Genomic DNA, 241,203 nt, shown 5'->3' with positions numbered 1-241,203 from the left:
TGGCAGGACCTGTGGACCCATGGGGAGAAAAGTCCATGCTGGAGTAGGTTTGCTGACAGGACTTGTGACCTCACAGGGGACCCACACTGTAGAAGTATTTTCCTGAAGGACTGCATTCCATGGAAGAGACTCACATTGGAGCAGTTCATAAAGAGCTGTAGCTCATGGGAAGGACTCATGTCGGAGAAGTTCATGAAGGACTGTCTCCCATGGGAGGGACCCCACGCTAGAGCAGGGGAAGTGTGTGAGGAATCCTCCCTCTGAGGATGAAGGAGCAGCAAAAACAACGTGTAATGAACTGACCACAACCCCCCCAATAACCCATCTCCCCTGTGCCGCTAGAGGGGAAGAAGATAGAGAAACTGGGAGCAAAGTTGAGCCGAGAAGAAGGGAGGGGTGGGACGAAGGTGTTTTTAAGATTTGGTTTTATTTCTCATTAACCGACTCTGATTTGATCGGTAATAAGTTAAATTAATTTTTCCCCAATTAAAATCTCTTTCGCCTGTGACAGTAACTGGTGAATGATCCCTCCCTGTCCCTATCTTGACTCACAAGCCTTTCATCATATTTTCTTTCCTCTGTCCAGCTGAGGAGGGGGAGTGACAGAGCAGCTTTAGTGGGCTTGTGGTATCAAGCCAGGGTCAATCCACCACAGTACTATACTTGCCTGATGGCACAGCTCCTCCCACTGCCTGTGCAGAAGCTCTATGCGCTCACTGAGGATTGAGATATCATCGGCACTGATATATGTAGACAGGGTCTCCTTCAGCAGAGAGAGGTGTGCAAGGTCTTCTGTCCATCCTTCCACAGCATTCTCTAACTCCTTAAAAGAAGTGCACAAGGAAAAAGGACCAGTTTGCTAACAAATAGAAATTTGAATGTGTTGATGAAGCACGAAGACAGGCATCGTTACCCCACCAAATAAAAGTCACATCTGAGCAGACCCACCATTTCAAGTGGACTGTTTCAGACTCCTCTAAAACAAAAAGAAAACACCAATCCTATATGCACCAATATTTTCAGAGTTATGAGAGAGGTAATTCCCCAATAGAGAATGATATGTCAGCCTTGTAACAAGTAGTCACAAACTAATATACTACTCAAATCTCTCTGAAGTTCAAAGATATTTGAGAATTCCAAGTATTAGTTTAGACTTCTCTGTATTGAAAATATTTTTGAGTTGTAATCCATTTCTAAACTGCAAAGAATATAGCATAAAAGTGTTATCTAAGACCCCCCACAGTAATCTCACCTCCAATATAAAGCACTAAACCAATGATTTAAATACCATGAGTTTCAATTTGAAGCTAGAATTTTTATAATAAAAACATACCAGTATTTAGCACTTCTACAGTACTTTTCAGACCCTGTTCTGTCTCACTTTGATCAGATCTATATTTACCCTGCAGGATTTGCATTATTCTGAGATCACTCAGGTACTATGCTATCCAAATGTTACATGGATAGTTTCTTGTCACAGGATGGCTGACTGCTTTGCACAGTCAGTCACGTGAAGCCTATTACCAATGGAAGAGGTTACTGCACAAAGGCATGCAGAGATGAGACAACAGTCAACAGAGAACAAGTGCATTACCTTGCAACGAATCTGCTCTGCATGCAACTCGTCATGGTGTTCTGGCAAAGGTTGAGAAAGATTTTTTTTGAATGATCTTAGCTTCTCCAGAGAGTCTCCTATGCCCTTTTCAGATTTTTCCCAGTCCTGAAGGCAGAATGTTTATCAGACTTCAATTCAGATCTGGATTATACTTATGTCAGTTGATTTGCCTAACTAACCACTGAACTTTTTCATAATAACGTATCCTGAAATTACCCTCTAAATAATACAGTCTCAGAACTTGAGTCATGTGTACAACTGTGTTCATTTTTTTGTAAGTCTCTGCTAGTAGAAAAACAGTCTCCTATTACTACAGTCAAAGTTTCCTATTACTACAATGTTGTCTAGATCCGACTCCATCCTTTCAGAAAAGCTTCTCCCTCCCAAAACGATTTTCCACTTCCTTTCTTGAACACCTGTGTTTAAGAAGTCACTGTTCTTTGACAAAATTTCCATTCAGGTACATCAATCTCCAGGAAAAAAAAAAAAAGTGGTTGGGAATATTGCAAATTCAGGTCACATTGAGGTACCTACAGTATCTCCTGTAAATTACGATTCTAGCAGCTACACTCAGCTTTAATGTTTGTATACTTTCCAGAATTTTAAATGTGTCCAGTTTAATCAAACCATACCAATCGTCATATGACAGTATGGATTTACCTGCATCACCTGCTTGTTAAAAGCTATTAAGAAGATACTCACAGGCAGAAAGATCTCTAATAAGACAGTCAACCCATAAAGAATGCCAGTTGTGTAATATCAGAAAATATGGAACTTGTTTTTCTTAGTCTTCTGTTTCAAGATAATCTCCTACCACTGCCTCTGTATTTCTCTCCTTCCATTTGTTTCCAATCTATGCCAATATTTTAGGATCATCTTAAGGATAGAGAATTACAAATCATAGGTCTTGCAAAAAAATCCCTCTCTTTAGTGTCTTCTTCCTTCTCTCCTTAGTAAGTAATATGACCTTACATGACAATAGTCTGTGATGTTCTTAATGCAACACATATTCTTCTCGAATATACACTGTGCTTCCAATTTGGTCAGAAGACCACTAAAAAGTCACCTATTTAAGACCAAGATAGCATAATGTGATGAAGGCTTGAAATGTATGAGATGATTTATACAATTTTTCCTACTTCCTCACCTTCAAGCATCAAATTCCATATTTTCATTGAGTCAAAATGCCACAGAACCTTTAGTTACCCTAGATAATAGCCTTCATGACTAAAACTTCCTGAGATAATTCTCCCACTAGAAGTTGAGGTAGGAGGAATAAGGCTTGAAATAGCAAAAAAAATTACTTATCTGAACTTTTCCAAAATAATATTTCACTTTCTTGCACTGCATTGCTTCTTGCTATTTACAAACCAAACTGAAGTGTCTATAATTTTGTAATTCTATTAGATCTCTGAAACTATTCTAAAAGCACTTGCTCTATTATTAATATACACAAGTCCAATTTTCATTATCCTCCCTAGAATGAGTAAAAGGGGAAAACAGACCAAATTTAAGTTCCAGTCTGCCATCTTCAGTACTTGAAGTGCAGTTAGAAGTGCGGTTAGCAGTGTCCGGAATGGCTGCTGGTTAGTTAAACCATGACAATATCAAAATAAAGTTCCATGCTTCCTCCTCCAAGGTCACAGAAGTTTAGATAAACTAGCAAATACTCAAGACACTGGAAGAAAACACAGACTACTACATGGCTAGCTAGATCTTTACAGTGGCATGTAGAGGGAATAAGGCAGATGTAATTTTCAATACAGTATGTATAAAAACTAACCAGCTTTGTGCAAAATAAAATACTACTTTTTTGCTCTATGTTGAAAATAGGGCTGGTAGGAATACGGTTTTTTGGTAGTGTTCTGGAAATATCAGTTAAAAGATATCAACTAACATACAAGCCTACTGTGAAGTATCACCTCTCCTAATTTCAGAGGTGGTGAAATGAAATCACGAGCTCACGTAGTATATATGCAATGTCTATATTTGTGCTTATCCCTTGAGAACACTTTTCTTCAACAGGGTTAACAGTGAGAAACCATGAACATGCTGAAGAAGTACAGAAGAAATCACACACTTACTTTCAGTAGTAAAGCAAGCTGTTTCTTTTGTTGCTCCAGTTGCGTACTAGCTATCTTCCAGCGCTCCTGAATTTCAGTAAGCTCTGTTTGCAGAGTTGCCTCAGCTCCACTGTCAGCAGAGAGCAGCAGTTGCTTCCCAGCCTCCACAGTAAGGATATAACTGCCTTGCTGCCTTAGGAGAACTTTCTCTTTAAGCTGAAAATATTAACGGCTTTCTGTCAGCTTTGTCTTTTTAATCATAATTAGCAATTTAGTATAATTCACTCTCAAGCCCATACTTTATCAATTCACTTTTAATTGATTGCATACTTTGGCTTAAGCATGAGCTACTGCTCAAATGCTTTACCCTAACCTTTTCACAATCATTTACTGAAGCAGACCTTTAGAAAATTTCTCCAAGTAGATAAAGACATGGAAGACTTCTCTCTTCCCATTAATATCAGTATCTCAATTGCTCTTAAAGACAAATAGTTCCTCCAAGAGCCTACTATGCTTATAAGCTTTAGCATGTGTACCTTCCAGCCATAAAGCTTGAAGACACCAAGCTGCTAAATACATATTGTCAACCTCATGTGAAGATGGATGTTGAAGGTATTCTTTTTTGTTAGCTGGAATACATTCCTCAAACAGGACATCACTGTTTTTTTTTAAAGACAGTTTCAATGTGACGTTAGCTACAAAGCAAAACCAGAAGCAAACAAGGCTGAAGGGAGAGGGCCCGGTAAGTTTTCCATTGCATGTTTATGAACTCCAACTTCGTTTCCATCACACTGCTGCTTCTGAGGCTATGTCAGTTCCAAAGAAGAACTAACATCCATTATTGCTTTCTGTAAAGCAGATAGTCTGAATCTAATAATGCTTTTAAGAATGTTTGAAATGATGTCAAAAAGGTGGGGATTTTTTTCCTCTTTCTTCAAATACACTGGACATACCTGCACTTCATCCAGTAGTGCTCTGGCTTGCTGCAATGGGATAGGAACGTTGCCCAGCCCACTCACGGGCTGACAGGATATTTCCACCAGCCACTTGCGCAGCTTCTCTGCCATCTCCCTATAGCGTTGCCACTGGCGAATCTGACTGTCAATGATCCCCCTCCTCTGCTGTGCCCGGTGAATTACTCCTTGCCATTGATTACTTAGAAGAGTTAGCTTCAGATTAAATTCATCCCTATTATAAATAGATAAATAAAAATACATAGTAACCTTCACGCTTTGATCTATTTGTTTAATGAAATAAACAGAAGAGAAAGGGAAGATGTTTTCTGGCTGCCAATTATGAAACACTAAGAGAAAAGTACTGAGGTCTCATGATAGATCACAGAGGATAAGAACTTCACACTTCATGTACTAGAAGAATCAATGGGCTCCAATAATTGAGATCTTAAAAAACCCAGACTTTTAACAAACAAAACTCTTCTACATTCTCCCCAGAAATATACAATGAAAACCTACAGGTTTTGCCAGTTTGGATTAGCCAAATCCATAGTAAATCATGGAGATTTCACAATTTACTCCCAGATTTACTACTGAGTTCAAAGCAGACGTAAGATATACACAGCATTAACAAAATTCTCACATCCCAGTAAGCAGTTTGTATTATACTAGAACCATGATACCCTTAGCAAAGTCAAAGCATATGCACAAGTGTGAAGCCACTGGGATTTCAATGAGTTTCAATCATTTGATCACAAGTATTTAAAACAAAATCTCAGATACCAATGAATTCCTGTTCCACTCCATTTAGGCTGCAGGTGTTAAATGGCATTAGAGGATTCTCTTGGTAGGAGCAAATCCCCAGCTGTCATAAATCAAGCGTAACTCACTAAATCTGTCACTGCAGGCTCCTTTGGTGCAAGCGATATTTTGAAAGTACATCAAAATATACATACATGTAACCTGCTTGGTAATCGAAGACAAATCTTTGTCAGAGAAGCAGCCTCCAAGCTGTTGCATTCTCAAATCCAGTCACATACCCCCTAGCATCCTAACACTGTCTTATTTAAGAACTGGCTAATTAATAGTTTAACTGCGGCGATAGTAACTTCTACCTCAGAAGAGCATGATCTGAACACTGACATCTGCTATCTTCTCTGTTTGGAGGTTCCCCACTAGTTTAAGTATCATTTCACGTAACCAGCAGCAGCAAGAACACAGGAATGTCTACCTGTCATCCACCTGTCCTTGTTCTAGGAGGTGCTGCCCATCAGAGATTATTGAATGCAAAATCTGCTGGCGGCTGAACATCTCTGCCTGGAATAGCTGTTGCATAGGAGACAAGGAGGTTAAAACAAGATCTTACATTTTAATTCTGTCTGTATGCACTAGTAAAAATGAATTTTCATATATTTAATCTCATTTCAAAGTAAGTCAATGGGAGTTTTGTCATGAACTTAAATAGAAACACATTAAAAATCTCATTGCTGGAGTTACTTGCTGCTAGTAACTATTATTAGTTCCTTGAGATTTAACAAAAAACTATTAAAAAGCTAAATAATATCACAGGAGCTAGGTTTTATGTCTCTGAGTACAATTGTGCTATTGGCACTATTATTTACAACAAAATCCAGCAGGGTATTTATTGCATGGACAGAAAGGGCACTTTTCATTTTCTGACATATTCAAGAATACTATAGTCCCTTGCTTTGTTAAATTGAATTTATGCACAGCTTGTGTGTGATAACGATATACAATCAAATTTTACACTGCCAATAGAACTTTAAAAGAAATGGTCAGCCATGTGTAGGAGCTAGAAATTAATTTTCCACTTCCAATTTTTCCAATATATTTTCAACTTACCCCATCAGTCACAATAAACTTTCAATGTTTTTAAAACTCCCTTATTACATATTACTTAAGACAAAAAATTATGTATGTACTACTTAAGCAAAGATGACTTAAATATATGCTACTTAAATTCATTTTTAAAAATCTCTTTTCTTTTAGTAATGGACCATGTCTCTAGATAGGTTGTTCAGGAGCAGTCTTATGTTGATGAAGGTACATCCAAGCATCAGCTCAGGAATGGACCCTCTCCCTGTTCAAAAGGTTTTCAGAGAGATTAAAAGACAAAGTATACAGTACACTGGCTTGAGTTTTTCTTTTTTTTCTTTTTTTTTCTTTTTTTAGTGATGGCATTTGCAGTTGATAGAAGTTCACAGACAGCTGCTATTCTTCAAATCCAAATGACACCTCTGTTATATGGCTTCCCACCAGCTCAAATTGTGATGTACCAATCCCTGCATCTAAAACTGTCCACAAAATACCCACTGGCACCTCCACAATCGCTGAGCAAATTTTGAAAATGTTACCCAGGTCATAATTTTCCCATAGAAAGAAACAGTGTTGTCTAATTTCCTTGTAGAAGTATTTGATAGTGTTCTTTGAATACCTTGGCTCTTATGAATGACTGAGGCTGAACCAGATGGAAACTAATTGCCCTATTATCTCATGAACAAAACTACAGTACTGCGGGGTTGAGAATTTCAGAAAGCTGAGCAAGAAGGCAGAAATTTGACTTCCAGTCATATCTATTTCTGTAAAGTCAGGGTCATGGCTGAAGCACAGGAGGCAGCAGCATCTATCAGCATTGTTGACAGATTGAGGCTAAATAGAACATAACTCGTTAAAAAAAACCAAACACACACCAAAACCCAACAAAACCAAACGCCTCAAAAGTGACAATTTTAGTATTTTTTAAAGAGGACACGTGAAACAAAAAGCTTATGAAGCATGAGGGACTCTACTTGAAGAGGAGGTATGCAAGCTCTACCCAAAAGCTGAGACATTTCTGTCAACGTGCACTTGCTCTCTGCACATACACTGTCTCTATACATGAGAGGGATACTCTGTTATGTGGGATCACTTGCCACCCCAGTTTCTTCTCATATGTAGACCACCATGAATCACAGAAATAGGAATTCCAAGGAGGAGGAAAGGAGGGCAAGTGTTGCAATGCACAATACCAGTGCATTGGAAAAAAATTCAGTAATTAATTTGGCAAGGAACTTGCCTTTTCCCTGCCAGCACTTTCTCAAATGCTTGTCTCGGTGCATTCCCACTGCGCTAGAGTCCCAGGCAATGTACCAGGCTTGCAAATGGCAATCTGGAGAATCATGCAAGAATGACTACAAGATCATTCTGACAGACTTATCTGATGCAGATGTCAGTACACGATAACTGAAAAAGGCATCACCTCCATGTTGCTGGTTTGTAAATTACAATGGGAAGTTATTTCTAAATAGAGCCACTGAGGTAGCTGGGGTCCTCTTTGAATAAACACCAGCAAACTTATGAGTCATCACTGGAAAGCTGATAACAGAGCTGGAGGCATTTCAATATCCATTCTGGGAATGCATGTGGAAACAGAGTATTTTCTCATTATCTTCAAAAATACAAAGCAAAACAATCTGGAAATTCATCTCAAGAAGTTTAGATTTGATTCTTTCAGCTGAGAGGGGGGGGAAGAGAATTCTTCATGAGTATCAGGAGGCAGTGCAAAGAATGTTGAGTACTGAACACATCCAGATTATATAAAAAGCCAAAAAGCTTTAGCTAAAAAAATAAGATGCCATTTACAACATTTTCTTAGGTTGAATTGCAGTATTTAGAAAACGAGATATTAGTTCTCTAAATTCTGAAAGATGACATAGTTTTAATAAAAAAAAAAAAATCTTTGAGTGCCTGAGTAACACTCATCTGAGCTAATTGCTCAGGTCAAGGTTTCAGGAAAGAATTAAGCTGAGATCTCAAGACAATTGAATGCGAGAAGATTGCCGTTAACCTCTTTCAAAAAAATTATAGCTATGACTGGACACAATAACAGTAGGAAATTATCCACTTAGACAGTAACGATTTCTGGACATTCAAATCTCGAAGAGCTGAGATGTCTCAACTTAGAAAGACACACTGTCTAGTTAATGCTGGCAGCACCGAGAGGAAATTAAATGGATGACATTTTTGAAAGTAAAGGCAGTTAAATGCTAAAGCAACTATATGCTAAAGCAAGCAAAACCAGTTGTGAATTACTTTCTTCTATCAGACATTCTCTCAAACGGTATGCTGTGAGACATAAGGTAAGAGTAGGGGAAGGACATGACTTTCCTTGTGATCTGGACTGAATCTATGGGTAGGTCAGCTGAAAAAGTTGTGGGAACTGGAAAAACTGTGGCCACATGGGATCTTTGGAATGAAAATTGACTTGTCTTACTTGATCTTTACCAGGATTCTTGGCAGTAACAATATGGGTGGAGAAAAAACATGCACCACTTGACTTCACTGCAGAATCATAAAGGCATCCTCCTCTAGTAAAAACTCTGAATCAGTTTTTCCCTGCAGCAAAAGCTGGGCTAGTTCTAGATTTGTTATAAACAGACAAATGACTCCAGCACATAGCGAAGATCAAATCAGTTTGTTCTCCAAGGAAATGTTACCAAATAGAGACCCCATGATGAGTTATATAACTCAGTATTTGACAGAAAAGTCTTCCTTTAACATGCTCTTGAGATGCTGTATATGTTGGCAATTTAATAACAAATAAACAAAATCAGAATAAACTGAAAGAACAGAGATTTTCTCCAGTTAAGACTGAGGACAAAGGGTCAAATTGCATAAGGATAGTTAGGTTCTATGGGAAGACCAAAAAAACCTTTGACTTCCTTGGTACAAGCCAATCTGAAATAGATTAAGTGTAGCAGACAAGCACTCAGAGGCATACTGATACATTATACACAAATGCAGACAGATAATCAAGTCCTCCTTCAAAGTGGGTATTATTGACATATTTGCATGCTTCTGTTTTTAAGTTAAGATATTCTCAGAAGGTGCAAAAAAATGTAATTCAATTCAAGGCGTATAATTATCTTACTCCACAAAAGAACATGCATTCCATTTACGTATAAATAGTATGTGTTGCATTAATACACACGATGACTTGCCTCGTGTGCCCTCTGTTGCTCTAACAGGCTCTGGTAGTTTCCCGAAATCTCTGCTGCCAGCTTCTGCTCAGTCTGAACCAATAAATCCATCCAAGTCTCACATTTCTCCAAGAAGGTTTGCTGCTGCAGCAAGAAAGACTGCAGCTTACTGAAAGAAAGAAAGAAAGATAGATAGATGGCTTCAGGTAAGGTCTCTTCCTCTCACACACAGTGTTAAGAGTGTCTTGCAATAACTTTTCCAGCAGAAATTTAAATCAGATGGTATTGCTTTTCCCACTCAGCCACCTCTTTCAATTTCTTTAGTCAACACTGAAAAGTAGCAGTCTTCCTCATTTCAAATTCCATTAATTTGTGGCAACACCAACATCTCAGCTCACTGGCTTCGCTCTTTACTTATAAGTACACCAAAGGAAAGGAGCTTTGGTTAATGAAATATCTGTAATGTTTTCTATACTCTGCAAAAGGTATACTTTCTAGCTGTTGTAATCTAAGCAAACTATACAATAACCTTTAACTACCCCCACCTGAATCTCTCTGTAGTCTGAGATGAGATCAGAGACCAGTGTCTGTTCAGGTTCTGCATCCTTTTGATTTCTTTATCATTCAGAGGAAGCCGGTAACCCAGCTCATTAAGACGGTCCAAATCCGGGGCCATGCTGCTGAACTTCAACATCTGACTCTGCAACAAGCAATAAAAGTGATAACTAGGAAGTTCAGTAATTACACTATTGTAGACTGCAAAATTATGAACTAGCCCTCACATAAATTCGTAATGGCCTTGGTTGCCACCAAGTGGCAAACAATCCCTACGCCAGGGAAAGATCGCATTTCCAGTTTTCAGCCTCTGTCCCAGTCCAGGAGACTTAAGTTTGTGTTTAAATATGTACAGAGAAGTAAATTCAAATTGCACTAAAGCGTTTTGCTGAATTGGGGGTTTAACTCTCAGAGCTGCAAAAGTAGGCTAGTGTTTGAAGTCGTATGTTTATATTGTCCAAAAAGTGTGCCTTTTTCCTTGTTTCTTAGCTTGAATGCTAGGCTCGCAAATTCGCATTGAACTTATTCAACTTTTTAGTTTTAGGTTTTTGTTTTGCCGTACAGAAATATCCAAATCACTAGGTTACGAAAATGTCCTACTTTTTAGCATGCCCAAAGTGGAATTATGTGCATAGTTAATCCTGACAAAACAATAGTGGAAGATTAAAATCCCAAAACCAGCTTAGATTGCAAAGTTCATCAACTTCCTGTCAGGCCTCTAATAGAAGAGGAGATGAAAGAAAAGCCCCACAAAAAGAAAGAGTAAAAGAGCTCAAGCAGACATCACACTGTACACAGTATGAATGTTTCTTTAGTATGTCAAGATACTCAAAATAATAGATGACTTCATCCCTCAACTAAATACCACTGAGACAGGAATTGCCTAAATTAAAAAAAAAAAAGTCAAGACAAAACAAGACAAAGGAAATCTCCAAAAATTGCTAAAATTTCCATTTCCATTTTAATTTGATGTTATTTTTTTTTTCTAAACAGTTTGCCTTTTCTTTTCTTCTTTACTCAGGGGCAAAGTAACATGGACAATCACTCCTTGACTGCCATCAAACTTCTAAGTTCTCAGTCTTACACTTTGCATGAGTGATAGTCCTTTAATACTTACAGAATGCATGTATGATATTTGCGCATACCCTGTACTACAAATAACCAGGCTAACATTAAAAAATAAAACGAAATCAACACTTTCTATGTTTATTAGTCACCTTGAGTTCCTCCATCCTACTCCGTATTGCTGAGAGATCAGATGAGTGACTGGGATCCTGTCCTTTCAATATTTCTTCCGCTTCTGTTATCCAGGCCTCAAGGACTTGCAGGTTCTTGGCAAAGTTTTGATAGTCCAGCACTCCAGCCTTGAATAGAAAAGGACCCACAGTTTAAGAACTTTGGCCACATAGTGTCCATATTAACATTACACTCCTGGTTATTCTCATTACAGATTTGCAAACAGCTGCATAGGCTAGGAGCAATTGTAACTGCTGCTTTGCTCACGAGCTGTGGAATTAATGGGGGTTTTAGGTTAGAACACAAGAATTTTGATCATAGCAAAAAGGCAACACTTAACAAAGTGCAAAAATATTCCCTTGCCTTGAAATAGACAACCTTTTTTAACTTCCTTTTATGAAGATAACTCCTCTGCTTAATTTATTGTCAGCAGAAAGAACCACTCGTTGCTATTACTGCAATTTGAAATAAAAAATTTCTCTTTTGTTTTGTCTCCTCACAGCACAGTGATGTTATAAGCACATTCTAGACAATGCTGGATTTCTTGGGTAAATCCTCTTGTCATCCAAACAGATGCCACTACCTTTGTTGCTTTCTCACCTATACACTTTCCCATGGAACACATTCTGCCTCTTTTTTATGCTCTTTAGTCCCTGGTGACACAAGCAAATAGCAACAGCTACTGTATAGGCTTTGACACAAATGGTTGGTGTCAGTCTGGTCACTGACAGGAACTGTAAAAATAAATTCAACACAATTATTCAGAAGCTCTCATTTGTTTTACTGCCAAAGAACTACCTGGCAAGAGAGGTTGTCTTCAAGGAGCAGTAGCTGTGGATCCAGCCGTTAGCACTATTGCTGTCCACAGAAAGCATTGTGCCCTTTGCATTCCGGATGGACACTTTCTCCCATGAGATTCGCTATCCTTTTCCCAGAATTTAGGCATTCTTACAAGGTCTCTATGTTGGACTTGAGCATATTTTCTAATCTCAGCTTTGGCTTCCAGGGAAGCCTAGGAAATGCTGATGAACAGGTAACACCACCCTCTTTCCCCAGGCAATTTTAGCTAATCTATGTATTTTTAAGTACCACAGGATGATCAGATTTGAAGACTGAAAACACTCTCTGCATACCTGAAGTACAGCCTGCTGCTTGCGGAGGGCCTGCTCTAGAGTCGACAGATTCTGGTTCAGAGAAAGCTGATCAGACTGTATAGCTGCTGCTGCTGAAGCCTCCACCTGGCTTTTTAGCTCCTCTCCCAGTTCTCGAAGAACAACAAGTGACTCCTGTGCTGCCTTCAAATCCGTGAGTATATCCTGTGGCAACACATTGAATAAAGACATGAATAGTTAACCTGACACTGCTGATGTCATCCTCCCCTGATTTAAAGACGAAATGAAATGAACTCACTCCACCACTGTATGAAAAGCTTGTATTTTACTACTGCATTTAAAAGTGTCTACTCACACTGTATGCAAAGTAAAAAGATGTGCGGAATAAAAAAATATATTGAAGTACCTGTGCGCAGAGCAACAGAAAGAAGTGACTGCTTAGCTATCTTTGAGCAAGCCCAAGTTATTCATGAAGCAATAATTGTTGAAAAAACCACTTAGAATCTACTGCCATGCTGGTCCTAAGCAGCGGCAGCCCTCACTGTGGATTGATTCAGGTCTGACTAGACCTCCCTTTTTTTCCTACTATGAATTACCAGAGGAGATGAAAAAATAACTTTTGTAAATGGCCTAAAATAATGGCTAAAGCATGGGACATCAGAACGTGAAAAAATTATTTGAACTTAACAATTGAATTGTCAGTCCAGATGACGATGGCAGCAAATGCTGAAAAAGTTCATTAATGTGTTTGTTTTTGTCCTTGCAATTGTTTTCCTTACACTATGACAACACCTTCATTTTTTTGTCAATGACACTTAACATTAACTTAAACTCAAAAGCATCAAAAGTAACCACAGATAAGAGATAAACTATCCTGCTGCCTTGAGATACAGTCTTGAAAAAAAGAAGAATCTCAAAGTTTCAGAATGAATGATGTCCTTCCATAAGGAAGGATAAAGACATCCCCAGAACATACGCAGTCTCTTTCATTCAGAAAAAATGAACAGCCTTGACTGGTGGAAATATAGTCAAAGGATCTTGTGGTTTTTTCTATTATAAGAAACTCTATGGATTTGGTAGAGCTATTTTCCCAAGCAAGAATCCCTTCAATAAGCAATGACTCAAGACGGAATGAAACGATATAATTTATCCATCTCCTCCAGAGACATGACTTCAGATACAAGCTTCTGAAACAACACCAAAATAAGTCATGGAAGGATCACATGAAAAGTCTGAGAAACTCATGAGGTTCGGGTAGCAGACATAAAGCTGTTTCTACTGTGCCTGACAGCTGCCCTAGTAAAAAGAAATGTGTTTGTTCGGAAGTTTCCAGCACGTTAAACATATAGATTAGTAAAGGAGAGCCTGTTGCAATTTTTAGCCCACAGTGCTGTGAAAAAGTGCATAGTTTAACTGAACATACATTGCAGTCCTGAATCCAAGTAGCAACTTCATCATCAGCAATGTCTTTGCTGGTGACGGTCTTCAGGAGTTCATTGGTCTGGTCTTCGCGCTGATGGACCATGGAAGAGCACTGCTGGTAACAGTCCTTGTACCTCTGCCACAGCTGAAGGAGGCCCTTACTGGCACGCAGCCGCTCTGCGATCTCCTGCAGAAGGTTGTTCCACCTGAATAAGAGATTAGATGAATGATCGAGGCCTGGAGGTCCACAAGAACTATCTCTGCCCCTCTTTCTCTTTGCTGTTTCCCATAGCCTTTTGGCTTTTAAGACATTTGGTAGCAATCAAGATATAGACATTTGGGGGAATAAAAAAAAAAAAAAGGAATCAAAAAAAATATGTTGACAGGCTGTTCTGACCTGTCACAGCAGGTCTGATCTGTGCTGCATCTGGGATGCTGTATATTAATGCTTCAGGTCAGAGTTGGAGGGCATTTTTTGAAGTGAACCTCCTGCTATTTCCACTTAGCATGCTTTGGTTCACTGCATAGAGCATCCACGACCAACCATGAACTGCCAGTACCAAATTCCTGCAAGGGCCTGAGGTCCAAAGCAGATGTAAATATGAAACTATTTCTTCTGCTGCAATTTCCTCCCAAACCCTGACAGAATATTCAAAGTCATAAAGCTCTGTGTAAGTCCTTTCTAAAATACTCCCAGACCTATTAAAACTCTTCATGTTTTTTTATCCAACTAAATATCTAAATTTCATTTAAATTCTTGGCTTAAATGGCAACCTGAAACATGTACTTTCTCAAACGCACTAGTCTTTATCAAAATGCTTCATTATTTCCTCACTAAAGGAAATCACAATATTTTTCAATTATTATTATGTGATAAAAATGGTGACATGAAAATTCTGTCACTCATCATAGAAACTGTTAAATCCTAGAATATCCTTTTTGAAATGGAGAGGATCATCCCTCCCTCCACTTCTAGATTCTAGGACAGGATGTACCACAGATTAAAATAAATTTGGCATGATTGTGTTTTCAAAAAACCCCTGATTTTCAAACAAATTAGTTTTTGCTTTTGGATCCTGCCTTTCTGTAGCTTCTCTGGGTAAACCCTTACATGGTTTCTGGCCTAGATTCAAAGGTGAAGGCTTAGACCTTCTTGCCAATCATGGCCTTCCTACAACTAGAAATAACAATCTGAACCTGGTGTGTGCTTAGCAAACAAAATTTTCAGGCAGGATTCTAGAATTTTAAGTGCAGTATTATTTTCCAGCACAGTATTTATGAATCCTGGTGGTTGGCAGCCATGCATAGAGCAAAGCTACTGACAGTAATGTCTGAGTGCTTTGCTGTAGAAAATAATGTTTCATCTATTAGTAGTAGTAAAAAAGACAGTTCTGCTCCAGTCCTTGGTGAAAGGAATAAACCTGTCCGTTCCCCTAAAGCCTCCAAAAAAAAAAAATAGCAAAATAAAAAACAAAAAAGAAGAAAAACTGAGTCAATGAATAAATGCAAATTTACCACTGAAAGTAAAGTTCAACACACAGACATTTTCTCTACCTCACATTCACTTCTTTCAAAGTGTTGGTAAGTGTTTCAGTCACTGGTGAGTGACATTCTTTCAACAACTGATTGGTCACAGAACCAAATTTCTGTAAGCTATTTTCTTGCTTTTCCAATTCATCTTGAAGACTCTAAAACAGACAGAAGAACAACAACAAAATACATTACAATTGCACGATGTAGAAACATTTCAAAATAGTATGTATCAATTATATCATAGAAGTTATTAATGCGAAACTTGATTTCATGTGTGTTTCATCTAAATAGAAGGTTGTTTAATATAAAAACTTGCTAGATTCATTTGATTCAATATCAAGGTGCAGCAAAAAGTAAATTGTAACTTAATATTTTAGCAAAATGTGAAAAACTTTTTGTAAAAGAGATTTTAAACAAGCACTCTTGCACAGAAGGAGTAAGTACATGGAATTGCTTCAGAAATAAAAACTTAACTGATGGAAGAAAATAAACATTTAACATTTTCCTGTTTAGAACAAGATTAAAAAAGTAACAGCATTAGAAAAGCCTCATTCTGAAAATAAGGTTCTTGCTCTTTCATTTATCAGTCTGAAGCACTGCTCACAGGGAAAATGTTCCCCTTTTTTTTTTTAACCTTAAATATTTTTATGCATATTATTATCATTTGAACAGCCCAGCAAATCTCAACCTGATTAAACAGTAGAGTCAAAATCTTAATTAGCAAAAAAAGTAATTTTCTGTACCTCTCTCCTTTCTGACGTGAAAAATGAAATCCTAGAAGAGTTGCTATAAAGCGCATGAATGGATGCCATTTAAATCTTGGTTTGAAAAGTGCTGTTCACGGTTAGGGCATTTGGTTTCATATATGTTTGGACTTCAAATCACATTATTTTATTTCAATTAACATTAATTTATAATTTTATAACAGGAGTGTCATTGTATTTTATGCTTTTCTTACAGTGGAAAATCACTTGAACATGCGAGTATCTCAGCTTTTGGAACATTATCTTCTTTGATCTTCAATCTACTGCAACCACAGGGTTGGGGGGAAGTGGGTGGGGTTAAAACATGATCTCAACACTCCAGAAGCTCAGAAGCCTAATGATTCAGAGTGAGAGACTTTTCTTTTCTAGAGGTCACTAGCACGATTAAAAAACTTTTAAGGATTTGACAGTACGGCTCAAAATTTAAAAACCATCAAAAATCTAAAAAGAAAACATCTATCCTCATTTTATTTTTCTGCAAAATGAAAAATGCAATGGCTATTAGATAATGTGCTTTCTCAATGTCATGTGATTTTAATGTGCCAGTATGCCTGTACTTCCATTTCTTATGAACCAAAATGCATAGTAATCTTCATCCATGCTGTAAGGATAAAACTAATCCTTGAACCCATCCTTAGTATGTCAAGAGGCATAGTATTCTTTTCACCTGAAGGTTATCAACTTGGGCTTTCACTGCTTCCAAAGAACCAGTAAGAAGATAAAAACGGGACAAAGAATATCTGGCTTCTGTCAGGTAGCTATTCAGTTCTTCATAAGCCACTTTGTAAATGCTCCACTGATCAAGAACAGATTGCAACAATATCTTCAGTTGGCTAACCTAGGAGGAGGGAGGAAGAGGGAAAAAAAAAAAAAAGGATTCAAGATATTTAGTTTTTGTTTAAATGATTTCCTTCCTTTTGATCTCAGCTACTACTTGTTTTACATGCCTAATCTCAAACCTGTTGGAGAATAAAGATTTTGCACAGCCATCAGCTGGGCTTACACTGGATACAGCATAAAGTTCTGCTTGATTTTATAAAGCTAGGATGGCAGGGATGGAGAAGACATCAAGTCCATTATGCTTTGGTCCAAAGCAGAATCAAGAGAAATTGCTTAAGACTGTGAAACACATTTCCCTAAGGCAGGCAAATCAGCCTATGAAAGTCAGCAGAGAGGCTAGCACTAACACACTTCCTCCTGAGAAGGTGGACTCATGCTGATGAAGTTTTAGATTATGACAATTAATGCTGATCTCTTCCTTATTCCAGGAGATTTGCATGCTTGACAAGGTAGTTTCTTACAGATAATTTGGTACTTTTCCACTAAACATCAGGAAGCATCTAAAAAGCTTCAATTACAAGAATTAAAAGCATCCCTGAAATAGGAAATATTACACCCATTTTATGTGGAGTAGACACACAAACTTGGGGATGGATGAAAACCCAGACACAATTCAGAATCTCTTCCCTTAACATACAGAAGAAATCCACTAGCTGCAAACTGCTAATTCTCTATGTCCTCCATGCCATATTTCTGGAGCTATAATTGGCCCCTTGATGATTCTTTTACCATGTGATCCAAATTGGCCCAGGAGTGGTTAATTTCTTGCAGTGTATTCATAACAGCAGAAGAGACTTCTTCTGTCTTGTTCTGTATCAAAGAAAGACCAGTCTGTTCTACATTTTCTACTTCTTTTTCCTTTGTTCTTATTGATTCTTCTAATTCCTGAAAAGAAAAAGAAAATATCTTAGTAATTTTGTTTGTTTAATTGGCTAGATAATGCCTTGATATAGAAAAGATGTCCATAAGCTCCTTAGTTTAAAAAATAGGAAAGTCACACTTGCATACTTCGGCTTTTTATTCTCAAGAGAATCATAACTCATCAGCAATTTTATTTAATATTTATCTTCCCTTTAAAGTTGTTTGTCTTTAATTTAAATAGAAACATGTCCTCTACATTAAACTTCTGTGTAATCTTCTGTTCTCATGTAAGAGTCCAAAACTCATTAAAAATAGGACAGCAGTTTAAATACATGGGAAAATTGTTGCGTGTCTTAGTTTGTCCTAGATCACTGAGAGGGCTTTTTAATTAGTCCAAAGCTGGCTCAGACCTCTGAAAAACTTAATTTTACCACCCAAGGAAAAGGACAAAATGACTTCCTAGGGAAAGATGTCAATTTGCCATGCCTCCCCACAGGAAGCAGAGTCTTTATTCCTTTGCCAGGCCAGCACAAAATCCCTTGCCTGAAGACAGTGAGCCTTCCCCTTTTCTAGATGACAAATTCATTGGAGTCCAGCCAATGACAACAAGCAACAAACTGCAGGAATTTTCATTATGGCCTCCTCAAGGTTGCATGACATTGGGAAGCATTAATGAGCTCTATTGCATTTTGCTCTGCTCAATGTTCCCACACACTAACCCAAGAATATGGGAAGAAAATGAATGGTTGGCGTGAAAAGAAGTGAAGTGTTCAGGGCTGAGTACAGGACAAATTGTTAGCAGCTTGTTTTGCTGCTTCAGGCAAGTGCTGACTGTGTTGTTGACTTAAGATGACTCTAGATTGGGTATGGAAATGCTGATTCAAAGTTTGCTGGTTTTATCAGTAAGTGAAGTATGGTAACATTCCCTAGTCACAAAGCCTGTGATCTTCTTCATGCCTCAATAACTTGAGATTGAAGTTACAAAATGGAGAGAGGACAAGAAGACTGAGCGACTGAGAGTCATACAGCACGCTCCCATAAGCTCATTCCTAGCCAGGAAACTACCTATATAATTTCATGGCACAGTGCAGGGAGATCCAAGAAAGTCCTGCAATGCTCTGACTCATACAGAAACCGTGTAGCTTCAGGTAGTGCACTGAAACATTGAGTCTGAGCAGAGTGGGGAATTATGGCTTATAGCCTTCAGACCAGCACAAATTTGTGTTTACCTGTATGGAGATAAAGTAGTCAGTGTGATATGGAAAGCAGACTGTGAGGTGAGAGCAATCTTCTGATGCCCCTACATTAATTAGTACATCTTGTGATCTCAGGTTATATTTTATTTTTTTGCAAGCCTTTCCTTACTGAGCGAGATGGATCATTAGGGAAAGAAAACAACATAACAAAACTCCAGGCAAACTGCAAACCCATGTCTTTCAAAAAATTCCCTATGAATCCAAACAACAAGTGAATCATTGCTACAATAGACTTTACATTTTAGATAGTGGTGAGTAATTGAAACAAAATTCTGCCCATTCTTGCAAACACTTGCTATTAATAGAATTTATCCCTGCATGCATACAACACACTTTTGTCTATATACAGATATGAGGGCATTTTTGTTTTACTGTTTATTCTTAGTCTTTTCTTCTATACCATTTCACGTTTCTTCAAACTTCTAGCCATGACCTTGTTCTAGACTACAGCCTTGGAGTAATACATCTTTTCTTTTTACTAGATGACAACAAAGCAAACACTTCTAAGTTGTACGTAGTAAATTTGACTTCCCAAAAAGTGAATTTTAACACTAAAAAAAGCATTGAAGTTTGTACAAGGTTGGTCCAAAATTCAGAATGTAAAACAAGAAAAAAATTCAAACACCAAGAATAGCAAATATTTCTGGTTCTTTGTGAAAAAGGGTTTCTTATTCATCATTTTAAACTCATAACTGAATTAAAGACACATTAGTGTTTCTGATCTGTGATGGGAAAAAAACGTTGCCTTCACTTATTAATACGACACTATGCAGCAACTAACATTAGTTAATAAATAAACTGCAGCTTTTGTACTAGTTGAACTGGATACCTGGGAGTGTCTGATACAGTTATTTCTTAAACAATTTGTTTCTCTGCTGATCAAAGTCTTTTCATTCATAACTGACTCCCCAAGTGTAGTTGCTAACTTCCCTGATCAAAAGCAACCATAAAGGCGATAAATCAGCTTTAGCTTTGAACCCCAGCCAAGAATAGCCTGCCGATTAGGCCAGGCTACACCAAATTACCCTTGCTTCAGTCATATGGACTTATTGTGCTGAAACCATAAAGACACTTGAATTGAAACCAAGCACTGCAACCAGTTTGAAAACTTAGGTTAAGAACTTTGGAAAAAAAATTACTTCTAACATATCTGGCCTAACCAACTCTTTGCCTTTACAGAAACAAAGATAGGTTTAATATACTGATGAATATAGACTAAATTCTCTTACACATTTCATTTGAATAGATTCCTAGCTGTTCTGTTTGTGAAGACTTAAAGTCTAGATCATATTCATCCCATTCATTAAATGTATGCAGGAAAGTCAGTCACACCAAGATAAACGCAATTCCTTACTCCCGTTTACGTGGATGAGAACACTTAGATTTTGGGCATACAACTATCCTGACAGAGTTTAATTACACATTTGATCTGAAACTTATTATTTGGTGTCTGGTAGAGGAAAATAATTTTAAGGAAAAATTATTTCATGCCTGATACCATGTATAGGCCTTGTTTATAAATTCAGAAAAATCTGTTTTGTCTGTATACCTATAAGCTTGTACTCTAGCTTGACAGCTCCAGAAGCACACTTCTAACTATTTAAATATGTGCTATTCAGAGTAAGATGTTCAGAGTCAACTGTGATATCCTATTCACTGCTGTATGTCCTTGTATGAATTTCACATGAAAAACTGAAGTGGTGTTGAACTTATATGCATTATGCACAGCTCAGCTTTGCCTCATCCTGTCTTTGTCCATCGTAATCATAATTCTCTTTCAATCTTCTGAAAGCAAAAGGGAGTCCAGCACTATTTTCTTCTCTGGATAGTTGAATATTTGGAGAAAAAAAAAAAAAAAAAAAGAAAAGACTCCTAACACATTCTCCTAACACATTTTGAATAAAAGCATAAAACCTCCTTGGATTCTAGCATTTTTCTTTGAACAGTCAGGTAGAAAATATCAGGTGGAAAAAGAACGGAAAAAAAAGGAGGGGTGAAGAAAAGGTAGTGATAAAGCAGAAAAAAAAAAAAAGTTTCCAAATAGCCTAGCATGTTGTTCATGACATCAAGTTCCATAAGACTGGCTAAATAGTAATAAAAACATATTCCTTTGATGGCCTTCTAGTTCAGTTCGCCTGGCATGCTTGGAAATGTCTATGCTTCAATACAGAATGTAAGAAGAATAATAACTTTAGTTGCTTTTAAACATTTTGGGGACATTATTGTTCCTTCCTCCTTTATAATTGCCTGCACTTTCAAAATGAAATCTCTCCCTCACTGAAGTAAAGAGGAGTTCTGTCACTGAGTTCACTGAAATGAAGATTTAACACGGCTCTATCAAGTGTTGTTTCTAACTGTTGGAAAGAGAATATTGTTATTTACAAGACGACATTACCTGACAATCTTTCAAAGCATTCTCTACTGAAGCCTGGTCTCCAATTTTCTGTTGCTGTTTTAGCTTCTTCTCTTGGGTTTCAAACCAAGCTTTTAGGCACTGAACATTATTTTCATATTCTGTCCAGGATTCCTGCAGATTTTCCAACAGCTGTATCTGCAAAGAAATGAGAGTATATACTTCCTCATACAATTACCTTTATTATTGAGACAACTAAATAAATCAGTGAAGACCAATGCTGACCAGTGCCTTCTCGAAATTCAATACTTTCAGAATTTAAAAAACAGTATATGTGTTCAAATTTAACTATATCTGCTATTTGTAAGAGTTCATAATAAAAAATGTGCATTATCCATAAATAATTATATAGAGATAACATTAATATTTTATGACACACTGAAATAAGCTAATACTTTAGCAGAACATTTTTATAAAGCGGATTTCTTTTCAGAGATCAAGGGAAACTACAGAGTAGTCTGAGTTACACAGCAGCTTTTTTGCTCTGATCTTACTGATGAGGTCTCTTCTCATACCTCCCATGTCTTCATGCCATTTAACAAATTTTGGCATACGGAGATACTAGTTATGGTAGAGAAGGAAAGAACAGGGGTTACTTAAGTAAGCTGGACATATAAAAGCCCACAGAACCAGACAGGATGTATCTGAGGGTGTCAATGTCATTTCAAGGCTGCTGTCCATCACCTTTAAAAAGTCATGATGGTTGGAGGAAGTTACTGGTGACTGGAAAAAGGCTATACACCAAATCCTGCCAGAAGGCGTTTCCACAAACATAAAGAACAAGGAGGAAGAACAAGCATGGTCCTACCGAGGTCAAATTCTGCCTGACCTAACTAATTGCCTCTACTATAATGATATGACTGATCCTGTGGATCAGTGAAGAGTAGTAGATGCTGTTTACATTGTCTTTTGAAAGACTTTCACTATGGCACCCCAAAGGGTAGCAAAACTGAGGAGACATGGGCTGGATGGGAGGTCTACAAACAAATGAACTGACCAGAGTGGTAAACATTTCAATATCTATCTGGCAGTCATTTACAAGATCCATCTTCAGGGTCAGTAGAGGAACAGGCTCATCAATCCTCATGAAATCCAGCAAAGACAAATATAAAGCCCTGCACCTGGGACAAAATAACCTCATGTAACAATACAGGCTGGTAGCAGGCTGGATAGAAGGAAAGGACCTAGGAGATATGGTGGGCAATAACTTGAATACAATAAATCAGCAGTGTGTATTTGTGCCAATGAAGGCCAACTGCATTCTGGGTTAGATTATTGAGAGCATACCCAGCAGGCCAAGACAAGTGATTCTTTCCTTCTCCTTGACACTTGTGACCCATTTTGGGCCCTCCAGTGCAAAGGAGAGATAGAAAAACTGGTGAATGGCCACTAAGGTTGTAAGGGGGCTCTAGCACATGACATGCAAGGAGAGGCTGGCTTCATTTCACTTGGGAAACAGAATGCAAAGGAAGCATCTCGTTGTGATACCCACTCCTTATGGGGAGGTACAGGGAAGATGAAGGCAGACTATTCTTGGACATGTGTGTTAAAAAGAGAAGAGACAACAGTCACAGGTTGCAATAAGGAAAATTCTGATTTGGAACAAGGCAAAGACTTGTTCCCTACAAGAGTTGTAAAGCACAGGAAGAAGCTGTCCAGAGAGATTGTGGAATCTGTCCTTGGGAGATTTTCAAAACTCAGCTAAGCAAGTCCTTGTGCAATCTGACCTAACTATAAAGCTAGCTCTATCTGAGCAGGAGGTTGGACTAGATGACTTGCAGATGCTGCTAATTATTATAATCTTATAGTTCTACGTATTTTGAAAGTTCGCTACAGAACAGCTAGTTTTTTTTCTTTACCTTTTCTGTTACCAGGCCTTGCAGAATCTGCCAACGTCTGTTCATTGCTCCGAGCTGCTCTGCAAAATCAGTTTTGTCGCTACGTTTACTTTCAACATCCTGGCTGCTAATTTGTAGCACTGATTGGTTCACAAAGTCTACCGTCAATTGTTTGCAATTTAAATCTATCTTGAAACCCTAGTAGAAAAGAAGGGAACAAAAAACCCAAAACATAAGTACCGTAGTTTATCACCTTCCTGCAAAACAAAGGAAAAACGTTCACAAATTACAACCTTACCACAATTCAGCAAAGAGGTTTTTAGCAACTGAACAGCAATTAAAAACATTGTTACTTTTCCCTAAATATCGCGAAACAAAGTAGCAATACACTGCCTTTGAAAGAAAGAATCTGCCTTCCCCCACTCCTCACTCAAAAAAAATATTGAAATCTGTAAATGCATTGATATTGGTCTCAAGGATCAGACTGAAGAAAAACTGGGTGTATATTATTTTTTTCACTTTATTTAGTCTCAAAATTTTTTAATACAAAACCAGATACAATGGAAAATGTTCTTACATACAAAGAAGAATAATAGTCGAGAAATAAAGTGATTTTTCAGGAGACTAGTGAAATAAATCTGACATAGAGAAGAAAGTAATTGTGTGTAGATCTATTATAAGAGTGTCACTGATCTAGTTAAATAAGTGAAATTGTGTTATATCTATACTCCTCAATAGTTATCTCAAAGTATAGCATCTTTCATTTTTGCTTCAAATACTGACCAAATTTATCTTGATCTGTAAACCACTGGCAACCTTCCATTCAAGAACAGGCTATGCTTTGATGAGAAGGTGATATTATGCAGACAATTTATAAAAGAATTTACATAATTTGCAAAGTGCTTTGTGGTTTTGGGTGAAAGATCTAATAAGGTGTACGCATGTACATGTTGCTTTGGATTTACCTAGAAAATAAGCTAAGCATATTAAAAATCCTATTCCTACCATAACTAAACTGCAGAATAAAAGTAATTTTGACTTCTTTTCCACAGTATCAAATACTACCCAGTTTTAACTTGTGTACAATCTAACCACTCCACAATGTAACTCTCTTTTTCCTTAAATCACTTATACTTTCCATATGTATGTCTATTTAATGGAGATAATTCAAAAGGGAAGTTAGTAACACTTCCACTCAGTACCTTGTACTTCTGGACATAATCCTGAATGACTTTCTGTCCTACTACATTTTTTATATTCTCTTCATCTTGCTGAATGACATTTTCCATCAGGGAAATCCAGCTCATAACTTCAGTGATAGCATGGCGAGAAGGAATTTTGTCCATCTGGAGCTGAAGAGATAACAGACTTAAAACGCATGTTGTGAAGAAAATGGATAAGAACTCCTTGCTTTGCATTACCATAGTACATTTCCTTTACCTGCTCTTATTATCATGTTATTCTACATCCCTAACATATGAGGGCCTGAGCAACCTGATCTAGTTGGAGATATCCCTGTTCCTTGCAGGGGGGTTGGACTAGATGACCTTTGAAGGTCCCTTCCAGCCCTAACGATTCTATGATTCTATGATTCTATCACTGAAGTTTATAAAGAGAAAAAGAAGTCACAAAAAGAGGCTTTAATAGGATAAGTATTGTATAACTGCATGCATCCTAATAAGAAAATATTATACTAAAGACTTCTTATTTCCATTCTTCATTGTAAAAGAAACTGGGCAAAACAAAGATTCCATTTCTGACTTCCTAAAGGTTCTGCATTCTCATTCCATAATTCTGTATTTGGCTTGTGTAGAAGATCAACTTTAAGCTATACTTTTCCTGTCCTTGTAAATAGCTAATGAATAGATGCGTGGAAAATAATTTTATACTACTTTTCCTGTGTGGTGATTTCTAAATGGGCTGATTTTGAATAGTACCTGATTTTTTCTTAAAAGACTCGCTTCCAACATTTGATACAGTAATGTTTGCTTACACTTAGTTACTCAGAAACATGTTCTATGATATTTTTAGGTAGACAGCAATTAAATACTAAATCAACTTTTAGACAAGTATAATTATTTAACTTAAGTATTATAGCATTAAAAACCCCAAAACTACGCAACCTAAACCGTCCTCCTCCTACAAACATCTGCAGGAGCCTTACACAATGTTTCTAGACTTATTTTGTCTTGCACAGACTTGAACTCAGTCTACTCAATTTGTACGTAACCACCATCAAGATCTGACAGGGCACAGGAATATGAACTCTCTTTTTCCAAAAAGCACACCAACATATTTAAAAACTCCTCATCTGTTCTTTAGTTAGAATTTAACAAATATAACTGTGAAAGTCTGAAATTAACACCCACTGGTGTTAGACAGTATGGGTAGACAGGATTTGGACGTAAACGTAAGCTTTCCCATATTAAAACAGGAGTAATGTTTTTCCTGTCTTGTCTCACATGGATAAATTGAGGAAGGGAGCAACTGCCTCTCAAAGACAGTGCTAACTGTATGATCTGAATTTTCTGGAATATCAAAGGCCATCACTGGCCTTCCTTACCTGGTGTAATTTCTCTTGTACTGCTGGGATTTGTGTGAGCAGCTCTGTCCACTGACTGTCAATGTGGGACAAACCTGCACGCAATGCTGCTGTATCCACCTTCTTCAGCCTGAGGAGCTGGTTCCCAGTACTCAGGACAGAAGATTTCTGTGATGATTTAGCATCCACTTCTTTTGAAAACTCCTGTAAACAGAATAATTTTTGTGGAAATAATCAACTACTTGTTTATTGTAGCTCAGAAAGCTAAGCATATCCTTCCTTCACTTTAAAAATATATACTTTCTATTAGTGTTTACCAGCTATACTTCAGATCAAGTAAAAACAAAAATTGTTTTCAGTCATAAAACCATTTTCTGTTTTCAGAATCATCAAGCCTTGCAATCACTGCTTCTAGCAAAGGAGTGCTTAATGTGCACACATACCAGTTTTTTGGATAGCTCACCTACAGAAGCAGATTTTTTTTTTTTTTTGCAAACTCACTACTTCAACAATGAGAAAAAGTACAACCATATGATTGCTCAAATGTTTATTTGTAATTGGAGAGAAAAAGATGTCCTAGGTCCATGAATGACTTACCAAAAAGGAGTTCAAATGGTCTCGGACTGTTTCCAGTTCCTGAGGAACTGTCAAAGACTGCTGGCTCCAAAACTCAAGTCGCTCCTTTGCAGATTGTAACCACTGCGTCAGTTCATTTGATTCACTCTGATACCTGTAAAGATGTTTTAAAAAAATCTAAAACAGTCATCACCACTTCTTGCCTCCAACTGAGCAGTCTCTCCTCCATGTGTTAGAGGAAGGTACTGTATGACAGCTTTCAAATAAAAATAAAAATATTTTCTTTCCTTTATCAAATTTCAGAAAAATGTGATTTAAAGACATGCATGGTATCAGGAAGCTCTTATTTTAGCTGTTACATCCACAATTCCTAACTGTGCCTTCATTTTGCCTCTTAGGAAAAAGTAAGTTTAATGAAGGACTAGTAATTAGGTTATAAATCTGTTTGGGCAAGCTGTAACAGCACCCACCCCCCCCCGACACAGACAGATTATTGCTTTCCATTAGAAGGCTCGATCTTCTAAAAGCTTTATCACAAGACATCTCAGAGCAAAATTTTTTTTTTTCCAGAAACTATCTCCATATTATTTTATATGCCAAGCAACTAATAAGATGTCAGAATAAGTGTCTCCACATAACCTTTATACATACAAACCATTTATGTATCTGTCTTGAAAGGCTAGTGAGCCAACAAGCCAGGGATATTATGAATAATAGACAAAGTTCATATATTACTTAGAGAATTCATTTCAAAAATATCACATGAAGATTAGTAAAGGCAGTCAAAAGCTCCATTCCATATATGCAATGACACAGACCCACAAGAACCCAGCAGTGGCAATGCCCCTACCAGAACATGCTGAGCCTACTCATGCTACCTAGCAAAACACACACCCTTCCCATCAACCTGTATACACATGGGGCTTCTAATATAGTCATCTAAATAAGGTATCTTCTGACTTCCTCCCATCAGTTGTTATCTGGTGTATGTTTTATTGCAAATGAGAGAGTATGATAGCATTTCTATGGAATAGAAGTAAGATATTGTAGAATAGTCAAACTATCACATACATTTCAAAGTACTTTTAAATGTCAAATCTAATAGTTCTGAGTTCAGAATGACTTTGACCTGAACAGTGCAGGTGAAGAAGTTTATACTGCCTATTGCATCAGCATTACCTTGTCCAGTGCTTCAGTATTGTCTCCAGCCTGTGAAGCTCTTTGGTAACCTTGCTGGTGTTACTTAACCAGCCTTCTCCTAGTTGGTTCAGTTGACTTTCAAGATCTGAGCAGCTGACAGAAAAAAGTAGCCTTTTCCCATCATCTAGCACTTGGTATAATTTAGGTTGGTATTCAGTCAAGTTAGATCTCAGATGCTGTAATGACAGAGGAGATGGTTAGACAGCTCTGCAGGTCTCTGATATCACACTTTCTCAAAATTAGTTTTCTTTTATTGCATTTTATAGCAATGTCACCACAGCACATCACAATTCTTCCCCCTCTGCTCCAGCTCTAGAAATCCCTGAGAAGCATCATGCAGGTAACCTTCTCAAAATCTGAACGTGCTGTCACAAAACCCCATACTTCAATATGTCTATTGACACTTTATTATGACGAACTCCTCCTTGGTGTAGATATTTAACACATGAGAAGAAGAATTTCAAAAGAATCTTTGTGAAGCAACAGCATTTCTGAGAGAAATCGAATAAAATGTCAGAACACAGTCTACTACCTGCTGAAAACTCTACTGCAATGAAAGTTAAAGGTGTCCAATATCAAGTTATTAACAGTGGCCACTCTTCAGCCCTTTCAGTGTCTATCTTCAGCTCTCTGGTAATCTTACTCTTCTTTTACTGATCTACTGTCTTACTATTCATGGCTACAAAAGAGAAGATCACCTCAGCTGTCCAAAACTCTAAACACAGAAGTCAAATGTTATGGCACAAGAAAGCAAAAAGGGTACTGAAAAAGGAAAGGCTGTTAATACTCTTACCCTGAATTCAACCTGAAGCAGAGACAGATTTCATTTAAATGGTGACTTGTGGATGGGTAAAGAATTTGTATATGTGAGCCAATGTATTAGCCAAATTCAACTATCATTACACAAATAGTATGGATTTTAGAAATAGCTGTATATTTCACTAAGCTTGATAACAAAATGTACATGCATTCTCATTTTCCAGTTCTGCTGAAACTAATCCAAAGTGTACAAAACTACCAGTCTCATGGCGAGTACATAAACTTTCTGTCGCTCTCCTTATTTTTTCTCTCACATAAATACAGCTCTAATGACTTAACAGAATTTGATATTTACATATATTTGTGTCTCTATGTGTACCTACATATAAGATATATACACAAATAAATGTATAACTCCTAGAGAGTAGCATAAAGAATTCTAAGATAGTCATAAATTATTTATGATGGATTTTTAACCTAAATGTGGCCACAGAGAGAGAGGAAAAAAAAAAGAAAAAAGTATTGAAAGTTATGCCATAGCAAAGTCCGAGCATCTGGATTTAAATAACCTAATTTATGTAACTGACAAGAGAAACAAAAGGGAAAACTAACTTAGAGTCAAGACCAACAGAAACAAGGCCTAGCATTAAACAAAACCAAAATATAACCCACACACCATAGATTGCTCAAGTTCTCCTCATACCATTGCAAAAGCAGAAAGCTGTCTGGTAAAAGATCAATGTACATAACAAGTTCAGAGTAGACGAGAAGTCAATTTGCAGGAAAAATTTGGTATTTTTCTGGAAAACAAAACAGTTCAACTGAACCGTCTGGTGTATAACAAGACAAAGACTAAACACTAGAGCAGAACCCTAATTTTCAGGACAGATTGAAAAAAACAGGATGTGGTAGAAAACCTATATTTAAACTATTAGTTCTTGTTGCATTTAAGGAGGAAGGTAACTCAGAGAACCACAGGTTGTTCAGCCTCACCTTGCTCTCTGGAAAGATCACGGAGCACATCCCCTTGGAATCCATTTTCAAGGACAAAAAGGATGAAAAGGTAATCAAGAATATTCAGCTTGGATTCACTAACTTTTATGACAAAACTACCATCTCTGTGGATGAGACTGACTTCAGTATGGCCCTTGACACCATCTCCCACAGGACCCTCCTCTGGAAGCGGAGAGAATGTGGGCTGGATAAATAGGCTGTTACATGGGTTGAAAACTAGCTGCATTACCAGTCTTGAACACTAGTGATCAAAGGCCTGATGTCTGGCTGGCAGACTGTAATGGGCAGAGTACTCTAGAGATTGTTGATGTTGAGCCCAAACATCATCTACATTTTCATTAATGGCATGGATGATGACAGAGAGTGGTGTCTCAGTAAATTTGTGATGACACTAAGGTAGGGAGAGTGGTTGAGACAAAAAATGGAGACTTAGTCCAGAGACACTTTGATAAACTTGAGGTTGGAGGCAGCAGAAACCTTAGGAGGCTTAACAAGAAGTGTAAATTCCATGCCTTGGGCAGAATAATCCTGTTTCTCAGTAGAGGCTACGAAGGGAATAGCTAGTGTATTTAACCTGGCATCTTCCGTAATCAAGGCATTGTGAATAAGGCAAGCCACAGCACTGGCCTACATTAAGACCGTGAACAACCAACTTGTTATTTTTTTACCCTCATCTACATGGTGCTGATGAGGCCACATCTACTGCATCCGAGTCTGCTCTGCCGCCACCTCCTGCTGAGTTCAAGAAGAAGGAAGTAGTCAGGATCTGGTGTAGAGCTATGAAGATGTTTAGGGAACCAGATCATATGTCCTTAAAAAAAGGCTGAGCGAGGTGTGCTTGCTTTATATTGACAAACAGGAGGGTAAAGGCCAGTCTAACAAAGGTCTACAACTATTTGGAGTAGAATTAAAAAGATGATAAAAGTAAATGCTCCTCAGTAGTGTCACACAATATAAAAAGGACAATGGTGACAAGCTGAAAGCTAAAGTTTTAGATTGGACATTATATAAAACCTTTTCAGTAGGAGGTGGTGCAGCACTGCGATTGGTTCCCCAATTGACTTTGCGATCTCTGTTTTTCAAGGTTTCCAAAGCTGTTGCTGATCCTGCCCGTGGCAACTGTCCTGCTTCAAGTGGAAAGCTGGACTAGATGACCTTCAGAGGTCCCTTTCATCCAACTTTTCCATAAAGAATGTCTGAAAAGCACCAACCTGAAAAAGTGTAATTCGGTCTGTAAGCCTGTCCTCTGTCTCTTCGACCAAACCAACAGTGGGGATGCTATCTTCAACAGACTCCAGCTGTCTAGTAAGGTCCTGGTAATCTTCATCCAAATGCATCCAGGTCTGCAAGCAAGTTATCCATGTATATGGTGAATATTGAATCTGGGTATCTGGAATTTTTATTACTTGCTTTCTTGATCTGAAATCCTATAGCTGCATGGTTGTGAAATAACAGTGCCAATTTCCAGTGAATCTATAATAAGACACCATCTCTGTGTCAAGTTCAACACCATCAACTTGTTCAAATTTTGGTTATAACACATGGATAAAGCTGTCATGTTCTCCTTGTCAGCTAAAGCTAAGGAACAATTTTAAATTTAGAGGAACACAACTTTTGTCACCTGAAGACACAACAGTTAAATACCAAAGATTACATGTAGTCTATCAGTGCATTGTGTATATAACAAAAGGGACTGATGCCCATCAATTCTGTCCAAGCATAGGAAAACATAATAGAATATCCTGGTGGTTGATCACAATGGCAGTACAGAAAAAAACACAGAAATTCTCACCTCTAAAATGTATTCCAGCTCCACACCTCGTTTGTGAGCCAGCTTTAATACAGCTGAAGCTTGTGTCATTAGCTCTGAATGTGACCGAGTTTCCTTCAAGAGGGTAAAGCTACTGATCTTTCTAAAGAGCGTTTCTGTCAGGATCATGTGAGACTCCAACCCCTGAAAATATTCCTGAGAAATTTGAGTGTGAGGGAGAGGATAAAGAAAGAACAGAAAAGAGAAAATGCAACAGCTGCTCAATTCACTACCACTAAAACATTTTAAGATAACAGTACAATCAAGTATCTATAGACATAGAATTAGGTAAACTTTTCGCTCCATCAACATTTCACAAAATCCAACACAATTTAAAAAGGACAATGGCTTTTTAAAGAAAGGAGGTCATCCTTTCCATGCAAATTCCATCCCAACACTCATTCCATAAACAAAAATAACTTAAATCAGATATACACCACCAAAAAATTCTGCCCAATAAATAAAAACCATGTAGAAGTCTTGTTATATTTTGTAGATGCTATTAGCAAACATAAATTTCTGTCAGCAAAAAATGGAGTGGAGGATGAAATTGCTATGTAGCATGACAGGATAAGAATTGAAACTTGATATTAGAATAAGGAAGAAAATGCAATCTACCTGGGTTCATCTTCAACAGAGCATTTAAAAGTCATTCAGTCAGAACAGTTCATTGATCTCAATTTAAAATACAGCAAGCTTTAAATATCGTGATTTACTACTGGCTCATCATTCTGAAAAGTCCCTGAATGCTTACGAACAGAAGGTTAGCAATTTGGTGTGTACAAGCTTACGGTCACGATTAGTCCTGAAACATGTCACATGTTTCTCACCTTATGTTTCTCAAGCAGCGACTGAATCTCTTCCTTAGAAGCAACAATCATTTTCCGGTCACCAGCCATCTTTTCTTGGCCTGTTTCTACCAGGTCAGCCAGGTCCTGTAAAGCTCGTTCATACTGCCTCTTAAGAGCCAGATTCTGATTCAGGTCACTCCGTCTGGATCCAATGATCATCATCAGCTCATCATACTTATCCTTGAGGGCAAAGAGCAGCAATGGTGATTCTTGTTTCACATCTTACACGTCTTCCTAGAAGCAACCTTACTGCCACCTATTCCTCTGTGAATACTAGCAGAACAGCATGTATTCCCTGCTCAAAAAGCCTGTGCAGATATACTGACTTCATTGATAAATTAACAACTCACTATTTAAAGAGAGAAAAAATAAGCAAGACCTGCAACTCTTTCAAGTGCATGTATTAGGGAATGAAGTTAGAAGAATCCCAAAGGCTTGCTTTAAGTAGCAAAGGAGTAGGGTGATTGGGCTGAAGTCATCAAAAACCAGACTACTGTGTGGCTATTGCACACTGCAGATGCTGTTTACGTTTTGCTTCTTATAATGCAGAGGGTTGGATGGACTCCATCACATCTACAGACTATAGGCATCTCAAAGCCAGATTTGTTTCCCTCACCTTCCCCATTAGCTTACTGGTAGTAAGCAAGATACAATCTGTAATAAAAACCAAACTGGGCCTACTTTATTTAGAACAGTGAAGTGTAGAAAAGGTTCAGTGTGTATTTCACAGTGTGCCTATACTGCCAAATTACAAAACGAGCCAAAAGGAAGAATTCTCATGAGTTCCTGTGTGCTATTACTCATCTTGTATACCTCAACCATAAAAGTGAGAACAACCTACAGATGCTTTTCTTCATCAACAGGATTACTTTCTTGTTTTGGTTTAGAGAACTGTATTCTCAGAACATACTTCTGACTGTGAGGATAAGTCCTTACTTTTGATCAAGACAAGACATCCAGAACTAATAAATCAAAATATCTTTATGACCATTCAGTACTACAGCAAAGTACTCACCCTCAGACTGTAGCTGGCTCTCCCTAGCTTTAAAGAGACAATTGTGAGAAGCACAACTGTCAAAAAAGCAAGAGGAAGGCTTTTCTGAAAACCAAAATCAAGGGGAGGGGGATACATCACATGATCTGACAGCAAAAAAAGGCAGGATGATCTCAGACCAAAAAGATAAAGAGGTGGGCAAAAGACACATTTGCACAAACTCTTTTTCATACATTTTTAATTGAGATCACTGTTTTGTTGGCTTAATGAGTTTATGGTCCAGTTTCAGCTGTTTTCTTTGCTTCCAATGTATTATTATGTCATTATAAAGGGTAAAATTCAGTAGTAACTCTTCTCCTTGATCTTTCCTTAAGTATTCCCCTGTCTCAGCACCAAACTGCTCACAAAGGAGTTTCAACAGACTTAAAGTTCTGGATTAATTGCCCACATGTATCTACTTCAGAGAGCCTTAAGATAGAGTCCTATTACTTCAGTATGTTCAAAACCAAGTCTAACTGAAAGTATGCAGGAACATGAGAGGTATTCTAGTAAAAGCAGAACATTTCCACTTTCAGGTCACACTTAGCTAGATATTCTCTTTCGTCCCCCTCCTTTTTTTTTTTTTAATAACAGATATGAGAGAGAACTAAACCCCAGATCACGAGACGCTGGTGATAACAGGAGTCAACCTTCAGCAGGCATTTATGTTTACATGCTTAACTTCATCTATTTGAACAGGGACCCAACAAGAGTGAAAAGAACACACGTTATCGTGTGTTTTTATGATTAATTCTGCTAATAATAGAGATGTTAGAAGATCTGAAAATGCAAAAGCAGAAAACCCAGGTGAATCAGAAAGAAAACACTTTTAGACACACTGAAATGTTTTTAAATACGTTTTCCTAAACTGCCATATGAGCAATAAAAAGGAACATACTAATATCTTTGATATCACCAGACAGGTCTAGGATGGAACTTATGAACCATACCTGAATCTTAGACAGCTCTTGCACAGAAGGTTGGTCAATTTGTAGCTTATTTACACGCTTCTTTAATTCATTGATCCCAGCATCTAGTTCCTTCAAATCTTCTTCTGCCTGCAGTATGACCTGCATTTGAAAATTACATCATTTAGTTTCAAGGTTTAATTAATAACAGTACTGTAGCTGCCATACAGTAATATTCTTTTCTGTTTTCTGCCTAAAGTATTGATCAGTCCTTCAATCTGCTGAAATTTTAAAGGATACTATAAAGAAAAGGTATTAATTCAAAGCTGGGAGAGTCCAGCTTGTTTCTTAAAATTAGATACAATATGGCATTATTATTTTTTAATAACAAGCTGGTTTAGTATCATACACTATTTTATACCAAACCTCGCTGTGAAGTTCCATGCTTTTAATTATATAGTACAGGCACAAAAGGACTATTAGTAGATCTAACACCTTCTTTTAAATCATTCTTTTTTTAACACTCATTCCTGTCATATCTGAGCACCAAACAAACAACCATCACAGCAGAGGTCATGCATGATAGCAAAGATCTGTGTATAGTTCCCTTTCAGAACCAGGACAGGGTCAAAATTACTGTCAAGGAAAAGAACTTGTACCTGCCCTTTTGCACTCGGAAAACTACAAGTTAAGAACACAGGTTGGTATTTGCATGTGTATACAAGTGATAATTTCACCTTTTTCAATGGAAGATACAAGCTTTCCTAGGACTTTCCTAGACCCTAAGAGTCTCTGCTGAAGTAATGCATTCAAGCTATAACAAAGTTAAAAACACACGGTAGACTCCTGAAGTTAAAAGTCCCTTGTTAAGGCTCTTTCTTGAAAACTGTCCATCCAAATATACTTAAACTATATACTGAGTAGAACTCCTGACTCCCAGGAATGCAGAGTACGCACAACACAGTCACTAAACTTACACCTCATGCAGCCAAGTTAACTGGCTGATTAAGAGCGTTATTTCCACTTTCCCAATCACATCCTGAACAAACAGCAATGTTTTAAATTTGAATGTTTATCAGCCAAGGTAGATGTTCAGAAACGAACCGATTCAGTTGCTTTTGTTAGCACGTTGTTTTCCTATTTCATAGTTAAATTAATCAAACAGGAGATATAGTTTTGCCAGTCTTTTGCATCATGGAAGACAGAAAAGACAGACACACAGTGCCAGCTCTCTAATTCATACAAGAGACTTAAAATTCCTTCAAAATTTTATTATTAGCTGCTATAAAGCCCAGTATTTCTGTTTAGCTGAAGGATAAGACTCTTTTTCTCAGTCACCTGCTGGCACCAGACATCAGTAGCTCTTGGGTAACAAGAAACATCTGTAGAAAGTAGCCGTTAGCATACTTCATTCACTTTTCTCATTGGCAAAACAGAAACAAAGAAACAAGATGCATTTTTTCATATCAATAATTAACTGTTCATCAAGCAATTCCTGATAAAGAAAAAAAATATTATTGCCTTAAAATGAATATCAGTCAAGATATTACTATAAACCAGTGCAGAAGAAAGTGCCTTTGTTTTTTAATAAAGTGTCATAGCCAAACAATTTAGCCAAACTTTAGACTTTTTTTGGTTCATTGAAGTTTTCTTTCTTTCCAATACTGCTCAGTGTATGCATAACTAGGTCAGGTGGGGAGATAAGAAAGACACTTTACGTTGTTTAGGTTTTTTTTTTTAATTTATAAACGTGTAGTACATTCTTGGAAGTACTCGTTTTCACATACTTTATGTGAGCACATACATTCTCCCATAAAAAGCAGCTGTTCTCTAGAATTCATTTATACTTTGAATAGAAACTTTAACTCTTTCTCCCTCCCCCAGTAATAGACGTTTGGTAATACCTGCATTTGTTCTGTTTCTGGTCTCTCAACTGCCTCTGCTAGTTTCTGTAGAACTAAGAATTTGTTATCAGCCACCGATGTAAACAGGAGCTTCAGATCATTCTACAGGAGACAGCAATGACAAATTACAGCCAATCACAGCACGAACCAACTGAAAAATATTTTATGTTCCAGAAAGTTTAAAGCATTACAAGGATACAATGTCAGCACTAAAGCATAAAATCTACTGAAACTGGAAGCATCAAAACTAGCCAATGCAAACATGTAACATTGCTGAAAGTCCATAGCCAGGTATTACATGAGCTAAAACCTAAAGCAACTTTTATTCAAAACATAACCTGTGAACACACTTCTGCTTTTGCCTTCTAATTAGATAACTAATTAGCAAGGGTCATTAGCTTCATTTAACAGAAACATGTTATTCTTGTGTAGTTTATTCAACCACATATACTTGTAAGCCAGGTTTTACTTTTTAAGGCAAGCTTTTTTCATGACAAACTTGAGCAAATATAACAAAGAAGTAAACAAGGCTTCAATACATTAAAAAGCTAGGTACACATTACAACTTTTAGAGTACCTTTAGAGACACATAAATATTGTTTAACAATTTTGCCAAGCTACAATCAACTTTATATACTTTTTTATATTTTTTTTTTTTTTTTTACACACTCATCCCAACAGAAAGTTACCAGCACATATTTCTAAAACTTTGTGCATTATATAAGGGATGCATTACTGATTTTTTTTTTTTGCATGCAGTAATTCTTTTAAATATTAAATATCTATGGTATAAGAATAATGCACAGGATTCTAATCAACTTGTCTGCTTTCTACAGCAAAGGAAGGCCTTTCATTGAAAAATGTTGATTTTTTTTTTTTTTTCCTATCTACTACAGAGGAAAGGTTATGGAGTTTGGAAAGAAATCCTGTAGTAATAACCTATGAAATGATGATCCTAATCTAAAGACAATAGGAATCTATTTTCCTTTTTTTTTTTTTTGTAATTCATGGTTTTTCATTAAAACTAAACCATACTGGAGGCTTTCTATGATAATAAGACAGATAGTAGAGACCAAGTAAGATGTGAAAGCATTTCTGAACTCTGAAGAGAGTTCTAAAAACACACATTTCTCCATTTATCTTCACTTTTTCTGCTTTGATCAATGTAGATGTCTTGAGATAAAAGCTCTTCTAGAGTAATAGAATGGCTTAAAGATGATCATAAAGGTGGCAATCAGTATTATTTGCTACCCTATATCAGCTAATAAAAACAGTGTACTTGTTTATGAAATTATAAAATGTATAGAGTGTAACTCTAAAGTTGCTTTTTCTCCTTTGAGAACAGTAGTCAACAACTTCCTTTTATGTAAAGCGAGCAGGGTGGGAAGGCATGAGATGAATGATGACTTTACAATAATTGCATGAGTTGCACAAGGCTTGTAGCACAGTGTTTAAATTTTGGATGATGACTTGGGTGCCAAGTTTTGCATAGACAAAGAAGTAGTTTGATCCCTCTATATCCTCATTTGACCTGTACCCCTATTAATTCATAGATTTCTAGGTTGGAAAAGACCTTAGAGATCATCGAGTCCAACCATCCCTAATCCCCATTAAACCATATCCTCAAGTAGCTCATCCACCCTATTCTTAAACACATCCAGGGATGGGGACTCAACCACCTCCCTGGGCAGCCTATTACAGTGGCTGACAACCCTTTCAGAGAAGAAATACTTCCTAACATCCAACCTGAATCTCCCCTGACTAAGCTTATGCCCATTTCCTCTTGTTCTATCACCCATCACTAATGTAAAGAGCCCTTCCCCTACCTCCCCACCATCTTTTCTCAAGTATTTATAGGCCGTAATCAGGTCTCCCCTCAGCCTCCTCTTCTCCAGGCTAAACAGCCCCAACTCCCTCAGCCGCTCCTCATAAGTTTTATTTTCCAGCCCCTTGACCAGTTTAGTTGCCCTTCTTTGGACTCGCTCCAGGAGCTCAATATCTCTCTTAAAACGAGGGGCCCAAAACTGGACACAATATTCCAGGTGCGGCCTCACCAGTGCCGAGTACAGGGGCAGGATCACTTCCCTGCTCCTGCTGGTCACACTATTCTTGATACACGCCAGTATCCCATTGGCCTTTTTGGCCACCTGGGCACACTGCTGGCTCATATCAAGCCGGTAGTCAACCAACACGCCCAGGTCCTTCTCTGCCAGGCAGCTCTCCAGCCACTCCTCCCCGAGCCTATAGCGATGCTTGGGGTTTTTATACCCCAAGTGAAGGACTCTGCACTTGGCCTTATTAAAGCTCATGCCATTGGCCTCAGCCCAACGATCCAGTCTGTTCAAATCCCTCTGAAGGGCCTCCCTACCCTCGAGCAGATCGACACAGCCTCCCAGCTTGGTGTCGTCCGCAAATTTACTGAGGGTACATTCAATCCCCTCATCCAGGTCATTGATAAAGATGTTAAACAGAACTGGACCCAGCACTGAGCCCTGGGGAACCCCACTGGTGACCGGCCTCCAGCCGGATTTAGCCCCATTTACCACCACTCTTTGGGCCCGGCCATCCAGCCAGTTTTTAACCCAAAGGAGGGTGTACCTATCCAGGCCAGCAGTTACCAGTTTCTCCACCAGAACACTATGAGAAACTGTATCAAAGGCTTTACTGAGGTCCAGGAATTCCTCCAGATGGGCATCATACCTTGAAAGTCACTATTTGCTGGAGCCGTGCTTTCATCTGCTGGCATCTCTGGTTTACTACTGACTCCAGTAAGGTCAGTCTTCTCAGGAGACAATCCAAAGTGTCTTCTATAATTTCCCTATTATCACCATTCTCAGGAAATATCTGAGCAAATAAATTCTTGTTCTTATCCATTTCTTCTGTTATGTCTTTGATTTCTTTGGCAAGAGACTGATTTTGTAGAAAACAAAGCAAAGTGACAATCAGACATTTCAGAAAGCAGGCAAACATATTCCCATAACCATTGTTAGTTTTTCAGTGATGCAGTGATCTTTTTACATTAATATACACACACTAGACAGAGTTACACAGCTACAGTATCTCTGGTAGTAAAAAGACCCCAGACTGCTCCGAGGAAAACAAATGCTGAAATAAAATTATGTAGAATCATAGAATAGTTTTGGTTGGAAGGGTCCTTTAAAGGTCATCTAGTCCAACCCCCCTGCAATAAGGGGCGTTGTCCACTAGATCGCTCAAAGTTCCATTTGACCTGACCTTGAATGTTTCCAGAGATGCTTCATCTACCGCCTCTCTGGGCAACCTGTTCTAGTGTTTCACCACTCTCATCGTAAAAGAGTCCTTCCTTATATCAAGTCTGAATCTACTCTCTTAGTTTAAAACAGTTACCCCTTGTCCTATTATCTCTCTTTCTCCCCTGCCCTGCTCCTTCCCTTCCCTTCCCCTCCCATCCCCCTCATTTCATGTTGAGGAATTTGTACTGTTCCTACACTCTAAAGTATTCCTCCCTCTTTTTCACTTTCTTTCAATTGCAACAACGTGGTGTTTGCTAATACTTAGCAAAGTTACACAGAAGAAAGACTCTGTTTCATTCTCTTCTGATCAGGCAAAATTTGAGTCAGATGCTGCTTCTTGCAACGTTCCCTACATGATTAATAAAGTTACTTCTACCAGTAGCAGAACACTGCAATTACGTAGAGATTATGACAGAGACATGTCACCTCTCCAGGATTCTAATATTTTCTTTCTAAACACTACATAAAATGCATCCTTATTGGCAATTTAAAGAAAGTCCTATTCATGGATGTCTTACCTCTTGCTTGCAGAGATATGTTTCTGTTTCTTCCTCTGGCAACAGAGCTGTAGCAACAAAGACCTGTTCTTCCACACCATCTAGCCACAAGGAGGTGGCTGTGACACCATCATACAGCTTCTGTTCAAGATGCAAGCTCTCCTCCACCCGTCCAGCCTGGGCATAAGGAACCAGAGAAGTCCAGAGCAGAAGTACAAGATACTCTTTCTAACATCTAATATTTGGGAAAGGGCTGGATTTCCAAGTGGGAGCTAGAGGAATTTTCATTCTAAATGTGGCTCTGTTGGAGGACAGGTGTAAAGATAATTGAAACGTTACCTCAGATGACACATCTTCAAAGGCCTGATTCAATTCAACCAATACTGGTGACACTGAGGATTTATCTTCATCCTGTCCTTCCTCCTTATACAAAGGCATTCCAGATATCAGTCTGTTTGGTCTGCTATAAACCTGCTGAGAAAGAAGTGCCAATTAGGATGCTTCTACCATGTGTAGGACACAAAATTCAGCTATACAGATTCTTCTGCTGACTGAGGATGTCACCAAATAACATTCGTGGTCCTCCCATGACTGTTCTATGTCATGAATATCTTGAATAAACAAGAAGGTTGAACAGGAGGCTCACTAGAAGTGTAGGACAAATACCTGTGACCAGAATTCGCAATTACTTGTTTTTACTGAAAAAAACCCACTAATTACTTCTGAATGAATACAAGATATTTAGAACTTTGGAAGTCAACTTAAATGTAGAGTTATATAAAGAATAGTGGGCTTGGGTCTATTAACAATAAAACGGAGGATGTATGTTAATACAGATCTTAGATTGTCCTTGGTTTAGTTGATTAATCTCTGTTTCTTTCAGTAAAAATTCTGTGGCTGAAATCACTTGCTTCTTTGTCATATACCCACTAAGATCAAGAATTGAATGCAATCAATAAATTCAAACTGGAAATATCAGTTTTTCTTCTAAATTGTTGCCAGAGTACTGGTCAATTCCAGAGGAATGATTTGTTACAGAATTATCCTGGAATAAATAAGTAGATTAAAATTTTGTCTAAGACCTTTCTTCCTTTCTAATTTATTCACCTGAATGGTAGTGCAATTCAAATCACTTTGAACAAAAGCAGTGCTAGTGCCAATATTTAATAGCTTTTAAAGATGTCACAAAAATAAACTGTTCTATATTCTTTGCATTAACTGCATCACCTTAATGCTTCTGCTCTGAACACACTGTACCTCATGTTGTGACAACTGCTTTCATAGAGAAAATGCAAAGATAAATTAAAAATAGCTACCAGTTGTTCCTGTTCCAAAGATTTCTGAAGCAATCTCTGCTTGGTACTGAATTCCTGGTTCAGGCTTTCCCATTTCACCTTCATCTGTTCTTCAGATAATGGCTTCTCACCTTCCAAGCTTAATTCCTCAGAGAGTGTATCAGACTTCTCACTGAATGGGAAGATGCATAAAGGTTTAACAAATAAAAAAGTTATAACTGTACGAGGTGTTTATTTCCTGTTTCAATTAGGAAAATCTATTTTTAAATTGCTACTTTTTAAAGCTTTGACTTGTTTTTTTGTTTTGGTTTGGTTTTTTTTTTTCTGGTGTGCAACAGCAAGAAGTTCTTGCCTCATAGGATAAAATGTACTTTCTAAGAAACTGTTTAGAGCTGCAAGTACCCATATTAAACAAAAAAACCTCCAAACAGACTGAATATATACTATATTGAAATGTAATCTTTAAACAAGCTTTACTTCAAAGCATGAAATAAAAAAAATATTTTACCTGACTCCTTCCTCACCTCCTCTCTCAAAATGCCAGTCATAACCTGGTATTTTAATGCAGGACAAACATACGAGTTTATCTTTGGTAAACAGTGAATAAAGGCTAGCATTTTCTGTTTGATTTTTTTTGTTTGTTTCTATAGTATAACACCATATGGCAACAGTTTTCTCCTGCCTTCTCTAGGGCAGAAGTCTCTCCCAGTTGGAGCCAAGGCTTTTCTAGACATCTACTTCCTCCCCAGATGGGGAAGCGTGCAAGAAAACTCTTCATTCAGAGATGAAACTCAACATACACAAGGCTTCAAAAGAAAAATATTTACTAACTGCTGGAAAAATAAAATTAAACAATGAGTATCTCATCTGGGAAGATCTGGTTATAATGGTAGACTACAGTGGTTTAGAGATCAGCTATGATTCAAATACCAATGCTGGACCATGAAGCTATAGTAACTGATCCGCTGCTTGTCTAATGAATTCTACTAGTTTGTAATTTTAGTGTGATGCTTGATAATAAGAATAAAAGGAATTTCTAAATGTTGAAGGTGATCTATTAGCACAAACCAGTTTGTGTAACTACATTATCAGACCCCCGAATTATAAAACAGGACTCAAGTATCCTAGGTGTTGCATTAAAATGATAAAAAAATAGAATTATTCAGAAGAGGGATGTAAACACAAGGATGACAAAGCAAAGTCATAGAAATTTATTGCAAAAGAACACATAAAAGCAGACCTTATACACAGGCCCTCTGGAGCACCTTGCTGCGTCAGGATTTCTTCTCCACGGCATGCTACTGACCGAAGCAGATTCTTCTGCTCTTCTAGCTCTTGCTCGAGTTCCTAGCGTAGCAAGTTACAAAAACCAAAACAAACCTTGGATTGTTTTTGCCTTGGAATGATACATCTACATTGCATAACTGTCATGCAAAGATAGCTGAGCTATTTCTGATATGGCCTGCTGGAGCACCAAAAGCAGTGCAAAATCCCCACTCAGGGACACAGAAAAGTTGGGTACATAAACTGGATTGTTGAACTAATTGACTAATGCAATGCAGTTTCTGGAACGTAATCTAGTGAGGATGTCTATCATGCAACACAATAAATACTGTAATGTGCGTATCTTTGCTTCTATAAAGACAAAGTTGATCACTATTTTGAGCAAATACCATCATCTCCTTGGAGTAACTTTAAGAGTTGATTCAATTTAATTCTAGTAATGGACAATGGAAGTATAGAGCGATTAAGTGAGCTGACCATAATCGCCCAGGAAGCCTAGTCTGCCTGGCTGTTACACATATAAAATAGTGAGCTCAGATGCATCATTACAAAAGCACTGAGCAAGAAACAGTGCAAAAATTAAGATTTCAGTGGAAATATTAACAAGAATGGCTCAGCTACAGTGTCAAGCACAATCTAAATACGGGAGTGAAAGAAATGCAAAACACCAACTTTCTGTTGCTGTAGGGTGCTCTGCTGTTGCTGTGAGCGAGTGGTTCTTGCTTGTGCCAGCCATTCTTGGACACTGGGGCTTTGTGAGGAAACAAAGTCCAGGTTGCTCTCCTCCTTTTCTTGTAATGATCCCTGCTTTAAGAGAAAGAATTAAACATTTTACAAAGTTTCTCATATTGCTAGAGAACTGCTAGATCCAGCTCATCAACTCAAAGCCACACGTAGTGCCACCTTCCACCTCTCAAGTTGCTGGCTTATGTAAATTCATAGAAGCATAGACTGGTTTTGGTTGGAAGGGACCTTAAAGATCATCTAGTTCCAGACCTGCTGCCATGGGCAGGGACACCTTCCACTAGATCAGATTGCTCAAAATCCCATTGAACTTGGCCTTGAACACTTCCAGAGATGGGCATCCACAACTTCTCTGGGCAACCTGTTCCAGCGCCTCACCACCCTGAGAGGGAAGAATTTCTTCCTTAGATCTAATCTAGATCTCCCCTCTTTCAGTTTAAAGCCATTGCCCCTTGTCCTATCACTAAACGCCCTTGTAAAAAGCCCCTCTCCAGCTTTCTTGTAAGCCCCCTTTAGATACTGAAAGGCTTCTAGAAGGTCTCCCTGGAGCCCTGGAGCCTTCTGAAGTGAGCAATGACTTTAGATTTCTGACGTCTACTGGTCATTGATTACTATCAAGAAAGCGCCCCTGAAGATGTAAAAATAAACATGCACCACTGCACTTGGCAGAATCAGAGACCAGAGATCAGAGACCAAGGACTGATGTGTTTCTGAAGACAGTTCTGCATCGCCTAAAAAAGAGCACTGATATGTAATGGAGAGTGTAGCTTTAACTGGCAATGCAAGGAACAAATGGTTTGTTTCTGACAGGTTTTTAGTTTAACTAAAGCCAATTTTTTGTCTTACTAAAAACAAGAGAATGCTCGTTGCCATTCTGGTCAAAATACATTTATCAATAAGTACATAACTTTATCCATGGTTGGCAGAAACACAGTCGGTTAAGAGCAGATTATATGATACGAATAGTAAAGACAAGTAAAGAGAGACCAAACCACAGAATGTTAGAACAGAACAGAAAAAGCAACAGTCCCTTCACTTCATACTTCTATCATTATGTTATTCCAACATGAATGATTAGACAGGCTTTCTGTGTAAGCAAAGGAAGAAAGAGCAAATTACTTAGTAGTTCCAGAAACTGCTTTATCAACTTACTGACTGAAATCCATGTTGGCTGTAAATTTAACTTATTTTAGCAGCCACTGTGTTCAAATATAGGGATTTTAACATAGCAGGCCTAATGTTAAAGACAGACTTGTAGGTCTGGCTACCTAGATCTACACACCTCTCCAGATTTATTTAATATTACTTGCAGGCACAGAATGACTGCGGAGTTTGCACTTTTTTTTTTTTTTTTAAAGCTTCAAGAGCTAAAGCTGAGGCTTAATTCCTCTCCCAATTTGTCTATATATCTAATTTTTATAGGATTCATATTTTGCCCATGATTCAGCTCTTATTCTAATCAGAGTAAGAGCACCAAATGGTTCAGACATTACAGCAGGCTCTCCAAAACAAAAACATGCCCCACCTTCCAGAGAGCCTTTGTCTCAAATCAGGCAGGGACCATCAGGGTTGAAAGCGGCTGAGGAAACCCCTCTTGCCTCACCTGGTGCTCCTTATACTAACAACTGGGATAGACCTCTGCCACCAGTGTGCCTGACATCAGGCACCGAAACAGCAGGGTTTTGCTAAATAGAAGTAGTTAGGTGTAAGATTTCAATTTTGGGGCATGATGAGCACACTGGAGTTGAAAGGACTGATTAGTGTTAGAGGGTATAAACTGTTAAGAGGAGCAAAACAGGCAAGCAGGTATCTAGATCTGGAAAGAACCATGAGCCCTTGCTCTATGAAATAGCTTTATTTCACTAAGGATTGTTTGCAGGTAAAATGTGATACTTTGTAGAAACAAGTTTCTAGAAAAGCTGGTGTGGTTGGAGTGCAAAAAATGTCATTAAAGGCTATCAGATCAGACAAAGAAAATACGTGAAGGATAAGGAGGGTCTGGAATTTTGATTTTTCTATTAAAATGAGAAAAAAAGACAATCCTTCTGTAAATTATTTTAAAAAATCTGGTTCGTTTTATATGCTTTAGAGACAACAGCTGTTCAAAACTTGTAAATTCCTTTAGAGAACAGCATCTATTTCTTCACTGCATTTGAGCAGGCTGATTGATTTCAGTTAGATTTTGAGTCTCCTCTTCTCTGGTAGGAGGGTTGAGAAGCTACTATTTTAGAGTCATACTAAGACAAATAAATAGTGGTCCCACAGTTCCTGCAATAGCAGAGTGTAAAAGAGATTGTGGCATTTGTGGATGCAATGAGGTTTTGCAAATATGCTATTGTGCATACTTTTTAGATCAAGATTATTTATGAACCAGATTTTATCATTCTCAAATCACAGAATATAAGTTTGAAAAAAAACACTTGCATTTTAATTTGAATTCTGTCTGAAAGAACTGCATTATATTTCCTTTAAATAACCAGGGAAATAAATGCTTGAAGCTGTCATTTCTGGGGACTATCCACTCCAGCACAGAAATAACTGGAAAAGTCCCTGAAGAAAAATGGTGAGAAAATTGATCTTTCAAAGGAGTTCAGAATTATAAAAACTTCTATCAGGCATACATTTTGTAATAAAAACTAAAGAAACATTATCTTTTTTTTTTTTTTTTACTGCAGAATCTATTCTACTTCTTTGTTTTACAAGGAATCTATTTACTTTTATTGCCCCTAAGTCACAGAATTTAGTCGGTAACAGTAATAAGGCCCTGTTTTGTATATCTTTCAAAATGCTTGAAAAATCCTACATTTGGAAGTCATGTGGCCTGGAACTCTTACCATTCAGCATGCTTCTGATTAGTTCCATTGCTTTATTTTATGAATAAAGGAGTTAGTCTCCAAATCACTTTTTCCATATCATTAGTGACATTAATTAAAATCAGAAAGAAAACTGAAATTGCTGCAAGGAAGTCACAGAATCTCACACTGGCTCCTAAAAAGGCTTATGCCACAGGACTAACAGATGTGCTGAAATATTGCTCTAAGGAAAATATAGCCCAGTCTTTACAATGCTCTTGGGCTTGCACTGCAACTCGGGAGGATGCTTCCTTTTCTGGGTGCAGGCTGCTCTATGCCTCTGGACAATTACAAGATTATCAATACATTTAGAGACATGTGTAAGAGTTTCTTATACACATGTGCAACAGTGCTGTTGGTATGTAATGTTTCTCAGGGTTAATAGTGGCAGTAGATAGAGTCAGTGTATTTTTGAGCACCTGATGCTCTGAGCCTTGGTCCATAAGGAATATTTTATGCCCAATTGTTTGAAAAAAGACATTATAGAATTTCTCATTTGAAAAAAAATTGTTCAATAAAAATTTGAAGATGTTATTCTGCCTCTATTTATTTTCTTCCACGAACCATAAGGGAAGTTCAAGAAAGGTCTGCAATTCATAAAGTCTTGCATGCATGTAGCATCTTAAATGATTAATATTCTACATCTGGAAATTATTTTGTTGTTATTTTTGATATTAGAGAAGCACCCAAAAATCTGTTTCAAAAGTTTAAGTAAACTAAATCACACCATCGTATTTTAAAATGAAGCACATGTTAAAATGCAGCATGCATATTTTAAAATGAAGCAAAAAAGTCTGTGATGCCTTTTCACCTCACAAGTAATATATTGGAATATAGTATTATATACCTACATGCTGTTTGATAACACTTTTCATTTGCCTAATCATGAGGTTTAATATGTGAGAATACCATTAAAGTTACTCAATCCTAGAAACAATAGGAATAAATATCTGGATTTTTTTCCTTCCTTTTTTTGTGTGTTTGTTGGTTGTTTTTTTTTTCTGTGACACTATATTAAGTTTTACAGTTATCCAGTTCCTTTGGACTAAAAATAGTTCTTAGCATGTCAAGTGACTTTTCAAGCTAACCTCTCAGTAGGCTTTAATCTGCCTCCCAAGCTAGAAATCTTTGAAGCTTATCATGTTTAATTTGCACAGCAAAGCCCAGAAAAGAAGTAAAAGAAAAGGCAGGGAGGAAGTCACAGCAGGGCAAGCAAATTCAAAACCAGTCAGTCACATTACGTAGTCGGGTTTCTTGTATGTATTCGGTTCTCCACACGCTAGTTTAACCTAAAGAATGACCAAAACCAACTGTTAAATAAAATGAACTAGTGGCAATAAGTAGACCAACGCTTCTAGGAATAGAAACATAGGGCAAGACTAAGGTTAAGTATATCTTTGTTTATATAATATTTTGTTTGGTGTAATGATGCCACTAAGTATCAGCTATACTTAAAAATGTTTCATTATCTTGATGTTATCTGTTCATTGTGATGTGCATGCAATATGGAGGAAAGCCTGTATTCAGGATTGTTCTTTTGTTGGGGAAGGGATCCTGCCCCAGAGCACACGTAGCCTAAAGGGACTGGGAACTGGAATAGAATATATCCAGACCAAGCTAATCATCTATCTATTTTATTATTGTCCTTTCAGTAAAGATAGTCAGGTTAGGACAGTTTCAACACGAAGTGCTGCTGTTAACTTGAAAATGATACGCTAAAGCTTGCTAGGCAATTCTTTATTTTGGTGTGTAATTCCATTTACTAACTAAAGATGAATAGCTCAAACTAAATAAGTAAAATACTTTTACCCCATTTCTCAGTTGCATAAAACTGCTATGAAATTCCCCAACTTCCTGCCCACCATGAAGCCAGCCAGAAAGAGCCACTTACCCGAATGTTGATCTGTTTGTCGTGGAGCACTTTCTGCAGCTCCAGAAGGCTGCCCTTCAGTGTCCTGAGCTTCACAGCCAGCTGCTCTGCCTCGTCCTTGGTGTGAGCCTTCCCCTCCATAAGCAAGTTCTCGTTGTGCACAGACAACTCTGACAAGGCTACCACCTTCTGCTCTATTTCAACCAGCATGTTCTGCAGCAGCGAAAACAAAGAACCGAATTCATACATTTTCCAGCCTCTGTCACGCTGTCTGGCAAGATGACCTGCGGCCTACCTCACCCTAAGGGCAAGTCAGGTTATCATTGCTTTGCCTTCCATTCCCTTTCAGAGTCCTGAGGAATATGCTTGCAAATGTTTGCATTTGCCATTTCTGTTTGCAACCTTATTCGAAACAGGAAATTAAAAAGTTGTCTAAAACAAAGGATTTGTTGCAGAGGAGATGCTTTTTATTTGCACATTAAAGGCAATGGTGGCTAAGATGCTGGACTGACATCCATAACGACAAGAAACAGAGCACGCTTCTTTCCTCTTCTTTCATGTACATTTAGTGAAATGCTTCCTACCTCCTCCTATGTGTTGTGCTGGCTGCGTTGATAAGCTTCTCTTCTTACTATTTGCTCTTTCTGATTGGTTTGTGATGGACTTAAGGATTTATATCTAATCCTCTTTAGTCTAAAGAGAGACTTAAAGTGACAAACCTCTGGCATGTTTATTCTCGAAAGCTACTTTTCTGACATTCCATTAAAGACATAGTGCACATTTTGATCTTCCAAACTCAAAGCTCATACAATTCTTGCTCAAAAACCTAGCCTGACATCAAACGTTTTACTTTCCATAGCAACTGTCAAATATGAACTTACAAATATTGCTCCTGAAGGAATGTGTGCAGGATAAGATGGGTAGAGTCTCTAAAAAGTGGAAAAAAGTAAAGGAGGGGTTTTTTTTTAAGCTTACAGTATTAAGATTTTAAGAACCAGCAAAAGAAGAGCAGTATTAACTTTTCCACGAAGTTAACCATTCCTTTTAATTTTGACTTTCCTACAGATTATATTAAAAAAAATTACTGCTTTGTTTAAGTTCATGGGGTTTATCTATATACAACAAACAGCTCCCAAGGATAGGTGATGAAAGAACACTTGAGGCTGAGCAGACTGAAAATTCCAATAATGAACTGGTGTCGGTGGAAATTTAACTAGATGTTTAATTCATTGGACTTATATGAAACTTAACTTTCATTTGTCCTAAAATAGTCAAGATTCTTATGCTTTAACTCAAAAAGGGATCTTTCGTCCATCTGTCTCTTGCCTATCCTGTAATTTTAATTATAATGATAATACAGTTCTAAACTTTTATTTAAAAATGGAAAACTCCCACTAATTTGAGAATCTAGATGTTATGACTGATTCAAGTCTTGTTAATAAAAGTATATGCAATTACTCCTATTGCAGCAAAATGTTTTTCCTCAGTTGTTTTGGTATTCTGGGTTGATTAATATGAAATTCATAAAAACAGTATCTACTAATGATTGTACTTATTTTTGAATGTGGATAGGGATTATTCCTGAAGAAAACACAACACTGTTTGAGTCACCACTGCTGGTGGGAGTGTGTTCTTCAGTTGAAAAAGGAGGAGTAGGAAAGTACACTGCAGGTGTTTTCATACCTATCACGAGCTTGAGCAGAACAAAAACAGTAAGTGAAGTCAACACAAGGCTTTTCAAGAAAAACAAATCCCCTCCAAAAGTTGTAGAGCTTCAAATGTTCTTACAGTCAGGATATCTTGTTTTCCTACTGCTATGTTTACATGTGCTTTCTAAAGCACTGTTTGCAATCTTTAATAAGAAATGAAGAACAGGCTGTATTTTATTTCACAAATCATTGATGAAGTTAACTAAGCATATATGAGACACTAAGCAGGTCAGAAATTCTTTCCCACTAATATGCTGGCTCACCCCACTCAATAACGGTCTTAACATTAATTGTCCATGTTTGCCTCTTCATTCAGACAAAGCTATGCACATCCTGTTCATCTAAATGTTACCTGACAGTCTACCAGCTGTGCTTCCATGTCCATAGGTTCCTCAGCAGTAACCACAGCAGTGTCCAGCGTTGCTCGGGTATTGAGTAGCCAATGGTCAAGCTCATCAGCTTCACAACGGTACCTTTGAAGAGCCTGCTCTTGCCGCTGTTCTTCCAGCTGCTCATTCAGTTTTTCCTAGAGGTACAAATTGTAACTATATTTTACTTTTTTTAAAGAAATAAACCACAACAATCACTTTTAAAATATTTTTCTTTCTCTGTCTCTTACAACTTCTATGTAATATTTTTCAGCCATAATAAGCCCCTTCTTTCATAAGCTAGAAACCTTTACAAAATATTATTGCTTTCAGTGAATGAACTTGCTTTTCTGGTGACAGAAATCCTGTTTCAGTTAAGTCACTGTATTTTTACTTCCTTCAATGGGTCTCTGCTATTACAATCTTCTAAAGATGAGGTCTTTCTGCCTCCGTTTGCTCTTCTCCTTTGAGTTTCCCCACATTGATTCAGTTTGCTCAACTAGCACGGCACTGTTTGCTTAGGGAGAAAGATACATGAGGACATAGAGCTGGGAGTGGGCTGCAGGGAAAGGAGAGCAGCTTTGCCTTTTTTGGCAGCAGCAGGCCATTATTGTCTCTCAAGAGAGGCACGAGAGGGGTAATTCAAGGACCCAACAAGGTGCTGGTAGGCCCTTGGTGTAGCCACCATTGGTAAAGAGAAAACTGAAGAGCTGTCTATCTTGTCTGGACTCTCAGAAGATTCCTGTGCTGTGGGATGTGGAAGGACTAAGCTCCAACAGCTGCTGAAGCAACAGCATCACAGCAACATAGACTCCTTGGCTCCATCTGTCAGCTGGTCCATCCATTGGACAGACAGGGTGTGACCAGCAAGACTCACTCATCCATTAGTAGTCCCCATGAGTTTGAAAACTGGCTGAACAACTGGGCCCAGAGGGTGGTGATCACTGGCACAAAGTATAGTGTGAAGCCAGTAACGAGCCTCACAAGTTTGCTGATGACACACAATTGGGAGGAGAGGCTGGTACACCAGACGGTTCTGCTGCCATCCAGATGGACCCTGACAGGCTGAAGAAATGGGCTGACAAGAACCTCATGAAGTTGAGCAAAAGGAAGTGCAAAGTCCTGTACCTGAGGCAGAACAATCCCAGACACCAGTATATGATGGAGAGCAGCTTGGCAGAAAAGGATCTGGGGTTCCTGGTGGACACCATGTTGAATGTCAGCCAGCAATGGGCCCTTGTGGTAAAGAAGGTTAATGGTATTCTGGGCTGTATTAGGAACAGAGTTGCCACCAGGTTGAGGGAGGTGATCCTTCGCCTCTACTTAACACTGGTGAGTCCACACCTCGAGTGCTGTATCCAGTTCTGAGCTCTCCAGTACAAGAAAGAAACAGAGCCTTGGAAAGAGTAGAGGGGATTTATAGAATAGGATGGTCAGAGGATTCTTAGATATATCAGATAATGTGGAACTTAAGCATGCTGAAAATGGTATGGAACAAGGGGAGGAGATTGTACTGGATCTGGCTGGGACAGAGCTAACTTCGTCACAGTCTGTATGGTGCTGAGCTTTGCATCTGCTGCAAAAACCGTGTTGATAACACAGCAATGTTTTGGCTATTGCTGAACAGTGCTTGCACAGCATTAAGGCTTTCTTTCCAACTGCCCCTCACAAAGGCCAGTAGGCTGGGGGTGGGCAAAGGTTGGGAGAGGACATAGCCAGGACAGCTGACCTGAACTGACCAAAGGGATAGTCCATGCCATATGAGATCACACTCAGCAATAAAAGCTCAAGGATAGGGGAGGGGAGCATTCGTGATTATGGGGTTTTCCTTCCCAAGGAACTGTTACACATGCTGAGACCCTGCTTTCCAGAAACGTAGCTAAACATCTGCCTGCTGCTGAGGAAGTAGTAAGTTCCTTATCTTCATTTGCTTGCATGCACAGCTTTTCTTTACCCTGTTAAGCTGTCATTATATCTCAATCCATGAGTCTTTTTGTCTGCCTTCTATTTTTCCCTCATCCCATGGGAGAAGGGTGTGAGAGGCAGGATAGGTGTTCAGCTGCTAGCCTGGGTCAATCTGCCACACTTCTGTTCACAACACATCTTCTAGGACTGAGCTAAGGCATGCCACTTTTAAAAGCATACTTGGCACCTTGAGCCAAGTACATATGCAGTAAGGAAATTCAGACCTGTATGTGCAGGGCAAATCCCTCACACAAAGAATGTTTGCACAGCTTTTCTGAATGCTTAATTTTAATGAGAAAAATAATAAATGCATGTTAGAATAATTTAAAGAATAACAATAATTGTTCAGAGTCTCAAATAATCCAGAGCTGAACAGCTTTCAAACTCTAGTTATTTAAATTAGGTCTACAGAAAGAACAATATTGTCAATCCACATCCTCAGCAGCAAAATGTTTTTATTACCTATTCTATGTGTATTTCTACATTTACATCCGTGCAGTATTCTGAAAGTTTTTATCTGTGAAATCAGAGCTACAAAGTCCACAGGTTAAATTACAGAATATTGTCAAGCTATCACATATATTTCTTAGCCAGGACTACTGGGGGATACTTGTGCTATTGTATCAAAGTAACTATCAGAATCCTAACCATAGGTCAGAGTAGTATGTGACTCATGCTTTATCTTGAAATTATTAGTTAGCAACTCCTCCTACGTCCTATCAAGAAGTTTGTAAGATCCTGTATGAGGTGCAAGCTATAAACAGTAAGATCCCTATTCCATTTCCAGCTCCTTATTTTTATGTAAAAGTCATTTTTCTTCTGAGAAGAAAAAATCTGGTGCAATTTTTTAAGAATAAAAAAGATATTTTCTAAGGATCTGTTCACTGTCTTAGTCGACTGCACAGGACTAATGCAGCTGATGCACCCTGGGAACCCCTTGTAACCCGGGTAGATCCATGGAGCCAATTCTCACTCAGTCTCAGGATCGGTTGATGCTGGAAATTATGAAGGCAGCAGCTGCTGTGTTTACGAGTTCACTGCTGTAGTTCTTAGCAGTAAAGCTGCCCTACAGTGTCCAAAGTAGCCAAACTGTAACCAGCTTTAGCATGACTGGATTTCCTCACCTGTATAATACACACAGCAACTTTCCTTATGCTTAAAGAATTTTTTTTTTTAAAATCACCTTAGTATTAAAGGATTTTTGGTAAAGCTGGTAGACAAAGAAATAAAAGAGTGCATCTTCCATGATAAAAGTTAGCACGCAAAACACTGGGAAGATAAGCGTAGACAACAATGTAATGGTTTGAAAGAGCAGTTATTTCTTGTTTTAAGCTTTCCCCCTTCTCCTGTCTCCCAGTTTGGACAGGTGACTCCTCAAAAGGTTACTGTAGATAACATGACTTCTAACATCTTCACTCCATTACTTCTCCTGTGGAGGACAAGGAATACCAACGGAATCCATTAAGAAAATGTCAGTGACGATACTAAAAAGAAATCAACATTTACAAAATATGACTCCTGCAGTGTGTTTCCAAGTTCCTTCTCATTACTTATCACCTAGCATTAAGATGAGGGACTTGCTGAAAAAGAACAATTATTTATTAGTGAAAGAAATTGTAAGAAATGAGCAGAACTGAAAATGACTTTTTTAATTATCAGCATTCAATAGTGACTAAGGACTTTGGTGAAAGTACAGCTCTGCCAAAAGTGGTTCTCAAAATCTGGAATGTGGTCCAAAAGACCCACTCCTAGAGGTTTTTTCTTGTACCTCTAGTAGTTGTCGTTTTCCTGATGCCTTCATTCGAATCGTGGCCATTCGTTCTGCCAAGACCATGAGAGTGGACTGCAATGCCAACTGATCAGCTGCTTCTGTTTCCAGCGGTTCTGAAACCAGCTCCTGTGCTAACGATGTCCGAAGCTCCGTGATTTCTTCTTGTAACATTAAAATCTCATCCATCAAAGCCTATTTACAAATGAGAGCAGAGAAAGTGTTCGCTTCATTTATCAGTGAGAAGAAAGTATCGCAAGAGTCATAGGCTTAATATAAAAGCCAAGATGACTGTCCCATGGGAGCATGAGGAACACAGAATAGTGCAATATATCACTGCTGGTTTCGTAGAGTTAGAACTCAGAAGCACTGAATCCTGCTTTTAGATGCTTAAGCTAGGATCATGCATCTGATAACTGAAATATGGATTTCTTGAATTTCAAACTTATAATGTGCACAAATTCTTTTGGAAATATTATATATGCAGATTTATTCTTCCAGAAAATTTTCTGGAGGATATTTTAGTAGATATGGTGAAGATAATGAAAGAGTGAGTGTGTGTCTGTGAGAGTGAAATATGGGCATGAGTCAGCTTTCAGCCTGAAACTTAGTAACTAGACAAAGAACATCCAGCAATATAAGTAAACATCCAGAGATTAACTCCATGTGTAAAAGAAGTTCCTAATATCATTCTTATCTTATAAATCACTTTTCAAGACACCTACAAAAGGATGCTGCATTACCAGTGTCTTAGAGCAGATACTTTACTTTCATGTCTGATAGTACATACACACTGGATGCACAAGACATCACACAGTGCTATAAAAGCCAAATGTTATCCTTTTCAGGTCACAGAGTCCCTGCTGAAATGAGACAGCCTCACCACATAGTTTCAAGCTATCAGATAGAAGGCTTAGATGATTACAACTTGAACATATGTCAGATTGAGTACTTGATAAAGTACTCTCTTATTATTCAGAGCATCATTTCTCAAGATTTCCCTTAGGAGGGATTTTTGTGTGTGTGTGTGTACTTTAGTTGGTTTTGTTTAAGAAGGCAAAAATTGCATTTAGATTAATTTACAATGGATGAGTATTGGTTATGATCTTACCAAATTTAAGAACACTATAAATAGTCCAATATATGCTAGTAGCCCTGGTGCTGAAGAACAGTATGTGTAGGTGTCACTGAACACAATCTTTGACAAAAGATTTTGCTGAAAATTTCAATTGGACAAACTCTTTTATGATTTATTCTACTTTTTTAAAAGACTCCTTACAAAGAGAATTCCCACTACACCACCTTTAGAACAATGGAAAGTCCAGAAAAGCAAGACGTACAGTTAACAGAGAAGGTTCGTACAGCTACTGCATATTTTTACACCACTCAGCCATGAAGAATGCCACTATCTAAAACAAGGGAACTGAAGATATGCAGGTAATGCATGTTCTCCCACTATTTCTCACATATGAGTTTTTACCTGATGTTCAGCCATCTGGCTCTCTGGGCTTTTGGCTGGTTCCAGACTCTCATTTAGTTTGATCTCAGTGGTCTCCATTTTTGAGGATATAGACTGGAGTGTGTCCTGATATTTCTGTTGACGCTCAAGAGCTTCATAGAGGGTGCGCTGCTTTTCACTGATCTGAAGAGAAATGGAAGGTATAAATTTTGAACTCTGACATTGGATTTGCTCTTTTCTTCTGCTTCATACATTCCTAGGTTTACAAGACTAAAAAAACCAAAAACTTGCAACAACAGTTTTCAAAAGTATAAATCATAAAGCAAAACATCCATATTAAAAATATTTAACTGTTTAAACATCATCAGTCAAATTCTAGGTTATGAGACTGAAAGAAATGCACTTTAATAGGCAGAAAAAACTTAGGCACATTCTCATGCCTTATTTTAAGATTTTATGCACTCAAACATGTGAATGTGAACAATTTGCTAGACACATAGTTCTTAATACCCCATAATAGCTACTTTGCCTCTGCAAAGATTTATAAATTTATAGCATGTCATCAAAACTTTGACCATTTTCATTCATCACTGAATGATTATGCTGCCTTACTATGCAGAAACGTGTTAAGTTGACTCAGTATTTGGAGAAACTGGATCCTTAGGCCTTTTTTGTCCAGCATGAGTGGACTTCCCTGTTAGGTTATGGAACACAGTCTGACAATAGCCAACATGGACCCGCTGGAGCAGGTCCAGAGGAAGGCCACAAAAATGATCAGAGGGATGGGACACCTCTCCTATAAGGGCAGGCTGACAGCTGGGGTTGTTCAGCCTGGAGAAGAGAAGGCTCCATGGAGACCTTATTGCAGCCTTTCAGTACTTAAAGGGGGCTTATAAAAAAAGATGGGGGCAAGCTTTTTAGCAGGCCTGTTTCGATAGGAAAAGGGTAATCGTTTTAAACTAAAAGAAGGTAGATTTAGATACAAAGATAAAATTTTTTTGCAATGAGGGTGGTGAAACACTGGAACAGGTTGCCCAGAGAGGTGGTAGATCCCCATCGCTGGTAACATTTAAGGTCAGGTTGGATGGGGCTCTGAGCAACCTGAACTAGTTGAAGACGTCCCTGCTCACTGTAGGGGGATTGGACTAGATGACCTCTAAAGGTCCCTTCCAACCAAAACTATTCTATGATTCTATGATTTCTGAAGGCAACTATTAGCTTTAATTACTTTTATTTTTTCTTAATGGAGGTCTATCCTGCACAGGCTTTCAAACAAAGAACAAATCTAGTGTAATACAATATCACGACTAACAATTCTTGTTAGCACCTGAAAACCAAGAATTGCAGAGACGAATATTAGCTGAGTCAGTTCTTTGCATTTTATTCCTTACAACCTAGCTGATTATTTTGAACCCTCCAGATGAAGACTTACCACATTTTTCAGTGTTTCCCAAGAACGCTGCAAATCATCCAGTTTGGCGCTAGCAGCTGATTCTATGCCTGGTTCATAAAACTCCTGGGTGGCTGAAGTGCTGGGTTGAATTTTAGCAGCTTCTGTCTGCAACTGTTCAGCAGATAAGGCTTGGTAATAAGCAATGTCCTATAAGCACGAAGCACATTATTGCACTTTCAAAATGAAAGATACTGCGTAAGAATATCCACTCACATATTGCCCCATTGAGTATGTCCATCAAAATAAAACCCTCAAAGCCAAAGCCACCAAGAAACCTTCGAGCAACACAGAAAATGAATATTTAATAGTAGTACACTGAGTAGAATTTGGACCTTCACTATGATGAAGATTGTGGATACATTTTTTTCATGTTCGTATTAGCAAGTAAGGTCAGGAAGCAACTGTGGACAGACATGGAAAGGCTGGGAGGGGAGTGCTACAACTGGAAGCGTTGTTCTAACATCATCACAACTCTACATGGGGAAAACCCATCAGAATGGTGGGTTACAGTATTGTAGGTGGTACAGAATATCGCCCTAATGAACACCAGTACAGAGAAGGCAACAGAAGAACCAAAAAGGACTAGTCAAGGAGGTAAGAAAAATTATTAAGCACTAGTTTACAGTAAGCCTTCCAACAAACAGGAACTCTCAACTAACTTATAAAAGATTGTGGAAAAAGGGACCAAAAGCTCTAAGGAAAATGGGTGAATGTTCCAATCACCATTGAAAATTTAGGGTGTAACTGTTTCTCATCAGAACTTCTATACTTCGTGTACGGAAATTTCTTCAACTATTGCAGGTGACAATTAAAAAGATAACAGAAAAGGTAAAGTTTTGTTCACCACATGTGAATAAAACCAAACAAGCTCTGGAAGAGCACAGAAACCATGTCACTACCCAGGCATAGTCACCTTCTTGAGTTCTCTTTCTAAACAAACCTAGGGAGCACAGAATGCCCACCTGTCCCAGAAAACACTCCATTACCCAGCAGCCACACAGATACAGTTCTTCATGCCTTCCTCCAAGAATGAAGAGATTTAACATGTTATCTGCTTTCTGGATGGACATTTTAACAATTAAAAGTGCTGCTCACAGATCATCACCAATATTTTTAAAGAGAAGCAGCAGCCAATAGTGTATTTTACAGACAGCTCAATCACACATACTGAGGATGCCCGAAAAAAGTCAGTCTTTCCAGAGAAACAGAAGAGCCAAGAATGAACAGCATATCAAACTGTCCAAAAGTGTTAGATAAGGTACTTCTTCACAGGCAATAACTGGGAAACTCGAAAGAAATAATGATGAAGGTGTTTATGATGTCCAGGAACCAACAGGGAACAGGAAAGATCTTAGCACAGCATTCGGTACTGCAATTGCAGAATTTTTTACTCTTGACCACAAGTGATCTTACCAAGTCACGATGAGAAATTGCACCAGTGCAGGCAACTTCTCATTTTGACTTGTCTGCAGCTACTCTCCAGCCCTTAGCTAGTACCCTCTCAAGGTCGACAGAAAAGCTATGCTTCTGAGACTTTTTAATCACTGTTTCCAGAATAAAGGGCTTGCTTTTACAGAGATCGAAAAGCAATCCCTTTCCCCATCTTTTCAACTACTTTCTGGAGTACACAACATGGCAGTTTCTTTTTGGCAGTTTTCACACCATGGTAGTGTGAATCCAGATGTTCTTACAAGTAACTGATTTTGTTGCCCCTATAAAGGCCCTAACATCTCATGCCCAATTCTATGGAAATTAGCCAATGAACAGTACTCAAGCTTTGCTGTCAGGATGTAGGGGCAAAGGGGGCGCTAAGATTTCTAAAGATGCTTAACAAGGGCTGTTGCACCCTAGATGAGTTTTCATACAGGAATGAGAAAGAATGACTAAATAGGCTGTGTACAAGGAGATGGAAAGACATTTAACAGCGACCCAGTGCTGAAGACTTGAATCACAGGATCAGCTGTGACGTTCAAAGCTTTGTGTCAACACTTTAGCTTTTTCGATTACTCTGCACTGTGCATCTGGAAAACACGTTTTTAATAATGTGCTAAATTTTAATCAACGATATCTTTGGGTAAGTGTGAGAAGTTTTAGTGCTAAAGGATTCTCCTTCAGTACTGCAGCACAGATGAAGTGCTGGATTTTGCTATACATCAAAATAAACTGCATTGAAGGACTATTATCTGTTGCCGAAATACTATATACTATGAAATTCCTCAGCCTTTTTAAAGTTAACATTTTTATATTCCCCCCCACCTCATTGTTTTTAGAGGAGTTTCAGTACAAAACAAACCACCTAGGCAATTGTTAACTTCTGCCAGTACTAGATCTGTCACTTTCCTGTATTTATGGTCTTGTTTTAATCTATTTCAATATGTAGAACCAGTATTTCCATTAATATGCAGTTGGCTGGCACTTGGTTTTTATTTTCATTACTTGTTAGTAATGTAAAAATAGTGTAGAGATGTCTGAATTCAGACTAGCTACATTCCACCATTAAGAGATGCTAGGAAACCCGGATGAAAGACTGCACAAAGATTATTAGGGATGAATTTAAAAACAGCCTTAACACTCAGCCTTCCCCTCCCCAAACCCCACTTCGTAAGAGCTGTCAATTTTTTTCTGACAACTAAATTAATGTAATTCTTTACTTTCTAGAGTTCCTGTTCACATGTTTTTCTGGTACTTTGCAGGTGATCTTTCTGTAAGAAATTATTTCTCTTAACACTGGCTACTTTTTAAAACAAAAAAATTTCCAAATTAGTTTTACTGAGTCTTACTGAATACAAAATATTTTTACATTTTACATTTAAGCTCCTAATTCACCAATCTCTAGAATTTTTTTTTAACCAACCTTCTTTCCTGAAGTCTCTCTGGGCATTCATCATGATCAGTACTGGCAGTTTCAAAGCTTCTTTAGTTTTAATCTCACACGAGTGTGAACCTCAGCATTTTGTAAGTAAACCACTGCATTTTGGAATGTTCTTCCGCTTATAGTTTAGTACGTGTAGTTCATTTCGACATCAACCACACTGAAGAAACCTTCATTTGTAATTTTTTAGATTATTTAACACCAGCAATTTTATCTCTTTCAAAGTTCGTCTGCTAAATGAAAGATATTATCTTTCTGTTCAATTTTGCCCTAGTACACCACAGGTTTTAAAACTTGCATTTTGGTGTCAGCTCAGGGTGGAAGAGCATCTTCACTGGGTTTTCCTTATTATTTGAGTTGCTGGAGCTGGCAGCCTGGTTTTACGTTTTCAGAGGAATGAAATGAACTGACATTGGATTTGTTTGTTTGGAAGTAAGCTGCTCTTGGCCCTTTAACTCTTTCACTGATTAACACTGTCATAACATTTTTGTGCTGAAATAGATAGCTGCCTTTCTACTGTAAGTAAATTTTACTGGGAAATTTCTGATTATCTGAAATGACAAAACACTAGAAAAATTCTTCTCATTCATGATATAACTTTTTTATTATGCTTTTGAAGATTTTGTCATCATTCTTACTATCTTACCTTAGCGTTCTTTCTTATGTCAGTTTATGAAAACGAATCATTTATATTTAGCAACTTCCATAGCACCATATGCACCTTTACAATTAGTGGAAGGAATCAATGGGCATCTTACTCCAACTTCTCTAATTCTACTCAGTGACGCAACACAACACACTCTATCCTTTAAGTCTGCAGTAGTCAATTTTGGAAGCAGTCAAAAATGCAAAGCCACACAAACAACCACAGAACCCACAACATGATGAATTCAGTGAAGTGGTGGCTGTTCCTAAGGCTCATTTCTAAACTTCTAAAGCTTAACACTTTATGTGTGCCTTCATGTGCGTGATGCTCAATGTGCTGGTTCATTGCTCGCATTTTAATCCATGCTGATGTACACTTGTTCCTAATAGAAGTGCCAGAGCCCTCAGTCTTGATTTAAAAATCTAACTTCAGTGATTTCACTGATCTGCCTCATTAACTCTTAAAATAGTCTTTCACAGAAAGTATGGAAGAACAATACATGAAAAAAAAATACATGGAAGTTAATACTTGAAATGGTATTAAGTGGAAGATATCAGACTGTGACTTCAATGCTACAGTGCCAATGGTACAGTAAGATAGACATATAAGGACATAATGTAATGTTCTATTATGGGGAGTACAAAATTGCATTTTTTCTCAGGATGCAAGATTCCACTGAGTACTATTGAGAAAATAAAAATCTGGTCATAAATAGAAAACACTAGTGGCACGGAAGAGTTTGGTAATTGTCACTTAAAATTTATTTTTAAAAATAGCAAATAGCTGTAACACCAGATTTATACATTTTAAACTCAGAAGTCAATATTTGTATTCATTTTAAACCAGAGTCTGAAGGTTCAGTTAGAGATTAAGCTTCAGTACCCTGGAATAGGTAAATATTATTTTAGAGGACTAAATAAACCACCTGTGGAATGGAACCACGCATGTCTGAGATAAAAGCAGAATGAATGCCAAGAGGGAGGTACCTGGTTAACAGAAGCATCTGTATTAGCCACAGGTGAGGGAGAGCGACAGGCAGGTGGAGAAGAAATCTCACTGTTGGTTCCCTCCTCCCCAGACTCCTCAGTGACAGGGGAGAGCAGCGTGTGACAGCGACCAGCAGTCATCTGCCACAGGAAAAGCAACCCCAGAGCACAGGAAGAAAATTTGTTACCTCAACTTAGGTTTGACTTAGATTGAGATCAAAACAAGAAAAACAACACATGGCGAGAATTACCATGACATTATTTAGTCATACTTCATGCTCTTACATTTACCAGTTTAAAAATCTGGTTGAATTAGTAGTCTCTTTTACTTGTAATACCTTCAGTATGAACATTCTCTCCTGTACCCTAACGAATTTAAAAGCAAATGTATAGCAAGCAACTCAATAATAGCAAATCAGGGTTTGTCTAAATGTCTTCTAATACAAACAGTGCCACATACTATGGAGAGCTACAGAACAATGCAGTACTGGCCGCAGTACCCAGGCCTGGTTAGAACAACAAGGACTTAAAATATAATATACGCACAATCCAGTAGCAACATATTCTTCTTGCTTTCTCAGTGCTGTTATACAGTGATAAATCTTGACGTGCACTATTTTCATTCAGGCAAGAATCCCAGTAGCATCAGCAGTATTTTTGTAATAAGACCCAATTAGAAACAAACAAAAGCAGAGTAATTCGAACATGAGGCCTATGGCAGTACTTGGCCAGCTTTCATTTTCAACACACTCATCTGAGAATATAGCAGCATGCTGTCAATTATCACATCAACATTTCAATACAGGAGCTTTAAAAACATAGTCTGTAAAACCTATACACTGCAACACATTATGAAATAATATTTATTCTGGTTTTCTGTTATTCCTGCAATTCAGTAATTTCTTAGCGTTTGCTCTTGCATGCTGACAGCTACAAAAAAGCACTATATTTGCATCTTATTTGCAGACAACTGACACTGATATTTGCCTGTTAGATAACTTCATCCTTTATCAGCAAGTCTTGAAAACCCGTATAATTATAGCAAAATACAGTAAGGGGAAACTGTAACCGGTTTGGTTTGCCACACTCCAGTCATCTCAAAAGCAAAACATAGACGCGAGCTGCGGCAACTTGCTACACAGGAGCGTTGCAACGATGCAACAGCAGGCAGCTCAAACAGTGCTGAGACCAACGCATTCCTTACCATAACCACCGAGGGATGCGCGGGGTGTGCTGGAAGCAGATCTGAATCCAGCTCCTCCATCCCCTCGGAAAGCCCCTCCACTTCTGTCACCGTCAGCAGCATGGTGGCATGTTTTGCTTTCATTGTCAGCATCTTGCACTTGGAATTCAAAGAGGCAATTTGCTCCTGGTATCCTTTGATCTTCTGTGCCAGCTCCTGAGGAAACATTTTTTTTTTTCCCTAATGCAGAGGCAGCCACTAAAGGCCAGGGGACCCGCAGGGTTCCAGCAGCCTCCGTGGCGAAGGCAGGCTCTCCCCGCCGCGCCCAGCCAATACCATGGCAGCGCTGCCTCTCCGACACCCGGCACACGCCGCCGCGCCGGCTGACAAGCAGGATGCTGACAGCGGAGGGAACAAGTCAGGCTGCGTCTGGCTGCACCGCTAAACCACAGAGCCGAGAGCTTAGAAGCGAAAGCGGAACAGCGCTGCAAAAGGCTCCCTGCGTGTGATAATCGCAGAAGGGCGGGAGCGACCCCTGAATCTGACACGAAGCCTATAGGCTTCAGACTGCAGCAAAGGGGAACGTCTCTCCCTCTTCCCGTCGTATTTTTTTTTTTTTTTTTCCCCTGTTCTAGTTCAATGTAGCTGAGGAAGATGAAGCTTCTCCGCATAGTGCGTGCCAGGGAAATGAGGTCATGTGGTAACCACAACTGTAAAAAATGCCTCGTTCAGCTCTCGGCAGAAAGAATGAATTGTTCAAACAATAACTCACAGAGTCTAACAAGATCCAATGTGATATGAATGACCAGTCACATAATAAGATTAAATGCAGACTGGGTTGCTTTTTGCCAGTGTTTGGATAAGCTATATTTTAATCTTGTTTTGGCTTTGTGTAAGTCTTCAGAATGAAAAGCTGAGCTGCATGCAGTAGCAACCTTTCTTTAAAAAGAGCTGGAGAACCTGGCCTAAAGCAGAATATATTTTAAAATATTGGGGTTTATGGCTATGAAATGGTCTGTCTGCATGGCCAAACACCATCAAGTTTAGTCAGAGAAGAAAGATGGAAAAGAATAATTTTAGAAACTGACTTGTCTTCTCTCTTACCCTGTACTGCTGCCTAGTTCAGTGTTCAGCTTCAAAGCATTCGATTCATATATTTAAAATAAAAAATGGTGGAAGATTTTCACATTTCTATCAAAGTTACTGTTCCTACCTCCCTAGAGGCTCAGCAACATGACAGAACTTTGATTTATAAAGTGAAAACAACATTTGTATAAGCATGTCTGCTAAATCAGGGATTATTTATTCAAATACATATTTCTGCTCTATATCTGCTTATATTTTTTCAGCAAACGCTTTTTCAAGGAAAAATAGCAACAGAAGTTGTGAGATCTAGTAGGTATAATCAAAAATAATTGCAATGCTTTTAAAAAAGTAAACGAGATTACTGCTTCAGGTTGGTTAAACGAGAAGATTTTTTTGACTGTGTAACGTTTTCAGGAAACCATTTCCACAAAATCAGAGTGCAGAACAGTCATTGCAAGAAACAGAGTTAGAAATGGAAGCATCACAAAGATTGAGAATGACACTTTACTGCCTGGGTTTCAGTGGTACCTGGTCACTGTCTGTCACGTCAGCAACAAAAGGGGCACTCTTGCAGCTCCAAGACTTACCTTGGAGACTAAGAGTCTTGAGTACAAAACAATCAACTAGATCAACTAGATCAATCAAAAACCAAACTGCAATCAAATCAAGCCATAGCTTTCATGTCTAGCAGCTGCAATAACTAGCTGCTCTGTTTGGCAAGTACCAGTCATTCACTAATGCTCAGTGAACGACATCTCTGGGGCTCAGTGGGAAATCATTATCATTCAATATACTCAACTTCATCAACTACTGAGATGCAATAACATTTGGGCATTAATGTCCAATGCACTGAATATCTACCATACCTCTCAAAAAAAGAGGCAAAAATGTGATTATGAAAAAAAAATAAAACAACTTATAAAAGCAACGTCCTATAAGGTACTGTTATCCATTAAAATAATTCGCAAGTATGGAGATACTTGCCCACATTCTTATCTGAAAGTCTAAAGAAACACAGTTCAGTAAACGTTCCAGAGTATAACTAGTTACATACATGCATAATAACACAAGCTTCCTACAAATCAGGATGTACTTTCCCTCTACTTTCTTCCTCTTACTTGAATTCTAAATATAGCTGCTACAAATGTCCGTTTAAGTTCTTGTTCATGCAGGCTTCAACAGGGAATCTGGTAATTAATATTTTCTTAAATTAATAACATACATGACAAGCATCTTGACGGACTTGCCTTTTGAAGTAGTATAACAATATACAGTCCAATGTATCCCCTTCATGCTGTGCTTTTCCACACGTATTTGGCAGACAAAATACGAGCCAAAAATACGCATATCTCAGTCTTTCAAAACTCCTTACTCCTAAACATGGAAAGCTCGCAAGCATGAAACCTGTCTACTCTAGTTGATCCCAACATGTGCAATAGAGTAAAGCTGCTGTCTTCCTGCAAATGTTTTGAAGGTCTCCTAGATACTGAAATTGTTCAAATGCAGAAAAAAAAACAACTTCAAGCTGCCTCATTTTTAATTCCTTCCTCCCTGCAGTGTCATATTACCCTGTATCACTGAAGTCATTCTCCTGCATTTGCTGTTCCAGAACATTTGAATACAGAATAGTAGTGTTTTTAATTGACTACTAAAAAGACAGAAGTGTTTGTTTAAGCAAACTGTTCTGCATTTATACTAAGTAACCTTTGTAACAACTAGATAGAGAATGAGCAACACATATCACATCAGGTTATATTGCATAGTAGCAGATAGCTTTGGATTCAAAGATAAAGAAATGGTGCCATCTGGTGCCAAAATTGACACACAGAGCAATGCCACATTTTCTATCCCACGAAATAACTGTTCCTTAATTATGCAATGCCATTTCATTTGTCATAATGCTGTCTGGAGACTAGGACACCTTTAACTGAATAAACAAATGAATATGTCACACCGTAGCAATAGCATGAATTTCCTATCTGGTGTCTAAGTTTAACAGCTCAGCTAGCCTTGAGCAAGCCTGAAAAGCTACTCAGCTAATTTATGACAGCTGCTTATGAGAAGTTTTTTTGGTCAATATGCTGCCACTGAGCCCATGTTGTTGCCTTTTGGTTCTCCTACCTCATGACGTAAAATCTGGACCTGGAGTTCCTGGATGTTACTGGTTGCTATTGGCTTGTCTTGGATTTCACGATGGGCGCTCTCTATCATTTGCTGTAAATGTTTCATTTCTTGCTCATACTGCTCATACTGAACCACTGCTTCCTAGTGAAGGAAAAAAAAAATACTGAGTTCTTTAAATGAAAATAAATTTTTGCTTAGTCTAAGCATGACTGATGTCCCTTCTGAAGTGGTGCAAACTTACAGCTATCTGGAACTTTTTTCTGGATAAGCAAATATAGTCGAGTAAAAGTCCACTTAGAAATATTGTGAACTACAGTGAATTCAATGGTTTCATTTATTTAACTATTTCTAAAAAACAGTTAACATGACTTTTTTAGGTATCCAAAAGAGGTGCTAGGACTTCTGCTGCCAATAAGTATCTGTACCAAATATATCCTCCAAAAGATAGCGTTGTCTAATCCCATGGTTTTACTATAAAGTATTTTCATCTGCTTTTTCACATTAAGCCTCTATTTATGAAACAGAAAGGCTATATGAAAAAGTTAGATTTTACAGAAAACACAACTGAGAGAGGATTATGAAGATTGATTCAGACCATTTTTCTACCAGTGTGGTATCAGTTCTTTCTGTCACAGATGAACCAGCAGTTTGTCTTAACTTGTTTTTAAAATTTTTCAGTGCGACATTGTATCCTTCCTTGTACTTAAGTATCATTAATGATTGAAAGTATCTTCTGTAATCTAACTTGAATCTCTGTACTTGTACCCTAGCTCACTTATCTATTTTTCTATCTCTAAATAGCAGGAAAAAAACGTTTATTCTCTTCTTTGGAAATACCTTTTACATGTTTAGCTATGAATTCACACAATCAATCAAACACAACTTAGTTTTATTTAGCAAAACTTGAAAATGCACATTTAAGACATGCTGAATGGTTCCAAAATCAGAAAGAAAATATATCATAGAATGGTTTGACTTGGAAAGGACCTTTTAAAGGTCATCTAGTCCACTGCCCCAGCTACGAGGGGGGACATCTTCCTATATATACATTTTTAATAAAGATGGAAAAAAAAAAATTATCCTAGAAAGTTGTTTAATGAACTCAGTAGTTTATATGCCATTATTATAAGCACTTGAGGTTATAATGATATATTAATTTCGTTAACTGCTTATATAAAATTAAACTGCATACAGTTGTGTATTAGCTATTTGTCTAGTTAATCCTAGAGCATTACAGAAAACATAGCAAGAACAAGGAGAGAACTAAGATGAGAGTCCGAGGAGTAAATCAACCAACAACATGACCTTGAATATTAAAATCTTCTAAAACATGGATTCAGAATGACTGAAACATAGTGGGGAACATCTTAATGGTACTACACAGAAAAGAGGAATGCATAGAGATATGAAATTCTCTGTTTTCATCACAACTTGCATGGCGCTGTTCAATTTACTCAGAGTAGTTTACGGGATGGAGTTGCACTTGCCTGCATGATGTTGCACTGCTGAATGGCAGTGTGCTGCAGGCGACTGGCCTCCTCCTGCAGCCGGAGGGCAGTGTGACACATCGGCAGACCGGTGACCACCTCTTCAGGAATCCTCAGGGCACTCTGACAGACTTGTACTGCGTGAACCTTTGGCTTCAGTGACTCCATTTCAGACAACAGATGCTAGAAACGAAGTCAATGCCACAATAAGCCAGTTTTGCAGAACTCCCAGAGCATTTGAGGCAGCAAAAGAAAATAACGATGAGTTCAAGCACTAAACCAAAATTTGATTATTTGTTTTCTAAATTATATATAATGAGGACACACTTTGTCTGGATTTGCTCATTCTGAAATGAGTAACCTTTTAAATATTAGTTAAGCAAAAAGTCCATATAATAGGAATAAAAATAATTCATTAAAAAGCATAGTAGTACCTATTTCTAAGTGCAAAAATATTTCTGTTAACATATTTGAAAAGATATCTTTACAAAATCCACAAATCAAAGCAGCACAGGAGTCATTTATGTATACACATATCTTAATGTTAAATTGTGAGTGGAACTCCTTGCTGAGACACAGAAGCACATTTTCAAACCAACAAACGAATCCTGTTGTGTTCACAGCCTTCCTTTGAAAATACAAACCACGGCTGAAAATGTCGCTTTTCAAAAGGCAATCAAACAAAAAAAACACAGCGACACAGAAATCTTTTCCTTTGAATAATTACATACGGGATGCCTTTGTCAACAGTCTCTATTCTGTTCACAATGTCCATTTCAAGCTGTCTGTTCATATGCATGAGAAGGGTCTAAGCGCAATGACTGGAGAATAGATTTGATCAGCATTCTTTTCATCTTCATTGGGAATTTTAATGTGTTCATAGATTGAAAAAGAAAAACAATTAAAAAAAAGAAAAAGGCAATGTTGATGTAAAGGGACTTAGCACATCAGAAAAAGATTTTAAGTTCAATAGATAAAAATCAGATAAGATTATGTATGTGGCAAACAGGAATAAAGAGACTGGTGTCTCCCTTCTCCCGTAACATACGCAGAAAGATAGTTAAGTGGGTCTGGAGCACATACTGATGAGAGGGTTGTGGTTTGCTCTTCACTTCTGGGCCTTCATGAGATATGGTGGATACTCGAACCAGAGATTTGGTATAATTCCTTGGACATAACTGGTGAGGCCTCTTCTCTACAAGGTCCTGTACTGCTGGCAAAGGATGCCTTTATTGTGCAACCAGCACCCTGAGGTACCCTGCGTGCTGCATACCAGTCAGGCATTCTCCAAGACCTCCTCTCTGGTCTGGTGAAACATGTGGGCAAGGGCTACAGTCCCTTTCGGTACAGAAAAAAGTCATACTGTGATACCTGCTAGAGTTAGGACAAAGAACACACATAAACAACAGCGTAAGCTCCATATTCCTTTACTTTTATGGTGGGTGACGTGTTTCACTTACACTCTTTGATGCCATATTCTGAACTTTGGCTGCAAGTCCCTAGAATAAAGACTGTGTATTTTAATCGAGAGAGAAAGCTCTGCAAATTTACCTTTCATCCTTATGTTTTTCTGCAGAATAACTTCTTAAGCAACTCAGAAAGCTCTAACTAGTGTTATTTTTCTTGTTATGAGATTGAAACCAAAAATAATTATTGACGCATCTATAGTAGGCCAAGTGTAATACAGGAAGCGGCAATATCTTATGGAGGTAATTCAACTAAACATACAAAAAAGTAACAGGACTTAAGGAAAACTGAATTTTCTCTTAGCTTTCCAATTGACTATTGGAGGAGCTAACAACATACTATCTCATTGCATCTTTATCTGTAAAATGGTGATAACAATCCATAATTCTTTTGAAGTACTTTAAGAACCTGTTGATGAAAAGCACTGGGTAAGAACTGAGCTTTATTATTGTTATTAATATGGATTAAACTTGGAGTGGATGCACATTTCTCAGGATTGCATCAACCTAAGAACAGGTAAAGGATTACACTTCAACAATTCCCTTTGAGGGAATGATTTTTCCTGTTCCATTCCTTATTCCCCTGGCAGTAATTTGGGGCTAGACTCTGAAACAATGACCCACCGAAGAAACACCATAATTGGTCTCACCAACATTCATTATTCTTTGTGTAAGCTCACACTACTCAAGTGCTAACTTTGAGATCCTGTTCTTTTACCTGTCTGTGAGAAAGTTGCTCTTTCAAGCTCAAATGCCCAAGCTCTGGAGAGGTCAACGTGGCTTGGGCTTGCTCCAGAGCAGCCTGCAGGGCTTTCAGTTCAACTTCAAATTTCTTCATGTCCTGTAACACAACGGATTTGATTCAGGGTTGAACAACAAAAAACACACTATGTAGCTATGTCCCTTATATACAGTGCCAAAACTAGTTAATAGTTTCAACAATGAATTTCAAATGTTTTAAAATTGGATAAAAATCAGTCATATGACAGTCTAGAAAAAGAGGTCTCAAATGCCAGAGTTATTATTTTAAGTACTCCCTCATTCTCAAATACAGCATGTACTTTATAAAGCTAAATTCATACAGTTCAAAGCCTAGAAAGGAACTGAAGATGTCCTCTAGTCATATTCCTGTAATAAGACCACTAGCAGTGGAGTTCCACTTATCTCTACAGACAACATATTCCACTGTTTCAGTACTCTTTTTTTGTAGAAACTTATTTTCTGATGATTTGACATGAGGTTATCTTTTGTTGCAGTTTCAATCCTCTATTTACTATCCCAATAAAAACAGACATGAAGAACAATTTCTTTTCCTCACTAGCATCATATGTTAGGAAAATCCTTTTTCAAGCATCTTTTCCTACAAATTTAAACACATATCACAATCATTATTATCCTTTGTTCTTTCTCCAGTCGGTCCACATCTTTATTCAAGTGCCAGACTGAACACAACTGAAACCTTGCTAGCGAACAATGGGTAGAACAAAACCACTACTTCACATACCATACAATTTTTTTTTTTTTCTACACAGTGTTCGGAGTTTTTACAATGGTGTGAAATTGTTCACTCATTTTTTCCACGATTTGCATTATTAAAGTTAAGATCTTTTAACAGGCTGCCTCAAAGTCAGTAGTTCCTCATTCAGCTAAGACATGCCTTGTTCTTCCTGTCTAAACGTAACAATTTGCCCCTGTCCTTACTGAGTAGCAGCCTAATTTTTTTCAGGTAGTCCTTGCACATCTGGTGTTTTCTAAGAATCCCAAAAGCCACGACCTCTAAACCACCATCCAACTCATTAATAAAAATGCTGCATAGTTACCAGATGGAAGGGAGAACCCTGCAAAATTCTACTTGATGTATCCCTCCTTTTGGGCTGTGAACCGTTGTTAATTACACGAGGTAAGTTTTTTAGCCACCTTTACACACCTACCTCTTGTATTTTCAACTAGATAAGCTTTTTAACTTTGTTAATAACAATATCATGTGAAACATTATTAAAGTCATGATATGTGACATATTGTACATTTATCTACAAAGTCTATTACTTTCACATCAAATTAGACACTTTGATACGATTTTTTTTCTTCCTAAATCTATGTTGGTTTCTATTCATCTCCATGTTTTCTTGTAAGAATTTACAGTTTCTTGAATTGTTCCAATATTTTTCTGAAGCTAGTAAGTTTCACTTCTACTATGCTTACTTGCATGCAAATCTCTGGTTTCTTCCAAAAAAAATAAAAATAAAAATAAAAAAATAATAAAAGTCTTCAGCTCATAAACTGTGGTTTAATGATTTGTGCTTTTGCAATGGAAAGAAGCCTTCTTCAAAACCTCTGTTACACTGTTATGGCTACTGCTGTTGCAGAATTTCTGCAATGTTTTGTAAATGTTGTGAAAAAAGAGCAATATATGGAGATGGACCATTTTTCACCTTAGCTGCAATTTCCTAAGAATTGGTGGAAGTCTATTCTCTCAGTTGCCTTTAGGTATTTTCCTATTTAGTAGTGTGTAACTGTAGCAGGTGACAGCAGAAGAACCCCTATAAATATACTCATTACATCATTCCAATATTCTTTTTTTTTCCTGAATAATTATATCAATCAAAAAAAAAAAAAAAGGTAAAGTTTCTTGCCCTGAAGATAAGAACAAGAAGAAAAGATATGTGTTTTTTCTCTATGACTTGCACCACTTTATCATGCCCTCAGGCATTGCATAGGCATAACACACATTTACATTAACAAACCCATATGGAACAGCTGCACAGAAATGTCAAGGACATGAAAAAGCATGTTCATTCTTTTCATTGCAATCCCTTGTAGAGGTAGGTCTTACATTATGGAATCCTGGTCTGGTCCAGTACTGATCTGAATTAATAGACAGGAGGCTTTAGATATCTTTTAAGAGAAAAATAAAGGAAATGGCACAGTACAAGTGCTAACACAGATACTTTTCAAGTATCTAAACATAGGTGCTCAGTGCAATTTGAGACGCACCATGTTCCCCAATACATCCATTCAGAATGGGCAGATATTACAGGACTTGCAGGAATCACGTCTCCGTCTAAAACAGCACCTGAAGGCAGTATCTCAAGTGGTCAAGACATCTAACTTTAGACGACACAATCATGTCCTTTATAGACCACAGATAATCTGCACTGCTAATAGTCTCGGAAACATGGCGCGCACATCACCACAGTTAGCATTAGAAAAATTTCTTTCATATACCTTGGCAGCATCTTGGAGGTTTGGTAGCCGCACTTTGATAACTTGCTGCAACTCCTCTGTCCGACGCCCCAGTTCCAGTACTTGTTGTGACATTCCTTCAGTAGAGTATACACTTGCCAGATACTCAATCCTCTCGCTCATGGCCTCAAGATCACCATGAATCTCTCCAGACTCATCAAGCATAGCCTAGATGGAGATAATGAACAAATCGAATACTGGAGTTGAGCTTCATATTAAACATATCTTTAAGTATATTCTTGTTCTGCAGACTTCTCAATTTGTACGCATCTGTAGGCATATGATTAAGTTGTACTTATTTCCTGTAAGGCTTAGGCAATACGCTTAATTCTGAGAGTATGCTGAAGTGCTTCAGCTTACGAAGACCGGGAAACAAAAGAATAAGTCATGAAGCTTCAGCGGCTGTACTTACCAACATGTTCATTTTAGCGTTTTGCTACACGCACTTGCCCGTAAAAACATAATATACACAATCTATGGATAGGATTTGTTCTGGAAGCCTGACGTACCTAATAGGAAGCAGCAGAAAGCATTCGAGTGCAGTGTTACAGCAGGGCAGAAGTCATTAATGCTGTCTAAAAAATGGCTACCAAAGTGTTCTGTGGGATGGCACTGGTTAAGCCCTTATCCTCATCAACTTCTGAAGCAGGGAAAAAGCCATAGCAAAACCAAACCAGAAATGCTATCTCCCAGCTATCCTCAGGATAAATTTCCTGGGGGTTCCTATTCAGAATAAGAAAGCGTGACATACTATGTTGCCTCAATATAAGTGAATGCAGCTGACAATTAACTAATGTATATATAAACAACATGATTAATGCAGTCTTATTTTGGCATCAGTGAGACATGATCATCTTACGATGCTTTTATATTTTTCATGTGGTCATGTAACACTGGGCAAGCCTGAACCTTATCCCACCGTTCCACTGATCCCACACTTACATAGTCCACACACAGACACACAGAGAAAAAGTTGGACTGTCAAAGGGACAGCAGAACACTCTGATTTGAGATGTTCAGGAAGTAACTAGAAGAAACTCATTCATTGGGTATCATTCTGAGAACATTTGGTATGAAACTCATCAGATGAGAACAAAGGCTATTCCAATATAGTGTAAAGGAGAAAGAAAAAAACCCAACCCAAACTGAAAACTGTGTTTGGTTAACTAAAATTTTAGAGGAATATTAGCTGCAATGAGGTACTCAGTGTGATAGAATCACAGTGTATAGACACACTGTTCAATCAAAAGCTACTATGAAGCCAATTTACTTGAGTAAACATGGAGATCAATTTCAAATCACGTAGTTTTATTCAACAATGTATCTTAATTTCAGTTTTCAAAGCTATTGTCCAAAACAAACTAATCACCTTTAAGACCTGGAGGAACAGTCAAAGAAACGTAGCATTTTAAGACATTTTTTCTTCAAGAAAAGGAGGGAAATAAAGGTGTAGTAAATAAAACTTCACAGCTTAGAAAATAACTTTGTCTATACACTGCCCTTTAATTTTCATAGCTTATATGATCACCTGGTAAGCTTTAAATTGATCACGAAGTTGAGAGGAAGAATTCCATGTTATACTACCATGCACTAGGATATTTGCTTTCTCGATCCATTTCACTATGAACTCCAGCATCTCATTGTATTCTTCCAAGTGTGAAGCAGCCTGGATATAAAAGAAAAATCCACTTAAGCCTAAAACGTAATTCTGTACAGTTCTTATAGAATGATAAAATTAATTTTATTTCATTTACTGTTTTTAACTTGTTATTGTTTTAACTTTTCCTTTCTGTTGAATAGAATTTAATTATTTCTGTATTTATGGAGTTAAAATAGGTCTGCTTCCAGTAACAAGCATATCTATTTCACGGGATAAAAGGCACTGTAAAAATGTACGTCATGCTGGGAGAGTGCATTGATGCTCAAACATATCCCTAGAAGGTATACTTCCTGCACATATTTCAGCCTCACACATAAGTTCCAAAATACCTTCTTGCTCAGTTTGTAGCTCACTGCAAGCCTTGTTTATGCCATTCCTTATTTTAATTTCTCTCTTTCCATGTCATCTTCTAAATCACCTCTTCTTAAAATCTGCTTTGTCCACTCAGCCTGTCACATTTCCAAAAGGAGAAATGTTGCACTTATTTTAAAATACAGGACAAAAGCTCTGCTTTCTGATTCATCCGATTTCTATTTAGTAAAGTACTCTTTAGTTCCAATTTTCTTCTCACTTATCAGGAATAATTTCACTGATTTTCATGCATTTGTCTTGTATGAAGGATGGATCAAATCCTAGGTGACTGAACTATACTTGAATGCAGTTTGCCTCACCTATCATTTTTTATGATAGGAAGTGGATTTCTTGGTGCTGAACAAAAACATCCTAATGGTTAAATCCCTTCACCAAGTACCTTTGAATGAACTCTTACTTCAACAGTAATTTTCTATCTCTTTTTAAAAACAATTTTTCAGAGGAAACTGAGAAGAATATCATGAAATAGTTATCTTTTTCAAGCCTTACAGAAGCTTCTTTATGCATGCAGAGAAGAGAACTCATAATTTACTGGAGTATTGATGGCAGAACCATTGAAAAGCCATTTCTTTGTTTTTAGCTAGACTTTTTTGGGATAACAACAATTAGCAAGAAAAATACATAAGCAAGCCTCAGGGACTTTGAACCGCAGGAGAAGTTTCTTTATGAATGCTGAAATGTTGCATAAACATTACGCATTATCGAGGCCATTGTATCTAGGCTTTTCTATTGAACCTACAAATTATATTCACTCTCTAAAGGCTGTGACTAGAGAAAAACTTTTTTTTTTTTTAAGTAAAGCTGAAAATATAGGTAACAGTGATAAGACAGAGGCCCTGAAAAGTACAATGAGATAGTATTTCCTGGCATGTTACTGTTAGTGGGAAGGTCTATAATCTTTTCAGGGCACCAGAGGAACCAATCAGTAGATGATTCATGGAAGAGGATTGTTAAAACAGCATGACGGAATTATTCCACCTTCCTGATCTGACCCGTTTGTGCCTCTCTGAGTTGTGATGCAAGCCTTGACTAATAATAGGCAGATGTGCCAAGGAATGCCCCTTCTGGCATAACTACAGAAAAAATAAATGAGAAGTTTGAATACTCCTTCTGATTCTGAAAGGAAACAGCAGAAAGAATTTGAGATCGCACCTGACTGAGCTTGGCTGCTCTGTACTCAGCCTGTCGTATAGTCTGTTGGTGCAATGCAGTGAGTTTCCCTATCCTGGTAGCCAGTTGCTTAGCCAGCGGTACGTTCTGCTCTGCAAATTCCTGGACTGATGCATCTAATTCCAATAGCTTTATATTGCAGCTGTCCAACTCTTCACCGAGGATCTAGACAGAAAAACAAGAAAATCAGTGATCCGAGAAGTGCAGCTTTCTGGTTGATTATTTCTAGTCCAGCTTGCAACTTCTATATCCTGTCCAAAGTCTCCATAGTTTGTTCCATTTGTATTCTGGCTGGAAACCAACAATGCTTGTCTAAGCAGGAAGGCAGAACAGCAGGATGTTTGGTCATCTCTTAAATGTGTGCTGTTACTCTTTCTTTTCTGACTTCCTGGCTGAAATGGATAATCATTTTCTCTACCGTACCAAAAGACTGAGTCACTTCAGAGTGACATTAGCTGTTCCTGGCCGTCTTTCTGTGTTTGTTTTTGAAATGAATAGTGAGCATACATTGCCATGACAAGGCTTTTTATTTATTGGAAAGGGGTTTTGTTTTGTTGCTGCCTTAAAATATACCCTTACAAACTCAGAAATATGCAATTACTCATTAATGCCTTAGAAAAATTTTCATTTTCATTTGAAACTTGAATTTTCATAGCTTGATCTTGACACAGGAGCAGCCTAGATCATGCTAGACTGTTTCAATAGAAACAGATTTTAAAAGAAATTTTTCTTACCATAGATACAAAGTTTTTGAAAAGTTTAAAAAGGAAATCTAAAAGGTTTTCATGTTTCTCATAGATTGACAACACACTTATGGGCTACAATTTCTTGGGGAGGGGGTATTAGGTTTTTTTTTGTATTTGGTTTTTATACCTAAGGTGTTAGTGATTCATAGGTTTTGTAATATAAATAAAATAAGTCTTATCTAACACTCTAGCCCCTTTCCAATTATTCTTAGAAATTTAAAATGCAATCATCAGACAAAAATTGATTCAGAACACTGTAGCTACAGGTGACTCAAGAAGTTACTTCAAGCTCTTCAGATTAGGGCTGTCTTGGCAGACACATCTTAGAGTGTAAATTATGATCAACTGTTACGATAAACAAATATTATTCCATGAACAGTAGCATCACTTAGTGACATAACTGTCTACATGTAAACATAAAGGCAGACGTTGAACTACTCATCTAAATACAAAGACACACATATTTCAAGGAGGCATAAATAAATGTTTCTAATACAAAAATGATACAGAATTTATACGCTGTTTAAAAGTGAGGGAAAATCCATCTGACTTGGTTACATGGATTGAAAACATATTTTTATTTTATTTTTCACAATCAGTTTCAATGTTAATATGAAAATATTACTGCTGTAATCAAAGCGAACCTAATCTCAGGAGTATCAGCTGTGCACTGATATAAATGCAGTTGAGGGAAGTTTACTCAATCTCCAGTGACACAGAGGTTTCATCTATGCAGTATGGCAAAGCACATTTCACTGGCTTGCTGCTTAATTACTGGGATCAAGGAAATGCACCAATTTTAAAGGAATATATTTCAGTGACATCTTCTGCAAAGCAAGTGGTACTTTGGAGCATATTGAGAGCAACTCATGAAAATAAACAGGTAATTTTTGACATACCAGATATGTCAAATCTTCTGTTTGGTATGCTTTGCTTACTTTTAGACAGTAACTTGGTCGAGTTTATCTTTGACTAGTTAAAAAAACAAACCAAATAAAAAAAAACGACCCTCAACCAATCCCCTCCATTCTCCCCCCTCAAAAAATTTTACATATTCTCATATGATAATCCTAACTTGGCCATTACATCTCAGTACAGATGAACTTAGGAGTGTGGTACATACTTAAGATTATAAAAACCTACAAAAAGGACCATCACCTTTTGCATCACCCTTAACTGCACCAGTAGTACTTTACCTCATTATGGTACCAAATGATATGGGATAGACTCCTGGCTAAGTAAAATTCTATTTATCGCAAGTAAAGAGCGGTCTTTTCAGTACACTGGGACAAGGAGCAGTTTGTAAGCCTCTTAGGCTTTCTCAGATTGCAGTCATACTCATTATTTAGAGGGAACGGCATAGTTTTGTCTATCTGATTGCTTTTACTCTCAGCTACTTCCTCCAAGTTCTTTTACTTGCTCAAATTCCTGTACGGGCTAGTATGCAAAGAATATAATTAAAAAACCTCATCTGTGCATTCATTTGTTGAACTACATTAAAAAATGTCTTATATCTTCACAAATAGAACTTTGATATGAAGTGAACATCCCAATTCATAAGAATGTATGGTGTAATCAAAAAAAAAGAAGCCTTGTCTTACCTTTTGTTCAAGTTTAGCTTGTGCTATATCATTTGTTCTCTTTTTCAGTTTGGAAAGAATAGCATTTAGTTCATTTGCTACCTCCTGGATTTTCTGACCAAACTCTTGATTCAATGTTTTGATCTGCTGAGTTTCTTTTTCTTTGGTTTGAATCTGTCAACAATAAGAATTAAATTCAGTAACCAGAAATCTCTCCTCCTGAAAAGAAATTAACTTTCATTGAACTTATTTCAATGTAATAGAAGAAGTTAATAAAAGCACTCTGCGTTGTCATGGTTTGACCATGCTTGGACACCGTATTTCACTAAGTGAAAAAGTCTAAAGAAGTGCTATAGATCTGCAATGCATTTATCTACTGTGCTTTACCTGATCTTGTACAGTTACAAGGGCCAGCCCAACTTCTGCTAAGTGAAGAGAGAGTTCAGAAGGCAAAATTGTATAAAGCCCCAAGTACTTATTCTGTTGTTGTTCAGCCATTTTTTCAACAGCCTGGCGATGAGTAGTTACTTCACCAAGAAGAGACTAAACACAGAAAAACAGTTTACTGAAGAACAATGGAAAAAACATATCTGTGTAAACTTAGCAAATCCAGGCTTGCAACAAAGCTAATTGCTTTCAAATTTTTGTTTGATCAGTTCATTAAAAAGAATTGTATCTTGGCATTCACTGGATTCTCATTTATGACTGTTTGTCAAGTTCTCTGTTCCTGTGTGACCACATGTATATAGAAAATGTTAAATTTTCAGCACCTCCAGTGAAATGAGTTTATTTTGTTGCTGCCTCCAGACTGCTGAGAGAGAGAAGAAATGCCATGTTCTGTCCATTCAGATTCCATAGTTCCCCCATATTTTAGATGAGAGGAGAAAAATTACTAAACAATATGCTAGGTATGTAAAATTGCATAAATTGCATACTTTTATCTTAAATATCTTTAAACTAAGATGTTACAGCCCATGAGCTACTTCATGCTTTATGAATTTGTCTAGTGGGTTACTCAAAAACTAATGAATACTGTCTAATTTGAATTCGTCGTAGTTTAGAACTCATTAATACTCACTAGGAGATTACAATGAAGATAAAGTTTGAAATTCAGGAACTGACAAATTTGATATACCTGCAGCTCCTGAAGTTGAGTGTCCACTTCCACATCAGGGCTTAATAGATATTCTTTTGTTTCCTGGATCCAGGACTTCACAATATTAATCTCTGCTTCAACCTCCTCACGCTCCTTCAGCTCCTGTTTCACCATCTTCACACCCTTTTTCACTTTCTGTTGCATACTTCAGAAACAAAGAAACAATAATTATTTGTGAAGAACTAAGAAATGTCTAAAAACATTGCTTTGTCCAAAAATATTGACTAATAAAGATAATGATTGAGAGCCTCACATCCAGAGTCATAAAAAGTGGAGCAGTATTGCAACAGACTACTAAAAACACTTAAATTTCTCATGATCATTCTTCAGTTCATTCCTTTTAATTAGTAGTTTTATGTATTTTGACATCAAGTCTTTTGAAGAAATGCAAATGTTTACAATACAGACTCCTACATCTGAGCTCATCACCACAGACTGTCCTTATTGTCAGTGGAGGAAGCAGGTAATTCTAGGGCACGATTTAGGATGATTCATCATCATTGTAAGAGAAACGTCTAAACTAAATCAGAAAAATTGCATCTTAAACCAGGCTATTTCTCTCCAATAATTAGAGAGTAAGAATTAACCAGTTCAGATGCAGACATCTATAATCTAAAATAATGTGAAATAAATTCCACTCTATTGGTGGGATTTGCATTGGCAGAATACCTAGGATGTGGCATGGATCAAAATCAGTTATAGCTTTAATGTAGTTTATACAGCTCTTACATAAGTTGGTATTATTACGCAAAGCAGGAAGTACATATTCTAAAATGCATACTACTGCAGATGGAAATAAAAAATAATGGTTAAAATGTATTTCAAAATTAATTAAATATAATTTTTAATTAAACTGATGCTTATTTTAAATATAACTAATATTTATTTTAAGCACGGTAATTGTCAAGGGTAACAAAAATGACACATGAACTTTTATTAATTAATTAATTGTAAGGTATCCTTTTTCTAGTGAATCTTTTAAAACATTGCCTTACTTGTGATACCGATCTTGCATTGCTTTGATTTCTTGCATGACTGGTAGTTCCTCCTGAGAGAGAGGCTTTATTTCCACATCCTGAAGCATGCTGACAGCATGCTGTTTGAGCAGGCCCAAAGATGATAGCTGCTGCTCCACCTCCAGAAGGAAACTGCTGTGGTAATCCAGGAGTTCCAGGAGCTCTGCTTTGGATGCCTTTTCTACTGAGCTTTCTGGTAAGCGACCTTGCAGCTGATCTATTGCTATGGTGGCTTTCTGAATCTACAGAAAGAGACGCAGTCTTGGCAATAATGAAATTAAAAAGAAGCTAGTACTACTGATACCAAAGGTGTTAAACTCAGTGCTGTGCTTTTAGATGCTGTAAAACAGTTGCGGTATAGTGCTTCTGTAACAGTCTCTATAGCAGATACAAGTCTATACCCATGGCAGGGGGGTTGGAACTAGATGATCTTTAAGGTCCCTTCCAATCCGAACTAGTCGATGATGATGATGATGATGATGCCCTACCACTGCTAGACGTAGCTAGCTACCCTAGCACTACACACTGGACTTGCTAAGGAAGCTTTTTGTAAAGTGATGAATGGCTCCTCAATTTTTTTTTAGCATTTATTATCTTTATTGCCATAGGACCTAGAGCTCTACCCAGGGCAGACCCCTATTTGGAACAAGTCATACACTTAACAAAAAGATTATCCCCATTCCCAGAGAATCTGCAATTTGAGCATAAAATAACAGACAATGGCAGATAAAGACAGTCAGGTAGGATATAAGGGGGGAAAAAAAAAAAAAGAGATACATGATCAGTGAGCAGTGACAGGCAATAACATTGCTGCATAAACTTAGAAATAGCAACTTCGCAATCCTCAGGGGAAAAAAACAAAAAACCAAGAAGGAGAAAAAGGAAAAAAAAGAGGTTGACAATCTAGAATAGACCATCTGGAGATGGGAAATGTTGAAGAGAAGATTCTGAAGAACCATCAGATACCAAAGCAACTCTATATTTACAATACACAGAAGAACAGTGCAAGTCTTGGAGAGAGTGGTTCTAAACCTAGGTCTTTCATGGCTGTTTTCTTTTCTGTGACGTTGAGAAAAATCACTGTGATTCCTGCTATGAGCTTTCTCTACCTTAAGATGATTAATAAGGCAGTATAATGAGTGAAAACCTATGTACAGTTAAAAAAAGGAGGTGTTACCAAGACCAGAAGTTACCTTATCACTAAAGCCCTTCCATTCCTGCACTGCATCTTCCAGAATTTTCTCTTGTTCTTGGGCAACATTGCGGAGCCGTGTCCAGCGCTGCCAAACTGTTGTCATGGATCTACTTATAGCTGCCTTACTGGCATCATTGCTAACTTTTTCCAGCTGTGAAGCCTTTTCTTCTAGGGCTGTGATCTTCTCATGGAAAGAATTCACCACACACACAAGAGTCTGAAAAAGTGAAAAATAAACACTGTTTTCCTTTTTCACAACACAACTCACAACTATTGAACACACTTACAGGCACATGAGCCACTTCCACTGCAGACAAGGACGAGTTACCCTAAACTGAATGAGGTGGTTAGGTCTCACTTGATTTTTCATACGCAATATATTAGCTACAGCTACTTGAGTGATCTGGTCCAAAATGCAACTCCCTGGAAGTAGCAGAAATCTGGTGTAATCAGACTTTCTCTTCTTTGCTAACCCCTCAAAAGAGACAGAAATGAGTGTTCAGGACCCTTCTCATAGCAAAGGCTAACTTCTATTAGAATCTAAAAGTGAAAGCAGCAATTAGGGTGTTTAAGCATACATTTATGTCATGTTTATCTCTAATGCCATTTTAAATGTTCAAGGGTATCAGGATATTCTGATGAAGCTGGCAGACACAACATTATTCTTAGGGAAGATTCTTGCCTTCACAGAGACTCAATTGGAGACCAGGCAGGTTGTCCGAAGTGTCACTACCTGCCTATATTAAGGCAACTGATTAGCACCCTAAATGGAGAAAGTAATTCTTCTAAGTTTCATTTCTTTCTTTTAGACTAAACAGGAGTTAATGTTAAAACCCAGCCCTTCTGTCCTAGTAAAGCTATTCCAAATAATCCAAAGTAGATGAGTGCTTCTGTTGATCTGAATTTCTTGTACAGTACACAATTTTGGGTCTTGTGCACCCAAGGCTTTTTAGGAACCTACCGGTTCCTTCCAGTCCTCTACAGTCATAGGTAGTACATAGACTTAACCTGAAAAGCGATAAAAGAAAAATATCTATCCCAGTGACCACACAAATATAATGTGTGTTCTGCACAATGCAAAACACCTCTTGGTACGCTATGACACAGTTAAGCACTACAGAAAAAGATACAAAAACTCAAATTCAGGTTGTCACAGATAAGAACCTACATAACATATTTATTTTCACTGAAGGAAAAGGATTGAATGTAACTTTCAGTACCTTACCTTATGTGTTAGTAATTTCTCTTCCGCGTCCTGGGAAGAAGCAGCTTTAGCTACTGAGAATTCAGATAATTTTTTCTCAGCCTCATTCATCACTTCAATAACCTTCTGTCTTGCTGTCTGGTAATCCTGCCACTCAGAAGCACACCTTAAACAAATATAGTTCCAGAAAGAACAATTTAATGCAAAAAAAAAAAAAAAAAAAAAAAAAAGAGAGAAAATCAGGAATATTGCTGCACCTAGTTTTCAATGTAACTGCTTAGTTTTGCTGTTACAGAGCATTTTCCAAGAAAAAGAAAGATTGCTGGGAAAGAGTATACATAGAAGCATATGTTCCCGATTTTCAGCTGTGCCTTACAGACACAGCTTGGCATATAAAGCCCTTGATTGACTTTTCCTCAATGACTTTGTCCCACCCAAACTTTAGGAATGCAGAACCTTCAGGAATAATAAGTAACATAGTTATGCTGGTTAAAAAGGTATTTTCTTTTAGTTCAAAATGTCTGCTCCAATTTCATTTGTTTCTGCATAGGCCTTGTGCCAGAGGAAATAAGGGACAGTCATTCCCTACTCCTCTTCTTGGCTTAGTGCTGTTCCAAGCTTTATATAATTTTATCACAGGTTCCTCAGGATCACGCATCTAGTCAGTCAGTAGCAGAGGAGAAAATAGAATCCAATAGCTCTGAATCCCAATATCCACTTCTCTCATCAGTAACACAAACATTTTACAAAGCTCCAATTAATGTTATGATTTCTTTCTTTCATCACCAACAAGGCGATTTTAAAATGAAAGGGAAAAAAAAGGATGAATATACCTTTGCAACTGCTCTTGCTGGGTTTTGGCTTCTTGCTTTGTACCTTTGGCCTTTTCCTCCAATGCAGCTAAATTCTCCATCAGCTGCTCTCTTGCTGTGGCTTGGACAAAGGGCTCTATTTCAGACACAAGGCCCTGTAACTCCTTCAAATGATTACTGAACTGACTTTCCGTGCTGAAAAATTCAATGTGGTTCCTTAGGTTCTCCTCACAGTTTTCAACATCAAGACCATTTCTTGCTAAATGTAGAAATTCCTGAGCATCTTCCAGCCAGTCATTTGCCATCTGCATCACTTGGTAGTATCTTTGACAGAGGCTATATAATTTGTTCAAGGTAGCCTGAAATAAAAGGGAAAATTATACAGAGGATCACAGACACAAAATTCACAGCAGCAACAAAAATATCCTCTGCTGAATGTCTGCATTTTGCCCATCCTTGCTTTCTTTTCTCTTTATTAGATCTAAAATACAGGTCCAGAGAGACTACATGGAAATAGTTTTTGAGTCAGTTTGCACTTCTAGATGCAGGTATAAATGCATATTAAGGATGATTTTTCCACTTCCTTCCCCAGGTTATCCACAGCAATAGGCCACAACTTAAGTCACTAAAAAACTCAAACAATAAGATTATTAAAATCAGTCTTTTCGTGATGATTACAAACATCAAGCCACAGAACTGTATTTTTAAGCTTTGTGAGCAGGAAACCAATGAAACTTAGGGTGTGCTAACCTGTTTCATGTGTATAGCTTCTTGAACTTCACCATCTAGTTCTGTCAGCTCAGCAAGAGTGTTTTCCAGGTCAGCAGGTATCAGCTCCTTTGCTTTCATATATCTCTCTTTCTCCTTATTACTCAGTGCATTCATTATTCTCAGGCTCGACTGCACTTCTTCCTGATGTATCTGAACCTTTCGGATTTCTTCTTGGATGCTTTGCAGTTTGAGGTCCAAACTTACTGTTCCATTAAGTTCTGTTTTCACCCATCTCAACCAGTCAAGTGAGCGGCAGATTTCCGTCTGGAAGTCTATGCTCTGCACAAGTCTGTTCTCACACTCCATCACGGTGTCACCAATGGCAGCATGCAAAGACTTTAGTTTCTCTTGCCAAGTCTGCACTTGGTGATTTGTTGTCTCACACGCAGATGAGTCAAGCTGAGGAGAAAGAGCTTCTACATGTTCAGTTATTCGCTTCAGAAGACTCTCCGAGTCTTGCAAGCTGCCCACCAGAGAATGATATATTTTCAACTTTTCTTCTATTGGGAGCGTTTCTTCATTTACCTTAATCTGCTCCGTCTTCACTGCCTCTAGTTGTGCCTCAAACTGTGTACACATTTTCTCATGTTCCTGGCATGCTTCTATTGTGTCTTCCAACAGGCTGATTTTCTGGTCTATTTGCCTCTTCAGCTTGTGATATAGAGTGACAAGTTTTAACATCTCATCCGGTTGCCATGGCTGGCCAGTGCTTCGAAAGGCCTCCTTCTTCTGGTTTAGTTCATCTACTGCTGCACCAAGGCTCACCACTTCACCTGAGAGATCTCGGTAGGCCTGCTGGAGTGACATAGCTTCTTTGGCTAAAACAGCAGCTGGAGCTTTGTCCATGTTAATGAACTGATCTTCCAGCTCAGTCAGAGCTTTACTTGTCAACTCAATCAGAGAGGCATACTCTTTTCTGGCATAAATCGCTTCCTGAACCTTATACAACTTTTCTTTTGCCAGAGTAGTGACAATATTGAACTGCTGGGGGAGAATGTTGAGTTTTTCCTCCAGATAAGAATGATCCACTTCATTAAGTGACAGTAGGATTTCTTGGCCATCTCTTTCCAGTGCAAGTAACAGATTTTCATATTCTGGAGATTGTTCAAGAATCTGTTGATATTTTGCCAACTGCGTGTATAGTTCAGAATTACTATTCATCACATTGACTTCTGGGAACGTGACAATATCAGCTTGTTTTAGCCAATGGCAAGCTTTATCCAAGTCTTCTTTGAAATATTTCCTGGAAACTATATTTTTCTCCAGTTCTAACAATCTCTGGTTACATTTTTGTAAAACAGTGTCATACACATTCTGTAGTTCTTGCAGTTTACCTAACACTTCGCTCTTTTCTTGTTCCGTTGCTTCTTTCATTAAATCCCTTCCTTGAGCCCACAACCCAGTGACTTCATTTTGATAGGCCTTCAGGTTAGCCTGGGCATTCTTACAAGTCCTGATCTGTTTGTTCACATCTTCCGGCAACAGACAAATGTGTTCCAGAAATGACACCTTCTTCTCATGCTGGTGAATTTGATTTGTAGCCTGAAAGACTGCCATAAGAAACTGGGTCTTTTCAGACAGTGCCTTATTCAGGTGCTTTCTCCTCTGGCCAACTAGATCACTGAGACAATCTACATGGTGCTGTGCATCAGAAAGTGCTTTCTGCAGCTCCTGCCTTTCATTGAGCCCTAGGTTGGTCATCACCCTGTCAGCATCCTTCACAAGAGTCTTCAGAACAAGCTGTTTGGCTTCAAGCTCACTGCAAATGGTAAGATGATCCATGAGAAGACTTTGAGCCAAATCTGGAGGAGGGCTCTGTTTAAGAGCCTCTGAGATACTAGGTTGCTGCTCCTCTGCCCATTCCATTAGTTCCTGAAATTTGGAATGCACCAAACTGAGCTCTTCTAAGGTTGAAACAGAAACCTGAATTTTCCTTTTAACAAGGTCTTCCAGCTGAGTCCAGCGTTGCTCGAAATGACCAAATTGCTCCTTTACTAATTCTTTGTCATCAAGATTCAGATGTTCTATCATCTTCTGTTTCTGATCTTTCAAATCTTCCAGAGCAAATCTCCTTTCCTGTAGTGCTAGTGTCAATTTTTGCAAAGCTTCAAGGTGCACGTTTGTACTTTCAGCATCAGATCTGTTATCAAAATTGACAGGACAAATTAATTATTAGATCCTATCTCAAGACAGACTTTTAAAAGAGATCAGGATGAATTATAAGCCCACTATATACTGAGATCAATATGAAATTATTACCTATAGCTTTCAGATTCTTTTAAAGGTACCAGTCTTGAATATTAATTTAAAAGTTTAATATTTTTATTAATCTCCCTTTCATCTTCAGTGCGGTCATCAGGTTGACCACACAAATTGATATAAATACTACAGAGCATACTGGTTATATTGCACATACGAACAACAAGTACTGAGGTTGAAGTGAATCTTGTTCCATGACAGTGGTAGCAGCAATTGACTCTCACAATTTGACACATGGCTGGTCCGCTTATGCTATACGTTTAGCAGCAGCAACTAAACTTTAATTTAATAGTCCAGTGGATAAAACACAACATCACAATGAAAAACACACATGAAACACAGTAAACAAAATGAAAGAGTTCAAACAAAATAGTCAAAATGCTTGAAATATCAGAAAATGCTATGATCTGAGATGGGATCAATCAGTACTTGCCTTAAAGACAGACACTGAAAATTTGGCTTCTCAAACTCTATTTCAATACAAGTAACTGTCCTGCAATTAATAAGGGATGCTTGCTTTTAATTAAGCCTGGAAAAAGGGATTTTTAGTGGATCCAACTTATAGACACTCTGTAAACAGTCCTTTCAGCACATATGCATTAAGTCAGCTTTGTGCATGCTACTCCTTTTTTACCTAGCCAGGTTGTCCCACTCCTTTGTGAGCTTTTCCAAGAAAACTTCAACTACATTCATGCGATCATGGTAATCCCCTGTCCTCTGTAGATCCTCCTCCCTCTGTATAAGCAAACTGTGTGCCTGAAGGCAGAGGTCCAGCCACTGGTTGCTCAGCTCTCCTATTTCTTTGTGTTCAGGTGATTCCTGTCCTTCAGTTAGTTTGTTCATCTTTTCAGTCACAGTGGTAAGAGCTGACTGCTTAGACTGCAACTTCTGACTGAATTCCTGAAAAAGACACAAGTCAGAATCAATACGGTGACACCTACTCAAAATTATAAGACAGAATTTAAACAAAAACTCTGAAATAAATCAATTCTGTAAGGACTAATTAAATGTCCAGGCAAACGCTGTGCAGATGTAAATTGGAAGAAGTACCTTCTCCCCTCCCCTAACCTTTCTCCTTATCTTTTCAGGTGAAGACAGGTCGGTTATAGATGCGAAAGTAAACCAGAGCAGTTTTCAAGTGCCAGTGATAAATAAAAATCATGATTAAGTTACACTTTGTTGTCCAGGCTTCTGGACTAGCGTAGCTCCCACCATTCGCTAAAATATGAAAGATAGTCCAGGTCTCATGAAAATTCATTTTACCAGTACTGTTTCTAGTTATTTTTTTTCCTTTTCCTTTGTCATTAGAAACTAAAAATAGGAAGCACAGTCCATGAGTCAGTGATCCCCCACATCCACACTGTTTTGTTCCTACTTCTATAATAGCGACCATTATCACTGCCATTATTGAAACAAAGCCAATGATTATCTAGGTATGATTGCTATTTGAGTTTATAAACTGCAGTAAATAAACGAGTCTATCTGTACACACACTTCTTATTGAATAAGAAGTCACAGAGAACTCAAAAAAAAATATACAATATACCGACAACTAAAACTAACCAAATATTTTTCAGCACTTACACAGTCTACGGTAAATATAATACTTTCCCAAATTCTAGTTCCAGTAACTGTAACTAAACAACCATGCTCAGCTCCAGCACTTTGCTGGGATGATGTGTTTTCACTGAGGGCTGGTAGAGGTTCTGGAGAAGAGATGTTACTGCCCAGCTCTGCCTCATTCCTCTTTGTGACTGCTTCAAAGGGAGCTAGGCATCTTCAATTATCAGGGCAAATTAAAGGGAAAAATACACATTGTGCCACATCTGACAGTACAGCAGGTGCCTGCCTTTCATAGTATTCCAAAGTTCCTAACTGAAATAGTGAAGAAACACAGACTCCTGCTTCTTCCTGGACTCTAATGATAGCTAGTGTAACAGCTTTCAGTCCACATTGTGCTGAGGTATCTCCAAGGGCTATGACTTTGTTCAAACATCTGTGTAGAACAGACATGAAAAGGAAGAGCTGTTTACTTTTCACTTAACTCCTGGAATATCACAAAAAGAATACAAGCAAAGTCTAGACCAAAAACGCAAAATTGAAGCATTTCATCATTTATCAAATAAATAATCTGTTTTTCTGTTTCTTCTTGTTACCTTACTGGTGTTTGTGATGTGTGCAGAATGGTCACTAAGATTCTCTCAACTGTAAATTAATAAGAATGAGTGAAGATCTGAAGCCATTTGTCTCAGTATTTAGGGTAAATTAAAGTGAGTTTCTACCATACCTACTCTCCAGTGGTTTTCAGAGTACAGTAAGATTGAATAGTTTCCTAGACTAATTTCAGAACAGATTTAAATAATTTAGAAGTATTGGAATCAAAGAACTTAGAATCTTTGGGTCCACAGTGATCAGCAATTAGCCTATTAAAAATTAAGGCAAATCAGAACAATAAGCAGGAAATTGTCTACTTAAAAAAAAAAAACCAACCTAGAAAAATATTAAAGTACAGTGCTTTGCTTTCTGTGTCACTGTGTAGAATCAATAATCTTTCCTCTGTCTTCTCTGCTCTTGCTTAGAACATATTAGCAATTCTATGCAATACCTGCATATAACAAGAATTGTAACAACATCAGCAACAGGATGAACTTCTTTCTTACTCTCTATTCTTAATCCAAAGTCGCCTTACCTTAACCTGGAGTACCATATTCTGGGCAATGTTTAGCTCCAACTCTGCCCGTCTCCTTTTCAAATTCTGTAGTTGTTGATCTGCATCCTGGAAATATATCCAGAGTTCAGCCTTCATTTGTTTGATCTCTTCCCAACCTTGAGCCAAATACTGTGACTGCATTATCTGTTCCTCAATCTAGAAGAAAAGAAATGAAAAGGAGTAGGAACGCTTTAATGCGGCTATTTTTGGAGAATGGAGGATGAATACCATTCTTCCTCTGAGCACAATACTGTACTAACAGCAAATTTCTGCACTAGATTCTAAAGGGGCTAATATTATCCACAAACAGAGACAACCTTCAAAAGTCATAAAAATCAGACTTATTAAAGGAAAGCTGTGGAAAAATACATTCACCCTTGAGAGAAACAAGTATACTTTTGAATGTGTGTATTTCAAAGTGTTCTCAGTCTTCTGTTAACGCTTAAATTAAGCATGATTTAGTCTATTGTATGCCAAAAATACTGCTGAACTGTGCCTTACGTGCCTTTGCCATGACCAAATAAAAACTAAACACTTTCATTTAATTTGCTTAGCCCAGCTATTTTGCTTACATGCCTTTTGTAAAATGTCAATAAGAAGAAAGCTTACCAGATCTGAGCCCATCAATCACCTTAAACCAATAGTCACACAGATTCTTTTGCTCCAAATACAGCAGTAGGGCGCCTTTAAGATTTAGACACTCAACCAGCTTATTGCATCTCAGCACTGTACCGTCTGTGATTTCTTAAAAATGTGTCACTGCTTTATATATAAAAGGAGAATCTTATTCTGATATTTGGGATGCTTTTTTGCTATTTTATATTTAGACTGCCATTTTTTTGTAGATTACTTCAATTTGTACAATTTGCTTCTCTGGTATGGAATACTGTAACTACATATATTAGATTTTTACTCTTGGTAGAAGTAGTTTCAGAAGTTTTGTTGTGTGTGTATGTGAAACTAAATTTTTCATGTTTACAACAATAGGAATGCTTCTAATATTTCTTTTCTTAAAACTTCCATTTATAATTTTATTTTAAAATCAAGCATTAAGCTACTTTAAAACTTAATATTGAGGTACACATAAATTCATATGCTGAAATAGATGTACTCTGATTTATGAATTGAATAACCATATTTAAATTATTATAATTAATACATTAGTATACACTAATAAGAACATCACTCTACTGTTGAATGAATAATAACAGTAAAATATGTCTAAGCCTTAATAAAATACAGAGAACAATAGACTGAATTGTGTTTTATGAAAACAAATAATTTGGATCAGGGTTTCTTCCACAGAATGTTATCTGTGTGCCTTTAGACCAACATCTTGCAACATTGCTTAAGTACCTGTAGAAACCTTTGTCTTATGTCTTTATTACTAACAGGACGGTGCTTTGTGGATTTAATTAAAAAAAAAAAAGAGCAGAAAACAAAAGAGAAAAATATTTTTAAAAGAAATACTCAAGAGGAAAGTAAGAAGACATTTCTTTAAACCATTACCCACTATGACCTTTTTAAAAGAGGACAGATCAAGGCAGTTAAAGCTTTAAATAGGATTAAAAGGGGGTTGTAGTGGTTATCTCGTACCGTTTGTTTTGTTTGTTGAATATCTGTTGCTGTACTCTTCACTGTGGCATCTGACAGATCACACATGGAACACAGAAGATCCAAGTACGTATTGGCCTGCTCCTGCAGAGCCCGGAAATGTTTTACCTAAGGGAAGACATTCCTCAAATAAACTCTGAGACTGTGGAAATAATATCTTATTTTATTACAATCATGCATTTTAGTATTCTTACTTTAGTTTATTATTTCCAAAATACACTGTTTTATTAGGTAAGGCTGCTCTATCATAATTATGGAAGAGTAACTCCTAAAAAATTTATTATCATTCAATTATCAAAGCGCTTACTGACATATGCATTACCTAGCTTATTTCTTTATAAATAAAGCATTGGATAGATACACACAGTTTCAACATGGTGACTTACTTTCCCAAGGTGAATGGGAAGCATGGCTTTATTCCATTATTGAAGTGTCATGTTGCCTATACCTATAAAATTCTCTGGTGTCTGATAGATCATGGGGCATCCAGCTCAGTAGCACAATACACTTTCTCATACTTTCTGAAACCCTCCCAATGTCCCCAATATCTACAATTGCCAAGATATGACAACATGATGCTGTTGAGGGTTCCTGCTTTCAGCATTGCCCATAGGAGCTCACCTCTCCCTGTGAAGGGCTTCCCCAACACTCCCCCAAAATGACGATGTTAGTGTTGACAAGCAGGGCAATAACACAACTTCTACAGTCCCAGGGAGGAGGGGTGAGTGACCACCTAACGCAGAGGGCCAGTGGTGTGTCCTCGCAGGCAAAAAGTTGAGCACAACAACAGTGTGCCCTTGTGGCAACCCTTAATTACTGTATTAACAAGAACACAGAAAGCAAGCTGTGGGAACTGATTATTCCATACTTAAACTTGTCAGACTGTCCCTGGTGCATTTGGCCCAGTTTCTCTCTTTGCCCATAGAAGCGATATTGGCAAACCGGCGCAAGTCCAGCAAAGGGCTGGGGGAATATGGGACTGCCATACGTGGCATTTGGGCAGGTCTGAAGGAACTGGGTTTGTTCAGCCTGGAGAACCCAACTGCAGTCTGCTGTTACTTAGAATGATAGGAGTCAGGTGGGAGCAGTAGCAAGAAGACAGAGCCAAACTCTTTGCTAAGGTGAGCAGAAAAAGGGACCAGTGGGAAAGGTGACAAGTTGCAACAAGGAAATTCTTCCCAGATATGAGGGAAACTATTTTTCACTCTGAGAACAGTTAAGCACTGGAACAGGTCCCTAATCCTCAGGGATGGTCAGAGTCCTCAGTGGATTAAAGGGCTTTGCAAGCTCTGTCCTCCTCTCCTTGGGGTTTGGCTGCCTTTGCCCAGATGGGACACGGCCAACAGAAAAGCGTTCAGAAGCCTTCCCCGTTCAGAAGCCTTCCCCCTTGCTCGAGTGCTGCCTGTAAGCTCTGGCCCTCACCCACCCATAGGTCTCACCTGAGCTACACTACAGGTGCATCTGCACCTGGCTGATCCTCCTGGCCTTGCCTTGCTGCCCTGACCTCCTGCCTCCACCTGGGACTGGCTTCATTCCCTACAGACTTGCCTGGCAATCATCAGACAGTGGCTGACACCAAGGGGACTCTGCTCTCCTCATCTGTGTGCTGCAGTTCTGCACGTCATGGGGAAGGTGCTGCCCTGCTGGCTCCACTGCCAGCCCCTGCTTCCCCCATCTCCACTGCCAGCCCCTGCTCCCCTCGCCCTTGCAGAGCTGGCATCTGTAGTATTTCAAGTATGTAATTTCTTTATTAAGCCACATGGTGGATGAGGCAGCCCTGAATTCCAGCATTTTGAGAACCATATCAGTTTCATTTGAAAACAAATCCAACATCAAATACATTAAGTTACTAAGAACAATCAAGAAGCAAAGAAACCATTCTTAATGGCTAATGCCAGCTAGAGGGAGTTCTATGCTCTTAGGCTGAAAAATTGTTTTAATTGCCAAAGAGACTCTGTGTTCATGGTACTGTGAAACCAGATATCATATAGAAACATTAGTAGGCAGATGGACAATTCGACAAGCAGAAAGACACAACCTCTCTGCTAAACACATCTGTGGAGTATCTGAGCAGGTTTACCTAATTAGCCAACTTTTTTTTGCAGGTAACATGTTTCTAAGCATTAAGCAGAGCTAGCAAAAGCCCTGTGTAATTTTTTTACTTACAGTTATTTTTCACTCAAGGTATTCCTTTTGGAGCTGGGAATCAGCAATGAGGCTACGTAGCCCTCTGAGAAGGTCAGAGACAGTATCTAATTTCTACTAACAAAAAGGTCTTACCTGAATTCACCGTATTAAGGATAACCAAGCATTTCCAAGTGCTGAATTTTTACCTGTTTAACTGCATCTGCCAGGCTGAAAGGTGGCCAGGTAGTTGGCTTTAGTTCTGACTGCACTGTAGACAGCCAAGTCTGGCACTGTTGTAGTGTATCCTGATGACTAACATGCTTCTGAAGTTCATGTTCCAAACTCTGGTACACCTAAAATAAACATTTTGTAAGGTCATTGTGTTTTCAAACAGCACTTTTGGCTCTCTTCTCCCACCTTGAAAACTACAGATAAAACAGAATTATCAAGACTGTGGTTATTTTAGAATCATAGAATGGTTAGTGTTGGAAGGGACCTCAAAGATCAACTAGTTCCAACCTCCCTGCCATGGGCTCCAAGCCGCCTGCCATGGGAATTTTAGCCTTGTACATAAAAATACCTTAAGCTCTCACTGCATCTTGCTAATTTGTGGAGAAGATGGACAATATCTAAGGCATAGCTTCTGGAAAGAAAATAATAAAGAAGCAAACAAAGAGCACTGTCTCTTATTTTTGTATTCTTGTTCAACGTTTTGTCATTGATCTAGTATGAGGTTTTACCTATCTCTACAAATCTTATTAACTTCTAATTTTGGGGGTTTGGTTTTGTTTGTGTGGTTTGTTGTGGTTTTTTGGTTGGTTGTCTTTGTTTGGTTGTGGTTTTTTTGTTTCTTTGTTTGGTTTGGGGTTTTGTTGGTTTGGAGGTTTTTTGTGGTTTTTGATTGGGTGTCCTGTTGGGTTTGGGTTTGTTTGTTGTTTTGTTTTTGTTTGTTTTTTTTTTTTTTACACTATGCTTGCTTGATCTCCTAATTGGATTAACAGAATGACCCAGCTAGCCCTTCTTAATTGTATATTCTGTTTTTACTAAGAGAGATAGCATTTCCTAGCACACAATTAAGACCTGTTATGCACATATGCAAACTACTGACACTAAGAGTGCAATTTGCTCCCTAGTTTTTGAAGTATCGTTCTAATTTGCTGCAGCTGCTCAGAAGCTAGTGTAACACGAAGGTAGTGAGGATGCAGAGAGATTAAGGTAAGAACTGATAGGCAGCTAGTTTTGCTGGCTGCAAGGCAACAGTTGGATCACAAGGAATTAAACTGTAGCACAGTAATGCTGAAGTGTTATCTTAGTAGCCTGTAGGCTCAATTTAAATGAAAACAGTAGAAAGAGTTTTACACCATTTACAGAAACAAGTACTTATAGAAATAATATTATGCGTTATTCTTAAATAGCATGAAACCATTCTCGAAACAAGACTTACTCTTTGGGCTGTGCTACATATGGCAGAATAGCTGTCCTTTGTCCCCTGAAGATGGCTTTGTATGTTTTGCTTAAATTTTGCTTGAAGATGTTCAGTGCATTGATTGATCAAGTAATCGCCTTTACTCTTAAGGTTGTTCAAACGATCTTCAAATCCTGCAATTTCTTCCATGATAGCCTAAGAAATAGATAAAATACTTTTGAAAAAATATTTTAAACTTAAAACATGTTCTGCATCACAACTTTTTAAACTAGCTTTTCTCTTTTCTTTTTTTTCCTTTAAACATTCATACTTCTTATAAAATCATTATGAAAAGTCTGGAAATAGATATCCCACAGAAACACCAGTAGCACTGGCATAACGTGTAAACATTATATGCTCATGCCCAAAGACTACCCTTAAACTTCCTTTGTTGCATGTTCTCCAGGGTTCCATCAACTTCTCTTGTGCCTAGTAACGAGGAGTAAATCTGATGCTGAATCATATCTTATTCCATAAGCTCTTCCACTGTAGACAATTCTTTTAATTGACTTCAGTGAAGCCAAGTTTTTATCCAAGGAGGTTACTTGAAGAATAATACACCAATCACAATGAGTTAAAAAATTTCAATATTCACTCTTGGAATCTCACTTTCAGGAAGTGGTGGGGAGGCTTGGATTTTGCTTTCTTCTACCTTCTAGAAAGCATTGGCTATCGATGTAGTGAATAATTATCATTAATAGCAACCATAACAATACTTTGAATAAAACCAATGGAGGAAATGTTACAACCTACGAGAGGAGGAAAAAAATAAATGATTGGAAGATTTAAAATACTTTTTTATCCTTGAAAGTGCCAGAGCAAAAAATGTCTTAGGAATAAAATGACCGTAATCTGCTTTTTGTGGTCTATTTCCTGGGACATCTGAGGAAAAATCTGACACAGAATTCAGACCAGCACACAACAAAGCTCTTGTGCATATGCAGTCTCATCTAAGAAACAGTGCTAACAATAAGGTAGATTTGTTAACTGCATTAATGACACCAATGCTTATTAACACAGTTAGTAGTACGAGGAACAAAACAGGTGAATGACAAATAACTGGAGCTCTGGAGTGGAGACAGAGGAGCAAAGAAGAATAATTCTATTTTACTGGACAAGAGAAATTTACTCAATAGCAAACTCACCTTGTGGTTAGCTAGTTGCTGAGTGATTATTTCAAGATTGTTACTCTCCATGAGGTCAGGGCTGACCAGCCTGCTGGACATATGTAATAACCATTTCTCTCCTTCTTGCAAATCACTATTGTAATCCTCATGTTCTTTTACTCTCACCTCTAAGGTTTCAACATATGCCTGCAGGACCACAATAACCAAAATTCAATATTCAAGTAATTACAAAAAAAAAAAAAAAACAAAAAAAAAAACCCAACCCAGAAACTATCAAGAGCTTGAAAAACATAGTAAGAGACTCATCTTCTAAATTATGTTCCTGTAAAGGACTCTCATATGGTTAGACTGTTAAGACATCAAAGGGATTACTTGTGTGAACAAACTCTGTGGTACCAAGCAGTATTTTCACTCCAGACGAAATATCATACTTTGAAGACTGAGGAAACCACTGAGGATCTCCTTACTTTAAGAAAAGGAACGTTGTCAATTTGACATTAAGTTCATGTAGAAACAGTCACGACATGCTCTTTGAGAGACTGCACATGGCCTACAAAATATTATGGTTGGGTCCCTGATGCTTAAAGCCTTCACGTGTACATATTGTCTGTGATTATGTCTGTCTGCAGGCAAATTAAGAATGTACACATTCAGTTAAAATGTATTTACTCTTTTTAAGAAAGATTTTTTCATAAGCTTCTCTATATTTAAGTCATCAACATTACATCTAATGCAACAGACATCAGTTTTGTAGTACAGACTAAAGGAATGTCTGTAAATTAAAAATCAACTGTGAAAAAAAATCATTTGTTATTTATTGGTGGATGGATTGGCAATTAAACGTACTTAGGTCAAACATAAGTACTAACATGGTTTGCAGAGCTTATCCTTGCTAGGAGTATAACCTATTAAAAGCTTCAGGAATAATCAGACCTTAGAATGTATTTAGAAGTATTAGACCTTTCAAAGTACTACATACATGTGGACTAATGAATCAATGTTAATTAATAATACCCTTGTTGAATTAAATTATACCCATTTTACAGTTCGTTTTCTCTAGTGCCTTCCATTTAACAACTAAACTAAACAGGGTTTGTGCAAGACATAGCAGAAACAAGAGACAAAATGGTATGATTTAAGGGCATCTATCCCATCAAGAAATAATGTATTTAGAAAACTATTCAAAGCAATTAAAAATAGTAACAATAGTACAAACTAGTCATTGATGTATTTCCACTTAGTGCTATGATTTCACCTGCCACACTCAAATTCATTTCAGCTACTCTTGCTAGATTCATTTAGGTAGAAGTGCTTTCCATATTCAAGAATCACCTCCCCACCAAAAAAAAAAAGTAATTAAATCCAACTGGCTCTGTGAACAGGGTGAAAAAGATAGTCAACTACTTGAAGAGGAAAAAATACAGCAAATTGAAAGAACTTAGAGTTTTCTTCTTGACTTTTTACCTTTGTTGTGCTGCAGAGTTCCTGGTAACTGCTCTGAAGGTCTTGAATGTTGTTCTTTAGAGTCACATCATTCACCAGATCGAAAAGTGCTTCACCCTTTTCAATCACGGATTTTATTGAAGGCTCATGGGATAGAACAGTCTGCTGTATGGACTACAATGCGAGCAAGAATTAAAATATATATATATTGAACACTGAAGATCTGTTTCACTAACTTCCCTTTGATCTGAAGCACAGCCTTCTATCATGGTGTACATCATCCTTTCCAGATGAATAGTGTTCTGCTACCAGTACATGACTATGTTTCTCAGCCATGCCCTGAGACAACAACTTGTGTGAACAAAGGCATCTAAAAGCAATTGCTCCTTTTGTGAGTGGCTAGCAGCACAGCTGATAATCTGGAGCTGTTGAAGGAAAGGGAGTTAATATGTGTGAAGGGGCAAGCGCTAGGGATAAAACTTGCTCAGAGGAACAAATTTTGGAAATAGGTGGGAAAGTATAACCAAAGCCATCCCCTTAATAGATAGTATGCAGAAGAATGCACAACATTGTACTCTCAAGAGTATGCAATCTGACATGTTATGTCATTGTGCCCCTGGCTCAGACAGCATGGCACATCGCAGCATCTATCAAATGACAGTGAGATACCAGCTCCCCAAACGTGTAAAAAGCAAGCACACAGCTATAACATACGACTGAGTACTGAAGCCGATGGGGGGTAGAGGCAGTTTCAGAGAGAAAGCCTTGATGCTGTGCAGGTACTTCTGAGCAATAGCTAAAACATTGATTTGTTAGCAACACTGTTTTAGCCACGGATGTAAAGCACAACACTATATGGGCTGCTATGAGGAGAGCCAGCTCCCATCAGCCAGATCCAGTACACATCTTACAAAATATCTCCAATCCTGGATTATTTAACAAAAACATCATTGAAACAAGTAATGGGGTTTGCTGTCATTTCTTTTCTCTACTCATTTTTACGACTGGAAAAAAATCCCAACAGTTCATTAAGATCCTAACTAAAAACAGAGGAGGCTGTAGCAGCTGACTGTCTTAGACATTGGTTGAGCTGGGACATTCAGCTTTAACCAGAAAGCTGATTAAGCCAAAGTAAACAGGCAAAGTCCGCAGTGAAGAAAGACCAACTGATTTCTCTCCTTGCTTAAACAGCAGCTAATTCTGTTGCTATCAACAGAATTACTCATATAAGAATTTTGCTCCATAATAGGAAATTTACAGATGTGGAAGCCTTATTAGGACATTCACATTTCAAATCCAGGTGCTCACTCTGGTTCATACATGCAAGTATCATGCATCTTTTCACTTTGACGCTGATTTGGACATCCAGATCAGAGACATCTCATACATCTGTTGAGGAAACTTCAACAGCTACCTGGATCAGAGGATTTATTGTGAGTCACTAGGTCAAAATTCATTTGATAGTACAATGATATAACCCCTTTTTACCTTGTATTTGGACAACTGGGCCTTCTTCTCATAGAGTTCACTCTTTGGCTCTGCTGGAGCACGTAACATGGCTTGGTACTCTGTAAGCCACTGAGTTTGTGCCTTGTACTTGTCTGAGAACTCCTTTGCCAGCTGAAGGCACTTCTCCGAAGTCATGTGCTCTTTCCTGATGGAGCCAGCCAGCTCTTCAAGCTGTTCCACATGATCACCAATTTCTTTTCTTAACTGGTCAACTTCATTTTCTTCCATGTACTTTATAGCTCGCTGCCCCTTCTCACGGGCAGATTTCAGTAAACTGTGGCCTATGTCCATATCACTCAATAGCAGCTGTGAAGGAAGCGTTGGTTAACAGAAAATGTATGCAAGCTCTTATTGTTGTTTGAGGTTTTTTTTAATTCATTATAGTTCTATTATCAGTGAGAGGCTAGCTTTTTTTTTTTTTTTTAATTTTGCTAAGGACACAGAAGGTGTAAACTAGAAGGAAGCAGAAAAAGCAAATGCATCTGTTCTGCACTGGGCTTTTGAAGATTAACACAGAAACTGAGGGCTATCAGGAGAGGATTCATACTCCAAATTCTGGAATAGATTAAAGTTTTCCCTTAATGTATTATGTTTAAGCTGCAGGACATATGAAAAACTCATTTCCAATGTGTATATGACACACGAACAGAAAATTTTATACTTGGTGGTCTTTATCCTATTAGCTTCTCTGGACAAGGTGAAGTCAGACTTTTGAACAGCTAAGATGCAAGTTAAAATATAGCCTCTTTTTGGTAAACAGAAACAAAAAATGCTTTTGAGAAAGCTGTACCTCTAGTTTCTGCACTTTTTTCTCCATTGCTGTTTTATCAACCACATCAAACTTGGTGATCACATTTCCGAAGTTCTTCTTAGTAGCTCCATACCAATTTGTGTAAGCACTAAAAGCCAATTCTGACTCCTCCATACAGCGTATTTCTTCTTCCAGAAACTTTATTTGCTCCTTCAAACAAATACAGAGTGTAGGGGAAGGAAGTAAGTACCATCAGATGTTTATCATTGCTATTGGCTAAAGATAGCAACAAATTGCTATCTAGTAATAAAACCTGATATACTAAGAAAACACATAGGTTTTGCGTTCTTTCATATCTAGTGGATAATTCTCACTGAAGTCTTGTCAGAGTGTATATATAGCAATCACTAATGTTAACACTGAGTCAATACTAAGCTCTGAAAAGGTATTTATATTCTGAAATTTGAATTGTGACTTGTGATTATGGTACTATGAGACACTTACTACTTAAAGTGACCTAAAGACTGTACCTTATCAATTCAAGTATTCCCCATACCTATTTGTTTCAGTGACAATGTGAAAACTTTTCTCTAGATGTCATTCAGCATTCAAACATACTGAATTCTTAACTTCTCTCCTTAAACTGCCAAAAAAGACAGTAACAACATCTGATTAATACTGAATATTTTTAAAGGGCATTATTCTGATTATACTTCTCTAATTCATTTAGTCCAATGAAATCTACATGTATGTGTGTATATATATATGGATAAATACGTGAATACTATATTATTGAGTCTATAGTAATGAATAAACTCCGATAAAGTCTAATTAAGAAAGTCTGTTTATACTTGCTTCTTAACTGACAATTTATGATGCTACAATGAATTAATTTTCATTACTTACCAAGATATGAAGAAGCAGAGTTTGGTAGTGAGATGTAAGCTGCGTAGCCTGGCTTCCCATTCTACTTGTAGTGAGACTTTCCTCTAGTATTTGCTGAGCCAATACCCCAACTTCCTCCACGTCATCTTTGTAGATTGTAATTTCTTCATGACACTTCTGTAACAAAGACATTATTCAGTTTATATGACTGATTCAAACATCTTAAACACAACAGGAATGTATTTGTAATGAAGTCAGGAAATTATTGAAAAGAAAAAAACACATGATTTTGTTTGTAAACATGGATTTACAACAGGAACATAGAACAGTCCGATGCAGGTTAATGTAAAGAACATGCTGGAAGTTTTATCATACCACATGGACTGCATTTCATTACAATAGATTAAACACTTCCCCCTAAAAAAAAAAAACCAACAGAAATGAAACCTGGACTTCCTATGGAATTTGCCTGAAGTTTTCAAGGTGACTGTAAAGCATAACCTTGAATCTCTTTCAATATGCTTCCTGCATTTATTGAGAACCATGTGTTCTCCTTGCAGTGACTAAAGGAGAATTATTACATCAACACAGTAGAGAGAGACTTCACAACACAGTTGGTCACATTTTATTCTTCTTATCACATTAACACTTTCCCACTCCAGGACCAATCTTTGTCCTCGGTTATACCTTCACATACCACAGATCATATGAATTCCAGATCTCCCTATGACATTTCCACATTGGTATAGTCATACCATTACCAGTAAAATGGCAGGAACCTGGACCCAGAAGGCACTAAGCTCTCTTGGATTCATCATTCCAGGCACCACTTCAGAATGAATTGCAATGCTTCCTGTCATTTTCACAGTGCAACCAGGAAATGATGTGGAAACCTCACATGGTATTTTGTTTGAGGAATATCTTAACTATATTCTTTACCTTCATTTGTTGAAGCTGCATCTCCTTTGTTGCTCTGTCAGACTGCCTCCCAGTCCTGATAGCAACTTTCTCCTCCAGATCTGTTAGCCAGTCATTAACCTTCTGAAATTTTTTCTCCATTAACCTCAGTCTGCTCACAGTAGCATTTAATTGGCTTCTTGCTTCAGAAAGCCTGTGCTGATAAACTTGCCAATCCTGCCGTAAGGATTCCAGGGCTCGGTCTTCTATCTGGGGAATGCCCCAGGGAATCACCTCTTCTCTGGCATGGACAGCAGCATTCAATAATGCTTGTCCTTCTGCACAGTGGACCTGCAGCTCCTATAAAGGCAGTTATGGATACATACCCTACATTAACAGATTGCTTTCACACATGGCAAACAAAGCCCTGGTTCTACTTAAAACAAAAGCAGTTACCTTGTGCTATCTATATATTCTCCTTAGTTATCTATGGTTGAACATATTACACTAAGAACACCTAGGATGGCATGCTTACTTACAAAGCAAACTGAATATCATCATAATTGACAAGTGAATTGGAGAAAATTATTGACAAAGCGGGTGTTAAATTCTTTCCCCTCCTGCTAAGTTTATCATCAGCTCTAAAACATCAGCTGCCTGAGCTCACATGGGATAGATGCAACCCATTCAGCATAGCCTTAAATTCAAAACTTTACAGCAGGCTATAAGACTGATTCTAAAATTGAACATGTTTAAAAACAAGGAACATGGAGAGGCTTCAATCTTTTACAATAAACAAATCTACTTAGTTTTACATATGTTTCAGACATCATTCCAAAATAATTCTTGATACTGTCTTCTAGACAAGTGTGGCATTTTCATGCTTATTAGAACTTCATTAGAAAGTATGAAGGGATTCAATCTGATTAGAAAACATTATCAGGAAATTACCTTAACAAAATACAGATGTGCGTCTTCCTAGTTTATATTTGAGATATATGTTCAGATTTTCAAAATAGATTCAGATTTTGTAAAGTAAACTATAATAAGACATAAATGCAGAGTCCCTGATCATACAAAGACCTTCTCAGTATCCTGAATATAAAGTAATAAATATTTCATAACTTGAGTACAGGCTTTCTGCTAATTCAACAATTATGAAAGTATTTTATGTCAGCTTAAGATCACAACTGGGAAATTACTCAAGTACTATGGGTTCACCCATCACTGTCACTTAAGTGATGCAGTAATAGTCTTCCCACCTCACCAGGGGAGCTAGCCTACATGAATGGAACTGCCTGAAAGTAGATGCATCTACACTGTAAGCAATAAGAGATGAAAACCCAGTGAAAAGAATACTTTTGATATTCTGTGAAACATAGGGAAAAGAAAAAGTAGGCCAACATCTAAACCAAATTCAGTACTTGCAAGAAAGCATTAGTATGCCTGGAGATTTCATTCTAGGCTTGACTTCTTTCTGGAAATGAGTGACAATGTTTCCACTGACTTTACTGGAAACACTCTTGAGCATCAAAGTACTTACATATAATGTGATTTCAAGCTGCTCTTAAGATAAAAAAAGATGCAATTTTTATCTGGTAATTAATACTGTTCTGTTATTTTACAAATAGGATTTTGATTTTTAACTCAGGGTATCAGACTTCATGTACCTGTAAGTCTTGGAGTGTTGCCTCCTGTTTCTGGGCATCACCATCAAGGTGTGATAAGCAGTCAAGTTTTTCCTGTTCCTTCTCCAGCCATACTTCAAAGGCCTTCAGATTTCTCTGGTACTCTTGATGTAAATTAAGCAGTCCTTCAGCTTTTGTTACTGCCTCCTGCTTGTTAAAATATTTACATATATGTACATACATATCTTTGTGTATCATAAAGCCAAGAAAACATAAAACCCAGACTTCCATCAAGGTGAAAAGTTTGTACCTGATGCTGAGTTTTCCTAGAATTCAAGAGTACTTGGATTCTGAGGAGGGTTTGATCCATTACAGGGAAAGAGGGGTCAAATGTGGGGATACAAATACTTATCCTAAAAAATTCTTCATGTAAGTTTGTGACTTCTGGGATTTGAAGTTTTGATCTGGGATCACTTTTAAATAACACCTTAGTGTCTTATAACAAAAGACCTTCTTAATTTTTAAACTAATTTAAATTAACTTTACTGAAGTGATTAATAAGAGTCTAATCTTAGAAATTGCATATTGTTTCTTCACATGATTTTTTTTTGCCAATGGAATAATAATCTTCTATTAAGAGCGTCTAGTATCTTTAGGTTTGAAGACTACCCGCGTCCTTTGCAGGCAGATCCTACAGAGCACAGTGAAAAACAGACTGCAAGTCTTCAGCGTACGAGAGTGAGCATGCTACAATAACTTCACAAGCCAGCACTAAAATATTACCATATCCAGGGTACAGGAGGAAAGGTGTTATATGTTAGCACAAGATTCATCTTTTTAAGCATAAGAAAATTATACTATATGTAATTCACTCCCTCTAAGAAATGATGGCAATGGGGAATCAAGTTCAGTTGGAGGCAAGACAGGCTGCATCCCAGTGCAGTAGGCTATATAAGAAGAAAAGCACTGTCATAAACAGCAGCCATGAACCTACTGTCTGCTTTACCTATTTCTAACAGGTCTGGGTAGCGGGAGGAAGGAAGAAAAGAGGAGTGTTATCAATCTTTTACAAGGCCTGCCCATGCCCAGTAGTGGGAAGAGGGAAAGAGAGACTGATTGTCTTGCCTCTTGATAGTGGCTGCAGGGAATTAAAGGTCTTAATCTGCTCAGGCTTGGCCCACAAACCCCTGGGGAAGCTTGTCAGGTTTCCCACATGGTCAAAGGATTATTAAAGGATTTGATCATTCCTTAGTTTCCAGCTATTTCTTTTGAACTTCTTTCTAAGGGTTGAATGTACTTTTGACACTTAATATCATCACCACAGTCGGGAATGGGGAAGACCAAAGTCATTTGGTGTATTAGGTGGTAAGAGAAAGAAGGGTTGCTTCTTGCTACATGAGAAGAGAGGTACAGAGCTCTTGCCTCTGTGAACTAGCATCCATTTCTCATTGTTCCCATGTTGTTGCTCAAGCTAAACAAATACAGGTAGTCTGTACGGTTTTGTGCAAAAGAAAAAGGTGAAGGTTAGAGGATCTCCACGCTAACAGGAATACAAGGTATTCACTAGCCCTTCCCAGGACTTATTCATCTCTCTGGCAAATCTGAGTGAGTTCATTCACAGAAGGTTCAAAGACAGACAGTGCACGGCATTCTTTCCAGTTGTGGAAAAGAGTGCCACAAAACAGTCAATCACTTATGTATTTGAAAAACTGAATTTTGGACCTTTCCACAGGACAAAGACATCATTGAGACAATAAAATTCAATTTTACTACACTGCTATCATGAAGAAAAGTTGCCTGTCTGAGCGTACATTATGAATGATTTAATTACCACAGAAGAAATTGGGTTAACTGCAGATAATCCCCTAGCTTCAAATATATTACCAGCTCTTTTACTATTTCTTTTTCATCTAACATCTTTTATTAAAACCCATCTTGGTCTTTATCTGTCTACGCCCTAATCTTTTCCAAATCTATGATATTAACACTTCTCAGTAAATGTAGTACGTACGTTGGGCCTTTTGACACTAGAGTCAGTTTACTTGGTAATAAGGTTTGTGTTCGTCAACCATTTGTGAATTACCTGATTGACTGGTTGCATTTATTGCAAAACATAGATTTATGCAAATCACACATTCAAAGATGCTTCCAACTTTTCAGTCACAATGGGTAAAATCATATCTGTGCTGAAGTAAATGAGACTTTTGACATGGAAATTCCTCAGACTAGTCACCTGATGATTTTTTGAGACACAGAGTTTTAGAACCTTTCTGAAAAGATCTGAAGCTTAGTGGTACAGGAAGACAGATTGATAAATCATCCTAATAACTTTCTGTTACATTAAGTTACAGCTGTCCCCAAACTTTTACTCTCCATTTAAACATAAAATAAGTGAGCGGTGAGAAGACTTTCTTTTTCCTCGTTGCAAAGAAAAGAAGGAGTGCTACCAAGAAAAACTGTACCCTTGTTCTGTCTTTGAGGAACTTATACCGCTCCTGAAGGTCCTGGAGTTCAAGCTGAGTGACATAATGCTCAGCCATCCCACTTCCTTTCGCTTCAATTGTCTCCAACAGGCTGCTGTAACTCAACACCTCTTCACTGAGTAGCTGCAAAACAGAAAAAGAAGAACACATTTAGGAATGGGCAGCATTAAAACAAGACCACAGACTAATCTTGCAGTTATTCAGCCTTTTTTGTTACTTATAAGGTGATATGGGCTTGTTGCTCATTTGTTGTAAAGCAAACACACCTTTGCTTTGCTGAGGGCAGATGTTTTTTCCCTCAGTTCAGCATATTGTCTTTCAGAAGCATTCATACTTGCTTCTACTTTATCCATCCAGCCGGAAAACTGACGAACATCATCCTGGTAACTTGTCCATTGGGAGAGAGCTCCTTCCAGCTGACTGTAATTTAAAAATACATATTTGTTGTGATAGTGGAGGTTCTCATGCTATTTAAGCAGTGGGATATAGTAATATACAGTTATTCTAGACTATATTATTAAGAAAGATACATCACAAGCTAAGCAGTCTGAGACAAAGCTATTAAAACCCTACAGGTTTGAACTAGGAGCACTGTTCAGCTGATAAAGAGAAATTAAGTTTTCAAAACTTGGAATATTAAGGAGGTCTGTGAGTATGTAACTAGCTGATGTATTCTAGCTCTGGTAAATAAAATGCAACTGAAAGCATAAGATCTAGAATCAGAAATTTTCCATCACTTTGCATGCATTCAAAAGTTGCTGCATTGCCATATTTAATTACCTTGGTTATTTAAATTGAAATATTTGCAATTAGTGAAGCTCTGCCACAGAAGGCTGCATTTTTTTCCCCTGTATTTCTTTATTCTATTACTTTGAGCATCACTATTGGACACTGTAGTTACAGTACCTTCTATAAAATGATAGCAAGTGGAAAACCAGGCAGGATCTTGACAGAAAAACCATTAATGTCCGTGACAAGATCTTCTCATTTCTAAGAACAATTCAAGGCATCAAGTGCAACTCAAAGTAAAATTTACAACAAGATTATGAACATGGAATCCACTTTTAAGAGTATATTGACCGTAAGTGTTATCAAAGCTTAGATCTCTCACAATTTCCTCCTCTTTTTCTACTTTAAATAAGTATGTCACTTGCGGCTTCTAGACCTACAATGTTAGGCATATGCAGTGATTTTATATGAATTTGACTCTTGTAATAATAAAACTCTGAGAATTAAGTTAGCTTTATTGCTAAGCATCATTCTACACCTCATACTCTTTTTACCTCTTGCACTGGATACAGGCAGACAGAAGAGAAGCCCAGCTGTCTTTCAGGGTTTGCAACTGTCGTTCAATCACTGGTACTCCCTCTAGGGAAGTATTTTGCAGAACAGATTCTCCTCTTGTCAGAATCATTTTCATTTGGATTTCTTTTTCTTGTTTCACTGCTAGCAGTCCCTAAAAAGTGAGCAGGTATTATTCTACTTTTATCACTAACTGAGCATGAAAAAACTAACCAGCTTTACTAGAAAACAAGCTGATCAAATTTAGCAGCTTATACAAATGATCAACTGGAAGAGAATAGTGGGGTTCACAGCTCTGCTTCACAAGGAAAAAGTGACTTTCAAAGGGCAGGTTTAGGCCATTAAAAAAAAATAGTTGACAGGGAAGTTTTCATAGAATCTGTGCAGGTACTTACAGCGTACCAGAGAAGGTACTGTTGGGTGGAAAAGCTGACATTCCAAAGGGAACGTCATTTAGATGGAAAGCAGAAGGACTCATTTATAAAAAAATCAAAATATGATCACAAAGCTCTTCTACAGGGCTGAAATACAGTTCTACAATTCTAGGAACTATTTGTAACACAAAGGTACCAACATATAAACTCAGTAGACTATCAGCAATGTCATCTTAGAGACTTCAGCTCCTGAAGCTGTGCAGTTGCAAACTAAGAGCTTCTAACACTATGTAAAGTCATGAAAACCCTGAAAGCATGAACCGGAAAGACTCAGCAAACAAAAGGCAAAACATAATTTTAGTATTTTGCTACAGTCTCTTGCTTTTTGATGTATCCTTATAATTTTGAGGACTTGTCCATATTTTGGCCATGGCTCAAAACCCAAGACATCAATAACATGAAAAGCCTTGTTTTCTGAGTACTAATCTTTAACATCTTTTGTGCAATAATACCAATAGATGCTATTTTCTTAAGTGTAGTCATCATTTTTAAAGCAAACAATTATAGGAAAAGTTGTTCCAAATCATCCCTATTACCTGCAAGATCTAGGAAATAACGTATTTCCTATTTATTAAGAAGCGAATATCCTACTTCATCCATTTAACCTTCAGCAGTCACACAACATCTTTTTAGTTTTTTTAAGAATTTGCATATATGCAGTTTTCCACATCATAAAGGTCCCTATATCCTTCTTAGAGAAGACTACTAATAACGAGTTTTTTCTCTATAAAAAGTTATTTTTGAGTAAATTGAAAATCAGTGTCTGAATGACAGCAGTTGTCACACTAATATGCAACAACTAAAGTAAAGTATCCTACATTTGCATTCTACTTACAGATCTAAAAAGAGCAAGTTTTAGATTCCATTGTTTCCATACCTCTAGCTTTAACATCCGGCTGTCCAGAACACTCTTGTCTGCAGTGGGATGACAGTAGGAATCCAACATATGAACTGCATCAGCCACCCAGTCCTGGAGGTCCTTGACACTATGAGAGAACTGCTGGTGCTCTGCTACGACCCTATCCATTCTGGAAACCTTCTCCTGCAATTCATACAGTAATTAGCTCCAGCAGCTATTCAAAGGATTGCTTATTCCCCATATCTACTTATTGACTCTAGAATGAGTTTCATAAACAGTACTCAGAAATTGTCTTCATACAATGATAACTACAAGCATACTTACTTGAACATGGAATAACTTTGCATGCACACACACACGAGTTGTCCAACCAAAACATATAAATGAAAATTTCAGAAACACTCTTTTTTATTTTCTAAATGTAAAGTTTCATCTAATTGTCTCCTTTCATCCAAAGTAGATGAGAGTTTTCTAGTTTCACTTTTTCTTAAACATGTGGTAAATCACATCTAAACTCCATTTCAGTGTTGCAACTGAGATAGCTTGTTAAATCTGTCAATGCACAAGACAGATTTAAGCCTGTGAAGCTATGCCACTGAAGCAACACTACTTTGTTGATACTTGGAAAAGAAAGATGTGTTTTCCTCAACAACTCCCATTGCTATAACCATTCTTCCGAAAAATCACTGACACGCGTACGAATCAAAAACAAATGCTCAAGTTACACTGCTGAAAGGTCTGAGGTGAACAGGAATATAGAGCAGAGTGTATTTCACATGGTGACAGAGAACTAAAGACAAGCCAGTGAAACAGGCTTAGGAAGTTACAGAGAGGGATCTTTCTCAAGCGTCCATGGCTATCCAAAGAATTTCAGGATTTCTCTCACAGGCTGGATCATATATATCCTCTACCTCAGAATCCTTATCCTGACATCTCTTACAAGTTCTGTCCACATAAGACAATCTTAGTAACTCATGCATCTTTCCCTTTCTCATTCTGCATTCATGAAAATGTATTATGGCCACATATATAATCATTTTCAGTAAGTCATACAGCTCTAGATACGCTTTATAATTTTTATTTCCACAGAAAAAGTAGAAATTAACAAACTAACAATTGCCCAAACATAAATACTGTCTGAACTAAATGGTTGTCCCACAACACACTTCCTATATCCTTAGTTATTCTCATTACTGTAACCGCAAGCCTAATTCACTATCAAGTCTCCTTCATGGCTGGAACTTTGTGAAGAATAACAGTCCTGATATGAAGACCTCCTTATCTGCTAATACAATAGAGATAGTAGGGCTATTACGTGGTGAAGCGTCTTGTCAAGCACCACTCAGCAAAACAGAGTTAGTTTAAACTCTCTGTTCCTAGCCTGATTCTTTAGAGTTTGGCCTATGCCTCCCACTGAACCGGCAAAAGTAGCCTAAGAGGTAATTTTTTTAGAAGACCAGTCTATCAGTTTCAGAGGAAGATGTTTACAGTGCAAATAATTAATCATCATTATAGGATGCAAGGAAGTCTCTGTATTCCATATTTTCTAAAAAAATAACTTTTCTAAGTTCAGAACAATATTTCTTTCAGGTGCCACTTATTACATAACTAAAATGTCTTCAATGCTTGAAATAATCAAAACCAAACTCATCTTGTTTTGAATCTTGAAAAAATTATTGTATAACCAGGTGGGTTTTACTTTTTAATAAAGACACATTTAAAAATACATATTAAAAAAGAAAAATAAATAAAATAATCATAATTTCATTTTGTTGACAGTCCATAGTATTATCCAGGTCCTTACTTCCCACTCTTTAAAGTCAGGGTGAAAGACAAGATAGCTCAGATATAACACAAGGCAGACAGGCAAGACAACTGCAGTGTTTCACATTTCAGTCTTTCTTTCTTTTTCCCCACTTACATCAAACGAACCGTTTAAAAGCACATACACTGGATGCATTACCTTTGTCAGATTGCTTAGCGCAAGATATTGAGAAGACAACTGAGACACTCTGCGCATAAAGCTTTTGCTGACAGCTTGCTCTTCCCACAGCTGCTGAGCTTTCTCTTTTAGCCGATTGAGCTGATGCTCGTGGCAGCTTATTTCCTCAAGGATAGACTGTAAAGCATAAGCACATCAATATCAAGAGTGGTGCAAGAAAGCAGGAAACAGAGAAGCATGAAGATCCCATGAAGAACAGACGTGACATATGGCAAGCTTGCTGAGAAGCACACCATACAGCTACAGCAATGAAGCAGCATGTCATAAGAAACACGGAAATACAAAACCTGATGGGACAGGATCATCAACAGCAATCCTTGAAACCAGTTCTGATTTCATTTAGATGTAAGGACGCCAGAATGATCAAGCTTTTGTAAGAAATCTGAGACCAGAAGGATGGAACAGGAAAGTCTGGCTGTGTTAAAAACGCTTATAAGAAGTCACCTGCAACTTTTGCTGTTCTCTCCTCTTGGAAGGAAGGTCATGGAGCCTACTGCTACTTCCTTGTACCATCTTCTCAGTTGTGGTCAGCCAGTCCTGCAGAGGCTCAGCAGTTGCTTCGAAGTCCTTCATTTGAATCTTTAAGTTCTAGGAAGACATGGACAATTTTATCAATGTTCCCACTGTACTGGGCATAACTAACACACAATACACTGATCAAGCACACAAAAAGGATATACAATTGCAGTGAAACACTACACAACTCTTAAAAATATATTACAGCAGCTCTGCTTCTTGCCATCTCACAGACAATGAAAGAAAAGTATGAGAGTGCACCTCTTCAAGAGGCAAAACAGAAGCAACAACGTAGGAAATGTCTACACAGTTGAAGAGAGGCTGAAGCAAACTTCCTCTGAGCTGAAAGCTTTACAGATCTTATGAGCTTTGACTCAATGCAAGCCTAACACACAGCTAAGACAGTCTGAAGAAAGGCTAATTTGGGATACGAGTTACCTAACATCTGACAGCAGTCATTCACACTGACTCCTCCGTAACAAGGCCACCACTATTCCTAGGTGATGTATGACTAAGTTCAACCCAATCCTGGAGATCATTTCTGATTACATTCTTTTTTGGTTATAAAAATATGTGTGTAAACGCATAGGGAGGCATTCCATGCCTGTATGTTTCTCTTGTAGGCTTGTTCTGCATAACTAAAAAAAGGAGCCTCTGACACAATTAACATGGACTAGAAACCTAGACAGCATAGTTCCTATGCCTTTTTCTTTTTCCCCCAGACTGACTTCGTTTTCTTTTCAGCTACATAGCCTTGTCACTGAAACATCAGAATGAAAGACAAAGCCTATGAGACTGAAAAATGCTTCGCTATAAAGATTAACCTTTAAAGACATCTTTTTTTTCCATGGTAACCCTGAGATGAAGAAAGGTAAGTCCTTGCTACCTGAGAATTTTCTTTGAAAGGCTTTCCAACATGTCGCATTAAATGTATTTAAACTTTTTCTCACCTGGCTAGGCAGCATTGGTTTGAAATAGGAACACCTAGGAACTTTAATTCTCCTACACTATGAATTCCAGCTAAGGCCTTTTGACCTTAAAACCTATGACCTGAATAGAGATTATGTTTTTAAAATCTTCCCCTTCTGTGCTGGTTGAATTTAGAGTTCTGAACAGAGAAAGGCACTAAGGGTTTATTTAAAAAGCTGCTCAAATAAATCATTACATTTCACCAGTTTACAATAAGAGAGACAACATTTACCCACTGTACTGGGACTATTCAATCAGCAACAGCATTAGAAGTCTGTGCTAGAACAATCCTTAAAAAAGGACATGTGTTCTAGTAATTCAGTACAATTGACGAGACTCATGTTAATGAATTTGAGCAACTGCTGTCTTTGCTACCTACAGTTACTCTGAAGAATACCCTTCTGCATGAAACATCCCACTTAAATCAAAGTGGAATCAGGTTGTAAGGTGTAAAGTAACAACAGTGTAAGCAAACAAAAGTGAAATGTAAGTGGAAGAATGAGACTTCTTGGAAACAGCTATTTATTAGTTCTGTCACATGGTAAACACTTACAGCTTTATATGAAATCTAAACTGTGCTGTTTGACACAAAAAGCAAAGAGGAAATTTAGATCCAATCTTTCCCCACTGTGACTGGTTCAATACCTCCAATGCAGATTCCTTCTGGTGGAGGGTGGTGATAAATTTTTCCAATCTTCTTTAGCAGTAGTAGATTTGTGCCGGATACTTTTAGCCTTTTCCTTTGGTAAAATGGAGCACAGTAGTTCTCCTTTGGACGCTAACAGGTTTAGTTTTTGTTGCCCATTCTCACTTTCTGATAAGAATTCCTAAAAATAGTAATAAAAGAAGTTACTTATTTGAGTCCCAGGAAAGGTCAATGGCAATCTCCCAGAAAATTTAATGGGGATAAGAGTTTATTGTTTCTGCTGGTTAACACGCTAACTCATCTTTTGATACATTCCATTTCAATATGGTTCATATTTATGGGATTCAGGGACAATACCTACTTTATCTAGAAGTGCCATGCATCTAAATAATGTACGTACAAAACTCTAGGATTACTTGTATGTTCTGCATTTCATGAGACAATTACTGGTCATTTAGTTGGGTATTATACTTAGTTAAACTTCCATAGTACAGAAAATGGTAAGAGTTTCACTTCAGGGAACCAGTATCCTGGCACAGGTAACAGCAGGAGCCAGGGCCCACTCTGAGGCACACACAGGACTGAAGCCTTGCCCACGGATGACAGCTGCACTGGACTTCCAATGAGTGTGTAGGGGTGTGGGCTGAAGCTTAGACCCTGAGCAATGTCTAAGCTGTGTGATTTATCCCTTCGCATCCTTGATTTACCTCCCCTATTTGAAAGGTTTTTTTTATTCACAGAAATCTTGTGCAATGCTGGCGTGTAAGAAGTGTATGGAAACATGCATATGCGAGAATTATACAGAAATATAAGGAAACAGCCAGATTTTAAAATTCCAATGTACTGGGATAATTTTCTTATAACATGTGATTATTAAAAGGCTTTGTGAGCATTTACAACTCAAAGGAATTTAGCAGTCTTAAATACTAATATTTTAAACTGTCACTATCATGATTATGCAATACACAAATAGTTTTATATTCATAATCATAAGATTACATCCACATTCAGAAGCAACAAGCTTGAAACAAAAAATAGTAAGTCAGATTCTGATTCTATGTTACACTAGAGGTCTTAGTAAAGAATGTAAAGGGTTTGTTAGCTTTGAAATACTTCGTTCAAGTTCTGGCTATATTAAAATCAAAGATATAACTGCCTTGTGACTTAATGATGTCAAATGTGTTAACAGACAGAATATTGATTTTTAACAAAAACAAAATAACAAAATTTTAAGTTTATGCAGGTTACCAACACTAAAAGTCCTAAAGCAGTTACTGCATGTTGACAAAAGTTTATTTCATCTAAAGCAGTTTTCAAGGAGGAAGAGAACTAATTAAGGTCTTAAGCTATGACGGGGTTGCAGTGATAAAGAAAAAAAATAACTATTGCCACCATTGGAAAAAGCCCCACCTTGCTAAAACTCCTATATTTAATGTCAAAAACTACTAGGATTTTTTCCCCTGATATTTCCTCTAAACATATTCTCATTTTGGGGTAGTCAAAGATTTGATATGTGAATATAGTATTGTTTACACTTTCAGGTAAACCATTTAATCAAGAGAAAGTGAATTCACCAAAAGGAGGAAGTGATTTGAGATTTAGTATTTTCTGAGAAACTGATATGAATTTCTTCTGTTACACTATCTAACTGAAGGTTTATCAGTCTCATTATGTAATTCTCACTTTGCTATTTTGAGATAAAACTATAGTTCTATTCTATTCATAAAAGTATTTTTTCATTTGCTTTATTAAAATAAAATTTCCATTGGTATTCCTTTCCACAGAGTTGTTGGGGCTTGTTTTAGCTTTATGTCAAAAATACACTTTTCAAATGCCTGCTTGCGTGGCATATATTATAACTCTGTTCTTGCACTGTAAGAGCTCTACTTTCATGTATGAGGAGAAATATTTACATAATTTTTAAATAATTCCAGGTACTAAGTCCTGATTCTGATAGCTTTCTGATTTTACAGTACTCTTCTACTTTAAAACCACATTTTTTTCCTACTGTAAAAAAGAAACAAAGAAGAAAAAATACTGAGAAACAATGATAACATACAAACTGTAGCCCAACAATTAAACTCAACAAACTAAATTAAAAAATAAATAAATGGTTATTTCCTTGCAATTAGTCACCTTTAGCATTGACCATAACAACATTAACAAAAATAGTAATTAACCAAACAATTCAATCTGAGCTTTGTATGAAACTAATGGAGTCTCCCTTAGATTAATATTTTACTGCTAAAGTTACCTGTATTTTCTGCAGACTTGCTGAAGCTTCACTGATATTCTGAGGCACATCAAAGCACTTGGCTGTGGTGACTTTTGCATTGACCAGCCACTGCTGAAAGTCCCTGAGAGCCGTCCGAAATCTTTGCTGCAAGATCTGCTCTTTGCTCTGACATCCTTTTGAGGCTTGCAGGCAGAGGCTGGGTTTATCGCATCAGGGAAGCAGAAGTGAGAGAGGGAGGGAGGAAAGGTAGGACTCTGTTAGGTGACAATGCTATTACTTAGTTCTCTGAAACACAACGGTAAGGTTAGGTTAACCTGGATTCCTCCTACCAGCTTCAACCACTTAACTGAGGCACCAGGAAATCCATTAGAAGCTTTCAGTTCCTTAAAAGTGAAGCATGTAAATTGGGACATAACTGTCACAGATATGACAGGTATAAGCATTTCCAGAGAGGGACTCAATGCACCTAAGCTTGAGTCATTTTCTGCAAGCCCCTTCCTCTCTCTAGGGACAGGACGCAGAACTACAGCAATTTCAATTTTAACTTCTGTGGTTCAGTTAAGTTCATAATGTTAGAAGGGATCAATCTTGGTCATCACACACTTCTTCTGCAGCTACAGAAACCAAAAGCTGTAACCCTCTGCAAGAAACAACAGAATCTTGTGTCTGAAATGCAGATGTCACACTCCCAAGTAAAGGAGTTAGAGTCACCTGAGAGAAAGCAAGAAAGTAAGCAAATGCTAGCTCCCCTCTTTCAAGGAGCCAGCTAATCAAAGAAGAGCAAACTAAAAAACAAAATTAAGAAAAAGATCTTAAATAGCTGGCATAGCTTGTTCCTCCTTCCGACAAATAAGCCACAGTGCTACCTCACAATTTCTTAAAAGGATTCTTGCTGTGATAGGTCAAGTGTGGATATACATTAGTTTCAGCTGAGTATAGTGGCACAGCCTGGTTTTCAGAAAAAAAAAACAAACACAAATTGCTACTTTTTACAACCTCTGTCAATACCAAAATCAAAATAATGATTGTAATCATTGTATACCTCTGTTTCTAATTCTAAAATTCTAATTAATGATTCCTTAAAAGACAGCTCACGTCCATACGCACACACATGAGATTGATTAACTATAAACAAGATGGATGTGTACCTGTTATACTCCTTAATCAACCCTGAAACTTTTGAAGAATGAGTACTCAAATCTCTGGAAAATCTACAAAGATCATTTAACTGAGTTTTGATCTCATCTGTCATGTGTTCGGACTTTACCAGAGCATCCAATGTTTCCTGTTAAAACAAAACAAATTAAAAATATCAGTGAGCAAAAAAAAATAAATTTTGAATCAAAATTTATCAGAATTTAAATTCAACTTCATTTATCATCTACGCACGTTCACTTTCAAGAGTGTTTTGGCAGTCAAATCTACAGAAGCTTATTGTAAATTATGAGCCTGTACAGACACAATTTCCGGAAACCTCAACTTTCTTAGCTCACAATGTTCCCAAAAAATAGTTTAAATATGAATTTCATTTTAATTTAAATAAGCTATGGGATTGTCAGTTAGCTTTATACATATAAAAGTACATATAATTAGGGAATAGCAAATAATATATGTTTATATAAATGTTATTAGCCTGTTGGCTTGAGTTTACCATCTTCAATAAATATGGTTTTGCGCTGTATCAAAAAAATTCATTTATGCACAAAACTTTTAACAGCTTCAACTCTTTCACAGAGGGATTTGTAGTGTAGTACAGTTGCACACAATCCTGTGAGAGTAAATGGGTTACTGCCTGTCATTGCTGCACCAGAAAGACTCTTGCTTTGGAGACAGCTAAGCCAACAACAACAACAAAAAAAAGCTTTTGTTGGCTTAGCTTACGTCACTGGGAGAGGTGTGATAACCACTCCAACAAAAACAGTCCTTGTTGACGTCCACTGCATCTCCGCTGCGGAATCCTACTCCAGCATAATGAGCAGTGCAGACTTGGCTCCTTGTCTCTTCAGAAACTAAATTCTTCAGGCATTCCGCTTAAACTACCACAGAGAAAAGAATCTTTTAGCTAGTTACATTCCCCATGGCAAAGGTTCTGCAGCACAGGCAGGCCAGAGGATTTGGAACGTACAGATTAGTTTGGCTAAATCAAAGTGCCAATCTGGAAGAAATGTACAACATAAACATGAGAAACAGATCATATGAAAGTGAAGAGAGACTTGAATGGGGATGTGGAATTGGGACAAGGAAGTCCAATTCCCAAAACAGTCCCAAAACCTGTTTCTGAATATATATAAAAAAGGAAGATTGAAAATATACATAGTAAACATCTTGTTATAATCTATCAGCATGAAATTGAATGTTCAGGAAAGGTACAAATGATGTACCTGAAAATATAGGCAGAAGGTTTTCAAAATATCACAATCTATGTTACAGAGATAAAAATGCTTGCTGAGTAGATTTTTCACTGTAAAATATTAACTAACTCTGCGATAAACAGATATACCTTTCTGTAAATGAAAAATAAAAAGAAATTTTAGCAAGGGTGTAGTAAGCCAATCAACAGACTTAGTAAGAACAGCAAATGGACAAAAGCCAGGGATGCAGCTCGTGTCTGCTGCCCACAAGCACCTTCATCCTTGCCTCATATCCCTTTTCCTGAAAAAGTTTGCAGAGCTGTGAAAAGAATTTTTTAAGATCTGTATTGTTCATTTCTGAGAAAGCAAATAAAATAAGAGATACGTATTGCTTCTTTGTAGTACCTGAACTGCCAGGAAGAAAAATCACAATTGATTTTGAGAAAAATAAAACTACAAACTTGCATTTGCTAGGAATAACAGTGGTTTAGATCGTAATCACAGCTTGATTATATTAACATTACTGAAATCTGCTTGCATTTACCAATCACAGGGAAGCCCTGTAAAATTAAGTCTAGAGATGTTTCAGATATATTATGCCTACAAACTTTCATGTGTTCTTGTGAGTAAGAAAAAATATTTTGCTACAGCAGATTTTCAGGACTCCTCAGATTTACATTATTCATACTCATATTATGGACTTTATCTGCCCTGAGTCACTCATACACCAGAAATCTGTTCAATCATAACTAGAAGATACTCCAAATAGTCACACTGCCAATTTGTTTCGATGCCATATAAAGTAGCGTTTAAGTTAAGCAATTATGTAACAGCAATGACTCTTAGGAAAAAATGTAAACTGACTACTCTCTGTTTATCTAACTTCGTGTTATACTACACACAGGACTTTTTTGAAAGCATTAGGGATAACAACACAACGGCCATTACTTAAACACAGGATGTCACAAATTGTGTAGGGCAGGAATCATCATAATGAAATACTAATAAGTTGTGGGTTTTTTTCTGATAAAGGAAACATGTCTTAAGAGTAGCACAGGATTTCAAACAACCTACCTCAATAACTACTAAAAGTTTATTCTGATGACATACAGTCTTAGGCATAACTTATTAACAAACAGGAACATTAACTTGCAAAACAGAGTATATTTAACTATGGCATATTTCCATACAGAAGCACTGTTGCAGCCACTTGGATTTAATTTTGAATCTGACAATTACAAAAATAATTTGCTGAATTCCAAGTGCAAGATCTATTGCTCTTACGCTGCACATACCTAAAGGAACAAAGCTTGAGTATAACAAAATAATAGAATAAGCTTGCTGATTCTGAGAATTAGAAAATGCATTTTTAAGTTGTGGCCTTGGCTTACATGGCAACAGAATCACTGTGAGACAATGGAAGTGGAAAGCTGCAGTGCTATTTTACATTCACAATAGGCGCTATCCCTGGAGTCCAGAAATGCAAGGATTACCATCACATTTCCTCTAACTATAAATAAAATGATATATAGGGCTGTGCATAGTAATTCTTGAGATTCCTCTGCATTTTCTTTATTAGCCAAAGTTTACAACTGTCTAAATAAAACGTTTTTACATAGAACTACAGAACATAAACTATATACATACTACTAATAAAAGCAATATAATTTGAATTCTGTACTTCTCCATTCATAAAATAAAAAAATGTCTGCTGTTTCTTCCTGTACATTGGCGACAATCTTATGTCTTCCTTTCCTTTTAAAAAACATATAAACATGGAAGACTTTGCATAATAGTACCATTATTTGCTCCAATGTAACGCCAGCTTTGTTGTTCCTACAGATATGTACTGCCACTCGAGCAAGCAGGTTCTATAAATCTGTGTCAGGGAACTCTGTGAAAGGGGAAGCCACAGAAATAACTTGGCACAGACATCGGAGGAGGAGGTTTATAATGTCAGTTCAAAGAGAAGGTGTTCTGGAGTTTTCAAATACTTCTTCAGTCAAGGGGTCAGAAAGCAGGCACCGCACTCCTCTCTTCCTTTACTGAAACTGCTTTACTGCAACACTACCCTGAAAGGGAAATACACTGTATCTTCTCTCAACATCTGTGATTTACAGTAGAGACACATACAAACATTCATTGTTGCGAATGCATATATATTTATATATAACACGTGTCTGTGATAAACACATGTGGAATTCCTTGCTAGAAGACAATCAGGAACAAAACCAACCTATTTCTCTAAATTCCACTGCATTTCATAGTAAAGCCATTAGCAAGTATACTGGTTTCCAGAATAACTTCTTTAAACGTTCGACAAGATCTCAACGTGCACAATGTGAAGAATATGACAAGAAATGTAAAAGTATAAGCTCAATACACTCCTGACAAATTACAATAAGAAATGGCTCCAGCTGCTACTTGGTTTTTAGGAAATGCTTCACATTTCCCAAATCAAGTGCTACTCTGGCTTGAAACCCTGAGCAAGTTGGAAGGGAAGCCCTGAGCTGCTGTGCTAGCTCCTTCCTTCACGTTCTCAGAGGCAAGCCCTGATTTTAACATCTAAGTTGCAGGCAGCATCTGCTAAGCCTTCTGCAGCAGAAGCCAAGGTGAGAAACATCTGCAAACACCGCTTGCTACAAGACAGTGACAAACAAAGTTCTGAAAGCTGGGATTTCACAGAAATATCTCCCACAAATACACGTCACTTGACGGTCCCGCTTGGCATAAGTTTTCTGCCCACCGTAACCGTACACGTACAACCGAAGAGCCGCTAGGAAAAGAGATGTGACCTTACTTTCTCCTTGCGCCAGCCTTCCGCCAGCTCGGCGTCGGTGTGCCGGCTGTCGCGGGGGGCCAGGCCCCGGGACCAGGCGGCCAGCAGCCCGCCGAACCGCCGCACGGCCTCCTCCAGCTGCTCGACGTGCTCCGCGAACTCCTGCTCCGACAGCGCCATCCGGCTCAGCGCGTCCCGCAGGCTGCTCTGGCTCCGGAAGGCGCTCTCTTCCCACTGCTTCCAGTCCGACTGCAGGGCCTGCATCTCGGCGGCCAGCAGCTGGCACCCGCCGCCGGTCGTGCCGCGCTTCGCGGCGGGAGCCAGCGTCTCCACTCGGCCCAGGCGGACCGCGCCGATCTGGCGGGACTCTACCAGCTCCTGCAAGGCGACATTGCCATGGTAACCCGCGCAGCTGCCCCCGCCACCGGGGGGGGGGGGGGGGGGCGGGACACGGCGGGGCGGGGGGCAGCGGCAGCGGCCTCGGCGGCGGCCGCGCTCCGGAGGCGGCCGGGCTGGGCGGAGGGCGGCGGAACGCAGCCCGGGGGCGGGTGGAAACAGAGCCCAGTCAAGAGGGGCTGCGGACTTCACGCCGAGCAAGGGGCGATTCTGAGGATTTCATAAGCTCGGGGAGGAAGAACAACTTCTCGGTTCTGAAAATAACTGCTTGGGTTAAGATAAGGAAACTGACTACTTTCTTGTGATCCTTCCCCTAAGAAACGCTGCCATGTAGCTGCTCATAGCAGTTTTAGGAACACAAGTGTGCTGCTCAGAAAAAGCGTTTTACAGCCTACCCGTGATGTGCCATAATTGGTTGCACATGTCTTTTTTTTTTTTTTTTTTCAGAAGTGAAGTCTTTCTACAGTGTCCTATTTCAATCCTACACATGCTACAAGGGAATTTGGGGAGGTTTCAGTTTAAGAAGCTGGAGAATATAAATATCATCCCAATCATTGCATGCCAGGGTAATGTTATTTATCCTCTTGTTACTCTTACGAGCTAGAAACCACAGTCTCCTTTCCTCGTGTTATACATGGGGAGCTTGAACACAAAGGAGACTGAAAACTATCCAAGAGTGTACAACAAATCTGTAATTTGACTTCGGGCATCCTGAATCCTCATCTAGTAGTCTGTTCACTGGCCCACTCTCATCTTTAGAGTAAAATGCTGCTAACACGAGTATCTGAACATAAACATCAGGCACGAGCAAAACACACAATCTGCTTTAATGTCACATTCAGGAATGTGGAACTTGCTTAGGCACTCAAATGCTGGGGTATGGGTGCCAGGGTAAGGAGAATATACAATGGGAGGCAACCCATACATTTCTACCATGTTTGGGGAGAACAATACTTGCACTGCTCTATGCATCTCCATTTCATGCAAATCAGAAAAGGTTGTTCCTCACTGATTCAGACAACTCTGCTCACGGGTAAAGCATATTCAGGGATGTGGACAGAGCAGTATTCATTAATCAGCTAAGCCACATTCTTCTGTGCTGCCACTGGGCTTCTGCTCTTGCAAATTTTTTCCATGTGTGCTGTGCCTAACTCAGGTCTAATTGTGTTTTACTCCATCAGTTTAATATGAGAAGGGAGGAGAAAACAAAACATAGCTTAGAAAGCTTGCTTTCAGCTCACTGAAATGTAATCACCATTTCAAATCCACAAAGAGAAAGATCCCACAACTTTTTTGCTCTGGCCTATTTTAGAGCATAGGGCCCGAACCATAAATGAAATCATGAAAGCTAACTTATCTTACATTGATTTTAGCCAGCTTTTTCTGTACGGTTGATGTATCTCCAGATGCATCTGACCAGCGGTGCAGCTCTTCCTTGGCAGAATGGAGCCAGTCTGTGAATTCGTGCACAGCATCAAGGTATAGCAAATGATCCTTCACAATATCTTCCACTTTCCTCATTTTCTCCTATCATACAGATGAAAAAAAAAAAAAAAAGACCACTGGAGTGCTTAAATACTGTCCTGGCTTTAAGCATGCAGTGGTATACAGTGCTGGTCTGACTCTATAGCATTTGAATGCTGAATAGAGCACAGCTTAGAGCAGCAGAACACAGTGCTACATTGCACAAGGTTTGGTTTAGGTTGGTCTGGACAGATGTGTTCTGCTGGAGCAAAAGATGAAGAAGCTGCTTTAAAATGTATGTAAAATGTATTTTAACACATCCTTTAACAGAAAATGTATCGTTTAATAGATGTCAAAGCTGCAGCTGTGCAACTCTGTCATGCTTTTCCCAATAACTCCTGGAGAGGGTCTTATAGATCACCCATGAGTCATCCCAGGGAACAGCATGCTGCAAGAAACATAGCTCTTATTTAGAAGCACCAAGCCTCTATAAATGTGAAGCAGAGTAACAGAGATATCCCATATGAAGACCACAAAGGAGGACTTCTGCTGTTCAAAAGTGCAAAAACCTGTTACAGTGCTGAGTCTCAATTTAACCACCAGATCAGAAGTGGTGGCCATCCCCAGCCACCTGCCTTGCAGCCCTGGAGGATGCTTTCCCTGACACAGACAAACAGCAGCTTCATGGCTCCATCTTAGCTTTTCAATGTAAGCTTAAAGTGGGGCCAGTTTACCTTACTATGAAAAGAAAAAATACTGTACTGGTCTAGATTTGCCTTTGGTTTGAATGAGTAGATTTTTTCTTATACTCCTGTGAGCTAACACTCAGGAATGTTTATCAAAACTAACCAAAAGTGAACTGAGCTAATCAAGTAACCTTTTACTCCTGTGTGGATACTCTAGGTCTAAGTGTCCTTAAATTGGTTTCACACTGAAGAAACCACTCACTTATGAATTAAACTCCAGTTCTTTTTAATTTTGAATAACTCAACATTCAATTAATGCTTTTAAAAAATAAGTTAGATTAATAAGCCCTACTGTTCCCTCTGAAAAGAATAAGAATTTCTCAGAATGTGTAGACCAACTAGACAACAGATGGTTACTAGCTAAACAAAGATGACCTAAAGTAAATCCTGAAAGTTTTTACATCTTCATGCATTGTATGCAATAATGGAGTAACAAAACGTCCACATGTGCTGACTCTAAACAAAATAGATAGCTCCGTAGGGAAGCAAAAAAGCCCCAAGAAAGGCAACCTTCATTTACTTTGCACACATCAAAAGATAGCACCAGTAGAGGGGGAGAGTGGAGGCAAAGTGCAACTTTAGTTGGTCTCTTCTGGCAGCAATGGCTTCTACCAGTTGCAGTCAGCGCTGTTCTCTCCCAAGGGAAAGACTGCAAAGCTGTCTTTCTTGCTTAAGAAATTAAATTTATTGATGCATCTTGATTTGAGGAGAACACTGCCATGCTCACTTACAATGCTCTTTTCACACAAGTTTAAAAGCAATGTATTGAGTGAGCTAGTAATCTTGGTACTGCTCCAGATTTAACACCGCTGAAAGAAGAGGAGTTACACGAGGATGGAACTGCACCAATTCTCTAGAAACCAGATTCAGAGCTTCCTATTTCCAGTAATAAAGACAGAGCAGAAGTTCACCATACAACCAAAAGAGTATGTGATTAGATGGCAATTACAGACTAGATATATCTGAGAGGGCTCTAATATCTACGGTCTATGTTTAAGGCAATAAAACAATGACAATGATAGTATATCTTATCCCCAAAATAAATAAAAAAAAAAACAACAAACCAAATCCAAATCCAAACTGCATGATTCCACATAATGACTTTCCTTTACCAAATTTAGTAAGAAAAATGCAGATTTTTACTAAAGAAGTAGATTCATATGCCCTAGATATAACATTTTTCCTAAGAGATAATTTGTTAGATCTTCCACTCATTTTTTACTCTGGTACTGTTTTTATATAGACTATAGATTAATTACCTACAGGCACTATTCTCAGTACATGAAAACTTTAATGACACTTCCATCAGATTACTGAATGTATATACCACTTTTACTTCAGTCTGACATTAGCCTGTTATTATGTGGCCTCTTCCTGATGCAAACTTTCCTGTTAGCTGAGAAGGTGGAGGTTGTAACTCAGAGCTAATGTCACTGTCATGACCTGGTTGGCCGGTCTCAGTAAGCTCACGTGCCTTGTCTTAGCAACCAAACAGAATACCCGTAGAGCACGTGCAGTGCTTAGTGGCTTGAAGCACCAAAAATGTGGGAAGATATCTTTCTGACAATAGGATTTCTCTTTCTGACAATATATGTTCTGCTCAGGAAGATATTTCATTCTTCCCATTCTAAGGGAAAAAAAGTGCTAGGAATGAATGTAAAAGAACTGGATGGAAATAAATCTGGAAGAATGTCAGGAATATTGTTGCATATGTGAAACTAGGAATAAAATATATGCCCTTCACTTTTCAAAAATCATAACCATACCAATTTCAATTCCCAATACCTATTTTTCATTCCAGTGAATTTTAGTAAAATACGTCCAACACTTGTTAGACTCAACCATAACAAAAGGCAAGACTGTTCAAACACAGTCAAACCTTTAGTTACTAAAAAATTACAAAAATTAAAATTTTAGCCTTATATACAGATGTTTATACATTTTACTTACTTGAAATGGAGACCTTGCCTTTATCTTACCTTGGCTACAGTTGTGATGTCATTAAACTGTGTTTTTAGTTCTTCTTGAGCTGCTTCTCCAAAAGAATCATCCTTTGTTTTTTCATACAGTTCCACAGCTTTTTCAATGAGTTGCTGTAAATCACCAGAGTGATCTTCTATCTCAGAAACAATAGCTTGGAAGTGGTCCAGCTGAGCAAACTTCTCCTTCAGACCAGTCTGTGGTTCTAAAGGCTGTTCCACTTTGTGATCCAATTTCTCTAACCACTGCTCCAGCTGGATTTTCCTTTCCAGATATTCATTCCACTGGCTAATGACAGACTCTAGGCAGCTTACATTAAAAGAAACATATACAGTACAGATGAGAACTTTTGAAAACTCTGAAAAAAAAAGCATCTGCTTATACCTTAGTTGTTACACTGTCTGTAGCCGTGTATATTATGTTTAGAATATGCTTTTCCCTACATCTTGCTTTAGATTCCTGTGTCAGCTTACATCCAAGCTATTTTAGAATTTCTATGTTCTTTAGGCTACTGCGTATAACCTGATACGACTGCTCCCTATTACAGGTTACATGAGCAATCTATCTGTCTCAGACTAGTGAAAAGCATGTTTCAGTGCTGTCCAGCAAAGTAAACTACAGAGCATTACTGGAGTTCTTTATGATCAGAGTAATAAATGTACAGCAGCCTACAAAATTATTGACAATTAAGAGATATTCTGGCAAGTTTTGGAAGAAAAAATCCATTATATATAGCACCACTTACAATTTATAAGAAATCCTCTCTTCTGTTCTATATTGCTTCTCCTAGCAGTTCACCAGATTTTGCTGGGATTTGTGTTAAGGAATGTAATTCTCATTCCATTGGACTTAATGATAGACATGAGTGTGGTAAGGATTCATTTCAAAATGCAAGGGTCTAGCCTAATCTAAATAATATTTTATGACAAAAATTGAGTGAAATTAGGTTGAAATCTTAAAGGCAGTCCAATATAATTTCTTCCACTTAATTGTATTATAATTTTGAAATAAGTAAGAAAGTGGCACCACTTTCAATTGAAAAACTCCAATTTAGCTGTATCATGGCTCCCACAGTTGACAGCTGATATTTAGGATCCAGACATCTTAGCACTCAGACTACCTACAATACAGATCTATGACCTTTCTGATGCAAATCTATTAATTTTCTGATGCAAATCTATTAATTTTCTGATGCAGGGAAAACTTTATTTTCATTGAAGAACTAAGGAAGTAGGATCATGCAGAAGTTCACCAAGGGCCCACTTCCATCCAGTAATGACTCAGATGATGGAACCGAGAGTGCTTGTAAGACTTGCAGATGAAAGTAACCATGGAGAGGCTGCAGCTAGTTAGATGACAAGATGTCAGATGTTCTTAAAAGAAATTTTAAAAAGATGGAATTTGATGATGAGAAGAATGCTTTACTTAGGAAGAAGAAATCAGATATACAAATACAAAATTAGGGATAACTGCCTAGGCTTAGTACTGTGGAAAAGGATTTGGAGATAGTAGAGGATAAAGAAGTAAACAAAATTCAACAATATGATACTATTGGAAAGGAAAATCTCATTCTGAAGTGGATTAAGAGTGTTGTATGAAGGAAATATAAAGTATTGATACCATATTCAGAATTAATAAGGTCTCAAATACAGTAAGAGGTCAGCCCACTTTCAGGTATTAACTTTTAAGAAAAAATGTAGACAAAGTAGTGATAGTCTGCAATCTACTGAAAAAGAAACAAGAATGAAAGAAGTCTAGAAAGTATTAGTACTAGGAAACTGAGAAACATCAGCCTGTCTAGAACAGAGATGATGGAGGTCTTGAAATATATAAAATAAGAAAATACTCACATACAGCCAATAGGAAAAACTCAATTTCTATCAAGGTTAAAAAAAAGAAGAAATCAGCTTAATTTTCAAGAAAGATTATTTAGAGTGGATATTAGGATTTTTTTTAAAATTTAAAAAAAACAAGGAAAGACAGAATTGAGAAACTTTCCTACAGTTTTGTAAGGGAAAGGTAGATAAATATGTTAGATGTTCTTGGTCCTGCCCAAGTACAGGTTCAATAACTCAGAAAGCCCTTTCTAGCTTTTTCTTTGTATGAATTTTGTATTATTTCTATTTATTTTTAAATTACCCTCAATTACCATCTTGCATGAAATTTGGTTAATCTGACAGGGTCAACTCAGCTTTTTATAGAAGGATGTGTTTTTTTCAGGCAATTTTTATTCTCTCTGATGACACAAGTTTTCCCTCACATATCAGTAATAAATGAACGGACTCCTATGTTCTTCAAAGTACCACTTTCTGTAAGCAAAGATGGCACAGTCTGACCTGTACATTCCAGGGAGTTTTACCTCTGTGAGTTCACTGAGGTGCTGATGATGTCATTCCATACATCCTTCAGCGTCTGAAGCTCAGATTGTATCACCTTTTGTCCTTCCTCATTGCTGCTTCTAAGTGCTTGTTCTCCTTTGCCAATGGCCATGTTCAGCTTAACTTCACCATCACCTTTGAGTAAGAGGATCTCCTGTGAGGCAAAATAAGTCAGAATATCAAAGGCAGCCTGCTGAGAGGTGAAAGCTGTTATTCTTTCAACAGTGGACACCATTTTCTCTGAGCTCATTTATCCTTGACAGCCATGCCCAGTATGAATTACTAGGCACCTTTTCTTGTAAGTGTCTTGCTATGAACTAGCAGTTCTTCCCACAGCCATACAGGTATTTCACTGCATTGGTCATCCTAAAATATTGCTCATGTTGCAGTAGACAATAAGTAGGTCAAGCACTTCACAGAACAACAGCACCACATAGCTAGAAATCAAGAAAGCCCACGGCGGGATCTACACTGATGACCATCCTAACAGATGTTTGTCTAACCTCATCCTGAAGGTCTCCTGTGACATATACATCACAGCCTCTCTTGTCAATCATTCCAAGGCTTCCTCTCCATTAGAAAGCTTTTTGGACCTGAATACATATTTCAATAGTTCGTTATTCCTTATTAAATGTAATACGTGGCACCGATCTCCATTAATGGTCATCCTGTTTTTCATAGTGCATCCCTCAATTTGTCAAGATCACCTTAAATTCTAATCCTCTCCTTCATAACCACAGACAGAATAAAATATAAAAATATTGCTTTTCCACTGATGTGGCCCACACCTAATGTCAATCTTGATGCATAATCCCTAGCTGTATCCTTCTGTACCTGAATTTGTGTCAGTCGTTTCTCTAGCGTGGCTTTGCTACCAACAGTGCTCTCTGATGATGCCAGTTTATCTTGAACCTCTTTCACCCATGACCACATACTCTGTAATGCCTCCTCCAAAGTGAGATGCTCTTGGAGTGCAAGCTGACATGTTCGTAGCTTTTCCTTGACAGTTTTGACCATATTTTGATAATTGGTGAGATGTTGAGAGGCCAGGCGTACTTCCCTCCCTGCACCATGTCCTTCTTCATTTAGAGCCTGTGCCATTTGGGAGAGCTTATCAAAAGATTCCCTGAAAGAAAATATTGAGACTGAAAATCAGTTTCAGAAAGCATATGATATTGTTGTAGCCACTATCAGAAGTTAAGAGGGTTGCTGACATAATCACCTACTCCACCAGTGATAGAGTTCATAGTTAGTTAACAGAAAAATTAACTGGGAGAGACTGAAAGGTAGTATAAGCAATGTGTATTGATTAATATCTTTACACGTGTATAGTGTCATTTCTTGCAGATTCTGGTGCTCAAAATGATCACACTGAAATCTTTGTGTTGCACTTTTGAATTAAAAGCTAACTTAATTTTCTTTTCGGCTATCAGACTTTCCAGTTCTACATGAACTGCTACCTTTTTATATCTGTCAACGCTTCTGAGAAGTTTACAGCCTTTAACACAAGGGAAGGCATGCTGGAAGGGTCAGGCCATTTGTCCAGGATTAGACACTGACTCAGGTTCAGTACAAGAGTCAGTAAAAGGGATTAAAACCCTGGGTTTATACAGCCTCAGTTAATCTCAATCTACTGGATCACCCTTCTGATACCCTGTGATTACAAGGAATTTACATCAGACCAAAATGTCTTGTATCATTCTCAAGGGGATAGGCAGAGGCTGGGTGTTTCCTTTTAGCACGCTATGAGGCTTGAACAACTGACTACTATTTCTGTTCTATCTTCACCAACCCACTAATAAAAAATAATTTTAAAAACCACTGTGTACTAAAAAAGGCAATTACTTCATCATTTATTGGCTGAGTCTGAATTCTAGAAAGATTTCACAGCCAATGTGGATGTTATTTGAGCTCTTTTACAAAGTTAGTTATATGGAAAAGTGCTAACCTGGATTCTGCTAACCTGTTGGATCTGAGTGTTGCAGTACAGAAAGAAAGATAATTTTAAAAAGGATATCATAATAAGTGTCATTTTTACTATTTCTTTTACAAGCAATATTTTAAGATTTATTTTTTTAAGATTATATTTTTCAGGTTTCACTTATTAATGAAGTAAGATAAGCCTTTCTTAATGAGAAACGTATCAACATCAAATTTTGGAGTTGTTTTCAAATTCCAATTTCCTTAAAACTGGATTGATTCAGCCTCTTTTCATTGAGTATGTTGCAACACCTTTCTCCTTCACAAATACACTTTACCCCAACAGTCTAGTTTCACTGTTGCTTTAACAAAGGAAAAATGAGAGTATTTTAGGAAATATATTTCACACTACCTTGAATTCAGTAACTCTTCCAGGAATTTTTCCACTCTCTGCACCTCCTTTTTCTTCTCAGGAATAAGCTGTTTGCTCTCTCCTAATGCTTCTGTGCTTATTCTTTCTTCCATGTCATGTATCCACAGGCCAAGTTTCTTGTGCTGATCTTCAAAGCTACAGAACAGATAAATACTGCCTTAAAAGTATTTCTGAGGTGGAGTAAAGTTGGTAAGAAGTTAACTCAGTTCTTTCAATATCCACAAGACTAGGAAAATAACGCTAGGTATCATTTTCATGCTTCAAGAATAAGAGTTGCACACAAAACATAATTCCGCAGTGACTACTAATCTAAAAATATTCAGCAACTCTCTAAAAATGTTCAGCAAAATCATGGGAACTACAGTCAGAAAAGAAGTCTTCAAAATTTAAAGTGACAGTGCTTCAGGTAGACCAAAAGAAAGCTTTTCCAAAATCTTGTAATGATTTAGTCTAAGATTAAAAAATGAGTAAAATGGGGTTTTACTCAGAATTGACACTTACAACGTATGAAGTGTGCTTTCAGTTTCTCCAATAGAATGTAACTGGAATCTCGGCTGTTCAGAACCCAGCAAAGCAAGTTCTGGCCCTAAGTTTGAAAACTTTTTCCTTACATGAAGGCACATCATCTCATCTTGCTGTTTTACTCATTACTGCTACAGTAACTTTCCTTTTAAACAGAAAACAGTTTTGAATCTAGCTATACCTAAAAATATCTGAATGCCCAAAATTCCAGCCCCAAGTAATAATTCAAGAGTGTTTCTTATTAGCTCCTTAGGAAATATGTCCATCTGGAATGCGACAGGACAGATGCACGCTGTATAAAAAGCTTACTATCTCCAGCCTCCAGAGCAGAAGTTGAAAACTCATCACACCTTTTCCTTCCAGGAAATTGCATTTAAATTACTGAGATCCCAACTGCTGATTTGAGATTGCATGAGCTACACAGATCTTCCACATATATGAAACTAACCTTCCCTTCTTTAACCAAATCAATACTCTCTTGCTTTGTTTTTAGCAGAGAACTTAATTTTCTCTTAAATGTTTCCAAAGAAAAAAGCAAACAGGACTAGAGTAACTGGAAATAATTTCAAATTGTGCCCTGTATTTCTGCAGTTGGACAATTTCATGCAGTCCGTCTGTGACTATTGGTATTACTCACCTTCCCAGGTATGAGGCACAAGCTTCCAGGGCCTTCTTATCATTCAGACACTGGCTGAGGAATTCCTGGAAGTTCTGGTTAGACTTCACTATTTGCTCCTGAATATGGCTCACAACTGGTTTGGGTAAGCAAGCATACAAACTTTCTCCTTCCTTGCAGGCAGCATCTAACTTGTTCTGTCCCTCACTAACAGAATCCAGCACATTCTGTGTAATGAAAGAATACAGTTTAAACATGCAAGATTTAATAATTAAAGATAAGCAATATTTCTATTAGAAATGGCCAGATTTCCCAAAGAGATGAGAGCCATGTTTAGCTATGGAAAAATTCTAAGCAGTTCAAATAAAATTTCAAATAAAGTTCAAATAAAATTTCATTAAATGGTGCTACAATTCACAGAGCTCAATTTTTCTCTTTGCTCCCAAGGCAGTCCTGTCTTTCTCTGGATAGTTTAATCATGTCCTGAAGATGTTACATGTTTCACAAATTAGGGCTGCTTCCAATAGGCATGTGCTATTTGTGTTCTGTCCCATCAAATATCTATACAGATAGCTTTGACATACCAGTGTTAATCGGAAAGACTGAATAAGCAATAGTGTAAGAAAAAGTAGGAAAAGGAAAATAAGAGAAATAAGGCAAAAAGGAAAAAATATTAAAAATCAGAAACAAGAATAGTTTAGTCACACATAAACCTTCCAGAAATTAAATTTTGATTTCTCAGAACAGTGAACACAGTTTCCACTTTATTCCCTCTACAGTATCTATTGCTGTCTTGAATAATTCTTACATTACTTTTTTTAAAGCAAAACCAATAAACATGATAGCATCAATAAATTATTTTAGAGATATAATTGGATATATACAGTTAAATTGCTAATTGTTATTTTTAAAATTTGTTCACTATACCTGCAAGTCTTGTAGCTTTGCCTCTATGGCTTTGCTGTCTCCAGACCTGTCAGATGATTCTTTTACTGCAGCTTTTACACCAGAAAACCATTCTTGGAATTCTTGCATAGAATCTTATTTAATAAAAAGTATAGAGAAGAGAATATTTTTTTTTAAAAGCAGCGTTATCCACAAAACCATACAGCTGTCTTCCACAATAATTTTATCTTTCAGGAACAGTGTGTTAAAGCTAACAAGATGAGTCTCATTGCCTTCAATGGGCTTGAGGAGTGGGATTAATTTCACAAAAAGTTAGATGTTTCCACTCTAAACATCCAAATTTGAACAACTGCACTAGGGTCCCCTTTATAGTCGATGGGAAAAGACAGGCATTTCCAGTCTATGTTATGTCCCAATTTAATAATAATAAATAATAATATCTAGATCAATATCTTAATATATAAGAATAAAAATCTCTACTTCTTTCCACTGACTATCCAGGGAGCCCAGGAAATACTTCAGATGGGGACTTTTACATTATAAACATCTCTATTTGGTTATATACGTCTCTTATAGCAAATACACAAAGTGTATGTATGCAACAAACGTAGACTACAAGTGAAGAAAGGTGGAGCTGAGCTTGACTTTCATGCACGTTACATGTTTAAAGAAGTCAAATTCTGTTTTTTGTAAAATGCTTTGGTTTATAGCAGTTATGAAATGCACATTTGGTAACAGGACTTTTTGAAAGGCTCCATATAAAAATAAAGTTGTAACTGCAAGTGACATCACTGGAACTCTGGCAGGCTCCAGAATGATTCATGGTTGTGGGCTAACGGTTCATATAAACAAGCCTGAAGACTCACAGAGGAAGTGTTTTTCCAAGGACTCTTGCATGCTGGCCTGTGTTCTGGAACAGAGCTGATTCACAGCCTCATACTTCTTTATTAATGAAGTGACAGTGCCACCAAGAGTTTCCAGCTCTGCAGAATGGTATTTGCGACACAGGCTGTTGAGGTTCTCACGGGTCGAGTCAATGCTGCTCTGCTGAAGCTGAAGGTCTTTTTGTGTCTCCTGAAAATGAAGTTACAACACAAATATAACATTTGTAAAGAAACAAAAGAGCCCTCTCTTTTTCTCAAGCATTCCTGCTCCTCCCATATGCTCCTTCCTCCTATTGCAAGTCCTAGACGCAATGAAGGGAGGAAGTACTGGATCATGTTTCCTGAATTTTCCTAGTGAGATGAATCCTTGAAACTAAAGAGTCACCACAGAAATGTGAAAAATGCTGTTTCTCATTATTTACTACTCTATTAAAAAATACACAGATTTCAAGGCATATTGAATAGCAATAGTTATTTTCAATAAAGTCTGAAGGTACACGTGACATGAAATATGACACTGGTATTTGGTGGGATTTCTGAATGAAAAGGAGTCTTCATCTGACTAGAGAGGAACATTTGTTTGAAAATTAAATTTGAATTGGCTAGTATATCAACATTAACATGTGCTCACAATGAAAAAATCTCCATATGGTTTCTCATGTTATGATGTGCATAATTGTATGCAATCAAGAGAGCAAAAGACAGACACAAAATAATTGCTATAATTGAGGACTAAGGAGGACTTATGAGGTAGAAGTTCATGTTAAAATTGAGTTCAGTCCAGGGTCTTTTACTGTGATGAATTATATATTCATAACTTACATTGCAAGGGAGTCAATGGACTTGTAAACATGCTGGAGTAATGACTGAAGAGTTCAATGTAACAAAACCAGTTCTTGTCACAAGACTGTATTATTTATTATAATTTTCTAAAAGGGTAATAGATCAGAAATTTTGTTCATTTGAGGAAGTTCTTAAAGAATATCCTTATATTACTTGCTAATATTCTAGCAGCTGTGCAGGAGATATATTTTTTATCAAATGAAAATTAAGTAAAATGCTTAGCAAAAACTCTGATAAAATACCTAAGATCACCACATGAGAAAAGACATATTCATTTTCTTCAGCACCGACCTTCACTTTATTTAGAGCTTCAGGATCCAGGTTATGTGCACAGTTTAACAGTGTCTCTTCCACTTTCATTAACCAGTCTGTCATCTGATCAATAAACTTCTGTAACTGCATTTTCTGAGTACTGAAATCTTTCAGTGTCTCTTTTGCTGTCTCTGACATTTCTTTGGCATGTTCCAACTTCTGCCTCAAATCTGATTCTATAAACTAAAAGCAAAATGTTATGAATTAAAGCTTTTAAATAAAACATTTGTTATGGTGAATGTTCATTGAAAAAATGCAAGGTAGGAAAGTGACACACAATTATCATTTTGCTCTCTTTACATCTGTAACTAAAGATACTTACATAAATAAAATGTCAGCCATTCAAGATTAAATCTTAGATATACAGTAATCCAAAGAAGGGATATTAATTTATAAAAAGTCAGACTGCAAACTGTTGGAAGTTACTATAAACTTATGAAAAATTAAACAGTTAATCTTTTTCCTTTACTAATTCGCCATGTATACGGAACATGATCTAAACACAACTAGCTTCATAAAAAATATCAATTCGTGAAACTTAAGAGCACTGAGGCTTAAAGTATCCCAGTGTAAAGCAGATTAAAATTGAAGACAGTACAAGAATAAATTAGAATATTACCCATTAATCTGGTCAAAGACAGCAATATGTGAAATTATAGTAGATGTTAGCTGTGCACATATTACTAATAAAAAGTGAATCAAATCAGTCATTATAGAGTAATTTTTATAAATGAGCAATTACTGAAAATTCTATTAAGGAATTGTTTATATTCTTAGGATATGAGCTGCTCATACTTTAGTTTACTTATTTATCATATGAATGTTGGCAAATCATGTTGGGATTTATGTTTAGTTTGTGAGGTTTTATTGTCAAATTTGTATTTATATATCAACTACAATTATTTTATTGTAGATATGATTTAAATTTTTTTATCATATTTATCATATTTAGTAGTTGGAAATAGGTGTGTGTTGGTTAGCAGTGATATTCTGAAAAAAAAAAATTGCTCTGAGTTTCGCTCTATAAGTGAACAGGTATTTATTATGAAACATATGATTAAACCTGAATTTTCTGAAGATCTCACGTAAAGAAAACAATTTGGGGGAACACAAGTACTTCCATATAATTTGCACATCTTTATACTATAGGGTTCTTGGCCCATATCTGAATAGTAATTTAGCCTTATGTGTGTGGTCATAGCAAAATGTAGACAAGGCTTGAGTGTTATATTAAGTTCTGTTAAAATATGATAAATGGTTTTGAAACAAATATATATTGAAATACTGCCCTGCCTGTGGAAATCACAGAAATCAGATTCTCTTTTAAAACTACTGACATTGGAAGTGAATAATCTCACATACCAATTTTGATTTGAAATCAAACATCTAAAATAGTCATAATTGGTTTTGCATCTGCCCTAGAACATAAAAAGTAAGGATCTAGCCAAAATGTTTTGCAATGGCATGTAGATAGGACAAGGGGCAATGGATTTAAACAGAAAGAGGCAGGATTTAGATTAGATCTAAGGAAGAAATTCTTCACTCTGAGGGTGGTGAAGCACTGGAACAGGGTGCCCAGAGAACTTGTGGATGCCCCATGCCTGGAAGTGTTCAAGGCCAGGTTGGATGAGGCTTTAAGCAACCGGATCTAGTGGAAAGTGCCCCTGCCCGTGGCAGAGGGGTTGGAACCAGATGATCTTTAAGGTTTCTCCAACCCAAACCATTCTATGATTCTATGGACAATAAAAGTTCAACAGCTCACCTTCAGTGCTCATATTTTACCTCTCAATTGTAAAAACTAGTTCAAGGCACTAATTCCAGTCCACTAAAGAATATTTTTGGTTTGATAAAGCAAATGAACATATTTTACTGCATTACAATTCTTTCCAAGAGACAAGCTGTGTATGATCACACATGATGGGGCTTAATGTTGTGCAATGTAGAGAGTATCATGTCTCATATCTGATCAGCTACTTACAAACTATTTACTCTATTTCCATTTAGTAAAAAATACTTTTGCAGCTCTAATGTTCAATTACTTTATGGCATTTTTTTCAGAAAAAATAATTGAAGTTAACTAAAGAAATATGAACAAAGAATAGTTATGATACATATAAATAATGCTGAATCTGTCACCTTGAAAGAAAAAGGCAGTATAAGAGAGACAGAAATCTCACGAGTTTCTTCTTAGTCATTTGAGCACAGTCTATGATTACCAATATCTTTATTTTACCTGGAGATCTGCAGGAGGCTCTTGACTATGGGTCAGTTCTTTGAGTTCTGAAAGCTTGGAACTCAGCTGCTCCAACTTCAATTCTTTATCCTTGACTTCAGACTGCAAAAGAGATGTGGTCAAAGTTTCTTACCAAACTACAAGATTTTACGCTTTCAGAAAGATACTCCATCAATTGCAAAAATGAAAGAAAATGCAAATAGAGCTTAACAACCAGAGGGAAAACACTGTTGTTCTATTAGTTTTATTCTCTGAAAATCTCCCATCTCTTTTCCTTTATTATACGCAGTTCAGAGATTTTTTTCCCCTCCATTAAAATAACCACACACATTTTAGCATTTAAAATGCACTAACAGCTTTAGTTTCTTAAAACTGGCTGAATAAAGATGGGAATGTCATTGTTTATTCGACTGGAAAAATCTACTGTGGTTGTTAGGTTCCACTTAATGGCATGCAGAGTATAATACATGTGCTTTCTGGTTTTTATTACAGGGAAGTGAGCTCTCAGAAAAAAATTAGACACAGAAATAAATTTTAACCTCAAAAGGGAATTAAAAAATCCTGCTATATATGCACTGACATATCTGGACCTTATATTTATTGTAGTCATATAGATCCAAGTTATAAATAAATACTCTACTTATTAAAAAATAATAGAAAAGTGAAAGACAAAATTGTAATTTGTATAATTGTACTTCCTGAAGTATTAGGTCAGTAATTCACGTGTGTATCCTATAACCCAAACCTTCTTTTCTAAGCAATTTAAACAGATCATTCTAACTAGAAGAGTGGACAGTGGATTTCAGCATTAAATTGCTGCACTGCACTTAACATCTGCTCTTAACGGTAGAAGTTCAGATGGCCCCAGAAGAATCCTCAGGGGGTATTTTGTGCTAGGAAGGATATAATAATAGGTGATTGATCAAGAAAGGAACCATTGCTATGGAGCATAGAAAAGGTACACTGATTATTTCTGTCCATGCTTATCTATTTCTGATTGCTGAAATGGCAGGACCCTTTGTCAGTGAACCGTCTTTCCTCTTGCGTTTGCAAAAGAAAGTGCAAAAAACAGTATTATGGACTATGCATTTTGTGACTGCAAATGTATGCACAGTGTTCATGTCTTCTGCTACTCTAGCCCTCCTGTGAATCAGGTAGTACCTGTAGTTTGCGTACTGGCTGCTCCTACTCCAAATCAGTTTCAACAGGGATGAATTTAGGTAGTCTCATTGCTATACTAATCAGAAAGATATTAGATAAAGCTTGTCCTGAGCAGAATACTGATTTAGCACCATTTCATACTCTAGTGTACTACTTGCATTTCTTCATTGTGCCATCTTCTTAAGGATATAATTTATTTCAAATGAAGTAGAATATAGTTCAATTTACAGTTTATCTGCTGCACATTTTAAGACAATAGAAGCAGAATTCATCCTGAATACTGGCTAGATTTCTAAAACAGTTTAACACTATCTGGAAAAGAAATGCATCATCTTACTGAAATTGTTAGAACCTGACAGGAAAATTTTCTCTCCAGTCTAGCATATCTTTTTTAGTGTCTGAAGAATCTACCTTCTTAGATAAGATTTTAGAAACTACTCATTTTTTGCTTAACTTCAGCTGAAGTTGTCTAAAATTTCCATCAGTTTCAACTGGAACAGAGTTCAGTCCAATACCACATTTTTTGAAATTTTTTGTGCTTGTAAGAACACATTGTCATGTACCACTGGAGCCAAAATAACCACGGAGCTTAGATTTAGTAAAGATGTGCCATTCTTGTTTCTGTCAGAAACAAACAGGTTTAAAAAAGGACTGGAATGCTATCAGTTAGCCATTGGGTTAGTGGAGTGCTTGAACAGGAGACATGATGGTCTACAACAGCATAGCCTTATCTGTGTGCCTGGTATCACCTGAGATTTTGGTCTAGAACATTTTTATCACTGATTTATGAGTAAGCACCTGGAAGTCTTTCAGGAGGACCTCCATTCTCTTACTGTTACTCAAGTTGCTAAGACCTTCATTCAGTTGAGAAATGCACTTATTGCACCATCCATCCATTTCATCTCCAGTTTTCAGGATGTCATCCCATAGAGATACGCTTACACTCAGCCAGTTGATGTTGTCTTCAATTCTTTCAGACACCTTTTAGAGGAGGAGAATGTATCAATACCATTCACAAATCAATTTTAGATTTTTTTATTTTGCAGCCATTTGTAAGACAAGTGCATCAGAAAACATCAGTAGGCCTAGGTGAAATAATTTAGGTCTAAATTCTGAATTCTATTTTCAATTTAGCTACCCAGATCATAAAATGAATAAAAATTGTATGTAACTGTTTATAAAAATTTGTACATATTTTACTGGGAAAGAGTTTTATGTTCAAATAAACTGTATCTTTAAAAACAGCTACATTTATCCTTCTTATGTAATGTAGGAATTTGCTAATAAATGGGTATAAATATGAAAATTGTAAAATATTAGCTTTCATATTACATTTCTTTGCTATAATGTTGTCTTTCTCAATATATTCATATCTTTTATGGTGTAGCGTAATACAATTTACTGCCTAATTTATTAAGTCCAATTTACTTAAAAAAGTAATACTGGCATACATTAAGTGAGAATCCAATCCAAATTTATACTCAAAAGTGTGCACTGAGCAAATTTGTACTAGTAACATTCAAACATTGTTATGACATCATTTTAAATCTATCAAATGGGTGTCACAACTTTGTGCGTACAGTGGATGCCAAATCCCTAAGACTTACTCTTTGAGATATACTTCAAACTTACTAACAATTGCACTCTAAAATCCTAAGAAAATACTAATACTGTAACCTTAGCCCAACCAAAAAACTGTATCTGGCACATAAACATCAGACTCTTACATCTAGCCATTTGTCCACCGTACAGTTCATATCTGTTTTTACCGCAGTGGAGTCGCAGTTATGCACTCTTTTCAGTTCTGCTAACAAATGTTTTCCTTTATTGGTGAAAGTATCCAGGTCTTTTTGTTTATCACTCAGATCATTCTTGGCAGCTTCATGCTGTGGACAAAAATATTTGCTTGTTTAATGAAGCCTTGAAGAAAGAAAGAAAAATTCTCCAGGCATCCAACCCCAGCCCTGTGGTATATGTTAAGCATTTGATAACTCTCATTCAAAATACCATCTCATATTTAACTATGCCACAAAAAAAAGAGCAACTGACATGGTTTTCTCATGAGCATAATCAAATAGTACGATTATTCTTATAAATAAAGCACACAAGTGGGAATAATAAATTCTGAAAGTTCCCCACTTGGTAACCAGTTATATTTGGGACTCAAGACAAATCTTTTTTTTAATTATTCTTTTAATTTTTCAGACTCTACCTGTCTAAATTGAGTAATAAGAAGATATCATTGACTAACTAGTATCTAAAATCAACTCTGGAATTACAGCAAGGTAAATAGAGGGTGTTGCAAACAAAATTTAGAATTGTAAAACCCTTCACTCCCAGATACTCTGGAAAATAAAAGTACAAATGTGCTCAGAAAGGAGTTAGACAAAATCTTCAAGTTACAATGTTTGCAATTCGAGGCATAGTGAAATCTTTAAAACACTGTCGCTGAAGAGATGACAAAATACTGAGAAAGGATCACAGTAAGCACCTCATACTTTTTTTTTTTTCTTTTTAACGAGTACTACAGATCATTATTAGACATAAGCTACTAATCTGGATGCAGTATGGCCATGTGGCCATGCCTACTTTATTATGGTAGGAGATATGAAAAACAGTTATTGCACTCTAAGTCCTTCAGGTCTAGATGTGACAACTGTTGTAGCAGGGATTTCTCCACAGCCTGTGGCTCACATTAAGGAGAGGAATCATATGCAAGTTACATGCATTTCTTTGTTAAACTGGTGAGCTCTGCTCCAGCTTTCAGTTGTAGTTGAAATGTCGATTAAAAAAAGGCCATAAATATGCACAGTTTAGAAAGAGGTTTATGCAGGTCTGACTGAAGATTTTTTAAAGGAGACCTCAATAGGATTCAAATGAAATTACCCTCTGAATGAAAGGAAATAATTTAACTCAGAACTGTTCTTCCTGACAGGCTGATGGATAGCAGAATTTAGAATTTTAGAAATATGATCCAGTGAAATGAATGGAATGCAGGGATCCATATTCCTTATCTCTGCTCAACAGCCAGTGTCAACATTGTACCCTATGGAATAAGTCATCTTAGAGAAAGAGACAGACATAAGAATTGCACACACCAGAAATGTGTGCAATTCATTTCTTTGTTGACTTTTATCCATTCAAAAAACATCCAATATGGAAAAAGTATGTTGACTGGAATATCCTCTCATATTACAATAGGAATATGTTCTCAAGGTATTTTATATAAAGAGCAGATAAGTTATGCTTTCCGTATAAATGAACGTTTTGCATTTCTAGGTGTTAAAATTATAAATAGTAGCAATCAAACACACATTAATGGATCTCACCAAAATACTGAAAGGACTATGTTCTTTCCTCATCAGAATCAGTACAATTTAAACCATGAATGTCAGTGTGACAAAATTTGACAGTAAGCTCAAGGAACTTTAAACACAGTTCAAGGGCACCTTTCAAACAGAAAAAATCCATCTAAATCCAAGATCATTTAAATCCCTCAAATGAAAATATATGTAATTACCTTTGATAAAGTTCGCCTGACATCTTCATGATCCTTCCAAATCGATTTGATCACAGAAGCACTGTCAGCACTGTCTATGGCTTTCATTACTGTTGCCTTCAATCTCTGATATTCCTTCATTAGATCAATAAGAATGCATGACTGCTCCTTTCTGTAATGTGAAAAGGCTGTGTTATCACATTTGCTGCTGTGTTTCTGAAGGAAAGAGAACATGATGTAGCAATTCACCATGGGAAAATCAGGATGCAGTGCTAAACGTGTTTTGGGCTGCTAAGGAAATATTAACATTTAGATTTTACAAATTGCTATGGGTCCATACATCACAAAACATCTCACTGAAGTGACAGTACATGAATCACCATTTCATATATATCAGGTATCAAAGAAACTGACTTGAGCAAAAGAAAGACTGAAACTTGAATTGAAGCTTCTCACTTTCTAAGTTTAACATCTTACAGACTGGAAACCACATGATAATGATGCCGGCACTCACAGCTCGTTTTGTTGGTTTGTTTTGTTTTTTTTTTTTTAACATGGAGTATTTTTGGGGGTAAAAAGAAGCAGAAGGAGACTAAAGCAAGGGAAGATAAGTCTGAATATTTTGTCCTCCAATTGTCAGCTGCACAGTTTTGGGTCTAAAACATTACATTCAACTTACCTGTCATTCTACTGAGAACAGAATAACCTGCTGCTAAGAAATGCCTAATATTTCTTTCCACCTCCTTCTCCAGAAAAGCCTATTTCTGCTCAGGCAATGGACAGAAGAAAAAAACCTATTCAATCAATTCCTGGTGTTTATACAGAAGAGAGAGAAAGAAGATTAACATTTTGGGTATCCTGAGTTGTAGAACAGTGTTTGTCAATTAAAGGAATTTGGGAAGCTTGACATTGCCAAGAAAGAGAGGCAATCGCTTTAGGAGCTGGCTCTTCTCTGAATGCTCCAAAGAGCTCTCCAGAATAATTAGGTTCAGGAGGGTCTAAAATTACATCTATACGAGGGAGAAATCAGTTCAAAGAAATTAAAATTAAATTAATAATTTAAACAAAAAATAACATTATTTTATGTTAGGAAGGAATCACAACGTACCTGAGTATCTTTCAGGTTTAGGTATAAGATAGCAACAGCTACCCCAGTATTTGAACACTGGACAACTTTTTTACCCTCAATAATGCACCTGCAAAGCAGGGACATTTATTTTACATTTTCTTCACTACCAGGCTAGTGCTGTCTAGCTTCTGACACATGTATGTGAAATTACTTTGTTTATTATTAAAGATTTCTAGAGGTAAGAAAAATGAGTTGCAGCAACATGCAACATGAAATACAAATTAGCAGCTGAAGAAAAAGGAGTGATGGACATTTTTAAACAAAGCTACCCATTCCTCCCGCTTAGTTCAGATTTATACATCTCTTGAAAATGTGCTAGAAAACCAGACTGAATCCAGCTAGAAAAAAACACCAGAAATGCAATTCATGTAGCTGTGCATATCTTCAAGAAGGAAATAATGCACAGATCTTCTTAAGGGCAGCATGTTTACAAATATCTGTATGGCGTCAATCAAGAAAATAGAATCACAGTACAGTATATAAACCAAATTAAAAAAATAAAATTCAGCACAAATAAATTTTTTTTTAATCATCGTTCCCGTACACCAACCCACCAGTTACATGGGGATGACCAAATTGCCTATGCCTATTGAACAGGCTTAGGACTGTTTTGCTTCTGCACTTAGACAAAATTTAAGTACATTGAGGATGATGCACTACTGAGTGAATCTACCACTTCATTTTACCGTGTAAATTTAAAAAAGAACATTTGAAGAAGTTTTCTTTAAAGATGATGAAGAGGCAGCTAAGACAAAGAAAAGAGTAAGATGAAACTTTCTTTAGTTTCTTTAGTTCCTTTCTTTATCAACTTTCATTGATACACAAAACCGTCTTATATCACTGATTATACACTAATGATTGTAACGATATATTATAGTCCCTTGGTCAAACAGAAAGGCTTAGATCTAAGAATGATTGAGGACCTCTGAACATAGGGTTGTCTGAAACAGACATGAATAGAGGAGGAAAATACATTCTAGAAATAAAGGATGTGGTAGTTGGAGCGTTAGTGAAACCCCAATAGAGATTTCTTATCTTTCAGAAGAGTAAACAATAACATGCAACTAAAAGCCCAGTATATCTGTAACTACTGTCCTAAAGGACCTATCTGTGGCTTTATTAATAGTATAATTACAACTGGTACAAATATCCTGGTTTATACTGTATTTTATCTTCTACTCAGTATTTAACTCAAGCCCTGTTTTTTATTGGGATTTATATGGCAAGAAGATATTAAATGTAAACAACAGGGTCTCTTTCTCCCACTAAAAGAGCACTGTCCTTTCTCACTTTAAGTCTAATATCTACTTACTTTTCATGTATAACTTTCTTGGTATCCTCCCACAGAGATTCTAAGCGATTTATCTCTTTGTCAATCTCAGGAGCGAGTGTAATATCTTTTTGGGCTATTTGTTTTGCTTTGTCCATGAGCCACTGGAGTTCATGCTGGTGAGAATTCAATTCTTCATCTAACTGGTTAAAGATCCTCAATCTGCAAGTTAAGAGGCATGTTTCAAATTTACTTATCTTCACTTTTATAGAAAAGAGGAAAAAGGAATAATGAAACAATTGCTATTAGAGTTACTGTGCATAAACTTCCCTTTTTCTAACATTTCCTACAATACCTTCAGAAAACAAAGTGTAATCTGGATTTTTTTATGCTACAACTGGGCTCAGACTGTGAATTTTCTGATACATATGCAGCTATGCAGTTACATAGATACACATATACCTTTCCTTACCACAGTGACTAGGAAACACATTATAGCATTTTCAATTCTTTCAGCACATACACAGTGTTCAAATCTATAGTAGAGATAGTTATGTTATATGGGATTTCTAACAGCTGTTTGGAGCTTGGATTCATTCGGACAAAATAAATTTCTGAGAAAGATTTTCTTGACTATTCTTTCAATATAAAAGATTAGTAAGACTTGCTAAGTGTACTGCTCATGTTCTCCCACCATTCAAAGAGCTCACTTTTAAAAACAATGTATTAAGTAGATATATGGACTCATATATGACTGGCAAGAAATAAGGTACCAAAGCAGAAAACTCACACATGCCTCCATTGCATCATAAAAAGTGTAGAGATTGCTAGCAAACGATGAAGTGTCAGTTTCAAGCGTTAATATTGTTTTTACCTTTGCTGGAGGGCTTGTAGTGTTGCCTCTTTCAGGCCCTCCTTGTCAGCCTTTTCCTCAGTATCTTCAATACTCTTCAGTAGCTGTTCTTTACGTTCCACAAAAGATCTTTGCAAGGCTCCAAGAGCTTCTGCCTCACTCTGTTTGGTTCCCAGCAGGTTTTGAACTGCCTCCAATTCCAAACACAGGTTATCCACCATAGCCCTGCAGGAGGTCCTCTGCTCAGAAATGCTGTGTTTTAGATGATACTGGGCCTTAGTAAGGGAACCATCCAAACTGACGGCAACAGATTCCAGCTTGTTAAGATCTTGAATAACATCATTGAGTTCCTTCTCCAGTAATTTAGATTTGGCTTTATCCATATTTCCCATTTTCTCCACTGTCTGCCTCAGCTGGTGAAGCGCTCCTGATGCAGCATTATAGAGCTCCAGGAATACCCGCAGCTGATCCAGAGCCTCTTGTCTTTGGCAAGTTATTTGACTTGCCTCCTGGAAGATCTGAAAGCAATCTTCAGTCTTTCCCTGCAATGTCTCCTGGTCCTCTGGGCAGCTGAAAGAACACAATTTATCTACATGTTCCTTCAGACTTTGTAACCCCTGTTTCTTACTTTCGACTTCCACTGAGTGATTCTATGGGAAAGAAAGAAAATAGGACTGGGTTTCTTCTTAAAGTCAAAAGCTCAGAAAATGTTTTAGTACTAAACTTACGAGCAAAACAAGTACAACTGAGGAGTTTACAGTAAGAACAATTCAGTGTTACAATTTTGCTTTAAACTGGTCAAATAACAGAAGTTTGTATGCATCTGCAACAGCGTATTTGTTTTCAAACAAATAAATGATTACATTAGTTTTAGATAAATATTTAGCTGTACGTGCTGTACAATTTCTCTGTCTTTAATATTTACTTTGAAAAGTTTACCTTATTGTGAGATGCAGCTAGCTGTTGATCAGCTGTGTTTATCTCTGAAGTGGCTTGTAGTTCAGCAAGAAACTGCTTAATCCAGTCTGAAAACCTGAGCAGGAGCTCATCAAATTGCCCATGTTCAGCAACAAGAGACTGAAGGAAGTTGATTCTGTAGGATACCAGACATAAGCATGAAAGCTCTTGATGTAGATTAATCACTTACCATAATGAAAGCCACAGCTGACTGGACAGCATTAAAATCAATGCCAGGTGGAAGGAAAGAAGGAAACATTAATTTATGTTACAAATGTGATGACTGCTGTGTTGATTTCTTAACTGAGGAATAACATAACACTTGAAAGCACGTTTGGCTCTTTCCTGTTCCCACTGGTTTATTCATATCAGCTGTTAAAAGTGTCCCAAACAATCAAGTTATGTTCTTCAACTTTTCTTCATTTGGGCAGTCCCCACAAAGAGAATGATATTGAAATTTCAATTTTCAGACATAACAATCCTGTTTGCCCTATCATCTGCAACACTGCATGTATGGTGAGAGTCTCATGACTTTAGGCAGGGGATGAGTAACTGCATGCTCAACTTCCACTGAATTTAGGCTCATATCTGCTCAGAGGAACAAAATTCAAAGGAGTAATGTGTCTAGAGGAGTAATCAGCACCTAGCAGAACTAAGCTTCTAAACCTTGATCTTCAAAAGGGCCTTGTCATTTACCTTCCTTAGAAATTTCTCCACATAATTTTCAACATGAAATGCAGTGTAGAAGATCCTTGTAAAACAATCATATTGATAAAGCACCTAGAAGATGATGTCATTGACCAGGGTCAATTATTTAAGCCTCTTTACGAATAGTAAAATACATATGCTCATCACCAAAACAATTGAAATCTAAATACATGATAACATACAGTTTAAAAAAAGGATTCAGTGTTTCTGAGCCTCACATAAGCCAGCAGCCTAACAATTGAGCATTTATAGTATTGATGGCAAATGAAAACTTCAAAGTGGGCTAAAAAATTTAATAGTGCGGCTTTGCACAAGATAAACCATATAACTGAAAAAATTAAGAGCTGATATTATGGAATTTGGAAGTAACTTAGTAAGTTACTTGGGAAATTGTAACTGAGGAAACATAGTATTACCTTCATTTCTTGCCCCACACTCCTTCAAACAGAACTCTTCTATCAAAAAAATATGGAAAGATTATGCCAAAAACACAGTATGATAAAACTGTGGGAATTCCCACACCCCATTCCTGGCAGTTCAGGGCTCAATATGAATCTTAAACCTTTGTTTTCCTAATGGTAATACTGTAAAAAACTATGTTTCAGGATTGGAATTCCTCATCTGGATATTGGTTACTCTCATTTAACATGAAAATAACATTCTGAAGCACAAACCTTTTGTCAACAGTTTGTGGTAAAGCTTTCCACCTCTCATCCAGCTCTTCACATTTTTCCTTCATTGTTTTCACGCACTGTTTGGAAGCTGTTGGGAATAGTGACTCATTTAACTGTAATAGGCTTGCATAGACTGAAGCACGGGACTCAATATCTGCTCGCAAATCCTGGGAAAAAAAAATGGAATGTGCAGCCTTTAGATTAAATATGGCATCATATTATGCAAAATAACAAAAACGACAAAAGTTCAGCTAGGGATTTTCAGTACACCGCTTTGAGACAAGTGAATGTGCACAGCCAAATCCTTGCAGGAATTGAGGTCTATTAGGACAAGTAGGTACTCAACATCTCTCACACAGCTAAGTCTGCAACGGTAATTCAGTTAAGGATTCATTACTTATTTTTTTCCTCTCCTTTAGGACAATGTGCAACCTTTCCACATAGCTCTACTGTATGATGAAAGTGGCTAAAATCAAGGCTAAGTTTTGCAACATATTTTGTGTGCAGCAAAAGAATTGGGAGGAAATGTCATAAATTGGCCCAAACATAAAATCAAAACCTGAAATAATTTCCCTTCTCTTCAGTAATATTTAAAACTGAAATTATGGACTCATGGGCTTAATGTAGGGTATAAAAATGCTACATTTGGCCAACTGCTTCATATTAATCTAAAAACAAATGGCAAAAATTCCAAGGGAAGGCATAGTTTAGAATAGGATGAAAGACTTGTGTTTAAAAAAAATTATTGAAAATCAGACATTCATTGTGAATTCAAAACCTTTGAGCATTTTGTCATCTAAGCAACTTTTCTTACATGCAAAAAAAATTAAAAGGAAAGTAGCAACATCTGACAAAAGAATTTTTCTAGAGAAGGGATCCTCTGGCAAGCAGACCAATGACCTTCTTTGACAGATACACAAGGGCATTATTTTTCTTGAACCAGCATATTATATTTGCAAATAACATTCTTCCTGTCATTTTCCTGTCTTTGATAAATAACAACAGCAATAATGCAATACTTCCCTAGGATATTTCCAAAGAATCAGTGACTTGTCAGACTACAACTAAGCAAGTCCAACCTTTAAAAGAAACAAACCAGGAAATGTAGGGGAACAGTCTTTCATTTGAAACGTACCTGCAGTGACTGCAGTTCACCTTCCAGTTTAAGTCTGTCAGCAGAAACATACTGCTCTGAAGGCCTGGCTGTAGCTTCACATTCCTCCAGCCAGGTCAGGAAGGCAGACAGCTCCTTCTCCTGCCTAAAAAAATCACAACATAGAGTTACCAACTCAAGTCGACCCCTTGGTCTAACACACTGACCGCAGGAAGGTCTCTGTGTTCATCATAACAGACGTGGGAGTCTACTCACTTCTGCCACTGAGCCAGAAGAGTTTCTAATAAGGTCTGTTTCTCTTTAGCATTTTTCAGCATCTTTTCATATTTCTGCTGCAATGCTGTAACCTCTTGAGCAGCTTTTTCTTTGTTGGTCACCTTTCGGGCACAGGCTGAGAGGGAAGCCAGAGCATTGCTCAGTTTTTCCACAGTATGACAAAGGTCCTAACAAACACATAAAAGAAACAGAAGTCACACACATAAACAACAGAGTTATGATAACGATGGTGGGAAAAATTCTGTACTTCTACTCGAAGTCTTAAGCAATGCTACATCCACCAGATCATGAAGTCACTGCATGGCTTACATTTCACTCAGATCTATCCTGGACACACATCTGTCTAAGAGTTACTCTAATTTATACATATAAATGTCAGAAGTCATTTATACATATAAATGTCAAAAGCTTCAAAAGTCACTCCAACATGTGAGAACTGCCAGACTTCCAGCCATGTCACAACATGGGAGAGGTAGAGAACAGTTACTGTGAACTTCTGTCAGCATTAACTAAGGTCTTTTTCACAGAAATGGCATCTGATGTTGACTAGACTTTCCAGTGTTGCCATTTCCAGAGAGCTGGAAAAATTGTTCATATGAAAATGATTGAAATGTAGTACAATGAGTTAGAAAAGTACAAAACAAAATAGATTTAAGACCATTAAAGTTCCAACTTACAGGTGTGAGATAATAACAGCAGTAATGGCTATAATTAGAGTCATGAAAGAAATCATATATAGGATGAAATACGAATTATACAACAACAAGCTGCTGATATTTAAACTAAATAATAAAAAATAATTTCATGTTAAGGCATTGAATCACCATGATCCCGTAGGCAGGACAAGAGTTTACAATAGCATACTCAGTATATTCATAATGTTTAAAAGCCAGTAATAATAATGATTGCATGTGCTGTCTGAATAAATTCTGCATATGCAAAATATTTTTCCTCAACAACTATCAAGTTTTTTGAAGCAGCCAGGCCAGGCTTTCCTTGCATAGAGCCTTTGAAAGTAGTTACCACTAAGTTCAAAAGAAATTATATGCATTTTACTGCAAGAATACTATGACTAGAAGTTTTTACAGTATTTTCTTAGAAAAAAAGACAACCATTATTGTGGGAAGAACACATCACAAACTTACAGACATAGACAAAAATGCTATACCAAATTCCCTGAGATTTAGGATTTTTTGTAGTTTGAATACCAATCCAGTATTTGTTTTCCTTTTTAATGGACTGAAAGAAATGTCCAAACACCCATGGATTTCTGGGATTACAGATTAAATTATCTGCATTGTCCAAGAAAACTACTTTCAAGGAATTATTATTTTTTTTTAATCACAGTTCTCTATACCAAGACCCAAGTTTCATGAAAATCTTTGAGGAAAAATGTCTGACAGACATGTTTCTTACATTCATAATGTTTTAGAAGCATAAAATTAAAACCAAGAACCTGAAGAATTAAGTCATAATTTGAGGCTTTCCTTTCTCTAGAGTGGGGAAAAACTCTCCAAGCCTGTCTGAAATGGTGAGAAGAAACAGCTGAGGAAGCCTGCTTAAGCCTTCCCTGGGGCTGCCCACTCCAACATGTAGCCCTTGCCTCCTCCTGCCTCCACCCTGGGCTGTGTGGCATTAGGCAGCTCCTGGTCTGGAGGTTATTGGCATTTCTGTTAAGAGGTGAGTGTGGCACCATATCCCCAGACTTAGTGGCAGGAATCGCTGGCCACATGCTCACCGTGCAATCCTGAAGGGCTGCGTATGTTGCTGCTGATGAAGAGCATGACGTGAGAGGCTCAGTTAGCTTAGCTTCAAATTCAGAGACTGCCCGCTGCACCTATGAAGAAAAGGCAAACGAGAGAGTCTAAAACCAGCAGGAAATACATAAATGATGCTTTAAATAACATCTTTTAAATATTTAGTGCTAAGAGAACATTATATCCTAAGCTGTTGTACTGCTAAGTGCCTTTTGAAGTTAAAAGATGCTAACTGTGCTCAGCTCCTTGTGACTGGGGCAATAATAATATGTAAATTGTTTTCCTCATGACCTACTAACAACCCAAGATTAAAGTTAAAGTGTTAATAAGAAGTATAGGTGTGGTTTATTAGTGCAATATCCAGGAGAGTCACTTAAGTTTTCTAAAAGACAGCATAATTTTTGAGTGTGTATATTTTAGTGTCTTCCTGAACCTGCCATTTAAGTCATTCAAAGCACAAATTTATGTACAGAGGTCTTGCGATCATCTTACAAATCTACTCATATATTCTAGTCCATGCTATTATAATATGCATTTTATATTCAATTTTGGAAAAACAAAGAATAATTCTAGAAATTGCTGCAAACAAACCATTAGATTTTGGGTTGTCTACCTGTTCAAGACTTTCTTCATACTTCTGCTGTGCTGATGCATTCCCTGTGATTGTTCCTTCCAGTCTCTGTGCATGATGTCTTAGTTCTTCCCAATATCTTTTGACTTGAGTCAGTTTGGCTTTAATACGTGCACATTCGCCAGAGGTAACAAACTGGGAAAAAGACTCAGCTTCCTCTTCTAGTTTTGAGATTCCAGTTATTCTACCATCTATTTCTTTATTAATAACCTAAAATGTAAAGTAATAGTAAATAAAGAAGCATAACAAATTTTTAATTATCAGAATAGTATTTTCTTTCTTTCACCTGAGCTACTAATATTCTTCATTAAAAAAGTATGTAAGAGGAGAGTTCATTGACCACTTGAAATAACTAGTTATAAAAGTCTTTAAATGCCCTGTAAACTCCCTTTTCTTCTTGAAAGTAGCACTGGAAAAGGTTTAAAAAACAGCCTGCCCTAAAAACAGTGTCTATGAAGAGGAAATAGAATTGCCTGAGGTGCATATTTTCATAAGCAGACCAGATGGTTCATACTTCAGCATTTCTTACTTCGAAAAAAATTAATACCCTATTATCTTAAAGATTCAAAATAAATACAAGATCAAGAGAAGTAAGTGTACCACTGAAAACAATATTGTTAAGGAGCTGAACCCTAACAGTTGATTACTGTGTTTAATAAGTTTTCGAGTACTTACACAATAAAATATGCTATGACTTGAAAACTGATTGTGATTGTTTTCATTTTCTAATTTAAAATTCAATGGTATATTAAATGAAATTAGATGATGACATAGGGTGAGCATGGCCTTAGGCAGAGTTAAACAAAGAACCACATTACCGTATAAAAAGGAAACAATGAAAAAAGAGTGATAATGGCCTTTGGTACTTTTCAGTTGTTTTCTGCGTCAACTTGTAAATGCATAAACACAGACTAGCACTGGCTTTACATTTCATCATGACAGCAACTGTCTCCTACTTTTTTGCAGTTGTTTTTATTGCAAATTAGAGGCAAACCTGAAAATGAAAACATCTAAAACAGAAACTTATGGCGTTTCATATTCAATGCCTATTTATTTAGAAAGCATCACTGAACTTGGAAACGAGATTTTTTTCACAACAGAATTCTTTTAATTTCTGCTGATTAAGCATAAAGCTCTTCTCAAAAGCAGTGAAAAACATTCATTAGGAGGGAGCTGAAAGAGCCAAGAGTGCTCTTTGAAACTGAAATAGGCAATAGCATTCTCAGATATAAAAATGTTCAGATATGTATGTATATGACATTAACCAAAAACTTCCCTGAAAGTGCACTCTCAAAAGCATAGAAAGTGCCCACCTTCTGCTATAATTGTGATAAAAATATGGTATCTTGCTAGCCATTATAAAGCTCAGGAGTGGCTTACTGCAACATTCAGAGTCCAGAATTAGCAGGGTGACAGTACAGAAAAAAATGTGGTGCTGTAAGCATTTAGAGTGTCTCTTTATGCAATATATTCTGAATTAATTCAGATTATAAAATATCTTCTTTGCATGAGAATATGGTGCCGAGGAAAAATACTGGATTTGCAGCCCTGAAGCTGAAATTACCTAACAATGCAGCAGATACAAATGAGGCAGCACTTTTTTACTCCCACGCTATTCTGTGAAATTCACTCAGTTACATAAAAGAAGGTGGATAATTGAGGCCTTCAAACTCTCACTGAGCCTGCAACCAATGGTAGCTACTTGTGATAACTGTCATTTTGTCTACCAGGAATTTCGGAGAAATGCGTAGGTGAAAATCTGGCTCTGTTGAAGTCATCGGGGTTTTGCAGTCAATGTCACCAAAGCTAGAATGTTACTGCTATGTATAATAACTACATTGAGCTGACCCCAATTTTTTTATTTGGTCAGCCAAAGATATCAGGGAAAATTCATTTTTTTGTGGGGTACATTTGTCTCATATTGGAATATTCCTTATTAACTTTTTGTACTAGAAATTACGAACTAGGTATGCTGATTAGCAATGTGACACAGACTAACTCATCACGAAACTTGCAGCAAAACGTAAGAAATCCTTCAAAATCAGTCACAGAGCAATGCTTCTGAAGAAGACCTCCAGATACATCCACATATCGGAGGTTAGATGACTCATTTCACATACCACAGTTCTTAGAGCTGGTTTGTTCATCCGAGCTACAGCGATGTACCCTAGGCTTTATCTGGAGGATTTTCCCTGCTTTATATCTGTTCACTCAGACATTCATAAAAATTACCTGCTGACCATTGTCTTTCCATCATGTTGTTTAAATGAAGAAGGCTTATGTTGGCATTTTCAAAAACTTGTAATGTAGTGTAAAAATTACTGTTTATCTGCATACATAGCAAGAAACAGCCTTTCTGGGAATTTGGCTTGAATGGACTAATAGGGATTAACCAGACCCTATTTAGACAGACAGGAGCTGTTGTCACATTCTAATGCAATATTGATATCATTTGATGCACTTTGTCTTAAACATTTGAATTGTATCTAGTAACTACTCAAAAGCACGGCTACACGACAGTGTATGCCAGAGAAATAAATGCGTATGTGTTACTTCACAAGGAAACTGGCTTTGTATTGCTGTGGCGATGAGGCAAGAATTCAAGCATTGTTCTCTTCTTCAACGATGAAAACAAGACATTTTATTTATTTGGCGTATGTAAAGTCATGATCAAATTAAGAACAGAAAAATCTGTTGATAAACTGTTTCTGTCACATGGAATAAATGCCTTATGGGATCCTTTGGAAATAGTGCCAATCTGGTCCATGACTGCAAGCAGGTGCATGTCTATGCACTTTCTGAAGAGCAAGTAGGTCAGACAATAAAGAGAATACAGCCTTAAAAACCATTCCATGTTAAAAAGTATTTATGTGCACTGCGTATTGCAAACCTATGTCCCCTTAGAAGCATGCCGTTTCAGAGAAGGTAACTTTTCATTTGTGGGAGGATATGAAGTCAGCCCTTGAAATGCAATGCTTGAAGACAGTATGCACCTGAGCTAGCAATAAGAAACTAAACCATTGTGTATCTACAGGAACATATACAGAATTTAAGACAGTATAAATATAATAGCAACAAATGGTATGTAGGTTTGCAAGCTACCAAGAGCAATAGTTTCTTTATTATTTCAGCATAAAACATACATAAATCAATGTATAACTTCAGCTTGCAAGATTAAAATCAAGTTCTAGGTCCACTAGCTGATGTATGTTTTAAAATAAAAAAGCTTTATACACTTTATATTTATGTAGCTATTTTGTACACCAGTTGAGATTACTCAAAAAATAAGAGTATAAATTAAATAATATTTTTAACCATACACACAAAGGCTCCATATATGTAAAGCAAACACTAACAGAAAAGGCAGCCTGTAAGAATTTCCCTTTAGTTTACGTAAAACCTTACTGCTCGGTATATTTGTGTACAAAGCGTGCCATCATTACATCATGGTAGTTCTGCAATGTGTAAAATGTCTGTTCTCCCATTTGGCCTCTAGCACAATGACAGATAAATGGACTTTTAATGCTAAACATAACAAGAACTGATATCACCTTGATTTGGCTGATCTGTATATCCAAAGGAGATGATGATGTTTCCAAAGTTTCCAGTTCTTTTTCTTGTTCAGCTATCCAGACGGATAGAGCTTCAAAATTATTGCCAAACTGATCCCACTTGGTTTTCACCATTTCCATGCTTTTAATACTAAAATTAACCAAATTAATTAGAGAGAATAAACAGTTTAATATAATGCAGCTGCCCATATTTTTGCTAGAATAAAAATGTAACTTATTCAATCTACAGGAGGGTCATTTTGAAAACTCCTGGGTTTAGAGGACCAAGTTGTGCAACTAAATTCGAACTTGGTTCTTGCTTAGAGTGCACCAAAAGTCAATCAATCATATTAGTCATAGTGGGGACACTGAGAAGTGAAACAGAGTACAGCTTCATTCATCAGCTGTACAGCAAGAATCTCATCATAGCAGAAAGAGAAAGGAAAAGTAACATAAATATGTTTTCTATTAAATAATATGGAATTAGGATTGATATAATCCTAATCAGATACCTAATAGGTATCTGATATAGATACCTAAAAACTGAGATAACTGAGTGCATAGATGTTAGTCATTTAGTTGCTAGAACAGAATGATTAAAAACAGTGTATTGTGGATGTACATAAATTCATCAATGCTTGACTGCTTTGTTAAACTTATTTTTTTATAACAGCAATCTGCCCATTTTATAGGAAGTTTGTGTTTTCTGAGGCAATGATTTTGTATGAAGCCAAAGAATCAATAACAGATATGACTCAACTACCTCAAAGTTAATAGATTCATATTCTTTGAAACATACATTATAGGTATGTTAAACAGATACAGATTATGACTGATTCTTGTATATATGGGATAGCAAACAAAACACCTTTTTTTTTTTTTGTCACAAGTAAGAAGTCTAAGGCTCTTATAAGGTCTAACAGCATTAACTTCCAGTGCACAAATTTCTGCTCCTTTCAAGTCATTGTAAAGAAACCACTGCTAATGTAAGCCCTACACACAGTTTGCAAAACACGCATTTTCTATATCACAGAAAATATTAAAATTTCATCACGAAAGTGTGACTATTACAAAATTCCAAAATACATTTTCATTTTAAATACAGCCTTAAAAACCATTCCATGTTAAAAAGTATTTGTTTTATTTCCTTTTTTTCCCCTCAGTAAAGCTAGAGGAAGCTTTAAGAAAAGATGTAGTCTAAAAATTTAAAAATTGGCCTTTTTTTTTCTTATTTATTTTCAAAATGGAAAAAAAATAGTAATGTCAACAGCCATTTACTGAAAAGAATAGATTCAAATTCAAGTTATTTGCAGGAAAATTAAGTGCAAAAATATTTCACTCAAGTCCAGCCCAAGAAAATAAAGCTGAAAATCAGAATCAAAGGACCAAATCAGTGGCGTAACAGCTGAAAAACCTTCACCTTTGTATCTGCCTTCCTTATAGTTGTACAAAAGCTGCAGACTGTAAAGAATATTGTCCCAAACACACTGCACAGCTAAACATGATGTCCTAAAAAAAAATATGTGCTAAGTTTGCTCGGTGGCTGACTATGGAGAGCTGCTCAAACTCTTCTTTCCCTTTCCTGTTGATTGGCATAGTATGTACCATATGTATTTGTAATACCTTGACTTTAAATTAATCGGCCAAGATTTTTATTGATGATGCGAGATACAATATAACCCTTACACAATTATTATATGTTCTGTAGATTCACTATAAAGAGTTGTATATATTTGCATGATTTGAAGAAGGGATTTTTTTTTTTTTTGTAATCTGTCATGGTACCACAGACATTCTGTACAATCCATACATTCCATTAAAACTTATTTCATATCTACATTGAATGGAGATATCAATGATGGCTTTCCTTTAAAAATAGATGACATTATTTTAAAAGTGAATATTCATTGTTGGAAGGATGACTTTCTTGAATTGAAAAATCACACTAGTTTTCTCTCTAATATTGGAGAAAATGATGTATAAAGTGAAGTATTCAGTTAGATATGGTAGAATTTGACTGCAAATCACTGTAATACTTCATAGTGGAGAAAGTGTTATGTAAAAAATTAGACTACCAATAATGAGAAAGTTATATCTGCTGCATAGGCTAGTTATTCTGTTTTACAACTGTTCTTTTCCATCAGAAAGAAAACAGCACCAAATTAAAGTCAGATTACCATGACAATGGTCAACAGGGGAAAAAAACCCAATAATGTGGGCATTGCCCTTCGCTCACGTTCAGATGGAGGTGGTGATACCCGCTTAAACTTATACAGCAAATTATTCTACATAGTAATTCCAGTAAGACAACATAAAATTGGCACATATATCCATGACTTGTGTATCAGATCTAATATATGCAAAAATACGAACTTCATACACACATATAAATGTATGTGTATATAGGCAAAATGAGAAGAGCAACAGTTGAAGCTGAAGTTGAGTAACTTCAGTTGAATAACTGAGTTACGAGAAAAGGGATTAAATTTTTACAAATACAAAAATATTTACAGAATTTAACAACATTTTCTTTGAGTTTTAACTTTCATTTTTTAAACAAAATTTGGCAAATGATGCCTTTGTTATTTGCAGCAGCACAAGCAACTTTTAATATGGCCCATGAAATAAAATCTGGGCATTCCGCTAAGATGAAGGCACTTCTTGACATTCCTATGGAGAAAGTGGAATACTAAAAACTGAGGCAAATACGATAAATGTGCTGTTCTCATACTTGCACTGAGAATTTTCTTTCAAAAAGAGTCTAATACCTCAAGCATGAGTTTCATTATCCCTTCTTCATAAGACTGGGGCTTAAAGATAAGTGACAGGTTAAATGTAACTAACAGTGGTTTTATAAACTACACATTATTAAACAAAGATTTTATTTTCACATATTCTTTTGACATATTTGGTACTATAACCTGGTTACTATGCCACTGTAAGCGGTAAATGATGGAGCTGATGAGACAACACAAAATGCTGACAAGGTATTCTAGAAATCTAATACAATCTTATAGTGGAGAATAAATATTAGGACTTGTTAAGAACATACTCTTCTTCAAGAGTAACTTCCACTTTTTTCACTTGCTCTTGGATAGATTTTGCCTGCAGTTGAAGGGACTGCTTGTTCTTTGAACCAAGCTGTATCTCAGAAGAATTCTTCACCAAATTCTCAGCCTGAACTGCCATTGCTTCAGTCTGTTTAGAAAGTTCCTGTAACGATGCAAGATATATTAATACAACAGTTTTATATACTTATACAAAAAGTATTTTTTGTCAATGGATGTGGTAAGAAAAAGTATCTGTGTTCTATATGTATATTTTGTATGTATAAATACATAAAAACAACCTCTGAAGAAAGTTATTTTCATTCTGCATTTAAGAAATGTTCCTTTGAGCAAACTAGCTTGGATATAATTTAGCAAGGGAAACTGTGTGTCCAAAAGTTTTTAACTCAACCAATCAAAATTTATTCTATAACTCTTCAAGAAATGTATTTGTGAATTATCAAAGATTATATGCATCTTTATTTAATCTTTAGATCCTACCCTTTACAGAGAGGATTTTGCATTATCCTGTAGCTTGTAATCTGACTTTGCTTAACAACTGTTTTCTGTCACAAATAGCAAACCCCTACACCAGGACAATGGACGCTGAGCATAACCAAGTTATGTGTAGTTTAGTATCAGATTCATAAAATGGTAAAAGCAGCATGAATAGCATGATACTTAGGAAAGCCCATCACTAATATTACTTCTGTATTAGTTAATAAAATGTCTGGGATAATTCTGCATTAGCAAGGGCAAGTGGCATGTTACGGCTTATGTCCATACTGTAAAAGTCTCTCCTTTATCTCCTCAGTGCTAAATGAGTGCTAGTTGGCACAGTCCACATAAACTTGCCAAACAGCATGTTGATGTTGATATGCCAGTGCTTGACACTGTTTAGCTTACTAGCATAGATGATTACTGAGGATAAAATGCAAAGTCTTCAAAATCATTTTACCTTCCATACATGCACTTCAGATGCAGATTCTGGGTAATTCTTCATGATCTTTTCATAAAATAACTTTTCACCTCTAAACAGTTTATGCAGTCTCTAATCTGTATATGCAATTTGCAGCAGCATTAACAGGAAGCCATGCAAAGATTGAAGGCAATATGCTCACTACATGTTAACGTGCAAGGCAGAAAGAAACACAGTTCCTGTATTTCACACAGTGAATACCTTTGTCTGTTCCAGTTCTGAGGAGAGGCTCTCTAAACTGCTAAAGTTTAAGATACGTTCAAGTGCAGAGCTTGCTTGATTGAGATATTTTACTACTGTTTCTTTGTCCCTTTCAAACTGCTCCCATTTATTTATTGTGACCTACAAAAACAAACAAACAAACCAATCCAAAACAGGAACAGAAAGACAAAAAGATCAAAGGGGAGAAAAAAAGAATTTCATCATAAGTTACTGAAGAAGGGAAAAAGAGATCTGACATAAAATAAAACAATTTCTCCTGAAATGTCATTTACTCTACAGAGGAAACTGTTCTGAACTCAATAAAAGAAAAGTTTTCCCTTGAATTTTCATAATTCATACTGTGCTGTGCAAAAAAGCACTGTTCTCTAATGTGCCAGCAATATTTAAATCTTTTATTTCAATGACCCATAAGAAGTCTGAAGTAATAAATGAAGATGTTTATGGTGACAGGTAGTCAACAATACTTAAAAGGATTTTCAAGTTCTCTAATGAAATAAATTACAGTAAAATGGTAGAAGAAAATCCCTACTCATAGAAGACTCACACTTTGGAATCTAGTCATAAAATTTTGATGAACATACAGCTTTTAATTACCAGTCACAAAGAATTATGGGATTATAAACAATTATTTTCTTGATTTTGAAGTAATGCGAGGACTGAGTCACAACTTTATATATGGGATTCCACAGAAAAAAAATTGGTTTCAATAATAAATTTTTTCATTAAGAAGTTATTTGAGCTCTATCAATCATGATTTTCATCTTGTGTTTTATCATGGGAAACAGTTTTGATGACTTCAAACATTTGTGTGAAATAGTGGACAGCGGATAGCTGGATTATCATTCTGCTTACAGAAATGTAAAGGACAACTCAGATATGGGTGCAAAAAGCTAGATATTCTAATCCCAGCTCAGTTGATAATTAGTTATACAACTTGGAGCAATCCATTTGATTTCTCTGTGACTTTTTTCTTCCTTCTTTAAATTTAGGATGACAACACATACTTCACACAGTAGTTGTGAGGATTATATTTGCATAACATCAGGTGTTATTGATGTAATACCCAGCCTAAATATTCTCAGTTAAAGGGCAATGACATTTTTAGTAGCCACGGGAGACCGCCCATCTAAAAATTAAATCACAGATAAAATATTTAACATATCTATTATGAATGAATAGTGGGGACTTGTAAATACTTTCAAACAAAATGCTTTTTCTTTATTAATAAAGAGATATCCAGCAGCTTCAACAAATTTTCATGGAAGTACTGATCATGAAAGCCCCAAGGACCAAGATTCAGAGGTGAGAAAGTGATCTCAGACTTTCTACATTAGAAAAATTGAATTTTTTACTAAGTTTTAAAAAAAAAGAAAGCACAGGTTTTTTATTTCTCCTTGCAAAGGACCTACCTGCAGTTGCTCTTCACGTTTTTCCATGGTCTGCTGCATGCTCTCCAGCGTTCCTTCCAACTTTAGTAAATCCTCTTGCATTGTGCTGGGCAGACCACCTTCAATCTGCAATAGTTTAGCTTGTGAAATCTGCTGTTGCACATCTTGCCTCTTTGCACGAAGTCTCCTTGTCCTTTGCTAAAACGATTCATTGAACAGGAATGATTAGACTTTTTAGCTCCATTGGGAAACTGGCACAATGAAACCACTTTCTGCTTTTGCAGGGGTATGCAGGGAGAATAACAGACAAAGAGAAACCGTGGTAAATACTCTTGAGAGTTTCATATACTCATCAAGCATATGCCTTGGGTTATAAAACACGTATACGACTTTTGTGGCCTATAAATAGAAGAGAAAGAGTGACAGCATGGCCATTTATCCAAAGTAATATTTTAGAAAGCAGAATTCAAAACAGTTGAGCAACTGCAGCAGAAGCCAGAGGTGCACGTATTCCTCATGACTGCCTAGAAGCATCCAGGTCTGCTCTGCAGTCTTTGAGGCACAGGTTGGAGCCTCAAACTGATCAAAGCAATACATCAGCCTTCATTGGAGAGCAGCAGGGGGATGGCTAAGCTGCATAACTCTTTTTTTTGATGTGTTTTGGTTTGTAGCACTATCAGATATTCCTAAGACTACATCCTCTCTCCTTTCTTGACCTATTGCCAGCCTTGCCAGGTAAGTTTACAGCTCCCGGCTCAATTCTGCTCTGGGTATTTTCAGGTCTTTGTCAAAGTCTGTTTTCACCTTAACAGACTCCATATCAAAAGAAGAAGAGTCTGAGAAGTCAAGGAGAAGTTAACTCCTGTTCTGCTCCTACAGACTGGAGGCCAATCTGTCACTGCAGTAGCTGCCTGGAGGAGTAGATGAGGTTAGAGGCACACCTGTCCTCCAGCATTTAGAGTTGGGGACACATCAAAGCTGCTGAAGTTGAGAAACATCCAAAAATAGGATCAGGCCAAATTTACCATGAACAAATCTGACATATAGACCGTAAAAACGTAAAAAGAGAGACTATATATTTGCAGAGTATGCTTACCGAGAATTTCAAATAAATTAAGCCTATTTTTCAGGTGTTCTATGCCCAAAAAATCCATGTGAAATAAAAGGATATTCAATAAAAGTTGAAAAACAAGCTTATTTTGGGGCTTTAACATTTAAAAAATACTGAGTACTTTTTTCATTATAAGAAATCAATACTAGACCATATGAGGCCATTTCCTTTATAACTCTCTCAAGCTTAAATATAAAGAGTTATGCTAATGGACACAACAAAATTCAGTAATCTCATATATTCTACCCTAAAAAAGTCGAACATGGACATAAGTCCATATTGCCCTACCTGATGATGAAGTAGTAGTTGCTGAGCTTGTAATAAGCTTTCCGTATCCAGGATTTTTTCAGCCTCTGCTTGAGCTTCTTTAGAGTTGCTGATTAACTCTTCAATTGCACTTTTAACTTCTTCTTTGTACTGGACACAGTCTCCAACAGTGCCTAATGTCTTTTCAATCTACAATTACAGATAACTTTAAGTATGTCATGTTGAAAGGCACATCTATACTTTAAGGGTACATTTATATTTGGAATTTTTTTTTCAAAAACAGTAAACTGTCTAAATTCAAACCATTTTTATCTCCAGCATTCTCAACAGACATCTTTAAATTTACAAAGTGACTGTAGACTTAAAGTGTGAATGAGGAAACCTTTGCCTCATTTAGACATACTCCCTATTACATTGCCATATGGTAAATAGCTGTCTGTGACAGTCACTTGTTGGTGATCACTCAGAAAATACACGCTGTCCTGACCCTTGCAAGCTGACTCAGATTCCAAAACACTTGTGCTACTCAACTCACAAAAAATCTTGCTGCCTTTTGGACCTTCTAGAGCAATGCCCTGGTGAATCACAAATATATTAAATTCTCTGTCACTCTGGTTTTGTGGACCGCAATATGCATGTGGTGCAATATCCAGTTTCAGTTTACAGACTTTTATGAAGACAAAGATACAGCTATTCAACGTATCGGAAAGTTCTTCCCTCTTTGCGTGATTCAGCTAACTACTTGTAGCTGATTATCAGTACATTCCTCAGATAGTTCTTGCATCTTAATGTTTTAATCATAAAGTATTGTAGGACTACTTTTCTTCCTCTCTTCCTTTCTTTCTTTCTTTCTTTCCAGTCCATACTCACTTTGGAGAGTCATTCAGATTTAAGCCATTTGCTTTCCTGTTCTATAAATGTTTAGTCTTTACTATCCAAAAAACATTGCTGAACTCTAGAAGTACCCAGTACCAGGCCTTGTCTAAACAGTCTCATCCATCTGATCAACTAGCTGTAAAATTTAGCTGTAAAGAGTATTCAGAATTTAAGAATCAGCAGTCTCTTAACTATAGTATAAGGTGCCATTTACATTATGCTTTTAGATTCAAAACAAGTTTAGATTCTAGTTCTTATTTTCTTTTCTTTACCCTCATGAACCTGTGCTCCTCTGAGTTCTGACTTTTAGAGGAAACAAAAAGCAAAAGTACTTTAATACAAAATAATAATAACAAAAAGATATCATCTTAAATTTTTTGCAGTCACTTGGAAATCAGAATATTGGTTCCCTCAACTTTCCAAACATAGTTTTCACACCACAGAAGTTTAGAGAAGTTTCAATAAACACATGGAACATTTTAGACATTCAAAACACCTACAAGGCCTCCACAAGAATCAACATTAACAATGGAATTCAAAGCCTGAACTCTTTCTCTATCCTGAACTCTTTTCCAAATGGATCTGTTCCACCTTCTGTGTAAGATGTTCTAAGTTTCTCCTGATCTTTCTTTTCACTGTGAAAACTGGGAACCAGTAAGTTCCCTGAGATCCCACAGAACTCAAGGGTTCAGTGGATTCTAAGAGGTTTTGCTTATCAGTTAGAAACTTCCCATGATTTCAGCAGTTACAGTATCCCATTATCATTCAGACCTCAGAGAAATGCAGCCTTTTCCTGCAAATTCAGTGCATGATAGAAACCCTTACTGATTTGAAACTACCTCACAGTAGTTCCTTTATTGTTTCAGCATAAAAGATACATAAATGAAGATTAAAGTCAAATTCTATATCCACTAGCTGATGTACATCACGGCTTTGCCAATGTTCACTAAGAGCTGATTTCAGAAAAGTATTTTTTGCCTCTAGTAATACTGACATTTTGATTCCAGAAACATTTACTGTGATGCTTTCCAATCCTGCAAGGGTGAAAGATCAGTTGTAATAATGTCAGTATTTGTTGCCGGTTACTCTCAAGGCTTTGCTACCCAGGGAGTACAAATGAGTTTTTTGTTGCTGAATGCTTGCAGTTTAATTAAAAAAACACAGCAGGGAACTTATGCTTGTGAAGCCGTGATTGATGTAATTTCATGTGACACTGTAAATGTAGAGTTCTTGCATCCCTCATACTGTACCTCAGCCAGCAAATCTAGGAGTCCCTTGAAGTCACTGGAAAGTTTACAAAGCTCATCCTCTGTCCTTTTGGCCTCCAAATCAGGACATACTGCAGTCAAAATAGCAAGTCTAGATTTCAGCCAGCTGTGATTTTCTCCTTGCTTGTTGATATGCTTCCTAATTTCCTATGGAAGAATCAAAATGTATTTTCTTCAAATAAACAAAATATACTAATGAGTGACATTCATGGTATTAGTTCAAAGATTAGTAGTGTAAACATACTATCTTTGTTCTTATCTTGAAACACTAGGAATGTAGTATTATTCTGTTTGTATACCCTATCTGATTCTGTTCCATTCAATGGCTAGATTTTTGCATTTTCTCCACAGACTTTATTCCATTACTACTTATTAGACTATTCTTTAATAAGTAGTAGTGGAGTACTTTTTCCTTACAAACTAACATTTTTACCTACAGATAGATAAACAGATGGTATATACCATGTATATATTTTCCATATGTTGACCAAATTTCTTAGTTACTATTTAAATCTTAAATGCTGACTTTCCCAAACATAAAATTTTATGTGATATATGGTTTTGTGTATTTTCTTTCTTATTTAAAAAGCTTTTTTTCCTCTTTTCATCCAGTAGTTCATTCATATCTTTGTGCCAGTGCTGATAAGAAGTTGCCAGCAGTGAAACTGCATAAGTAAATCAGACTTTTTGGAGCAGAAGCACCCATTAAGCTAAAGGTCTATCTGCTTTATCACGGTCATCCTAACTGTTGGAACGAGTCGAGAGGAGGGCCATGAAGATGATGCGAGGGCTGGAGCACCTCTCCTATGAAGACAGGCTGAGAGAGTTGGGGCTGTTCAGGCTGGAGAAGAGAAGGCTCTGGGGACACCATATAGCAGCCTTCCCATACCTAAAGGGTAAAGGGGGCCAACAAGAAAGCTGGAGAGGAGCTTTTTACAAGGACGTGCAGTGATAGGACATGGCTTTAAACTGAAAGAGGGGAGACATAGATTAGATCTAAGGAAGAAATTCTTCACTCAGGGAGGTGAGGCACTGGAACGGGTTGCCCAGAGAAGTTGTGGATGCCTTATCCCTGGAAGCGTTCAAGGTCAGGCAGGATGAGGCTTTGAGCAACCTGATGTAGTAGAAAGTGTCCCTGACCCTGGCAGGGCTGTTGGAACTAGATGATCTTTAGGGTCCCTTCCAACCCTAACCATTCTATGATTCTATGAATTTCTTTTCTATGAATTTCTTTGCACAGTTAGCTTCATAAGCTGCTCATGACTTTCACAGAAACTCCTACAGTATAGGACACTTTTATTTTTGCTCCTAGTATGTGAAATAAAAAAAAAAAAAAAGAAATAAGGTTCAAGCCAGGTCCCAACTGACACAATAAATTATTGCCTAAAACTAATTTAACCGAATGACTCCAACTTTAATTTCTGTTACTGGTCACTAATGCAAAAGTAAATGACAGAATATCTTTTCCTCCCCTGTTACACTACCGTAGAAGAGAATTTTTATTATAGAGGATTTGTAAGACAAATGTAAGACAATCACTTGATCATTTAAAACCCCTTAGTCCAGAAATTTTGGCTTTTCTTTGCACAGCACCTTTAACTGTGCGTGTAGCAGGATGAGGGGCAAGTATTTATTCTATTATTTTGGATGTTCTGGATATACAGGTAAAGAGATCCAACATTCTCTAAATTATTAAAAGTAGGAACTTCTGCCACACTTTCACACTTCAGAATACAGTTTTACCCAGAGTCCCAGTAGCAATGACTGTAGCTTTGTTATAATATAAGCTAAATGCTCACCCCCAGAGATGCTTTACATTGGTTGTATTTGGCAGTATCATTGACACTTTCCTTTATCTTCTTTAGCTCTCTTTCTGTTGATGAAATCCAATTTGCCAATTCAGAAAATCTGAAACAAAACATCACATAATGCAAAACAAGGAAAAAAGTTAGAGAAAAATTGCCACCACCAAGTGGTAATCTCTTAAATTTAAGCCAAAACGTATAAAATCCACTAAAACCCCCATTATAATTTGTGGAATTACTACATAAACTATAGTTTTCTACTTGAAGCTAACAACATAGTATCATTCTTCAAGTGGTACTGATCTATGGCAACATTCAGAGTGACCACACATAAGGTTCCATGAGACCCAGCTAGCAATTGAGCTGACACCTGTTTTTATAGCCCTTCCAGGTGTCAGAGTGCTCGGTTAGCTTTACATATGTGCTGTCTATCTGGGATTTCAGGTCCTTCAGGATTCGTCGGCTGCTTTCCAATGTAGCTCTCACTGGATCAGAAACTGGCAGTTTTTGGCACAGTTCTTCAATCCTTTGTAGCCTTTTCTCACACAGCTGGTAAGGTCCTTTGTCACCGAAGAACAACTGATGGAAGACAAAGCAGAAAATTCAATAAAAATACAAATTGGCAGAAATCACAAAGCATATCCATATATTTGTTATGAACTGTACTAAGCTCAAATCAAAATTTTGTTAAAGTCCCCAAGGACGGATGTGATTTAGTTGTGCATAGAGTGTTTGGTGGCTTCAGAGTTGGCCAGACCTTCTGTTTATTACTGACATTGAAACGTAGTTCTGTAAATGCCCATGTGGTGGCATATAATTCATACCATGTGTTCCTTGATCATTCTTTCATTGCCTTCTCTTGATAACACCTTGTTCTGTCGAGCGAGTTCAGTTTTGCACTCCTCCACTGTCACCAGGAACTTGCTTTTCTGTACTTCAATCTTCAAGTGGATCAAATGATACGGAGCTTCTGTTTGAAGATCCTACACACCCACAGGGGCAATAATCAATTACAGAGATAAAACACTACTCTCATTACCTCAGTGCAAAGTTACGACAAATTATCTAAAAAAATGTGACTATAGAAAATAAAGCACATACATCTGCATAAACAGATGGAGTTTTCTTCATATTCATTTAAGTAAATAAAGCAACTATATTACCAATATCTCTTAGATATATTACAAAGTCATAAATTTTGGGGCACCAGAATACTTATGTGTAAGGCACGTTACAGAGATATATTGACTCTTGGCAAGACATAGCAAATATTTCCTGCATAAAATAATAAAGCAAACAATGACAATGAAACTATATTCATCGCTTCCAGAGGTTCCTGTCTGCGTGCTAGTGAGAAACCACTCATCCATCACTCCAGCTTTGACTTGCAACATGTTGCAGCAGGCAAAAAATTCCATAGCTTATGAGCAATGTTTATGCAGTTGTTAGAGGCTTTAGCAGAAGACACAATTTCAACTGATAGACTGATCTTTTACAAATTTTAGTAAGGTTGAGAAAGTAACTGCAATCATCCAATATCAGCATAAAGTAAGAAAAGCTAGCACCTACTCTCAACAAATGTTCTTAACACAGGTACAATTATGGCTGTACGTAAGGGAGAAATTAAGGTTTCATTATTAATTTCTCACATTTCTTGACTTTTGACCACATTATTTAACAGGGCTTTTTCAAGAGGGTGTTTGTAGGTGTAACTGTATCTAATGTTGTAAATTTTTTTTTTTTCCCAATTGTACTGGAAGCCAAATAATACAATTTATTTTTTTTAATTTTGTTTTAAATTTTTTCAACTTAAAGGTCATGAAAAACATTCCAAGACTTACAACTTCCAGAGACATCATTCAATGTCACTAACCTTCCACTGCCTATGGAGTTTTCTCACAGCTTCCTGCAGGTTGTGTTGCTCTTGTTCTGGAAGGATGTCAGTAAGTTCATCGCATGCTTTCAGAAAGGCATTTAGGACTCTCTGATCCAACTGGTTAAAGAATTCCTGAGGTTGCGGCAGAAAGTAAGAAGATGAGAAGAGGCAGTCATTATTGATATAGTAACCTGCCAACATGAAGTTCCCTCACATATTCTAAGTTTCAAGGTTACTTCTGCTGCATTGAAGAATTGAAGCTTGAGCTAAGGAAAGAATTATGTCTAGCTATTTAAAGTCCAGCAAATTAATATATTCTCAGTCAGTACACTGAGATGGTGTTTTAACAAGAATACATTTTAAAGGTACATGCATAAGTAATGGTTATTATACAGATATAGATATTCATCTGAAAAAAAAAACCAAACCAAACCAAAAAAACCCAAACCAGTGGATGTGTGAGACTGGCAAAATGTAGTGTCTTCACTCCCAATGGTTCTACTGGCAAAACCGACCCTAATATCTAAGGGGTTTTATTTCTTCACCTTCCAGTTGCTTATATTCATCAATAAGAGAGGTGATTTTTTTCCTTTTTGTTTTTCAATCTTAACACTAGTTTGACCTGATCTGTATAACTTCTACATATGAAAGAAATCCACATTAACTGTAAAATTAAGTAAGCTTTTCACTTGTATGTCATGCAGTCAAAGATGTCCATGAGGAAGGTCAGAGAATTTACTCACGCTATGTTTCCTGAGAAGTTCTTCAGGATTTCCTTTTTCTTTTAAGCAACAATTGGCAATCTGTATAACTTTCTCCAGTTCTGCTCTAGACTCCTCAAATTTCTTCATCAAACGGCTATTTGCTTCTATGTTTTTTCTCCAGTCACCAGCTTTCCTGACCATATTCTGAGTTATAAGCAAAGAAAATGAGCTGGCACTTTCTCACTGGCTTTTATTGCTCTCTTTTATCATCATCTTACAAAAAAATGCATTTGATTGGTGTCACTCTTTCAAATATATGCTGTTCACAAGTGTTTCTCCCTTGCATGCTCCCATTTTCTTGATTTTTAATACTCATGCTAAGGCTCATGCTAATGTCATCCTTCATTCAAATAAAACCAGGTAACTATCTAATAGAGATGTCTCCGATATCTTCAGAATGCCTTTGCCATTTGGCTAGTGTTTCTTTCCTAAAGCCTGCTTTCAAATGTAGAGCACCTGGTATGGCTATAAGCTTACCATTCCGTTTTTCCTAGTAGCAGACTACCTCCTCCTACATGACTCTACAAAGAGGTGGTTTGACCTACAGACCAAATCAGTTCCATGCTACGGGTCTTCTGACCTGGAGAAGGTTTGTACTATTATCACACTAGCAGGCTAGATAAGCAACTAGGTAGAAAGCTGCTTAAAAGAAAGACAGCATATTTTGTGGTTTAGTTGCTACTCTGAAATCCTCGTTGTGAAACCTTAGTCACAGTTCTTCATTCTTCTGCTTTGTAGTCTGTCTCAGTGCACTGTGTTATCCAGTGGTTAGAATTCCATAAGCAAGTAACAAATTTACTAAGAGAAACGAACATATCACCAGTTCAACTGCAGCAAGGTAATTCCAACACAGCTTACTAACCATATACTTCACTATCCTCACTGATTACAAACCTCAGCGTAAGGATTTGTAATGATTTTACCGAGTGAGCTAATCAAATCTGTAGTTCCCAACTTAAACATCTTACTGAGCCTTTTTAAAGTTTCTTGATAAAAATTTTTGTATCATAGAATCATAGAATCATAGAATGGTTTGGGTTGGAAGGGACCTCAAAGATCATCTAGTTCCAAACCCCCTGCCATGGGCAGGGAAATCCTCCACTACACCAGGTTGCCCAAAGCCGCATCCACAACTTTTCATATCATACTAGAATCATATAGGAATGTACTATTTACATGAGAAAACGCCAGTTTCTAGATCCATAAACATTTTAATGGTGGACATGCCACATTTTGTATGGTTATGCCATGGTTTATAGGTTTATTTTCTAACATAAAACCAGACAGACCACCATCCATCTTTATAGAAACAAAATAATTAATGTTTAACATAATAAATTTACCAAGATACAACTGTATCTGCTTCTGTTACTATAAGCTAAACTTCAATAACTATTTCTAAATTGTAAATCAAAACCCACGGATCTTTAAGCACAACCTACAAAATCTAATTTTGCAATCCACCTCTCAGAGACAGCTCTTTACTGATAGGTGATTTTCTGTAGCTTAAAATTCAGTTTAGATAGCTTTATACCAAACATTAGTTGCCTGAAAACAAATCTAATAGAACTCAGTATCTGGAGATCTGACTCTAAGATAATGGTTAATTTCATGTTAGAGCAGGGCTAGACCAGGGCTGAAAAGCCCTGAAAATATCATTATGGCTAATAGCAACACAGAATACTAAAGGTAAGGAGAATTATAGTCCAGAGTAGGCATCTTTACATTAGCAAATGCAAATACATATTTTTCAACTTTCCATATTCACAATCCATTGCATTTTCTAAGGAAATACAAAGCCCAGCAATAGTAACATTTGCAAAAGTTTTCATCTTCCATGCTTTGTGTGAAAGGGGATGTATGAGAACATAGGAGCAAATAATTGGCCAAGATAACAAAGTCAGGGGAAACAAAACACAGTGCAGCCCTAACAAGTGGATTTCAGGTTCCAAGGGAGCCTGAAACATTTGAAAGTTCTTCTTAAATTTCAGGTTCCTCTGAGGCAGGCTCACCTCTGAATAACTGCATGGAGAACATGATTGTCAGTCCCCTGACCACTTATTACCTAATACAGACAAATCTTTAATTAATAACTTGACACCAGAGAGGAGAAGTCTCTACAACAGTAGCTACAGAGTGATGAAATGGAGATACGGCAAGATGGATCAGCTGCATATTAACAAGCTTTCAAAAATATGCACCAAGGTATGACATAATTACCTGAAAAGTAATCTGAACTTGTGTAACTTTCTTTTGAAATGTTGACTGATGGAAATGCTGTAACGCTTCACTCGAAGTCACACGCTGCAGGATACTCTGACTATTTCTCTCAATCAGGGACAAATCCTTCTTGCAGTTTTCTTGATAAGCTACCAAATCCTGAAAGAAAAAAACATATATCCACCCTGGCCAGGAACAAAGGAGAGAAAAGTTTGGCAAAATAACAGGAAGATTTTTTTTTTTTTTTACAATAAGAACAAAAGGGATAAGGTCAAAGCACCACGACAAACAGACTACACAAAATATTATACGGAGTAACACAGACCACACAACTTTTTCTGTGTTTGCAGATTCCTGTACCCAGGACTAGAGCTCTAGCTACTTATAAAAAAAGACATAGACATGTCCCCAAGCCTTTCAGGTAGTTTTAGAGAATGCAGGTCAATACATTGTTCTATGATTTAATTTTATGGGATGTCTATATTTATTCTATAATTAAGTAGGTAGCAGTGAAAACAATAGACATAAGAATTACAGTTCTCAGTAGCAGGTTGAGATGTTAATCTTTCTTGCCTTTCAACAAATTGATCTTTCATGTCAGCTACTGGAATAAAGATTTCATTACAAATAGCATTAAGAAATGAGAGCTATGCTTTAAAACGAAAAAAAAAAAAAAAGGACAAGAAAAGAAAACATGCATGAAGTTTCACAGGCTGAAAAGAAAAAAGATTAAAAAAATTCTGTGGTGAGGAAACTGTTCCGCTGTTGAAGGAACACAGAATTCCTCAGCACAAATCTCTCTTTACTCTCTGATCAGCAGAAACCAGCACCCTCCATATAATTGAGGAGATTTTGGTTCCCTGGTTGGCAAATAACTGTAGAAGAAACACGTCTTTTAATCATGACGTTTCAGGGCAGGTTAACCTTCAGAAGCAGAGTATGGGAGCACTGTTATGAGCTGCTTCCTAATCTGCAGGTTGGACAGATGACTCAGCTGGTGTTCATAAACAGAAGAGAATTTACTCAGGAAGATAAATGGACTGACTTGATTCAAGCTCATCAGATCATTTTTTTACCGAAATACAATCAAAGCTTGAAGTCACTGAAAGAGAAGATCCTTCTTATTGAATTATTGGGACAATCTCCCGAGTCCTTATAGGCTTGAACTATATATATATACACACACACGAAATTAAGAATCTTTGTTCTATTTTTTTTTTTTCAACAGAGTCCAAATGGCTTTGAAAGACTTCAGCTTCCCATAAAAAAATCCATCTTATTACATTACCTGTCAAATTCAACTCTAATGAAAAGTATATATCAATTTTGAGGGACTATATCTAGGCTATATGCCACATATACACAAGGATAAATGTCAATTCCTATCCAATATCCTCATTTTTTCATTAACCTTTCCAAGTAAGTTCTGACTAGCTCTGAATTCCTCCAGAATGAAATGTTTATTGGTCAGGTAGAAAAGTTAATGTTCTGCTACAATGCACTTCAAAGAAACCACTTCCAGACTTCTAAGAAACTTCCATAATTGTCCAAGAAAACCTAGGGAAGTTCCTGATAATATTATTTCATCTGCTTAATAAAAAAATCCAATGTATTTCTGATACTTCAGTCCAATTTCCATTAGAAAAAAAAAAAAAAAGTCTTATGTTTTATATTTACTTCTTGGATTGGAACTACGGGTACTAGAAGAGAACACAAGTTTCAGTCTTCGTATGTTTATGCCTAGCTGACTTTTGGGTAGGCTATGTTTATTGCCTGAATAGGAAGAAACATTTGCTCAGCTTACCAAGTTGCAATCCAAATTCCTAGAAAGCTAATTGTAAATAATCAGAGGCAGCAGATCGTTGTAAGATGTTTTCAAAACTTACTTGGGCTTTTTGTTTAAGAAGAGTTGTAGGTTGTGCTTCAGGATCCAGGATAGAAATTATTTCATTGACTTTTTCAAGTGATTCATAAAAATGTGTGATTTGTTTCTCCAGTTCTTCCAGTGGAGGCAGCAGATTCTGGCATTCATACAGCAGGGCACAGGAACACTCCTTAACCTTTTGGTCATTATAAAGAAAAATAATAATTTTAAAAGTTGTAAAATTCAATAAATAGCCACTTCCTCTGCATGTGGGTTTATATAGTTGCTACCTGCTTGCCTCTTTTAAGATAGATCAATTCTGATCCTCTGTTACTACCTAAAGAAAAGAATATTAAATTTAAGGATGGTCGTCTTAAAGCCTAAAAGAAGTAACGTGTTCTCCACCCTGAATCAATCTATTGTTATTATAACTATGTATTTGCTCAAATGCATATATCTGAGCATTTATGTAGAGGAGCCTATTGTTCATTAGTTCAACAGTCAACAACATGTGTAGCAGAAAAAGTATTCTGCAACCTTGCTCAGCTGCTCTTTGATTCTTGCCAAAGATCCAAGCATTTCATTCACTTCCTCTTGGGAAACTTCCTTTGTAACAAGTTGCACTGTTCTTGTAACCATTTTGTACTGAGCTTCCATCGCAGGCAATTTCTGCTTAATATTCTGAAACAAATGTTGCAAAAAATATTTCAACAACAGCATTTGTGTATTCATAGGAGATACAAATCTATTCTCTAGAAATAAAAGATAAATAGTCCTATTATCAATTGTTTTCATGGCTGATTTTAGTGAATACTGGATCATATTTCAAAAGCATGAAAACTATGCCAAAGGGCATCAGTCAGCTCACCTGACTGTGATTTGAAACTAACAGACAGAAATATCCAGTGGGACAGTGTTTTGGAAATGAGCTCTAAAAATGTCACTCACAGAATACAATAGCTTATATTAGCTATAGCAAAAATTATACAAGACAGAACCACTGATTAAAAAAAATAGTAATAATGAAAATGCATAATAAAATAATTTTGTGCTCTCAGAATTAAATAGTTAGAAGTTTCTCTCATATGAAGGAGAAGGGAAGGAAGGAAGACACTTACTTCTAAATCTTGTATAAACATTTTGACATCAAGGAAGGACACTTCTACAGGGACTGAAAATTTCCTATTGCTTCCATCAATAAAAGCTGTCAAATGGGTAACACCATCCAAGTATTCCTTCCTCATTTTGTCCAGTTCATCTGCTCGCGCATACTAAGAAAATGTAAAGTAAAAAGAAACAAACAAAAAAAAATAACCGCTCCAAATGAGATATGTGGCAATTAAGTAATGGCTTAAGATAATTAGCATGTTTTCAGTGCAATTGTTTGCTGGAAAAATTGTATTCATCTAAACACAAAATAATGGAAATTAATCTTCTAAATTAGACTCTATTTATCTGCATTAGTTGCAATAGTGCTGATACTAAAAAGAACAACATTCATACAAGAGGTCAGCCTTTTTTAAGGTTTGGGTCATTTGGAGAACATCAGACTCATTTGTTTCTAACCTAGAATCAAGGACTCAATTAATTTCTAATTACCTATAGTATCAATTTCGAAAATTCAGCAGAGAGAATAGAACATGAAAAGCCTAGAAATGCTGAAGGATAAGGGAAATTTCAATAAAGTAATTACTGGCTGGAGGAATGGAAAAAATCATGCCAGTAAAGAAAATAGATTCCATATCTTCAAATAGGGAACTCCTATTTAAAATCACTGGAATGGGAAAATATCATTAGATGTATATTGACTACAGCAAAGATGCTTTCTAATATGTTTATGAGGTGTGAAATACTGTTCTGTAATTGAACTCACATCTTCTCTTTGCTTTTTAAAGAGCAAATATAGAAACAACAATTCTTTGCAATCAGTTCAATCTGTTCCATGAGATAAAGGGCAGTTTTTAATTTATTATCAGAGCCTTCTTGTACACAAGATAGAAGTAATGTCTGATTGATTTCAGGAAAACATTTAGTTAATTAACTTGCATTGTACCTGCTTATGGTTGCAGTACAATCATTGAATGCAACTTTCATTGAAGGGTAGTAAAAATACTCACTTTCACAATTTTCATTGTTTAGTTTTACAGAGCTTTTACAGTAAGAATAGCTACTTAAAACCAATCATTTTCTTCGAAGAACAGAAGAGGATATGTATATAATAATATTAACGGTATCAAGTCAGGAGATCATGAATATAAGCAGTATACTGCTTATACTAGCTGAAAGTGTCCCAAAAAAAAAAAAAAAAAAGCTGTATAACCAAAAAGATTAACAAAGGAAAAGCCCCAATAAAATAAACTGCTGTCAGAGATTCATTTCTAATTTAAATAATGATGAACAGTTAGGCACTTTAGTAAGTTGTCCTATAGTCCTGCCAGTGGGAAAAATCTGTCTTGCTTGCATGGAAATGACAAAGCAAATATTTAAAAGTAACAACAGCAAAACCACATACCTGCTTAACTTGCATAAACAATTCTCTCCATCTTCCATTTAGTAACAGAAGCTGCTGCTTAAGGTCTCTGGAAATGGTCTCATCACATGTTTCAATCAAGAAATTACCAGCATCGTTCATGGCTGTGTGCTGTTGGATCCAATGAGGTAAGTGCCGGAAGAAATCCTGAAGAAAATGAAATCATCTTTCTGAAATCTTTTCAATTAGTCTTTATCTTAAATCATGAAACTAAAATTTAATCATCAGCTAATGACTTGATAAAACTCTTTGAACAATTATCCTCTGAAGCTCTTCATATTAGATATGCTGTAATAGAACTTTAACGTCTGTGAACATTACCTATGGAATTAACAATTACCACCACTTTACTTACAGCTCATTTTACTCCAGTGAGTAGCTTCAGTTAAACTAATGGAACTCCTCCTTAAGAGAAAGCTCCATAACTGAAGACACTGTTAGGGCTCATGTAATTTCTGTCTTGTCTTGAAACAGTATGGGCTGATAGTAACCTGGGCCATATACAGACTGCAGAGAGATTCTTCCCCTACTGTGAACCATGTGCAGCTTTCCAGGGTCTGATATATCAGAAGACCTGAGAAGACTGATTCTTTATCGCTGCTTCTTCCTGTCTCAAAGTAGGTGAGCGGGACAGGGAAAGGGATGGTTATTACTTATTTTCTTCCCCTGTTCCAGTGAGACAGCCTAAATAGCCCCACCACAGTGCTGAATGTTTCTGTGCTTTTTGCAGGCAGGTAACCATATGCAAATTGGTAGAGAAGACCAGCTCCCTCCCTTCCTTTTTGCTCTTCAAGAGGATGGGCAATTGTTCCTAAGGCAGGTATCTCCAGGCACTATGACTACAGCTATACCAGTAAACAAAACAGGACTCAATCACTGTCCTATGATTGTCCACATCTTCTCTGACACGGTTTTGGCTTGTTCCTGCTACCTTTCTCCCAGACAATGCACAATTCAATGGATGGCACATGGCAAGGACTGCTCCCAATAGACTGAATCACGAGGTCACCTTCTTTCAGGAGAGAAAGAGTAGCCACAATGATGCAAGCTGAACCATGCCACTTGGTCCTCAGGACTAAGAAAGGGGCACTAATCCATTTTATTTATGACTATCAATCTACCCTATAATTCTAAGACTGTTCATCTGACAGTGACAGTCCCATGCAATACTTTGCTCAGGGGCAGATGTGGAAAAGTCCTGTCCAACTGTAAGGTCAGTCAGCTCAAGTTTCAGAGCTACAGTTCTAACACTTTATAGTTTACACTTGTCAGAACTCATCCACATGTAAAAACAGTTCTGATACAGCCAAAAATAAACGTCCAATGGATGTATGCTGCTCAAATTTGTTGAAGAGAGAACTGAACAACATACAGTGTTTTAAATTCCTAAAGCTGAGATCAGTACAGTACAGGTGCTCCGTACTGCTGTATTGGTGAATGAACTTTATCATCACAGTAAACTGCGTGTGCAGTTTGAATCTTTTACTCACAGTGGAGCACAACGCTTGCTTTGTGCAAAGGCTACCCTCTGTGAGCACATCCAAAAGAAATTAAAGTTTACTGAATCTGGCACTGGTCAGTTCTCCAATGATCAGACTTACTAGAGGTCAAGAAGGAAAAGGCACATGGAGAAAACTATTCAGATCCTTGCTCCTGCACAGTTACTCCCACAAACCATTACCCTCCTCAGAAGCTGCTGGAGGCTTTCTCCACTTCAGAAGCCAACCTAAAGCATGTGTAAAATTTGGACAAATTTGGAAGGTACTGTGAAGCACACCTCATTCTCAATTAAAATGATGCAGCTCCTTTTAAAAGTCCCCACATGAAATCTAGAAGCCCTCTGAAACCCTTAGGATACAGCTGTTGGAGAAAGATGTGGGTGAGCAGTTACAACAGGGCTATGATGGGAAGTGCTTAAGAAGTACTGCAAGTAAATAAAGGAGTGGTAGAAGGACTGTTTTGTTCATTAATACATTTACTGTTAAATTTCTATTTAACCAATGAGAAAGCCAACAAGCCAGTTTCTTTTGCAAAAAGAACAGTGGTACTTACTGGTCTTGAGATCATACAGACAGTGGAAAGAAGAAGAAAGCCTGACAGCATGGTAAGGGGCTACTATGGTCTTTGCCTAGTATAGAATATGGCAGGTTTTAGCAATGCAGGTAAGGTTTTCAAATGAGCATCAATTAAATCTTTGTATCATATTACTGATATATTTGTCATTTTATTGAACAAATATTTGGAAATATTTTAAAAAGTTTCATGCCATGCAAGAGTTCTCATCTTTCACCTGGGATGCCAGATGCTTGTGCTGATGGCTGCGTGATTGTTTTAATAATCAAATATTAAAACTGCTACATCAGAACTATCCTTGGAACTATCACTTGGAAGTGAGCATTATTGCAGTGGAGTGCTAGATCCAACATTAATAGTAGAAGTAACTTTTAAATTATGTATCTCAGCCTACAGACAGATTCTGTTACCTCTCAGTAATGTTTAACAGTTTTGAGCCAAAGTAATTTTAAGAAGAATTTAGCATTTGGGGAAGAAAACTGCTTTCATGTCTAAAGTTTTAACAAGGCTTTTTGAAACTCTTCATATACCAGAACAGTAAGAAGTACTTGTTGGATTTAGGTTAGAAATCAGAAACAAGTACGTATTGTATGGATATCTTCAGATTTCTCCTCTGAAAATCTTTAAAGGTGAAGTTATAAAACTGATCAGATAAGTAAATATTTTGATTTTATTCATATATATATGGATATAAGAATATTTAATTTTAAACACTGCCAAGTTACTTACATAAAACATATATATGCAGCTAAAATCAACTTGATCAACTCAGGTCATCCTTCCTGTAATTACATCCTTCACTAATAATAACTGTTGGTATTTATATTATGCCAGACTATTGAATCCTTTTCACAGATTTCTTTTTATTTAAAAAGTGTAATCCATTATTTTACATCAATTTAAATTAACAAACTTTTACCAAATTTTATACTGTTCTTTCATGTAACATGAAATGCTCTTTCCTGATCTGATGTCAGTTTGACTCTTATAACCTATGAAAACTATACTTTGGTGTTGAGTTGTATAGCTGCTACATTGCAATTGGGTGAAAACATAGCACCTATTAAATACAGTATTATTCAAGTCAATCTGGGTAACTACTGAAGTTTCAAAAACATAAATCTTACTGCTTCAGTACTCTAGTATCAGAATAGAAAAAAAAAAGATAGCAAAACTATCTTTATGACTGCAGGTCCCCAAAAGGAACTGACTAAAAGACTTCTAAAATGCCAGGGAAACGGATTAATTACTTACCCACCAAACATAACAACACATACTAATAATGTTGCCTTGTGAAGGCAACTAATACTGAAATGCCATCTATATCGTAGAAAAATTAGTTGGAAAAATAATTTTCTTTAAGTGTCTTTATACGCAGCACATGACTATGCACTTTGGTGTTGAGCTGTATTTGCCTTTGAGTGAATCATGTAACATTCCTGTCTCTGAACAATAACTGCTGCCCTATATTCATGTCAAAGATGCCTCTAACCATGTTATCACAGATGATGCCTTCCTTCATTGAATGTATATATGTATATATCCGTGCACACTATACACGCAGAAATTGAAACACCTATGACGAATGTAGATAGTATGCCAGAAACTGAAAAAATCTCTCCCTTTCTAATGATATTTTGTAAAACAATCTAAGCAAATGTAAAAACATATCCCATGTTTCATAGTTGACAAAACAGCCAGATCTATATGCTATTAGTGCATACCTTTTTAGAATGTTCAGGCTGATTCAGCATTTTTTCAGCATCTTCCAGCCAAGCTTGTAGACCTGTCACAGTGCTGCTATATCTGTCCCAATTAGCAATTACTTCTTCCAACATGCTTCTTACACTTCTCACCTCTACTGAGAGGTTCCTCCACTGTGCTGTTGTTTCATTCATGAATTTCATCACATTCTCAACTTCTTCCACTGAGATACAGGAAAGATATTGATTATTTTGGTTCATTATTATTTCTGTAAAGCTTAATTTTATGTTATGCATATCTGTTCCCATCAGGGAATTATATTTTACCTCAGCCTATATTTCAGCAGGCTTTTGTATATATATGCTCAGTTCACCTCCCAATTTTAGTGAAAATTACGAGTCAGAAATTAAACCTCTGAATTAAAGACTAAGGAAAGTACATAAAACAAGTGCTACATTAAAACAGTCACACTGCATATTCAGTGTGGTGTTCGATTCCAATCTTTAATAAAAGAAATCAAGAAATCAAGAAAGAAAGTTTCCTCAAAAAAGCAGAAAATAATAGAGATATATAATGTACAAACACATATTATGTTTGCATTGAAAAGAACTGAATGAAATTTTAATCTCCCTTCTACTGACTTTAAAAATAAATTGCTATTAATTTTTGCCATTTAATTTTATTTTTTTTACTCACAGGAATAAAGGAACAAGTGTGTCTGCATTCCAGAAAAAAACAACCAAAACCAGAGAGAAGACAAAGGACCCAAGCAAATCCAGAGACTTCATAAAACATTCAGTATATAGATAATTTTAAAAAAAAAAAATTAGCTAAAGGGTCCTCTAGTTTGCACTGCTGTTTCTGAATTCATATAAGTGAGTAGCTGCCCTTTAGAAAATAATTTGTTACTAGATTTCTTTAATAGCATTGAAAAAATCTATTGATTTTATTCTTTGTAAGAATATCTTGTAAAAATGTTTAGTTTTGCAAAATTTGAGTGTCATCATCGACTTAAATTTCACAACAAAATAAAAAATATCCATTTTCTCTCCACATCTGCTAACCATTTTAGCAGCTGCAGCAATCCTTCACAGACATTTTTGTGTTATCTCCTCAGCAGCTATTAAAGTGATCCCACATCTGTAACTATCTAGGTCAAATATTGCCCTCATGCATTCGCACTGAACTCAATGGAGTTCAGGAATTGCAGGAGGCAGCTGTTGAATCAGTTACACACTTTTCTCATGTATATCCATACGTTAGCTATCATTTGGATTCCTCTTACAGGTTTTCATAGTTAATGAAGAATGTTCAATAAATCAGGGGATACTTTTGCTACTACAATACTGAGACCAACTCTCTGTCTTTTTCGAGTAAATGAAGCCAAGCCAGGGAGCATTTCCAGGCACCAGAATATGATCTTCCCTACTACTAATTTAGTCTCTGGCACGCTTTTGGCCCAAATCAACAACACTGAAACAACTCAGAAGTTAGCATGGACCATGGACTTTTTGCATTAGAAAGTCTGAACATGACCACTCTCTTCTGGAGATTAAGAAATCTTAACAGCAGGAGAGCAGGCTTCTCTGTATCAGATGGCTTCATGCCAGAGAATATGTGAAATTGCTACCAGAGACTGTAGCCTCTCTGTTGAACTGCAGCTGCTGTACAGCTCTGCTGCAAGGAAGAAATAAACATTAAGAGATCTTTTTAGAGGATACTTATGTCTAAAGAAACTAAAATGGTGTTTCCATGATGAAAGAAACATAGGCATTTACCTGAGCCATTTGCTTTGGCATACATTTCAGCTGCACTTTTCAAGATCTGGTAAGTAACTTCATACTGCTCAAAGAACTTACTATTTTCAATAACAGACTGAAAAGAAAAAAATTACAATAGAAAAAATAAAGATAGATATTAAGAATTAGAATAATTTCCATGAAATTACATCAGGACAGAGTTTAGGTTTATTATTCTTCCATTCATTTTTTATCATTATAAAATAATATTTAAATTATCATATTTATAAAATAATATATAAATTTCACCTTTTCAAATTAACAGTACAGCAGAGTCTCTCTTTACAAATACAGTTTATTTACTTTGCACATGCATAAATTATTTAATATGTTCTTAGTTAGTCTGCTAGTTGCTGACTTGCTGAAACTCACCAGGATATAAATGTGCAGAAACTGAGCAATTAACTTCAAAGTTATTTAATAGAAAGTATTTTCACTGAAATCTAAGTGGAATCCTTTTAATGAAGGAGAAAATTTCTTCCATATAGGTCACCACAAAAATCAGATCCAGTTGAACTTTAAAAATTGTTCCTGTATTAAGCCTTTGCGAAAGGCAAGTTTCACTATTAGAGATGAAAAAAATTTGACTTATCCTTCAGTTTTCCTTTACCTCCTTTAAAACCGGTAAAAATAAGATTATGGAAACACTGCACAAATCGATGCTGCTTTTCCAAAACATGACACAGTGCTTTCCATTTGTGAGTGATTTTTCAGTTGTGTAATGTGTTATAGTGTAATGAATAATTTATCTGGAAATATTTTGGTCACAAAGTTATGGCTCTTTATCAATTATGCCCCTTCATCCTTTATGGCATATCTTTCAGAAATGTTACTTCCTTTAAGTGTGATATATAATTATATCTTTATATCATGCAAGCATATTATATCTTGCATTACCACTGTTAAAAAAGGGAGAAAAACCTGGTTTTTTATAGGGCTTTCTTATTGCCTTACCAAATGTACTTATCCAGAGTTTTGGAATGGTTTTGTAACTTATACTACCTCCATGCCTCCTCAGTTACAGATTTACCAAATTAAGTCAAGTACATCTCACATCCATCTACATAAGCTTTGGAATGTCAAAATAGACAAAATTCTAAGTGTACTAGTATGATTTTAGTAAAACCAGGTTTCAAATGAGGTCAAAGTTCAATTTACTTTGAAGAGGAGAATTAGATTTTGTGTATTCATGAACTCACACTACATAACATGAAAAACAGTTTTAAAAATTTATCTGCCAGCTATTATATATCTAAAAATCTTCTATTTTAAATTTTTTTACAGTTGCTCTGTCAAATCACCACAGTTATCTAGTATGTGATCTACAAATGTATTTATAACAAAGGAAATTACAAGTCAAGGACAATCAGAGTTTTTCTCTGCTCTACTGTTAAAAAAAATTCTGACATGTATAAAGAACCATGTGCTTTACCATGAATTATGTGACAAACTCCTGACTTTCACTTTTGCCAAACTCATACATACAGACATTTTACCCTGAACCAAAACCTGCAAGACTTCATATGAGAAAGTAAAAGACTCTATCAAATGACTTATATAATACTCATCTCAAGAGAAATTGAAAATATTTTCCAGAATTAAATATAGACATTTTACTGATTAACATTGTCTCTCATCTGACAAGATCCCTTCAAGAAAATATGTAGCTTTTCCCAAATCCATATAGCATATGGAGCTAAAAATGTCCCCATATAGCAATATAGCAATGCCAAAACACAGTTCTGTATGTTAAAATCCATGGATAATTGTACCCAGTATCTCCATTACAGCTGAGACTTTGGTACAGTATATTCTTCAGGTTAATGGTGTACAATTTGTGCTGACATTTATATGGTATATGACAGGTGAAAAGACAGGATAAAGTAACAACCACCACTTCCATTTTTCAGCTACAGCACATAAATATTTTCCACGCATATGTTCTATCCAGATCCTAACTACGCATGTTCCTAGAATGCTGACATTGCTCAGTCTGCTTTGGCAGACAAACAAACTTACATTTTTATCTCCTGCTAATATAGTCACTGACTACAAGGTACTGACTACAGCTTTCCTACGTAAGACTCCTAATTTACCGGAAGAGCAATACTTGGCTCTTGGCCCTAGAAAATTGCTCCCAGGTAAGCCAAAGCAAATAAAGTCTCTTTCCATCACTGGACACCTGGAAGGAGCCAGAAGTCAAGGCCATCAGGAATGAAACTGAGCTCCATTTATCTTCTTGTCCCAATTTCCTCATTTTGATGTGATGCAGTTTCACAAATGATGCAAGGAAGCATTTTCTTTCCCCTAAAAACCATCCCAGCATGAGTGGTCTGAAGCACAAGAATAATTGAGGCAAACGCAAAATAACATACCAATTCACCACTTAATGTTCATTTCAAAGCAAAAAATAACAAAGTGATATAAAATAATAATCCAGAAGTCAAGCCATCTACTTCCTCATTATTTCCCTTGTCACCTCTTAATAGTTTTTGTGAGTCTTACAGAGTATACAAATGGACTATAGCTCCCAGTCATTGCACATCACTCCAACAAACTATTTTATTTTAAATAACCTTCCGAGTTTTGCAAAGTGTGTCTAAAACAAGGCTTAACTCCTCAACTTTTATTATTTTTATTTCCTGCTGAAATTTAAACATAGAAAGGGAAAAGTATGAACAGGTCTTCAGTTCTCACTTTGTAGAGGAACTTTATTGAGTTTGAAGTTTTCTTCCAAAGCAATAAAAACTATCAAGCTGTCGGGTATCAATAACTTTCTCTACACAGTGTTCTGGCTCTGAATGGTTCTATAACTCTGAATTCTTTCCAGACTGAATCCTCCTCTGCAATTTTCCTCATATGGATTAGACAGAGGGGAAAAGCCCAGCCCTGCTTTTGAAAGAATCCCTCATGCCCTACTGCAGAGTTGCAACAGCGGTACTGATCTACCAGCTGCTTGGCATTGCAAGTGTGAAGTTCACAAGACACAGCAGCATAAGACTGAAAGGGAACATATCGATAGCCTCTGTTTCTTAACATGATATTTGGATGATGCAGAGCTGGAGCAATCTCTTTCCAGAACAGAAACAAAGTAATGGGTTTAATATACTAATGCTGAGCAGGAGAAGAAAATTCATTCTTTAAAAGAATAAAATGACTGCCCCATCAGTATAGAATCTTGAACAAGTACACAGAGACAACATAACTTCTTATTTTTTTCTTCATTTGGAAGGTTTTTTTTTAAAGTACTGTGGGGGACTGCATGCCAAGAACCTCCTCTATCTGTGTATAGTCATTATTAACTGCATCTCTGCAGATATAAAAGAAGATGAAACTAAGTTCTTTGGAATTGCGATTTAAGGCGAGTAAAAATCTAGGATTTGGAACCTCTAGATATGCTTGGTATGTTGATGGTCAGACAGCAGCTAGGACATTACTTCTGTTTTTGAAGAGATGGTGCAAAGAGAATAATTTTGATTTTTAGCCTTTTCACTAAAGTTACTCCATGGGGAAGACACATTCATCTCTGAAAAGAGATTCCATAAGAATTACGAATATTTCAAAAATAATTATAAAAAGAAGACTTACAATATAATTTTGAAGAAGGAGTTCCACTGACTCTCGCCTTCCATATTTGATAATCCATGATTTTAACTTTGATTCTGCAAGGACTACGAGTGACAGTAGACGGTACTTCAGTTCCAGAAACTTCATTTTCAACAGATGGAGCTCAGACGAAGAGACAACAAAATTAAACCTATAAAATGAATCACACTGTAGTAAAATACAGCAATATTCATTTTTGCAGGAAAGACTGAAAGCTTTAGTTACAGTTCTGGTATTTTTCTAATCTTTCACCTAATTCAGAGTCTACAAACATTTAATTATGCATGATGATCATTCTGACGACTGCTCTTGAATAGCAAATTAGTTACCTTTCTATTCATTCATAGAAATGATCAGTTTAGATATGTTAGTAAGTTTTGCAAAGTCATTTTTCTTTCCTCTTTCACATGCATCCTGTCTGTTGTTATATAACAATTCTACCAGGGACAAGTAATAACAGATCAATGTAAAAAAGTATTTCCTGCCAAAACCCATAGCCTGTTTTGATTCTCCTCAATCTTTGAAGCATCAGGCTTTTTGGTATATTTTTATATATATTGTAGGAGGTTTTTCCTTCCAATTTCTTCATGCTTGCCACTGAGAAACATAATTAGACAGTGGTTTCTACGTGAACAGATTAAAAAGCAAATAGTTTCCCTTTCATTAACAGAAGGTTTTTATTTGAGATTGAAAGTCTTACCTCTCTGCCATATCCTCTAATTGGTCAGGTGGAACAGGCACTCCGTTAACAGACCTGGCCCTGTGGATCTCGTGGAATGCCTTTTTGTGACCATCTATGTTTTTCAGCAGATCCTGATTTGATTTTAAGACACAGAGAGAGAGAGAGAGATATTGAGAGAGTAGCCGGGGGGGGGGCGGGGGGGGGGGGAGGTGGGGGGGGAGCGACAGAGAGACACAGAGAGAGAGAGAGAGAGAGAGAGAATGCTCACAGTAGGCTATCTAACTAATAAGCACAATTTTAAGCCTGCACTGATGACTCAATGTAGTTAACTATTTGATCATGCTCCCACATTTGCATGCAAGGTTACGCATACCACAAAATCATATACATCAAATTAAACATTTACATAGAGAACTCTCTCATAAGATGCTCAGCTAAAGCCGTGATTTTAAAAGAGAGCATACAGTGCAAAGGTTTAACAAAAAAAGAACTCTTAACTGTATTACATAACCCATGAGATACAATTTGCAAATACTCTAACATCACAACAGCATCATCTTGCTAAATTTACTCTTTACATATTTATAACAGATACTAACCTTCATTAAGTATAGATTCATTTTTTCAGCAACTAATCTACTCCACCATATATAGCCAGAAGATCCATAGCTCCTTATGTAAGTACATATTCAATATTTAGTGAACTTTTCACTCTCTCAGCATCAAAAGATTTCAGGATCGCTCTCTGTATATTACACGAATGAATGCAGAATGTGGTACCCGACCTGTATTCCTGTGATATGAATTGTACCAGCAAAAACCTTACAGCAGAGCACATTTCAACTGTAACTAAGCAACACCGCTTCAAACGGCTTCCTGGAGATTACATATTAAAATGAATGACTGGCAGTAGTCTTTGAAGAGATACCGTAACAGCAACATGTCAAGTCCCCAGCGGCTGAGAGGACGCAGAACAGTTGATATTTTACTGCATACAGACAGCTCCTCGCACAAAGTGCTCAGAAGCCTATTAGCAAAAGAAATCATACAAACGTCCCCCTTTCTCACTTTGAGAGAACAAAATGTAGACTTGTGTACTGATTACAGACATCTATTTATTTCTGTGTGATGAGGAAGGGTTTCTCCCCAGTCAACGCTCAGTGTTTGCACAGCAGAAATTAATGGTAATTCACTGGCTTAGCTCACCAAATGGTCTCACCATCCCCATCAACCCACCTATATTTTCCTTGTTTTCCACTTCAGCCAACACCTTTTTGTGAAGAGAAATGAACCTGACTTTCTCAGATGCAAGTGATGCACTGATTTTACCCTGGCAAAAACTCCAGTGAGGGTATCCTGTGACTAACACGCTCTCACATAAAGGAAAGACTTGGAACAAGTATCTCAGCTAGCTGCATTTGAGACCTTGCCAGACAAAAAGGGATGCCCCCTAAGATGCACTGTTAAGTCAAAATAAAACCCAGTAGTTTCATTCAACATAAACTGGAAGCCCAGGAAAACTTTTATATTGTGTTCTCATGCAGTGAGAGGTCACTGCAAAATGACCCTCAACAAGCACAGACACTGTCCTTGTTTCTGGATCTTGGTGGCAATATCAGCTAAAATAAACTTAAGTGCTTGCCTGTTTCCATGAAGGTTTGTCCAAATAAGCCGGTGCATTTTGTATTAGCTTCAAAATGGCCATAAGCTATAAAGTTCACTAAAATAACCCATTGTCAGATGAGACAAAGATACAGAGAAAGTGATAATGTCATCTGAACAAAATCATAACAAACAAACCCCAACAACTTCCTAGGAAACAAGGACTGACAAAAATACACTAATGCATTTCTGGTATTATCTAATAGCACATTAGGATTCATCAATGCAAATCTGAGCGACAAAACAAACTCTAGGAACGGATATAATTACACATACTTCTCTTGAAGCTTTCTCCATCCCACTCCCATGGGAAAATTCCCCTGGCACAGACTAACCTAAATCAAAGTTTATTCGTTGGCATAGAAATCTCTCACCACAGCATTTCTAATGCAAAGAAAACACAGTTAGGACACACTTTTTGTGCTTCTTACGAATGTATCAAAGGAAGGTCTACAGTGTTCACATTATAAGAACAAAAAAGTGTCTGACTTGCTTTTTTTAAACAAATGTCAAATCTTAAGAATCCTGAAACATTTGATGTTAACAAGAAAGCTAATGACATTTAGAATTACAAGAGACTAGACCTTGAAAGAAAACAACATACTCCTCACAGACTTTAATATTGTTTTGGTTAAATTTTATTAGCCACCACTTAAGTTAGAAGAGCTGCCATTGTTCTAATAAAGAGTAATCAGAAGACCAAATTGATCTTCTAGATAAACTACCATGTCTGCCACAGCTGTACCAAGATGACCATGAAACTTCTCAGCTTTTCATTATACGGCATTACTTTCTAATAAACCCCCCCCCCCCCCCGTAGCCTAAATACAAAAAATAACAAAACTACAATCAAGTTTTTAAACAGCGATACGAAAAAAAGCAATATAGAACAACACAGCCTTACTGCTGAAAGTGCAGCCTTTCTCTACACCATCTTTTTCCTTTCTCTATCATATTTACTGGTTCAGTTTCTTCTATCATCTCCCTAACACTTTCTGTCTGTATTTTCCTCACATATATTACACAAATACACAGACAGACCCCAGCATCAAAGACTTTTTTATTTTAAATGAGAACTTGGACTCAGCAAGGAATTAAATGTAAAGGTATTTAAATTAATCTGGAAAATTTTCCTGTTTACCACAGCAGAGGGGACTTCTCATGCTATTTGTCATAACAACACTATGAAAATCCACTTCATTCTATTTTTTCCCTCAGTGCATATAACCTGTACTGACTATCAGCACACTTAGTACGTTTGCTCTCTCTTTTCTGTTTCACGTAAGAAGATCATATTGATTGCACAATGTACTCAACTTATGAGCTCCTTATGGGATTTTACCCAACAGAAATCCTAGAATAGGGCAACAATTAAAATATTAATACCTAATATCTTTCAGATAGAAGAAGATTCACAGATAGCATAGTTCAAGCCATCACTAAAAGACACCCAGCTTTAGCTACCATCAAGATGATACCACCCACAGAAACTAGAAATTATTTTTCTTTGTATAATATGGATCATTGACAGCTTTGGGAAGAACGAAGAATAATGCACAGAATTAATGCGTGTAGATCTACCTTCTGATGTTCAAGCTTCCGATGTATTGTATTCGCTGTTTCTTCATGAGTTTGCTGAACAGTTATTTCTTCCCTCAGAGCAGCCTCTGCTCTATAGAGCCAAGCACCTATGGTACCCAAAGGTGCAGGAAGAGATTTATCAAGGTGTATGTGCCAATCAAGTAGCTAGGAAATAAAAGTAACAAGACTGAACTTCCTTCCTTGCTTAATTATATAAAAAAGTATCTTGAGAAAAATCAGACTTTACACTGTAAGACCGAAACCCCACATAATAGAGTATGTCTGAGACATAAACCTAGGCATATTACTTCACACTAGATCTGAAATTATAGCATTCTCACAGGCAACAAAATCTTGATAAAGATTCGGTGATTCATGTATTTCCCTTTCAGAATGTTAATTGAGTAACAGAACTGACCACATATAAACTGGAACAACTGACAAGCAAAGATCTGCAATTCCACCAGTGAATAAGCACAGCAAGGGATGTGAGATCTTCTTCCACTCAATGTCATTTATTTAATGCTCTTGCACAAAACCTTATCATCTCTATTTTGAACATATTTTCTATGTGTAATGTGCAAATGAGTCTCAAAGGACTGTGGAGTTGAGAACAGAGCAGCAAAATATCGTGTCTTATGTCTCCACAACTGTCTCCCAGTTATGGGAGTGGAACAGTAATGAAAATTATGTCAAAATTACAGAATATTTTTAAACAGATCCTCTGTTAAATATATGGCATTAAAAAAATCCATGAATATACGCTGAGTAATAATGATTTAATAACTTATTTGGGACAAACAATATCACTTGCTTGGGATTTTTCACTCAATTATTACAAAATTACAATCACAAATGCTAATATTAATTTATTAGATCAAAAATAGCATTAAAGCCTCATTTATTGATAAAGTATTCAGTATTACACAGAATTTTTTTTAGTTATATCAAAAAATCTTGTATCAGAATTTCTTACACAATTAGCAATTTACATTAAACCATTGCATTTCAAAGGGGCATTGTCCATTCTTTTCTTTTTATCAACAATTTTTTGAACTTGGCTAAGCACTGTTAACACACTTTTGAATAAAGGGAAACCTCAAATTGTAGTCCTTTTCTTAAAGTTCATATTCTATCTTTGAGCAATATTAAAGATGATAGTGCAGTAAACATTGGCAAAACAATGCAAAATAATTCAACAGTGCTAGAAACTTGGTCCATTTTTAGGTCTCTATTGCCTAATAAAATCAATAGCAAACAGGTGTCTAAATGATTTTAAATTGTCATCCTTCATTTAATAAAAAATACACAGCATAGTAATTTTCAACTTACCCTGGAAGAAACTCTGTCCCATGCTTGCTTCACCATAGCTTGATCAAGTGATAATTTACCATCTTTCCGTAATGACTGGGTTACAAGTTCAATCTGTTTCCTTTTTACTTCATATTGTACTCTGAAATGCTTAAATGACTGCAAAAGGAGAAAATCAAATCAATGTAGTACAGAGTCGAAGGATTAAATTCTTCAATATTTATGCAGTACTACAACCTATGACAATTTTGTACTGATAGAAGTCCTAATCTTTCCCAAAGGGGACTAGCAGTAAACTTGTATATTTACACTGAAATGCATTTTATTAAAGCTTTTAATAGACTGTAGAATCCTCCAGGGAAACATAGGTAGGACTTTTGTATTTTTCCCTTCAATTATCAGATGCCTGAACCCTATATGAGAGGAAACAACAATCAATCAGATAAACTAGCAAACAGATTAAATGCTGCTTGGGACAGACAGTGGCTGCTTTTAGAGAACAGCCGAGCTTCAGGAGAAAATTTAGGCCAAAATTCATATTGCCAATTTAGATATTAATCTTTGAGAGGGGGGTTAAAAATGAAGCTCTGAGCCCTGTTGTCTCTACCTGTCACCTCATCCAGCCTTCACTCATACCTCTCTTCTGAGCTACATCACGCAGGATCTGGAAGGATTGTACAGAGACATGCTCACTTCTAACTAGGACAGTCCTTCTTCACACTGCTAGAAAAAGCTCTGTGTTAGGCAAACCATCTGTGCACTGTCCTACGTAGCAAAGCTAGAGCTGACATTATAATTCCTCCACCAATAAAAGCCAAGACAGTTTGTGTCCTTATTTCTTTAAACTACAGTATATTGACTTGCATGTATACAGATTGCATAAAATACTGCAGTACATGTTACACATAATGATAACAATAACATCTTATCATACAAATTTTTCCCTACTGCTTACCTGGTATTTCTCTTGTAAGCTTGTTTCTGCCACCTGTGCTCGGGCTAAGTCTCGTTCAAATTGTTCTGCCCACACTTTTAGGTCTCTCAGCATGAGTCTGTCTTCCTTCTAAGATTTAGTACAACCACACACAAAAAAATCATTGCGGTCTATTAGTAGAGGTGTCAGATATAGTTCACAAATTAACATCTCTCTAGCTAGTCAAGGTCATTAGTTGTAGTGAAAGTCAACAGAACACCTGGGCCAAATTCTCTCATTGCTTATCTTCATACAGCCTCACTGAAAAACACTTCCCGAGTACAAGAGGAGAACTCTGCATCTAGATACGAGTCTTACAATGGTGAAATCATGACAATCTGGGACGTTGCCATGTCAGAGGTATTTGCAGTTCTCATCTGATGTTAAATTAACACAAAGTCCTTTAAATATACCTCAACAGCTAATTCTAGTTTTTCACATATTTGTAGAGCAAAAGTTAATTGAGCTGAGACAGGAGAGGATTTTATCATCTTTTTCCACCACTTTATTATCTGATCTGCTATTGCTGGAAAAAAAAAGCTATTTTCTCAGTGACTTCAGAGAAATCCTTGACATCAATCTCCAAGTTCAGAAGTTGGCAAAATAGTTTGATAGAGAATTTTTAACAAGGAAAGAAAGAAAACTCAGTTGTACTCAGTTTCTTTTCTTTCCATGCCATTTTATGGCTTTGAAGAACAGCACATTTGTTTTACAGTTTTGCTTAAACAGTTCAGTCTGTCATGGCACTGGTGCTTTGCAAGGCTGCAAAGTTCTCTGCAGAATTCAGTGACCTGGCAATGAATACAAAAATACTAACAGCAAATCTCAGGTCTGTAAGTCTGTTATATGAGAAGGTTAGCAGACAACAAAGTTAGGATACACGTGTCTGTCTCAGATTTCCCACTGATGAACCATTTTTGCTGGCTGTTAATCAGAAGCTACTCTTTGAAACCAAAGAAGCCATATTACTGTAAAATTTGTCAGAAACAGACCTATTACAGTGAACAAATGTAACATCACATCATATGAGTTAATCACCTAAAATGAGTTATTAACTTTCAAGCATTTATGAGAGAAGAAAAACTGGACCATGTGATAAAAAAGAATAGCCACTGGCTGTATTTAAGAAACAAAGCATTTAATTTTAAGAAAAGATCCTAACCTGAGAAAGGAGCCATTACAGTTCCTTTCTCTGAAAGGTGCCTCAAACACGTAAAATATAACTTGCCGTAATTTTAAAAGGGTAGAGCTATTGCTTCATGTCAGCTGAGGAAAGGACAGGATCCTCAGGTAGGAAAGAAACCCTTCTTTGATGTATTTCTACTAATTCTCTTACTGATCTACTCAAAACAGAAGTAGTTGGCTGGACAGAAGTTGTACAACAGATTGTGCAAATATCATGGGTAGTACATCTGTTAACTTGCTAGGTAAATTAAAAAAAACCTAGCTGGTTAGTTGCAGAGAGGTTAACATGATATTAGAGCAACTGTGCTGGAACAAAGTTCACTACAGCTCATGCTCCTGTCTTCTGACGCTTGCCAAAAGATGGTACCTGAGAAACAGTATAGGACACACATGACACTTCTCTGCACCAGCTATTTGTAATGCTGGGATTTCTTTGGCTGCATCTAGTGTCCCAAGAAGCCAAAACTCCTAGTGCTTCCAACTTCTCAGATGATTAAAATATAGAGAAGAATAGAATTCCTACTCTTCTGGTCTGATATTTAGCTCTGTGTGTGGAAAAATAACATCAAGAATCTTTGAGATAAACAGCAAAGCCAGGACTACTCTCCTATGAGGAGAAGAATATAAGAAGAGAAAATTCTTAATCCAGTAGGCAATCAAAAAAAGAATTTTGGAATTAAATGCACTCCATTCATTAGAAGTTATAATTTTAGCGAGATTATCAACATCTCTGTTAGTATTTAGCTGCCAGCTCCATAAAGGCAATACTAAACTATGAATCTTAATGGATTGAAAGTCCTCTAACAATCCTACTAACTAAAACTCTAATTAAGACATTCTTGAAGTCAGGAAGAGAATAGGCGCATCATAATGTGTATCTTACTTTCAGCTCACACTATAAATTCAGCTTTGTAAACACTGGCTTTTACTCCTCTATGGCTCACATGCTTATTGCTGAGAAGCACCTCCTTAAGGTTAAGTGTTTGCAAGAACATCCCTGTGGCTGCAGCTGTTCATAGAGCAATGTGAACAAAATAGGTATTTTGCAAGATACCTGTCACTATAGCTTAAAAATTTAATAATGGCTAAAACTGGGTCTGACCAATTTTTTTTTAAATACAGTATCACCAGGATCAAGAACACCTCTATGGTACCTGAAAACAAAGAACACAGGAACAGCCACACCTCTCCTAAATCACAAACAATTTCTCTGACATTAAAGGAAAAGATAAAGTTAACAGGTGGCATTGAGTGTCCTGTGATTTATTTTTTTTTTACTATTTATTAGGCATCTTTTGTTTACTTTGTTTAATTGCAGAAGATGTGGGTGTTTCAGTAACTGCCTAACTGAATGCTGCTAAAGACATTTTCACAAGTTTCCAGTTCAGTGCATCACCCATCACCTGCAAACTTGCTTCTGTGGTCCTTGGTTGATACAATAGCATTTTAAAGTCTCAGTTTGGGTAAAAAAGATTCACTTTCTTAGACATCAAGGCACCTGTCACCAACATCTCCCAGGTTTAATGAGCTATCATTCTTAAAACAAGACTTTCATTAGTGCCTAGTGGTTCTTACTCTTTGTAAAAAAAAAAATAAAATTAAAAGGATATTCCTACAGATACGTAAACTATTTTTAAAGCCTGCACATCTGAAGTAGCATACCGATCAGAGCATAAACCATCAAAGAAAAGTTATCTAGGACAATTATAACTATTTCTGTTTTCCCCAGTATGAGGATCATTGATCTCTGATCACATTTATTTCAGTTTATCTAAGCCACTATGACTTATTCTGCATGCTACTTATAAACAGCATTTTAAAGTATTAATTTATCCTGACACCATTCTATGAATATTCACTGATTTGCAGAGATGAACAGAACTGGAGCAATGAACTGCCAAAGAATATCAAAGAAGGTAATTAGAGAAAAGTGTTTATCAGTTCTAGTATGATAAGGGGTACAATTTAAATTTACAAAGAAAGTTTTCAGCCCAGACTCAAAGTCAAAACATTGCTTTATTAAGAGTTAATTTGAAAATTACATAATACAGAATAGTCTGGTGTTTGAAGAGCTAAAAATACATATCTGTGTTTCATGAGAAATTTAATTATGGACTGGAAAAGGAGTACATCGTTGGGTTCTCCAATATATAATTATGAACCAAGTGAACTGTTCAAATTCTCAGGCACAGGCAGGATAAAATTCTCAAATATGAACTTTTAAATCTAAAAAAAATAAAAGTCACCTGTTTTTCAGAGATGTTGAACTATTGTAGTGCCTATGTGCTGAGAAAATCAAGTCCCTTTAAAAATGTGTATACATTAATTCAATTAATTATGCTATTCCTTTTGAAAACTCTGGCTCATTTATATGTGTTACTGAATGTATATGTGCCTATGTGTTACTGAAACACGTTCACTGACAATAGTATCACAGATGCATGGTGAATGCTGAGCCAAGCATCATCTTCAGGGATGAGCTATTAATGCTTATCTGTAAAAGTAGACAGTAAATCACTGGAAGAGCTCAGAAAATTATTTTTGCAGCTGCTGCTCAGGAAATTCCTCTTACACTGGGAAACTCTGCTGGCATAAAGATGTTGGAGGTGACAGGATTATCTCCTGAATTACTTGCTCATCAGAGCACAAGCAGAGAAAGATTTTACTTCTGAAGTACTTTGATGGAGTGTGCTTCCTCTATTGTTAAATCTATACCAAGATAAAGAAATCGACAGAGCTTTTACCACTTCAAATCTTCACTAGCTTAAACAGCAATTCACTGGGGCTGTGTAAGACTAAAAATGTACAACAAGGTCCCATTAAAGCTGCCCAAACTTACTTGAATGGATTGAAAAGGTGGGAATAATTCTGCCATCAGTAAAAATCTTCACTTCAACATGTACCACTAGTTAGGTATACATAATATGAGATGAACCCTTGATGATACTTACTTGAAAATAACCTATTGCTTATATATTAAAAAAAAACCCAAACAACACACACACAAAAATGAGTGTGGAACCAAGGTAATTAATTGTATCAGGTCAAACTATAAAGACAATTGACTGACTGTAGTGACATCTGTTATTTGTTTCATAATATATTCACTTCTAGTAAAGTCTTTCAGTTTCACCTCTGAATGTTCATTTCAAATACTCTATGTTAGATTTCTGAACTTCTCTCTGTTAATACTAGAAAATTATAAGAATCAAAGTGTCCAAGATGATTAAAAAAATATATTTTTAAAATCATCATAATTTATGTGAAAAAAGGAGCATTGCATATCATGCAATTACACATGAATGCTCTCCTTCCAACCCACAGTCCACATACAACACTTACACAATCATATATACAGTCTAGTATCTACTCTGTAAACCCAAAGACATACACAAATACCCATCTAAAATGAGATTAGATGAGTAGAAACATGGATCTATAATCTATATTTTCATGTTTATATCTATACTTAAGAAAACCAAAAGCATAGGCTGAGATTTATTATAGGAAAGTTGACTTGCTTTTCTATAATATCTCTGAAATTATTTGCAAAATTAAGCATTAGGCTGTTACAATCAGCTTATATAAGAAAGTAGATTTTGACTCATTATGTTCATCTATTTGCTTTTTTGGAAAGATGAAAGTAAGGCTAGCAAATCAATGTACATAAAAACATTCAAAATCTAAAGTCAAATAAGTGCAGGATGAAAACAGATAACAAGCACGAAAGGTCTAATTCAAGCAATCATTCTGGAGCGTATTACCCTTACCTTAAATTTCATAAAAGAAAAGACAAAAGTTGGGATTTCTTGAAGTTCCTAGCAATATGGAACAAATGGGAAAACAAGAGGAAGAAACAAAAAAAAAAGAAGCAAACAAAATAAAGCAAAGCAGGCAGAAAGTCCAGAGAGAATAAGAGCCATACGTGTAAAAATAAAAGATGTACTTAAAATATTATAAAGTTCATGTATCTGTATTATATCTAGTGAAGTAGTTTTCATATTAGATCTGATTTCCAGATTACTAGTCATGACACGATTTATTTTATCTGGAAAAATAGTTACTTACTTTAGAGTAACTGATTCTTTGAGATGTGTTGACTACACAAATTCATGTATGTGAATAGCTGGTGCATGCATGAGATATTAGATCCTTTTTAATTCTGGAAATGCACATGCAAATAGCTGTACCCTCTGACCACAAATAAGGTAAAAGCTTCAATCAATACTTCATTTCTTCCAATGCAAATTCTTTATAAGCTGAGCATTGAATCAGGAGGGCAGATGAATAGCAATTTGTGCGGACAACACATCTCAGGAAAACACAGTGGTGGCTGAGTTGGCTGGAGGGCAGGGAGAGAGGGTTAGAAATCCTTCCTTCTCCACCATCAAAAAAACACTCAGACACACTCCACTCTGAAGTAGGATTCTTCTAACTAAACATAGGCATCTTTGACTGAGATAGATAGTCACTCTTTCAGTTCTTTTTGACAGATAGAAAAAACAGTTACATCTAGCATCTATTGCCCAACTCAGTCTCTCTACAGCAGGCACTTAACATAGGTCAGATAGAATACACCTTAAAAGTGTTTAATTTTGGAAAAAAAGAAATTAAGAGTACCCCAGGAGTTTAAAGGATAAGAGTCTTGCAAGGCTATCTCTTCCAAGTACCTGGATTCTACCATTCTGTGATACATATTTCCTTGTGCTAGACAAGGGAGAAGGGGGAAGACAGGCTAAGAATAGGGGGATTGTACTGGTTGCAAAAATATAAAGCGTGTCTGGATTTTTCTTTAATCAACTGCTAACAACATTATATCTATCATTACCTAGGGGAAGGATTTATCTGAGTCAATTTTAACTTTGTTGAAATGCTAGACAACACAAACTTCTAGAAGACAGTTTTTTAGGACATCATGGACATCATCTTAAGAAAAGTGCCATCTGTTAAAGTATCTATGTCTCACTGATTAAAGGTGGAGTGTAAGTACCTAGCTTTTAGATTCTTAAAGATGGATGAATCCTGTCCTAAATGACTAAACTAACCAAGCAACACAAAATTCCTATGGAAAGCTTTCGGATGGACATAGATACTCCAGGTCAGCAACAGGGAAGAAAGAGGCAATAGATACTGTTCTTCCTTGCATTAGCTATGGTGATCACTTGGGCATCCAATTCACTTATAGGGTTTCCACAAACCACAATAGGGCTATTTTAAAATGAACTGATCTTACATGTTTGGTCTGATCTTGCATATGTTTGTATACCCAGAATAGAATCTGTGGACAACATTTCTTGAAAAAGAATAAACGAATTTTCAATCTAAATGCTTTATATAGTCACACAAATATCTTGTATCTGATTCACTTTGAAGTTTGTGCACGGAGAAAAGAAGTACTCTCTCCCTCACATTTTTTCCAGTCAATTAATTTAGCAAGGTGAATATTAAAATAACCATGGGTGCAGAAAGGGGACAAAAAAGGGTACTTAAGTGGCTTGTATTGACAAGAAAGTCAGTTGCCACACTATGATTTCAAACAGTTATTTCCATCCAAAAATATTTCCCTTAAATTTGCAATATATTATGTTCATGAATGTTTCCTTAAGTGCTAAAGAAAATAGTTCTTGTTTTTATAAACAGAATCCATTTTTCTATTTTTTTAAAGGAATTTAAATCTCCATTCTCGTATGATACCATTTAGAGAAGAGCATTCTTCTTGCATTGCAAGAAGACCTCTACTGTTGTTGTTTCATCAAAAAAGAGTCTTAAATATATCAACTATGTTATCTTAAATATTATCAGCTGGCAACCTCCCTTGAACTGCTCGCAACACTATCAATTTGGATCTGCTGTAGTGATAGCCTTACTTAACCTGGTGATTTAAATGATCCTTTGCCTAATTTTCACCAACTGATATACAATTAAGAATTTGGGCTAAAAGGTATGAAAGCACTTGGTGGGAAAAAAAAAAATCTCCAGAAGATATTTGATAATGAAACATTTGATTAAGATAGTTTTTTTCTATTTTCCCTTCAAATACTATATAAATATGGAATGCAACACTTATGTCTGTATATTTTTAAATTGCATTGTTGGATTTTCAGCACTAGAATCTCCCCGTAAGTATCATGTAATATGAATGACACTCTCATTTTGCCAAGGATTATCTGGATATCTTGTTTCATCTAGGTATTCTGCAGTCAACAGGATCAACTTCATTAATTCCGGGCTTCTTTCCCCCTCCCCTCCAGAACTGAGTAAACTAAAGTCCTAACATTTGTTTGAACTTATAAATGACACTGTGACAAATCTGTAAGTATGATTTTCTTGAGAACACAGAAAATATCTTAAAATGCAAGTTCTGAGTATGAGAAATTTGATTATGTTGACAGATTCTCCCTGAAATTCGTAAGTAAAGCAGCTGAGAGCAAAATAAGCTTCTTTCTGTGGTGTATGACAGAAACACAGAAGTTTATAGCAGTAAAAGACTAAAGCGTGCCAAACATTTAGCCATTTGAAAGCTTACATCTGTCCAGTCCTAAATAGATGAAAGCATTGGGCTGGTTTTACTATGTATTTCACCACTTCAGGACCAGTGACTACTTGGGTCCTGGACATTCGTGCATTGTTTACTGGCCTGGATCCATCCAGATCTTTTTCCCATCAATCTGTCACATGCCACATGGTCATCATTTTGTATCATGACCAGAGGCGAGGGAACTGGGCCTTATGGTGGACACGGCTAGGGAGTAAGATATAGAGTGGACATAGGTGCCTGACAGGGATGAGAATTTCTCCAGAGATGGGATAGCAGAATTTGTGTCAGAAAAAATTGAGGGCCCCATTGCTATTCTTGACTGGAGAGTGCACTGGAGAAGTTCTTCCTCAAGGAAATGAAGAATGATGACATTAGAAATCTAGTGCAATGTCAAACTCTTAGTTTCTTCTCAAAGTCTGGGAGTTAATGATTTCTTCAGCGTGACATACACGGGTCCAGCAGTTCTGCCAAAATTCATCTGCATTGCTTCTGGAATACCTTAGCAATGCCCAGGAAGAGGAAATAGTCTTGAGCTAAGTATGTCAAATTGATGAATTTGTGTTCTTTCACTTTCTAGTAATTCACTGGGAATTCCAACAGCAACTCAGTAGTTTCCCTTTCATCTCTACCCTTTCTGAGTAGAGTCAGAGGCAGGCAGAGCATGGAGTGGCTGAGTCCTGCATTCTCCTGCATCATCTCTGCATAAAGCTCAGGAGAAGGTGATAAGGCTGTTCCTCAAAATCCAACCTCAGCACAGGCAGCAGATCTGGCCAAGGCTGTTGGCAGCAGAAACTGCACTGTGTGCCATGGTATGGAGATGGCAGGACTGCCTTGGCCTGCCACAGGCCACAGCATGAGGCTTCAGTGCTCATCCTTCTGCTTCAGAAGTCCCACTACACAGTGAGATGCTGTGGTATAAGCATGCGTATGTCCTCAGACCAATGTTGCAGCAAAGAAAATGAAATTTCCAGTGCTCAGGCACTGGAATTGGACAGTAAAGCTGCAGCTGCCTTAGTCACACATAGCCATGAGGAAGGAGATTCACTCCTTTCAAAGCTCTTTTATAGCTCTGTAGGAAATGCAAAGAAACACAGATAAAAAATGTTTCCTCCTTCTCTCTTGCTGAGGCTGAGCAGATTGTCTCAGCAGTGTTTCCTGTGCTTGCCATGAAGAAAGCAAATGACCAGGATTAGGTAGTGAGTCATGATCACCTGGCACCACTGAGTACAGCCATTCTAGTGCGAAGCCAACACACTAGAGAATGTTTCATGACTGAAAACAATTCCTTAGAGTGAACGGGCAAACATCACTGTGCAATAGAAAGAAACTCGTGTCAAAATTGTAACTGCCTCCTGAGCCTAGAAGCTCAAAGACTATACCTCAATAATCTCTGGGACTATTCTTGTTCTTATCCAGAAACTCAGTGTTACAGAAACAGAAGAGACACATTGTTTCAGGTAACAAATTATTGCAATCTCATTGGTGTTATGCTTGAAAATCTCTTAGGGAACTTTAGGATCCATTGGTTTGCTTCTATCTACCATAACTGTTTGTGTTCTTTTTGGCTCCTACTGCTGAAAACAGGAAAATCTCTGCAGGATCACCATGCCATTTTCTCCATCTACTAGCAAACATCTGCAACTCTGGTTCCTTTTTTCTCAGCTAATTCTTCCCAATTTTCTTATTGTGCCTGCTTTTCACTTGAACTGCTCAGCAAAACAAAATATAATAAACTATAAGAAAGCTACAAAATGTATTTATAAAACCCTCCTCATGATAAACTGATTCGTATAGTTATGCAAGGGAAACTTACATCATTCTCCTGCACGTCAGTCACTGTATGATGAGGATCGGGATAGTACTTCAAAAACTGGGCTACATAGGTCATGACAGACTTTTCATCAGGCTTGTCAACATCCACATCTAGACAAGTATAGAACACGGTAAATAAATTTTTAGCTGAATGGCACAAAATGCTGCTTAAATGTCTAAACACAGATGAATTAGCACATCTGATTTAACTCATGCAAGCAGTTAAAGCTTTTTTCAACTATGCATTAGGTACCTTCTGGATCAAGGAGCCTTGGAATTCCTAGTTCTGCTTCTGCAAGTGTAAAGGCTTCTTCCAGGTTTTCTCTATTTGATCTTCCTCTCACTTTCTCCATATCCACTAAATCTGGGCGGATAGCATGAATGATGGAATGAAATGCAACACCACTTCTCCAACTTTGTCCAAAATCTTTGATTTCAATTCCAACTTGTCTAAAGAATATGAAAGAAAAAAAAAAAAAGTGACTTGCAGCAACACCAGGTCTAGATGACACGGTGGAGGAGACAGGATGCTCCACCCAGTGGTTACCCATCATTAAACCTAAACCACTTGTTCCTGCAATGCTAATCAGGTCAACTATAGCTCCATCCATCCACTGCATAAATTCATCTCGGCCTATGAAGCTCCTAGAGTTTTTTGTCATATACATACTGCATTTGTCTCCAGTGGGTTTGCTAGTCTCAATAAACCAACAGTATTTCAAACAAATAAAGTGCACCCCGGTTCTCAAGGTTCTTGTACAACACACTCCCACTCTGTGGATGTATACAGCTCCATTCACTATTCTCTCCCTCACTATAAAGCACTTCATATCTCCCTCCGTTATAACTACTGCAGTTCAGCTACGCACATCTTTATCATACCAAAAAAAAAAAAGATTGCATTAATCTTTTATCTTTTAAAATGAAAGCATGAACAATATCATCACTGCTGTTCAGGTAAAAATGTAACACACAAATTTCTTTATATTCTTAGCAAAAGCATGAGTGATAATATAATTTCATACACCCAGAACACTTACACATCCTGTAAAAAATAAATACAAATTATCAAGAAATAGCAATATACAATGAGAAAGTAATCAGAACTGAATCACACTTCTGACTGCTTCTTCTAAAAGTAATTCTGAAAGGTATTCTGGTCCACAGACTGCAAGACTGTTTTTCACTTTGTCTGAGCATGCAAACTTCCTTTGAGGACACACTTAGACACTAAGGTAGTTTTGCCATTGGGAAGTCCACAGCAACAGTAACTCTGAATGAAGGCTTCATTCAAAGCTCACTGTGATCAGTGAAACACTTTCACTGACTTTAATGAGCCAGTCCTTATAAATTACAATGTGAAGCAAGGCTAGCAAAGTGTACCATCCTTTCTCTAGATTTCTTTCAACGTGTTTCACCTACTTTTCCCAATAATGTTGACAGTTTAATTTATGAATCTCTTTCCGCGTTTGAATTTTGTTGGTTTATATGTCTGGCAATTGCAGCTGACCACTTTCAGTTGCCTGTCTCTTACTGACAACAGTGCAATAGGAAGAATGCCAAATTAGACTGTACTGCACTATAAATTACCATATTCTACCTATTTATTGGAGAATAAATAAAAGATAATAAATACATATATGAATACTGCAGAAAGTCTGTATCTTTGCAATTATATTTCTTTTCTCAGAGACATCATTCCATAACTGGCCATTTCCCCTCCACATTTTGCACGATTGGTCTCTTCAAATAGCAGTGAGTCCTCAATTTGAATAAATAAATCCATTTTATTATTTTACATCTTTGATTTTTATCTTCTTATTGTGGAAGACATCAAACTACTATTGTATCTTTGGTCTAATTTATGTGCTTTTTTAAATGCCTTTTGGAAGCAGAGCCAATATGGGATAACTATAGCAAATAAAGAAGATTCTTAGGTTAAAAAGAGATATCAAGAAATAACTTCAAAATAACTTGGATTAAAAATTAAGAAAATTCAGAGCAATTTTTGTAGTAATATGTACACAAAACAGCAGCAGGATATTCATAATTTTTCATCACCTGCATTTCCACACTAAGTGACAGAGTTTAGTGCTCCTACAAACTCTGTCTGTCACTGAGGAATGCTAAGTTGGTGTGTGACTTGCATTGTCACATTGGGTGTTTTGGCAGCAGAACTACTACATTGTCATTCAGACATCTAATTCCCCTTTCAGTTCCTCATTCTGTCAAAGATAATCCCATTCATTATTGAGAAACTATAAAATATGATTGCTTGTAAAATTAATGCAAATCGCTATTTATTACTTGCTTATTGTACGGTGGTAACATTTAGCAGCCTCAGTTGTCAAAAGGAATATGATCATGGGGAGGTGCTATACCAATACAGAGCAAAAGGACAATCCCTGACAGAGTTTAGAATCCAAATAAAAAGTTTGCACTTCAGATATAAATTCAGTTCATTTGCAGGTTACTTACTTTGCTGCTGTGTACTGTATCCATTTTAACAAAGCCTTCCTGGCACTTCCTTGGACCTTGGTTACCACCTTCCGTTTGCTTGGGGGACTTGCAGTTTCTGAACTGACAACACTCTCCACAGAGGAAGCGCTGCTAGACAATGACTGAAGCTGTGGGAGGTTGCTGGTAAGCTCTTCAATCTGTGGGGAAAAAATGTTAATGCTCTGTTTGTAGATAATCTTAATTCTCACCAGTTTCTTAAATAATTTCCTACGACAACTGACAAAATAAAGTTAGGCAGAAGCTATGATTAAAATGCTGTGGTTTATTTAACTGTACATTAAAGTAGCTTCAAAAATGCAAATGTATGTGCCCCGATGATGGTCTTAATTTCAGAAGTACAAGATATCTAGCCATTATTGACTTTCTTGACACCCTACAATTAGAAGAATATGCAAGTGTGCCAAGTTATGACAGATTACCATTGAAATAGGAGACTATGGCTTACACTTAGCTTGAATTCAAATTCTAAAACAATCCGCTAATTTCAGAGCAGGCTCATTCAATTAAAGAATGGAAGTGACCTCAATGATCTCATATGAATAGTTTGTTATTTACCATTGCGCTGCTTTGGCACAAATTCAATTGCGGTTTTGCTTAGAGGTACCTTGTGGGGGAGTAGTGAATGTACTGCAAGCAAAACGCATTAGTAGTGCTTGCCGCAGGTGTATGACAGTTATTTGCATCGTGACTTTCATTAAATGAAAATCATTAACTTGACTCTTTTAAGAAATTGACTAACGATATGATTCTTTAACATGAAAAAGTTATATCCATAGGACACTGCAAGATTTTCTATGCCATCAACATAAAAAAAACAGTTTTGTCACATCACAGAATGAGTCTGCCACAATGAGGACTACAGCTCTCATGCATTTCTGCTCTCATTCATGTTAAAATGGTATATCTGCCTGTGACAACTAAAGAAGAGTTCAAAAAATGACCCAAGTAAACCTGATTCAGAGAAATGATTCCGAGTTTCAGTAACTTCGAGAAGCATAATTTTCCCTGTTCATCTCAATGAGCTATAAATAAATAAAAATATTAACATAATTCTGGCAAAGTTTTCTTCTCAGGAGATCTGAACCAATGAGCTGTCACACTGGTTGGTGCTTAGGAGAATAGCATCCCTGAGACATGACAGCTACATCACAAGAGAGTCAAAGCCAAAGAACTCCATAAAGAAATGCAACAGAATCAGTTGGGTTTTTTAATTGTTGAGCGGTGACTTATTTTTTTAAGTCATATGGACAGGATTTGAAAACTATTTATTCCTCCCAACTAAGATCACCAGAATGCAAAAGATTTCTCCTCTACAAATTCAAATGCCTCTCAATCTACACCATTCGCAGCTAAATTTTGTCCTTGCAAATATCTGCATCTCCCAGTGAAATCAATATGTTCATATGTATTGTTTGAAAACGATTACTGTCTGACATCAAGTCCACTGAAATTAGACATACAACACAATCACTACTGAGGTTGCTAAAGGTACTTGTAACAAGAATCCAATTCTATTCTCTTCTTTTGTTCTCTATGGTATTCTTCAGAGAAAGTGGAAGAAATGTTCCAGTGATGAAGGAACTCCATTCTAGGACCAGACCAACCTATTTCAAAGACATACATTTGATTTTGCCCAATGTGAAGCACCCCTACCATCAACTGTCACTTTATTCAGGATTAGATCCTCAGCTAATTATGAAGTGACTCAGCTGTGAGGAAAAACTGGAGCTACACCAGGTCATATGAAATGATGATTCGAAACAGTATTTGAGCAAGCTATACTAAAGTATACAAAATGTAGTACCTGAAAATACAAAATGATGGTCCACACCAAGCCAAGCACAATAGAAGGCCGGCCATCAGCAATATCAGTTGAGTTTATGTTGACAAGCTTAATCTATATAGGAAAGGAAATGTGTTACTACCACACACAAGGAATGATAACAATTATGAAACACATTTCAAATAGGTTTTATACTTTTAATGCATTTTTGCAATCAAATAACAAGTTTCTGAATTAAAAAAATCATTAAATGGTGCAATTTCATTTTTCAGACAAGTATAGCTATAGATAATGAAAGATTTTTAAGACCACTGCATGCTATTATTTGTAGAAAAATATGTAATTCCAAGCAGAAAGAACAATAAAAATTACATAGAATCATTGTACAAACCGGAGATCCTCGATATATGGACTGGCATGAAAAGCAAACAGAAAAAGATGATATAAAATAAGTCTTAAATTATTATTAGGTAAATGCATTAATTTAATTTTATAATGCAAAGAAAGCACATTTTTGGCACATTTTACAACAGAACTAATATGGAAAGTAAATTAAATACTCCACAACAGATTTTAAATTATGCAGTGGTTTCTTGCTCTAGTTCTAATAGATTTCAAACGGAAAGAGCAAGGTGACTTTAAGAATAAACAAGGGAAGAAAAGGGGGGAGGAAAGCATAAAAGAAAGATAAGGGAAAAAAGAATGCCACAGTTCTACAACAGAGAGACTTTTATTGTAAAGGATATTACCACCACTGATTAAGGCTCCCTTGCAAGACAAACCTGACTATAGTTCTTTTAAAATAAGACAACAGTTGGAAAAAATGAGTTGTCCAAGGTCACATGAAGTTTTTCAACAGAAACAGGAACAGATTCCATGACTCTTAAATTCCAAATGCTAATCTATAGTCTGAATAAAGTATTACTCTAGAATAATCTCATAAAATAAAAGGTAGTAAACAAAGGGATAAAGAGTGTATCACAAAGAAATTAATAGGTAGATAATGCTCAAGGAAATTGAATAAAAGAGGTAACATTGGAAAATTAGCAGATACGTTAACACTTATTTCCTCAGCAAAACTTCCTTGCCATCAGTCACGATATAAATACGAAGGGCTGATAAATTGTTCCTGTAATGCAAGCTTGTTCATGGACAAAGGTTATGTAAAAAGCTTGGAGAATAGGTTAAAGAAAACCAGGAGAACCTCATTTGTCTCCTCAAAACAGACAACAGGCTGCAGTTATCTGAATCAGCAGCTGGAAATCCACTAGGTAATGTCAAGAGCGAACAAAAAAATCTTGTTCAGGGCTGTGAAGCTCTCTTCAGAATTAAAACTCCACAGGCTGCTTGGGAAAAGGCAGAGGAGAAATCCCTACAGGTTGTATTTCCAATTCTCTCCACCAAGAAATCTGACAAAACTCTGGGAAAATTGACATTACTTTCTTCTCTACCAGTCAATAAGGAAAATTTTCTATTACCTACCTAAAGAAAAATACACCAAGAGTCTCATTCTCTCAGCTGGACCAATTCCAACAAAAGGTTTTCTTTTTCTAGAAAGCGAGGTTTTTCTTATATGTATTAGAGATTAAAAGATTTACAGAGCTCAGCCTTCTGGTTAGGCTTCTGTTCACAGAAGTATAGCCTATCTAGTCTAGTTACTGTGTTACCTTTGTCTTATACTCCATTAAAATGCATCTAAAACTGCAAGATAAACTTTTCAGAACCACAAAAAAACCCCACAACAGTTTAGTCCAGAATGGTATCTGTTTATTGTCAGCTGCATTTTGCAGTATAACAAGAGTATTTGCAGAAGTCTGTTTGGACAGTGAGAATCAGAAGTTGATTAAATGTGTAATAAACTTTACTTCTGGGAGAACCCATGGAGGAAGGAGACCCTGTCGGCACTTCCCAAAGCACTGCGCACAGCCACGCGCCTCTGTTCGTTCACCTTTGAGCACAGACTAGGGACTGCTCTCCGCTGCTGAAGTGGCATTTGCTGTCTGAAGAGCATCCCCACCTTCTTTGCAAAGAAAAGGGTGACAGACTGGATAGATGCATCCTTTAGTCTGGATTCAACCTAGAAATCACTTGCTAATGCACACCAATCTACCTGACGCACTGCATATTTCCTACTCCCTCTAGAAGAAAATCAGGCATATTGATATAAAGTAGACACAAAAATAACCGAGACAAGTCCAGACAAAAATACTTAAGATATGAGAAGCAAAATCTCAGTGCTCCATTTCTGGTATCTATCTCGATCTTCAGCAGGGTCAGTTATCTAGCTGCACTGCTGTATTATTTCTGGGATCTCAGCTGGGCCATCCAAAGTTTGAGTCATCCACTACACTGTGACATGTAAACTAGGGAAGCATGGGGTTTTCGCTCTCCAGCCCAGTCTTGTCTCAGGTTATACAGATCTCACCACAAAGCAGCTCTCTTTGTACCTAAGCCTCCACTTTCAAGCTGCCTATGATATGGTTTGTATTAACAAACTGTACTACATAAAACAGTGAAATCAGGAGCTAAAGCTGAATTTCACTTTGATTTGGTTGTACATTTTTCAATTTAAAAAGTTCTTTTATAGATTTCTTTCTACAGGCATCTGCTAAGATTGTTTCCCACATAACAGAAATATAATTAGGTCAGGATGTCATAGGGTTAAAGAGAGGGAAAGAATGCCAAAATCCAAGAACTCCTGATATACAGCATTGTGGAGACACAAAATTCATCAGGTGTTGCATCTGCATTGAGAAATATTGAACTAAAAAGCAGAAATCAGAAGAACAAAATATCTGCAATCTGATTTTAAAAAACAGATACAAGTCATTACAATATGGAGAAAGAAGTCAGCAAAAAAGGTAGAATTAGATCGCTTTTATTTGATATTCATACCTAGATCACTCTGAGCTTTTAGGTTTTCTGTCTTTTGTTAAATCACTGAAATATTTTGTTTCATGTCTAAAATGGCCACAGCACTGACTTTACCAGAACCAATCCAGAAATTAGTCTGAAGTCCTGCCAAGCTACTAAGGTGTCATACTGTTCTAAATTTTCATGTCTATACTTTCAGGGAGTAGTGTTTTGCATGCACAACCTAGTGAAGTCCATAAATCTATTCTTTTAATTATAAATGAATGTCTCTACTGAACTGAAGATCATTGTTCTTTGCTGAGAACAGCAATAGGAAAGTAGGGAACATGAGAAGCTGAAGAGCACATTAAAAACCCAAAACAAAAAAAGAAGGAGATCATCCAAGGTGATTCCAATTAAAAAAAAATAAAGAAAAAAAGAAAAGTTTTACTATATATGTTACTACATATTAGTGTTGGATCTTCTCATTTTTACTTTTCAGCAGCTTTTAGGCACTGTGTAGAAACTGAAGACTGCAAACATCGGTCAAATTTTGGAGAACAGGTAAGTGGATACAAATCATGCATTTAAGGAAGGGAAGGAAAAAAAAAAAAAAGAAGAAAAAACAGGATTAAGTGCTACCAAACCTACCCGTCTTCCTTCTAGAAATTTAAGTGCTGTGCCAATGTTGGCGACCCAGTGAATTCTCTTCAGCTGACGTCCCTGCTCACAAGGCTTAAAGAGAAAGAACAGTGTAAACTCCAATTAGATTTATGCCAATCTGCTGAAAAAAATGAAGTTCCAGGTTATTATAAATGCCTATGTACATACCGTAGTCTGATTCACAGGTAAAAATGTTCCTTGGAACAGTTAAATTGTATCTTTGCATATATGATCAGGGAGGACTGATAGATATAGGGGACATAAATGTGATACTTCTATTATAAAAAAGTTATATATGTCTTAACCTCAGGATGCAAGCTATCAGCTTTGGTCTATAAACTTAATCAAATCAGAGAACTGTTTTTGTTATACAAAATAAACTACTACGATTTTTATAAACACACACACATATATGTATTTGAGAGAAGGCAACATTCTCTTAGTAAAACATTTTTGCCTGCAAAGGAGAAGTCAAGGTCGTTCTTACTTTTAAAAATCAGTCTTCAATGAAGACATTTTACCTAGAGGATTTTTATCCTTCTCTCTAACACCTTATTGGTGATTAAAAAACCCAACTACAACAAATGAGTTTTGCTGAACTTCAGATATGTAGGCTGAAAAAAGACAGAAATTCTTGAATTAAACCAAGAACATATCCTAGGCTTCTAATACTTGACAGTGGAATTAAATTCGCCATTGAATCTTATATTGTAATGCAAATATACAACTCCTATAATTTAAAATCCTTTTCATGAAGTTACAAATAGATTTAACAAAGGCCTGCTATAGATTCTGAAATTCCTCTTGCAGTTACTACAGAATATCATGTTCTGGTATACATCATCTTTAAATTAACCAGACATTATTCTGGTTTTGTAATACCTCTCATCTTTCACTAATTAATATAGGTATGATACAATCCAGTGAATTTCATTGTAACAGGTGTCGTCACTAAAATTCTTTTTTGTTTTACTTCTGTTTTGCCACAAGAGGGAGACTTTCTGCCTTAGACAAACAGAAACAGACATGGGTATATTTCAACAGAGCAGAGACACACTTGAGTATAACTTTTTTCCCATCTTACAGTAAAAAAACTCTTGCAGTCTGAATTACTATCTAGTTTTGGGTATCACCTGCAATCAAAACAGAGGAGAAATACAAAAAAGAGGCAAAAATGTGGTACTTGCAAAATGCCTGCATGTGAGGGAATTGGTAACGTCTGAACTCAAGAGCAAGCCGAATGAGGGATTGTTGCTCTACTCTTTCCAATGCTGCCACTCGATCTGCGAGCTGGTTTGGAAAAAGTGAGAGCCCTTGGCCTAAAACCCTTTCATTTTTCTCCCACATCACATGCACAAAAATAGCCTGACTCCCAAGAGATAGCCCACTTGCCATGTACACACCGTGGCCTCTGCACGCAACTTGGCTGTGAAAAAGCCATTTGGCATCACTTCAGGTTCTTTACAGCAGCAGAGAAGCTGTCAAGGTAAATCGATATAAGACCCCATGAAATTTGAGGGGCTCAGATCTTGTTTTTTGGAAAGAAAGCCATAAACTTAACAAGAAAAGACTGTCATTACTTCTTCAAGATGTGTAGAAATAGCTTGCAGTTTAGACCTTGTTTGTGTTATAGTAGTAACATACAGGTGGACTGCAAAGACTAATACAAATACGCAATTTTTGTGAACTACTATGGCAGAATTAGTAGAAAATGAATAAAATCAAGAATGTCAGTCTGTAATAATTTTTTGTTGTTGTTTTGTAACTAGATTGCTCACTCTCTGAATAAACATTATTTTCCTATGCAGCAGTCAGGGTGTTTTACAGTATTCAAATATAGAAACATATTAGAAAACTATACCCTAGAGAAGTTATGCAACTATCTTATGTATTCAGAAGGAAGGAAGTTCTTACCAGTTTCTGCCCTGAAAGAACCTCCAAAAGGGCAATTAGCATTACCCCATCTTTGATATCTTCAAACAGATCATTCACCAGCATGGGAGGATTGCGCTGTAAACGGAGAAGATCAGATATCATAAAGGCTCACCAGCATTATATCCTACCTCCCTTCCTTTTGTACAGAAGCACAAAGAGGGGTTATCCCCTTCTTTATGTTTTATAATGTTTAACCTCCTCCTCTCTAAAACAAGCACAGAAACACACCAACAACTGCCTACGAGTCCATAAACTACACACAATTTATGGATGTGCTATTACAGTCACATTCCAATCTATCAGCATACTTTGCCTAGTGTTAAGTATGTCACAGAAATTTCACTCTCTCATTCTGAGTAATACAAGGAACTGTATGAAGGAAAAATCCCTAAAGTGGAGTAGCTGGTTGAGCAACACTGCTACTTTCTCACAGCTGACAGTTGTTACACTAAGTTGGTGTATTTTCTCTCCTCTCCTCCAGGCCTTGCAGGCTTCCAGCGTTGTTAGCACTGTGTCAGCTTCTACTTAAGACAAACTGCTTAACATATGTCTTTACGTTTGCAAACACAACAATGATAATACTGAAAAGTCTGTAAACAGAGTTTTAGGAATCACATGATTAAACTCTTCTTAAATACATCTCAATTTGTGGATCTGTGGCTCTCAGCTGGTCAGTACCTTAATGATCACAAAATATCTCTTAGAAACAAAAAGTTTATAAACTTGGTCCAGCTGAAATAAATTAAATAAATGCCCTCTAGCTTCCATGAGCTTGTCAGCTTTCACATAATACTAATATTTATACCTGCTGATTCACTGTAAGGACATTCAGACTACAAAACTCTTGAAATTAGTTTAGGTTTAATAATTTACTTTTTGGGTACTTCTGAAAAAAGATGAATGAATAACAACTTGATCTATTACTTCTGTTCTGTAGCAACATAGATTTGAAAAAAATGAACCTAACAAATGAAACACTGCTCTTCAAAGGTAAAAATGCAATAACAAATCAGGAGAAAATAAAGGTTTCTAGTTCCCAAAATTAAAACACTGTCTTCATTGTTCAGCTTGGATAAACTAACACTTCAATGAGACATCACTTTGGCATAAAGTGGAAAAAGAACTCCTCTGCTGAAAGCAGACTTCATCTGAGATTTGATGTGCTCTAATAGTCACAATAATAGAGTCTATTTTCTCATGTATATAAAATAAAGCAATATTACAACTCATTATAAGGGTATATTTAACCATAGTTCTTTTTTATTTCCTAGCACTGCAATAGCTAACAGATCATGTTCTTACTTAATATAACACCAAAGAAATCAATGGAGCAAACAGGTCACTGGAGATTAATTTGTCCCAGCCTTGTACCACAGGTAGTTGACATAAAAGCAATTCATTTTCCTCATCTTCTATGTTATCATTTCCTGTTTGAAGTTCAGAGCAGCTTTGGTTTTATCAGTTATACCATATGATATAGCACTGAAGAATTTTGTGCTGAAATAATTCAGTAATAAAGACAAGAGGATTACAGCAGTTGACATCCTAATCCGACAAGAGGTGAAGGCCTAAAAAATCTTACCACCTACCTAAACGCCCCACTAGTGAGGTTTGTCTCTTGAAGCTCACTCTACAGTAATGAAGACAGACAGGTTCTCATAGAGGGCAATTTAGGACACATTCAGATTGAAGCGTGAGATTTACAGTGCCTCACAGCCCTGGTGCCCATAACATGCCTATCAGACGACCTGTTTGAGCGCAACACAGCTGCCTTCCACCTTGAGCGATTTGGTATCCTTACTTTCAAATCACGGTACAGGCCAGAATTTGCCTCATCCCAAAATGAAGTCAGAAGTCATCTGGCATTCATATGCAAACCAAGTCTGGGAAGCACCTCTAGTTCCCACAGCACATAGCTTCACACTGTAGATAAAACCTCCGATCGCCCATGTCAATCTCTTGCTCTGAACCACCCTTCACTGGTCGCTCCTCACTGGCAGTAGTTACAAAACCGAGATTTGCACCCTAACTGAGGCATGGGACTAAGGTAAGGCAGTAAAAGTATCCCTGAAGACATCATTCAGGTAAACTAACAGTACTTTCCTTTTGACATGAATCAAATACTGGTTTGTGGAAAGCTAGGGGAAGTACAAGACAGTGTTGATTGAATAAGATGAGAAGCAACTAAGAATAAGTCAAATGGGTACTTCAGACCTACTGCTCTGAAGTATGAGAATCACAGCAATTGTCCATACATCAGCAGGCTGAAATGTACTTTTTCTTGCTGGAAGACTGTATAATTACAAACACTGCCAGTGTTTAACAGCACACACAATGTATCTTAACACTAATAAAACAGGAACAGAAAGCAGGTACCACAGTTGTGTCACAAGATCTCCTGTATAAGACTCCTTTAATATGGAAAATTAATTATACAGACTGCCAAAAACCTTTTTGCATATTACTCTTTATAATATAATGTTCCTCACTACTTTTAAAATGTTAACAGGTAAGACTCTTCATTGTGTTTCATGAATCACTTTTTTTTTTTACTACTCTGGCCATAGAATTTACCCTGTTATTATGACTCCAGTCTCTCTCAGAAGTATGGAATTAGTTATATTTTTAGTGGCAAATACAGAATAGATTCCTCTTTTACATAAGGATTCTGTAGATACCAATCTTATTCTCCATACTGATACAATTCAGGAAGATATATATACACTAGGTGATACTGAGCAGTTCATACATCCTTATTTATTGTATATGGACAATAGAATAAAATGGATAAGCTACTTGACTGTTTTTCCAGGCAGATCCTCTACTGAGATTAACACGACATCTGTTGGAATGGATAAATACCTTCTCCTTGGCTGCCTATATAACATAGAATGAAATTAAACGAGAAAGTGAAGCTGTATGCTACTTACTTATTAGCCTCCATAAAAGAAAGGGTTTTTTTTTAAAGCTATTAAAATCTATTGAATAATTTTTATTCTAGAGACTCAACAGGACTTAACACCTATTCACTTACTTGCCTTAATGCACTGCCAAGATGCTAACTGTAAATCAGTAGAAGCAGGGGAAGGAAACTAACTTAAAAATTTTTCATCTTGAAAATGTTGACTTTGGCTTTTTGCAGCAAATATATAGCTCTAGCAATGCAATCAACGGTAATGATTCTAATACACTGTATTTTGAAAGCTGGAAAGCCTGTCCAAAGAATTCAATTAAGTCATTTTTAAACCAGGAAAAAAGACCATTTAAAAAATATATGAAGTAACTTCTCAAAATTCTATAATATTAAAGATGTTTTTTATGAATGTCTTGAACAAAATTATTTGGGGAACTCAGAATATACTTCAATGAACAATCGGACATTAATTCTACAACTTGCCAGTTGTAGAAGTCTTAATTCTAAGACTTCATATGCCTTAGTATTTGATTTTGGTTTTTTGTAAGCTTCTTCAAGAAAGCAAAATAGCAAAATAATACCAATGGTCTCCCGCATACTGCGTTTCTTATATTCTATTTATTACACTCATTTATTGCAGTATATGCAACAACAGTAGAATAGTTTATAGTGACAATGACATTTAAGAACAGTCCTGTCACAAAGAGGGAGGCACACTCAGTACAAGTAAAATCATGTGCTCTGTAGGAGGAATGTGAATTAGCTGGTAATGACTCTTAAAGGTTAATGAACCAGATTTTTCCTATATTAAATATTTATATAAATAACTGTGTTTAGAATTGATCACAAATAGGAACTGTTGAGAAAATGCTTTGCTTAAACTTGTTGCTCTTACAAACATTTAATTTGCTGTAGTGCTTAGGAAATATTCTTAATTATTTAAAGAACTGAACATCAGTACATATGAAAATTATTTGACTGAAAAGCCTCAAAATCAGAGAATTATAATAGACCTACAATCTCTAGGCATTCTTCCTCTGACACAGTAAAATAAATTTCATAAAATGCAAATATTAGATATGGAACCAACTTATATTTGCTAAGTTTCACTCTTCTATTCCAATACATTTCATTTCTCATTTGCATCTTTGCCACAGAAATCTTTTCCTCACACCCTGTACATAACTTCTCTAGTGAATAAATGGTACTACACAAACAACAGTGTCTGCATCATAATGAATGCCAATGCAATCATTGGAAATTTTGCTACATTAATTTTCAAATAATGTGTCAAAAAACACTGAAAAAACATGTGAAAACTTATCCACATGCATAAACAGGAAAAAAATCTATGTAACTACTGAATTTGTCTCTGCAGAGAAATACATCTGAGAACAGGAAGGAGAATGTAAAATTTCAGACTTACTCTGTAATAGCTGGCCCACTCCTCCCCCTCAATTTCATTCCTAAATCCTTAAGCACATAGCTTTTCATGTTCCTTGCTGTTAATGACTATTTTTATGACTCAGTCTTAAGTTTTACATGATTATTTTCATCACACAAATTAATTTAGTGTTCACTGTTTTAACATTAGAGGTTATAAGCAGTACTAGTGAATACACACAGTCACTGTCACAGCAGAAAACTGCCAGTCAGATTTTCCTCATTATGCAGTCAACATGGACATTGTTTTAAATTTTTTCTGTGTCAGTGACTAAGATACTGGGAGCCTCTGCTTTCCCATTTGAAAAAGACAAAAAAGACACAGAATTACTTAGTTTATTGATGAAAATTGATGAGATTCTTGTATGAAGACAAAATTACATTCTAAGAACAAACTACTGTCCATGACAACATTGTGTGTGAGAGCTGTAAATTGATATACTCATTTCTTTTTCTTCCTTTCTCTGCTATAAAACATAGCGGTTTGCAATTTCAAAAGTCTTAATGTAAGGTTTAAAGTCCAGGTTTAATTCATCATTCTGAAAACATTGCATAAGTATAATTTAAAAACATTCACGCAGTCTTAGTTTAATTTTTATTTGATATCCATTCTCGGCTTTTGTTTGTTGATGTGTGCATCCTTTTAATGCAAACACAAAACGAATAATAATTTCTTTCAGTATGTATTTGTTGTTCACGCTATTTGGTGAGTTTACAATAATACTGTGGTGAGTACAAATCCTGAAGTTATCCCTACACCTGAGAACAATGTTGTTATTTGATTGGGTTAAGCCAATTTACAGTCTGTGTTCCAAAGCTTTGAAACTACTGTTTCCCAACACTTTCACCAAAGATGAGAAAGGCAATAAAAGGCATATGCCTCGGTGTTGCAGTGCCCTACTGTGGACGGCCCAGAGTCATGAACATACACCAATATGGTTAAAAAATCATGCTCCGTTTATTACAACCAACACACAGGTTATATAGCGGAATGTGGCGTGACACGACTACATACTACAATTGGCTTGCTTAGCATAAACACACTCTCGTGGGCTATAGTGATAGGGCAGCGCTAGCAGAACACAGGTAACAAGCTCATCCCTTCAGTCTCCTCATTGCGGTCATCGGAGAGGCATCCAGGAGGCGTGCATCTTGGCAGGCTATCAGTCTACATTTCCTTTTAAGGCCATTGAGATAACTTGAAGGACAAAAGTAATCTAGCTGGTAACCTTGTGCTCTGGGGCCCAAACAGGGATTGTCCATACCCGAGAGAATATTATGGCCAGTCTCGGAAAGGAATTCCTCCACACTTCCCCCTTTTTGTTTTTGGACAATCCATAGCTCTGGCATTGCTTTAAGGAGAACCCGAGAGGCACACTTCAGGACACACCCTGCTAAGAGAATCATAAACAGCAATGCAACTAATATCGTTATGCCTTGTATGATTAATCCTTTTATCCAACCTGGTACGTTCCAACTACCAAACCAGTTTGAGAACCGGTCATCTCGTGTCGTGATATGATGCATGTTACTTTGAAGGTTTGCAAGTTGCTTATGAATGCTTTGAGAGTGGTCAGGTAGGTCCATACAGCACATGCCTTCAAAGTCAGTACAATCATGGCCTTGAGCTAACAGTAAAAAATCAATAGCAGTGCAATTTTGCAATACAGCATGCTGGATATCATCTACATCAAGCAATAGAGAGGTGAGAATATCAGAGGTAAGATTAAATTGTTTCAATGCCCAACAAGCAAGCTTAGCCAACTGACTATTAGCAATGCCGTCAGAGGCTCCTAGAAGGAAGACAGATAGTGCTGCTATTTCAGCTGGATTCAGCAGCTGCACGTTGTCATTACAAGTGCCGTCAAATTCTTTTAGGCTCCTCTTACCCCGACTTGTTCGGGTTGTTCGTTCAGCTTGAAAATCATGAATGCTAGGGGCAAAGAGAGTTAGGCGACCCAAATAGCCAGGACCACCGATAGGTCCTTGTGGAATTCCGGTCCAGGCACGATCTTCACAGATCAGAAAAATTCCGGGGGGCAGGAGCGTATCGTGTGTAAATACTTTCCCAATGAGCGCTCCAGTTTTTACATTTCCCCACATCGATGTGCCGGACACATTGAAACGCGGTTTACCTTGAAAGAAAAAACTGCGTCCTAATTTTGCCTGATAGGCTTGCTTCAGCGTTTGGAACCAAACCACTCCGGAGCCGTTTACAAGTTGCATAGGAGGGCGAATGATTTTACATTTCGCGCTGTGACTCATAGACTGGTTCCATAAACCAGAAACATTTTTCCATGTCCCTGGTAACAAGCTACCTAAAAGATCAAGTTCCTGCAGTCCTGCAGGGATGGTCACATTGAGTGATCTAATCAAGGCAGCTTGGACTTCCGATCCTACATCAAAAGGCCAATCCCACCCACTGCAGATCCGTCTCATGTCACTGGGTTGTTGGTATGAGAGGGCACAGGTATTGACGAATCTTTGAAACTCTGTAATGTTAGTGCTATTATTTGGCCAAAAGTATTGGCACACCAATAAGGCACGTGCGAAATGGGTCAGAGGCACTTTGCATAGATAAACAGAATTGCGAGACGTTGGTTTTGTTAGCCCAAGTGACCCAACTTATTCAGTGTAGTTAACGTCTGTGCCACTTCAACTCCTGGTGCAAATATTGAAGCTGCAATGATTTTAGCTGGTTTCCCAAATTCTGCTCTGGAATTGCACTAGCTATCATAAGCGTGCGTGCTTTGCCTATTCCGGGTGTGTCTATGACTTAGGATCATGGTGGTATGAGGTAAATACATTCCTAAAGTTCCTATAGTACATAGATCTCCCCTTATATGCGAAGGAATACCCTAAGCTCTACTATAGCCCTACAGAAGCAGTTACTAGTGTTTTGTTTTGGTACAGCCTTGCAGAAGCAGTTACTAGCATATTGTTTCCCTTTCTGGGAGCCTTACTATTTCGACTATGCCCAAGATTCCGCTGAGCAGGAGGGTAACAATCAGCAGGGTCATCACAGAGAAGAGAGGCAGGCACAGCACCTTCAGGGCGTCCCCTGTTTATCCACACAGTGTGCTCTGCAGCCTCCCTCAGCTCCGCTCTGAGCCATCTCTTTTCACCCTCAACAGAGTCTATGACAAAGGTACTGACACGGCGTTGCCGCACGCGTGGCCAGTGCGTGCAACAAGGCTGCCCAGTATGTGCTCTGCCGGCTAACAGCGGTTTTTGCGAATCACAACATGTTGTTCAATAACAATCCTCCTAGCTTCTCTTTTCAAAGTTACGTGCTCACAATTAGGTCCAGTCAGTAATTCTTTGTCATTAATTTGGTACCAGTTAATTCTTTTCCTTCCAGTAGCTACGGGTGGAATCCATACACCTTCCGATCGGAGAAAACACACAAAGCATATATACAAGCAACTTTCACACACATACTATACCTAACAATGAGAAACATAAGAACAGTTGATATATTAACATGAAATCTTCTATTACGAGTCTGTCCATTTGAACCATTCTCCTCATTCGGTGTTTCTGTGATCTCTGCTTGCTCTGCTAATTCTTGGATCTTCCTTTCTCTATTTGTAGTTTCAAAAGTCCTGGCTGGCTTTACGTTTCTTGCTGGCAACCAGTACGGACCTGTGGGAAAGAGAACACGAGCATACCCTCTTCCCCATGCAAGCAGAGACACAGGGCCATCCCATGAGTTGAGCCCAGTTTCTTATAACATGCTGTTGATTTTTCTGCAAAAATGGCACTGGGTTTAAAATTGTGATCCACAGCCGTAGTATGTTGCCTAGAAGCAGACAAATTAAGAAAATTTAAAACATATGTGGCTTTGTCCAAGGATTCTTGCTGGGAAATATACGGAAGACTGCCCCTTTTTTTTTTTTTTATCAAGCATTTGTTTTAACGTTAAATGAGTTTGTTCAATAACAGCTTGTCCCATAGATGAATGAGGGATACTGGTAGTGTGAGTCACTCCCTGATCCTGTAAAAAGGCACCATACTGGATCACTGTCTGTCCCAATTTTCTTTGGTACTCCCATGGTTTTCTCCAGTGTGAGCAGTAGCAACAACAAAGGCAGAAAATATATCAACAGGTATATGTACATATTTAGATCGAAGAAACGATTGAATATAAGTAATATCAGTTTGCCATAATTCATTGACACATAAACCTTTTGGATTTACTCCTGCTGGATTATTTGAAGGCACAATACGCTGACGGTCAGGGCAGGCGTGTACAATCTGTTGAGCTTGATCTACTGTCTGACCTGATGGGAAGTATCATCAACCAGCAATTGACAAACTGTAGGACTAATCATCATTCCTTGAGGCAGTACAATCCAATGATATTGTTGCATGGGTTGTTCATCGTTAAGTACTGGAACTGAAAAGGCAAATCTAGGACAATCGTTAGGGTGTAAATAAATAAAAAAGTAAAAAAGGTAGAAAAACCCAGTCTTTTAAATCAATCACCATCAAATGCTAACATTCTGGAATCATAGTAGGATTTGATACACCCGGTTGTAATGCACCCATTGGTGAAATGATTGCATTAATAACTCTTAAAACTTTTAACGTAAATCTCCATTTTCCTGATTTCTTTGGGTTAGCAAATATTGGAGTAATCCATAGGGTAGTGGAGGGAATTATATGTCCTAATTTGAGCTGTTCATCGCCTAATTTTTGAGCCCACATTCTGACACCCTTTATTAAATCTGCAATTGTTTTTGCCCGATTTCTGATAGGATCAGGAGCTTGCCTGTGCAAAAAGTATTCATTTGATTCATGTCAATATGGGACAATGGATGTGCAAATAGATTGCGAGGAGTAGGGTGTGCTATTCAAGATAAGTGATTGTCTTAGTTTAAGATCTCTGTGAAATGCAAAAACATAAACCTGCGAAATGCCTCATGATGCTGCCAACCACCAGTGATACACAGAATGCTCTGTCACTACAGAGCAGAGAACTCTGGTGACAGTTCATCATGATGCAAAACGAAATAAAACGAAATTGTAAAAAGGTAGAAAAGGATGGAGAGCATAGATGCTGGAAAGCACTCTTTAGATGGTCACCTTCCGCTTCAGGATTTTTCAGCCATTTAAAACATCCTGTTATAACACTGCCAATAGCTACAGCTGCCCCAATATTGTCACCAACACTGCTGTATACATGGGCTTGGCACGTGCTTAAGAGGATATCTTCAATTACTAACTGGAATAGCAAGACATCTGCAGCAGCTGGATTTTCTGTTTGTCTCTGAACTGCTGCTTGCAGCCGATCAAGGAAATGTTCATAAGGTTCCTGTGCTCCCTGCCGAATGGAAGCAAAGGAAGCCTCCCCTGTCCCAAAAAATCAGGGACACGTCTTAATGCTCTCATAGCCAATTCAGTCAGTTGTTGGAAAGCCACTTGCTGTAACCCTGCCTGTGCCTGATTTTGACATGTGTGACATTTTATTCATCCCAAAATGTTTAGCTCTCGATTTAAGAAATTTAACACCTATAACACTTTAGCTATTGTTTCATTGGGAGATTTCCCTGTCATTCCCCCTTTTTGTTTTAAAGGCATATTCTCCAAAGTACCATGTGCATGTTCTGTGATCGGTTGCTCAGTAGGATTGTACGGAATACCAGTAACATGCTCAATACCTCATGATGACAAAAATACATACGTCTGATAAGAAGTGTATGCCAAAGTTCCTGCAAGCGTAAACCACGAGGATTAACACCATTTATTGGTGGCATGATCATATTTTAACAGCTAGTACACAATTGTACGATTGAGCGGGCTTGTTGTCGTGTTAAACCAAATTGTCACCTAATAGCATTAGCATTCTGATGGTAGCAGTCATGCAAGATTTTGCCTGTATTAACGAGTTTGGTACCAGAGCTGCACTCGTGAGAGGCTCAGCTCGCCTGTTCCCTTCTGCTATAGGCCTTGGAAGCGCGGTGTGCGCTCGCAGATGTACCATGGAATATGCATGTTTACGGTTTTGCAATACTGATATTAACTGTTCAAATTGCTGGAACAAAGGAGGATTAGTTATTTCCCGCGATGTCGATCGAGACGATCTAAGTTAAAATGTGCTGTCTCGTGGTAAAACTCGGGCCACCGGCAGCGGCGAGGCGGCCGCTCTCCAGGCTCGGCCTGCGGCGGGGGCGGGGGGGGGGGGGGAAGCGGCGGCGGCGGGGTCCAGCCCTGCCTCGCCTCAGCCGGGCGGGGGAGCGGGGGAGCGGGGTGGGGACGACGACCCAGCCGCCCTGTGCCGGCCGCCCCGCTTGTTGTTGCTGTTGCTGTCGTTGTTGTCGTTGTTGTCGTTGTCGCGGCTCCGGCCGCTTGCGCTCCGTAACTGCTGCCGACCCCTCCCGCCGAGGACCATCAGCTGCAAAAGAATTGGCACGCCAGAGGAGGGCAAAGCAGGGTTAAGTTTTGGGTGGCAGGACGGTCTTCCTTGGCCCGACGACAGCGATGACAAAGCCGTACAGTCAACACCCCCCGAGTTCCCTTGGGCTGGCACTTCCGCTTTGTGCCCAGTTGGCGCTGGAGGGGCGGCGGGCACTTCCTCTGCTGTCCCTGAGCAGGCTGGGGGCCCCTTAGGCTCTTTAGACTCAGTTTTTTGTTCTGACACAGTTTCTCCCAGCCCCTCGGCTTGTTTCCACACCTCAGTGATAGTAGAACAGGTGGGAGCTCGCATGCCTTTTGTTGGGTGTAAATGTCCGACCCCAAAGAACTGCGCAATACAGGAGGGTGGCGGCGGCTCGTGCAGCTCGCCAGAGGTGTTATCCGGCTGCAGGGCTTCTATGGCCGCAGCAGCAACTTTTCGCTCAGCTTTGATCTCCCGTAAGGTGTTAATTACGACACGCCACGTCTGTCCCACTTCTTTTGCTGTTTTTTCCTCTTTTCCTCCCGCTAAGGTGGTCTCCCAGAGATGTTCCCCCACTTCACGCCATTCGTCAACATTAAAGAGTAGCGGACAGGTTTTACAATGTCCATTTGCTTTCGCCCACTTAATGAGGCTTTCTATTTCCTTAGGGTTAACCGTTTCTCCTCTCTTAGAGAGTATACTGGTTAACAGCTTGATTGCCGCCTCCGTTTCCATCGCGGTCTTACCTTGCAGGGGTTCGCTCGGCCGCTGCGAAACTTTCCAGGCTCCGGCGATTCTCTTCGTCCCGTGCCCTTCCCTGCTGCACGTCCACAGGCTCCCAATACCGTATTCACGAAGCTATGGAGACTTCCGCATTTAAGCGAGTTTATCCGCATTTAAGCAATTTTTCCGCATTTAAGCGATTTCAGGGTCCCTGCTCATGCGCCACTTGTTGCAGTGCCCTACTGTGGACGGCCCAGAGTCATGAACATACACCAATATGGTTAAAAAATCATGCTCCGTTTATTACAACCAACACACAGGTTATATAGCGGAATGTGGCGTGACACGACTACATACTACAATTGGCTTGCTTAGCATAAACACACTCTCGTGGGCTATAGTGATAGGGCAGCGCTAGCAGAACACAGGTAACAAGCTCATCCCTTCAGTCTCCTCATTGCGGTCATCGGAGAGGCATCCAGGAGGCGTGCATCTTGGCAGGCTATCAGTCTACATTTCCTTTTAAGGCCATTGAGATAACTTGAAGGACAAAAGTAATCTAGCTGGTAACCTTGTGCTCTGGGGCCCAAACAGGGATTGTCCATACCCGAGAGAATATTATGGCCAGTCTCGGAAAGGAATTCCTCCACACCTCGGTTGTTTTACAAAGAGACATGTTTTTCATCTTCTTTAGTCATGTAATCTATGATCTAAAAAATCAGCATAGGCAATGAAATGCAAAACATTAATTGCTGTTCTGAATGGATCTAACGTCTCCTTTTCGCGTATTTGGTATAATGTTGTTCTGCATTTTAAACTTAGACTTTGAAAAGATACTCAGAAGCATACTCAGATTATTTGTTTCTCTGAAGGCTGAGACCAAGAGGAGAGAGGTCTGGTTCTAGATCCTTAGAGAAATATGAATAAATAACATGCAATTTGAAAATTTTTTGTCCTGTTACCTACACATATCTCATTTATGATTAGTAGAACTGCACAGCTGCACAAAAATTAAATTGGATGGTCAGAAGATAGATCACATTCATTTGATAGCTCGAGCCCAAATTTCTGCAAGTGGGTGGCAGAGAAAAGAGAATTTCCAGTTGCTGAGTCTCACCAGATTCCCGAGTCAGAATCACAAAAGGCATTCAGCTGGGGTTAGGGAGACAGACAGCAGAGGGACAGATGCAGTCCAGTGCTAACAGCCGACCCAAACCAAAGCTGCATTATACTACCTGTTAGTTATCATACTTGCAGCTCTTTCCTCTGTGTTCATCCCCTATGGGACACTGCCCTGTGAGTGAGGGCACAGCTTGCACTAGGGCTGTTTACCTCAACTTTTCTTTGACGTGTCACATAGTTAGCTGATGCCAAGTCCTTTACCTGTCTTCTGTTTATGGAAGAACATACCTTTGAATTGGGAAACATAATTTTAAAACGGTAGCATTCTATTGAAAGAGCAAGAGAGAATAAAAAATTCGTATCTCTCTCCTACTCCCTTTCATAAAGTTCAATTCACCGGCACTCTAGTTTCATTTACCTGTTTTGTTCATTCTTATTGATTTCTATCCATATCCTCAAACCCATTTTTAACTTTATAGTTAAAAAGCTAAAACCAGGGATTTTTTAATCTACTCGATGGACTTAACTTAGTTGTTGAATTAGTTCCTGTTTCAATTAGAGCAGGACTTTTTAAAAGAAAAGCATACGCTAAGATTTTAAAGATTAACAGTGAAGAATCTTTCACTCAGCAAACGCTGACAAACTATCACATCCTGCTTTATATTCTTAAATTATTAATTGCTCTCAGTTCTACCTAACACAATCAAATCAAATCTGCAAATTCTTTCAAATCACTCCCCTTCAAAATATCAGAAACTGCTCTTTTTTAATCCTCCTTTGCTCTATTCAGTCAACACAGCATAAGGATGAAAACTCTACCTCAGCAGAGTTTCTTTTCCTTTGCCATCAGTAAACCCATCTTTGAAAATGCTGTGAAACCACATCAATCTTTACTTAGAAAACATTAGTTTATCCTGGTTTTGAGGTTTAATGCAGTTACTCACCAGCACTTTTTCAAAAACATTCAAACTCATTCATGACAGAACATTTACACATATAGCCATGGTGTTAGAGTTACAGATACTTTAGTTATAGTTTTTAGGTTTTCTCTTATTTCCTCCTATTACTTTTTCCATTAGTAATTTTACCAGATTAGTAAAAATGGCAACTATTAAGCTGTCCTCCAAAAATGAAAGGAAAAAACCCAAAGTTTTACAAGAGTAGCCAAGAAATAGACAGCCAATTTAAAGGGAAGTTACTGTTAATTTTGAAGCCCGTATATCTTGAGTCAAATTCAGCACAGTATCTCTGGATTGCGTTTTGGATTACATTGGAAACTGCAATTTGGCAACTGGCATACACACACACACATGCAAAGTAAGGGAGCAGAAAAAGGTTACATGTTTGAAAAAAATAACTCTGTAAGTTCACCTAAAAGTATGTAGGTAACACTCAAATGTCCTTGTGGTGGGTTGGGCTGCTCTCTCACTCCCTCTCAGCAGGACAGGGGAAGAAAACAAGATAAAGCAGTTTGTGGGTCGAGATAAAGACAGAGACATCGCTTCTCATTTACCGCCACAGGAAAAAGAGGCTCTACTTGGGGAAATTAATTTATGTCCAATTAAAAGAGATTTGAATCATGAGAAACAAAGACAAAATTGTAAACATCATCTCCCCATCTACCCCTGTGTTCCCCAGTCTCAACTTCACTCCTTCACTCCCAGCTCCTCTATCCCTGAGAGGCACAGGAGGACGAGGATGGTGGCTGTGCTCAGTCTGTAACAGCTTCTCTCTGCTGCTCCTTCCTCCTCACACTTCTCCCATGATCCTGTGTCAGCTCCTCTCCGGAGCCGCAGTTGCTGTCAGAAGCCTGCATCCGGCCCAGCCCTACATCACCTTCCATATCATTTGACCCCGGTGTAACTCCACTGGCGTTAACAGACACCGGCCCAAATGCAGGAGCGTGTACGGCTGTTTCTCTGCCATCAGTGTGAGGCCAGCGCTTCACAGGGTTCCTCGCCAGGTATCATTTTGGCGGATGCTTCACATTTTCTTGGGTTCAAAGACGAGGGCAGAGTGCAGACATTGCTGCCTAAAAGTGAGTTTCCTTCCAGGATTTTTCCTTATCACATTTCAAAGGCCTCCAGACAATGGAGGTGTCACAGCTTTCCAATTTCTTTTGACATAATAAAACCTGCAATGATCTTTTACAAGATTCAAGTAACCTAAATACCAAAGTTCTAGGTTACAATTTGGAACATGAGTGCAACGGGAGTCCTGCACATTTCACAGACACATCAGGATTTCCTACAGCTCTGATGAACTCGGAAAATGTATTTCTACACTTCCCAAAAACATGATTAACAAAGGTATAAAAGCTTCACCTTTAAAAACTTAAAAATTTGAATGGCACGGGTCACTCCTGTTGAGTCTAATCTCTCTAATCTATAAGCAGTGCTTCTCCTGTGGCAGTGTAACAGCATAAATGGGAAGCAAAGCCAGCTAATCTATACATCTGAGATAGGCAGTGAGGGAAACTTGCTGACAGCCATCAATAAAAGTACCATAGAAACAACTTTCCTGTTAAAGAGCGAATTAACACAGACCAACTACTGGAGGGTAGCTCAGTGAGGGCTGGGGCTGGTAAATTGCTTGGTTTGAATGTGATGGGATTTGATCAGCCTTTACAATATCAGACCTATTAAAGAAATATATGCCTAGATCACACAAGCCAAAAGGTCCATCTGTGCTCTCATGGCCCAAAGGGACTAGTACAGTAAAGGCAAAGTTCACAACTCTTAATCCAGAGCAAAATCTATTAACTGAGCTACCATCACGACTTTCTCTCTTCCTGAGGATTAGTCAGTTATTACTAGCAAGTTATCATTACACAAACGTATACCTAACAATACAGACATATCTCTAATTGTCAATTATGATCAGATATCATCAATCAATTACTAATGATGCACTAGAATTAGGAAATAGAAAAACACAAAATGAGAGTTTTTTTCTCCTCTGACACATGTTCATGGCCTGCTTTGCTAACACTTTAGCAAGTACTGGATTTCTTTCCATCTCGGTTGAAGTAAATGGAACATAGGTACAGTGATTAAGTCCTCTGATGCATGGGGATCTTTTCCAAATATTCCAAAGAGAATTAAGGGACAGACCTCATTTCCAGTGAGGATACACTGCTAAGAAGTCCTGAAGAAAGCCTTGTTCTTGCAGTTGAATTTTACAGTGTCAGTGCAGTTCATTTCACAATAAATTCTCAATTACACTCCTCAGTAATGTAAATAGATGCTGTTGCTCCACCATACAGTTTCATTAGACCAAATCACATGTGATATAGCATTATGTGGGATTCCTGCTTTACTGTCTTTGTTTTCGAGGATATTATTAGCCAATTCTTTACACAGAAGATAAACCAGTGCTCTTGCAGCTATTCCTTGCCCAATTTTCAAGTTCATTAATCTTTATGATTTAAAAATATGTATTTAAAAGAGCACCTCTGGTGTTTAAATATTTTAATTTACTGGACTAATTGATAACTATGGTTAGAGCTGTGCTGTGTGAAAAGCCTGAGAAATGCCAAATTAAATCTCACTTCTTATGTTGTCAGACAAAGTTGGTACCAGTTGTAACTTAATACTTTTAAAATTGTGTGTAAATCACTGTCTGTATTCTGCTAAAACCAAAAAAGGAGTTTTAGGTTGTGGTAAGAAGAAGCAACAACAGTTCAATGATAAATCCCAAGATGCATGAGATAATTAATTCAGCACCGGATTCACGAAGCACTATTTATGTTTATAAGCAGTTCAGGATGCCTCTATCAAACTACATAACTGACTCAAGTTTTACTAAAATACACTGTATATAACAAGGCTAATATTTCTGTTTAATGAAAAGCAGTTTCAAATATTTCTTCTGGCTGAAATAGTAGCTACTGTGCCACCTTTCAGTTTTGGCCAAAGGAGCTGGGTGTTGCCTGTAGACACCACACACAACACTGCAGCTGATCGCTATCACGCTGAAATGGATAATGAGGATCCCTTTTTAAGTTTATGCCATTCTGCTCAGTCAAATCTTACATATTCTATACTCCAGGGCCTGTACAGGTATAGATAAAAAGATTTGATTAAAAAAAAAAAATCCAAAGACATATATTACCTTAGCCAGGTGAGTATTGATCCATTTTGTGAAAGTCCTTTTCTGTACTGACTCTTGCTCATCTGACAAAAAAAAAAAGAAATCGGTTTGATTAGAAATTGCTGAATCCTTATGGATTTACATGATGTAAGAATAACATTCTCTATTGACAACAAATGCATGCTTTATTTGCTGGAAATGCCACTATGTTTTCTTGACAGTTAATTTTGCCTGTAACTATCCATAATAAATATTTCATACTCTTCTAATAATGCTCTGACACTTGACTATTTGTAGAATTTCACAGCAAAGTTCAAGTCTTAACGAGTGAATAAACAGTAAGACACCATTTCAAATCTGAATGCCAAGATAAATTTGACATCTAAGTTGATATTATATTTACCCAAGGTCTGAGCACCTAGAACTTTTCTGGACTTTTTAACTAGAATCCATGTCTCTGACAGTCAAATTTCTCTTCTTTGGAAAATCAGCTAGAGACTTAGAAAAAATTATCTTAGTATGTACTTTTGAAAATTTTTATAATATTGAATTAAAGATTTGAAATTGCATTATCAAGCTTATTTGTCCTCTGGGAGATCTAGACAGGAAGGAGCCATTAGCTAGTTCAGGCAGTTTCTATACTGCTACTTACTACCTCCCTTAGTCCTGTCTTGAAGTACTTGTCTGATTTATAGTGAATTTCACTGATTCTCAGATAGTCCCTCAGGGACTGTTGCCAGCTGCATAGACAAAAATAGCTCCTGAATGAGCTTCTCCAACTTCAGCAGCCAGGGTCACGGCTGCAGAGGGAAGAGAATCACAGCATCATAACTAATCCACAAAATAGTCGCCTTCCTTGTAGGGAATCAGTTTTGACACAGGGAATAATTTCACAACAGGGGCATTCAAGAATTTACATTAAAGATTTTTCTTTTGAAAATAAAAGGAAATACTTATTTCACGGAAAAACAAATCATGCCATTACTATCATCAGTTCTGAATGAGCACCTTCATTCCCCTACAGAAAAACCAAATTAATAAAATTGCTCTTAAATATTTACTTTTTATAAGAATGCATATGTGTCCCAAAACCTACAGATGGAAAATCTAATTTTAGTTATGCCTTTGCTACTGACTTGTGCAGCACTGAATAGCGATTTGATTTCTTTCACATCTGTACAATTAAAAGGGAATATTCTTTAATCCTCTTTAAAGTTCTGGAATACATAACTAATTAGTTTGATGCACCACTAATAGTAAGATCCCTGATTTACACTCACACAATGCTGTTCCACAATGAGGGTACATAAAGATACAAATTGCCACACAAAATTAGTCAGCAAAAATCATAGAATCATAGAATGGTTAGGGTTGGAAGGAACCTCAAAGATCATCTAGTTCCAACCCCCCTGCCATGGGCAGGGAAAACCTCCACTACACCAGGTTGCCCAAAGCCTCATCCAACCTGGCCTTGAACACTTCCAGGGATGGGGCATCTACAACTTCTCTGGGCAACTTGTTCCACTGCCTCACCACCCTCTGAGTCAAAAATTTCTTCATTATATCTAATCTAAATCTCCCTCTTTCAGTTTCAAGCCATTGCCCCTTGTCCTATCACTACATGCCCTTGTTAAAAGTCCCTGTCCAGCTTTCCTGTAGGCCCCCTTTAAGTACTGGAAGGCTGCCATAAGACCACCCCGGAGCCTTCTCTTCTTCACACTGAACAGCCCCAACTCTCTCAGCCTGTCTTCATAGCAGAGGTTCTCCAGCCCTCGGATCATCTTTGTGGCCTTCCTCTGGACTCGTTCCAGTAGCTCTATGTCCTTCTTGTGTTGAGGACTCCAGAGCTGAACACAGTATTCCAGGTGGGGTCTCACGAGAGCAGAGGGGCAGAATCACTTCCCTCGACCTGCTGGTCACGCTCCTTTTGATGCAGCCCAGGATAAGGTCGGCTTTCTGGGCTGCCAGTGCACATTGCTGGCTCATGTTGAGCTTCTCATCTACCAGCATTCTCAAGTCCTTTTCCTTAGGGCTGCTCTCAATCCAATCCCCGCCCAGCCTGTACTTGTGCTTGGGATTGCCCCGACCCATGTGCAGGACCTTGCACTTGGCCTTGTTGAACTTCATGAGGTTCTCACAGGCTCACCTCTGCAGCCTGTCAAGGTCTCTCTGGATGGCATCCCTTCCCTCCAGCATGTCCACAACACCACACAGCTTGGTGTCATCTGCAAACTTGCTGAGGGTGCACTTGATCCCACTGTCCATGTCATCAACAAAGATGTTAAATGTTATCTTAAGTGTGATAATGATGGCTCCCTGACCACATACGAGCCCCCAAAAAGTGTTTGTACGCTATGACACAGATATACTTTCTTTACATATAAATGACATCTCACATATAACAAATACCAGATGAAAAAAAATACTTATACTCTCCAGCATCTATTGCTAGATTAGCGCACTTCATGCCTAAGAAAATAATTTTGCATTCTTTATTTTCTTTTTCTTTGATTTCATTGGGTAGGCTGTCATATGTCGTTTTTAAAACATTCATTATATTCTCAGAATCTACTTGTTGCACTGACAGGCAAGTTATGAAAAATATCACTCAAAATACTGCATCGTGCTTCACTCAACACTGACTAATTTTGGCAGGGGGTGTCTTTACTTTATACGTGACAATCGTTGCTACATTCTGGAAAACAGACTTCTCGCTATATGGTTCCTAGCCATGAACATGATGTTACCCTTGTGACATATAGTAAATGTCAGATCTGCTCTGACAAGCAGTTACATACACAGGTAGTATGATTAATTTCAACTGAAATACTCGCACACTTGAACTGTGTTGTGCGTGAAGTGTGGGGACGGAGAACGAGCACACGCACACAACCAGTCCAGCTCTGGCTTCATTCACAACTCTCTAACTTAAAATTCCCCAGCAACCCCGATACAACAAGGGCATGACAAAAGAAAAGTATTCAGCCTTTAGAAGTCAACCTTCTGATCAAAGAAATGAGTGAAAATTATTTCCTAATTTGTCATTCTAGTGCATCCTGCTGATTTAAGAAACAAATAGTCTTCTGACAACAACTGGAAATCAGAGAACCAGCTCCCAGCTTCTAAACGTTTAGCAGCAGAAGACATAACTCAGTTTCAGTCATATCAACAAACAGTAGAAATAACGTTCCAAAATAATCTGTGTCAAGGGAATGTATGTGAACAATACATCCTTTATGAGCCCAACAGCAGCTATTAGTAATAAAGTTGCCTTTTGTATAGCACTTATTTTGTATAGGTTTAAAGCAACAGATTTTACCACTGTAAAACCTATGTCTAAACATAATACAATTAGTGGATTGATTTTATAAATTCCATAATAAATACGTTTTTTACTAATTTCCCTGGAAATTCATTGAACTGATGCAAATTCTCCACAGGGGTCCTGTTTATCTATAACCACAAGACATGTGTCATGCAGTTTTTTACACCCTCCCCACTTGCAAGGACTGTCAGCTCCTTATTTGCACCACTTACCCTGCCAGTACTGAAGGAACCCAGGAAGCAGATTTAACGATGTAACGTTTTTGCCACCAGCAGCACCTTTGTAGCGAGCCATAAGCACTGCGGCGGCTGCTGCTGCTGCGGCTGCTACTGCTGCTGCTGCGGCTGCTACTCCTGTCTTGCGTAGTGCTCAGCGTCTCTTTAGAATATAGCCAGAAGTATTTTTTCAAGAACAATCTGATTTTTTTCCTTCACTGGAAACGCAGGCCTCTTACACAAATCCCTCCACCTGCTCTTATCGGAGAATTCACATGAAGCCAAACCTTAAAAACATCTTTATATATTCTTGCAGAGATGCCACAGCCAGACAAAGCCAGCTGTATTGGAAGTAGCAGTTCTGCTGGTCTCACTGCCATCATCCTTCTCCACTGTTTTCCTGAGGAAAGATTTTATTATCCGAGCACCAGCCAATCCGCTAGCACAAACCTCTGATGTCAAGAGCCTGAATAATTCATCCAGGGACTGGGAAAACCCAACTACACTGCCGATATCCTGAAGCAGCAAGATGTGTGGCTGCAAAAAGCGATGCAGTCTTCTCACCGCTGCTTTTGTAACGATGTACTGCTCCGTAAGCATAAAAATGGCTGAATGGCATAGCCCTTCTCTAGGTTGTTATATGCATAAATGAAAGCAGCTTTTAAAACCAACCACTTGGTTTCATCACTGCATACTGTATTCAGACATGGCTGTCCTTCAGCTTTGCAACTGAAACAGTGAAGTGGAAGAAACAGCAAGCGATGAATCTGAACAGACATGTAGGCCACTTAGCTTTTAATAATGTATTTGAACTGTTGTACAAGAAGGATGAAACATATGCAAGGACGTACAGAATTTCTGGAGTGCACCCAGATCAGCCTGAAACATACGCAAATTTCTGATAATACGTGGTACTTTCTATTTCATTAAATCAGAGCATCAGAGCATTTGAACAGACTTTGTTTTGCTCTGGTAAAATGAAGGCAGTTATGAAACTGGGGAGATTCATATGTTGTTCAACCACAGGGGTCAACACAGTCGTACACAATATTGAAATGAGAATAAAAAGCCCACTTTTCGTATGCCATTACAGTAAATGTATTGTTACAGAGGTCAAATTCAAATTTCTGTTTTTATAAAACACAACAAATCTGACAAGATCATTCTGCATCTGAAAGAAACATTGCAAGAAAGTTTGGTTTTATTTAATCAAATGTCTTCCTTTAATTGGCTGGAAAGATCTTCATATTTTTACAAACCTTTTCTCTACTAAAGCACCACAAACAGACTGCATTTTTAGGTTGATTGGGAAAAAAAAAAAGACAAATGTAATTGGATATATTTACTTACGAACATTTAGAACAAATTATTTTGAAAGATGAACAAAACCAACCACGTATTTTCAGACAGTTATTAATATACTGATGAAATATTCATCATGCATGCATATTACAATAGCTTGTATCCTGCATATTATATATATATACATCAAGAGACAGAGATTAGTGGCCTGCTTTCTAGCAGAGCTTTTCTGAAGACAGGCTTCCTGAGCAGGAGGGTCCCTGCCCACCGGCTGTGGCAGCAGCCTCTCCTCAGCTGCAGAGCTCCGTGTGCGACAGGTGTGTGGCTGCAGATGGCACATGGAGCATCTCTTGCCTCGGGAGCTCAGGGATCACAGGGTGGGAAGGCGGATGCAGGGCAGGGTTGCAAATACAGGGCTCTGCTACAAGGTAACTCAAGGAGTCGTCTCATGCAAGGAGAGACACGACAGAGCCGAGCTCATGCATGTCTAATAAAAGCATCTTGATTGATTCTCAGTGACCTAATATTATGGAGATTTGTTTTTTGTTTCTTACTTCAGTGATATTCAATTCAAGTTGCTCACAGGTCCTCATTTTCAGCATCCTTTTTTATCTTCTTTGGTTTTGATAGTTTTGTCTGTCCTAAAAATACGAAGGAGCTTTTTGTTTTGTTTTGTTTTCCAGGTCTTTGGCACCTTTAGGAATACTGCAAAAACAACTTGGAAGTGCAGAAAAGCGTGCCAAACCACCTGCAACGCTCCAAGATGTCACTTGAGAACACAACGCAGCACAGAAACCGGTGAGCAGCACCCTGCTGGGAAAGTTTGTTTGGTGAGCAGCGTGGCACAAATTCTCTACAGCTTTCAATAAGACATGTTAAATAGCAGTTTCTATCTTCGTTAAGGACATTCTTAATTTAAAGCAACTGTAGAAAATCTTACAGAGTCAAAGCAGTAATATGGAGACTCTACTTATGAAAAGGAGAATATTTTTAGCTACATAGTTTAATCAACACCTCCATAACAGACAGATTGCCCCATTCAAGAGTACTGCACAGAGGCAATGCAGACTCATTTCTTTTCCTTTAAGTCTCAGTTTATGTTTTTTATGGGACAATGCCAGAACAGCTTTGCTTTTTAAACAAACCAACAAACAAAACACTTTGGTGGTAGCTCTAAAGCTAATATATTGTTTGTAAGTTGCTAAGTTATTAAAATAGTAACACCATATACTTTAGGAAGGAAAAAAGGATGAGGGAGCTATGGGCAGAGGAGGCAAAGTAAGAAAGAGGAAAAAATTGATTTCAGCAGCCACTGCAATGCAGTTGACAACAAGACTTCGCAGTAGTGAATACAAAGAACAGGAATATGCCTCATGCATTTAAAACTTTCCCATGTTTCATATTTTGAGGAGAAAGACAGGATTTGTCAAGGTGTGGCTTTTAGATATATGCCTCTATTGAACGTGTGTTATCAGAGACAGCGAGGCAGTCCTACTAACACATCTGTTACCTAAATTTCCAAGCTTTGAGATCTAGGTGCACACACCAGCTGTAACTTGATCCACCACTGAGCACCAGTCTGTTCCCCATCAGCTTCTGCAGAAAGGAAATCCAAGCACAAGAGCTAGGAAGGTGTTATGGTTTGAAGTGGGGGGGGGAGAGGTCCGGGTGGCAGAAGCTGCCCATCAGACCGGAGTCTCATCCCCCTCGGGGCTTGAGTCAATCGATGCCTGTGCGAATTGCCCTATTTACGTCGGGACAAAGGAACCGGAAAGGTGTGCCTTTGCCCAGGAGCAAGGAGACGGGAGGGGGGCACGGCCCCTGCTCCCGGCCCCCGGCCGGGCCGGCGGCCCGGGCCGGGCCAGTGCCCACCCCGTCAAGGATGGCGGCAGCGGAGCTGCTTGGGGAACTCGGGGAGAGCCCCGCTGCCGGGGCGCCCACCGGGTCGAATTCACCCAGAAAGGACTGAGATCTGAGAGAAACGGCCACACAGATAAGAGGTCAGTGAAGATGGAACGGAACAACGTGTGCCGTGGTTGAGTCCCCCTTGCGAGCAGCCCCTTGCAGCCAGTCCTCGGTGGATCAAGCAGAGACCCACTCGCAGCCCGTGGAGGATCCACGTCGAGAAGAGATGCCAGAGCCTGAGCACGGTACGCATCTAGAGTCCGTGGGATGACCCCTGCCGATGGGGAGGTGTCTCGTTAAAGGAGATGCCTGAGCCTGAGACTGTTGTGAATCATGGGCACAGGTCGAGGCGCATTTACGCATCTAAGTCTGTTCAGAGGCGCATTTAAGGTCGATATGACGACCCACGCCGGAGCGCATTTAAAGTCTGTATGATGACTCACGCCAGAGCGAGTGGCTACAGCTCCTTAAAAGTCCAGGACTGGTAAAGCCCGCATTTGGGGCAAATCCGATGGGGTAAGGATTTGCCCCCCAGCGGGTAGGATTCACGCTTTCGCCGTGAGTAGGGGATCCACTGGATCAAGGGACAATGGTGTAAGGACTCCTTCTCCTTTAAGAGAAGCGGCAGTAACGACTTGGAATGAACTGACCTGCACTCCCCCATTCCCTGCCCTCCTGCGCCGCTGGGGGGAGGAGGTAGAGCCGGGAAGAAGAGGCAAAGGGGGGGAGTGGTGTTGTTTTTAAGACCTGGCCTTGTTTTCTTGTTATCCTCTCAAGTAACCGTTTTTGTTTGCTTTTCTCTTTGTAGGTAGCTGTTAATAAATAGTTTTGCTTTAAGAAAACTGAGCTTCTTTTGCCCAGGACCGTGGTTGGTGGGTGCTCCTCTGTTCCTGTCTCGACCCTCAGCTCTTTTATTACATTTTTCTCCTCTCCATTTTACTGGAGTGGGAGAGCTGCGTGGGGTTTAGTTGCTGGATCGGCCTAACCCACGACAGCAGGCAACCAGTCATTCTTGGTCAAATCCCTTCTAGGGAAAACGATGGGGATCGGCTCTGTGGGGTTCGCACCAGCATATACCATTGCTCAATCTAGAGGTAACCTTAGTACGGTGGTTTGGGGGCCAAAGGTTTTATGTCATTTGGAAGAGTGAAAGTAGAGAAAAAAAACTCCGTGTACTAGTGGAATAGTTATAAGAAACCAAAGTGCAGAGAAGCAGCTTCACAGCTGCAGAAACGTCACCTGCTGTGCAGCATGCTGCTGGACAGCAAATGGCATGCTGCTGAGAACTTTCTGCTGTTACTCTCTGTCTGAAATGTTTTTACAAAATATGTATTTTGATTTTACACATTTCTTATTTGTTCCCTTCATTTCTAAGACAGAGAAATACAGTCCCTAGTTAGAAAGATATAATGAATGATTCAATTTACCACCCAAAGAAGCTTGCATTTTAAAAACTGGGTAAAATCAAATACAAACCAAACAAATCAATGTATCTTCTTTTGTTCTTAGTCAATTTATTCTCATACAAGCACACTCACCAATTAGTCTCTCTGAAAGTGCTTGCTGCGAACTGTGCAAAGAGTTTAAATTTTTGAAACCTGGAAACTCAAAAGTTTAGCCAGCACCAGAAAATGCTGATGGCTCCATCTCACAGCAGCACTTAGGCTGTCGCAGACTATGTTTATACTGTGGGACTTGGGAGACTTATAGTCCTTAAATCTAAGGTCATGCTCTGTTGTGCCCATATTCCCCTATACACGTCAAATATTCCTGCTCCATCCAGACACACGTTATCCCCGACTTTCCTGTGCTCTGGTTTTCACAGGAAGGAACAGAGCAGGAAGAGAGCACGGTGCACTGATGTTATCTTGAGCCTTAGAAGCCAGGACGTAGTCCGGACATAACTGTACTGCCCATAACTGCTCTTCACATTGATCAGAAGGGCTTCCCTTGGCTTTTGGAGAAACTAATGAGAACAGCATTATTTCTGCAGTGGATTGGAAGATATGCCCAAAACGTCACTTCTATGATTTTGTGCATCTTTCCCTTGCCCAGTTCTTGCAGCACACTTACTCCTATTTGGTGTTTTGAGCAACCAAAAAAAAAGAACTGTGATTAAATTGTTCTGCTCCATATCCGCCTGGGTGGACTGCATTTTGTTCTTCTCTACATGTAGAAGCAGAATGTATTCAGAACTAATCAATGAATGTATTTGTCTTTTATGTTTACTGCATTTCTGCCTGGGCTGCTGCGCTACTGTTATTCTCATCATCTCCACTGCTGTCTTAATCTCCACGTGGCTGTAAATATATTACTGACTTTCACAATATCTGCACTCAACTGAATACAATCAGAAATGAAAGTAACACCTGTTAGAAAACCATTATGAGCTCACTTAATTCATTTTTAAAAGCAGTGTTCTGAAGATATTAATTAAAATCAGGTTACTCAACATTCGAGATGATTATGTGCAATGGCTTCACTGCCTTCTGAAAGATTCAGGATTGACTGCTCTACAGATGTCTGTTTATTCGCCAGTCTGGCATGGATGACAGTGAACTCGGTGTTCACACACACATATCTTTTCCTGGACCACTACAGAAGATGAAAACAATCTGATACAACTGATCAGTCAGCTTGGTATTTGTTCTTTTAATTACTTATTTTCCTTCATTGTATACTTAAAGAGATGGTTTGTATGGTGACAAATCAGCTAGAAATCTGGAAAATCCAGTGAAGTTCATTAATAACTATTCTACATTACACTCAAATTTCAATCCATTCATGGTAATAATTAAGCACACCAACTTAAGAACAATTTTTTCTTAAAAATTTAAAGATTCAAAGACACTGATGAAAACTCATTCTCTTGCTTATAAACTCTTTACTACACTAGCATCTGTACTGATGATAATAAAAAAATGACCTAAACAAATCTCTGTGTTTTTTTCAGTTCACTGCAGTTCTGCAGCTGGCATCGTGCTGCATTGACACATTTTGCAGCCATTCTATTGACATGAAAAGTTTGTCTATTATTGGTCCACTCCCCTAGAGGTTTCTATAAAGTCAGATTGAACAAAACATGTCTTACTAAAAATAAATCTTTAATTTTTAACAGAAGTCTTAAAGACAAGCAATAATCACCAGCAAGTCTACAAGCATCTTTTTCTTAGTTAGGGCTTTAAATTGTCGTCCTACATTCAAGAAGGGTACTTAGCATGCAGTTATACAAAAATATCTATGAGATCAGATTGAAGGTAGCATATGTTTGAAAATTGAAAGCATAAGCTCCAATTCCATATCTTACTTACTGTGTGGCACTTAACATGAGCCTCTAAAATAACAGAAAGTTTTGTTTTCATGAAGCCAACCATGTCAGGTAGGCAAATTACTCTAACAGTTGTCATCAATTTTCTGTAGATTTGCTAATACTATATGACATTAATAGGACTATTCACAACATTAAGCACTACAACCTGGAGAGATTTTATGCAAAAATGTTTGAAGTTGAATGTTTGAAGTTTCTATTTAATAAGGCACAGAAACTTACATGCACTGCACCAAATGCACCGCATGGAGCAAATTCCTACTACCAATGGTAATATTAATATTTTTCTATGTCTACAGTGAGTTCAATAGCCTAAAAGTGGTGGAGAAAATTTGACTTGGACATAGAAGAGCTCAGAATCTACCGAAATGAATCAAAACTAATGAAGACATACTAGACACGCTGTCCAAGAGATTAAATCAGGATGTAGAGGTGCAGCATCTGTAACTTATACATAAATCTGAGCAGAAAAACAAAACATACCTAATGATTCTTGTCTTACAGAAAAGACATTCTACAATCATATCGCAGTTCTGTTTATGCCAAAGCTCAGTGAAATGACTCTGGTTACTAAAGGTTTACAAAAATGTAGAATCCTCTATTTATTCTGTGGAAATTTTACTCTGGATATTATTTTTACTATAATTACACATATTGTAGAAATGAAGCTCTATGAAAGTCTACCAATGTGAAAAAATGCAATTACTGTTTTTGAATGCTTTGAGGCATGATAATTTTAAACATATTTAGAATTAGATTATGAATTCTTTACTCACACATTCAGTTATTTTCGACTCAACAGGTTCAGTATTAGAAGTAAATTAAAGAGCTAAGGACTTAAAGGGTGGCTACAAAGAGGATGAAGATTCTGTCATCGCAAGAAGTCACATGGGGAAGACAAGGGGTAACGGGTAAAAGTTGCACTGGGAGAGGTTTCATGTTGATATAAGAAATAATTTTTTTACAGTGAGAACAATCATTCGCTGGAACTTCCTCAGGGATGGTAGAGTCCCCATCACTGGAGGTTTTCAAGATGCAATTGGACAGGATGCTACATAATCTCATCCAAGCTCCTTTTTCAACAAAATGTTAAACCAGATGATCTTTTGAGGATCATTCCAGGCTGGCCTGTTCTTTGGTTCTATGATTTTATGAAAAACTGTTCTGTATTATTAGCAAGAAATGTGCTACGTTACCTAATACAGTCATAAGAATTTATCCCTGTATTTATAAAATTATACACACACTCAAATATCTTCCAACTCATAGATTCATAGATTCATAGATTTCTAGGTTGGAAAAGACCTTAGAGATCATCGAGTCCAACCGTCCCTAATCCCCATTAAACCATATCGCTAAGTAGATCATCCACCCTATTCTTAAACACATCCAGGGATGGGGACTCAAACACCTCCCTGGGCAGCCTATTCCAGTGGCTGACAACCCTTTCAGAGAAGAAATACTTCCTAACATCCAACCTGAATCTCCCCTGACTAAGCTTATACCCATTTCCTCTTGTTCTATCACCCAACACTAATGTAAAGAGCCCTTCCCCTACCTCCCCACCATCCCTTCTCAAGTATTTGTAGGCTGTAATCAGGTCTCCCCTCAGCCTCCTCTTCTCCAAGCTAAACAGCCCCAACTCCCTCAGCCGCTCCTCATAAGTTTTATTTTCCAGCCCCTTGACCAGTTTAGTCGCCCTTCTTTGGACTCGCTCCAGGAGCTCAATATCTCTCTTAAAGCGAGGGGCCCAAAACTGGACACAATATTCCAGGTGCGGCCTCACCAGTGCCGAGTACAGGGGCAGGATCACTTCCCTGCTCCTGCTGGTCACACTATTCTTGATACACGCCAGTATCCCATTGGCCTTTTCGGCCACCTGGGCACACTGCTGGCTCATATCAAGCCGGTAGTCAACCAACACCCCCAGGTCCTTCTCCGCCAGGCAGCTCTCCAGCCACTCTTCCCCGAGCCTATAGCGATGCTTGGGGTTTTTATACCCCAAGTGAAGGACTCTGCACTTGGCCTTATTAAAGCTCATGCCATTGGCCTCAGCCCAACGATCCAGTCTGTTCAAATCCCTCTGAAGGGCCTCCCTGCCCTCGAGCAGATCGACACAGCCTCCCAACTTGGTGTCGTCTGCAAACTTACTGAGGGTACATTCAATCCCCTCATCCAGGTCATTGATAAAGATGTTAAACAGAACTGGACCCAGCACTGAGCCCTGGGGAACCCCACTGGTGACCGGCCTCCAGCCGGATTTAGCCCCATTTACCACCACTCTTTGGGCCCGGCCGTCCAGCCAGTTTTTAACCCAAAGGAGGGTGTGCCTATCCAGGCCAGCAGTTATCAGTTTCTCAACCAGAACACTATGAGAAACTGTATCAAAGGCTTTACTGAGGTCAAGGAAAACTACATCCACAGCCCTTCCCTCGTCAACCAGGCAGGTCACCCTGTCATAGAAGGTGATCAGGTTTGATTGGCAAGACCTGCCTTTCATAAACCCATGTTGACTGGGCCTGATCACCCAGTTAACCTGTATGTTCTCATTAATAGCACTCAAGATAACCTGTTCCATGACTTTGCCCGTCACCGAGGTCAGACTGACAGGCCTGTAGTTCCCCGGATCCTCCTTCCGCCCTTTTTTGTAAATGGGGGTAACATCCGCCAGCCTCCAGTCCAGCGGAACTTCCCCAGTGAGCCAAGACTGCGCAAAGATAATGGACAGGGGTTTGGCAATGACATCCGCCAGCTCTCTCAGGACTCTCGGGTGGATACCATCAGGCCCCATAGACTTGTGGGCATCCAGCCGAAGAAGCAGATCCTTTGAACTCAGGTTCAAATTAGGACCTTACAAATTAATTACTCTTGCAAGTATGAATTTTAATAAAATAAAAATACATATGAGCACATATAAGAACTCAGTTCTAGGGAAATGTTAACTCCTATGTTTCATTGTTCCTTGACTAATTAAAAAAAAAAAAAGGAACTCCAGCATATCCTGCTGAAACAAATTAATACTTAAAAAGTTCCAGAAAGAGGATGCTGGCTGGTATCTATGCAGGTGCTGAAGACATGTTAGGAGTGAAGAACTGGGTGCAAGCTGTATGTGCATCCATCTTTCCAACAAAGGTCTTGTACAAATATAACACGGCCTCAGATCATGTGGTTATTCCTCTCCGAGCCACAATCATCTGCTGTTTCTGAATGTCAGCCTTCACAAAAGACTTGAATATACTTAGGCACATTCACAATGGTTTTGTACCTTCATCTGATTTCCTTTGTTTTCCTAAGTATCTCCAAACATACAATCCTTCACTTAAAAAATTATACCATTGATATTTTAAATGTGATACTCCTCTATCAAGTAATACATGACAAATTCTGCCACTTTTACACTGAGCAGTACCTAACTCAGAGAGTTGTCCCACTACCTACCACTGAAACTACTCACAAAGCTATTTACTGCACAGGTAGAGAAGTCAAAACCAGGGCTACTTTGATGAAGGACCTTTCTTAAATGCTGATATAAGTAGGAAAAAAGGTTGAGTTCCTCAAAGACTAGTCTAAGTCTAAGTCTTTAATATTTTCAGTCATGATTTTGGCAGGAAAACCACAACAGTGCTTATAAAGTTCACCAATGAATCATATTTGGGAAACGCCATTACAATGGAATCAGAATATCTTAAAAATTAAAGAAATTGAGCTGATTGAAGACTATAAACAGTTGGATTACTATTACTAAGCAGCTCAAAATGCAAGGCTACACACTCAGGGAGTAACAGAATTTCTGCTGTGAGGTAGAAACTCACTCTATAGAAATTAAACTAGAGGAAGCCACACTTTCGTAGTTCTGTCACAGGAATGATGTAAGATACTAGTGTGACCAAAGGCAAACAGAATCTCATGATGCTATCAGGTAAAATATAATCAGCTGAATGGAGAATAAAAATTATTGTACCAGACACAATAAATACACGCATGGAGTATTATACAGAGTTCTGGCAACCCATGTTCAAAAAATGTGAGCACCTGGAATAGATACTGAGAAAACTAAAACTGTGTAAAATGCTTACTCTCAGAAAAATTATAATTGCCCCCTACAAATACAGGGAGAGTAAGGAACGAACACCAGAAATGTAAAAATTTCTTTAAATTAAAAACCGTGCAAAAGCACTACAGCAGAAGGATGTGATGGGATATCAATATATATTCAGGTTGGAGTTGGAGAAAAGTTTTCACCCTTACAAAGATCAGTGTAATCTCCCAAGACTCCAACAGCATTTTATTGGTGTGGTAGCCTACAAAGGCAGATGATAGATGACTTAGAAGACCTTTCCAGTCCCATTTTCTAAGGTATCCTGTACACCTACCACAAAACTACAAACTTTCAAATGAGGTAAAATTATCTGTGCAAAAGTAGCACTGCAAGTATGGGACAAGTGCACATGATGTCACTCTTCACACACTCTTGTGTGGCTGAATTTATCCCCCTGCACTGGGTAGCACGTTGCATAGGTACATCCATGCTTTTCTGATGACAAAACAAGGGTCCTTTAAAGTAGGATTTTAGGCCCTTATCACACAGTGTTCCAGTCTACTCCAAAATCAATTGAACAGAAGAAAAGCGGGAAAAAAACCCCACACAAATAAATAAATAAATAGATAAATAAATAAACAAAACAAAAGCAGAACTATGGAAATGCAAAGTCAACACTGCTACTACTGAGGTTCAACAATATTCTGTGCCACAAGTATACCTGTATTACATTGTAATCTGAAGCATGCAAATCTTGCTGGTGAAAATTACATTTGAAAACCAGGGGCTGAAAAATGTAGGCCCACTGCTGTTTAATTTCTTCTGCAGATTTTATACTAATAACTGTAAATTAATTACTGCTTGAGTCCATCTGTGAGAATCAAATACTACAGATAACATTATTTTTTCCTACATATTTAAACACAAATTTTGTATATGTGAATTGGTAAAACTTAGTCGGTTTAAACTGAGCTACATAACTGCTGTCAGCAGAATTTTAGTGTAATCACCCAGAGAGGAAAAAATTCTATTTATGTACTTTAGTGTGGAATATAAACTGTGAAATCTTATGTATTTGTATAGGATTTGATATGAATAAACAAGGAAAGACAAATAAATCACACCCAAAACTGTGAAGTGCTCAGTTCCTAACTGTACATTTTCCTCTCTAGTGTGGAAACTTAGGGTATCAATTTCACTAGGAAGCACATCTTAGACAAAAGCAAGATTACAGTTAACCTTGCAGAATCACAGAATGGTTGAGGTTGGAAGGAACCTCTGGAGGTCATCTTGTCCAACTCCACCCTGCTCAAGCAGGGCTACCTACAGCCAGTTGCCCAAGATCATGTCCAGGTGGCTTCTGAATACCTCCAAGGATGGAGATACCTCCCTGGGCAACCAGTGCCAGTGCTCAGTCACCCCCACAGTCAAAAAGCATTTCCTGATATTCCGAGGGAACCTCCTGTGTTTCAGTTTGTGCCCATATGGTGCTGTCACTGGGCACCACTGAAAAGAGCCTGACTCTGTCCTCACTGGACCTTCTCTTCAGGTATTTATACACATTGGTAAGATCCTCTGAGCCTTCTCTTCTACAGGCTGAACAGACCCAGTTCTCTCAGCCTCTCACAGGAGAGATGCTCCAGTCCTTCCCTCATCCTTGTGGTCCTTTGTTAGACTACCTACATTACATCCGTGTCTCTCTTGTATTGATGAGCCCAGAGCTGGGCACAGTGCTGCAGGGATGGCCTCACCAGCACTTAGTAGAGAGGAAGGACCACCTCCCTCAACCTGCTGGCAATGTTTTATCTAATGCAGCCCAGATACCACCACCCTTCTTTGCAGCAAGGGCATGTTACTGGCTCATGTTGCTATTTACTATTCCAAGGCTTCATATACCTGACGAAATGGGAACTAAATATGAATTTCTTGTGACGGTTCTACATGTGATTGCACAATCAATTCCTTTATTTTAGTGGGATTTTTAGTATGCTGTTCATAAATTCAGAGTATTCCCCAATAATGATAGTAAACACTTCTATTTGTTCATAGTAACAAATCTAGTAATAATCCTAATACTAATAAAAATACTAGAACAAAGCAACAGAACAGCTCAAATTCAGGAAGAAACAAATACAGACATGGTAATTAGGCTAAAGTAATACTAACTTTTTGGCACCAAATAATATATCTTGCTATGTTGTACAATGAAAAATAGCATACCATACAGAAAGTAAGTCATCTGCCCTGGAGCTTACCAGGCAGCAAAGTGAGCTGCTAACCATTTGAAAGTGAAGGATTTTCAAGGAAGTCAAATTAGGCAATGTCCTGAATGTGAATGGAGATTTGTGATCCTCATTCTCGCAGTCTCTGTGCTCTCAGTGTTACATGAAACATGAACATCTTTTAAAGATGCACTGTTTTGACTACCTTGTTTGATAAAGTCCATTTACCGTCAGTGAGTTCTTTCATGAAAGCTGCGTAAGATCAATCACTTTGAACTTCGACCACTGTCGTGCTCACTGACAATGACTGTCAAGTTAAACATCCAAATACCCTAATGAAAACATCTAATTGCTTAAAAATTCAAGGAGCCCCCAAAGCGATAAGAATCATAGCCTGGTCTTTGTTTTCAATTCAGCCTGCCAAATGTAAAAGAGGCTGCTGAAACTTCAAGACAGACTGGTGATCTACGAAGTGCAATTCTATTAGGATTTGTTTCAGTGAAAATTTGATTCCTATAGACGATTCTATTATGTAACTAAGGGCTGTCAAGACCTGGAAGGCTGTATAATTGCTCAACCACAGCAAGATAAAAGGAGCTAGTAAAGAAACGATCTGATAAAGAGCTACAATGAAGTAATATAAACAAGCTTATGATTTACTGCAGGCAATGCTTTAACAAGCCAATGGAAATAAAATTATTTTTTGTCTATCCATCTACAAGCTATTTGTGATATAAAGAGTCTTAATTTTAGATTGGCTGCCTCTTCACTTTTTTCTCAATGCATGAATGAATAAATAGGAACTTCAGAGTTATACATTTGGCAGGAAGCAGAGCTCTGGCTATCCCTGCAAAAGTCTATCCCAATTTGTCCAAATTACAAACCTTTTCAAATTCTCACATACCCTTGAATTTTGGCACTTAAGACTCTCCAACAACTCACCTTTATAACCTTGATGAAGCACTAAGCAGACTGCACATATACTGTTCGCACAGAGCGGCTGAACATGCTTCAGCTTGGGGAATATAGGGCAAAAATCAATCTTTACTGCTTATAATTGCTTCAGCTCCAAGTAATCCCAGAAAGAAACTCTTCCACATGCTCAACACCTATGTCCACTTTGCCACCCAGCCCCATGATGGCAGCTAGATTTAGCTCTCTGTTTCAGATCCAGAGGGATAAAAGCTGAGTAAAAGGGAGGAATCTGAGGAGGAAAGGAGGAAGGTGTAAATTATTTGGAGAGCAGGTACCCAGAAGGTGGGAAAAACATCTGACTGGCAGCTGGAAATGTGAAAAAAACAGGTAGAACATCTGCCCTGGAATGTACAATAATATTATTACCAAGACAACTCACAGAAGTTACACATGCCAGATGTAATTGTGTTTGTGCAAACTTTATTTTCTCCCCTTCTACACACATGATAAGATCAGTCTTTAATTATACAACTGCACAGGTTTTATCCAAATGCTCCCTACCATTTTTGGTGCATAAATGGGAAGTGTTCAATACATATTTTTTTTTGTATTGTTTACAATTTTGCACTCCCCATTGGACCAAACGATTAAGCAGGTGAGTTTGCACTTCTTATACTACTCCTTCTGTATGATATGAAAACCCTAATAATGAGGAGGGGGTAATTGAGTTCATAAAAGAAGAGCACAAAAAATCCCTAAAGCCCAACTCTTTTTGAAGAGAAAAATGTAAAAGCAAACTGGCTACTAATGTTCATGAAAGCAATTTAAT

At 37.5% G+C, this 241,203-nt stretch overlaps 1 protein-coding gene across 1 annotated transcript; it reads right to left on the bottom strand.

Moving 5' to 3' along the window:
• Positions 1–13,863: 13,863 nt before the first annotated feature.
• Positions 13,864–212,910, bottom strand: SYNE1 (spectrin repeat containing nuclear envelope protein 1). The gene is made up of 112 exons (XM_086625933.1): positions 212,173–212,910; positions 206,430–206,525; positions 204,504–204,587; positions 199,175–199,353; positions 196,950–197,146; positions 196,698–196,807; positions 187,144–187,251; positions 186,210–186,347; positions 184,878–185,042; positions 181,653–181,765; positions 180,935–181,103; positions 177,326–177,422; positions 175,568–175,770; positions 171,753–171,917; positions 170,359–170,511; positions 169,778–169,921; positions 169,263–169,436; positions 167,377–167,535; positions 165,136–165,300; positions 164,390–164,524; positions 163,341–163,499; positions 162,934–163,095; positions 160,694–160,858; positions 158,589–158,756; positions 157,211–157,387; positions 155,781–155,921; positions 154,606–154,766; positions 151,554–151,704; positions 147,985–148,212; positions 147,353–147,451; positions 145,360–145,479; positions 144,225–144,391; positions 142,825–142,978; positions 141,907–142,535; positions 141,075–141,254; positions 139,742–139,829; positions 138,655–138,849; positions 136,862–137,020; positions 135,933–136,115; positions 133,974–134,075; positions 131,720–131,923; positions 130,568–130,775; positions 129,723–129,835; positions 128,817–129,022; positions 127,637–127,792; positions 126,139–126,430; positions 125,286–125,458; positions 122,926–123,235; positions 120,099–120,263; positions 118,362–118,718; positions 114,359–114,495; positions 113,229–113,406; positions 109,288–109,431; positions 108,805–108,960; positions 106,860–107,024; positions 105,530–105,702; positions 104,513–104,666; positions 104,226–104,369; positions 101,806–101,970; positions 100,178–100,495; positions 99,260–99,415; positions 98,393–98,563; positions 97,582–97,908; positions 96,115–96,267; positions 94,669–94,836; positions 93,503–93,679; positions 92,265–92,411; positions 89,914–90,039; positions 88,297–88,473; positions 86,242–86,507; positions 83,328–85,488; positions 82,599–82,936; positions 81,787–81,931; positions 80,560–80,778; positions 79,346–79,608; positions 78,330–78,495; positions 77,582–77,737; positions 77,216–77,368; positions 74,851–75,033; positions 73,195–73,332; positions 71,649–71,834; positions 69,142–69,264; positions 66,958–67,140; positions 65,468–65,611; positions 62,282–62,476; positions 61,078–61,218; positions 56,553–56,720; positions 55,142–55,303; positions 53,662–53,856; positions 49,913–50,086; positions 47,873–48,064; positions 43,058–43,189; positions 42,342–42,448; positions 41,123–41,273; positions 40,146–40,277; positions 39,828–39,983; positions 38,738–38,947; positions 36,038–36,139; positions 34,176–34,295; positions 32,172–32,372; positions 30,743–30,874; positions 29,986–30,158; positions 26,580–26,712; positions 26,004–26,186; positions 24,643–24,792; positions 23,462–23,638; positions 21,585–21,740; positions 17,802–17,957; positions 16,900–17,070; positions 15,490–15,623; positions 13,937–14,141; positions 13,864–13,878 (listed from the first exon to the last, which is right to left on the bottom strand). The coding sequence occupies exons 1-112, from the start codon at positions 212,908–212,910 to the stop codon at positions 13,864–13,866; spliced, it is 21,747 nt and encodes a 7,248-aa protein (XP_086482059.1).
• Positions 212,911–241,203: the final 28,293 nt, after the last annotated feature.

Source organism: Tauraco erythrolophus, chromosome 2 (genome assembly GCF_009769465.1).
Source record: "Tauraco erythrolophus isolate bTauEry1 chromosome 2, bTauEry1.pri, whole genome shotgun sequence".
In the NCBI taxonomy this organism is placed as follows: Eukaryota; Metazoa; Chordata; class Aves; order Musophagiformes; family Musophagidae; genus Tauraco; species Tauraco erythrolophus.
Note: the sequence above shows the minus strand (reverse complement) of the source record. Positions and strands in the feature narration are given on the sequence as shown.

Excerpts from the sequence above, each read along its gene's own strand:
- SYNE1 (XM_086625933.1), bottom strand. The coding sequence starts at position 212,910 with ATGTGGGGAAATGTAAAAACTGGAGCGCTCATTGGGAAAGTATTTACA. Across the intron at positions 181,104-181,652 it reads TTAGAGGATATGGCAGAGAG|GTTTAATTTTGTTGTCTCTT; the intron begins GTAAGACTTTCA and ends TTCATTTTATAG. Across the intron at positions 127,793-128,816 it reads TGTGCCTCATACCTGGGAAG|CTTTGAAGATCAGCACAAGA; the intron begins GTGAGTAATACC and ends TCTGTTCTGTAG.